The 281,617-nt window shown below is 51.8% G+C and overlaps 5 protein-coding genes, 1 long non-coding RNA gene, 2 other non-coding genes and 2 pseudogenes across 8 annotated transcripts; 4 read left to right on the forward strand and 6 right to left on the reverse strand.

The window, feature by feature from the left end:
* Positions 1 to 4,840: 4,840 nt before the first annotated feature.
* LOC134562117 (zinc finger protein 586-like) lies at positions 4,841 to 9,910 on the forward strand. The gene has a single exon (XM_063419573.1). It carries the CDS (start codon positions 4,922 to 4,924, stop codon positions 5,600 to 5,602), a length of 681 nt encoding a protein of 226 aa, XP_063275643.1. The 5' UTR covers positions 4,841 to 4,921; the 3' UTR covers positions 5,603 to 9,910.
* Positions 9,911 to 57,888: 47,978 nt separating this feature from the next.
* On the reverse strand, positions 57,889 to 70,707 carry LOC134562181 (serine/threonine-protein kinase pim-1-like). The gene is made up of 6 exons (XM_063419605.1): positions 70,704 to 70,707; positions 59,761 to 59,867; positions 59,581 to 59,631; positions 59,010 to 59,376; positions 58,267 to 58,364; positions 57,889 to 57,948 (listed from the first exon to the last, which is right to left on the reverse strand). The coding sequence occupies exons 1-6, from the start codon at positions 70,705 to 70,707 to the stop codon at positions 57,889 to 57,891; spliced, it is 687 nt and encodes a 228-aa protein (XP_063275675.1).
* Positions 70,708 to 70,756: 49 nt separating this feature from the next.
* On the reverse strand, positions 70,757 to 113,107 carry LOC134562090 (zinc finger protein 239-like). Its single transcript, XM_063419548.1, has 2 exons — positions 112,990 to 113,107; positions 70,757 to 72,299 (listed from the first exon to the last, which is right to left on the reverse strand). The coding sequence occupies exon 2, from the start codon at positions 71,962 to 71,964 to the stop codon at positions 71,200 to 71,202; it is 765 nt and encodes a 254-aa protein (XP_063275618.1). The 5' UTR covers positions 71,965 to 72,299; positions 112,990 to 113,107; the 3' UTR covers positions 70,757 to 71,199.
* Positions 74,873 to 76,057, forward strand: LOC134562109 (zinc finger protein 586-like; annotated as a pseudogene).
* Positions 81,029 to 81,112, forward strand: LOC134562239 (small nucleolar RNA SNORD45). Its single transcript, XR_010083110.1, has one exon. It is a non-coding gene; the product is annotated as a small nucleolar RNA SNORD45 (small nucleolar RNA).
* LOC134562255 (small nucleolar RNA SNORD45) lies at positions 104,695 to 104,778 on the reverse strand. Its single transcript, XR_010083125.1, has one exon. It is a non-coding gene; the product is annotated as a small nucleolar RNA SNORD45 (small nucleolar RNA).
* A 1,343-nt stretch (positions 113,108 to 114,450) lies between the features above and the next one.
* On the forward strand, positions 114,451 to 193,572 carry LOC134562182 (zinc finger protein 345-like; annotated as a pseudogene).
* On the reverse strand, positions 116,756 to 132,719 carry LOC134562149 (cytochrome P450 4F3-like). Its single transcript, XM_063419575.1, has 14 exons — positions 132,642 to 132,719; positions 132,531 to 132,595; positions 123,130 to 123,271; positions 120,436 to 120,580; positions 119,996 to 120,049; positions 119,438 to 119,565; positions 119,016 to 119,146; positions 118,272 to 118,539; positions 117,712 to 117,778; positions 117,508 to 117,637; positions 117,304 to 117,437; positions 117,158 to 117,222; positions 116,991 to 117,073; positions 116,756 to 116,891 (listed from the first exon to the last, which is right to left on the reverse strand). The coding sequence occupies exons 1-14, from the start codon at positions 132,717 to 132,719 to the stop codon at positions 116,756 to 116,758; spliced, it is 1,626 nt and encodes a 541-aa protein (XP_063275645.1).
* Positions 152,296 to 159,396, reverse strand: LOC134562151 (serine/threonine-protein kinase pim-1-like). Its single transcript, XM_063419576.1, has 6 exons — positions 159,382 to 159,396; positions 154,215 to 154,826; positions 154,035 to 154,085; positions 153,464 to 153,830; positions 152,639 to 152,818; positions 152,296 to 152,402 (listed from the first exon to the last, which is right to left on the reverse strand). The coding sequence occupies exons 1-6, from the start codon at positions 159,394 to 159,396 to the stop codon at positions 152,296 to 152,298; spliced, it is 1,332 nt and encodes a 443-aa protein (XP_063275646.1).
* An 85,623-nt stretch (positions 193,573 to 279,195) lies between the features above and the next one.
* Positions 279,196 to 279,637, reverse strand: LOC134562134 (uncharacterized). Its single transcript, XR_010083088.1, has 2 exons — positions 279,562 to 279,637; positions 279,196 to 279,332 (listed from the first exon to the last, which is right to left on the reverse strand). It is a non-coding gene; the product is annotated as an uncharacterized LOC134562134 (long non-coding RNA).
* Positions 279,638 to 281,617: the final 1,980 nt, after the last annotated feature.

Raw genomic sequence — 281,617 nt, forward strand, 5'->3', positions numbered from 1 at the left:
TAATTAAAATACTATTAGAACAAATTATTCCCCAATTTGGGGTTATTCGAGCCAGTGATTCTGATCAAGGCTCCCATTTTACCTCTAGTGTCATCAAAGGGGTAACACAAGCCATGGGTATTTCCTGAGAATACCATACCCCCTTGGCACCCTCAGAGCTCTGTGAAGGTAGAAAAGAAGGACCAAACTATAAAACAGCATTTAACCAAATTAATGACTGAAACCAGAATGTCCTGGAAAAAATGTTTACCTTTAGCATTGCTTAATATAAGAACACTTCCTAATGCAGATACTGGGCTATCAGCATACGAAATGCTTTATGGAATGTCATATTCCCAGGAGATACCCCAAACATCAGTAATAGTTGAAGATATGACTATTCAGAAATATATCCAAACAATTAGACAACATGTATTAGAGTTGAGAGAAAAGGAATATTGGCTCAATCTGCCCCTCTAGGATTTAGCATACATAAAATAAAACCAAGTGATTGAGTGCTGGTTAAAAGCTGCAAAGAGGAGACCTTATCTTCTAAATGGGAAGGCCCATATTTAACCCCTTAACCACTGATACAGCCATCCAGACTGCAGAGAAAGGCTGGACCCACACATCACGATTAAAGGACCAGTGGGACCACCAACAGAGGCACCGGCCGAGCTTCAGTGGAAAATCTCATCTGCTCCTAGAGAACTGAAAATAAGACTTAAAAAGGATTGATGCATGTTTCAGAAACTCTTGTACCTGAGGTTTCAGAATCAAAACCTTCCAAGGAAAGTGAAATGTCCTACCCAAAACTGTAAATGTTTTCCCTGGGGTTGTTTCAGGTGCATTGAGTGTCAGAAATTGTGGTATACAAACTTGGTGGGGGCAAGGATCCCTAGTACCCTTTGCTGGAGTTGTAGGGATGAGATAAAGAGACAGATAGAACACTAAGGGCTGCAGTAGAGAAAGGATACATCAAAGTAGGTGATAAGGATTGGTGGGAGACCTGGTTGCACGGGACACGGGCTGAGATCGATCTGCAGGAAGAAGCAAAAGCAAAATTGGAAAGAATTGAGTGTGATTACAACAATTGGATACCAGATGGATACCAAATTGAAATAAGGGAGTGGCACAGAGCTAAGCTTCAGTGGGCCTGGCAACAATTCACAGGTAAGAATAAATAGAGGGCAAGACCAGATTGACCTCTGCCTTTGCCACCAAGAAGATGAAATTCCCAACTGTTGGCAGGAACCCAATAGGTTAGAGGGGTGGAAAGGCATGTCATACTGGACCTCTCATTATATACCTGATCATGTGTGTAAGCATTGCCATGGCAATTGACAATTGTCACCCATGTCACCAGTCAGTGAAATGGAGAGGAGTCACAACGGTATCCTTTGTTGGTCACACCCATATAAACAAAGGTGGTTATGATGAAAGTCAGTTAAGGGTTTGTGAAGAGCAAGGAAGAGAATTTTGGATGGCAAGGAATTTAGGAGCAAGAGGAGGAGCTGGCTGTAATTACCAGACATGTCCAAGAAGAGAAGAATATATATGTTTTACCAAAGCAAGTATGTGGGGATACACTGATGGGGGAGGAGTTTAATATGGGGAGAATTTAGTGCAGAAAGCAGTAGAAGGGTTGAAAACCCACTCTGAATCTAAAGTTGCTTCCCCAAATTTGTATGAGAAATTAAAGAAACAGCTGCCAGAGTTAGACCTTTCCACTTTTGGAGAAATTTTTTATGGATTTAATGCAATGAATTGTAATAGAATTAAGTATTTCCAAGTGCTGGATTTGTGGTGGGACCCAAATGACAGGGCAATAGCCTTAGAGAGGAGAAGGGTTAGAAGTAGCACAAATTTTAAAGTAGAAGCGAACAGGAATTACAAAACCTGAAGAGCGGACAGAAGGATGGGTATTGACAAATGTAGTGATAGGCCAAGAATGCATAGCCAAGAAAGGGAAAGCTTTTGGGACAAAGGTAGGGGAAACCCCTTGCAGGAAAATGTATACCACAAATTTCTCTAAAATCGGTGGTAGCCACAAAACCCTGAAGGATATTTAAGTAACAAACAAATGCCTGTTCAACAATAGAATTCTATCCTTCAAGCTCCATGGTGACCCCAGTTGTTTGGAAGAGGGGCTTGGTGGAAGAAAATAGTATTTATAATATTGTGTTCATTGACTGGACTGTTGTTTTTACCTTGCTTAATTCCATGCTTTGTTCAGCTTATCCACTCTGTAATACAAGGTATGCAGGTCGCTGTGATGCCAGTAGACCCTGAACTAGCTACAGGGGAATTTGGCCATTTTGGGAAAACATCTAAAATATCCAAAATAATGAAATTAAAGAAGAAGGATGAAGAGGGAAAAGTTGCTAAAGTTTTGGCCAGGTTTGAAACCCAGACACGAATAAGCAAGATAAATAAAAATTTATACAAGCAGAGTGGGGACTGTGAAATACAAAGTTATGTTTCGTGTCAGGGAAATGAAGAAAATCTGTGTAATCATAGTAGTGGAACACAGCCATGGGACAGTTATAAAGATGAGTTCTAATAAACAGCTGAGGAAAGCATGGAAGGAAGTTTTTGAATAAATCTTTTGCTTGCAATTATCTATTATAAGTCTCAAGCTATTCTGCAATAAGTGTCCTTTAATTATAACTTTAGAAGCTTGCTTTGTATTAAAGAATTTTAAACTGTAGTTTTAGAGTGCAAAAAGGTTTTTTTAGACAAAAGAAGGAAATAAGGAGGGGGCTCAGGCCTCACACAAGGTGGGAAAACATCCTGCACATGAAGATATGACTTCAGCTCACTGATTTATGGCTCCTGGAGAGGGAAACTGGACATCACTATTGGAGATTGAAGGACTTGAAAATAGAGATGGGACCCCCACATCTGGAAGCCAGATCCCACCACCTGGAAAAACATATCCTGGAAGTACATCCTGGAGTATTGAAATATCAGAATAGATCACAATGGTCTATAGAATTATACAGGACAATCTATAGATTTATGGCTGTTAGGTATTGAATTGTGACGTTAAAACTAGAAATGGAAACTGCTGAGAAAGCTTATGAATATGTATGAATATAGCAAATAAAATACCAGCAAGCCCAGCAATGGGTGTGCAGTTGGAAGGGAAAACCCCTACCACTGTACCCAGCGCTGCCTTTTGCTCACAATTTATCATGATAATTAATTAATTATTAAATTGCTGCTTGATATATTGGCCGTGTCAAGCGTCTTATTTTTAACAGGGGGAGCCCCCAGGAGCCCCCGGGGATGGGCGGGGGGCTCGGGGCTCCCCCCAGGGCAGACCCGGCCGTGCCGTCCCCCTGCCCCCCGAGCCCAAACTCCGCTCCCGGGGGTGCCTGGCTGCCAGGGGTGGCACAGGGGGGTGGGAGTGGGGAGCGCTGGGCGCTGCGGGGGCAGCTGCAAGCCAGAGGTGTTTCCCATTGCTTTTTCTCTCTGACACCGCTTTCCTATTTCTCTACCACACACTTCTTGTTCAATGAGAGAAACGAAGCACACTCCTCTTAAACTGTTAAGCGTTTTAATAAATGATAATAAGGATGCACAGTGTCCCCAAATCCCCTACCCATCCCTGGCGGGGTCTCCCCACCCAAACGCCGGTGCTGCAGCGGCCGCGGTCCGGGGAAATGGGGAGAAGGGGGGTCGTGCTGGTGGTGGAGGAGGAGGAGGAGGAGGAGGAGGGAGAAAGGAGGAGGAGGAGCCGGAACAGGAAAAGAGCGACGGAGTTCGACCAGCGGCCCGCAGAGCCCACCGCAGCTCCGGCCCCCGCAGCATTGCCGGTGACCAGGGAGAGGGAGCTCACCCCAAATCTGTCCGGGGGTCCCCGAGAGGTTTGGGGTTTTTTTTTGGAATGGCGTTGGGAGCTAAGAGATTCCAGAATCGCGCCGCAAATATCTTTGCATGTGCCTGGGAGGTTTTTTGGGGGAGGAGATGGGGATATTTTCAGATCTTGCAGGAGTGCAAAGCTGAGCCGTAGTTGCCCCTCGGGGGGATTTTGGGGTCCCACGAAGCGATCGCGCGGTGCCGGCGGGGCGGGACGTTGGTTTTGGGGATCCCGGGAGAGGCGGGGATGAAGGGCGGGAGGCCCGGAGTGGGGAGCGGGGCGATGGCAGAGCTGGGGCAGCTCCGGCAGCCTGGAGGGGTGGTGGAGGCTGGACATGAGGGAGGTCCGGGCCCCCCGAGCGTGAAAGTGTTGGGGAGTGGGGGAAGAAGCGCTGAGTGGCTGGAGTGGGGGAATGCTGAGGAAGGGGACCCTGGGACAGCTGGGAGCCGAGTCAGAATCAGGGCAGGATGAGCCCTGGCAGCCCCAAAACCCCCTGAGCGAGCCGAAGCAGGGTCCGGGAGAGGGGGGATCCCCAGGACCCACGGGCCCCCAGCAGCTCTGAGAAGAGGGACCCCCATAACCCCAAAGGAAGGACACTGGAAACAGGGAAGCCCTGGGACAGTGTTTTTGGACTCCTCGATTTTTGGAGGATTTTATGGACACCAGACATGCGGTGACTTCTGGAGATGGACAGCAGGACCTTCAAAGCCAATGCATTCACAGAATGTCTTTCCCACGCCAGGAATTCCCAGTGCCAGACTTTGGCTGGGTAGAGGAGGAGAAGGCTGTGAGGAAGAGGAGGATTCCTGCGGATCCCCAGGCAGGTGAGGAGGAAGTCAGTGCCCCTTTGCCCCTCTCTCCTGCTCCATCTCCCAGCCCAGCCTGGCCCCGGCTGCAGGACAACCCCGCTGCCGACGCCGTCCTGCCGGGGATGCACTGGGGGGATCTCCTTGCCCTTCCCTCTGGCACGGAGGCAAATCCCAACCTGTCCTTGTCCTTCCTCCCCCAGACAAGGAGGCCAGGGAGGACAAATCCCCTCAGCAGAACCTCGTGGAAGAGGCTGTTTTGAGCGGCTCCATGGCACAGGAATGCAACAGGGAGGAAAAGCCGCGGAGATCCTGCCCGAGGAGGGGCTCCAAACCCATGCCAGGGTGCTCCGAGGAGGAAGGACCCACCCTGTGCCAGGAAGGCAGCCAGAGATGTGGCCAGAGCTCTGAGCTGGTGGTGCATGAACAGCTTCACAATGGCAAGAAGCTGCACCAGTGCTCGGAATGTGGGAAGAGTTTCTACACAAACTCCAGCCTGCTCCAGCACCAGAAGATCCACACTGAGGAACGGCACTACGAGTGTGGGAAATGTGGGAAGCGCTTCAGAGACACCTCTGGCCTGATGATCCACCAGAGAGTCCACACTGGGGAACGGCCCTATGAGTGTGGGGAGTGTGGCAAGAGCTTCACTCACAGCTCCCACCTGATTGTCCACAAGAGGATCCACACTGGGGAACGTCCCTACGAGTGTGGGGAATGTGGGAAGAGCTTCAGTGACAGCTGCCAGCTGATCCGCCATCAGAGGATCCACACTGGGGAGCGGCCCTATGAGTGTGGGGAGTGTGGGAAAAGTTTCACTATCAGCTCCCACCTGATCGTCCACAAGAGGATCCACACCGGTGAACGGCCCTATAAATGTGGAGAATGTGGGAAAGGCTTCATGAAGAGCTCCCACCTCAAACGCCACCAGATGATCCACACTGGGATATGACCCTGTGTGTGTGGGCAGTGCGGGAAGAGCTTCTGTGACAGCTCTGGCCTGATCATGCAGCAGACAGTGCACACTGGGGAATGCCCCTACACATGCTCAGAATGTGGGAAGAGCTTCATCCAGCACTGCAAGCTGCTTGTCCACCGGCAGATGCACACCGGAGAGAGGCCCTAACAGTGTCCTGAGTGTGGGAAGAGCTTGTCCCAGAGCTGTGCCATGACCCAAGAGCAATGGAGGCAGCAGGAAGGGAAGCCCTACAAGTGCCCCGCGTGCGGGAAGAGCTTTGTGCACTGCTCCAACTCCATCCCCCGTTGGAGGAGCCCATTGGATGATCCCCAGTGAGCCCCATTGGGCAGAGCCTTGGGGATCCACAGTCCTGGTGATCCATGTGTGCAAGTGTTGGGGATTACATTTGTTTCTTTTTCACTTACAGAATTTTTTTCCCATAAGTTGCTAGAAGACTAACGACTGTGTGCTTGATTTAAAGAAAGAAGAGTCCAAATGAGATGGCAGCAGTGGGCTACACCTGTTGTTTTTGGGTCTCTGAGAGTTTCCCTCAGAGGGGGGAGATAAGTGGAGTTTTGGGGGAGGTAAAGGACAGAGCTGGGGGCAGCTGCTCGCTCTTGCTCTGGGCATGGGAGAGAGGATGGTTGGGCTGGTGCTCTCTGCGGGAAGAGCTCGCGGTCATCACTGCGTCTTGCCCTGGGAAATTGCCATCATCTGCTCATGTGCTCGTGTGCCCAGGGATTCTGAGCTCGCCTCCTCCTGCCCTGCTGGGCCCGCCGTCTCGCCATCACAGCCTATTGGGGGCTGCTTTGAGGCTTTCTGCTACTCTGTAGCCCTGCCCTGCCGGGACATCCCTGCCGCTCCAGCTACCAGCACAGAGCTTCTGAGCTCATCCACCAGCCCGGGGCTTTCCACCCTTCCAGCTTGGCCTCTCGGAGTCCTGCTGGGCCACCGGGATCAAACTGCCCCAGGCTTTGTGAAAGAAAGCCCTCGAGGTTCCTGGTTCTGTTTATTATTAATGCTGTAGTTGTTGTTTGTTTGCTTTGTCATACCTGCAGTTGGCCGGGGAATCAGCCAGAGTCAGGACAGCACTCATAAATATAAGTTAAAAATCCTGCTCGTTTATTCAGCTATTTGGCTTACATTTATACTGTGCTAAGCATATCATGCACCTAACTCTGAACATCATTGGTTAAACCATAGTGTTCATGCGTCCTTGCAGTAGACATAATTGGTTCAGAAGCTCTGTCCACGAGGCTAAATGCTGCAAATCTTCCCTAACTTATGGTCAATGCATCCTGTCTAGCATCCTGTTACAGCTACTGTTCCAAGCTTTACTTCCTCCTTATCCCATCTAAGGAATGGTTCAAGGACGTTTCATCTTCTACTCATCCCTTAAGCTAAGAGCAGGATTGTGCACATGTCCCTGCTTTTCCAGCCATGCATCCACAACATACCAGTGAAGAACTGTTCTTCCTGGCCCCATCCTTCTGCCTGAAAGCCCCCCTTTATTTTCTACATCATCATTGTTTGGAGGGAGAAGATTTGAATTCTCCACCCCTAGGGAGGTCCTGCCCTTCCCTAGCAGATTCCTGTCTGTCAAACCAAGACAGGAAGAGAGCTGGCTGGTGGTCTCCACATCTTCCTGGCCCCCTGTGGGCACCTGGATGCAACAGGACCCCAAGGGGATGTGGCCATGAATGGTGACATGGACATGGATGGAGACATGGGGGTGACATGGACACGAGTGGGGACATGGAGAGCCAAGATTGGGGGCATGGTGGGGATACGGGCATGGGTGGGGACATCAGGGCACACGGACATGGGTGGGGACATGGGCTGAACTTCCAGGGAATGTGGGGCATGGTGGGTTTGAGTGAACTCAGGGCTCTTAGGAGGGTTGTGGGGTGCTGTGTCATGAAACTGAAATTCCAGATCATCCCAGCGTGTGCCGTGGATCCCAGAGGGGAATTCCCAAGGCTCCCAGGGTGCCGGTTCTGCCCTGCTGCCCAGGGGAGCTGTGCCCAAGGGGCAGGTGACAAGGTCCTGAAGCTGTGTAGGCTGACAAAGCAGACAGCAAAGGTTGGTTTGCTGGACATTTTCCAGCCCATTGCCAGCTCCAAGCAGAGGGAAGAAGAAAAGGAAAGTGAGTCCCTGACAGAATCCCAGAACCATTGCAGTGGGAAGGGCCCCTGGCCGTGGGCTGCAGTGCCAGGAGGGAGAGACGCCTCTACCCCAGTGAGGTGCAAATGAGACCATAGCAGCAGAGCCTATGGATTTTTTTGCAGATTTATTTTATTGAATAATTGAATAAACAATCTTGTAGTAGTTGGATTTCACTATAATTTATTTGCTTTAATTGCAAAATTGTAATTGCTTGTAAATAAATATGATGCCTTCTAAAGTGCTTTGAAGTAGGAGAAATTTGTAAGTTCTTGTGATCAATGTAAAAGGGGAAGCAAGGCTTTCACAAGATGTAAGTGGGCTTGCAAAGGATGTATTTTAAGATATAATTATTATTGCAATATATATGTCCAAGATAGCAGAAACGGAGAGCAGAAGAGCATAAAAGGAGAAATAGCAAAACCCCTTAAAGTGGCATCAGAAGACCACCCTGGAGCTCCAAAGTGTTCAACTACTGAAGTGTGCAAGGTTGCAGAAAATCTGAATTAAGATTGTGGTCAACCAGCTCAAACTAAATCTGCTAAATCACTTGAGGAAATAATACATCTTCAACGGTATAAAAGACTGCAGACTGAAGCAGTGGATGTGTACTGGCTTTGCCAGGCCCCTGCATCTTTTGCTTTCTGTTTTATCCCTTATTATCCTTTATTAAAATGCTTAAAAATGCTTCATTTTTAACCCTGAACAAGAAATGTGAGGTAGAGAAATAGGAAAGAGGTGTCAAAGAGGAAAAGAAATAGAAATTCCTCTGGCTGGGACTGCGCAGCTGCGGGGCAGAGCTGCAGCACCCAGTGCTCCCCACTTCCACCTGTTACAAATGACATTATTTTATAAAAATAACATTGGCATCTCATTTATGTATTGGCTTTTGCATGTTGTTATTGATCATAAGTATTTAGATATGGTACAAATTGTACGTCTTTTTATCTCCTTGATAATACAGTGTAATATATCACTTTAAGTAGGAACTGTATTGCTCATAGAAATAGTAGTGTAATAAATATAATGTCTATGTATTGCTTACACAAATAATGCTGTGATGAACGGATTGTACTCTAGACCTTAGCAAAACAGAAGCTGTGCAAAGGCTTTTGTGTGAGTAGAAGTAGAGTGTGAGGCCATGCACTGCCTGCCCTGCCCAAGGGATAACAGTGACACAAGACAGAGCACCGGAGGAGACTGGGGGAGAGCTCGTTAACTCCTGTGATCAGAAAAGTGTGAAACACCAAGGATGAAATCACGGGAAGGAATCAAACTGATTAACTTGATCTCAGGATGTCACACGGGTGAGTCAGGATGGGAAACCTGAACACGAAGAGCCTCTGCAACATCCAAGGCTCTGGGGAATGTTTAAACAGTGTATAAGCTAATGGATATGGATGTAACCCCGGCAATATAACAGTATATGGAGAACATGATTTTAAGGGGTTTTTTGTTGCTCTTTGGCCGTTCGTCAAAAGCCCCCAGCGCTGGAAATACTGCCCTTCTTTTACCCTGTTATTAAACTTTTTAAAAATTCTAAAGAGTGAGCTTTGTTTTTCACAAGGAGCAGTGAAGCCCCTTTGGAACAAGCTTTTTTTGTCTCTGCCGCCCCTCTGGCACCAGGAACCCACCCGGGAGCTGCCTGGGACCCATCTTGGAGCCCTCCTGCAGATTTTCCCAGGAACTGCCCCAGGAACTCCTCCAGCAGCCACACAGGAATGAGAGGAAAGATGTGTGCTAATGTCTTTACATCAATGTCTTTACAAAATAATTTGACGGGTGAAGGTATGGGTGTTAAGGTCTTTGGAACCTTAATGTCTCCACTGACTTCGGGCAGCAGGTTCAGTCGAAGAGCACAGACAGAAGCAGACAAGGGTCTGCACCAGCCTGGACAGCTGAACTTTGGGGTAAAAGGACAGGTTCAAGGGGGAATTTGTGGTGGGTGGCTCGGGAAGGCTGTACCTTCCTCCAGACAATGGGAAAAGGAAGAGGGCAACGTGCTGCTGGCAGTTTAGGATAAAAGGAGGCTGCACCCTCTGACAGCTGGAGAATGAAAAACCCCATGGACTTGTGCCCTGGTCGACTCTCTCCCTTTATTCAAATAAAGTTGAAGGACTCCTCTGTCTCCTTTTTGAACACAAACCTCTGGCGTTTGTGGATTTTTCTGACAAGGTCTACCCAGAAATCCAGGAAACACAAAGAAACTCCATGGTTAGCACACTTTAAAATGACACCAAACTTGATGAGGTTTTCCAGGTTCAGCACAGACTTTCTGTTCAGCACCATCAGAGCACAAGGCAGAGCTCCTCGGGCTACTGGGACCAGCACCACTGGAACTGCAGAGCCCAGGGGGAACCCCCAGTCCAGGGGTGCTTGTGCAGAGGGACTTGGGGTGCCCTGAAGGCCTCAGGAAGGGTCCCAGTGGAGCAGTGCTGGAAGCAGTGGAGCATTCAGAGTGGACAAGGGGCTGTGGTTGTAAGAGGGTGTTCACCATCATGGTCCCAGAGCAGAAATGAGTGAAGACCAGCGAGAGGGGAATCTCCCTTGCTGGGAGCTGCCAGATCCAGAAAGGGCAAACTCAGTGGAAGAAGTTCCATTTCCTTTGTCCTCTTTTCTGCACCAGCTCTTCTGATGGTGCGAGGCAGAGAAGAGCTGAGGTGCCAACCCCGGGGATTTCTGTTAAGCTTGAGCAAATCTCACCCGTGTCGTGTTGTCAGGGCTCTGCGGGGCACTGACAGGGACATCCTGGGGCACACGGGGGTGTGTGAGCACAGGGCTCTGGGGCATGCTGGAGGGCACCAGGGACATCCCAAGGGGACAGGAGGGCAAAGGGGGCCTGGAGGTCCTTCGGGAGCACCCGTGTGCCCAGCAGTGAGCTGTCCTCATGCCCCTCAGGGACACCCAGAGCATCCCTGCCCGGGCAGTGGTCACTGGGGCAGGTTCCATGTAAACAATCGCTGGGAGCTGTGCTGGGGACAGGGGCTGTGTCACAGTGGGGACAGGGGCTGTGTCACAGTGGGGACAGGGGCTGTGTCACAGAGGAGCCCTTTGTGACACCCCACTGCAGCCCCTGTGCTCAGTGTCCAGCAGGACAGGACAGGAACACAGAGCTGGTGAGGAGTCTCTTCTGCTCAAAAGCTTGAGACCTTCCCTGCTTCCTCAGCATCCCCCTGGTGCTGAGGCTTTTCTTCTGCAGGATGCAGAAGAAATAAACCCCCCAAGGTGCAGCCCCTGCAGGTGGGTGAGTGAGGGGCCCTGGTGGTTTTGTAGCTACAGGGCTCAGTACAAATGCCAGAGATCAGTGTAGTGTGAACTCCCCACATCTGTGAATAATAAGTCGTGTTCCACCTAATGCTTCCTTGGTGTGGGAAACAGAAAAAGCAGAAAGCTTTCATAGCAGTGCAGATGTAGGCATAAATTTAAAAAGATACAAGAATGAGGACATAGAACAATAAGACTGTCCTTTTTGTGCTGAGTAGAGTAAGGCCTTAGCAAGTAGAAAAGTATGTTGAGCAAGATAATAGAAAAGTTTAACAATGACGCTTTCTTATAGGTCCCCAAAACAACTTTTACAAATATGAAAAAGAAATTTATTATAGTCAGAGTTAATATAAGGTATTATAATATATATCATATAGTTATTTATTATAAGTTGTAGTTATTATAAACAGTTTATTGCAATCACAATTTATAATCAGAGCCAAAAGAAGATTATTACCCTTAGCAAGTCAGGATTTTACAATTACCTATTTACACTTAAAAAAAGGGGTAAGCCAGTAAAAGATTGACCAATACCTATACATTCTGACCCTTTAACCAAAAAGCAGCTTAATAATAAACCAAAGTTACTAATGAGAACAATCCCGTGAGTAACTAAGACATTTAAACCAAATAACTTCCCAATACAATATCCAAACCCCAAGAATTCGAGATTCTTAGTTCTCTAACAATAGACTTCTGCCTTACGTTTTCAGCTAGTAATTAGCAAGAAAGCAGTTCCTCAATATACTCCCCATTACTTTGCATATAGAATCTCAAGTTTTTATTATAATTATTCACTGTTGGAGTAATCTTTCCAGAGCTGACCAATATCCACAACAATTACCAACTCATACCACATCCATTACAATCAGTAATATGCTGACAAATGTCAGCAGTATTACACATACCACCCTACAAAAGAAAGCAGCAATTAATTTTGTTTTACTAGCACCTAAACATACTTGTAAAGAATTTAAAGAATTATGCTATATAAACCTATCTAACCATTCCAAATCCATCCACAAAAACATACAAAAGCTACTCTCATACAAAACATACAAAAACAACTCTAATCAAAGAAGACAATGAGTCATAGTTAGACAATTTGTTTGAAAGATAGAACTTTAGACCTTAATAAAAAGAATGTTGTAAAATAAGTTTACATATATATTAGTTATTTTAATAGTAGTATTAGTAGTAGATAATAAACAAAACCATCAAAGAAACCTTTATCATCCAAAAAACAAATGTGAGAAATAAAGTTATGAAGAATTCTCAAAATCTTACCAAAAATCAGTCTTGTACAGTTGCCTACTAACTCCACAGTAGTGTAGACAAATGTTGGAGCCCATGTTTCCATGGATTCTCAACAGAGAGAGAAAAGTACAGGCGATGAATTAAAGCCTTTAGAGAAATTAGAATATATTAAGCCACGTATACATAAAGTAGAGGTTTAAGCTTTAATTTTAAGAAAATACACTCCAAGTGCTGTCCTAGGGTGACTTTATGATGCTGGTATCCCCAACCGTCTGTTCTGTTTGTGCTGTATATTGAGTTCTGTGCTTTTAACGCTGGCTCTGAGAGCAAAGCAGGGAAAGAAGCAGCGCCAAGTTTGTTTTGAGAACAGCTCTCCTCCTTCGTGCCGAAACCCAGGAAGAAAAAACCCTCGGGAATCGGGGTTTTCGCCTGGACAGAAGCAGCGGCTAGGGCGGGAAAGAGAACCTGACCCTAGCGGACAGGACTCCCTCGGACCAGCCAATGGATGCCATGGCGAAGGTCGTAAGTTTGATTCATAAACAGTGGGGAATTAAGTGCAAGCTCAGGGATTTTCACCTTGCTATTGCAAGATTATTAGAGATTGGGGTGATTGAACGCCCAGTAGAAATATTACATTCGGAGGTGGGGGGGAGATGCATGGTTGCGCTAGCTGAGGATACGAAATCCTCGGGCAGCGGCAAAAGTCTCAAAGCGTGGGGAAAGGTCGAGCGAGCCCTACGCAAGGCGCTTGAGGAACAGGAGTTCTGGAGCGCCGCACGCGTGTGTCTGCTAGCTACCCCCAAGCTGGGGATAGGAGCCACAATGCAAACAGCGTCTGAACGCGATTTGTCCGAGGGTGGGGATCCACAGTGGCCAGACGCGTTTCCCCACTCCCTGATCCCGAGCCCAAACCCCCCGGTGCCGTCAAAAAACCCCCGGACCCCTCCGCCAAACTCGTAGGGTCCCCCCTCGTCCGCGGAACCTTCCTGAAAATCCGCAGGTTCCCCATCCGTCTCTTCACCGCCAGCCAGCGTTTCGGTGCCCGAGGCGCGGCAGTGTGCGTGGGTCTTTTGGGAGGAACTGAGGGGTGAAGCCAGAGACACCAAAACGTGGTGCAGGAGGAGACGCGGGTAGCACCCCCTCCATGCGTGTTTGAAAATGGCGCTGGCCGAAGGGAGGGGCAGGGCCTGGATACCCTCGGCGGGCAGAGCCCGGAGTGTCGGGTGTCTGCTGATGTGCATGTGCGGGAAAAAGACGGGGAAGAGGGAGAAGAGCGCACGCTCGGACAGGAGCCGCGGACTCCTGCTGACGCATACGCGCGGCTGGAAGGGAGAGAGTGCATGCTCAAAGCGGCGCCGCGGCTCTCCACGGGCGCGTATGCACGGGAGAGCGGCAGACAGCGCGCGCCCAGCCCGGAGCGGCGGGCTTTCGCTAACACGTATGCACAGGAGAGCGGCAGAGAGCGCATGCCCAATCGGGAGCCGCGCTCAGTGCTGCTTCCATTTAAGGGAGAGACCTCCCCCCACGGGAGGCAGGGCAAGCCCAGGGGGCGGGAGCGGCACCACCCCCGAAGGGAGGGGCGGGGCCGGAGCCGCACAAAACGGCACGGGAGCCCGGAATTGCGCTGGCATTCAGCTTCCGACTCTCAGTCGGACACCACCAGCGGCAGCAGTTCGGGAGAGCTGTTGGACACTGATTGGGACTCAGAAACAGAAAGAGCGGAGCTAACACGGTTTAGAGAGAAACCTAATAAAACCCTAAGCCACTCCGAAATGGGTTTACAATGCGAGCCGGCCCAGTTCACTGACTGGGGAAAGATAAAAATAGCTTGCGCCAAATGGGCACCGGCGGCTGCAGTGAAAGCCTTCCCGGTAAGGGTTACCGGACCGGAGGGTAACCAGCAAAGAACATATACGCCGGTAAACCCCAAAGATGTACAGACAATTGTAAAAGAGATCTCAAAGAAAGGCATGAATTCAGCCATGGTTTCCACTCTCGTGGATGGCCTTTTTGGCAACTATGATCTACTCCCTTTTGATATTAAACAAATAGGTCGCATGATATTTGATGGAGTGGGAATGATTGTTTTCAAACAAGAATGGAAGGATAATTGCACAAACTTACTAGCCCAGGCTTCTGGAGCAGGGCAGCACCTGCACGGCTCCAGCTTATCCAGGTTGATGGGAAAACATGATGACGTGATTACCCCTCAGCAACAAGCTGCGAACATGCGAGCTGAGGAAGTTAGGGCCACCACCCAGGCTGCCCGGGAGGCCATTCGAGCTGCATCTCGCGTGGTGGCCAGGCCCTCTCCATGGTCCACCATAAAGCACGCAGAGAGTGAAAGCTTCACGCAGTTTGTGGATCACCTGCAGGCAGCAGTGGATTTGTCTACCCTGCCTGCAGAGGCAAGGGGCCCTGTAGTAGCTGATTGCCTGCGGCAGCAGTGCAATTCTGTTACCAAGGACATTTTGCATTCCTTGCTGGCCGGAGCCAGCCTGGCTGACATGATCAAACATGTAGTAAAAGAGGAGCACCTGACACCCATCCAAGCAGCTGTTCCCACCCTAACCAGTGCAATGGCATGTTTCAAATGTGGCCAGGCAGGCCACATCGCAGTGAGCTGTCCCCAGCCAGCACAGCCATCCTCTGCAGTGCCCCCGCTCCAAGCACGTGCGAGAGGGCCCTGCTGGAGCTGTGGGAAGAAGGGGCACCTCGTCAAAGACTGCAGGTCCCAGCCTCAGGGAAACGGGAAAGGGAGGGGGCGTGCGGGCCGCACCCAGCCTCCTCCAACTGCGAATGCAAGGCGGCCCATCTATGCCAACCACCAGTGGGGCAGGGAACCCTCATACCCCATGCCCTCACAGGGGACAGCCGGTTTTGCACCCCCCACAGCGACACAGTGACAAAGTTTCACAACATCACCAGCGGTGCCCTCGTGTCCACCACCACCGCAAGCCGCACCTGTAACACAGGGCCAGCAGGGGTCACCCCAGAGCGGGACCCCTGGGTGGCCTTGGCCATGAAAATAGGGAAGGAGCCCCTGATGATTTGGGGAACGTGCCGCCTCTATGGCAGCCGAGACCCCCATGTCATAGGGCTCCAGTTTTGGGGAGACACGGGGTCCGATTGTTCTATACTTCCCCAAGCATACTGGCCCCGGCATTGGCAATTTAAAGAAGTACCCCCATTGAGAGGAGTGGGAGGGCAAACCCAGGCGTGGAGAAACACCCAGTTAGTAGCTATAACACTCCACACAGAAAAAAGACCAGAACAGACAGTGGCAATCTACCCCTACATTTTGCAAAATTCCCCACCCTTGATAAGAAGAGATGTCCTTGCCATGTTAAGAGTCAAGATCACAAGTTTATCCTGAGGGACACTGCCGTGCACCCACCACTGCCAATCAAACTGACTTAAAAATCATCAGACCCTGTATAAGGTGAGCAGTGGCCCCTGTCAAAGCCTCGAATGGCAGCCTTGCTGGAACTGGTCAACCGTGAGCTGCAAAAGAGTCACATAGAACCCTCCACCAGCCTATGGAACACCCCCGTGTTCGTGAACCCCAAAAGGTCTGGAGAAAGTTATCGCCTCATCCATGACCTGAGAGAAGTGAATAAGACAACCAAACCTATGGGTCCTGTCCAGACACTGCTGCCCATGAACTCAGCCATCCCCAAAGGCCAGCCATGCGCACTGCTGGACATCAAAGACTGTTTTTTTCGATACCTCTGCACCCCAAAGACAAAGAACAGTTTGCCTTTTCTGTTGTGTTCCCAAACGGCGAGCGACCCAGCCTCCGTTTCCAATGGCGCATGCTACCACAGGGTTTTGTGGACAGCCCTACGGTATGCCAAATCACCGTGGACAGAGCTCTGATGCCAGTCCGACACTCCTACCCTGCTGCAACCATTATTCAGTACATAGATGACGTCCTCATAGCTGCACCATCAGCCAGCCAAGTGGATCACTTAGTGTCCACAATCATGGAAACTCTCCAAGCAAACGGCTTTGAGATTGCGAGCGCAAAGATCAAAAGAGGACCTTGCGTGACCTTCCTGGGAGTGGGGATCACAGACTCCTACGTGACCCCTCCCAAGGTGAAGGTCTGCCGAGACATCAAGACACTCCATGACATGCAGTGATCTCTGCAGTGGCTCCGCAACATCATCCTGATCCCTTGTGGCCGAGTTTCTCAGGTATCGTGGGCATGATATGCTCACAGATACCATTTGAGCTATTCCAGACTAGGCCAAACTAGGCCTCAGGCCTGGGCCTAGTAGGCCGCGGAACGTTCCGAGTACGTAGTAGCAGATAACCTTATCTCCTACTAGGTATGTGTTAAGGTATGGCCACTCGCAGCATGGAGGTAATGGCACTAGATCTCCGTAGCCACCTTAATCCTAGATTGCTTACATACTTCTGTATGCTCACTGCCTATCACAATGCACCTGCTACTGTAAACTATCTGCTCTGTACTTAACCGGCCATCTCGCGGAATAAAGCGGAGTTCGTGCTGGAAACCATACTGGTTTGGTCTCACGTTACTCTAGTCCCCAGTCTTTCCAGGGTTCGACAACAGTGGCGCCCGAAACTTAGAGACAGAGCCCTGGATTTTAATGAAATATAGAGCTTCGATGCTGTGTATTACTTAGCTTAAATGCTGTGGATTATTTAGCTTCAATGCTGTTAATTAATTAGCTTAAATGCTGGAAGCCCTCGCTTGATTTTGGACGTGTGTGTGTCGCTTGCGAACTACAGTCCGGAATTCCGAGGCAGGCTGGGGAGCGTCGGCTGATTGGATTGAATAGAAGGCGACAGTGCCACCTGCTGTCAGTGGAAAGAAGGTAAGAGCAGCGGCGTGGATGGATTCACTCACGGAACGCGACTATATAGCTGCTACGCAGCTATTAGCGTCCATTGTCTCGAAACGGGGCGAAAAGATCAGAGATTCTGATATAAATCAGCTGGCCCAATGGGCTAAAAAGAAGGGAAAGTTACAGCAGCCCTCGCTTTTGTTCAGCGAGACAGAATGGAAGGAGATCGGAGATTTACTGTGGGACTCGGTAGTTTCACAGGGAAAAGACGCAAAACTCTGTTCGGAGTTAGGCGTCACGTGGAAGAAAATTATAAATACGCTACAAACCTTTGCCGCGGAGCGCAGAGCTGCCCAAGCCGCAATTTCCGCATTGGAGAGAACGGCCCCTTGCTCTCCTGAACCGGAGACCGTTCCTTCCCAAGCGGAAGAGCGGAAAAAAGTATCCAGAGTTGCGAGATTTTTCGGAATTAATTCCACGCATCCGGTGAAAGGGAATGCGGCCCCCCTCTGTTCCTCCCTCCGTGACGTGGTAGACGTAGCCAGCCATGCGGTTGAGAGACCGAGCGAGAGGCCGGAAGTGTCCTTGCCGCGGTTCGGCGAGAATGGCGTGGGGGAGGAGACGAGCCAGCCGCCAGACCCGAGGGGCGTGGCGAAAGAGGAGGCAGGCGGGACCGGCAGCGGCGCAGGGCGGGCACAAGTGACGCAGCAAGGAGGCGGACTCAGAGGCGGTGCCACCGGCGGAGCGGAGCCAAACCCCTCCCCACCGGAACGGGAGCTGACGTCAGCTGCCCACATGACAAAAACAAAAACAGAGAACATGGCGGCGCCCATGACCGGATCGGACAACGCGAATTCGATTCAACCTGAGATCCCTGCGCCCCCACAGCCTGCATCAGTGGAACCCGCCACCCATCCAGGAGCATCTCACTGTCCTCTGCCAGAATCTGACTCGGACGAGGAAGTTTTGGAATCGGATAACAGCTGTGCAACGCAAGCGCCGGAAAAGCCGCAGAGGTCAACGGAGCTGCAGCAAATTATAGCAGAGCTTGCTAAGCTCTCTAACCGGCAAAGTCAACTGGAACAAAGGACATTTGAATTATCCAAAACTTTCCCGCAGAAACCATGTACCATACAACCTCTGTCATCAATACAGAGCCAGCAGGCTTTGCCATCCAATGCCCAGCAGATGGCGCTGCCTGCCAACCAAACTGATCCGCTGCTGAACCGCTGGGCTGAAGTTAAAAAACATGCCATCCTCGATAAGGACTTTGACGCAGCCAATGTTATAGCGTGCCCGGTGGTGATTGAGCAGAACGTTGCCAGATGGCAACCGCATGAATGGAAAGTACTGCAATCTGCAAAGCAGACAGTTAGTCAGTATGGAATTCGTGCAGAAGCTTCCAAAAGTATTATACAATACATCTTCACTGCTGACCTCTTGTGCCCTGCTGACAGTTCTAACATTGCAGCACTTCTGCTCACGCCATCTCAATTTCTCATTTTTGAAAGAGAGTGGAGACGCCTGGCAACCGAGGAAGCCAACAGGCATCAAATAGTGGAAGATCCATTTTATGGGATTCAGCCGGACATGCTGACGGGCCAAGGAGCCTATGCCACGACGAATGTACAGCTGACTTTTCCCATCGAAATCCATCAACTCTCCCAGTCACTAGCCTACAGAGCTTTGCTGTTGGTGCCAGACAAAAAGAAGCCTCCATCCTATGCCAACGTCAAACAGGGAGCCACCGAATCGTTTGCTCAATTTATAGATCGTCTTTCTACGGCATTGAGGGATGCCCCAGATCTGCCTGACGAGGTGCGAGACCACCTGTTTCGTTCTCTGGCATTTGAGAACGCCAGCGCACGCATGAAAACCATTCTGGCCTCCCTCCCTCAAGGCTGTGGCGTGGACGAAATGTTGGTGAGAGCAGCGAGAGCAGAACAGTCCAACCAAACAGCAGCTTTCACAGCGGCAATGCAAAACGCAATGCAGCAACAGGGACATGTTATTGCAGCTGCATTGACGGGAAAGCCCTTCAACCGTTTTACTAACAAAAAATCAGCGGCAAAGTCCCAGTGCATCCGCTGCGGTGAAATGGGTCATTTCAGGCGGACCTGCCAAAAGCCTGTTTGGTGTCAACACTGCAATGTGGACACTCATGCCACAGAGGTCTGCAGGAAACAGGGAAACTTCACGGCCAGCGGGCCGAGGCAGCGCGCCAAGACACAAATCAATGCCTCAGCCAACCAGACCCCAAAAAAGACTCATTGAGACGGACCAGACCTGCTGCGTGGAGAAGTGTTGGTGTGGACATAACAGCAGCAGAAGAAGTCACCTTGCAAGATAAGGAAGTCACTCTAATCCCAACTGATGTCTCTGAACCCATCTATAATACAGTTTCCTCAGCTGGAGGTTTGATATTAGGAGGAGCCTCCACGAGCAAACAGGGTATTATGGTGGTGCCAGGAGTCATCAATGCTAATTACACTGGACAGTTAAAAGTAATGGTTTATGCCCTGCAGCCTCCTGTGACAATCCCAAAGGGGAGCAAGATTGCTCAGATCATCCCCTTTGAGAACATCCTGCCACGTCGTCAGTCCCAAAAGCAGCCTGCGGAAGCCGAAGGCGGAGCTGAGAGCTTTGGCTCTATGGGACACAGTGTTTTCCTTACAGTGGATTTACACGAGCGGCCACGGATTGCAGTGAAACTGCAACGAGGCGATGAAATTATCGGCATCGAACCACTTCCAGACACCGGCGCAGACATATCTTTAATTAACAAATTACATTGGCCTTCTCATTGGCCTTTGACATCCCCCTATACCCGCGTTGTGGGTGTAGGAGGCCTGACTGTTCCCTCAATAAGTGCAGATCCTATTCGGATCATCTTTGAAGATGGACAAGTGGTTGTGGCTCATCTATATGTTGTGCCAATGCATCAAGAGATTCTAGGACTCCTAGGTAGAGATGTGCTTTCCCAAATAGGGATGGTTTTGACTACTGACCGGCATTTTCCTTAGTGGCCACTGCAGAGCAGCCACCCATTTTAAAAATCACCTGGTTGACGGATACCCCTGTGTGGGTTGAGCAGTGGCCAATGACAGAGAAGAGGCTGCGAATTACCAAGCAATTGGTGCAGGAACAATTAGAAGCAGGTCACATTCGACCCTCAGTGAGTCCATGGAACACACCGATTTTTGTCATCCCTAAAAAATCAGGGAAATGGAGACTGCTACATGACCTTCGTAAGGTTAATGAGCAGATGCAAGCGATGGGTGCTTTGCAACCAGGCTTGCCAGCACCGACCATGATTCCTCAAGGGTGGGACATTGTCATCATCGATTTGAAGGACTGTTTTTTCACGATCCCACTCCACCCTCAAGATACTCAGCGCTTTGCCTTCACTGTGCCATCTATTAACAGAGCAGCGCCAGCACATCGGTATGAATGGGTAACTCTTCCTCAGGGAAGTCGTACCTCGCCTACCATGTGCCAGATATTCGTCAATTGGGCTTTGCAGCCGATTCGTCAGCGTTTTTCCAATGCAATGATTTATCACTACGTCGATGACATCCTTGTTGCTACTAAGGAGCCTCTGCCCACAGAGGACTTGGACTGGCTGATCACGCAATTAAAACATCGTGGTCTGACTGTGGCCCCGGAAAAGATACAGCGATCAGCCCCGTGGAAGTACTTAGGATGGCTGATCACGAGTGCACAAGTCCGGCCACAGAAAATTACTTTACATACAAACATTTCAACGTTATATGATGCTCAGAGACTTTTTGGAGACCTGCAATGGGTTCGTCCCATTGTAGGAATCACCAATGAGGACTTGCAACCGTTTCTACCATGGCTACATGGTAATGATGCCAGTAGCCTTCGACAATGTACCCCTGAACAGCAACGAGCCTTAGTCAAGGTGTCAGAGAAGCTGCAACGGGGTTGGAGCATTCGCCGCATAGAACACCTGCCACTGTCACTGTTCCTCTCCAACGCAGATGTCTGTCCGTTTGCCATCATTTTTCAATGGCAAAAGAAAAAGGGGGAACACCAGTCTGGGTTAAAATCGACAGCTGGGGTGATTGAATGGGTGTTCTTGCCGGTGCAGCCGAAGAGTCGTGTTATGACAAGAACAGAAGCCCTTGCCATGCTCATCAGAAAAGGGAGAGATAGGATCTTAGAGATCGATGGGGAAGAACCGGCAGATATCAGTGTTCCGATCAGAAATGAAGATCTGGACTGGAAACTGAGACATTCTGTGGAGCTGCAAGAAGCATTGTTGGGTTTTACAGGTGTGGTTCACAACCGACAGCCAAAAGGTCCGATGTGGACTCTGATTGCACGCCATCAGTGGCTGGAGAAGCCTTTGTGTTCCATGACACCTGTGGACGGCAGAACAGTTTATACGGATGCCGGCCGAAAGACACAAAGAGCTGTGTGTGTGTGGAAACGGCGAGGAGAATGGAAGCAGCATTTAATCCACAGTGAAGCCGGAGACAGCTTGCAGACCATGGAGCTGGGAGCAGTGTGCTGGGCTTTGCAAACCTGGAATAAGGAACCTCTTAATGTGGTGTCAGATTCTTTGTATGTGGTTGGAGTGGTACAAAGAATCGAAGATGCACTCATTAAGACCACTCAGAATCAGCGCCTCGGAGAACTATTTCTGCGACTGAGGAGTATACTCAGACAGCGTCAGCATGCCTTTTGCGTGATGCACATTCGTAGTCATCAGTGCAACAATGGTTTGGGAGAAGGCAATGCACGGGCAGATGCTGCAGTCAGTTGCGTTGCCCATGTCCCTCCTGAAAGCAAATTTGTCAGAGCTCGCAACAGCCACGAGAACTTCCATCAGAATGCTAGAGCTTTGCGTCGTCAATTTCAAATATCTATGAACGATGCACAGGGGATTGTGCGTGCCTGCCCTCAATGCAGTCATCACGGGCCAGGTCTTGGCCTAGGCACGAATCCTCGAGGAATGAAAGCCCTGGAACTGTGGCAAATGGATGTAACACACATCCCAGAGTTTGGAAGGTTGAAATATGTTCATGTCACTATTGACACCTACTCCAAATTCATTTGGGCCACAGCACAAACTGGGGAAAGAGCTCTGCACGTTGAGAGACATTTGACTGTTTGCTTTTCAGTGATGGGAGTGCCTGCAGAAATCAAAACTGACAATGGTCCAGCTTATGTGGGACAACGAGTTGCTAGGTTTCTGCAAAAGTGGGGAGTCAAACATACTACCGGGATTCCTCACTCTCCTACTGGCCAAGCCATTGTGGAACGGGCTCATCGGACGCTGAAAGAGTATCTCGCAAAACAGAAGCAAGGCAATGACCTAGATGTGACCAATCGTTTATCTAAAGTACTGTTCACTTTAAATTACTTATGCCTAGCAGAAGGGCGAGAAGAGCCTGCAGTTGTCATCCACCACCAGGCTGTGAAAGAAGGGAGACCACAAGCAATTCCAGGACTTTACGTATATCATAAGGACATGCGAACGGGTGAATGGCAGGGACCCAGTCCAGTCTTGTTTAATGGTCGCGGTTATATGTGTGTTTCTGCAGGAGAAGCAGGACCTGTCTGGGTGCCGAGTCGCTTTACCCGTGCGTGTCCACAAGAAAAGATACCAACCGGCGGTGACACTCACAGAGACAGCGACGACTTACCTGAAGCACCTCAAGAAGACGCGGAGAGTGCTGAAAATTGACTGTTTTAATACTATATCATTGCACTGTTGTTGTGTGACACTTAGAGGCACGATAAGTTATTGGTTAGGGTTTTAGGTTGATAGCCTGTGTGCTACACTGTGTGCTTGTCACAATGGGTGAAATGTTAAGCATGAGGGTGTTGGTTTTAATCAGTGTGGTAGTAAAAATAAGAGCAGGGATGTTTGACATTGACACAAGGGAGAACATGTGGGTTACTTGGGCCAAACAAACTAAACAGGATTCCTTTTGTCTATCTCTAGCGACGCCATCCAATCCTTTTAGAACCTGCTTGATTGGAGTTCCACTGACCTCCATGGCAGAGTTCAAGTCTTTAACCCCTGTCAGGATTGACCCAAAAGGTGATTTAGGGCCACAAGCTGCTGCCATAGCGCGAAACCTTCGAGCGGCTGGTCCAGAACCTCAGGAGCTTGATCTCTTAGGTTCTGTGCCAGGAAACTATTGTCTTGTCTTTGGGCGCTTTGCAGTGAATTCTAGTCTATTAATCATAGATGAGCAGCAATTGAAAGGCCACGCTACGTGGCTGTCCCCTCATTCACCATTGTATTACAATTACTCTGAGTATTGTAATAGTTGGGTCAGATCTGTCACGCAATTGACAACAGCTGCTAAGAGATTGCCACCAGGAATCTTTTTAGTTTGCGGAGATAGAGCATGGTCCACAGTACCTCCAAACAGTGTCGGAGGACCGTGTTATTTTGGCAAACTAACTCTGTTCGCACCTAGCATTCACCAGGTTCTAGGCTTGCCAAGGAAGGCTCAACGAGTCAAGCGCAGTATGTCTCAACTAGGTCCCAACTGCAAAGATCAAGTTACCCTATGGCAGCCTCCAGCCGTGATCTCAGCATCCGTTTTTGCCCCAGGAGTTGCTTCAGCACAAGCCCTCACACAACTGAAACATTTAGCCTGCTGGACAGGAAAACAGATTAACATAACGACGAAGTTGTTGAGTGAGCTTGCTGAAGATGTTAGTGGCATTCGCCATTCAGTGCTCCAGAACCGAGCCGCGATTGACTTCCTTCTTTTGGCTCAGGGGCATGGATGCGAAGAGTTTGAAGGCATGTGCTGCATGAATTTATCAGACCACTCACGGTCGATACATCAGCAGTTAGCGCAGTTGAGGGACAACATGAAACATCTTGTAGTTGAGAACACTCCGTTTGACAATTGGCTGAAGTCTTGGAATCTCACTGGGTGGATTGTGGATTTAATTCGTTTTGGTATAATGATCTTTATTGCTGTCATAGTAGTTTTGACAATAGTGCCTTGCTTGATACAATGCATGCGCAAATTAGCTGACCGTGCCTTAACGTCAGTTTGGATAGCCCAAAAAGAAAAAGGGGGAACTGTGGCCGAGTTTCTCAGGTATCGTGGGCATGATATGCTCACAGATACCATTTGAGCTATTCCAGACTAGGCCAAACTAGGCCTCAGGCCTGGGCCTAGTAGGCCGCGGAACGTTCCGAGTACGTAGTAGCAGATAACCTTATCTCCTACTAGGTATGTGTTAAGGTATGGCCACTCGCAGCATGGAGGTAATGGCACTAGATCTCCGTAGCCACCTTAATCCTAGATTGCTTACATACTTCTGTATGCTCACTGCCTATCACAATGCACCTGCTACTGTAAACTATCTGCTCTGTACTTAACCGGCCATCTCGCGGAATAAAGCGGAGTTCGTGCTGGAAACCATACTGGTTTGGTCTCACGTTACTCTAGTCCCCAGTCTTTCCAGGGTTCGACAACAATCCCTCCTGAGGTCATGGACCCCTTATATGACCTCCTGCAAGGAAAGCACCCCTGGGAACCCAAGGAGCTGACGCCACAAGCAGCGAGCTCCCTCAACTTCATTGAACATCAGATGTCTACTGGCACACTTGCCAGGTGGAACCCAGGCGTGCCCCTCAATCTGTACGTCCATTTCACACAGAAGGGAAGAGTGGGAGCGCTGGCCCAAGGACCTTCTGAGAAGGCCCAGCCGATCCAATAGGTGGTCCTCAGAATACCAGCTCGTGCATTTTCCCCGGGAGTTGAATGCATCGCCAACATCATCATGAAAGGCAGGAAACTCGCCCTGAAACATCTGAGAACTGAACTGACAAGAATCCACCTCCCCTTCCGCAAGCAGCTGACCACGGAGTCAACCGCAATGCCGGAGCACCTGGCCCTTGCCCTCACTGGCTTCGGAGGAGAAATCTGCTACGCCACCAGACCACCTTGGACTCAGCTACTGACCATTGTCGACATAGACCTGCCACCAAAGGTCATGGACCGACCACTGCCAGGACTGACGGTCTTCACAGACGCCTCCTCCACGACTTCCACCGCGGCAGCAGTGTGGCAGGCAGGAGAACAATGGCATTGTGTCAAAGCATGTGACCCCACACTGTCAGTGCAACAACTGAAAGCAGCAGCTGTGGTCTTGGCGTGGGGACTCTTCTGAGATGAACACCTTAACATCGTGGCGGATTCTATATTCGTGGCAAGGCTGTACCTGGCCATGTCGGGACCAGGCGTGTCAACATCTGCAGCAGCCACAATGCTGGAAGAAGCGCTCTCCTCACGACAGGGCACCGTGTCTGTCATCCACGTCAACAGCCACAACCCAGTCAAGGGTTTCTTCCAGACCAGCAACGACAAAGCGGACGCTGCAGCAAAGGGAGTGTGGACATTGCAGGAAGCTCGCCAACTGCATGAGTCGCTCCACATCGGAGCTAAAGCACTGGCAAAGAGGTGCAGGATCTCGACAGCAGACACGAAACATGTAGTGACCACCTGCCCTCATTGCCAGAAGTCACCCCTGTAGACCAGTGGGGTCAACCCAAGAGGTCTCAAGGCCTCAGAAATCTGGCAGTTGGACTTCACTTTATGTCAACTGCTGAAGCCTCGAGCATGGTTGGCAGTGACAGTGGACACTTACAGCGGAGTGATTGTAGCCACACAGCACTCCAAAACTAACTCTAAGGCCACGATTCAGCACTGGCTAACCGCCATGGCATGGCTTGGTATCCCCAAGCAAATTAAAACTGACAATAGCTCAAATTTTACCTCCAAACCTCTGCAAGAATTTGCCTCAAAGTGGGGCATCACTTTAGTGCAGGGCATTCCATACAACCCTACAAGTCAAGCCATGGTAGAGCGAGCCAACCAAACCCTCAAAACCAGAACAGAGGTGCTGGCAAAGTCAGAGGGTTTCGCCAATGCCATTCCCTCAAAAGACCAGGCACGGCTGCTGGCAACTGCCCTGCTAGCACTGAACCAATTCCCCAGGGGAGATAAAACAAACAGCCCCGCTCAAAAGCATTAAGCCACCCGAGCATTAGAAGAGAGCCCGCAAGTTGTAATCAAAAATGAGCTAGGTAAATAAGAACAGGGCTAGAGGTTAGTACTCATGGGGAGAGGGTACACAGCTGTCAAAAAGGAAAGAAAAATCAGGTGGTGTCCACTTAAGTCAATCAAGCCTGATCTTCAAAATGAGACTAATGAAAATTGTGAGTTTCTGTTTACAAGACATGCCTGTGAGACGCCCCTGTAAAGTGTGCACTCCAGTTCCAGAAGAAAAGGACGAACCGAGAGCACCCAAGAGTCACGCACCAGTGAGACCCAGACAACAACAGTGCTTTTGCATGATTTTGCTATTAAGGCTTGTTGCCAGAATGCAAGCCAGCCCAGACTATTACCCCCATCAGCCATTCAGGTGGGTCATGCAACACCTTTCAAGTGACAAGGTGCTCAAAGAAATCACCACCCCGGGCACCCCATCCTTTGTGTTTCACATCACTGATCTGTTCCCAGAGCGACCAAAAATAGACTGCCACGCCCCACACCTCATGCACATGTACATGGCCTACTGGTGCCCAGCCTCCAACCCAGGGAAAAGGTACTGCAATTACCCAGGGTGGGGGTACTGTAGCTACTGAGGCTGTGAAACCATTGTTACGGATGCCAGACCATCAAGATACGGGTGGGACCCACAAGAACCCGATAAATTCTTACAGTTCACCTAGGCACCCACCGGCTGTAACAAACCCTTCTTCAGGACAGGGTTCTATCGAAACCCTTATAGAGACCCTGTACATCGGACATGCACTGATTATAACATGACCGTTTTGCAGCCAGATCACCCTAGCTGGGCCACAAGCAAGACGCAGACAGTAGTCCTCCAGTCACCAAAAGAGTGGGTGAATGTACAAATTATCAGGCTCCAGCCGCCAGTGCCCCGAGCGGTTGGACCCAATGAAGTTATTAGAGACTCACTAAAAAAGAAAAACACAACCTGCCCCAAATCTTTGCCCACAAAAGTCACCAATACCCCAACTGGCTATGCAGATGTCTTTCAGATAGACCGCTTAGCTGTGTCTGACCCGAACCCCATTTTCCGCATGTTAGAAGCTACCTTTTCATCTCTGAATGAATCCAATGCAAACCTAACCGATTCATGCTGGCTCTGTTACAATGTTAAACCTCTTTTCTATGAAAGAGTTGCTCTAAACATCCCATTATTCCACAGCTAATGTCCCCCACCAGTGCAGGTGGGACACTCCCCACAGAGGAATCACCCTGAGTAAAGTCACAAGTCAGGGAAAATGCTTTGGCAATGCCACCTTAGCCAAGCAGAAAAAAAACGTTTGCACCGAAGTTGTCAAACCTGACAAGAAGATCAATAAGTGGGTGATCCCATCTGCATCCGGGATGTGGGTTTGTCAGCAGTCTAGGGTGAGCCCTTGTGTGTCCCTTGCCAAATTCAACGACTCTGACAATTTCTGTGTTCAAGTTCTGATTGTTCCTAGGGTCCTGTACTACTCAAACGAGGAGGTGTACCAACTTTTCGAGGAACCTGGCCGGCTCCACAAACGAGAAATAATAACAGGTGTAACCATCGTGATGCTGCTCGGCCTGGGAGCAGCCGGCACAGCCACAGGTGTCTCAGCCCTCGTGACCCGACACCAAGGACTTTCTCAATTACAAATGACCATCGACAAGGACTTGCAGAGGATCGAGAAATCCATCTCCTTCCTAGAGAAATCAGTCTCCTCGCTTTCAAAAGTCGTCCTGCAGAACAGGGGGGAATTAGACCTCCTGTTCATGCAACAAAGAAGCTTGTGTGCCGCCTTAAAAGAAGAATGTTGTTTTTATGCCGATCATACAGGAGTCGTTAGAGACTCCATGATAGAACTCCGAGACAGACTAGCCCAGAAAAAGAGAGACGAAGCCCAACAGAGCTAGTTTGAGTCCTGGTTCAATCAATCGCCATGGCTCACCACCCTAATTCCCACCCTGATAGGTCCACTGGCAATGCTGCTTTTAGCTCTCACCTTTAGACCGTGCCTGCTAAACAAGCTGGTCTCATTTGTTCAAACACGCTTAGAACGGGCCAACATTCTGTTTGTAAGACAACAACAAATGCTGTGAGTCAAACTGTGAACACTGCCAGTCGCGAGGTCTGCCTGATCTGTCTCACAGAACTTAATCAAATTCTCCAAACTCCCTTGTTTTTCTCCTTGTTAAGTTTGTGAAAAATAGGGTTATTTAATTCATGTTTTATGGAGAATTATAAACTGGAAACTGTAACATACTGTATAAATGTATGATAGATGTGTACGTGCTCCACCCGCGTGCCTCACAGATTCCCGTTGAGCACCTCTCCTGATTTTCCCGGTCCAGAAATAGAAGGTGAAAAATACAAGGCAAAAACGCTGTCAGAAGAGATTCCTGAGAAGACAATTAACATCGCCAACCTACACCCTGACAACGTGCGGCAAGCCATCCACGCTGCTACGGCCGTTAATCACCTCAAAGCAAGGACTGAATCTGGACATTAGCGCTTGAATACAGAGCGAGGGACTCTTTCAGGGCCTAATGAAAACACTCTTAATTGCCGGTGCTTAACAGAAACTATGGGGAGAATATTGCCAAAGGGGAAATAAAGCGTATTTAAACTGAGTCCCTAAGCGGGCAAATTTGTGTACCCAGCTAAAGACAGCAGACTGCCAGGCTCTGTGTCTCAGAGGTCACCCTTGGCTATTTTCCCGGCAAAAACTCTGTCAAGTAGGTATCGCTGTTTGTGGGGGTTTTGTTGCCTACAATTCTGTGATTTGATTCTGTTGGAGTCTAGAACATCCCTCTGGCCACCCTGGAGGGTTTGGAGACCAGACAGGGGGGTCTGGGATCTGTACATGGGGGTCAGTTAGACCCACAGAGATCCCAGGAGGACACTGACTCTGATTCCTGTCCATGGGAGTGAACACTCACATGCAGGAATAATCACAATTCCTAAGAATTTAAAATAAGTAGTGGATGGTTTATTATAGAATATAAATATAGAAATTAGGATTCTTAGCATATGGGGCTGAAGAGACAAGATGGAGGAATTGGGGAGTGGCCCCTGTCTTCCTAGTTCTTGCTCTCGTCCCCCATCTTGTGCTGAGTTGGGTTTTAGAGATTGGCTTAGAGTAGAACTGACATGTTAGTATAGGTAGTAGGTATTGGTAAAATTTTGTAAATAAAAAACACGTCTCAGACAGTGGTTGGGTCAGGGGTACCGTACATAAGGTGCGGGGCTCTCTGATCCGCCCAGTCTGCTGCGTGTCCTGCTCTGATGGGGATGCCTTGCAGAGCTGAGAAAGAACTAAGATAAGGTACCCTGCCAGGGAGGCCTGGCAGAGCTGAAAAAGGACTGAGATAATGAAGAATAAACAACCTTGGAAATGTGCACCGGCAGACTCAGCTTGTCGTCTCTACCTCTGGTGTGAAACACTTAGGGCAAAGAGAAGACTGAAAACCTTATTACCTCTGGGAACAGCAACCCAGAGGAAACTCCCAGGGAACAGCAACCTTGGGGGACCCTTATTACCTTGGGGAACACCAACCCCAAGGAGAATCTCAGAGGAACAATAACCCTGAGATGATTCCTATCCAAATTTTGTGATTTGAATTTTTAATAAACCAAATTATTGAATTTGGAAATAAATTGTCCTGGCATTTATAACACATACCATATGACATCAGCTCAGATATATAAGCTAAGGGAGAGAGGATGAAGGGGGATATTTGAAAGTTTTCAGTGTTTGCCGTCTGGAGGAACTCTTACAACGTGCTGAAGGCCTGCTTCCCAGGAAGTATCTGAACGTGGCTACTGATGGGAAGTAGAGACAGACTTCTTTTTCTCTTTAGCTCTTGTGCGTGCAAATCTCTGCTTATTTCTTTCTTTTACGAATTTCTTTAAAGTAATAAAATTGCTTTATCTTATCCTGCTGGTTGTGCTCCATCTTATTCTCTGCCCTGTCCCATTGGGAAAGGGAGTGATGGAGTGACTGAGTGAGCACTTGGCACCCAGACAAGGTCAACCCACTACAGCAAGGATAATATCAACATTTTCACAAATTCAGGACTTCACCAATGTAGGAGGTATCAAGTTTGTGGGCTTCCCCATTGGAGTGCTGGCAAAGTAGTTCTACAGAAACAATGAGCTCATAGGTCTCTCCAACACAAGGCAGGGAGAAACTGCCCCAGCCCTGGCCTCCATGGTGCTCTTTACCTCAGTTGATACTGTTCATATTAAGCAAGGCTGGCTCAGATGTGTAGAGTCATTATTGTTTATGCAAATTAAAAACAAAGAAGGAAAGTTAAAAGCTGGATGGTACATAAGGACAGTGGGAATGACAGATTTCTTCCAAGGATGTAGCGTTGCATTTCACCCACATTTGAGACTAAATTCTACTGATTTGGACCAAGGTGGATGGGCCACCTATACTTAGCCCAGAAAAGGAACATAGATGAAAATATATGTTCAATAAATTGCCAAATGCCTCATCATCTAATTAGTGGCGTGAATGAATGAATCAATGAATGAATGAGATTCCCACAGTCCCTACCCACTATCCAATGAAACCACAGACAAGGGCAGGGCCTTAGCAGAACCAGCAAGGAAAGCAGACCCTGTCAAGCCTGGTGCACTCTCAACAGTGTGGGATGACCCCCTGCTGGTGTCCCAGCCGTCAGTAAAATACCACTACTCTGATCATTTTGGTGAGCAGACCTGGCCTCCAGGGTAGAGGAGGGAAGGCCTCCCATGCCAGCAGCAGCCAGACCACGTCTGAGACCCCAGTGGGTAGACCTGGCCTTCTGTGACCAGGCTTGGCATGCTGGGGACACGGGGTACAGCTGGTGCCCTGCTCCAGTGGGGTGAGGTGGCCTCCCATCCCAGCAGAGAGAGAGCAGACCTGCTTCCTGTGACCAGACCTGGCCAGTGGGGGACACTTGGGACACCTTATTAGACTCTAGCACTAAACACAGAGGCTTAGCATTGATTTGATTGGTGGGACTCATCCCTGGCATTCAAGCTAGGAGATTGCACAGACCAGCAAAACCTTTGGATGGGATAATCAAAGAGTTCCTAAGAAAGAGTGGTGTAGAAGCTAAGTATGCCAAGTTATGGATAACAGCCAGAGCAGACAAAAGCAAATCCTGTCAATATGGACTGCTAAGCCAAAAGTCACTTTACAAGTACCAGCAAGGGAGGAATTGTCTGAATGGAAAAGGCCAACCCCAAAATTTAAATATCCAAAACCATGTGACTGGAGAAACAAAGAATTTTAAAACTGGAAACACCTTGTATCCCAAGGCCCAATAGCACACTTTGAGAATGACACCATTAGCGATGCCTGCATTACACACTACAGAGAGAGTGTTTCCCAGGCCAAGGTTCTGGTGCCATCCCTGCCCACGCAGTGCCTGAGCGGCTCCCAGCGAGTCCTGCCACACGTTCCTCCCCTCACCCTCACCTCCCTCAACCACCACACCCCCACTCCAGTCCCTGGTGACATCACAGTTGTCTCCAGCCTGCTCAGAAGCACAGAGATCACAAACAGGCACAGTGACTCCATGGTGACACGCCACAGCTCCTACATCTTCCAAAGACTTGCGAGGTCCCAGGCAGTCACCAGCGTCCATGAGGACAACAGAGATGTCTCTACATGTTAAGGAGCCCATTTGGCACAGGCACTCACTGAGGTTCTGTGGTGACATCCCAGAGGTCTCCAAGCTCCTAACGAACACTGAGGGCATGGGCAATCCCAGGGGTTCCATGGGGACATCCCAGGAGTCTCCCCTTTGCCAAACCACACTGACCTCACAGACTGTCACAGGGTCTCAACGGCAGCATCACAAGTGTCTCCAGGCAGCTAAGCAGCCGTGAGGTCACAGGCACTCACAGGGGTTCCACGGTGACATCCTAGAAGTCTCCATGCTGTTAAAAAGCTGCAATGTCACAGGCACTCACAGGATCTACAGCGACATCCTCCAAGGGTGTTGAAGGCTGCAAAAGAACCATGAGGTCACATGCTGTTACAGGGACCCCAGAGGGACATCCCAGGGCTCTCCAGGCTGCTGAAGAACCACTTTGTCACTGCCACCCTGAGGGCTTCCATCGTGACATGCCTGCAGCCCCTGTGCTCCTAAAGAACAGTGAGGTCACAGGCAATGACAGCAGCTCTGTGCTGACATCCCATCTGTCTCTAGGCTGCCAAAGAACTCGGATGTCACCGGCACTGACAACAGCTCCATGGTGACATCCCAGGTTTCTCTGAACTGCTGAAGGGCAGTCAGGTCAAAGGCCCTCCCAAGGCTTCCATCCTCTCATCCCAGAGGGACACAGGTTTCTAAAGAACCCTGAGCTCCCCTGCACTCACAGGGCTTCCACGGTGACATCGCAGAGCTCTCTGGGGCTTCTAAGCAGCCAGGAGGTCACTGGCAGTGACAGGCACTCCATGGTCACATCCTAGAAGGCTCTGGGCCGCTAAAGAGAGGTCAGGAGCAGTCACAGGTATACCATGGTGACATCCCAAGGCTCTTTAACCTTCCTCCCCTCTCAGTCACCCTCACCGCCGCCGCTGTCCCTCCCCTGCGCCTCACCACGCCGCACTGCGCCCGCGGAGGGAAGGAGCGAGCCTTTAGGAGCCGCCACAATTACTGTCCCCTCTCTCCCTTCCCCGTCCCATCCACGGGCAGGCAGCAGGTGAGATCTCTAAACCCGGGAACCGGCTCTCTAAACCCGCCCTGCCCCTGCCTCGCCTCCCGCCTTCATTTCTGCTTCACTCCCTCGCCCCGCTGCGCTCCCGCTCGCCCCCGCCGCGGGCCGAAGAAGTGAGAGAGGCGTCGGAAAAACGCCGCGGAACAGCGGCAAGAGTCCAACCGGCCCACGCAGCAATCTCCCTCGCGAAGAGACACCACGCACCGCCCGCCGCCACCCGCAGCCCGTGCCCGGCCTCACCCGTGCGCCGCTGCCCCGCTCGCCCGACGCGCTCGCTGCCCCCGCGCCGCCTCCTCCTCTCCCGGCCCGGGCGGCGGGAAAAGCCCTTCCCGTGGTGCCCCGCGCCACCGCCCGCCCTCAGCGCGGAGCGCGGGCCGGCCCCGAAAGGCGGCGCGGGCAGCGAGGGGAAAACAGCGGGGAAAAAGAGAAATCGCCAGGAAAAAGCGGCGTGGAGAGCGGGCTGGGAAAGGGAAACGAACAGCTAGCGCAGCCCCGCCCTACGGCTCCTGCTCGTAGCCGCGCCGAAAAATAAACCAGCGAAGAAAAGCAAAATTACCTCCTCTCGCAGCGCGGAACCGAAACCGAAAGGCGGCCGAGGGCGCCGGGCCCTGCGCTGCGGCGGCGGGCGGGGGAGCTCGGCCGGGCCGGTGGCTGCGGGCCGGGCGGTGCCGCCGGGCCGCGATCCCCTCAGCCGGGCCGCGTGTGGGGCTGCGGGGGGCGGCGGGGCGGGGCGAGGGGAGGCGGCTCGGCGGGAGAGCGGCGGGGCTGCCGTGGGGGCGGCAGGGAAAACAAAAATAGCTTAAAAAAAAAAAAAAATCCGGCAGGGCCTTGTAATAAACGGGGAGCTTGACTCAGCCAGTACATCAAGCAACAATCAATTTATTAATTTATTAGTTCAAATGATAAAGTGTGAGCAAAGCAGCGCGGCGCTGGGTACAGTGGATGGGGTCTCCCCTCCAGCTGCACACCCACTGTTAATTCTTGCTGGGATTTATTGAGCAGGTTCATAAGCATTTCTCAGCACGTTTTATTTTTGTGGTTTTTTTCCTAGTTTCTATTTGTGAAGTCGGATTTCTATACTTTAGGTTTGAAAATAAGTCTTATTTCTGTACTCCATTCTGATCAGTTCTTATTTGTGATGTCGAGTTTCTATACCCCGGGGTTGTGAATCAGTCATGGTCATGTTCATCTTCCCTTCTCGGTCATACACCTGTGATGGCGATGTCCAGCTTCCTTTTCCAGCATTGTAAATCAGTGATGCTGATGTCCAGCTTCCTTTTGCAGGACCATAAATCAGTGATGCTGATGTCCAGCTTCCCTTTCCAGGATTGTAGCCTGGGATAAACTTGCTTCCCTCCTTTGTTTAGGTGATTACAAATCCTTCTGTATTTTCTAAAGCTCTAGTTCAAAACCTCTTATTACAATGCAGCTTAAAGCTTATCATAATTTTATTTTCAAAAGAAAATAATCATAATACTTCCACATTCTTCTATCCTGTATGGTAAAGGCCTATAAAACTCATATTAACTAAAACCCCTAAAACTTACATTGTGAAAGCTTTAAAGCTTACATTATTCATTTATAAGCAAGCAAAAATTTTGTTCAAAAGCTTCTTTCTATGTCTCTTCTGGCTGTTTATTAAAGCTGGTTTTTATAACTGTCCCATGGCCACATTCAACTGCACAGGCCACCTTTATCTACCTGACACCAAACACAACCCCACATTTCACGTTATCAAGAAACATAAGATGTGGTTGCTATAGTTATTACTCCTTAAGCAAGCAGCTATTTTGAGTTACAGCTGAAAAGGTAAAGATACTAAAGCTTTGTGATCAATAAACTGATTTTTTTGCATCCAAGCAATCAGTCCTGTCTCTTCCATCGCCATCACACAGAGACTGCTGGGATTGTGAAATTTTCAACCCTAAGGTGTAGAAATCCAACGTCACAAAGAGAAACTAGGAGGAAACCACAAAAATAAACCCTGCTGAGAAATGCTTATGAACACGCTCAATAAATCCCAGCAAGAATTAACAGTGGGTGTGCAGCTGGAGGGGAGACCCCATCCACTGTACCCAGCACCGCGCTGCTTTGCTCACACTTTATCATTTGAACTAATGAATTAATAAATTGTTTGTTGCTTGATATCTTGGCTGAGTCAAGCTCCCCGTTTATTACAGGATGTGCTCCTGGAATCCCAGTGAGGGGCTGTGACACAGCAGTGCCGTAGCTCACTAAAGTCACCTGGGATGTGCCCACTGAAGGGCTGTGAGAGCCTCTGAGAACAGCGGCTCTTCATCATCCCCACACAGCTCTGGGATGTTCCCATGGGAGCCCTGCGGACGCAGGTGAGCTCAGGCATCTTAGGAAACCTGTAACCACCCAGGGTGTAAGGATGGAGACAGGGTCCCCATTAATTACATGGAAGCTGGGCTGAGCAACGCAGAGCACAACCACTATGGTGAAATGATACGTTCTCTTATTCCTGAAATGGCTGGTTAAATACAGATAATTTACAGTTACAGGTGTTTTCTAATTGGTATTCAGCATAAAAAGGAATGCAAACAATCTCAATTTAAGGTAGCTACCATAATTTCACTATAACTATCCTGTCTAATGCATAAACCCACCTTAATCTAAATTTTAACGGCACCACAGGCTTATTTACTTCCACACAGGCCTGAGCCTGGGCCCCATTTTGGGATAGCTCAGATCTCATTCCAAAATACCTCATGTTCATGTTCTCTAAGAAATTCTGTTACATAAGGATGGAAGCCCTGACCGTGCCTTTGCTGTCCCTGCCCTGGAGCAGTCTGGAGACCCCTGGAAGGTCAGGGCAGGATGCTTTGGGCTGGCTGCTTTGCCTTGGAATGGGGTCAAGGCAGTAGGAAAATGTCCCATTTACAAAGCTCTCAGTTGTATTGAGAGGGGCACAGTGTGATCTTTTAGATTTGACTTCTTCTGCATCTCCTTATGGCTGCTGCCCCAGAATGAAAGAGCTGACCTAAAAGTGACCCAAAGACCCAAAAGTGACCCAAAGATTTCACAGAAGAGCTGCTGAAGTGCCCTGGACAAGGCTGCCTTCCAGACAATCCCTTTCCCTGTAAATACCAGTAGCTTAGAGACAGAACTGATGTCACGATGCTCATCCTCTTGCAGCCTCTGAGCTCAGTGTGCTCAAAGACATTGGAGAGCCCTGGGGTGTCCCCGTGGAGCCCCTGGGATTGCTGGGGAGCTCAGTGTTCCTCGGAGCACGAACAGCACTGGGGTGTGGCAGTGGCCCCTGTGTGACCATGGATGACAGGACAGCTCTTTGCCAGCCTGGAGGGCCCTGGGGTGTCAGCATGGAGCCCCTGGCAGATGCTGGGACATCAGGGCCCCTCAGCAGCCTGGGGACAGCCCTGCTGTGCCAAGTGACACCCAGTCCCAGCCTGGCAGGGAGCTGGGGGTGCTTTGGCAGCTGGCAGAGCCCTGGCACGTCCCCGTGGAGCCTCTGGCGTTGCCCCTGCCCTCGGTGTTCCTGAGGGGCACGGAGAGCGCTGGGAGATCTTTCTGGAAGGGCAGGGAGTGCCTGAGCCCAGGGGGCTGCGTGGCACACAGAGACCCCTCTGCTGTGGCTGTCAGTGCCCGCCAGCTGCGGGGGCTCTGGAGGATGAGGAGCCCTGGGCTGGCAGGGGGTGCCAGCGTGGAGGGGCTGTGCTCAGCTGGCATCTCCTGCCTCGTGGGGCTGCAGGGCCCTCGCCTCCCCTCGCTCAGCCCCACCGGGACGGGAGAAATGCTGCTGAGGCCTTGGCCTTGAGGAGCTGCAGCTGGGCCCAGCTCTGCTGGGGCTTAGCACAAACACTGGCTGCTCCCTGCCAGGGCTGCTGCCTCATCTCCTGCTGGTTTTGTTTTTCATTTTCCCGTCCTTGGGAAGATTGTTTATGTCTGAATGGCAAACACTGGGTGCAGCTGTGCCTGTCCTGGCTGGGATGTGGGAGAGGGGCTGTTCTCCTGGAGTCTGGAGTCCTTTTCAATTGTCACTCAGTTCTGCCTGGAGGGAAAGTTCCTCTGCAGAGATGGTCACTCCTTTAGGAGTCCTTTTCTGGGATGCTGGGTTTGAGTTCAGTTCTAAGTGAAGTCCTGTGGAGCTGGAGCCTGGTTAAGTTGAAAAGCTCCGAGGTGTTATTGCACCACTGAATGGTTCAGTTGAACTCCTCAGTTCCATTGCTGCTGAGCTGAAGTGCTGTTAAGTGAAGAGCTCTGCAGCCTTTGGGCCAGGTCCTTTTGATCCTTTCTCTTGAGATCACCTTCACACAGACACACACTGCCAGAGACAGACAGTTCTCATTTTGTTGCATTTTGGATTGCCTGACTCTGCATTTTGGATTGTTGCTTTTCCTGCCTGTGCCTTCAGCCTTATCAAGGTAGAAGCTGTAAAAGGAGGCCTCAGAAACAGAAGGAGCAGCAGAATTTAGAATTATCTGCAACTGCAAAGCTGGAAAGAAGGAAAAGTTGCACCAGTACAGCAAGCAAGGACATGAAACCATAGTCTGAGTGTTAGGTTTGGCTAGGATAGATCTTAAGACCGCAGAAGAATATGCTTAGCAAGACAGTAGAAAGTTTTGAACTTAATAATGGGATATTGTTTATTGTCAATAGAAAGCATCCAAGTAAGCATTGTTTGAAGCAGGTGTACGTGTGCTGTCAGTGACTGGCTAGAACAATTGTCTGGAAGCTTTAGCAATATGCTCTGGGCTTGAATGTTTTCAAGATGCCCTGGAACAAAGAGATCTTTGCTGCTGCTGGCAGCACGTGAACTGTTGCCATCTTTAATTGTCTCAGCCTTGGTGAATCCGGCCCCGGCCTCTATCACACCGGAGCTCCCCTGTTCACAATTTCAGTCCCAGCAGGGTCAGGTTATATACAGTTTTGGCCGGAGAGGGCATTGCTTCATACTTCTTTGTCCTTTTCCCACTCTTTCTCCATATTCATGAAATTGTGTCCTCATTGCAGGATGGTTGATTGGATTTCCATGGAGAGATGAACATTTGATTCGATTGCAGGGAATCTCGTATTGGGATGCACACCCCGGATGATGCAGTCAAGATCCATCTCTTCTCATGGCCACCCTCCTTTCTGCTGTAAATCAAGTTTCCAGCAAGGGCATTTTTCAATTCTTAATCCTTTTACTTTATTTCCAATCACGGGTGACTTCTGCTGTATTCCCCCTAAATGCAGCTGTATTTATATCATCGATATTTCATGAACATGGATGATTATACATTTATATTGCATGAACACGAATTACATCATATATTCCACTGGGCTGCCAGCCCTGAGGCCCTGGCAGTGCCTGTGCCCCCAGGGCTCCTCAGCAGCTGCAGCCCCCTGAGATGTGCCCATGGCTCTGCTGGGAGCCCCCGGGTGGGGCTTGGTGTTCTTTGGGGACAGGGAGAGTGGGGACAGTGTCTGTGTTCTTTGGGGACAGGGAGAGCTCTGGCGTGTCCTTTGGGGACAGGGAGAGTGGGGACAGTGTCTGTGTTCTTTGGGGACAGGGAGAGCTCTGGCGTGTCCCCACAGAGCTCCTGTGACAGCGCGGGGCACCTGCAGAGCCCTGGGCAGCCCGGAGATGGCCGGGCTGTGCCCGGGGAGCCGGTGTGCCCGTGCGTGTGCCCTGCCAGCTCCTGCCCAGGGTGGAGGCTGCAGGGGAGGCAGCAGGGAGGCCCTGGCAGTGCCCGGGAGCTGTGGGCTCCTGGGCAGCCCAGAGCCCCGGGGATGTCAGCAGGGAGAGCCTGTTCCAGGCTGGGATCTGCGTGGGCTGTGGGCGAGGGGAGGCTGCTGGGGGGTCCCCAGGGAGCTGCTGGGGCTGGGTGTGCCCTGAGGGGTCTTTCAGAGCACGGAGGGGCCTGGGTGAAAAGCACAGCTCACTTTTGTTAAGGTGTTTAAAGTTTAACAAAAAACTTCATTAATAAATAAATATAATAAATTAAAAAAAAAATAGACTATTAGAGACATTTAAAAAAGCAAAAGTTACACAAATCTGGGTGCCTGGCATTTCCATCCCAAGGCATGCCTTGCTTGGGAGAAATGCTGCTGAGGCCTCGGCCTTGAGGAGCTGCAGCTTGGCCCAGCTCTGCTGGGGCTTATCACAAACACTGGCTGCTCCCTGCCAGGGCTGCTGCCTCATCTCCTCCTGTTGTTTTCTTTTCATTTTCCAAGGCTTGGGAAGATTGTTTATGTCTGAGTGGCAAACACTGGGTGCAGCTGTGCCTGTCCTGGCTGGGATATGGGAGAGGGGCTGCTCTCCTGGAGTCTGGAGTATTTTAGAATAATTATTCATTTCTGCCCATCATCTTCACAAACCCACACGAACCCACAGACACACACAGAGACAGTTAATCCTCATTTTGCTGCATTAGACAATGTCCAACTCGCAAATGTCTGCAGTTGCTTTTGCCATGCCCAACCTGTGTTGTTTGGATGTTGGATTGTGCTGGAACTCCTGGTGCCTGCTGGCCCTGAGCGAAGGCACTGCTGGTGCTCCCAGGTTGGGCAGAGGAGCTGCTCAGGTGAGCTGGGGGCTCTGCCTGCCCGTCAGTCCCTCGGGGCTGTCCCAGTGCAGCCCCCTTGGCTCTGCTGGCAGCCTCAGCCAGTGCCAGGCACAGCTCCGGGCAGAGGGAGCCAAGGGCGCACAGCCAGGGCAGGCAGCTCTCCAAAAACGAACCAGGTTTCCCTCTGCAGAGCCCAGCCTCACCTCTCACTGTGTGTCTCACACACCCCTGTGCCCAGAGGCTCCAGGTGTCCCCCAGCAGCTCCAGCACCCCGTTCCTCCCCCTGGCCTCTCCAGAGCTGCAGCCCCTGCTCTTGTGGCTCTCCCTGGGCGCATCCCTGGCTGCCCCCCTGGGCCACGGCCTCATCATCCCCCCATAGCCTGCGGCCACCCCCTGCACACCCCAGGGGCTTCTTCCTGCTCAGCCCCCCCTGCTCCGCCAGGGCTCCATCCCTGTCCCTAAAGCCACGGCCTGTCCCCTCTGGGCCACCGGGGACATCTCCTGAGGGGAATGTGCTGCACTGTGAGAGTGGCACGCAAACAGCGACACGGAGGCAGGAGGTCTGCAGGGAAAAGCCTGGTCCCCAAAAAGAGAACGAGCCTGTTTATTTCTTTCATTTTTATGCATTTGTGGGTCTGGTTGTGGATTGGCTTCTGGGGTTACTACCCCTTCACCCCACTGGCCAGACCAGCTGTCAACCAACGTTATTTTCAGGCTAGAAAGATGGAAACAAAGGACAGTGAACAAAAACAAGAAAGGTTGTCTCCGGTCTAAAGTGTGAGAAAGTGAAAAGCTGACCCTTAATATTGTACACAAACTAAAGAACTGACTCCATCTTATGAACACCAAGAAGGCTTTAAAAACACTCAGAAAAACCAGGGCAACACTCCACTGGTCGTTTTTCTCTCTTTTTTCCTTGGGACAGGTCATTGCCTCCTGCCCATCGTGTGCTGTGGCCACTCCGTGTCCATCTGCAAACCCCTGTGGTCACTCCGGGACCCTGCTGGGCAGCAGAGCCGGTGCCTGCAGGGCAGCAGCTGCCCGGGCCAGCGCCTTTCCCTCTGCCCTGCTTCTCACAGCCAGGTGTCTTGGGTTGAAAAATGGAACCAAAAATGTGTATTCTATTTTCATCTGTTGAAACCGGTTGGGAGATATTGTTCTTTATCTCTTGTAACACTAGGGGTAGAAAGAGGGCAGATGCCTTCTGTTAATGGGACACCTGATAACACCAGATGAGGCAGTGCCTTCTTATCTCTTCCTCCACCCATCCTCCTCTGAGGGACATCACCCGTGAATGGGCCATTTAAGGCCTCTCACATGACTGATGACATCACCTCATTCCACCGTGAGATGCTCCACCCAGTGGGAGGAGCCAAAGCCTTTCTACCAGCATAAAACCTGCAGTCTAATCATTAATCTAAACTCTAATTTAGCCGGTTTTCTCCTGAATCCTTGGAGGAAGATGGGACCCATCTCACCAGCACTGGACCCGTTTTCCTACAGGATCATCTCTACTCCACAGAACAACATCTCTTACTCCAGGAGGATTTTTTTGGTCTGCCTCCAACAGCCTGACAACAGGGTGTCAGGTTGTGTCTCTGACTCTGTCAGAGTTTTCTGGGACTTTTGTTTGTTTGCTTGGTTTCTTTGTATTACTGCATTTGTATTTTTTAATGTTCCTAGTAAACAACTGTTATCCCTATTCCCATCTTTTTGCCTGAAAGCTCCAAATGGCAAAATTGTATTAATTTGGAGGGAGGGGGTTTTTACATTCTCCATTCCAAGGGAAACTCCAGTTTTCCCTGGCAGATCCCTGTCTCTCCAAACTAAGACACCAGGACATTTCCTGGGGCCCTCTGCTGGGACAGAGCCCTGGGACAGTTCTGCTCTGAGGCGTCCCCGGGGCATTGCCAGGGCTGGCAACTCCCTCGATGCAGAAACTGGAGGCAGAGTGTTAGAAGAGCACATCACCTTATTGGCTTTTTGAAAATATTAAAATGAAAGCTGTATGTAGAATGTTGAAAAATTCTGCTGCATTAATATAGTTTCTCTTATTTCTGCTATTAATGAAACTTAGAAATAAAGTAGTGTTATAAGTTTGTGATAAATGTTTCTGGGGTGTTATAAGTAACAGTTCTTAGGTTTGCATGTTTGGGGTACATGTTAGTAGTGTCTCTGCAAACGCTGGAACTGTGACAACAAGAACAGCTCCACAGATGCCATCATGCAGGCAGCATCAAAACCACGAGCCTGGATTGGTAGGGGCAACGGACCAATCACTCGACGCCCTGGCAGAATGATTGGTCCAGGATGACTCTCATTATAAACCAATCAAACCCTAGACAACTGGCCAGTCAGAGAGAGGATCCTGAGCGCCCCAATCAGAGGAGGACAGGAGCGGATAAAAGGGAGTGTTGGAGCTCTGCCAGCGTTCTCTGGCGGACACAACGTATGCCAAGGAGCATCCGGTGTACTGAATTGTTACACTGTTGTTTTGGATGTGTTCTCTGGCTTGTGGTGAGGAGCCTGGGCTTATCCTGGGCTCCCATCTTTGGTAGTTAATAGAATAAACGAGGAATATTTTTTTTTATTTTTCCATCTGAGTCCTGGCCTCGTTTGTAACAATTTTGGGGACTCGTCCAGGATAAGCCACACCCAGAGGCGGTCCCAAGGAAGGACGGATTCAAGGAAGACGCGTCTGAGAAGAATCTTTTTTTCTTCCACCTTGGATTACGGATTTTCTCAGGACCATGAGAAGGGGCGCTGGTTTTCCCGAAGAACTACCAAGGACACAGCAACTCAGACTGAGAGGACCCTCCGAGAGGGAGCGGGGCTCGCGGTGCACAGGTCGGTACCGTGAGTGGGGACTGGCATAAGGGGGTGCGAGACTGTATGAGTGAGTGAGTGAGGCGGGGGCTGGTAATCCAGACCCCCGAAGTGGGTGCAGACCTCTAACAGAGAGGAGTGAGTGAGGAAGGAGTGTGTGCGGTACCTCTGGGGACCCTTAAAAGCGGGAGACAAGGGAGTACTCTCCTTTTCGCCGCCCTTACCCGTGCAGGCTCCCGTTTCCCTTGTGGTTCCAACGGGAGGGACGCAGCGTGTGAGGTTGCTGGACTGACCCCTGGGTGGGACAGGAGAACTCCGAGGGGTGGACTTTGGAACTAGGGTGCCTTTGGGCTCCTACCTAATAGGAATCCAAGGGAGATTCATAGGTAGGGGAGTGGCAGAGGTAGAGTTCCAGAAGTCCACCTGGAGGGTTATTCCTCAAAGCAGATCTACTACCGGTGAGTGTCTGTCCGTGGGGAGTTAGGACCCTTAAGACTGGGAAAATGCTCCTACCCGGTGACCAACAGGTTGGGGTGGCCGCCGGATAGGGGATTGCCCCCTTTTTGGCAGGGGAGGGGGAGAGGGCCCAGTTTAAGGGGAATTAGGACCCTGATTATTAGAGATCCAAGGGGGATTTATAGTTGGGGGAGAGAAGACTCACCTCACAAAGGGAGGGTGAGAGCAGGTTCCTCACGGTGTGGGGACCAAGTGACGGGGCCGCCGGCTGTGGGAGGACCTTCGCACTCACTAGGAGTGTGAGGGATGGTAGAACCTGTCAGAATAGGGAAATTAACCTTTTCTTTCCTCCAAGAGTCTGAGTTAATTGAGTTTTAATTTTGAGTCTAAGACTACTTAGGCACATTTTGTTGGCAATAGCTGCTTTAAGTAAGAAGTTTTTATGTGGATAGTATATTGTGTGTTGACTTTGTAAGATTTTATTTGAATTGCAATTGCGGGAAATCTAGTGAACGAGGTTCTGAAGTAAGGGGAGACCAAGAGTCCTCAGACTGCTCATTAGAAAAAGGAGAACTAGTTCAGTGATTGTGAAGAGTCCAGTGAAGTGAATTTCTGAGTGTGTCAGGGCAGTGTCGCCATTTTGTGAATCCTGGTTGTGAGGCAAAGTCGCCATTTTGAGTTTCTGAAGTGCGGCAAGGTGACGTCGCCATCTTGTGACTCTTGTGATTCTTGGTTGCCAGGGCAACGCCACCATTTTGTGGTTGTTCCAGTCAGTGTTAAGGCCCCCCTCCTCCTTTTAGTAAGCAGCCATCTTTGAAAAGTTCTGTAATAATTTCATTTATTTTATACCTTTTAAAATTAATTACTATTATTTTTATTAGCTACTATCTTTATTAGTACATTAATTGGCCACCTCTATAGACATTTTTAAAGAATAATTTTTAAAGTCAAATAATTTGAAAATTATATTATTATATCATTTATTTTAAACTAGTAATTATTATTTTTCCCACAAGCCTCCATATTTAGTTTTCCCACGAGTAGCCATATTTAGTTTTCCCATGGGTAGCCATATTTTTTTTTTCCCCCACGAAAAACCATATTTGTTTTTCTCACAGTATATTTGCTTAAGCAAAGATTGCAATTAACATTATCACATTTGTACAGTAACTCTAACAGTATTTAAAGGTTTAGTTGAGATTACCACTTGAGTATTTAAGATGGGGAAAAGTGTAAGTAAGAATTCAAAAAGAACAAAGGAAGAAAGAGAAGTAAGAGGTATTCCTCCAAATAGTCCTCTAGGAGAAATGCTAGAAAATTGGGAGGAAGATAGTAATCTAAAGGATTTGAACAAAATAACAATGATAAAATACAGCATGGAAATTTGGCCAAAAGAAAGTATCCATGAAGGACCTGTTTATTGGCCCTGGGATGAATCTAAAGAAAAGTGGCTATGTGCTGCTCTAAATAAACATGTAAGATTAAAGAAGTCTCAAAACGAAGAGGAAATACAATATGCAGCATGTTGGTTAGAGAATGAAATTTGGGACAAGAAGGTAAGGGTATATAAAGTCTCAAAGGAACCAGAAAATGACAAAGATAAGAGAACAGAAAAGAAATGGGATCCCTTAGATTGTCTTCCCCCACCTCCACCATTAACTCCACCTGTAGCTCCTTCCCCTAGCCCTTATACATCCTCTCAGATTCAATCTCCACCTCCCTTAGCCCAACCTCTACAACCCTCATTATCCCTAGCCCCTCCTCCAATCTATCCCACAACACCCCCAGCTGTGCCTCCAGTCCTTTCCCCAGCATCTCCAGCCCCACCTTCAGCTCTGCTCCCAACTCCTTCTGTGGCATCCCCAGCTCTTGCCTCAGTTCCCCCAGTCACACCTTCAGCTATTTCCCCTGTATCCTCAGTAGCACCCCAAGTTCCTTCCTCAGCCTCACAGGTAGGGACCCTGGTCCCTCCCACAGTTCCACCCGTTGAGTGCCCAGTTCCTCACCCTTCAAACTCTAACCCAAGTCCCCTGTTCGCCTCAACAGTTACTCCATCGCCATCCTTAAACCCCACTATGTCCACAACCTTTTCTTCAGCCCCTCCAGCCACTCTTCCAAATTCCTCCCTGATATACCCTACCAATTCAGTTCCTTCCCCTACACCCACTGCAATTCCCTTACCTCCTCCCAACTGGGAATCGAGCCAACCGAATACTGTATCCCCTAGTACATTCCGAGGAAATAGTCAAGCAGAAGGGCCTTATTGTAACACAAGGTCAAAAGTAACAAAAGTAGAGAGGCTCTTCCCTCTTAGGGAAGTCCCAATGGGTGGAGTAGTAGGAGGCATTGGATTCGTGAATGCACCCTTGACAGCCTCAGAAGTGAGAAACTTTAGAAAGGAAATAAAGACTTTGTTAGAAGATCCTACTGGGATTTCAAATCAGTTAGATCAGTTCTTGGGTCCCAGTGTTTATACCTGGGAAGAGTTGAATTCAATATTAAATATCCTCTTTTCCCTAGAAGAAATTCAATTAATTCGAGCAGCAGGGATGAGGATATGGGAGAGAGAAAACCCAGTTGGTCCACGAGGAGAAACTAAGCTGCTGCATAATCCACCAGACTGGGACCCCAATGATGAACTTGGAAGAAGGAACATGAGGGATTACAGGTCTTTGATAATAAGAGGGATAAGGGAGGCTGTCCCGAGAACAAATAATGCCAAACTGGCATTTGACAGCCAGCAAGAAAAAGATGAGTCACCTAGTGCGTGGCTCGAGAGACTGAAGAGAAACTTCCAATTGTATTCCAGTGTTGACCCAGAAAGCTCGGAGGGGCAAGTGTTAGTAAAAGTGCGATTTGTAACTCGACCATGGGCAGATATCAGAAGGAAATCAGAGAAATTAGATGATTGTCATGAGAAAGGACTGAATGAGTTGTTAAGAGAAGCACAGAAAGTCTATCTAAGGAGAGAAGAGGAAAAAGCAAGGACAAAAGCAAAGGTGATGATAGCGGTAGCTAGGGAAAGTGTAAGAGACAAGAGAGATGAGCCAAAAAGAGGTGAACCAAGGAACAATAAGCCAAGAGGACATGGACCGAGAGGAGAAGTAGAGAAGAGAAGGGAGTCAGACAGAGAGAAGAAGTTACCCTGGGCAGACAGTGACTCCGGTATCACCTGTTATTATTGCCAAGAGAAAGGGCACATACAGAGATTTTGTAGGAAGAAAAAGATGGATGAAGCCATTGCAAGGGAACAAGACACCTTAGAATGGATCCTCAGAGGAGATGGAGGAGATGATGACTAGGGGTGTCGGGGGCTCTATGCTCTGGGGGAAGAGAAAGAAGATCGAGATGAGCCCTGGGTAAAATTAGAAATTGGCCCCCAGAGCGAAGAATATGAATTTTTAGTTGATACTGGAGCTGACAGATCGAGTGTTTGCATGATTCCAAAAGGATGTGTAGTGAGTGACAGGAAGTGTAAAGTTAAAGGTGCAGAGAGCAAACCATTTGAAGTATTGATTATAGAACAGGTTCCTGTGAAAGGGAGCTTTACAGAAAGGTGTGTAGATATGTTGTACATGCCAAAAATAGGCGGTAATCTTCAGGGCAAGATTTGCAAATACAACTAAATATTGGTGTAGTGCCAGAAGAAGGTCGGATGGTGGCAAAAATGATGGTTTTAAAACAAGAAGATGAGGGAGAAATAGATCCAAGGGTATGGGCAGAAGAAGGGGGTCGAGGATTACTGGAAATTCCCCCAATAGAGGTCAAGATGAAACCTAATATACCCCCAATTAGGAAGAAGCAATATCCCATCTCAGCAGAAGGAAAACAAGGGTTGAACCCAGTAATAAAAGAATTCATAAAAGATGGAATCTTAGAACCATGCATGTCCCCTCATAAGACACCAATTTTACCAGTTAAGAAACCAGATAGTACCTATCGCTTAGTGCAAGATCCGAGGGAAGTAAACAAGCAAACCATTGCTCATTATCCAGTAGTAACCAATCCCTATACGTTATTGAGCAGAGACCCATCAGATCATGCATGGTTCAGTGTTATAGATTTAAAAGATGCCTTTTGGGCCTGCCCCCTCGAAAAACAAAGCCGAAGTTGGTTTGCCTTTGAATGGCATGACGAGAGCACGGGAAGAAAACAACAACTACAGTGGACCCGACTCCCTCAGGGGTTTACTGAATCCCCTAATTTATTCCGTCAGGCATTAGAAGAGATACTGCAACCATTCGTTCCAATTGGGGAAGTCCAAATTCTACAGTATGTAGATAATCTTTTAGTCTCAGGAAAATAAGAAGAAGAAGTTAAACAGACAACCGTTAAACTGCTAAATTTCCTAGGCGAAAAAGGGTTGAAAGTCTCTAAAAAGAAGTTGCAATTTGTAGAGCCCAAGGTTTGGTATTTAGGACACTTAATTGGGAGAGGTTATAAAAAGTTAGATGTAAACCGAGTACAGAGCATTCTATCATTACCAACACCAAAAACCAAAACAGATATAAGAACATTATTAGGTCTAATTTGGTACTGTAAAATGTGGATCGATAGGCACATCCAATTAGTAAAATTTTTATATGAAAAGCTAGTAGGGAATGAACCTGTGACATGGAGTGAAGAAGATGAAGAGAAACTGAAGGAACTGAAAGAGAAGTTAGTTACAGCTCCAGTGTTAAGTTTGCCAGATTTAAATAAGTTGTTTGAGTTATATGTAAATGTAGAAGAAGGAGTAGCTTATGGAGTTTTAACTCAGGACTAGTGTGGAGTTAGGAAACCGATTGCTTACATATCCAGGTTACTAGACCCAGTTGTGGGAGGGTGGCCTACTTGCCTCCAAGCGGTAGCAGCTACTGTAGTTCTGGCAGAAGAAAGCTACAAGTTAACATTTGGAAATAAAATTAAAGTGTACACCCCACATGACCTCAAGGCAATATTGAACGAAAAGCCAGTCAATGGAGCTCAGATAGCCGATTGTTAAAATATGAATTAATATTAAATAATATTCAGAATTTAGAATTGGCCTCTACAAGAGTGCAGAACCCAGCGCAATTTTTGTATGGAACATCTGAAAGTACATTAGAACATTGGTGCCTTGAGATCATTGATTTACAAACAAAAATCAGAGAAGATTTATCGGAGTATCCACGGCCTGAAGGAGAAGTCCTCTTTGTAGATGGCTCCTCGAGAATAGTAGAAGGGAAACGAGTGTCAGGGTATGCAGTTATAAATGGGAAAGATATGACAGTAGTAGAAAAAGGGAAATTATCTGCAAAGTGGTCAGCTCAATGTTGTGAAATTTATGCATTGTTAAGAGGACTTAAATGGCTTGAGTACAAAAAAGGCACTATATACACAGATTCCAAATATGCCTATGGAGTGGAGCATACCTTTGGGAAAATATGGGTAGAGGGGGGCTTTGTGAACTCAAAGGGGAAAACACTAGTTCACGAAAATCTAATCAGGGAAGTGTTAGAAGCCCTAAGGAGCCCCTCAGAAATTGCAGTAGTCCATGTTAGAGGCCATCAAAAGGGAAATTCAAAAGAGGTCCAAGGCAATAACTTAGCAGACCAGATAGCCAAGGAAGCTGCTTTAGAAGATCAAAGTAAAGTTTTCTATTTAACCAATCTGGGAGACAAAGATGACAAAGAAGTACCAACATTTAGTGAAAAAGAACTAGAAGAGTTACAGAAGCATGGAGCTGTTCAGAATGAAAAAGGGGAATGGAACATGCCCGATGGGGGGCAAGTGTTGAATAAGGCACTAACTAGGAAAGTGTTAGAAAGCCTCCATGCCTCAACTCACTGGGGAACTCAAGCACTCTATGACCATTTTATGAGAACTTATGTGTGCATTGGAGCCTTTGAGGTAGCAAAATCTGTAACTCAGGATTGTATGCTTTGTCAGCGAGTAAATAGGAAAGCAGTGAAGAAAATGTCACCAGGAGGAAGAGAGCTAGCAACGAGACTGTTTCAAAGTATCCAAGTAGATTTTACTGAGATGCCTCAAGTGCAGAGATATAAATATCTATTAGTTATCATAGACCACTTAACGCATTGGGTGGAGGAGTTTCCAACAATAAAGGCAACAGCTGAAGTATTTAGTAAAGTTTTTTGGAACAAGTCATCCCGAGGTACGGAATTATAAACATCATAGATTCAGATAGAGGCCCTCACTTTACAGCGAACATTTTACAACAAGTAACTGAGGCTTTAAATATTACCTGGAAGTTCTATACCCCCTGGGGACCACAGAGCTCAGGACGAGTAGAAAGAATGAACCAGACATTGAAACTAACACTTACAAAATTAACAGAAGAGACAAAAATGAACTGGTTGAAATGTCTACCTTTGGCTCTGATGAGAATTAGAACACAGCCCAGAGCATATTTAGGGATCTCTCCATATGAAATGATGTTCGGTTTGCCCTTTTTGACTGCCAGAAACAATTTTGGAACCTATGAAGGAGGGGAGCAGAGTGTTCGAAAGTATGTACAGACTATTAGTAAGACCCTGAAGGAATTAAGAGAAAAAGGTTATCTCCCTCAGACCACCCCCATTGATTTTAAAATTCACAGATTCCAACCTGGGGACTGGGTTTTGATAAAAACTTGGAAGGAACAACCGTTAATCCCGAAATGGGAAGGTCCTTTTCAGGTCCTCCTGGTCACAGAGACTGCAGTACGTACCCAAGAAAAAGGATGGACACATGCTTCCAGAGTAAAAGGACCAGTTTCCGCCCCAACTGAATAGACAATAGTAAAAGCAGCAGATACTAAACTGATTCTGAAGAAGAAGCCACAAGAGAGACCAGAAGAGTAAAAAGTTTCTTTACAACAGTTAAAAGTCTTCTTTTAAAAAGCTAAAATCTGAAGTTTATCTGTATGACTTAAGTCTAAGAGTTCTAAAAAGTTGTTTGTTAACAATCTATGGTATCAAAATGTTAGAAATTTGATCTAACTTCTGGTATTTTTCATTGCACACCCTAGAGCCTAAAAAAATAGAGCATCCTCCCATGCACCTAGTAATCTGACCCCAAAAGAAGAAAAAGAAACAAGTCGATACAAAAAGGGAATGTGAGTTCCTGGAACCAGGAGGACAATAGTAGCCAGTAAGACCGCCACCGGGGGCAAGGCCGGGTCAGAACACACTCTTGCCACACGGAGTGGTAGATCCTCTAGGAAGAGAGCAGAGGAGAGAGATGAGTGGGAGAGTGTTCTGTGCCAGACCCCCGTTGATCTGGGCCCTCCTAGTGATAACTATTACAAAAGGAGTTGGGTCCTGCGACAAGTGCTGCTACCCCTTATATGCAGGAGACTCTCGGACAGCCGTCCTTAGAATACATTCCAATCCAAGCCCTGCTTGTACTGACTTTTCATGATTAATAACCTGTAAAGAAGACGGTGAAATCTATTGGCTTTTCGAAAATGTAGGGAATTTTAAACAAAAATTGCTAGGAGAATGCCCTATGAGGAAAAAATGGATCTGCACTGAAAGATCCTAAGCTCGAAGAAACAGGAAAAAAAAAAATACTATGAACCAGATTTAATTAAAGAAAGAGAGGCAAATGGGATAATTAAAATGGGACCTGAAATTCAAGTGTATGGAGGGAAAAATTTGTATTTAGATCTGGTAGAGAAAATAAGTCATGAGTTCAATGTCACTAACTGTTGGATTTGTGGAGATACCAGAATGGGTATCTCCCATGAATGAAACATGAGAACCAACCAAGAAAGCCCAGAAACAGCGAAAGAAATATATGAAAATTACCAGAAGATGCGAGAAATAAATCAAGTTTATGAAGAAACGGTTTAATATAAAAGTTCGATATTAAGTAGTTGATGTGGGCAAAAGGCCCGATCAAATTCTTAGAGGGGGGAAATTGTTAAAAGCAGATAAATGTTTCTGGGGTGTTATAACAGCTCTTAAGTTTGTATGTTTGGGGAAATTGTTATAAGTTTGTGATAAATGTTTCTGGGGTGTTATAAGTAACAGTTCATAGGTTTGCATGTTTGGGGTACAAGTTAGTAATGTCTCTGCAAACGCTGGAACTGTGACAACAAGAACAGCTCCACAGATGCCATCATGCAGGCAGCATCAAAACCACGAGCCTGGATTGGTAGGGGCAACGGACCAATCACTCGACGCCCTGGCAGAATGATTGGTCCAGGATGACTCTCATTATAAACCAATCAAACCCTAGACAACTGGCCAGTCAGAGAGAGGATCCTGAGCGCCCCAATCAGAGGAGGACAGGAGCGGATAAAAGGGAGTGTTGGAGCTCTGCCAGCGTTCTCTGGCGGACACAACCTATGCCAAGGAGCATCCGGTGTACTGAATTGTTACACTGTTGTTTTGGATGTGTTCTCTGGCTTGTGGTGAGGAGCCTGGGCTTATCCTGGGCTCCCATCTTTGGTAGTTAATAGAAGAAACGAGGAATTTTTTTTTTTTTTTTCCATCCGAGTCCTGGCCTCGTTTGTAACAGTATCACTCTAGTCCCCTTGGTTCCATGTGGCCCCATAGTGTCACTCTGGTCCCCTTGGTTCCATGTGTCCCCACAGTGTCACTCTGGTCCCCTTGGTTCCATGTGTCCCCACAGTGTCACTCTGGTCCCCTTGGTTCCATGTGGCCCCACAGTGTCACTCTGGTCCCCTTGGTTCCATGTGGCCTCACAGTGTCACTCTGGTCCCCTTGCTCACACCAGGCCCCGCAGTGTCACAAGGCACCTTTGGTTCTCTGGGGCTGCAGTGTCTGTTCTGCCCATGAGCAGGGTCAGTACCAAAGACACAGACACAAAGTTCAGCAATGGTGTGATTTATTCTAATGCAAAACTGCAAAGAATCACAAAAGGAGAAGCTCAGCAATGCACCCAATCATCACTACCAAGGATTGCCTGCAGTGATTAAGAAAGAGACAGCAGCAGTCACCCTCAGACTTTGCCATCACCCAGACCCACACATCAGCTGTGGGAGCTGTCACAGCCAAGGACTGCAGAGCCACTCCCGCACACTGGGAATTCCTGCAGGGGCCTCCAGCCACAGGTGAGGCTCCAACCTGGCTGGGAGAGGGCCCAGCTCTGACAGTGCTGAATAAACAAACTGACAGCACTTCTAGTGCAGGAACATCTGGTTTCATTCTCCTCTTGGGTTCCTCCCAAAGCCTGGCCAGGGCTCAAGGAGGAACCAGGGGAGCTGACTCAGACCTTACAGCCCCAAACAAGGCCAGATGTTGGATTTCATGGCCTTGTCCAGTTTCTAACTACAGAAAGGTCAATCCATGTTTAAGTGATGAGTGATCAATTTATCACAGCACTAATGAACATGCATATTTCATTATGGAGCAGGTACAAAGATAACCTTTGGTTGGAAGGTTCATCCAGAGGTCACCTTTGGCTCAGGGCCTGTTGTTCAGGCCTCACTCAGGGCCTGTTGTCCAGGCCTTGGCACTTCAGGGACATGGTTTAGTGCTGGGCTTGATACTGCTGGTGAACAGCGGAACTGGATGTGCTCAGAGGTCTTTCCCAACATGAAGGATTCCATAAATCCAGGATTCCATCTGCTGGATTCATCCAAGACCATGTTAGCAGCATTACTTTGGTCAAAAAGTTTCCTCTTGCTCAGCCCTTGTGGCCTAAGGCTTCAGCTCCTTCAGCTCCTGGCGCTAAGCTGCTCATGCTGAACGAGATGACTCGGACAGAAGAACAGAGTTCATGTAATTCCTTCATGGACACTGAGAGGGGAGGGTGTGGAAACAGGAACATTGTTTGGTGTGGCCTCCCCTCTGCCCTTCACACCTTTCAGGGCTTTGAACCAGCCCAGAGCTTTCTCCAAGAGTGCAATGGAGCAGCTGTTCCTGGTCCCAGCTCTGGCTCTTCCCAGGCTCTGACCTTGCCTGCTTTTGTCCCTCTTGCTGTGCCCTCTGTTCCCCTGTGCTCGGTGGCTGCTGCCCAGGGCTGTGGGACTGGCACAGATCCAGTGGTCGAGCTCCTCCTTTCTCTGCCCTTGGAGCTGCCTGGGCACAGCAGCCTTTTCCATCTGGAAGCTGCACATGGAGAGGGAGTCCCCACCTCTGTTCCTTGCACAGCCCCCAGGAGCCCAGGGCTGCCATCTCAAGGCCCTGCTGGCCCTGAGGGCTCCCAGGTGCCTCAGGCTGCTGTGACACCCCTGCACACGGAGGGAAGAGTGGCAGGGCTGTGCTCAAAGTCAGCTCCATGTGCTGCTGCTGCTGTGGGGGTCATTTGTGCAGCCCTGCCCAGAGGGAGGGATCAGCTCCAGGCCCTGCTGCTGCTCCCTGGGCTCAGCCCCAGGTTGGTTGTTGCTGGCAGTGCCAGCAGAGGCGGTGGCTGCAGCAGCGGGTGCTGACAGTGCCCCAAGCCCCGGGGCCGCAGGGGTCCCTGGGCTGGGGCTGGCAGGGAGCTGCCCCTTGTTCTCCCTCTGCCCTGCAGAGCTGGGCTGGGCACAAGTGGGGCAGCACAGCAAACAGGGAGCCTGCCAGACTCCTGCAGCCCTGTCTGCTCAGAGTTTGGGCCTTGGAGCTGCAGGTGGGCAAAGGCAGCTGCTTCTGCTCCCTCTGTGTGTGCCCGTGTCCAGCAGTGCTGCTCCATCAGTCTGTGCCCAGCAATGGGGAAAAGCCTCAGCCCTGCAGGGCCAGGAGCTGCCGGGCTGTGCCTGAGCAGCTCAGCCAGCGGGAAGGGAGCTCCTCCACACGGGAACCAGCAGCAAAGCACTGGAGCACCTCGTTCTTGGCCACAGCCCAAATTCTGGGAGGGAATAACAGAGTTATTCACGTGCATTGGTGCATCAGCACTGCAGGTGCTGTGCCTGCAAACACATGGCTCGAGATGTGCAAAGCAATTCTGCAACTCTTGACTGGATCAGGATGTCACCAGTGCTGAACTCCAGTTTAGTCCAAAGCAACCACTTTACACCTGTGCTGGTCCCTGCTAGATCTTTTTCTTCAGGGTATCCAGACAGAAGCAAACAGAGGAGGAGCCTACATTTTCATTGTTTATCCAAAATGTATCTCATTTTGCTGTACATTCCTCTTTTAGGATGTGTTATCTGCTTAACAAGGAAAAGAAAAAAGGAAAAAGCAGGAAAAAAAGAAAGGGAGAACAAAAAACAAACATGCAGTGAAAAATCTTCTGTAACTTTAGATTAAGAGGTAGCTGATCTTCTTAAAAAGACAACTAAATTACTTAATTTGTGAATGTTTTGATGGCATAGATCCATCTTACTGACCTCAGTATCCTTTTTTAAAAGGTTATGGGTTTTCTTTCCAATATTAAGTTATTTGAAATTGTTGTTGAAGCATTAAGAAACTGACCTATGGATTGTGCATGACTGTATCTTGAGGGTAAAAAATATTACAGTTTGACACTTCGACCTAGAGTTGCAACTGAAAGTTGTAAATCCCAGTGGATTGTGTGACAGCAGCCTTTCCTCGAGGATGTGCAGCATCACAAAGACTTCATCAGTGGGCTTGGGGGTGCTTGGAGCTTTGTCCTGTTCCACTCTGGGAAGTCATGAAACAGGACTTCACCTGCCAACATGCCAGGTCACGTTCTGCCACCCCAGCTCCTTGGACCCTGTATCCCCCAAAGCAGACACAAAGTGTTTCTGCTGCTCCTCCCTTGACACAAATCCGCAGAGCTGGGAGTTTCCCAAGTCTCGTGTCTCCATTGCTCCATATTCCTAAAGAACCAGCAGAGTCCATCCCAATAAATACAGTGAGTTACACGGATGGTGTAACTTCCTGCCTAGAAATCCTGAAACTGCTTCTGAATGATGCTCCCTTCAGCTCTTGGACACCTACTCACACTGAGCTGGGAAAAAATTGCCCTGGCCACTGGCTTACAAGTGAGTTATTCCAAACTTAGAACTCTGTGGGAAATCTCTATCCATCCCTATCCTTTTAGTATATCCATACATGGGGGTGTGCATGGATGTGTCTTGTGCAAAGAGGAAGGAGTGTGCAAGCAACGTGACTGACACTTTCACTCTGTGTTCATTCCATACCCATGGGTACAAAGACATTATGGAAACCCTGGCACACACACACCCTTCTGTCCCTGCATACAGAGACACCCCAGAGCCCCTGGCACACACAGACCCTTCTGTCCATGCACACAGAGACATCCCAGAGCCCCTGGCACACACAGACCCTTCTGTCCATGCAGACAGAGACATCCCAGAGCCCCTGGCACACACAGACCCTTCTGTCCATGCACACAGAGACACCCCAGAGCCCCTGGCACACACAGACCCTTCTGTCCCTGGGTACAGAGACATCCCAGAGCCCCTGGCACACACAGACCCTTCTGTCCATGCAGACAGAGACACCCCAGAGCCCCTGGCACACACAGACCCTTCTGTCCATGGGTACAGAGACATCCCAGAGCCCCTGGCACACACAGACCCTTCTGTCCATGGGTACAGAGACATCCCAGAGCCCCTGGCACACACAGACCCTTCTGTCCATGCACACAGACACATCCCAGAGCCCCTGGCACACACAGACCCCTCTGTCCCTGGAGGACGCAGCACAGCGGGTGGGGCCGGTTGGTGGCAGCGAGTCCCGCACAGCAGGCCAGACCCGGCTCCAGCCCTGCCAGGCCCTGACAAGGCTCAGTGCCGGCTCCTCTGCAATGGGAAAGCCCTTCAGCCTTGTCCCTGCCCACAGGAGCACTGCTGGCCTGGCAGCACAGCTTGTTTTCCCCACAGGCTGCAGGAGATGAGAACACAACCCTTGCAAACACTGACTGCAAGCCACAGCTCTGGGTGCGCCCCATTGTCACCATGAGATTCTCCCAGTATTCTGAGCATTCATACTAAAGTAGAAGTGTGCACCTTCTCACGCTCATTCATGTAAACAAGGAGATTGTGTTTTGTAAATATTGCTATTGTTTTGAATTCCTTCTCCAAGAGAAGGGGAGGTTGAATGACAGTCCTTCTGACCAATGCGGTTGAGAGGTGGGAATGCCACTCTCCAATCCATGGTCACCTTGCTAAAAGTATACAATAGGAAGTAATAAACAAAGCAGGAGATTCTCCCTGCTGCTCTGATCTCCCCAGATTCGTGGCTCCATGTGTCTTTTCAGGCGAGGCTCCCATGACACCCCATGAACCTCAGCCCTGGCACCACTGCCTGCCCCAGGCTTCAGGGGATGCAGTGGGAGCCCGGCTGGGCTCTGCCCTGGGGCCATCCTGCAGGGAGAGCTGCAAACAGGGAGCATTTCCTTGCCACAAACAGCCAAGCCAGGGGTGCAGGGCAGCTGCTCCAGCCCTCACTGCACTGCTGTGTGCTGTGCCCTGGGGCTGGGGCTCCCCGCAGAGGGGACTGCACTGGTGTGTCAGAGGAGACAAAGAAGCTTCAGCTTAACCTTAGTGAGGTGGGTGGGTGGGCTGGGAGAGTGGGGAGGCTCAAGGGGATTCACAGAGCTCATCCTGCTGGAAGGACAAGGAAAAGGGAGTGGGAGCTCAGCACTGAGGAGAGCTGAGGGCTGGACAGCAGCTCTCACTGACACTAAAATGCCACAGGACCTCGGAGATATTGCTGCTCTTCAGCCAGTGACAGGATGAGGCCCTAAACCTGGGGTTTGGTCTTCCTTGTGGTGAAGGCCATCAAGGAAGGCAACAGTGTGACAGAGACTGTGATGGGCTGGGAACTCACTGGGGGAAAGGAGGGAGCAGTTGTGAAATTTAAAAGTAGGTGGAGGAGAGAAATCTTCAGGGAAGGGCTGAGCTACACCTTGGGCAAGTTGATAAATGTCATTTGGGGTCATCCCAAATTGATTGCATTTCAGAAGTTCTTGATCAAGTTTAATTTTGGAGGGTGTGATGTTTTCCCTCGGAGATGTACACTCTGCAAACTTGAGCTGCATTGCCCAAGTGCTCAAGCAAGTCTCTGCTGCAGGTCACACCATTTCTTCTTTGGCTGATTCTGGCCTGGGGCTGAGCTCCAGCAGAGCCCTGGCAGAGCCCAGAGCAGCCTCAGCATCCGCAGAGCCCGGCTGCAAGGAGAGAAACCAGAACCTGCCCGTCAGCTGAAGGCTCCTGTCCCCCTTGTCCCAGTGCCCGCCGTGCCCAGGCCATGCCCAGAGCGGTGCCCAGAGCTGCCCATCATTGCTGCCCTTGGCAGCAGAGCAGGAGGGCAGGACATGTGCCCAGCCTGCAGCCAGCCATGGCACATCCACCTCCTCAGCAGCTGCCCACAGCAGGATGCTCCTGTGCTGGCTGCCATCTCCCAAAAGCTCTGATCCCACCCAGGCCAAGAAGACGGGACCCACCTGACGCCATCCGCCGCTGGAAGAAAAGCTGCTCCCAAACGATGTCCTCAGCCTTCTCCAAGGGCACGGCCCATCCACGGCACGGCTGGTCCCAAGCACTTCCCCGTCCAGACTGGACAACACCTAGAACGCTTCCTTTAGAGAAACAAACAGGAAATTAACGAAAATAGACTACAGACAAAAAAGGGAAAATGAGGGAAATGGCACAGTGGATACTGGGGGCTGTTGGCAGGGCCAGGACCCCACACCCATTTCACACCCACCCCAGCTCATGCCCCCCAGCCCTGCCAAAATGCAGCTTGGCGCCCACTGAAAAATCAGGTGCTTCCACCCCAGCAAAAGGGGGAACCTTTGTTTCCCGGCCAGCCTGTGCAATGCCCAAATCTGGGAGCATCCCCCTGTGTGTGCACTCATCTGCAAATTCACTGTGGAGCCTGGCTTTGAAGAAGGTGCCAGAATCAAAGTCCATCATCTTCAGCTTTGTGGTGGCCTGGTCGAGGAAGAGGTTTTCATCCTTGATGTTGTCCTGGCTGTCTCCAGCAGCAGCAGCCCCACCTGGCACAGCTTCTCCAGGGGCTGCTTCTCTTTCCCTGGGAGTGAGACCAGGCTGTCAGTGTTCTGCCCAGGGCCCCAGCTGGCAGTGACCCAGGACAAGCCAAAGCAGCTGGGATGGCAGCCAGCAGTGCTGGGCAGAGCAGCTCAGCTCCAGCACAGGGGCTGTGTGTTCCCATCTGATGACCCCTGTGCAGTGACACAGGCAGGACAAAAAAGTCTGGGTCCTTTGCTTCTGATTGCCAAGGCATGTGTGGAGCTGGAACTTACCAGGGCCCTGCATCGCTGTTTCTGTGGCTCTCTCCCTTCTTCTATGGCAGATGACTATCCTGCATCCAGGGATGACACAACAGGTCTTCTACTGAAGGCCGGTCCACATGCAGCATGGATAAACACCGCCGGATGACATCTTGGCACTCTGGCGAGAGAAACCAGAAACCGCTGGTCAGTTGGAGAAGGCTCCTGTCTGCCCCACGGTTCCCATTCTCAGGCCATGCTGCATTTGCTCAGAGCTGGGCCTAAACTTTCCCAGGAATTCCCTGTTTTGGAGGAAAGCAGGACAGCAGGACACGTGCCACCTCCTCAGCAGCTGCCACAGCCCACTGCTGTCTCCCAGCACTGGCATTTCCCCCGTGCCCAGAGATGAGGATTCACCTTGAGAGAGCCGTGGTGGCAGCAAGAGCTGATGGTCCCAGCTGATCTTGTGGCCCCTCCTGAAAGGGTGCTCCCCACACACCATCTGGTGCAGCAGGATGCCCAGGGACCAGACGGTAGCTGGCTGTCCATAGTACCAGCCAAACTGGTTCCATTCCGGGGGACTGTATGATGGTGTTCCTATGGAATACAGATGGAGTTCATCAGGGGGATGCTGCTGCTCCCAGAGCCTGGCCCCAGCATCCCTGGGCGTGCAGGGGCTGCCCCAGTGGCACGTGGTGTGACCTGCTACCCTCTGGCCAGCACCTGGGACTTGTGTACAAACTTAGGGTTGGAAAAGAAGCAACTGGTGTCGGAAGGTGGCAGTGGAAGCCCTGGCAAGGCCCAACCATGACAAGCAAAACCCACTCAGTGCTGGGGAAAAACCATGCCTTACTCGTCCCTGCCTGCATTGCCCCAAAAAACATTATGAACCCAAAGCAAACCAGGCAATCACAGCAGTCCAAGCCCTTTCTCACCTGCACACCAAACTGGCTGGTGCACATGTTCTGGCTCCCCTCTCAGCCACCCCCACCCACGGGTGCTTCTGTTGGGCTGGCTGCCCCAGCCCCAGCCCCAGTCCCAGGCAGAGTGGCTGGCAAAGGCTGCCAGCAGGGCTGGAAGCTGGTCCCCCCACCCACTTGTGTTCAAAAGCAGCTGGGCTGAAGACTCAGTGCCATGAGTGGCAGGGAAAGGGAGAATCCCCAGTGCCACACCCAGGCTGGGCTGTGAGATGTTGGGCCAGGAGATGTCTGGAATGGGGAGCACACCCCTGCGACGGCTCACCTGCAAAGTGAGTATAGGCTGTGTCTTGTAGGTAGGTGCCACAGCCAAAATCGATCAATTTGGCCTGCCCGGTGGCCAGGTCAAGCAGGATGTTCCCTGGCTTGAGGTCGCGGTGCAGGACCCCGCAGCTGGTGCAGTGCCGCACGGCCTCCAGCACCTGGCGGAACAGCTCCCGCGCCACCTCCTCGCACAGGAACCGCCGTGCCCGAATGAAGTGCTGGAGGTCCTGAGAACGCTTCGGGCGCTCCATGATGATAATGATGTCTTTGGGGAGCTCCAGCCACTCCAGCAGCTGGACGACACCAGGGAAGCCAGTGGAGACCTTGTGCAGCAGCACGATCTCCAGTGGTGCGCTGGTGCCGTTGGGCTGTGGGAGGAGCACAATGTTGTCAGTGGGGCTGAGGCCGTGCCAGGGGTCAGGGACCCCTCAGCCAGCCCGGGATGCTCTGCACCCTTTGCTGGTCCCACGCCCGCTCTCCCTCCAGGCGTCCTGGCGGCTTCCACCCTGCCAGGCCTCAGCTCTTCCCTGCCCGGCATGGCCCAGCTTCTCCTGCTGGCCCCGCTCACTCACCAGCTCACCCCAATGCCGGACACGGTTCCGTGGCACCCTTTTGATGGCCACCTGCAAGCCAAGGGGAGCAGCAGGCTGAGCTCACTGCCTGCCCTGCCCAGCCCCAGCCTCCTTCTCCTTCGCCCTCCTCCTCCTCCTGCGCCCCTTCCTCGTGCACCCACCACCGGCCCTGCCGCTCACCGGGGCACGGTCTGAGAGCCGTGTGGCCGCCCAGACGCTGCCAAAGCCGCCGTGGCCCAGCAGCGAACCCAGGCGGTACTGCTCCTGGAGGGCCTGCTGCGCCTTCCCTGCCGGCGAGACGCGGCTGTCAGCGCTCGGCCCGGGGCCAGGAACGGCCCCCGAGCGCCCCTCGAGCGGCCCGGGCTGGGCATCCCCAGGCATTTGCTCCTGGCAACGGGACAGCAGCGGCTCAGGGCCAGCGGCCGCGCTGCCAAGCGGAGGAGCTTGGGCTGGGGAAGCCGCAGTGGAGGCGGCGGGAGCAGCCGCACCGCCTGTGTCCTCTGCGGGCCCAGGGACGAGCTGGGGCCGGGGCCGGGGCCGGGGCCGGGGCCGGGGCCGGGGCCGGGGCCGGGGCCGGGGCCGGGGCCGGGGCCGGGGCTGGGGCCGGTGCCGGGGCCGGTGCCGGGGCTGGGGCCGGGGCCTGGGCTGGGCTCGGTAAAGGCGCAGCCAAAGGCCAGCAATGCTGCCCCAGCCCCAGGCACTGATGCCCGCCCAGCAGCGCCATCTCCAGCACTGCCAGAGCCGGGCGAAGGCGAGACCGCGGCGGGACGCCCGGGGGCAGGGACGGGGCAGCCCCGCCCGGGGCCGGGGGTGGGCCCGAGGCATGGCCCGGCCCGGCAGGGGAGAGGGAGACTGGGTTGGGAGGGGGACACTGGGAAAGGGAGAGGCTGCGGGACTGTGGGAGAGGGAGAAGGGAAGCACGGCTTGGTCAACAAAGCCGCTTTTTTCTTCTCTGCTGCTGCCGCTGCTGCCGCTGCTGCCGCTGCTGCCGCTGCTGCCGCTGCTGCTGCTGCAACTGAAGCTCCAGGGCCGTTTGTCCCCTTGTCAGTTTTTTCCGTTGCCCCCTCTGCCTCGCACCGAGCCCTGCACTCCCCGGGGCAGCCCCTGAGCCTGTCCAAACACGGGAACTTCGCCGTTTTCAGTCAGGGCCCAGTCTTGACTCGTGCACAGTGACAGAGGAATCCCCTTGGCTGTTGCTGTGCATTGTCCCTGCTGAGGGTCAGACACTGTCACAGCACATTCCCTGAATGCAGAATTTGTACCTGACCCAAGCACTGCACTTGTGTCTCCGGCATTGCTTTCCAAGAAAAACGGGAAGGCAAACTGGATGTAGCTCATGGTATTTTACAGTGTCTAAATCTTGCCAAGTCTTGGATGTCAGAGGTGAGACCCATTTAGAATTAATGAGATGGAGAAGTAGTTTAAGATGGAAAGTGGGACAGAGAAATAAACAGAGGAAAATATCTTGGGTTGTTTCTTTCCACTTTCATTTCATTTCCTAAAAGCTGTTTCCGTTTTCCCAGAATCTTCTCCACAGTCCTGTCTGCTCTTTCCAAGAACCTTTCCTGGAGAACGAGTTGCACCATCTGTCACAAGATAGCCCACCCATGCAGCTTCTCTTGACTTTCCCCAACATGTGTGAAGCAGGAGTCTTGCAGCAAAGCAGGAGAAAGGTTTTGAGAACTTGACAACTTTTTCTTTCCTTTCCCCATGTGGGCTGGGGAGTTGTGCCATTGGGAAGGTTTTCATTGTTCCTGTTCTACCCGAAGCAAACAGGACGGGCTCCCAGGGGTACCTACTGGGAGTCTGTTATCGTCCACCCAAGCAGGAAGAAGAGGTGGACAACTTCTTCTCTAAGAAGCTGGAGAATGTTTCAGGATCACCAGCCCTTGTTCTCGTAGGTGACTTTAACCTACCAGACATCTGCTGGGAACTCAATACAGCAGCAAAGAGGCAGTGCAGGAAGGTTTTGGAGTGGATGGAGGAGAACTTTTTGTGACAGCGGGTGAGTGAGGCCAGCAGGGGAGGGACTATGTTCGACCTGTTGTTTGCAAATAGAGAAAGGCTGGTGGGAGATGTGGTGCTTGGAGGCTGCTTGGGGCACAGGGATCATGAAATTACAGAGTTCTCAATATGTGGTGAATTCAGGAGGGACATCAAAAAGATTTTTACATTGGACTTCTGGAGGGCAGACTTTGGCCGTTTTAGGAGACTTATTCAGAGAGTTCCTTGGGAAGGAACCCTTAAAAACAGAGGAGTCCAGGAAAGGTGGGTGTGCTTCAATGCAGAGATCTTGAGGGCACAGGAACAGACTGTCCCTGTGTGCTGAAAGATGAGCTGACAAGGCAAATGTCCAGCCTGGATGGGCAAGGAGATTTCAGAGGAACTTAGGAATAAAAAGAGGATGTATCATTTTTGGAAGGAGGGTCAGGTCTCTCAGGAAGTATTTAAGGGAACATGTAGGAAAAAAAATATTAGGGAGGCCAAAGCTCAGTTTGAAGTCATTTTGACAACTTTTGTAAAGGATAATAAAATATGTTTTTACAAATAAATTAATGGCAAAAGGAAGGGTAGGACCAACCTTTGTTCTCTACTGGATGTGGGAGGGAACTTAGGAACTGCAGATGAGGCGAAGACGGCTTGTCCTCAGGACAGCTGCCCTCCTGGGCTGGTAGATGGTGTCAGGGAGCAGAATGGTGCCCCTGTTATCCAGGAGGAGGCAGTCAGAGAACTGCTGAGCCACTTGGATGTTCAAAATCCATGGGCCCAGATGGGATCCAGCCCAGGGTGTTGAGGGAGCTGGCAGATGAGCTTGTGAAGCCACTCTCCATCATTTCCCAACAGTCCTGGCTCACTGGTGAGGTTCCAGAGGACTGGAGGTTGGCCAATGTGTTGTGTGACCCCTACACCAGAAGGGTAGAAAGGAGGATCCTGGTAATTATAGGCCAGTTTGATATGGGAAACATATCTAAAATTCAGAATTTTAGAAGCATTTAATGTGCTTAAGCACATTAAGATTAAGATGGAGGGGAAGCAGAAATATACAGCTTATTTAGCAATCCTGTAAAAGCAGAAAAACAACTTGTAGCAGAACACATGAGGATTTAGTTGCTAGCTAAAGGCCATAGAGATAAGATGTATATTGTGTATATTGTGAAAACTCAGTAAAGCAAGACTTAGGTATAGTGAAAACCCCATAAAGCAGAACCTGTGGCTTAAGAAATCAGAAAGAACCAGGCTCATGGTTTTGGCCAGGACAAAGTGACCTGGGAGTTAGCCAAACCTTCACTGCACCTGCCCAGAGGAAGAGGTCAAACAGTGAACAACTGAGGAAGACCTCTTACTTCATCAGAAGACCCCAGCCTGCAACCACCAGGAGATGTGGCACCAGAGAAAGCTAATTATAATAGGAAGTGCAAGGACGCAGAGAGTGGGCAGAGAATGGGCGGGCAGGGAGGGCTTGTTTTGTGGGAGCTGAGTGTATTTAAACCTTAAACCTGTCTCAAACAGGTACGCAGGTATGGTGGAAAATCCCCCTTGTGTCCCAGATGGAAATAAAACATACCTGCTTTACAGTTTGAATTGTAAATCCTTATCCCACAACTCAAGTCAGCCTGAACTCAGTACCCAGTAGGGTACTGCAGCAGCTTATACTGAGTGTCATCACACAGCACGTACAGGATGGCCAGGCTATCAGACCCGGCCAGCACGGGTTTAAGAACAGAAGGTCGTGTTTGACCAACCTGGTCTCCGTTTATGACCAGGTGACCCGCCGGGTGGGTGCGGGAAAGGCAGTGGATGTTGTGTACCTGGATTTCAGCAAGGCCTTGGACACTGTCTCCCACGGCACACTCCTGGAAAAGCTGGCAGCCCACAGCTTGGACAGGAGCACTCTGTGCTGGGTTAAGAACTGCCTGCATGGCTGGGCCCAGAGAGTGCTGGTGAAGGTTCTGCATCCAGCTGGTGGCACCAGTGGTGTTCCCCTGGGGTCTGTGCTGGGGCCAGTTCTGTTCAATATTTTTATTGACGACATGGATGAGGGGATTGAGTCTTTCATTAGTAAATTTGCAGCTGACACTAAGCTTGGACCGTGTGTCCATCTATTGGAGAGCAGGAGGGCTCTGCAGAGACCTGGAATGACTGGATGGATGGGCAGAGTCCAATAGGATGAAATTTAATAAGTGCAAGTGCTGAGTCCTGCATTTTGGCCACAAAAACTTCCTGCAGCACTCTAGGCTGGCAAGAGAGTGGCTGGACAGCAGCCAGGGAAGGGGACCTGGGGCACTGCTGGACAGCAGGCTGGACATGAGGCAGCAGTGTGGGCAGGTGGGCAAGAAGGCCAATGGCTCCTGGCCTGGATCAGGAATGGTGTGGCCAGCAGGAGCAGGGCAGTGTTTCTTCTCCTGTACTCGGCACTGGTGAGGCCGCACCTCGAGTGCCGTGTCCAGTTCTGGGCCCCCAATTTAGGAAGGACATTGAGACGCTTGAGCACGTCCAGGAGAGGGCAACAAGGCTGGTGAGGGGCTTGGAACAAAAACCCTGTTAAGAACGGCTGAGGGAGCTGTGGTTGTTTCGCCTGGAGAAAAGGAGACTCAGAGGTGACCTAATCGCTCTCTACAATTCCCTGAAGGGTAGCTGTAGTCAGGTGGGGTTTGGTCTCTTTCTCCAGACAGCAGCTGACACAACAAAAGGACACAGTCTTCAGCTGCCCCAAGGGAAATCCAGGATGGATATTAGGAAGAAGTTTTTCACAGAGAGAGTGATAAAGTATTGGAATGGTCTGCCTGGGGAGGTGGTGGAGTCACCATCCCTGGATGTGTTTAAAAAAAGATTGGATGAGGCACTCAGGGCACTAACCCAGGTTAAGCTGAGGTGTTTGGGGCATGGGTTGGATTTGATGCTCTTGAAGGTCTCATCCTACCCAGTCATTCTGTGAATTCTGTAAGAAATTTAGGGTCAGCTCTGGTGGCTCATTCCATCCTGGCCCAGGGAACAGCATCAGGAAGGTCTTTGCATTCCAAGGCTTTGCTGCAGCCAAAGAAATCTCCTGGCTCAGGGTCACCTTTCCTGCTCAGCCAGACCCAAGAGTGCTGCAGCAACAGCAGAGAATGGCAGCATTGCCACGGGCTGGCACAGCAGGGGGAGATTTCCCCCTTGAGAGTGGCTCATATTGCAGTTTTTGCATTCAGGCAGCTGCAGATCCCTCAGCTTTGGTTGCGCAGCAGCTGGAAATGCAAGTGCAGGAGCTCTGTTCATGCCCAGCCACAGCAGGTGACAGCAAGGACAGGCTCCTGGCAGCGTGACATTGGTAGGCAGCTCCTTCAACAAAAGCTGGGGGCTGGAACTCTGTGCAGAAAATGCCCTGATGGTCTCTGCACCCAGGCAAAAGGAACAAAGTTTCAGTTCTGGCCTCTCTAGAGAGCACCAAAATGATTCCTTTACAGAGCAAGGTTTCATTGCCGGCTGTTCCCCAACCCCCAGAGGAGAGCCCAGGGGCCCAAGGAGCTGCGAGCGGGGACTCTGCAGGAGCCGGGACAGCGAGAGAGCCCGGGCTGAAGGTCAGCCCCGGGGCGGGCAGGGCCTGGGAGGGGGCACAGCCCGGGGGTCCCGCAGAGCCTCCCTGCTGCAAAGGCCCGGCTGGGACAGCGGGGCAGCTGCCGGGAGCCGTGTGCCAGGGCCGGGCCGCGGGCAGGTGTTCAAAGTGCCTCCAGGGGAGCAGCTTTTTGTCCCGGCCCGGGGGCATTCCCGCGGGGTCGGGGTCCCTGCGAAGGCGCAGGAGGGCAGGGTGGAAGGGGTTAGTTTGTGGATTTGTTTGTGGATTATTTTTTGTGGGGGTTGATGGCTGGTTGGGATTTTATTGTTTTGGGAGGGGATACGGGCAATGTTTTTTTGTGAGATGCCCCCGGCAGTTTGAACCCCCTTGGGTGCGGGGAGCGCTGGCGCAGCCCCGGCACGGGCGGGGCGGCCCCGGGCGGGCTGTGGGAGCCGGGAGCGGCCGCCCGGGCCCGGAGCCGCCGCCTTGGGCCGGGAGCCCCCCGGGCAGAGCTCTGTGCTCGGGGCCCAGGCCCGGGCGGCCCGGGGAGCTCTCGGTGGCCCGTGGGCCCCGGCGCAGGTGGGTCCGTGTGGCCGGGCTCCCAGGGGAGCGGGGCGGCCCGGCCGTGGCCGTGCGGGGCCAGCTGGGGCTCGGGGGGCCGGGCTGGGCCGGGCAAAGGCTGAGGGAGAGCGGGGGAAGCGATGGCACAGAGGTCCCGGGCTCCCCGTGCCCCCCTGGCCACGCAGCCGGGCTCGGGGGCCGCCTCGCTCAGACCCGGCCCCGGCTGCGGGGGTCCCCGGGGCCCTGGGGAGGGGGCGGCGGGGGCTGGCGGAGCTCTGTGCCCGGGGCTGGGCGCGGCTGCCCAGGGAGCGGGGCATGCAGGGTCCCCCCGTGGTGGGGCTTGCTCTGCCCGGCTCAGGGGCTGCATTGTCAGCCCAGAGACAGGTGGGGATCGCCCGGTACCAGCAGCGCTGGGAGGCAAACCCGGGAATGGGGGGAGCAGAAACGGGCAGTGCGAGAGCTGGGGGTGTTCCAGAAGCCTGGACAGGTTGGGAGTGTTATAAATGCCAATCCAATATTCCAATTAAAATAATAATTTGGTTTATTAACAGAGATCGAATTACAGAATTTTGGTAAACCCGCCAACAGCGGAGATACTCGACAGTCTTTTTCCCAGGAAAATGACAAGGGTGAACCTTGAGACACAGAATCTGGCCATCTGCAGTCTCCCCCTAGGTTCACAAATTTGCCCGGTTCCGGGCTTAGTTTTTATACATTTTATTCTGCCCTTGGCAATATTTCTCCATATTTCCCTTTGTGTCCCAGCTAGCTATTCAGTGTCTCCGACTAGGCTGAAAAGAGTTCTTTCTCTCAGTTCATATGTAAATGTCCAGTTTCTATAGATCCTCCTGGCTGATGAATGGTCGAGATATGGATGATGATGCTTGATGCTCGGTGAGGGTGTCGGATGGGGTGTTCATGGCCCTGCCGCCTTATCTTGATGGGTCTCCTCCCAGTGATTGAGGAGGCTGCTGGTTTTCCTGTAAACCATTTGTCTATTTCTGAATGTAAATTTCTGGGGTGGTGCCTGCCTTTTCATAATTTGGTTTAACAAGATGTTACAGGGTGTCCTGAAACTTATACTTTCATAAAACACACATATATATACAGTTTTATAGTTTTCAATAAATTTCATTAACTATAAGAGTATGAATTAACATACTACATTTTTCACAGAATCAAGTTGTAAGACTCCTGTTTCCTTGGTGGACACTGGCTTTTGGTAGTGTGGCTTCTCTGCACAGTCCTCATCCACTTCCACCCCCATTCCATCCTCCCATGTCCATTCCCAGCCCACCCCAGTCCCACCCACAAGCCCGTCCCATGCTGGGACCGGCACATGGCAGTGGATCCCAGCAGAGCGTGTGAGGAGTGTGGGATCAGCCCATCAACACCGACAGCATTTATTGGGCCCTGGCAGGGACTCCAGGACAGCCTTTTCCCAGGGAAATCCTCTGTGCTGCACAAATCTCAGCCCTGGCCCCTATCAGGGCAAGGCCCAGCTCAGCCCACACTGCCGTGCCCAAACCCAGCCCATTTCCTGCACGCTTTTCCACAGGATCAGTTCCTTCCCATTCCCATTGCCCCATCCCTCTCCTTTCCTCCCAGCACATACGTAGCCTCCCTCACACACCGTCATTACCACGGACCCGTAACAAGGAATTCTGGCTCAAGGCATGAGAAATAAGGATTCACTTTAGTCTTTCTTGAGATCTGGCTGTTGGAAGGCTCCAAACCTACAGTGTTTCCTGTGGATCTTGGGAACTGGGGCCCTGGAGCCTAAGTGCCACAGCCAGCTGGGTCCTTCCACAGGAGGAAAAGTCAGGGGTTTTTCAATTCCCTAAGGCTGATCCAGTTGCCATCACCCAAGCCCCAGGAATAAACAAAGCAAGTGGATTAGTGCCATTAAAAACATGGAAACAGCCCAAATCTCACCATCAGGTTTGCTCATCCAGGTTTGCTGGGGAAGGGTTTTGTCTCCTTTGCTGCTGAAAGCCAAAGGGAGATTTGGAAAGAGCGCTAAGATCCCTGTGGGGTTTAGGGATGTTTGGGATGATCAGTCAGTGGGATGAGCTCAGGGCATGGATGGGGTCCCAGAGCCTGTGCTGGGTCAGGCACAAGAACAGGAGTTGGATGGAAAAGGGGTTTTCCCATGTTCTTCTGATGGAGAAATGCAGCACAATCCCTTTCCCTGGAATAGCAGGCCTGGAGCTGGGACATCCCTCAGGCCTTGTACCTGCCCAGGTGCTCACGGGCAATGATCACTCACTGGATCTGTGCTGTGCCCTGGTAGATCTGCAGGGAAAACCAGAGACAGGTGAGCCAGCAGCTGGGAAAGGTGTTTGACCAGAGTCTGCACACCTGTGACCCCTCCCTGAGCCAAGCCAGGGGGCAGGAAGAGGCAAAGCTTGGAAAAATTAGTGTGACAATGACCCATAAGAGGCAATAAGCACATCCAGGTGTGTGTTCAGTGCAGGAGGGATCCAGGGATCCCCCAGGCAGAGCCCAGGTTGCCTCCAGGACAGCAGAATTTGGGGATTTTAGTATTTCAGCTCCCAATCCTGCCTGAAGCTGCTTTGGCAAATCACTCCCATACCTGCAAATCCACTTTCTCTGAAGTCACAAAATCAGGATAATATTCCCTGTGGTCAATATGGTGTGTTAATTCGTGTTCTTATCGCAGAATCACAGAATAATGAGGTTGGAAGAGACCTCTAAGATCATCAAGTCCAACCTATGCCTTAACTCCTCAACTAGACTATAGCACTAAGTGCCATGTCCAGTCTTTTTTTAAACACATCCAGAGATGGTGACACCACCACCTCCCTGGGAAGAAAATTCCAGTGCTTTATTATTCTTTCAGTGAAAAATTTTTTCCTAATATCTAACCTGTACCTTTCCTGACGTAGCTTGAGACTGTGTCCCCTTGTTCGGTCAGTTGCTGCCTGGTGGAATGGATATTATGGATTATAGTATGTTAAATCATAAACACAAACTGTAAATATGTCACATGAAATGTAACCTTAGTTCCAGCCAGCCACGGAATTGACAAATTCCGAGGCAGGCAACACCCAGAAACCACCTTTTAGGAGGAGACAATGAAATGTTGGGAACCTGGGGCACCGTCATTGGCATCAGAAAGGAGGAACATTAAAATAAGCAATCAGTTCTTCCTCTAGAGGCAGCAGAGTCATCAGAGCTCCACCATCTCGCTGATCACTGGAGGAGAACATCTGTCCATTCAAAATTTCGGCTCCCATTCACTCACGGGAGGACCCAAATTGACACTTCTCCCTCCCATAGGAGACCCCATTCAGCAGACCAGTGACACCGATAAATTCGAATAACTATTCCAGGGAAACAAAGAACTGTGGGGAAATCTTATGCCAGGGGCAAAATAAAGTGTATAAAACCTGGACCCCAGACGGGGCCAACTGGTGAACACTGGGGGACTGCAGTGCGACAGAGGCTGCTTTCCGTTCACCCTTTGACGATCCCGGGTTATCGTCACCGTAACTCCGCTTGTTGGTTTTACCGAAATTCTGTAATTTGACTTTTTTAATAAATGAAATTATATTCCAATTGGCACAGTTAATTGGCATTTATATGATACGATAGGATATGATGATATGATATATATTACATTACATTGTGTTATGTTATATATTACATTATGTTATATATCATATATCATTATCATAACATATCTTATATAAACAAGGGAATAAAAATAGGTATAATTTGCACCACATTTAAAACATATGATAATAATCACATGCTAATACATAAATGCAGAACCCAATGTTATTTTTATAAAATAATGTCATTTATAACAGGTGGAAGTGGGGAGCACTGGGCGCTGCGGCTCTGCCCGGCAGCTGCAAAACTTGAGCCAGAGGAATTTCCTGTTTCTTTTCCTCTCTGACACCTCTTTCTGAATTCTCCACCTCACATGTCTTGTTCAGTGTGAGAAACATAGCACACTCCTCTGAAAATTATTAAGAGATTTAACAAAGGATAATAAGAGATAAAACAGAAAGCAAAAGACACAGGGGCCTGGCAAAGCCACTACACACCCACTGCTTCAGTCTGCAGTCTTTTATACCATTGCAGATGTATTATTTCCTCTAATTATTTAGCAGATTTAGTTTGAGCTCGTTGACAACAATCTTAATTCAGATTTTCTGCAACCTTGCACACTTCAAGAGTTGAACACGTCGCAGGTCTAGGGTGGTCCTCTGATGCCACTTTAAGGAGTTTTGCTATTTCTCCTCTTATGTTCTTCTGCTCTCCGTTTATGCTATCTTGGACATATACATTGCAATAATAATCATATCTTAAAATTCATCTTTTCCAAGCCCAATTACATCTTGTGAAAGCCTCTCTTCCCCTTTTACACTGCTCAAAGCGTTTACAAATTTTATCCTACGTTAAAGCGGTTAAAAACTTACCATAACTATTTACAAGCAATTACAATTTTATAATTAAAGTAAATAAATTACAGTGAAATCCAGCTACTACAAGATTGTTTAGAACCTTCAATAAAATAAATCTTAAATAAATCCATAGGTGCTGGTGCTGTGGTCTCATTTGCACCTCACTGGGGTAGAGGCGTCTCTCCCTCTTGGCACTGCAGCCCACGGCCAAGGGCCCTTCCCACTGCAATGGTTCTGGAATTCTGTCAGGGACTCACTTTCCTTTTCTTCTTCCCTCTGCTTGGAGCTGGCAATGGGCTGGAAAATGTCCAGCAAACCAACCTTTGCTGTCTGCTTTGTCAGCCTACACAGCTTCAGCACCTTGTCACCTGCCCCTTGGGCACAGCTGCCCTGGGCAGCAGGGCAGAACCGGCACCCTGGGAGCCTTGGGAATTCCCCTCTGGGATCCCTGGCACACGCTGGGATGATCTGGAATTTCAGTTTCATGACACAGCACCCCACGGCCCTCCCAAGAGCCCTGAGTTCACTCAAACCCATCATCCCCCACATTCCCTGGAAGTTCAGCCCATGTCCGTGTGCCCTGATGTCCCCACCCATGCCCGTATCCCCACCATGCCCCCAGTCTTGGCCCTCCATGTCCCCACCCGTGTCCATGTCACCCCCATGTCTCCAGCCATGTCCATGTCACCATCCATGGCCACGTCCCCTTGAGCTCCTTTTGCATCCAGGTGCCCACAGGGGGCCAGGAAGATGTGGAGACCACCAGCCAGCTGTCTTCCCACCATGGATCACCAGGACCGTGGATCCCCAAGGCTCTGCACAACAGGGCTCACTGGGGATCATCCAATGGGCTCCTCCAACGGGGGATGGAGTTGGAGCAGTGCACAAAGCTCTTCCCGCACGCAGGGCACTGTTAGGGCCTCTCTCCGCTGTGCATCTGCCGGTGGACAAGCAGCTTGCAGTGCTGGATGAAGCTCTTCCCACATTCTGAGCACGTGTAGGGGCATTCCCCAGTGTGCACTGTCTGCTGCATGATCAGGCCAGAGCTGTCACAGAAGCTGTTCCCGCTCTCCCCACACACACAGGGTGTCATATCCCAGTGCACAAAATCTGGTGGCGTTTGAGGTGGGAGCTCTTTCTGAAGTCTTTCCCACATTCTCCACATTTATAGGGCCGTTCCCCAGTGTGGATCCTCCTGTGCTTGTATAAAGTGGAGTTCTCAGTGAAGCTCTTCCCACATTCCCCACACTCATAGGGCCGTTCCCCAGTGTGGATCCTCTGGTGGACAATCAGGTTGGAGCTCGTATTGAAGCTCTTCCCACACTCCCCACACTCATAGGGCCGTTCCCCAGTGTGGATCCTCTGGTGGACAATCAATTTAGAGCTCCGAGTGAAGCTCTTCCCACACTCCCCACACTCATAGGGCCGTTCCCCAGTGTGGATCCTCTGGTGGACAATCAATTTAGAGCTCCGAGTGAAGCTCTTCCCACACTCCCCACACTCATAGGGCCGTTCCCCAGTGTGGACTCTCTGGTGGATCATCAGGCCAGAGGTATCTCTGAAGCGCTTCCCGCATTTCCCACACTCGTAGCGCCGTTCCCCAGTGTGGATCTTCTGGTGCTGGAGCAGCCTGGACTTTGTGCAGAAACTCTTCCAACATTCCGAGCACTGGTGCAGCTTCTTGCCATTGTGAAGCTGCTCATGCACCACCAGCTCAGAGCTCTGGCCACATCTCTGGCTGCCTTCCTGACACAGGGTGGGTCCTTCCTCCTCGGAGCGCCCTGGCATGGGTTTGGAGCCCCTCCTCGGGCGGGATCTCCGTGCCTTTTCCTCCCCGTTGCATTCCTGTGCCATGGAGCCGCTCAAAACAGCCTCTTCCACGAGGTTCTGCTGAGGGGATTTGTCCTCCCTGGGCTCCTTGTCTGGGGGAGGAAGGACAAGGACAGGATGGGATTTGCCTCCGTGCCAGAGGGAAGGGCAAGGAGATCCCCCCAGTGCATCCCCGGCAGGACGGCGTCGGCAGCGGGGTTGTCCTGCAGCCGGGGCCAGGCTGGGCTGGGAGATGGAGCAGGAGAGAGGGGCAAAGGGGCACTGACTTCCTCCTCACCTGCCTGGGGTTCCCGGGACAACTTCCTCCTCCTCACAGCCTTCTCTTCCTCCATCCAGCCAAAGTCTGGCAATGGGAATTCCTGGTGTGGGAAAGACATTCTGTGAGTGCATTGGCTTTGAAGGTCCTGCTGTCCAAATCATCTCCAAAAGTCACGGTGTGTCTGGTGTCCATAAAATCCTCCAAATCAAGGAGTCCAAAAACACTCTCCCAGGGCTTCCCTGTTCCCAGTGTCCTTCCTTTGGGGTTATGGGGTCCCTCTTCTCAGAGCTGCTGGGGGGCCCGTGGGTCCTGGGCATCCCCCCTCTCCCTCTTCCTGCTTCCGCTCACTCAGGGGGTTTTGGGGCTGCCAGGGCTCATCCTGCCCTGATTCTGACTCGGCTCCCAGCTGTCCCAGGGTCCTCTTCCTCAGCATTCCCCCACTCCAGCCACTCAGCGCTTCTTCCCCCACTCCCCGACAACACTTTCACGCTCGGGGGGCCCGGACCCCCCTCATCTCCAGCCTCCACCACCCCTCCACAAACACTCCACGCTGCAATCTGCGAGTTCCAAACCCCACATTCCTTCCCCTCCCACACCCCACATCCCCCCAAAAATAAAAAGCCAAAACCCCCCAACCGTACCGGGGATCCCGGGATAGATTTGGGGCGAGCTTCCCCTCCCCGTCACCTGCGGGCTGCCGGGCAATGCGATGCGGTCGCGCCCAGAGGAGCTACGGCCTCAGCGGGCTCGCCGTGGAACACCGACCCTCTCCCGCTGCCCCTCCTCTCGGTGCTCCTCGTGTTGCTGCTCCTCCCCTTCGTCTCTCCCTCCTCTTCCTCCCGCCCCTCCTCCGCCCCCAGCCCGGGCCCCCCTTTCCCGCCCGCTCTGCCCCGCGGCCGCCGCAGCGCCGCTGTTGGGTAGGGGGGAGCCCCCGGGAGCCCCCGGGGATGGGCGGGGGGCTCGGGGCTCCCCCCAGGGCAGACCCGGCCGTGCCGTCCCCCTGCCCCCCGAGCCCAAACTCCGCTCCCGGGGGTGCCTGGCTACCAGGGGTGGCACAAGGGGGTGGGAGTGGGGAGCGCTGGGCGCTGCGGGGGCAGCTGCAAGCCAGAGGTGTTTCCCATTGCTTTTTCTCTCTGACACCGCTTTCCTATTTCTCTACCACACACTTCTTGTTCAATGAGAGAAACGAAGCACACTCCTCTTAAACTGTTAAGCATTTTAATAAATGATAATAAGGGTGCACACTGTCCCCAAGCCCCCTACCCATCCCTGGCGGGCTCTCCCCACCCAAACGCCGGTGCTGCAGCGGCCGCGGTCCGGGGAAATGGGGGAAAGGGGGGTCGTGCTGGTGGTGGAGGAGGAGGAGGAGGAGGAGGAGGGAGAAAGGAGGAGGAGGAGCCGGAACAAGAAAAGAACGACGGAGTTCGACCAGGGGCACGCAGAGCCCAAAGCACCTCCGGCCCCCGTAGCATTGCCGGTGACCAGGGAGAGGGAGCTCACCCCAAATCTGTCCGGGGGTCCCCGAGGGTTTTGGGGGGGGTTTTTTTGGAATGGAGTTGGGAGCTAAGAGATTCCAGAATCGCGCGGGAATTATCTTTGCATGTCCCTGGGAGGTTTTTCGGGGAGGAGATGGGATATTTTCAGATCTTGCAGGAGTGCAAAGCCGAGCCGTAGTTGCCCCTGGGGGGATTTTGGGGTCCCACGCAGCGATCGCGCGGTGCCGGCGGGGCGGGACGTTGGTTTTGGGGATCCCGGGAGAGGCGGGGATGAAGGGCGGGAGGCCCGGAGTGGGGAGCGGGGCGATGGCAGAGCTGGGGCAGCTCCGGCAGCCTGGAGGGGTGGTGGAGGCTGGAGATGAGGGGGGTCCGGGCCCCCCGAGCGTGAAAGTGTTGTCGGGGAGTGGGGGAAGAAGCGCTGAGTGGCTGGAGTGGGGGAATGCTGAGGACGGGGACCCTGGGACAGCTGGGAGCCGAGTCAGAATCAGGGCAGGATGAGCCATGGCAGCCCCAAAACCCCCTGAGTGAGCCGAAGCAGGAGGCGGGAGAGGGGGGATCCCCAGGACCCACGGGCCCCCCAGCAGCTCTGAGAAGAGGGACCCCCATAACCCCAAAGGAAGGACACTGGAAACAGGGAAGCCCTGGGACAGTGTTTTTGGACTCCTTCTTGATTTTTAGAGGATTTTATGGACACCAGACATGTGGTGACTTCTGGAGATGGACTTGAACAGCAGGAACTTCAAAGCCAATGCACTCACAGAATGTCTTTCCCACACCAGGAATTCCCAGTGCCAGACTTTGGCTGGATGGAGGAAGAGAAGGCTGTGAGGAGGAGGAGGATTCCTGCGGATCCCCAGGCAGGTGAGGAGGAAGTCAGTGCCCCTTTGCCCCTCTCTCCTGCTCCATCTCCCAGCCCAGCCTGGCCCCGGCTGCAGGACAACCCCGCTGCCGACGCCGTCCTGCCGGGGGTGCACTGGGGGGATCTCCTTGCCCTTCCCTCTGGCACGGAGGCAAATCCCATCCTGTCCTTGTCCTTCCTCCCCCAGACAAGGAGCCCAGGGAGGACAAATCCCCTAAGCAGAACCTCGTGGAAGAGGCTGTTTTGAGCGGCCCCATGGCACAGCAATGCAACAGGGAGGAAAAGGCGTGGAGATCCCACCCGAGGAGGGGCTCCAAACCCATGCCAGGGTGCTCCGAGGAGGAAGGACCCACCCTGTGCCAGGAAGGCAGCCAGAGATGTGGCCAGAGCTCTGAGCTGGTGGTGCATGAACAGCTTCACAATGGCAAGAAGCTGCACCAGTGCTTGGAATGTGGGAAGAGTTTCTGTGCAAAGTCCAGCCTGGTCCGGCACCAGAAGATCCACACTGGGGAGCAGCGCTACGAGTGTGGGAAATGTGGGAAGCGCTTCAGAGATACCTCTAACCTGATGATCCACCTGAGAGTCCACACTGGGGAACGGCCCTATGAGTGTGGGGAGTGTGGGAAGAGCTTCACTCGGAGCTCTAAATTGATTGTCCACCAGAGGATCCACACTGGGGAACGGCCCTATGAGTGTGGGGAGTGTGGGAAGTGCTTCACTACGAGCTCCAACCTGATTGTCCACCTGAGAGTCCACACTGGGGAACGGCCATATGAGTGTGGGGAATGTGGGAAGAGCTTCACTGAGAACTCCACTTTATCCAAGCACAGGAGGATCCACACTGTTGAACGGCCCTAGAAATGTGGAGAATGTGGGAAAGGCTTCATGAAGAGCTCCCACCTCAAACACCACCAGATGCTCTGCACTGGAATCTGACCCTGTGTGTGTGGGGAGAGCGGGAACAGCTTCTGTGACAGCTCTGGCCTGATCATGCAGCAGACAGTGCACACTGGGGAATGCCCCTAGACGTGCTCAGAATGTGGGAAGAGCTTCATCCAGCACTCCAAGCTGCTTGTCCACCGGCAGATGCACAGCGGAGAGAGGCCCTAACAGTGTCCTGAGTGTGGGAAGAGCTTGTCCCAGAGGTGTGCCGTGACCCAAGAGCAATGGAGGCAGCAGGAAGGGAAGCCCTACAAGTGCCCCACGTGCGGGAAGAGCTTTGTGCACTGCTCCAATTCCATCCCCCGTTGGAGGAGCCCATTGGATGATCCCCAGTGAGCCCCATTGGGCAGAGCCTTGGGGATCCACGGTCCTGGTGATCCATGGTGGGAAGAGAGCTGGCTGGTGGTCTCCACACCTTCCTGGCCCCCTGTGGGCACCTGGATGCAAAAGGAGCTCAAGGGGACGTGGCCATGGATGGTGACATGGACATTGGTGAAGACATGGGGGTGACATGGACACGGGTGGGGACATGGAGGGCCAAGACTGGGGGCATGGTGGGGATACGGGCATGGGTGGGGACATCAGGGCACATGGACATGGGTGGGGACATGGGCTGAACTTCCAGGGAATGTGGGGGATGATGGGTTTGAGTGAACTCAGGGCTCTTGGGAGGGACGTGGGGTGCTGTGTCATGAAACTGAAATTCCAGATCATCCCAGCGTGTGCCGTGGATCCCAGAGGGGAATTCCCAAGGCTCCCAGGGTGCCGGTTCTGCCCTGCTGCCCAGGGGAGCTGTGCCCAAGGGCCAGGTGACAAGGTCCTGAAGCTGTGTAGGCTGACAAAGCAGACAGCAAAGGTTGGTTTGCTGGACATTTTCCAGCCCATTGCCAGCTCCAAGCAGAGGGAAGAAGAAAAGGAAAGTGAGTCCCTGACAGAATCCCAGAACCATTGCAGTGGGAAGGGCCCCTGGCCGTGGGCTGCAGTGCCAGGAGGGAGAGACGCCTCTACCCCAGTGAGGTGCAAATGAGACCACAGCACCAGAACCTATGGATTTTATTCAGATGTGTTTAATGGAATGTTGTAAGCAGTCATGTAGTAGCTGTTTTTTTGCTATAATTTATTTACTTTAATTATAAAATGGTATTTTCTTGTAAATAATAATGGAAAGTTCCAAACTGCTTTGAAGTAGGATAATATTTGTAAACGCTTTGAGCAGTGTAAAAGTGGAAGAGAGGCTTTCACAAGATGTAATTGGGCTTGCAAAAGATGAATTTTAAGATATGATTATTACTGCAATATATATGTCCAATATAGCATAAGCAGAGAGCAGAAGAGCATAAAAGGAGAAATAGCAAAACCCCTTTAAAGTGGCATCTGAAGACCACCCTAGACCTGAGACGTGTTCAACTCTTGAAGTGTGCAAGGTTGCAGAAAATCTGAATTAAGATTGTGGTCAACAAGCTTAAATTAAATCTGCTTAATCACTTGAGGAAATAATACATCTGCAACAGTATAAAAGACTGCAGACTGAAGCAGTGGGTGTGTACTGGCTTTGCCAGGCCCCTGTATATTTTGCCTTCTGTTTTATCCCTTATTATCCTTCATTAAATCTCTTAAAAATTTTTCAGAGGAGTGTGCTTCATTTTTAACACTGTACAAGGAATGTGAGGTAGAGAATTAAGAAAAGAAGTGTCAGAGAGGAAAAGAAACAGGAAATTGCTCTGGCTCAGGCTCCGCAGCTGCCGGGCAGAGCCGCAGCACCCAGTGCTCCCCACTTCCACATGTTAAAAATGACATTATTTTATAAAAATAACATTGGGTTCTGCATTTATGTATTAACATGTTATTATTATCATGGTGCAAATTATACCTCTTTTTATTGCCTTGTTGATATAAGATATGATAATGATATATGATATGATATATAACATAATGTAATATAATATATAACATAACACAATGTAATGTAGTATAACATATATCATATCATCATATCCTATCGTATCATATAAATGCCAATTAACTGTGCCAATTGGAATATAATTTGATTTATTAAAAAAGTCAAATTACAGAATTTCGGTAAAACCAACAAGCGGAGTTACGGTGACGATAACCCGGGATCGTCAAAGGGTGAACGGAAAGCAGCCTCTGTCGCACTGCAGTCCCCCAGTGTTCACCAATTGGCCCCGTCTGGGGTCCAGGTTTTATACACTTTATTTTGCCCCTGGCATAAGATTTCCCCACAGTTCTTTGTTTCCCTGGAATAGTTATTCGAATTTATCGGTGTCACTGGTCTGCTAATGGGGTCTCCTATGGGAGGGAGAAGTGTCAATTTGGGTCCTCCCGTGGGTGAATGGGAGCCGAAATTTTGAATGGACAGATGTTCTCCTCCAGTGATCACCGAGATGGTGGAGCTCTTCTGACTCTGCTGCCTCTAGAGGAAGAACTGATTGCTTATTTTAATGTTCCTCGTTTCTGATGCCAATGACGGTGCCCCAGGTTCCCAACATTTCATTGTCTCCTCCTAAAAGGTGGTTTCTGGGTGTTGCCTGCCTCGGAATTTGTCAATTCCGTGGCTGGCTGGAACTAAGGTTACATTTCACATGACATATTTACAGTTTGTATTTATGATTTAACATACTATAATCCATAAGAACATGAATTCACGCACCATATTGACCACAGGGAATATTATCCTGATTTTGTGACTTCAGAGAAAGTGGATTTGCAGGTATGGGAGTGATTTGCCAAAGCAACTTCAGGCAGGACTGGGAGCTGAAATACTAAAATCCCCAAATTCTGCTGTCCTGGAGTCACCCTGGGCTCTGCCTGGGGGATCCCTGGATCCCTCCTGCACTGAACACACACCTGGATGTGCTTATTGCCTCTTATGGGTCATTGTCACACTAATTTTTCCAAGCTTTGCCTCCTCCTGCCCCCTGGCTTGGTGCAGGGAGGGGTCACAGGTGTGCAGACCCTGGTCAAACACCTTTCCCAGCTGCTGGCTCACCTGTCTCTGGTTTTCCCTGCAGATCTAGGAGGGCACAGCACAGATCCAGTGAGTGATCATTGCCCGTGAGCACCTGGGCAGGTACAAGGCCTGAGGGATGCACCAGCTCCAGGCCTGCTATTCCAGGGAAAGGGATTGTGCTGCATTTCTCCATCAGAAGAACATGGGAAAACCCCTTTTCCATCCAACTCCTGTTCTTGTGCCTGACCCAGCACAGGCTCTGGGACCCCATCCATGCCCTGAGCTCATCCCACTGACTGATCATCCCAAACATCCCTAAACCCCACAGGGATCTTAGCGCTCCTTCCAAATCTCCCTTTGGCTTTCAGCAGCAAAGGAGACAAAACCCTTCCCCAGCAAACCTGGATGAGCAAACCTGATGGTCGGATTTGGGCTGTTTCCATGTTTTTAATGGCACTGATCCACTCGCTTTGATTATTCCTGGGGCTTGGGTGATGGCAACTGGATCAACCTCAGGGAACTTAAAAAAAACCCTGACTTTTCCTCCTGTGGAAGGGCCCAGCTGGCTGTGGCACTTAGGCTCCAGGGCCCCAGTTCCCAAGATCCACAGGAAACACTGTAGGTTTGGAGCCTTTCAACAGCCAGATCTCAAGAAAGACTAAAGTGAATCCTTATTTCTCATGCCTTGAGCCAGAATTCCTTGCTACGGGTCCATGGTAATGACGGTGTGTGAGGGAGGCTACGTATGTGCTGGGAGGAAAGGAGAGGGATGGGGCAATGGGAACGGGAATGAACTGATCCTGTGGAAAAGCGTGCAGGAAATGGGCTGGGTTTGGGCATGGCAGTGTGGGCTGAGCTGGGCCTTGCCCTGCAAATGCCCTGCAAGGAGACACGGCCTCATTCCTGTGCACACACCGGGCAGCATCAGCTTCTCCCACCTGGCCTGGCATTCCCAGCTCCTCAGGCTGCCCCTGAGGGCGCTCAGTGCTGGAGGCACCGCCAGGCACGGAGCTGACCCACATCCAGGCATGTTGGCCACCGGCGCTGGGGCTCCAGGGAGAAAACCAGCACAGAGCTGGGGCAATCTCCAACAAACGCTGGGAACATCTGGAACATCTGACAAACAGTGTTTAGAGCTGTGAATTCCCTGAACATTCCCAGCCAGTGCTCACTCCTGCATTCAGCCATCTCCTTGTGCAAGTGGTGTCTGAGCCATGAAAATACAGCCTGGGCTCTGAGCAGTGCTGGGGCAAAGGTGTGTCTTGGCCACATCCCGGAGCTGGGACGCCTTCAAAGGGGACAAACTGGGTTTAGGAGGCTCATGACCATAACAGGATCATTTGACGAATGGGATGTTCCCCAAACAACCCCCAGAGACCCTTGGGAGATCCCTTCCTCTGATGTAAATGAGTTCTCAGAAGTCATTAAATACGTACATGAAGTTGTGGGAAGGTTCAGCAAATCCGTGTGAGTTTGGGAAAAGGGATGGATTTGTATTAGTGACACAGAGAGGAGCTGGTGTGTGAAATAGCTGGGGCTGTGTGATCCCAGCGCCAAAACAAAGCAAGGCCTGCCTTTAATATCGGAATGAGAGGGTTGGAAAGCTTTTCCCGATGGTTTGGGGACAGCAGGGAGACCAGGGCGAGGTGAGGGAGGCAGATGGAAAAGCCTTGGTGCTGCCCCAAGGGGATCCCCCGTGCCTGGAGAGCTGCAGGGAGGAGAAAAAGCTGAGAAGGAAACATTTCCCGGAGCGCTCGGGTACGGCCCCAGCGGGCACGGCCCCCGCAGGTGCCGATGGCGGGGCTGTGGAAGGGGACACCCTGCAGGGATGGAGGGCGAGGGAGGAGCGATGGGACGGGCTGGGGAGGAGGGAGGCGGAGGCGGAGGCGGGCGGATCCCGGCGGCAGCTCCTCCTGCGGGAGGATGGCCCTGGGAGCGGAACCGGCGGCGGGAGCGGCCGCGTGGTGCGGGACGGGCCCGGGGCCAGGTGGGGATCCCGGGGAGAGGAGGGAATCCTGGGGACGGGAGGGGATCCCGGGGACGGGACGGGATCTCGGGCACGGGAGAGGATCCCGGGGACGGGACGGGATCCCGGGAGGGTCGCGGGGCGTCTCGTTGCCGGCAGGGGCCCCGGGCGGGGAGCGGCGGGAGCCGCGGGCACGGAGCCCCCCGGGCACGGAGCCCCCGGGCAGAGCCCCCGAGGGTGGCGGTGCCGGGGCTGTGGCAGGGGCCGCTCCAAGGGCGCGGTGCCGCAGGCGCTGCCCCGAGCGCGGCCAGGCCGGAACGGCGCGGCCCAGGGCGGAGCGGCCGGGCCGGGCCGGGCGGCCCAGGGAGGCCGCTCAGGCCGATGGCGGTGCCGCCGAGCCGGGGCCGCGGGAAGGGCCGTGCCGGGGCGGCCCCGGGGGGGTTTTGTCCCGCTGGCTCCAGCGCCGTGCCAAGGGCTGCGCCCCGGGGCCCAGCTGCAGCCGGAGGGAGCGAACCGCGCTGGGAACAGCGGCTCGGGGCTGGGAGCGCCGCGCCGGACGGGGCCGGGCACGAGGAGGAGGAGGAGGCGCTTGCCGGGCCCGGGATGAGCGCTGGCATGTATTATCTGAGCCCAGCTGATGTCTCTCACCGCTTTAGCTCTAGAATTACTCTGAGGCCCGGCAAGCCGCCGATCCCTGCGGCAGTGGAGCTTTTCCCAAGGCTGGGATCGAGTCCCCGTGCCCGAGTTTGAGGCGGCTGGAGGAGAGGGGCCCCGGTTGGGCTGTGCCCCATTGCCAGGCGGGGCAGGTGCAGCTGTGGCCGAGGCGTGGGGTTTGTGGCCACGAGGGGCTCTCAGGTGGCCCCAGTTGCCTGCTGTGGGAGTTGGTGGCCAGGTGCATGTGGGAATGTTGGCTCGGGGCTGTCCCTGAGCCCCGTGTGCTGCAGAGCTGGGCAGGTTCCCCGTGTGCAGCGGGGCTGCTGCAGCTGCAGGTGGCAGTGAGTGTGCAGGAGGGAACTGCACCTCTGCTCAGCCTGGCCCTGAGCCTGCAATGTTTTGTGCTTCTCGCAGGTCTGCGCCTCAACCCAGGACATTCCAGCAGCCCAGAGCTGGGATCCAGACACAGCGCCTGATCCTGCCTGGGGCTGCCCTTGGATCCAGCTGCTGCCAGGCTCCTCTCAGGCATTTGGAAAGCCGGGGCATCCCTCCTGCACCCCATGACCCAACAGGAGTGGCTTCCCCGTAAACCTTGTCTGCAGCTTCCTGGGGAGCTGGGAATGCACAGCACAGGGTGTCACCCACTGCTGGGGAGCTGGGAATGCACAGCACAGGGTGTCACCCACTGCTGGGGAGCTGGGAATGCACAGCACGGGGTGTCACCCACTGCTGGGGAGCTGGGAATGCACAGCACAGCTGTCACCCGCTGTTGGGGAGCTGGGAATGCACAGCACAAGGTGTCACCCACTGCTGGGGAGCTGGGAATGCACAGCTCAGGGTGTCACCCACTGCTGGGGAGCTGCCAGATGAGTCCCCAGGGCAGAACTGGGCATTGCTCTTGCTCCAGGGACAAGCTGTGCCATGGCTCAAATCCCTCTGATCCTGGCAGCTCTTGGATCCACCCTGCACCCCTGGGAAGCTTTCCCTTGCAGTCAGCCCCACTTAATTTTGGGGATTTGTTCTTCCTGTGTGTTTCACCTGCACCTTGGGGTGCTTTGTTATCCACCTCCACCCTCAGGGGCTCTGGGATATCCTGGCTTGTGCTGGGGACAGCAGGAAAGCAGAGGGGGCTTGGGGAAGGAGCCCCCAGTGAGAAATGGGGAGCAGGAGCTTGTGTGGCTGTGCCAGAAAGCTGGGAGGGCTCTTGGCAAAGGACTGATGGTGCAGGAGAGCAGCAGGAGCCTGCCAGGGGGGAAACAGCTTGGCCATTCCATGGGGAAGCTGGGCCCTGGCACCAGAGCATCAGGTGCAGGGGCTGAGGGAAGCAGGTGGAGCTGCTCTTTCCTGGATCCTGCTCCATGGGATCTGCCAATGGCCATGCCATGGGATCAGCGCTGTGCAAGAGCCACTGGGAAGGGGGGTCAGGGCCAGCGCTGCCCTTTGGGCTCCCCTTGTCCCCCTCTTGGGCCAGGATTGGGATTTGGAAGGGATGAGGAGCCCCAGCTGTGCTGCCTGCCTGCTGCAGCTGGGAATTGCAGTGCAGCTGCTCCAGTGCCCTTGGGCACCCTTGGCATCTCCTCCTCCTGCTGCCCCAGGAGCCGCGTGGCTCCTTCTCCTGCAGCCCCAGCTCCTGCCACGCCTCCTCCCTGGCCCTTGCCATTGGGGACATTGGCTCCTCTTTGCTTTCAGTCCTTGGCCCTGCAGTTTCAGCTCTGCCTTTCCCAGGGATGGGCTGGCAAACCCAAAATATGCCCTGGCCTGTCCTGGACACTCTGATGCCATCCCAGGGTTTGAGATGCTCCAGCTCAGATCTTGGCCCCCCTAGCTGAGGTTTGGGCCTCTCAGACTGGACTTTGGGATCCTCAGACCAGGGTTGGCACCCTTGGACTCTTGTTGCACCTGAGGGTTCATTCCCCGCCTGCCACTTTCCACCCCAACCCGAGGCATTTCCTATTTTTCATTGGAGTTTCTCAGGGAGGAGCTGGGGGTGTCTGCAAAAGGCCAATCCCAGTGCTGAGCAGCAGGACTGACGCTGGTTTGGAGTCAGGGGTCAGTGGGTCAGTGGCCATGACCCCCTGTTTAGTTGGTTCTGAAGTGGCTGGTTTTGCACTGGCTGGTGGATTTTGGGGGTGACACCCCAATCAAACTGGGGGAATGTGTAAAGGAGGGGTTTATTTGGGGGTACAGAGAGAAAAGGGGCACAGAGGGCCCCCAGGGTGGGTTTTGGGCTCTCCCTTAGGTGGGGAGGGGGTTGGAAGGAGCCCAGGTGCAGTTTTGGGGTCTTTGGGGTGTTTTGTCCTCTTAGGCATTGGCACCACCTGGTAACAGTTGTCTCTACAAAACTGGGAGTCCCCTAAACCAGAAACCTCCCAAAATCTGCCCAATGGGGACTCCTCACCACCAAAGGACCTACAAAAAGGCCTGAGCACCAGGAACAGCTCCAAATTTCAGTTCTCCAACCCACTGACCATCAAAATTGGGTTCTTTCCACCTTGCACCCTCTAATCCAGGGTGCAAATCCTCCATAAATGCCCCAAATCAGAATCCTTTCAACCCCAACTCCTCAAAGCTTCAGTTCCCCCACCCAATCGCTCCAATCCAGGCATTTCCCACACACCGTTGCCCAAAATTGCTGTCCCCCCACCAAAAATACCCCCAAAATTGGGGTTTTCCAACACTTTGACCCCCCAAAGACTGGGTTCTGTGCCTTACCTTTGAGGCTGCTCCACATTTACAGCAGATTCCCTCCAGTTTAGTGGTGCAGTCTCACACCTGAGAGCCCCATTTTTGCCACGCCCTTGATTTTGGGGTCACACCTGGGGGGCTGGGCAGATCCTGGATCTATGTGGTGACCCCCCACATTCTGGAGCTTTTCCCTCCATTCTCCAGGTCTATCTCCCGTTTTCACAATTCAGCCTTCGTTTTTGGGGTCCAGCCCACAGTTGGGGCCCCACCATTGTTGGCCCCCCTCGGATTTTGGGGCTCACCTGGGGGGCCAGGTTGTCCAGCAGGACGATGTCAGCCCCTGCCCCTGCAGCTGCCAGAGCCTCATCTGCACTCGAGCACTCCAACCCCAACCAGCGGGTGAAGCCCCCGGCCCGGCGCAGCCCCAAAATCATCTGGGGAAGAGAGGGGGGTCAGCGGGAACCCCAGAGCGATGTCCAATCCCTCAGACCCAAGATGGGGTGGGGAAAATGGGGAGGTTCCCCCAGTCATTGATTAAAAATTAGGGTTTCACATCACCCCCAGCACTGATCCCCACAAATTGGGGTCCTTTCCCCAGATTCCCCCAATTCAAGGGTGTCCACTGACCCCAATGTTGGGGTTCCCCCTCCTATGATCCCCAACAATTCAGGAGTTATCCCCCAAACTGGGACCTCACTGTCTCTCCAGTCCAGGGGTCCTCCCACATCACTCCACACCTAGAATGCCCCAATCCAGGAGTCTGTCCCAAAATTTGTACTCCCCTCAAATATTGGTTCTTCACCACCCTTGAAATTCAGGGTACCCCAAACCATCCCTCTCCTCACAATGGAGCCCCCTTGCACCAATACCCCCCCCCATTTCCTCCAAACCTCATGTTCCCCCCATGCAACACCCCCAGAATTGGGGTTGTCACACCCACGACCCTGAACCCACCAGTTCAAGGGTCCCTGCACCCATCTCCTGCCAAACTGGGGTTCCTGCCAACCCCATCTTGGGGATCCTCACCTAGCACCCCACAGTCCAGGGGTTTGGCTCCTTCCCATCAGGCAGATGTTCACCCAGGGTGGCATCCAGGCCAGCAGCTGGTTCTCTGACAGGCTGTGGGGGACATGGGGACATTGGGGGATCACCATGGGGGGAGAGATTGGGAGGTCATCATGGGGAGGGACATGGGGGGGACATGGTGGGAACAGAGGATGGATGGAGCCCATCAGGCAGATGTTTACCCAGGGCAGCATCTGGTTCTCCAACAGGCTGGGAGGGACACTGGGGGCATGAAGGGGTCACCCTGGCAGGGACAGGGGGATGAGGGACACCACGAGGACACAGGGGGACATGGTGGTGGGAGACATTTGGGCCAGGGATTGTTCTTCAAGAGCCTGAGGGGTCCATCAGGAACATCTGGGGGTCACCATGGGGGTGGGGCACATGGCGGGACATGGACAGGGGATGGAAGGTGGGGGAGGGGATGGGTTGCCATGGAGGAGGACATGGGGGGATGCATAGAAGGGACACGGGGACATCATGAAGGGCATGGTGGTGATGGTCGTGTGATGATTATGATGGAGTTGGGTGATGAAGATGGTGACCATGGTGATGGTGGTGATGATGATGATGGTGTTCAGTGATGAATTGGTGATGCTGTTGCTGAAGATGATGATGGTGTCAGTGGTGTTGGGTGATGGTAATGGAGGTGATGGAGTTCACTGTGGTGTTGCTGATGAAGACCAAGGTGTGGATGAGAGTGATGATGATGTGTTCAGTGATGGTGGTGATGACTGTTGGAAGCCTGGAAACTGAGAATTTTAGGCTTTCTGTGCTAACAGGCCCTGACCCTCAGGCAAGCACTACATTTGACCTGAGGCCATGGAAAAGGCTTCCAAAATCGAGTGATAGCACTGAGATTATGGGCGTGCAGTTTGAATAGAAGTGTGTGATGTCACAGGGTGGAAAACTTGGATTTTAAGGTTTAAGAATATAGTAATATATAGAGAGCAAGATGGAGGATTTAGGGCATAGGCTAAGTTCTTTCAGCTTCTTCTTCATGGGTTTGGTGGTATACTGTAATTGGGTAAGAAAATCCACATTGTGGACTACGGGTGTTTGGTTATTGGGTGAAAAGTAAAAATAGTGTAGGTGTCATTTCATAATTGGAGAATTTGTGCTTAAAAGACCTTGGAAAGAGTTAGAGACAGAGCCACTTTTCACTTGTTAGCTAGAACTCACAACTTGTGAGACTGTACTAAAGATAAGAATTAATAAACATCTGAGTCCAAACATGAACTGCGTCCCTCAAGCAATTAATCCCGGCTCTAACAATTGAAGAAAAGGAGATATCAAACCCATAGATGATGATGATGCTGATGCTATCAGTGTCACAGTGACGGTGTTGGTTGTGTTGGAGATGACTGGTGATGATGCTGGTAGTGATGAAGATGAAGCTGTGGGTGATGAGGATGAAGGTGTGGGTGGTGTGGTGGTAACGGTGTCCATGGTGGTGTGTAATGGTGATGGTGTTTGTTGGTGTTGATTGGGGTTGGTGGTGAAGATGATGGTGTGGGTGATGAAGATGGTGATGACAAAGATGATGGTGATGATGGTATTGAGGATGAAAGTGAAGGTGTGGGTGATGAAGACAGAGGTGTCACTGATGAAGATGATGGTGTGGGTGATGAAGATGATAAAGGTGATGGTGGTGTTACTGGTGCCATGGTGACGGTGTCAGCGGTGTTGGATGATGAGGATATTGGTGATGGAGTTAGCACAGTGTGGATGATGGCAGGAGTGAGGAAGATGAGGTACGTGGTGATGATGATGATGATGGTGACGATAGTGTCAGTAGTGTAATGGTGATGATGTCAATGGTGTGGGTGATGAAGATGAAGGTGATGAAGATGAGAGTGATGATGGTGCTGTTGGTGCTGTGGTGGCGAGGATGGGGGTTGATGGTATTGGGTGATGATGATGGAGGTGTTGGTGATGAAGATGATGGGGTGAGGTTGATGGTGTGGGTGGTTGTGGTGATGAAGATGATGGTGACGATGAAGGCCACCCCCACTACTTGTTCAGGGCATTTCACATCTCCATGGGCACCAGCACTGACAGCACCGTCGGCACTGGAGCCCCAAAGATGTCACAGTGCAGAGCCTCAAAGAGCTCGTTGTGCTCTGGGACCTGCATGGAGACGGGCTGGAGGGTCACCAGGGCATCACCGGGCTGGAACACTTAGGGGACACCTTGGGGACACCCAGGGACAACTCCTGGGGGCTGGGGGGGCTCCACTGGGGTTGGGATTGAGGAGCAGCAGTTGCCCGTCCCAAACACTGTCACCACAGGAGGACTTTGCCGTGAGACAAGCGCAGAATGGAGCACCCGAAGATAAGATCAAGGTGGGACAATTGTCCAGGGCTTATCCCAGACCCTGGGGGAGGTAAACAAAGCTGGGGGAGCAGAATGGATCCCTGGTGCTGGATAGGGAAATCCAACCCAGCCCCCGAGCTGGAATCAGCTCCGACTGGGTCAAAGGCCACTGCAGAGGGGCAGATGGCGACCACCAACTCACGGCCACCGAGCCCAGAAAGCTCCGGCTGAAGAGAAGACACAGCCTGAGCTGGGACTGATCAGCACCCAAGGGCAGGGAATTGTTGAAGCAGTGGCATGAGAGAGCTGGGTAGCCCATGAGCACTAATTCCTTGGTTTGCTCATAGGGACAAACAGGGAAAAGTTCAGAATGACCTCAGGACCCCCACCACTGAGAAGCTCCAGGGGAAGAAGGACCAACAGGACACTGCTGGATCCATGGTTGGTGCTGCCCTTCTGACTGATCCCTGGGCAGGGAAGCGCTGTGGCTCCCAGCGGCAGCAGAGGAGCCAGGGCTCCAGGCTCCTGGCCGTGCTCCACTGCTGCCGCCAGCCCAAGCTCTGCTCCCTGGGCATGGGGCTCCCCGAGCCCTGGGCATAACCTGCTGCCCTCTGTGCCCCAAAGCCTGCGCGCTCCAGAGGCTGCTCTGGGTGCCCCTGGGCCCTGCCAGCTGTGGGGGGACATTCCAGGCTGTCCCAACCTGCCCTGCCCAGGGCACCAGGCAGGGGGGAAGGGACAGAGAGCCCTGGCAGCCCCCAGAGTCGCTCTGCTCATGGGCAGGGAGGAAGCGCAGCCTGGCAGGGCTGAGAGAGGGACAAGGAACACACAGGGACAGGGAATGTGGAACACACACAGGGACATGAGAACAAGGCCACACGGAGAGCCGGAGCTGCTTTGCTGAAGCCATTTATTGATTCTTGCAGGGACATTCCCAGGGCTCCCAGGGGGTCAGGGCCTTCTCCAGGGATGATCATCTCTTCATGCTGCTGCAGGGGGACAGGACACGAGTGTCACCACCAATTCCAGACCTGAAAGGCAGAACCCAAATTGGGACCCTGCTGTCCACTGGGACATGAGAGGGCCCTTGTCCCCAGCCCTCTCTGCAGGGCCCTGCAGCAGGAGAAGGGATTTGGAGCCCTGCATACACCTGGCACTGCACTTGGCTCTTGAGCTCCATGTGGCTCCCAGAGCCCCTCAGCCTGGAATATCCCAAAAGCTCCCACAGCCCTCCCTGCTCCCACAGGGACACTGGGTGTCCCCAGAGCCCCCCAGTGCAAGGAAAGCCTTGGGGACAGCTCTGTCCACCTCAGCCCAGCACATGGATCAGGGACAGTCCCCTGCATGTCCCTCTGCCAGCGCCAAGGTCTGCACAGCCCAGAGGGCTCAGGGATGTGCCCTGGCCCCCGAGGATCTTTGGTGGGGCTGGAGAGCCCTGAGGATTTCTCACCAGGGCATCCAGAGGGGCAGCCGGGCATCACTCCCGCAGAAGCTTCACCTGTTCAGCCACAGGGCGCTGAGGGGGAAAGCAGGGTTAGAGCCACACTGGAGGGTACTGGGGCACGTTGGGACATAGTGGGGCATGCTGGGGTGCACTGGGATGTACTGGGGTGCACTGGAGGGTCATGACCAGGAGAGGGGAAGCTCTGGGCCCAGCAGAACTCCAGGTACCCAACTCAGACCTCTTAACTTATGGGAAGCCAATCGTTTTTTTCAGAGACATGGGCAGATGTCCCTGGTCACTGGGGTGTCCCCAGTACCAGAAAGGCACAGGGGGACCCAAATGGCTCCAGTTCCCACACTGGTGCCCCAGTTCCAGGACTTACCTTAAAACATGCACCCCAGCCTCCTACTACACCTCCCTGTGGAAGCAGAGCAAAGGATTAGTCTGGAATGGCCCTTGTGGGGCTCAGGGGATCACAGGTGTCCCCAAGCCCCGTGGCTGGCCCCGGTCTGAGGGGGAAAATCCCTTCTGCTGCCCCCAGTCTCACTCCAGACAGTTTCCCCTGATCCCTGTTCCTGCAAGGACCATGGTGGGGATGGAGACAAGGAGAGCGAGGGGAATTTGGGGCCTCCAGGGCAGAGGGGAAGGAGTGGGATGTGGGGAACCCAAAGACAGTGAAGTGGGGGGAGCTGGGGGTCCCAAGGGATGGGGCTGGGGGTGTTGAAGGGATGGGAATTGGGGAATGTGGGTGGGGAGGCAGGAATTCCAGTGGGGGGGCCATGGAGGCTGAAGTGGGGGGTGGGTGGGGGCAGGGGAAATCCTGGGCAGAGGAGCAAAATTGCTGGGTTTGGGAGGGGCTTTGGGAGTGACAGTCAAGGAGGGGGATTGGGGGACACCACTGCCATGGGCAATGAGAAAGGGAAAGGACTGGAGGGCAAGAGGAGAGGGAATGGAGTGGCCATGATGCTCTTTGGGGGTGACTGGGGTGCACTGGGCTTGGGGGGAATGCAATGGGGAGCCTGGGGGAAGGGGCAGCCTTGGGAAGCTCTGGGGTACACTGGCATGCACTGGGGTGCACTGGGATGGCCTGGAGGGTGATGGCCACGAGAGGGGAGGGTGTGGGCTCAGCAGAAGAACTCGGGGTACCCACCTTATCATTCCCAATGCCACCAGCTTGCTGTGGAGAGAGCATGAGGTGTCAGTGGTCACTGGGGTGTCCCCAGTCCTGGGAAAGGTTGGGGGTGACCAAAGTGCCCCCCAGTTCCCACACTGGTGCCCCCAGCTCCAGGTCTTACCCCAGCACACACAGTTTCACCACTGCCATCCATGTCGGCCTGGGGAAGGAGAGCAAAAGGTTGGTGAGGATTGGCCCTGGTGGGGCTGGGGGCACACAGGTGTCCTCAGCCCCCCGGCCCAGGGCTGTCCCCTGCTCTGGGCAGGGCTGCCAGGCAGAGCCCGGCAGAGCCCCTGCCTTGGGAAGAGCCCCCAGCGCCGAGCCCAGCCCGTGGCCCTGCAGCCTCACCTGGCTCTGTGCTGGGAGGCACAGCAGCATGGAGAAGAGCAGGGCCACGCCGAGCACAGCCACCTTCATCTTCCTCGGGCACTGGGCAGCGCTGCCTGAGGCTGCAGCAGGGCACCGGCACCTTTATCCCTGCCGGGACTCCTCCCTGCGCCCTCCCCGACAGCCCCCAGGCCAAAGCCCGGCTTGGCACAGCCCCCAGCCCTGGCCACAAGCCCAGCCCTGCCCAGAGTCCATCCCAGCCGCGGCACGGATCCAGTCCCCCTGCCCGCATCCCTGCAGCTTCCCTCACGGGGCAGCTGCTCCTGCAAGGGCCCAGGAAACCCGGGGGGGCCAAGGGGGTCCAAGGGGATCCAAAGGCAGCTGGGGACCCTGTGGGGACAAGCCCTGCTCCAACACCATCCATCCTCCAGCAGCCCCCAGTGCCACATCCCCCATCTCCTGTTGTCCCTGCCCTGCCAGAGCGTTCCTTGCAGGACAGCCCAGAGCTGAGGCCAGCCCCAGACCTGGTGTGTCACAGCAGAATTGTCCCTGTTGCCACTGCAGCCTCTGGCCTGAACGGGGAGCTGCCCTGAGCCCTCTTCTCGGGGCCCCAGGAGCCCGGGATCAGGGAGAACGGGGAGCTGGGAGCACAGCGGGATCCTGGGCCATGGCAACAGCTGGGAGACTGGGATCTGCAGGCTCTGCAGGCACTGGGGAGCGCTGGGCAATGCTGGCACTGGCACACAGCTCCCGCAGCGCCCCTGGCCCCAGGGATGGCCCTGCCCTGCCCTGCTGCCAGCGCTGGCCCTGAGCAGGGCTCACCTCCCCAGCCGAGGCTCCCGCGCTCCTGGCCCAGCTCAGAGCCCCTGGCAGGGGGAGCCCCGAGGGCACAGATCAATGACAGCCCCTGCCCAGGGCTCCCACCAGCTGCCAGCGCCTCCATTCTCCACTGACAGGCCCTGACATTTCCAGCAGATCTTCCCTCCTCACGGCACACTGACCACACAGAAGGCACCTCTTGTGGCACAGGTGGCAAAACCCTGCAGACACCTGACTTGACTGTTTGCCTTGGATTTTCCCCAGGAGCCAGCAGGAAGATTTTCCTTTGGCCTCTTGGTGCTTTGTGCCTCCTTTGTTGGAGGATTGAGGAGCGCTGACCCAGGAGGGGCCCAGGGACATTTCCAGCCCCTGCACACCTGAGGGGCCATTGCGGGTGAGCCCAGCTGGGGCTCCATGGGCTCTGCACAGACGTGCTCCTGTTTGCACATCAGCAGCTCAGTGGAACATGGAAATGTTCCCCCTTTGGTGCCTGATGCAGGGAGGGGTTAGAGAATTCACCAGGGGGATCTGAGGTGCAGCTGATCTGTCCTGGGCTATGTCCATTCCTTTCCCTGAGCAGGACTCTGAGCAACTTGGGACATTTCTGATTTTCCCATCATACTCTCTGTGGGATGTTTTCCACACTCGGGTTCCAAATCAATTCCCCATTTTCCTTCTTGCCTTTTGTCCTCCCAGGTTCTTTCAGCAGAGGTCACACAGAATGGCACCTGCCCCACCTGGGCCTCCATCGTGGCTCTGCTCTCTCTGATTCCAGCCCCTGTCTAGCAGAGCAATCCCTCAGCTGGATACTCCAGTGCCAGATACCAGGGCCAAGGGTAAAGGAATTTGAGGATACAGAACCCAGCTGGGCATTCCCTGATGGAGATTTGGGCACTGCCAGTGGCATTGGGAATAGGGCAGCAGTCCTCAGCCTCTGGAAGATGCTCCTGCTCACTGGGAAGGACAGGAATCCCTTGGAGCAAGATCTTGGGAGCTCTTGCTTAGGGATGTACCCAGGATCTGAGGGAATCACCTCTGGGGGAGGCAGTTCACAGCACCCTGGAGAACAAGCAGCCATCCCAATCCTGGATGGAATCCAGAACACGCTGTCCATGCAGAGAGAGTTTGTGCAAAGTGCACTGATGTTGTTCACCAAGAGCGGGGGGATAATGAGCTGGACAGGCCACCCAGCTCCAGGAACTGGGAATGTCCCTGCCTCCCTCGGGAATGTGTCTCAGCTGTGCAGAGACTGGCCCCACACTTACCCCAGCTTTTAATGAAGGATGTTTTTCCTGCTCCTACTGACCACAGTCTCAGCCATGCAGAATTTCTGCTGCAGGGAGGGGCACTGGTGCCACAGCCCATGTGTCACCCCATGGTTCTGTCTGTGGGACAGGGGCCTGCACAGGGGGAAGTGGGATGGGGAACTTCCCTGGAGACTAGAAGCTCGAGTCCAGGACTTGGAAGGGGAAAAAAAAGACAAAAAGCATTTCTCCAGGACAATCCCAGAATCCTGGGATCACTGAGGTTGGAAATGCCAACCAGGACCATCAAGGCCACCCTGTGAGTGATCCCCACCTTGTCACCAGAGCAGAGCCCTGAGTGCCACGTCCAGGCGTTCCTTGGACACCTCTGGGATGGGGACTCCATCATCTGACTGAGCAGCCCCTTCCAAGGCCTGACAACCCTTTCCAGGAAAGGGAAAAAATTCATCCAGATGTCCAAGCTGAAACTCCCCTGGCACAGCCTGAGGCTGTTCCCTCTCATCCTGTCCCTGTTCCCTGGCAGCAGAGCCCAACCCCACCGGGCTGCCCCTCCTGTCAGGGAGTTGTGCAGAGTGAGAAGGTTCCCCCCTGAGCCTCCTTTTCTCCAGGCTGAGCCCCTCTGGCTCCATCAGACGCTCCTGGTGCTCCAGCACCTTGCACAGCTCCGTTCCCTTCCCTGGACATGCTCCAGCCCCTCAGGGTCTCTCTGGCCATGTGGAGCCAGAACTGGACACAGCCCTGCAGGGGCCTCAGCAGCCCCAGCACAGGGACTGTCACTGCCCTGCTCCTGCTGCCACCCCATGGCTGGCACAGCGCAGCAGCCCTTGGCCTCTGGCACATCTGGGCACACCTGTGCTCATCTTCAGACACTGGCACCAGCACCCCCAGGACCTTTCCCAGTTCTCCAGACAGTCTCCTCCAGCCTGCAGCATTCCATGGGGTTCTTGTGAGCCCAGGCTGGGACCCAGGTCTTGGCCTTATTGACCCCCACACCTTTGGCCTCAGCCCATCGATCCAGCCTGCCCAGATCCTTCTGCAGAGCCTTGATGCCCAGCAGCAGATCCACAGGCCCACCCAGCTTGGTGTTTTCCATGAATTTGGTGCTGGTAGACTCAATCAGCCCTGAGGCCTGTTCAGTGAAGTGCTGATCTCCAAAAGGAGCCCATCAACCTCCAGCTGGGGGCACCTGGAATGGCCCCTCAGGTGTGCAGGGGCTGGAAATTCCTCTGCTGAGCAGCTTCACCTCCCCTGGGCCCCTCCTGGGTCAGCGCTCCTCAATCCTCCAACAAAGGAGGCACAAAGCACCAAGAGGCCAAAGGAAAATCTTCCTGCTGGCTCCTGGGGAAAATCCAAGGCAAACAGTCAAGTCAGGTGTCTGCAGGGTTTTGCCACCTGTGCCACAAGAGGTGCCTTCTGTGTGGTCAGTGTGCCGTGAGGAGGGAAGATCTGCTGGAAATGTCAGGGCCTGTCAGTGGAGAATGGAGGCGCTGGCAGCTGGTGGGAGCCCTGGGCAGGGGCTGTCATTGATCTGTGCCCTCGGGGCTCCCCCTGCCAGGGGCTCTGAGCTGGGACAGGATCATCCTGCAAACAAAACCAGGAACCCCTGGGATTCACTGGGGCTCAGCCAAACCTCCCACTGCCTTCAGAACCCAAAGCAAGTTTTCACCACCAGCCTGTGATCCCCAGCTTGGGTCTCATGAAAATCCTGCTCCACAAACCATTGTAGGCAGAACATGAAACCAGAGCACTCTTTGTCTGTCCCATGGGCTGCTGGAGGGGTTTGGAATTGGATGGGGATGGGGAAGAAGGACTGCAGAAGGACTGCTGCCCCAATGCCACTGTCAGTGCCCACATCTCCTGCAAGGACTCCCCAGCTGGGCTCTGTATCCTCAGATTCCTTGCTCTTGGCCCTGGTGTCTGGCAGTGGAGGAAGCAGCTGATGATTTGCTCTCCCAGAGAGTGGCTGGATTCTTTTTGCATCTCTCCCAAGTCAGCCTCTGTTTCCATGCATCCTTCCTGGCTGCAGGGCAGCCAGTGCAGCCAAGGCCATGGCTTGGTGTTTGTGTGTCTGGAGATGCAAACCTGCCCTGTTCCCCTCCCTGGAATCGGAGCAGGGGCTGGAAGGGCCCAGCTGTGTCACACAGAGTTGGTGCTGGGGCTCCCTGGGTTCAAACCTCATGGCTCTCCCTCCCTCCTGAACTTGCTTGGGTTGAAGGCCCAGCCTGTTGGAGGGGACAACCTTCAGAGGGACCTGCCTGTGTTTCCCCTCCGTGTCAGCCATGGCTACACTGCTTTGGGGTGGGGCAAATCCCTGGGGATCTTCCTAAAGAGCTGGTGAGCCTCAGGAAAAGCTGGGAAGCTCTTCCTGAGAAAGAGCACCAGGAGGATTGTAGATTCACCAGGATGTTCCAGACACTGAAGAATTGCTGGAATAAAGGACAGCAGAGCCACGATGGAGGCCCAGGTGGGGCAGGGGCCATTCTGTGTGTCCTCTGCTGAAAACATCTGGGAGGACAAAAGGCAAGAAGGGAAATGGGCAATTGTCTCCATGCCCAGAGCAGAGGGAGGGCCCAGCACAGAGCTGCAATGCCTGCCCAAGATCAAGGGCAGGATTTTGCAGCCCTTCCCAGAAAGCCCCCAGGGAGCCCAGCAACTGCAGCCCAACCCCACCTGTCCCAACTGCAGCAAGAACAGGAGCAGGGCACAGCCGCAGGAACTGATGGGGACACCCGGCACGGCTCTGCTCTGGCCAGCAACTGCTGAGCAGCCACTTATCCCAGCCAGAGCACTCCAGCAGCACTGAGAGCCCCTGCTCCTGCCCTGTCTGCCCTCCTCTCCCCCACACTGCAGACACTAAGGGAGTCTGGCAATGGGAGGGCTCTGGGAAATTTGGAAGGGAGATGGAAATGTGGGCACAACAGGCTCCTCTTTTCCCCCTGTCACCCCCCACAACACCTCCCTGGAGTCACAGCCTGCAGAGAATGGCTGGGCCAGAAATTGATTTGGAACCCGAGTGTGGAAAAAATCCCACAGAAAGGATAAGAGGAAAATCAGAAATGTCCCAAGTTGCTCAGAGTCCTGCTCAGGGAGAGGAAGGGACACAGCCCAGGACAGATCAGCTGCACCTCAGATCCCCCTGGTCAATTCTCTAACCCCTCCCTGCATCAGGCACCAAAGGGGGAACATTTCCATGTTCCACTGAGCTGCTGATGTGCAAACAGGAGCACGTCTGTGCAGAGCCCATGAAGCCCCAGCTGGGCTCACCCGCAATGGCCCCTCAGGTGTGCAGGGGCTGGAAATGTCCCTGGGCCCCTCCTGGGTCAGCGCTCCTCAATCCTCCAACAAAGGAGGCACAAAGCACCAAGAGGCCAGAGGAAAATCTTCCTGCTGGCTCCTGGGGAAAATCCAAGGCAAACAGTCAAGTCAGGTGTCTGCAGGGTTTTGCCACCTGTGCCACAAGAGGTGCCTTCTGTGTGGTCAGTGTGCCGTGAGGAGGGAACATTTGCTGGAAATGTCAGGGCCTGTCAGCTGAGAAGAGCCATGGGCCGGGGGGCTGAGGACACCTGTGTGCCCCCAGCCCCACAAGGGCCAATCCTCACCAACCTTTTGCTCTTCTTCCCCAGCAAACACGGATGGCAGTGGTGAAACTGTGTGTGCTGGGGTAAGTCCTGGAGCTGGGGGAACCAGTGTGGGAACTGGGGGGCACTTTGGTCACCCCCAACCTTTCCCAGGACTGGGGACACCCCAGTGAACACTGACATCTCATGATCTCTCCACAGCAAGTTGGTGGCATTGGAAATAGGAAGGTGAGTACCCTGAGTTCTCCTGCTGTGCCCATACTCTCCCCTCTCGTGGCCATCATCCTCCAGGGCATCCCAGTGCACCCCAGTGCATGCCAGTGCACCCCAAAGCTTCCCAAGGCTGCCCCTTCCCCAGGCTCCCCATTGCATTCCCACCCAGCCCAGTGCACCCCAGTCACCCCCAAAGAGCATCATGGCCAATCCATTCCCTCTCCTCTTGCCCTCCAGTCCTTTCCCTTTCTCTTTGCCCATGGCAGTGGTGTCCCCCAATCCCCCTCCTTGACTGCCACTCCCAAAGCCCCTCCCAAACCCAGCAATTTTGCTCCTCTGCCCCGGATTTCCCCTGCCCCCACCCACTCCCCACTTCAGCCCCCATGGCCCCCCCACTGGAATTCCTGCCTCCCCACCCACATTCCCCAATTCCCATCCCTTCAACACCCCCAGCCCCATCCCTTGGGACCCCCAGCTCCCCCGAATTCACTGTCTTTGGGGTCCCCACATCCCACTCCTTCCCCTCTGCCCTGGAGGCCCCAAATTCCCCTCGCTCTCCTTGTCTCCATCCCCACCATGGTCCCTGCAGGAACAGGGATCAGGGGAAACTGTCTGGAGTGAGACTGGGGGCAGCAGAAGGGATTTTCCCCCTCAGACCGGGGCCAGCCACGGGGCCTGGGGACGCCTGTGATCCCCTGAGCCCCACAAGGGCCATTCCAGACTAATCCTTTGCTCTGCTTCCACAGGGAGGTATATTAGGAGGTGGATGTTTTAAGGTAAGTCCTGGAACTGGGGCACCAGTGTGGGAACTGGAGCCATTGGGTCCCCCTGTGCCTTGTTGGGACTGGGGACACCCCAGTGACCAGGGACATCTGCCCATGTCTCTACAGATACCGGAACACCTCCGGCGAGGGAAGATGGCTGAGGTAAGTACCTGGAGTTCTGCTGGGCTCAGACCTTCCCCTCTCCTGGTCATGACCCTCCAGGGCACCCCAGTACACCCCAGCATACCCCAGTATTTCCCAATGTTCCCCAGTACCGTGCAGTGTGGCTCTAACCCTGCCTTTCTCCCCAGTCCCCTGTGGCTGAGCAGGTGAAGCTTCTGCGGGAGTGATGCCCGGCTGCCCCTCTGGATGCCCCGGTGAGAAATCCTCAGGGCTCTCCAGCCCCACCAAAGATCCTCGGGGGCCAGGGCACATCCCTGAGCCCTCTGGGCTGTGCAGACCTTGGCGATGGCAGAGGGACATGCAGGGGACTGTCCCTGATCCATGTGCTGGGCTGAGGTGGACAGAGCTGTCCCCAAGGCTTTCCTTGCGCTGGGGGGCTCTGGGGACACCCAGTGTCCTTGTGGGAGCAGGGAGGGCTGTGGGAGCTTTTGGGATATTCCAGGCTGAGGGGCTCTGGGAGCCACATGGAGCTCAAGAGCCAAGTGCAGTGCCAGGTGTATGCAGGGCTCCAAATCCCTTCTCCTGCTGCAGGGCCCTGCAGAGAGGGCTGGGGACAAGGGCCCTCTCATGTCCCAGTGGACAGCAAGGTCCCAATTTGGGTTCTGCCTTTCAGGCCTGCAACTGGTAGAGACACTCGTGTCCTGTCCCCCTGCAGCAGCATGAACAGATGATCATCCCTGGAGAAGCCCCTGATCCCCCGGGAGCCCTGGGAATGTCCCTGCAAGAATCAATAAATGGCTTCAGCAAAGCAGCTCTGGCTCTCCGTGTGGCCTTGTTCTCATGTCCCTGTGTGTGTTCCACGTTCCCTGTCCCTGTGTGTTCCTTGTCCCTCTCTCAGCCCTGCCAGGCTGCGCTTCCTCCCCCACCATGAGCAGAGCGACTCTGGGGGCTGCCAGGGCTCTCTGTCCCTTCCCCCCTGCCTGGTGCCCTGGGCAGGGCAGGTTGGGACAGCCTGGAATGTCCCCCCACAGCTGGCAGGGCCCAGGGGCACCCAGAGCAGCCTCTGGAGCACGCAGGCTTTGGGGCACAGAGGGCAGCAGGTTGTGCCCAGGGCTCGGGGAGCCCCATGCCCAGGGAGCACAGCTTGGGCTGGCGGCAGCAGTGGAGCACGGCCAGGAGCCTGGAGCCCTGGCTCCTCTGCTGCCGCTGGGAGCCACAGCGCTTCCCTGCCCAGGGATCAGTCAGAAGGGCAGCACCACCCATGGATCCAGCAGTGTCCTGGTGTTCCTTCTTCCCCTGGAGCTTCTCAGTGGTGGGGGGTCCTGAGGTCATTCTGAACTTTTCCCTGTTTATCCCTATGAGCAAACCAAGGAATTAGTGCTCATGGGCTACCCAGCTCTCTCATGCCACTGCTTCAACAATTCCCTGGCCTTGGTGCTGATCAGGCCCAGCTCAGGCTGTCTCTTCTCTTCAGCCGGAGCTTTCTGGGGTTGGTGGCCGTGAGTTGGTGGTCGCCATCTGCCCCTCTGCAGTGGCCTTTGACCCAGTCGGAGCTGATTCCAGCTCGGGGGCTGGGTTGGATTTCCCTATCCAGCACCAGGGATCCATTCTGCTCCCCCAGCTTTGTTTACCTCCCCCAGGGTCTGGGATAAGCCCCGCACAATTGTCCCACCTTGATCTTATCTTCGGGTGCTCCATTCTGCGCCTGTCTCATGGCAAAGTCCTCCTGTGGTGACAGTGTTTGGGACGGGCAACTGCTGCTCCTCAATCCCAACCCCAGTGGAGCCTCCCCAGTCCCGAGGAGTCCTCCCTGGGTGTCCCCAAGGTGTCCCCCAAATGTTCCAGCCCGGTGATGCCCTGGTGACCCCCCAGCCCCTCTCCATGCAGGTCCCAGAGCACAATGAGCTCTTTGAGGCTCTGCACTGTGACATCTTTGGGGACCCAGTGCCGACGGCGCTGTCAGTGCTGGTGCCCATGGAGATGTGAAATGCCCTGAACAAGTAGTGGGGGTGGCCTTCATCGTCACCATCATCTTCATCACCACAACCACCCACACCATCAACCTCACCCCATCATCTTCATCACCAACACCTCCATCATCATCACCCAATACCATCAACCTCCATCCTCGCCACCACAGCACCAACAGCACCATCATCACTCTCATCTTCTTCATCACCTTCATCTTCATCACCCACACCATTGACATCATCACCATTACACTACTGACACTGTCATCACCATCATCATCATCATCACCACGTACCTCATCTTCCTCACTCCTGCCATCATCCACACTGTGCTAACTCCATCACCAATATCCTCATCATCCAACACCTCTGACACCGTCACCATGGCACCAGTAACACCATCATCACCTTTATCATCTTCATCACCCACACCATCATCTTCATCAGTGACACCTCTGTCTTCATCACCCACACCTTCACTTTCATCCTCAATACCATCATCACCATCATCTTTGTCATCACCATCTTCATCACCCACACCATCATCTTCACCACCAACCCAAATCAACACCAACAAACACCATCATCATTACACACCACCATGGACACCATTACCACCACACCACCCACACCTTCATCTTCATCACTACCAGCATCATCACCAGTCATCTCCAACACAACCAACACCGTCACTGTGACACTGATAGCATCATCATCATCATCATCTGTGGGTTTGGTATCTCCTTCTCTTCTGTTGTTAGAGCCGGGATTAATTGCTCGAGGGACACAGTTCGTGTTTGGACTCAGATGTTTATTAATTCTTATCTTTAATACAGTCTCACAAGTTGTGAGTTCTAGCTAACAAGTGAAAAGTGGCTCTGTCTCTAACTCTTTCCAAGGTCTTTTAAGCACAAATTCTCCAATTATGAAATGACACCTAGATTATTTTTACTTTTCACCCAATAACCAAACACCCGTAGTCCACAATGTGGATTTCCTTACCCAATTACAGTATACCACCCAAAACCATGAAGATGAAAGAACTTAGCCTACGCCCTAAATCCTCCATCTTGCTCTCTATATATTACTATATTCTTAAACCTTAAAATCCAAGTTTTCCACCCTGTGACATCACACACTTCTATTCAAACTGCACACCCATAATCCCAGTGCTATCACTCGATTTTGGAAGCCTTTTCCATGGCCTCAGGTCAAATGTAGTGCTTGCCTGAGGGTCAGGGCCTGTTAGCACAGAAAGCCTAAAATTCTCAGTTTCCAGGCTTCCAACAATCATCACCACCATCACTGTCCCCATCATCATCACTCTCATCCACACCTTGGTCTTCATCAGCAACACCACAGTGAACTCCATCACCTCCATTACCATCACCCAACACCATCGACACCATCACCATCTTCAGCAACAGCATCACCAATTCATCACTGAACACCATCATCACCACCACCATCTTCATCACCCAACTCCATCATCATCATCACCATCATCACCACCCAATGCCATCATCATCATCATCACACGACCATCACCACCACCATCATCACCATCACCACCATGCCCTCCATGATGTCCCCATGTCCCTTTTATGCGTTCCCCCATGTCCTCCTCCATGGCAACCCATCCCCTCCCCCACCTTCCATCCCCTGTCCATGTCCTGCTGTGTGCCCCACCCCCATGGTGACCCCCAGATGTTCCTGATGGACCCCTCCGGCTCTTGAAGAACCAATCCCTGGCCCAAATGTCTCCCACCACCAGGTCCCCCCGTGTCCTTGTGGTGTCCCTCATCCCCCTGTCCCCCCAGGGTGACCCCTTCATGGCTCAAGGTCCCTCCCAGCCTGTTGGAGAACCAGATGCTGCCCTGGGTAAACATCTGCCTGATGGGCTCCATCCATCCTCTGTTCCCACCATGTGCCCCCCATGTCCCTCCCCATGATGACCTCCCAATCTCTCCCCCCATGGTGATCCCCCAATGTCCCCATGTCCCCCACAGCCTGTCAGAGAACCAGCTGCTGGCCTGGATGCCACCCTGGGTGAACATCTGCCTGATGGGAAGGACCCAAACCCCTGGATTGTGGGGTGCTAGGTGAGGATCCCCAAGATGGGGTTGGCAGGAACCCCAGTTTGGCAGGAGATGGGTGCAGGGACCCTTGAATTGGTGGGTTCAGGGTCGTGGGTGTGACAACCCCAATTTTGGGGGTGTTGCATGGGGGAACATGAGGTTTGGAGGAAAGGGGGGGGGGTATTGGTGCAAGGGGGCTCCATTTTGAGGAGAGGAATGGTTTGGGGTACCCCGAATTTCAAGGGTGGTGAAGAACCAATATTTGAGGGGAGTACAAATTTTGGGACAGACTCCTGGATTGGGGCATTCTGGGTGTGGACTGATGTGGGAGGACCCCTGGACTGGGGAGACAGTGAGGTCCCAGTTTGGGGGATAACTCCTGAATTGTTGGGGATCATAGGAGGGGGAACCCCAACATTGAGGTCAGTGGACACCCTTGAATTGGGGGAATCTGGGGAGAGGACCCCAATTTGTGGGGATCAGTGCTGTGTGTGATGTGAAACCCTAATTTTAAGTCAATGACTGGGGGCACCTCCCCATTTTCCACACCCCATCTTGGGCCTGAGGGATTGGGTATCGCTCTGAGGTCCCCCTGACCCCCCTCTCTTCCCCAGATGATTTTGGGGGTGCGCCGGGCCGGGGGCTTCACCCGCTGGTTGGGGTTGCAGTGCTCGAGTGCAGATGAGGCTCTGGCAGCTGCAGGGGCAGGGGCTGACATCGTCCTGCTGGACAACCTGGCCCCCCAGGTGAGCCCCAAAATCCGAGGGGGGCCAACAACGGTGGGGCCCCAACTGTGGGCTGGACCCCAAAAACGAAGGCTGAATTGTGAAAACGGGAGATAGACCTGGAGAATGGAGGGAAAAGCTCCAGAAACTGGGGGGTCACCACATAGATCCAGGATCTGCCCAGCCCCCCAGGAGACCCTAAAATCAAGGGTGTGGCAAAAATGGGGCTCTCAGGTGTGAAGCTGCACCACTAAACTGGAGGGAATCTGCTGTAAGATTTGGAGCAGCCTTAAAGGTAAGGCAGAGAACCCAATCTTTGGGGGTCAAAATGTTGGAAAACCCCAATTTGGGGGGTATTTTTGGTGGGGGGACAGCAATTTTGGGCAACGGTGTGTGGGAAATGCCTGGATTGGAGCGATTGGGTGGGGGAACTGAAGCTTTAGGGGAGTTTGGGTTGAAAGGATTCTGATTTGGGGCATTTATGGAGGATATGCACCCTGGATTAGAGGATGCAAGGTGGAAAGAACCCAATTTTGATGGTCAGTGGGTTGGAGAACTGAAATTTGGAGCTGTTCCTGGTGCTCAGGCCTTTCTGTAGGTCCTTTGGTGGTGAGGAGTCTCCATTGGGCAGATTTTGGGAGGTTTCTGATTTACGGGACTCCCAGTTTTGTAGAGACAACTGTTACCAGGCAGCACCAATGCCTAAGAGGCCAAAACACCCCAAAGACCCCAAAACTGCACCTGGGCTCCCTCCAACCCCCTCCCCACCTAAGGGAGAGCCTAAACCCACCCTGGGGTCCCTCTGCACCCCTTTTCTCTCTGTACCCCCAAATAAACCCCTCCCCTACACATTCCCCCAGTTTGATTGGGGTGTCACCCCCAAAATCCACCAGCCAGTGCAAAACCAGCCACTTCAGAACCAACTAAACGGGGGCTCATGGCCACTGACCCACTGACCCCCGACTCCAAACCAGCGTCAGTCCTGCTGCTCAGCACTGGGATCGGCCTTTTGCAGACACCCCCAGCTCCTCCCTGAGAAACTGCAATGAAAAATAGGAAATGCCTCGCGTTGGGGTGGAAAGTGGCAGCCAGGGAATGAACCCTCAGGTGCAACAAGAGTTCAAGGGTGCCAACCCTGGTCTGAGGATCTCAAAGTCCAGTCTGAGAGGCCCAAACCCCAGCTGGGGGGGCCAAGATGTGAGCTGGAGCATCTCAAACCCTGGGATGGCATCAGAGTGTCCAGGACAGGCCAGGGCACATTTTGGGTTTGCCAGCCCATCCCGGGGAAAGGCAGAGCTGAAACTGCAGGGCCAAAGACTGAAAGCAAAGAGGAGCCAATGTCCCCAATGGCAAGGGACAGGGAGGAGGTGTGGCAGGAGCTGGGGCTGCAGGAGAAGGAGCCACGCAGCTCATGGGGCAGCAGGAGGAGGAGATGCCAAGGGTGCCCAAGGGCACTGGAGCAGCTGCACTGCAATTCCCAGCTGCAGCAGGCAGGCAGCACAGCTGGGGCTCCTCATCCCTTCCAAATCCCAATCCTGGCCCAAGAGGGGGACAAGGGGAGCCCAAAGGGCAGCGCTGGCCCTGCCCCCCCTTCCCAGTGGCTCTTGCACAGTGCTGATCCCATGGCATGGCCATTGGCAGATCCCACAGAGCAGGATCCAGGAAAGAGCAGCTCCACCTGCTTCCCTCAGCCCCTGCACCTGATGCTCTGGTGCCAGGGCCCAGCTTCCCCATGGAATGGCCAAGCTGTTTCCCCCCTGGAAGGCTCCTGCTGCTCTCCTGCACCATCAGCCCTTTGCCAAGAGCCCTCCCAGCTTTCTGGCACAGCCACACAAGCTCCTGCTCCCCATTTCTCACTGGGGGCTCCTTCCCCAAGCCCCCTCTGCTTTCCTGCTGTCCCCAGCACAAGCCAGGGCACCCCAGAGCCCCTGAGGGTGGAGGTGGATAACAAAGCACCCCAAGGTGCAGGTGAAACACACAGGAAGAACAAATCCCCAAAATTAGGGGGGGCTGACTGCAAGGGAAAGCTTCCCAGGGGTGCAGGGTGGATCCAAGAGCTGCCAGGATCAGATGGATTTGAGCCATGGCACAGCTTGTCCCTGGAGCAAGAGCAATGCCCAGTTCTGCCCTGGGGACTCATCTGGCAGCTCCCCAGCAGTGGGTGACACCCTGTGCTGTGCATTCCCAGCTCCCCAGCACTGGGTGACACCTTGTGCTGTGCATTCCCAGCTCCCCAACAGCGGGTGACACCCTGTGCTGTGCATTCCCAGCTCCCCAGCGGTGGGTGACACCCTGTGCTGTGCATTCCCAGCTCCCCAGCAGTAGGTAACACCCTGTGCTGTGCATTCCCAGCTCCCCAGCAGTGGGTGACACCCTGTGCTGTGCATTCCCAGCTCCCCAGCAGTGGGTGAGACCCTGTGCTGTGCATTCCCAGCTCCCCAGCAGTGGGTGACACCCTGTGCTGTGCATTCCCAGCTCCCCAGGAAGCTGCAGACAAGGTTTATGGGGAAGCCACTTCTGTTGGGTCATGGGGTGCAGGAGGGATGCCCCGGTTTTCCAAATGCCTGAGAGGAGCCTGGCAGCAGCTGGATCCAAGGGCAGCCCCAGGCAGGATCAGGCGCTGTGTCTGGATCCCAGGTCTGGGCTGCTGGAATGTCCTGGGTTGAGGCGCAGACCTGCGAGAAGCACAAAACATTGCAGGCTCAGGGCCAGGCTGAGCAGAGGTGCAGTTCCCTCCTGCACACTCACTGCCACCTGCAGCTGCAGCAGCCCCGCTGCACACGGGGAACCTGCCCAGCTCTGCAGCACACGGGGCTCAGGGACAGCCCCGAGCCAACATTCCCACATGCACCTGGCCACCAACTCCCACAGCAGGCAACTGGGGCCACCTGAGAGCCCCTCGTGGCCACAAACCCCACGCCTCGGCCACAGCTGCACCTGCCCCGCCTGGCAATGGGGCACAGCCCAACCGGGGACCCCTCTCCTCCAGCCGCCTCAAACTCGGGCACGGGGACTCGATCCCAGCCTGGGAAAAGCTCCACTGCCGCAGGGATCGGCGGCTTGCCGGGCCTCAGAGGAATTCTAGAGCTAAAGCGGTGAGAGACATCAGCTGGGCTCAGATAATACATGCCAGCGCTCATCCCGGGCCCGGCAAGCGCCTCCTCCTCCTCCTCGTGCCCGGCCCCGTCTGGCGCGGCGCTCCCAGCCCCGAGCCGCTGTTCCCAGCGCGGTTCGCTCCCTCCGGCTGCAGCTGGGCCCCGGGGCGCAGCCCTTGGCACGGCGCTGGAGCCAGCGGGACAAAACCCCCCCGGGGCCGCCCCGGCACGGCCCTTCCCGCGGCCCCGGCTCGGCGGCACCGCCATCGGCCTGAGCGGCCTCCCTGGGCCGCCCGGCCCGGCCCGGCCGCTCCGCCCTGGGCCGCGCCGTTCCGGCCTGGACGCGCTCGGGGCAGCGCCTGCGGCACCGCGCCCTTGGAGCGGCCCCTGCCACAGCCCCGGCACCGCCACCCTCGGGGGCTCTGCCCGGGGGCTCCGTGCCCGGGGGTTCCGTGCCCGGGGGCTCCGTGCCCGCGGCTCCCGCCGCTCCCCGCCCGGGGCCCCTGCCGGCAACGAGACGCCCCGCGACCCTCCCGGGATCCCGTCCCGTCCCCGGGATCCCGTCCCGTCCCCGGGATCCCGTCCCGTCCCCGGGATCCCGTCCCGTCCCCGGGATCCCGTCCCGTCCCCGGGATCCCGTCCCGTCCCCGGGATCCCGTCCCGTCCCCGGGATCCCGTCCCGTCCCCGGGATCCCGTCCCGTCCCCGGGATCCCCACCTGTCCCCGGGCCCGTCCCGCACCACGCGGCCGCTCCCGCCGCCGGTTCCGCTCCCAGGGCCATCCTCCCGCAGGAGGAGCTGCCGCCGGGATCCGCCCGCCTCCGCCTCCCTCCTCCCCACCCACCTCCAGCGCCTCCCCTCCGCCTCTCTGCTCGTTGATCCCCATCCCATCCGCCTCTCTCCCCCTTTATCGCCCTCCGTGTACACACCGTCCCCATCCATCCGCTTCGGTCCCCATCCCCCTCCGTGCCCATGGCACCTTCTCCACCCCAGCCGACTCCATCCACACTGCCTGCATCCCCATCCCGATCGCTTTCCTCCTGATGGGAAAAATGAGCGCTAAAGGATTCACAAAAGGCTCGATGTGGAAAGAATGGGCGTGGGGCTCTTGTCACAGAAATGGGTGTTAATGTCTTCTAAATGGGTCTTCATGTTTGCATGAACATCCACCCGGGCAAGTTTGTTACAGAACGCAGGTGGCTTGACCCAGACAGTTTGAGCTCCTGAACTGCAGGGTTACAGCAAAAACGGGTCCGCACAAAGTGTGTTGCAGACGGTCTGAACTTCTGGTGGACCCGAAGAACCCAGACAGCCTCAACTCCTGAACTTCAGGGGAAGATGGTGACACACGTTCAAGGGGGGAATATGTGGTAGGCGGCTTGGGAAGGCTGTACCTTCCTGGTACCTGAGGCAGTGGGGAAAGGGAGAGGGCAACATGCAGTGGGGAGTTTAGAATAAAAAGAGCCTGCACCCTCTAAAGCCTCGAGAGAGATCCCTCAGTGGACTCTCTCCCTTTATTCGAATCAAGTTGTAAGACCCCTGTTTCCTTGGTGGACACTGGCTTTTGGTAGTGTGGCTTCTCTGCACAGACCCCATCCACTTCCACCCCCATTCCATCCTCCCCTGTCCATTCCCAGCCCACCCCAGTCCCACCCACAAGCCCGTCCCATGCTGGGACCGGCACATGGCAGTGGATCCCAGCAGAGCATGTGAGGAGTGTGGGATCAGCCCATCAACACCGACAGCATTTATTGGGCCCTGGCAGGGACTCCAGGACAGCCTTTTCCCAGGGAAATCCTCTGTGCTGCACAAATCTCAGCCCTGGCCCCTATCAGGGCAAGGCCCAGCTCAGCCCACACTGCCGTGCCCAAACCCAGCCCATTTCCTGCACGCTTTTCCACAGGATCAGTTCATTCCCGTTCCCATTGCCCCATCCCTCTCCTTTCCTCCCAGCACATATGTAGTGTTATAAACGCCAGGACAAATTTATTGCCAAATTCAATAGTTTGGTTTATTAACATCCAAATTACAAAATTTAGAATCAAATTATAACAATTTCAAACAATAAAAACAAAACAATACGAACCCCACAAACAGCGAAACTTACTTGACAGAAGTTCTCCCGGGAAAAGTTGAGCCAAGGGTGACCCCAGAGACACAGGACCTGGCAGCCAGTGTCTCTAGCTGGGTTCACAAATTTGCCATGTTCGAGGCTCGGTTTTTATACTCTTTATTCTGCCTCTGGCAATATTTCCCCATACTTCCCTTTGTTTCTTGGTCAGTTATTCAAACCCAAATTCGTCTCCGGTCGGATTGAAAAAGAGCTCCCCTCCCAAGTCCATGTGTTAATATTCAGTTTTTATGGATCCTTATAGTTGATGAATGTTCGAGATATGGGTGATATTGCTTGATGGTCTGTGAAAGTGGCTCCCGAGGTGTGAGTTGCTGATCGGGCTCATCTCAACAGGTCCCCTCCCAATACTTGAGAAGGCTGCAAAGTCTTTTGTTCCCTTCTGAATGGAGACGCCTGATTTTCAGGGTGGTCAGTTTCACCATCTGCTGCAGAAACCTCCTGAAACATAGACTTTTACCTGATATAAATTTATACAGCTTTATAATTTTCCAGTTTATCATAAGAACATGAATTAATCATCTCACGTTTTTCACACGTAGCCTCCCTCACACACCGTCATTACCACGGTGGAATTCTGGCTCAAGGCATGAGAAATAAGGATTCACTTTAGTTTTTCTTGCGATCTGGCTGTTGGAAGGCTCCAAACCTACAGTGTTTCCTGTGGATCTTGGGAACTGGGGCCCTGGAGCCTAAGTGCCACAGCCAGCTGGGCCCTTCCACAGGAGGAAAAGTCAGGGGTTTTTTAAGTTCCCTGAGGCTGATTCAGTTGCCATCACCTAAGCCCCAGGAATAATCAAAGCGAGTGGATCAGTGCCATTAAAAACATGGAAAGAGCCCAAATCCGACCATCAGGTTTGCTCATCCAGGTTTGCTGGGGAAGGGTTTTGTCTCCTTTGCTGCTGAAAGCCAAAGGGAGATTTGGAAGGAGCGCTAAGATCCCTGTGGGGTTTAGGGATGTTTGGGATGATCAGTCAGTGGGATGAGCTCAGGGCATGGATGGGGTCCCAGAGCCTGTGCTGGGTCAGGCACAAGAACAGGAGTTGGATGGAAAAGGGGTTTTCCCATGTTCTTCTGATGGAGAAATGCAGCACAATCCCTTTCCCTGGAATAGCAGGCCTGGAGCTGGTGCATCCCTCAGGCCTTGTACCTGCCCAGGTGCTCACGGGCAATGATCACTCACTGGATCTGTGCTGTGCCCTCCTAGATCTGCAGGGAAAACCAGAGACAGGTGAGCCAGCAGCTGGGAAAGGTGTTTGACCAGAGTCTGCACACCTGTGACCCCTCCCTGCACCACGCCAGGGGGCAGGAAGAGGCAAAACTTGGAAAAATTAGTGTGACAATGACCCATAAGAGGCAATAAGCACATCCAGGTGTGTGTTCAGTGCAGCAGGGATCCAGGGATCCCCCAGGCAGAGCCCAGGTTGCCTCCAGGACAGCAGAATTTGGGGATTTTAGTATTTCAGCTCCCAGTCCTGCCTGAAGTTGCTTTGGCAAATCACTCCCATACCTGCAAATCCACTTTCTCTGAAGTCACAAAATCAGGATAATATTCCCTGTGGTCAATATGGTGCGTTAATTCATGTTCTTATCACAGAATCACAGAATAACGAGGTTGGAAGAGACCTCTAAGATCATCAAGTCCAACCTATGCCTTAACACCTCAACTAGACTATAGCACTAAGTGCCATGTCCAGTCTTTTTTTAAACACATCCAGAGATGGTGACACCACCACCTCCCTGGGAAGAAAATTCCAGTGCTTTATTATTCTTTCAGTGAAAATTTTTTTCCTAATATCTAACCTGTACCTTCCCTGACGTAGCTTGAGACTGTGTCCCCTTGTTCTGTCAGTTGCTGCCCGGTGGAATGGATATTATGGATTATAGTATGTTAAATCATAAACACAAACTGTAAATATGTCACATAAAATGTAACCTTAGTTCCAGCCAGCCACGGAATTGACAAATTCCAAGGCAGGCAACACCCAGAAACCACCTTTTAGGAGGAGACAATGAAATGTGTGGAACCTGGGGCACCGTCATTGGCATCAGAAAGGAGGAACATTAAAATAAGCAATCAGTTCTTCCTCCAGAGGCAGCAGAGTCATCAGAGCTCCACCATCTCGCTGATCACTAGAGGAGAACATCTGTCCATTCAAAATTTCAGCTCCCATTCCCTCACGGGAGGACCCAAATTGACACTTCTCCCTCCCATAGGAGACCCCATTCAGCAGACCAGTGACTCCGATAAATTCGAATAACTATTCCAGGGAAACAAAGAACTGTGGGGAAATCTTATGCCAGGGCAAAATAAAGTGTATAAACCCTGGACCCCAGGCGGGGCCAATTGGTGAACACTGGGGGACTGCAGTGCAACAGAGGCTGCTTTCCGTTCAGCCTTTGACGATCCCGGGTTATCGTCACCGTAACTCCGCTTGTTGGTTTTACCGAAATTCTGTAATTTGACTTTTTTAATAAATCAAATTATATTTCAATTAGCAAAGTAATTGGCATTTATACCATATGATGTGATATGATATATATGATATGATGATATATGTTATATTACATTACATTATATTATGTTATATATGATATTAAATTCTATTATGTTATATATCATATCACATCATATTTTATTTTATATCAACAAGGGAATAAAAAGAGGTATAATTTGTACCATATTTAAAAATGTGTGATAATAATACCATGCTAATACATAAATGCAGAACCCAATGTTATTTTTATAAAATAATGTCATTTTTAACAGGTGGAAGTGGGGAGCACTGGGTGCTGCGGCTCTGCCCGGCAGCTGCGGAGCCTGAGCCAGAGGAATTTCCTGTTTCTTTTCCTCTCTGACACTTCTTTTCTTAATTCTCTACCTCACATTCCTTGTACAGTGTTAAAAATGAAGCACACTCCACTGAAAATTTTTAAGAGATTTAATGAAGGATAATAAGGGATAAAACAGAAAGCAAAATATACAGGGGCCTGGCAAAGCCAGTACACACCCACTGCTTCAGTCTGCAGTCTTTTATACCGTTGCAGATGTATTATTTCCTCAAGTGATTGAGCAGATTTAGTTTAAGCTTGTTGACCACAATCTTAATTCAGATTTTCTGCAACCTTGCACACTTCAAGAGTTGAACACGTCTCAGGTCTAGGGTGGTCTTCAGATGCCACTTTAAGGGGTTTTGCTATTTCTCCTTTTATGCTCTTCTGCTCTCCATTTATGCTATCTTGGACATATACATTGCAATAATAATCATATCTTAAAATTCATCTTTTCCAAGCCCAATTACATCTTGTGAAAGCCTCTCTTCCCCTTTTACACTGCTCAAAGCGTTTACAAATTTTATCCTACGTTAAAGCGGTTAAAAACTTACCATAACTATTTACAAGCAATTATAATTTTATAATTAAAGTAAATAAATTACAGTGAAATCCAACTACTACAAGATTGTTTAGAACCTTCAATAAAATAAATCTTAAATAAATCCATAGGTGCTGCTGCTATGGTCTCATGTGCACCTCACTGGGGTAGAGGCGTCTCTCCCTCCTGGCACTGCAGCCCACGGCCAGGGGCCCTTCCCACTGCAATGGTTCTGGGATTCTGTCAGGGACTCACTTTCCTTTTCTTCTTCCCTCTGCTTGCAGCTGGCAATGGGCTGGAAAATGTCCAGCAAACCAACCTTTGCTGTCTGCTTTGTCAGCCTACACAGCTTCAGGACCTTGTCACCTGCCCCTTGGGCACAGCTCCCCTGGGCAGCAGGGCAGAACCGGCACCCTGGGAGCCTTGGGAATTCCCCTCTGGGATCCACGGCACACGCTGGGATGATCTGGAATTTCAGTTTCATGACACAGCACCCCACGGCCCTCCCAAGAGCCCTGAGTTCACTCAAACCCACCGTGCCCCACATTCCCTGGAAGTTCAGCCCACGTCCGTGTGCCCTGATGTCCCCACCCATGCCCGTATCCCCACCATGCCCCCATTCTTGGCCTTCCATGTCCCCACCCGTGTCCATGTCACCCTCATGTCTCCATCCATGTCCATGTCACCATCCATGGCCACGTCCCCTTGAGCTCCTTTTGCATCCAGGTGCCCACAGGGGGCCAGGAAGATGTGGAGACCACCAGCCATCTGTCTTCCCACCATGGATCACCAGGACCGTGGATCTCCAAGGCTCTGCCCAATGGGGCTCACTGGGGATCATCCAATGGGCTCCTCCAACGGGGGATGGAGTTGGAGCAGCGCACAAAGCTCTTCCCGCACGCGGGGCACTTGTAGGGCTTCCCTTCCTGCTGCCTCCATTGCTCTTGGGCCACGGCACAGCTCTGGGACAAGCTCTTCCCACACTCAGGACACTGTTAGGGCCTCTCTCCGCTGTGCATCTGCCGGTGGACAAGCAGCTTGGAGTGCTGGATGAAGCTCTTCCCACATTCTGAGCACGTGTAGGGGCATTCCCCAGTGTGCACTGTCTGCTGCATGATCAGGCCAGAGCTGTCACAGAAGCTGTTCCCGCTCTCCCCACACACACAGGGTCAGATTCCAGTGCACAGCATCTGGTGGTGTTTAAGGTGGGAGCTCTTCATGAAGCCTTTCCCACATTCTCCACATTTCTAGGGCCGTTCAACAGTGTGGATCCTCCTGTGCTTGTATAAAGTGGAGTTCTCAGTGAAGCTCTTCCCACACTCCCCACACTCATAGGGCCGTTCCCCAGTGTGGACTCTCTGGTGGATCATCAGGTCAGAGGTGTCTCTGAAGCGCTTCCCACATTTCCCACACTCACAGCACCGTTCTCCAGTGTGGATCTTCTGGTGCCGGACCAGGCTGGACTTTGCACAGAAACTTTTCCCACATTCCGAGCACTGGTGCAGCTTCTTGCCATTGTGAAGCTGTTCATGCACCACCAGCTCAGAGCTCTGGCCACATCTCTGGCTGCCTTCCTGGCACAGGGTGGGTCCTTCCTCCTCGGAGCACCCTGGCATGGGTTTGGAGCCCCTCCTTGGGCGGGATCTCCACGGCTTTTCCTCCCCATTGCATTCCTGTGCCATGGGGCCGCTCAAAACAGCCTCTTCCACGAGGTTCTGCTGAGGGGATTTGTCCTCCCTGGCCTCCTTGTCTGGGGGAGGAAGGACAAGGAGTGGATGGGATTTGCCTCCGTGCCAGAGGGAAGGGCAAGGAGATCCCCCCAGTGCATCCCCGGCAGGACGGCGTCGGCAGCGGGGTTGTCCTGCAGCCGGGGCCAGGCTGGGCTGGGAGATGGAGCAGGAGAGAGGGGAAAAGGGGCACTGACTTCCTCCTCACCTGCCTGGGGATCCGCAGGAATCCTCCTCTTCCTCACAGCCTTCTCCTCCTCTACCCAGCCAAAGTCTGGCACTGGGAATTCCTGGTGTGGGAAAGACATTCTGTGAGTGCATTGGCTTTGAAGGTCCTGCTGTTCAAGTCCATCTCCAGAAGTCACCACATGTCTGGTGTCCATAAAATGCTCCAAAAATCAAGGAGTCCAAAAACACTCTCGCAGGGCTTCCCTCTTTCCAGTGTCCTTCCTTTGGGGTTATGGGGGTCCCTCTTCTCAGAGCTGCTGGGGGCCCGTGGGTCCTGGGGATCCCCCCTCTCCCGCCTCCTGCTTTGGCTCGCTCAGGGGGTTTTGGGGCTGCCAGGGCTCATCCTGCCCTGATTCTGACTCGGCTCCCAGCTGTCCCAGGGTCCCCTTCCTCAGCATTCCCCCACTCCAGCCACTCAGCGCTTCTTCCCCCACTCCCCGACAACACTTGCACGCTCGGGGGGCCCGGACCCCCCTCATCTCCAGCCTCCACCACCCCTCCAGGCTGCCGGAGCTGCCCCAGCTCTGCCATCGCCCCGCTCCCCCCTCTGGGCCTCCCGCCCTTCATCCCCCCCTCTCCCGGGATCCCCAAAACCAACGTCCCGCCCCGCCGGCACCGCGCGATCGCTTCGTGGGACCCCAAAATCCCCCCGAGGGGCAACTACGGCTCAGCTTTGCACTCCTGCAAGATCTGAAAATATCCCCATCTCCTCCCCAAAAAAACCTCCCAGGGACATGCAAAGATAATTCCCGCGCGATTCTGGAAGCTCTTAGGTCCCAACTCCATTCCAAAAAAAAACCCCAAACCTCTCGGGGACCCCCGGACAGATTTGGGGTGAGCTCCCTCTCCCTGGTCACCGGCAATGCTGCGGGGGCCGGAGGTGCGGTGGGCTCTGCGCGCCCCTGGTCGAACTCCGTCGCTCTTTTCCTGTTCCGGCTCCTCCTCCTCCTTTCTCCCTCCTCCTCCTCCTCCTCCTCCTCCACCACCAGCACGACCCCCCTTCCCCCGATTTCCCCGGACCGCGGCCGCTGCAGCACCGGCGTTTGGGTGGGGAGACCCCGCCAGGGATGGGTAGGGGGCTTGGGGACAGTGTGCATCCTTATTATCATTTATTAAAACGCTTAACAGTTTAAGAGGAGTGTGCTTCGTTTCTCTCATTGAACCAGAAGTGTGTGGTAGAGAAATAGGAAAGCGGTGTCAAAGAGAAAAAGCAATGGGAAACACCTCTGGCTTGCAGCTGCCCCCGCAGCGCCCAGCGCTCCCCACTTCCACCCCCCTGTGCCACCCCTGGTAGCCAGGCACCCCCGGGAGCGGAGTTTGGGCTCGGGGGGCAGGGGGACGGCACGGCCGGGTCTGCCCTGGGGGGAGCCCCGAGTCCCCCGCCCATCCCCGGGGGCTCCCGGGGGCTCCCCCCTACCCAACAGCGGCGCTGCGGCGGCCGCGGGGCAGAGCGGGCGGGAAAGGGGGGCCCGGGCTGGGGGCGGAGGAGGGGCGGGAGGAAGAGGAGGGAGAGACGAAGGGGAGGAGCAGCAACACGACGAGCACCGAGAGGAGGGGCAGCGGGAGAGGGTCGGTGTTCCACGGCGAGCCCGCTGAGGCCGCAGCTCCGCTGGGCGCGACCGCATCGCATTGCCCGGCAGCCCGCAGGTGACGGGGAGGGGAAGCTCGCCCCAAATCTATCCCGGGATCCCCGGTACGGCTGGGGGGTTTTGGCTTTTTATTTTTGGGGGGATGTGGGGTGTGGGAGGGGAAGGAATGTGGGGTTTGGAACTCGCAGATTGCAGAGTGGAGTGTTTGTGGAGGGGTGGTGGAGGCTGGAGATGAGGGGGGTCCGGGCCCCCCGAGCGTGCAAGTGTTGTCGGGGAGTGGGGGAAGAAGCGCTGAGTGGCTGGAGTGGGGGAATGCTGAGGAAGGGGACCCTGGGACAGCTGGGAGCCGAGTCAGAATCAGGGCAGGATGAGCCCTGGCAGCCCCAAAACCCCCTGAGCGAGCCAAAGCAGGAGGCGGGAGAGGGGGGATGCCCAGGACCCACGGGCCCCCCAGCAGCTCTGAGAAGAGGGACCCTCATAACCCCAAAGGAAGGACACTGGAAATAGGGAACCCCTGAGAGAGTGTTTTTGGAGTCCTTGATTGTTGGAGGATTTTATGGACACCAGACAGGCGGTGACTTCTAGAGATGGATTTGGACAGTGGGACCTTCAAAGCCAATGCACTCACAGAATGTCTTTCCCACAAACCAGGAATTCCCATTGCCAAACCTTGGCTGGATGGAGGAAGAGAAGGCTGTGAGGAAGAGGAGGATTCCTGCGGATCCCCAGGCAGGTGAGGAGGAAGTCAGTGCCCCTTTGCCCCTCTCTCCTGCTCCATCTCCCAGCCCAGCCTGGCCCCGGCTGCAGGACAACCCCGCTGCTGACGCCGTCCTGCCGGGGATGCACTGGGGGGATCTCCTTGCCCTTCCCTCTGGCACGGAGGCAAATCCCAACCTGTCCTTGTCCTTCCTCCCCCAGACAAGGAGGCCAGGGAGGACAAATCCCCTCAGCAGAACCTCGTGGAAGAGGCTGTTTTGAGCGGCTCCATGGCACAGGAATGCAACGGGGAGGAAAAGCCGCGGAGATCCCGCCCGAGGAGGGGCTCCAAACCCATGCCAGGGTGCTCCGAGGAGGAAGGACCCACCCTGTGCCAGGAAGGCAGCCAGAGATGTGGCCAGAGCTCTGAGCTGGTGGTGCATGAACAGCTTCACAATGGCAAGAAGCTGCACCAGTGCTCGGAATGTGGGAAGAGTTTCTGCACAAAGTCCAGGCTGCTCCGGCACCAGAAGATCCACACTGGGGAACGGCGCTGTGAGTGTGGGAAATGTGGGAAGCGCTTCAGGGACACCTCTGGCCTGCTCCGCCACCAGACAGTCCACACTGGGGAACGGCCCTATGAGTGTGGGGAGTGTGGAAAGAGCTTTGCTGACAGCTCCGGCCTGATCTCCCACAAGAGGATCCACACTGGGGAACGGCCCTATGAGTGTGGGGAATGTGGGAAGAGCTTCACTGAAAGCTCCAACCTGATCCGCCACAAGAGGATCCACACTGGGGAACGGCCCTATGAGTGTGGGGAGTGTGGGAAGAGCTTCACTGAGAGCTCCAGCCTGATTGTCCACCAGAGGATCCACACTGGGGAACGGCCCTATAAATGTAGAGAATGTGGGAAAGGCTTCAGGAAGAGCTTCCACCTCAAACAACACCAGATGCTGTGCACTGGAATCTGACCCTATGTGTGTGGGCAGTGCGGGAAGAGCTTCCATGACAGCTCTGGCCTGATCATGCAGCAGACAGTGCACACTGGGGAATGCCCCTACACGTGCTCAGAATGTGGGAAGAGCTTCATCCAGCACTCCAAGCTGCTTGTCCACTAGCAGATGCACACTGGAGAGAGGCCCTAACAGTGTCCTGAGTGTGGGAAGAGCTTCTCCCAGAGCTGTGCCATGACCCAAGAGCAATGGAGGCAGCAGGAAGGGAAGCCCTACAAGTGCCCCGCGTGCGGGAAGAGCTTTGTGCGCTGCTCCAACTCCATCCCCCGTTGGAGGAGCCCATTGGATGATCCCCAGTGAGCCCCATTGGGCAGAGCCTTGGGGATCCACGGTCCTGGTGATCCATGGTGGGAAGACAGCTGGCTGGTGGTCTGCACATCTTCCTGGGCCCCTGGGGGCACCTGGGCACAGCAGGACAAAAATCTATTGGGATGCAGACCAGCGTCAGGAATTCATTATCGACAATGAACTTTTTTACTTTTGACCTCAAGAAATCCCACCTTTTGCATCCAGTTGTTTCTTCTCTAGGCATCAAGGAATACTGGGATGTCTTAAGAGTCTTTTCCAACCTAAATCATTCCATGATTCTAATTCTTTCTAACCCTTCCACAGGCATCTTCCAGAGCCAAATGGTGACGGACTGGGGCAAAAACCCAAGATTTTGGAGACAATGGAGTGGAAACTCCTCTAAAAAGGTTTCTTTCCAGCCACCCAAGCACATGGATGTTCAGCCAGCATGGACACGTACATCCTTTTATTTTGGCCTTGATTTTCTTTGTTCATTGTTCATTGTTCTTCATCCTTTCACCCAACACTGGGGTAAAAATAAAAGCTTTTATCTAAGACATTGATGGAGACTATGTGGGTCATGGCTGGGGACACTGTGGGACATGGATGGGGACATGGTGGTCATGGGGCCTGGGACATGGACATGGGTGGGGACATGGCTGTGGATGGGGATATTGGGCATGGGGGGTCACAGACACAGATGGTGACATGGGCATGTATGGCCATGCATGAGGACATGAGGGACGTGGCCATGGATGGTGTCAAGTGGCCTAGGGGACAAGTCTGTGGGTGTCCATGTCCATGCCATGAGGTTTGCCATGACCAAGGACAACACATCCCCACCACCACCATGATACTGTCCCCTTCATGGTACCGTTAATTCCCTGCTCTTCCTCCAGACACCTTGCAGAGTGTCCCCATGTCCTGGTGGCCCGTGTCCCTCAGGCCAGTCCCACCAGTGGCTCCAGCAGCAGCCAGATCCCGTCCTAGGCACGCAGGATCAGCTCGGGCTTGCGGCGCGGGGGTGGCCTCGCTGCGTCCCTCCGCAGCACAAACCGGGCCAGGGTCAGTGCCACTACCACCTTCATCTCAGCCATGGCAAAGCTCTGCCCGATGCAGTTCCTGCCACCACGGCCCCACTGTCACTGTCACCCCACTGTGAACCCAGCTAGGGACAGGGGTGGCACTTGGGGACACTCCTGTCCCCTCCGCAGCGCGTACCTGGGCTCAGCAGAGAAGGGGATGAAGGATGATGGGGACACTCCCTTGCTGTTCTCTGGGCTGAACCTCAGGGGGTTGAACACCTGGGGGGACACCGACACCGTCATGCTGAGGGGACACAGCTGTCACCACCATGGTGACAGGGACACCTCGTAGCGTGCCCCTACCTTGGGCTTGGGCCAGAGGTCTGGGTTGTGGTGGGTCCCGTAGATGCTCATCAGGCAGATGACCCCTGGTGGGATGGGAATGGCCACTTTAGGGACAGCAGATGAGGGTGGGTGGTGACACTGGGGACACCCTGGCCATGCCATACCCTTGGGGATGACACGGCCATCACACAGGGGGATGTCCTCGGTGCAGTGCCGGGACACAGCAGTGACAGGAGGGTACAGCCGAAGGCTCTCCTTGATGCACATGGTGGTGAAGGGCAGCTGGGACAGGTCCTCCCTGGGGACAAGCAGGGGTGGCACCATGTCCCAGAGCCACATGGCCAGGGGTGGCCCTGGGGACATCTCACCATTCAATGTCTGCAGTGTCCCGGCCAGCCAGGAGCTGCTGGACCTCCTGGCAGCACCTCTCCTGGTGCTCAGGGTGGCTGGCCAGGTTGTAGAAGAGCCATGCCAGGCCACTGGCCGTGGTGTCGTGGCCTGTGGGGACATTGGGAGAGTGAGGGGACACTGGAGTGGCTCCCCTGCAGTGGCACCTGGGAGCTCGTGCTCACCCTCAAACATGAAGGCGTCAGCCTCAGCTGCTATGTCCTCATCTGACAGGGTGTGGCCGTTCTCGTCCTGTGGGGATGAGATGAGCCCCGGGCCACCTGGGGCCACCAGTCTATGGCCAAATCCCACTCATGGCCACCACTCTACCCCCATGGCCACCACCCTACGGGCACCACCATCCCACTGGCCACCAGCTCTATGGTCAATGCTGCCCATGGCCACCACTGTTCTCCTCTGGCCACCAGTCTATGCCCAACCTCCCTGTGGCCACCAGCACCCCACTGGCCACTGGTCTATGACCAAGCCTTCCACGGCCACCACCATCCTCTTGACCACCATCTCCCCATGGCTACCTTTCCATGGCCACCACCACCCTCTTGACCACCTTCATGCCCCCATGGCCACCACCCCATGGCTACCACCACCCTCTTGACCACCTTCATGCCCCCATGGCCACCACTCCATGGCTACCACCACCCTCTTGACCACCTTCATGCCCCCATGGCCACCACCACCCTCTTGGACCACCCTCAGGCCTCCATGGCCACCATCCCAGCCCCACCTTGGTGAGCAGCAGGAGGTCGATGAAGTCCATGCTGTGTCCCAGGTGGCCATCCAGCCAGGCCTGGTGGCCCAGGGAGGCGAGTGCGCGGTGCCGGCGCTGCACCACGTTGGCGGTGAAGGCTTGGACGGTGGCGCAGGCACGGGCGAAGCGCTGGCTGTCAGAGGAGAGGCTGTAGAGCCACCACGGGTGGAGGAGTGGCTGGAGCTGGCGCCGGACCACCAACGAGCTCAGCTCCAGGATGGCCTGGATGTACTCACTGGACCGTCTGCAGGAAATGGGGACAGCAGGGGACACCGTGGCCACCAGCATGGCCAACATTGGGGCCATTTGGGCCACTAGAATGAACAATGGGGACAATTGCAGGGCCAGGATGTCCCAATGGGGGCAATGGTGGGACCAGAAGGCCAACAGGGACGATGGTGGGGCCATTGGGCCCACCAGAATGACCAGTGGGGACAATTGCAGGGTGGCCAGGGGACAATGGTTGGACCAGGATGGCCAACAGGGACGATGGCAGGGCCATTGGGGCCATCAGAATGACCAATGAAGACAAGTGCAGGATGGCCAGGGGGCAATGGTGGGACCAGGAGGGCTAACAGGGATGATGGCGGGGCCACCATGGCCCAATGATGGCCAGTGGGGGCCATGGTGGGGCCTATACGGTCCCCGTGATGGTCAGCAGGGACCATGGTGAGGCCACCACAGCCACCAGGATGGTCAGTGGGGACAGGTGACACTCGCTCCTGGCAGTGGCTCTCGTGGCTGAAGATACACTTCTGGAGCGTGTCCAGGGTGAGGAGGCTCAGGGGCTGCAGCACCTCCAACTCCACCGGCCCCCCGCCAGCTGCTGCTGCTGCTGCCTCGCACTTGGCCTGTGGGGACGGACTGGGTCAGGGAGGGAACAGGGAGGGGGTCAGGGACAAAGGATGGGGGCAGGGGGTGAATTTGGGGGTGGGACAGGGGTGGGAGAGGGGGCAGAGTTGGGTTTGGGGTGTGGGACAGTACAGGATTTGGGATACAGGACGGGACTCGGGGTGCAGCAGTGGGTGCAGGACAGAATTGTGGGTTAGGGACTCAGGATTTGGGGTGCAGGTCAGGATTTGGGGTGCAGGTCAGGATTTGGGGTGGAGGTGGGGGACTCGTGCCCATCTCGGATCTCTCACGAGCAGCATGCGGGTGCTCTGGTTGAAGATTCCCAGGTAATTCCGGAGCACGTCCCCGTGGAAGGCGGGCGTCAGGAGCCGCCGGTGCCGCCCCCAGCGCTGCCCGCCGCTCAGCAGCAGCCCCTCCCCTGGCGAGGGGACACCGGGGTCTGCTGAGGGCACCCAGGGGGGCTGACCCTGTCCCTGTGACACATCCAGATCCACCGGGGGTGCCCGAGGGTTCTGTTCCCATAACCTGCTGTCTCCTCCCCTGTGACACCTGGATCCACTGAGGGCTCCCAGGGGGTCTGACCCTGTCCCCCACCTGTCTCGTCCTCTGTGACACACCCGAATCCATCCTGGGGGCACCCAGGGGAGCTGACCCTGTCCTCCCTGCCCCTGTCCCATGTGACACACCCGAATCCATCCTGGGGGCACCCAGGGGTGATATCCCCATCCTCCACTGCCCCTGTGACACAGCCAGATCCATCTGTGGGGCCACCCAGGGGTGCTGTGACACCCAGCTCCATTTGCAGGGCACCCAGGGGTGCTGTCCCCACCCTAGCCCCCTGCACTCACCCAGCCAGGCCTTGAGGAAGCCGTAGAAAGTTTTGTCCTTGGGGGCCACGAAAGCTGCAGGGTACAAGGACGGGGTGGGTAGGGATTCACTGGGGTGGCATCGGGTCCCCTGGGTGGGGACACTGGGGATGAGGCCACCCTGTCTGCACCCATTAACCCTCAGGTGGGGACCCTGGGGTGGGGACCCTCTCCCAACACCCATGGCCACTAAGGATGGGGGTTGGGGGAAAACCAGAGCTGGACATGGTGACACCTTTGGGTGGCCTTGGGGAACCCCATGGACAGGTTGGTGGCCACTATAGGGTGGCATTTGGCCTTCCCGTGGTGACACCGCTGGGATTGGGTTGGTGGCCACTGCCTGGGCCCTGCCAGGTCTCTGTGCCAGCTGTGGTGACACTCATGGGTGGCCCTGGGGTCCCATCTGGTGTCCCATGTCCTACCTGAGGCTCTGAGGAGTGGCCGGAGGGTGCTGGGGTGGAAGAGGCGCAGGACGGGCAGCCAGGGAAGCCCCCACCAGAGGCAGCCATGACGGTACCGGGCCACCAAGGCGTCCACCTGCTGGAGGCCTTGCTCCGTGCTCTGGCCCTGGGGACAACAGGGGACAGCTGTGTCACTGGGGGCACAGGTAGGCTTGGGAGACGTGTGTGTCCTCAGAACACTGCCAGCCTTGTGGACATGTGTGTTTGTCCCCACTGTCCCCTGGCAGGTGCCACCACCTTCTCCTTGCTGTCCCCCCCAATTGCCACCACCCCATTCCTTCTGTCCCCTTGTAGGTGCCACTACCCTGTTCCCGCGGTCCCCTTGCAGGTGCTGCCACCCCATCCTCACTGTCCCCCCCGCAGGGGCCATCCCCTCTGTCCCTTGACAGGTGCCACCACCCTGTCCCTGCTGTCCCTTTGCTGGTGCCATATAGATATATGATCAAGGGCGAGGGCTGTTCTGTTGGAAACTTTTTCAAGTACTGCTTGGAGTCTGATGATCTGATTCAACATATAAATCGGGGTATGGTGTCCCCAGGACCCATCTTGAGCCCAGGTGACTGGGCCATAAGTTTCAATTTTTTCTTCTGGGGTCCATACTTTACTTTTCCACTTTTGGGTCCCCCCTATCTCAACTATGCTTCTCTTTTTCCGGTTAGTCTTTCTCAGGTTGTCATATCCTGGAACTCCCCAATTTGATCCTGATTTCTTTATGAGTAAGAAGAAGGCAGGTTTAATAATTCCTATGGTGCAACTCCCAGCCCAGTCCCCTGGCAGTTTGGTGTAAGCTGTATTTCTGCAGATCCAAAAGAATTGTTCAGGAGCCTCCCAAAAGGTACCGCTTGTTTCTGGTGGACATTCCCAATATTTGGACACTTCTCTTTACTCCCCAAAAGGGATTTATCTCTTTATCAGCACATTCATGCAGCCCATACCCCTCATGACAGATGCACCCTTTCTCTTTCTTCTCAAAGGACCAGTAACGACTGGGTTCTTGGGAAATGTACTTAGGGCCTAAAGTTTTTGTTATGAAATATCTTTTACAAGCTGTTTTTCCTACTGAGGTCTTACACTCTTCCTCTACCCTCATGATGCATTCTTCTCCAATTATTTTTGACTTCAGGTCCCACTGTTCTTTCCTTCTTGCTCGATCCCTGGCCCCCCACCCCTGTGCTCTGGGCAGGTTTACGGCCCCCTCCCAGGACTGCACCAACACAACACTTACGGCACATCTGGTGTGACCCAGGGGACCGGGCTCCTCGTGGACCCTGGTGCCAGCAGCGCCTGGGGACACCCTGTAAGCTTACACCACCCCCTCTACACCTAGGCTCTTTGCACTCTGCAAGGGCCTGGGTCGCTAAGCCCTGAGAGAGGGGCCTCCCCCTTTTTCTGTGTGTCACTCACTCTCTAGTTACCTCCACACACCCGGCGGGCGCCCCTCTTTATCCCCCTTGGAGGCACCTCAAGTACTCCTTATTTCCTCTCACTTCCCTGTTGCCATGAGGTTTTTTCCTGGTTTGCCAAGCGTTCATGTTGAAGGAGAAACGTGCAGTTTCTCGCGCTCGTTAATGTAAACACTGGCCATGTTTTGCTAACTGTCTTTCATTGTTTACATATTTCTAGGTGGGAGGAGAAAGGTGATTGACAGTTGGCTTGACAAATGTGGATTGAGAGGTGGAATTCCATCCTCCAATCCACAGGCCTCATAGGAAAGGTATAAGAGTGGGTTTTTGTAAATAAAGTTCTCTTCCTGCCCTGCTCTGCTGAACACAGAACTGTGTCCCGAGCCTCTCTCTGGTCAGGCCCCGCGGTGATGCTTCCCCCCATTCCCAGCCAGCCCCCTCAGGAGCCCAGAACCGCGGTAGTAAGGGGTCCACAGTCGCTTTGGGGTCTGAGCTGCCGGCCCCCGTCTCACTCACACCTCACTCACCTCCTACTCCCACCACCGGTCTCACTCACCAGTCCAGTCTCAGGTTTAACCCCCTGAGGTCAGGGTGGTAAAATGTCTCTGCCCTTTCAGCCATCGCCAGCAGGATGCAAAGAAAAACACGGAGTCTTCAGGTTTTTAGTTTTTCAAGGTCTTGCTCTTTGTTTATTAGGTCTTATCTCTCCAGCTCTTCTTGTGCCCTGAGGAGCTCCGTGCAGCAGCAGGATCACACATGGACTCCTCCTGCCTGGGAGGGTCTTGACCTCTTATACTACATATTGCGTTTCCATTATTTACAATCAATCACCAATACCCAACACCTATGCTTAGACAGGTCATATCTGCTTTGACCCTATCCAAACGTGCCACCTTCACAGCAGAAATGTCGGACAAGAAGAAGAAGCAGGAGGACAGGACCACGTCCCCAATCCTCCATTTTTTCTTCTCAAGCCCACACACCCAAAATACATTCACCCCCAGTGATAAACTAACTGCTATCTACTTCACACCCTGGTGACTTTTAATTCTTCCTGCAATGTAGGTAGTCTCTCCCATGGACTGAAGTCAAAGGTCATGTCTCTCTGGGCTCTGTGTCAAGGTCTACAACCCCCCTGTACAGATCCCAGAACCCCTGTACATGTTCCAAACCCCCCTGCCTGGGTCGCAGACCCCTTTGACAGGGTCCCTGACCCTCCAGGGAGACCAGAGGGATGCCCTGGACTCCCAACAGTCCGGTGCTCCTGCGTGTTGCCGCTCTCCAGCCGTCCCTTGGTCCAGGTGTATCCAGCTGTGCCTGGAGGCCCGGTAGGGTGGGTGCCTGTCCCATCCTCAGTCCTCTTTGGGTGTGGCTGATCCCGGATGAGGCCCCAGCTGAAATGAACGAGGGCAGGAGGGCAGCTCCTCTGAACCCCTTCATTAAGGGTCAGCTCGAGCGGGGGCCCGAGGGGTCGCGTGCACTGCCGCCCTCCCGGTGGTGACACGGAGGAGGAGGAGGGGTTCAGCTTTGTCTGCCGGCAGAGCTGGGACTTCTGTCCTCACGGGAGTGCACAGGAAGGCACTTTGCCTGCTCCAGGTCCAGGGTCTTTCCTCTAGTGTTGCTCCTTTGAACATAAGGTGGGACTGTAAAGATTACAAACTGGAACTGAGGGATAGTCCTATTCCTTCCTCAGCAAAAACTGTGATCTAATTTCTCTAAATACATGTTGGCTCATCTTCCTAGGGCTTTCTTCCTTTTAATGGTGCTAAATGTCTCTTAATTTGCATGAAGGCTTGGATGTCACTTCTCCCTTCATGGTCACAGGTGCCATCTTTGGGAACAGCAGAGGCAATACAAGGAGTTGAACAAACAGGAGGGAACACGAGAACAAGATGACCAGCAATTAACTGGTCACCAACCCCATCACCCTGGAAATGTAGGAACTTACACTTGGAACTTGTTTTCTACATCCCACACTGGCCAAGTCTGGTCACAGGAAGCAGGTCTGCTCTCTCTCTGCTGGGATGGGAGGCCACCTCACCCCACTGGAGCAGGGGACCAGGTGTACCCCGTGTCCCCAGCATGCCAAGGCTGGTCACAGAAGGCCAGGTCTACCCACTGGGGTCTCAGACATAGTCTGGCTGCTGCTGGCATGGGAGGCCTTCCCACCTCTACCCTGGAGGCCAGGTCTGCTCACCAAAATGATCAGAGTAGTGGTATTTTACCAACAGCTGGGACACCAGCAGGGGGTCATCCCACACTGTTGAGAGTCCACCAGGCTTGACAGGGTCTGCTTTCCCTGCTGGTTCTGCCAAGGCCCTTCTCTTGTCTGTGGTTTCACTGGATAGTGGGTAGGGACTGTGGGAATCTCATTCATTCATTCATTCATTCATTCATTCATTCATTCATTCATTCATTCATTCATTCATTCATTCATTCATTCACGCCACTAATTAGATGATGAGGCATTTGGCAATTTATTGAACATATATTTTCATCTATGTTTGTTTTCTGGGTCAAGTATAGGTGGCCCATCCATCTTGGTCCAAATCAGTAGAATTTAGTCTCAAATGTGGGTGAAATGCAATGCTACATCCTTGGAAGAAATCTGTCATTCCCACTGTCCTTATGTACCATCCAGCTTTTAACTTTCCTTCTTTGTTTATAATTTGCATAAACAATAATGACTCTACACATCTGAGCCAGCCTTGCCTAATATAAACAGTATCAACTGAGGTAAAGAGCGCTCTGGAGGCCAGGGCTGGGGAAGTTTTCCCCTGCCTTGTGTTGGAGAGACCTATGAGCTCATTGTTTCTGTAGAACTACTTTGCCCGCACTCCAATGGGAAAGCCCACAAACTTGATACCTCCTACATTGGTGAGGTCCTGAATTTGTTTGTGAAAATGTTGATATTATCCTTGCTGTAGTGGGTTGACCTTGTCTGGGTGCCCAGTGCTCACTCGGTCACTCCATCACTCCCTTTCCCAATGGGACAGGGCAGAGAATAAGATGGAGCACAACCAGCAGGATAAGATAAAGCAATTTTATTACAGTAAGAGAAAGAAATAAGCGGAGATATGCGGACAGCTAAAGAGAAAAAGAAGTCTGTCTCTACTTCCCATCAGCAGTGATGTTCAGACACTTCCTGGGAAGCAGGCCTTCAGCACGTTGCAAGAGTTCCTCCAGACGGCAAACACTGAAAACTCAGAAATATCCCCCTTTGTCCTCTGTCCCTTAGCTTATATATCTGAGCTGATATCATATGGTATGGAATATTCTTTAGCTATTTTGGGTCAGCTGGCCTGGTTGTGTCCCCTCCTAGGATTTTGCCCAGTCCCATCCCCTTTGATGTGGAAAGGAATGTCAGAGGAACAGTGCTGCTTGGCAGTAGCGAAGGCACTGGTCTGTTATCAACAGCTGTCCAGCTACCAATGCAAAGCACAGCACTGTAAAGAGTATGAACTTTACTTTGGTCAGACCCAGTACAATTTCCACCCCTTATTCCATACCATTTGTGTCATGCTGGGATCCCATATAGTCTATATACTCTTATTACTAGAATCCTTAAGCCTTCTCTAGACCAATCATACTTTTTATTAACTACTATCGCCTGTCCTTTCACATCCCTCTGGGTGATCTCCATTCCAGCAGGAGGTGGGGTCAGGACAGGAGAAATAGTACACTTGGTTGGGCAGTGGTGTCATCCCTGTTCAACATTGCCTTTTTCTTGCTCCTTGCCAGAATTCATTCTTTGTCAGTTCATGTCCCTCCTGCTACTTTACCTCCTGTAACATACAACTTACACTATAAGTTATTCTTACCTCAAGGTTAAATCTCCTTGAGGTACACACTGGGTCTCCCCATCCTCCCAAATCACACACCAAGTACACCCAAGTCCTTGAGCAAAGACAATCCCATGAATGGGTTTGCCTTTTCCCATGGGGGAAGAAATCCACACTGACGTCCTCACCCACTTCCCTATGTGCAATGCAGAAACCCTGTTTCCTTCCATGGTGTCTAAGGGCTTAGTTTGGGTGGGACCAGGGCAGTTAGCAGATCCCCTAGTATTGACTAGCCAAGCGGCTTCTGCCAAGTTTGCATCCCAGTGCTTCCATGTCCTATTACCTAATGCCCTGAACATAGTTTTTAGCAGCCCATTATATCTTTTAATCTTCCCAGGGGCTTGTGGATGGTAGGGAATGGGGTATATCTATAGCCAGGGTGCTATTAATGGGGGCTGGACAGAGCAACGCACAGTACAACCAATATGGCCAGATCATACATTCTCCTCTTTATTCTCGAAAATGGCTAGTTTTATACAGTGTGAAATAATTTACAATTGCAGGTGCATTCTACTTGGCATTCAGCGTGAACAAAAATGTAAACAAACTTAGTTTAAAGCAGCTGCCCTGATTCTACTCTTTAAGTGTCCTATCTAATGCATGCACACACCTTAACCTAAATTCTAACTGTGCCACAAGCTTATCTACTTCTACACAGGCCCAAATCTGAGGCCTAGTTTGGGATAGCTCAAATTTCTTCCCACAGCACATCATGCCCGTGATCTTGAAGAAATCCAGTTACAATTCCCTCTTTTTTTTTTTTGAGCTATACAAACTGCCCTTAAGGCACGGCTGACTAATTTTTGCATACATCATAACAAGCAAGGCACGATAATTAAGATGACTATAATAGCAATGAGAATCACTATAGCAAAACAGATCAAATCCTTGATCCACCCGGTAAAACCCCATGATGTGAGCCATTTGTCAAACGGAGTGTCTACCACTACAAGTTTTCTCATATTATCTTTCAGCTGTGACAGCTGCTTGTAAATCGATTGAGAATAAATTCATGCAGCACATGCCCTCAAATTCTTCACTTCCATGCCCTTGTGCTACAAGGAGGAAGTCGATTCCTGCTCTGTTTTGGAGGACTGCATGACAAATGTCATTAACATCTATGACAAGCTCACTTAGTAGATTAGATGTTATATTAATTTGTTTTCCTGTCCAGCAGGCTAAGTTTTTCAATTGCGTGAGAGCTTGCGCTGAAGCAACTCCTGGGGCAAAGAATGATGCCGATATTACAGCTGCAGGTTGCCATAAGTCAACTCGATCTTTACAGTTGGAGCTTATCTGAGACATACTGCGTTTGACTCGTCGGGTCTTTCGAGACAACCCTAAAACTTGATGAATGCTAGGAGCAAACAATGGTAATTTACCAAAATAACATGGACCTCCTATAGCTTCTTGAGGCACTGCAGACCAGGCTCTATCTCCACAAATGAGAAAAATCCCTGGCGGTCATTTTCTTGCAACACCTTTCAATGGCGTCACAGACTCAGTCCAATTATTGCAGTACTCGGTATAATTATAGTACAATGGGGACTGGGGAGACAACCAAGTGTTGCCATTTTTCAGTTGCCATTTGTCTACAATTAACAAACTTGAATTCATGATAAGATGTGCAAAGATCAAACAGTAATTCCCTGGCACAGAACCCAAAAGATGATTGAGTTCTTGGGGCTCAGTACTAGCAACTTGAAGATTCTGTGCAATGGCAACAGCTTGCATTCCCAAAACACTCTTTGGATTAATTTTGATTTGAGACCAGGTTCTGAACTCTGTCATGGAGTCTACTGGGACTCCAGTCAAGCAAGTCTGAAAAGGATTTGATGGTGTAAAATGCAAAATGAATCTTGTTTGCACCGATTGGCCCAAGTGACCCACATATTTTGTCTTGGGTCAATCTCAAGCATTCCTGATCCTCTTTCTATTAAGGCACTAACTAAAACAAACATTTCAATACTTAACATTCTATTCATCGTTTTGGTTGTCTCTCATAGAAAAGCAAAACAAAGCCTATTACTTAATCTTAAATACTAAAATTCTAAAAATGACTTATCACTAAACTTAATCTTTTAACTGTAACTGTATAACTATCTTTTCTAATTCAAAAGTCAATTTTCAACAGTCTCAGGGTCTTCACAACGTGCTCCAGGTAAGACACTGCTGTCACTGTGGTTATCACTGTTAGCTGATATCTCTGACTGTGGACATGCATGGGTAAATCGGCTCGGCACCCAAACAGGTCCTGCTTCTCCTGTGGAAACACACAGATAACCACGACCATTAAACAACACAGGACTCCGTCCCTGCCATTCGCCCGTTGGCATATTTTTGTGATATACAAAAAGCCCTGGAATCGCTTGTGGTCTTCCTTCTTTCACTGCATGGTCATGTGTGACAACTGCAGGCTCTTCTCTTCTGCTAGGCACAAATAGTTTAAAGTGAACAGTACCTTGGATAACCAACTAGTTACATCAGTTTCATCATTCTGTTTTTTCTTTGCTAGATATTCTTTCAGCATCCAATTAGCTCTTTCTACGATGGCTTGACCAGTGGGAGAGTGAGGGATTCCGGTGGTACGCTTGACTCCCCACTTTTGCATAAATCTAGCAACTTGCTGACCAACATAGGCTGGCCCATTGTCGGTCTTAATTTCTACAGGCACTCCCATCACTGCAAAACAAACAGTCAGGTGTCTTTCAGCAAAGACACTCAAAGCTCTCTCGCCGGACTGTGCTGTGGCCCAGATAAATTTAGAATAGGTATCAGCAGTGACATGGACATATTTCAGTCTTCCAAATTCTGGAACATGAGTTACATCCATCTGCCACAATTCTAAAGCTTTCATTCCCCTTGGGTTGGGGGCCCAGGCCAAGGCCAGGCCCATGATGACTACATTGAGGGCAGGTATGCACAATTCCTTGTGCATCATTCAGGGAAATCTGGAATTGTCAGCGCAGGGCCCTAGCATTTTGATGAAAATTCTCATAATTGTCACAAGCCCTCACAAATTTGTTTTCTGGAGGGATATGGGCAATGCAACTGACTGCAGCATCTGCTCGTGCATTGCCTTCTCCTAAACCGCTGTTGCACTGATGGCTGGGAATGTGCATGACACAAAGGCATGCTGATGCTGTTTCAGTACACTTCTTAATTGCAAAAGCAGTTCTCCAAGGCGCGGATTCTGGGTGGTCCTGATGAGTGCATCCTCAATTCTTTGCACGACTCCAACCACATATAAAGAGTCTGGAACAACATTGAGAGGTTTGTTGTTCCAGGTTTGCAAAGCTCAACACACTGGCCTCAGTTGAAGGGTTTGCAGACTGTCTCCTGCTTCACTCTTAAGTAAATGTTGCATCCCTTCTCCTTGCTGTTGGCACACATACACAGCCCTTCTTGTTTTTCAACTGGCATCAGTAACAACTGTTCTTCCTTTAACTGGTGTCAAGGAACACAAAGGACTCTCTAGCCACTGGTGGCATGTGACTAGAGTCCACATTGGGCCTTTTGGCTGCTGATTGTGAACCACACCTGTAAAACCCAACAATGCTTTTTGCATTGCGACAGAATGTCTCAGCTTCCACTCTAAATCTTCACTTCTCACAGGAATGCTGGTATCTGCTGGTTCCTTTCCATCTATCTCTACAGTTCCACCTCTGCCCTTTTTTATCAATGCAGCAAGAGCATCTGTTCTGGTCATGACACGGCTCTTTGGTTGCACAGGTAAAAACACCCATTCCAGCACGCTTGCTGTTGAACCAAACCTAGATTGGTGTTGCCCCTTTTTCTTTGGCCATTGAAAGACAATGGCAAATGGACAGGCATCAGCGTTGGAAAGTGAAAGTGATAGTGGAAGATGCTCTATATGGCGACAACTCCAACCACGTTGTAACTTTTCTGATACCTGAACCAAAGCTCTTTGCTGTTCGGGGGTGCACTTTCAGGGGCTGCTGGCATCACCACCATGAAGCCACAGTAAAAATGGTTGTAAATCATCATTGGTGATTCCTACAATGGTATGAACCCACTGCAGGTCTCCAAAAAGTCTCTGGGCATCATGCAGGGTGGAAATGCTGGTGTGTAAAGTGATCTTCTGTGGGTGAATTTGTGCATTTGTGATCAGCCAGCCTAAATATTTCCAAGGATCTGACCGATGTATTTTTTCTGGGGCTACAGTCAGTCTACGATGTTTCAATTGTGCAATCAACCAGTTTAAATCTGTTTCTGCCAATGGTTCTTTGGTGGCAATAAGAATGTCATCGACATAATGATAAATCATTCACTAGAAAAATGCTGGCGAATTGGTTGCAAGGCCAAATCAACAAACAACTGACACACGGTCGGTGAGTTTCTCCCCACCTGGGGCAATACGGTCCATTCATATTGTTGTGCTGGGGCTGCTCTGTTGACAGATGGCATGGTGAAGGCAAAACGTTGAGTGTCTTGCGGATGAAGAGAGATGGTGAAGAAGCAGTCTTTTAAATTGATGATAAGATGTTCCACCCTTGAGGTATCATAGTTGGTGCTGGCAGGCCAGGCTGCAAAGCGCCCATTGCCTGCATTTGTTCATTGACTTTGCGGAGATAATGTAACAATCTCAGTTTTCCTGATTTTTTAGGGATAACAAAAATTGGTGTGTTCCACGGACTCACTGAGGGTCGAATGTGAGCAGCTTCAAGTTGGTCTTGTACCAATTGTTTAGTAATTTGCAGCCTTTCTTCTGTCATTGGCCACTGCTCGACCCATACAGAAGTTTCAGTCAACCAGGTGATTTTCAGAATGAGTGGCTGCTCTGCAGTGGCCATCAACGAAAATGCTGGTCAGTGGTTAGAACCATGCCCAGTTGAGAAAGCACGTCTCTGCCTAGCAATCCTCGAAGTTTTTCGGGCAAAAGCATAACGTGGAGTTGAGTTACGATGACTTGATTGTCTTTAAAGATAATAGTGATAGGGTCTGCGCTCATTGAGGGAACACTCATTCCACCCACTCCTACAACATGGGTGTAGAGAGATTGCAAAGGCAAATTTGATGGCCAGTACATTTGATTGATGATGGAAATGTCTGCGCCTGTGTCGAGAATTGGTGATAGAGTGATGATCTGGTTACCGTGATGTAACTTCACTGTGATGCGCGGGTGATCTTTCAGGCTTATTGTAAGAAGGACATCGTGGCCAGTTGATTCAAAGCTTCCATCTCCTCTCTCTTTTTCAGCTGGTTCTCTTGGCCGTTGACAATGTGGCAAAATGTTTTCAGATGGGATAATTTGAGCAATTCTGCTCCCTTTTGGAATGGTCACAGGTGGCTGCAAGGCATAAGCCATTATTTTCACTTCTCTGTTGTAATCTGCATCGATGTCTCCTGGAATCACAATCACACCCTGTTTGCCTGTGGAGGATCTTCCCAGCAACAAACCTCCAGCTAAAGAGATTGTGCTGTACATTGGTCCATATACATTGGTGGGAATCAGGGTTACTTCTTTGTCTTGTAAGGTAACTTCTGTTGTTGTTACATCCACACCAAGACTTCCTATGTGGCAGGCCTGTTCTTAACTCGGAAACCACTTTCGGGGTCTTGTGAGTCAAGGCGTTGATTTGTGTCTTGGTGCGCTGCCTTAGCGCGCTGGTTTTGAAGTTTCCCTGCTTCCTACAAGCTTCAGTGGCATGAGTGTCTGCATTACATTTGTGACACCACACAGTCTTTTGACAGGCTCGTTTGAAATGGCCTGTATCACCACAGCGGAAGCAAACAACGCCAGATGCTGGTCTTCTGTTGTTGCTGGAATGGCTGATATTTCTTCCGGTCAATGCAGCTGCAATGATATGTCCCTGTTGCTGCATTGCATTCTGCACAGCTGCTGTGAATGCTGCTGTTTGGTTGTTCTGTTCCGCTCTGGTTGCTCTTACTAACATCTCATCAACTGCACAGCCTTGAGGAAGGGAAGCTAACACAGTCCTGGTGCGCGCGTTGGCATTTTCAAAAGCAAGGGAACGAAATAGATGTTCCTGCACTTCTGTGGGTAAATCTTGGGCATCTTTTAAACTGCAGACAAGCGATCGATGAACTGACCGTATGCCTCGGTGGCTCCTTGCTTAACATTTGCATATGATGCAGGTTTTTTCTTGTCTGGAACCAGTAGCAAAGCCTTGTGGGCCAATGCCTGAGACAGCTGGTGGATTTCAATTGGAAATGTCAGTTGTACATTGGTTGTAGTGTATGGTCCTTGCCCTGTTAACATAGCTGGTTGGATTCCATAAAATGGATCTTCCAGTATTTGATGTCTGTTTGCTTCTTTGGTGGCTAAATATCTCCATTCCCTCTCAAAAATAAGAAACTGAGGGTGTCAATAGTAAAGATGCAATGCTGGAACAGTGTGCTGGCCAAAGGAGATCGGCAGTAATAATGTATTGTATTATAGTCTTGGCTGCTTCGGACATAATAACTGTTTGCTTGGCTGAATTTAACACTTTCCACTCGTGGGGTTCCCACCTAGCCTGGTTTTGTTTGATGGTGACTGGGCAAACAATGGAATTGTCAGCTTTAAAATCACCATCTAAAACAGCTTCTTGTAGAACACCAGGCCAGCACTTTTGAATCGGATCTTGCTGGGTGGCAGGCAGCGCCATCTGCTGTGCAGCAGGTGGCAATGCCTGGTCAGGTTGTCAGGAAGACAAAGCTGATAGATTTTGCATTTTTTGCGAAGAAATTCTGGATGCCACAACTGCTTGCTGCTCAAGCTGGCTCTGGTGATTAGAAAGCTCGGCGAGTTTAGTTATTTTTGTTGTAATTCATCTGAATGCCATACTTTTTCTTGCGGCTGTGGTGCACGACGAACGTCGGGTTCAGAACTGTCTCCGTCTGAGTCAGATTCTGGCAGGGGGCAATGGGCTGCCTGTGTATGGGTGGCGGGCTGCACCGTTGCCGGCTGTGACAGTGTGGGAACGTCGGACTGGACCGGGTCCAAGTTTCCAGAAGTGGCAGTGGAAGTTGCCATGTGGCCGGTTTGGATATTCGGTGCAAACTTTGCACACGGTGCAGACACAAGTGCAGAGTTTTCACCATATTCAAGCAAAATCCATATTTAAATGAAAAAATAAAAATTCAAAACTCTGCATCTAAGCAAAAAACCCCAAACAATCCATATTCAAGCGTATTAAAATTCTGCATCTAAGCAAAACAAGAGAGTCCCTGGATCCGGGCGCCATGGTATTGCCAGGGCTCTATTAATGGAGGCTGGACACAGCAACGCAGAGTACAACCAATATGGTCAGATCATATATTCTCCTCTTTATTCTTGAAATGCCCGATTATATACAGTTTGAAATAATTTACAATTGCAGGTGCATTCTACTTGGCATTCAGCGTGAACAAAAACGTGAACGATCTCAGCTTAAGGTAGCTCCCATACTTCTGCTCTAACTGTCCTATCTAATGCATGCACACACCTTAACCTAAATTCTAACTGTGCCACAAGCTTATCTGCTTCAACACAGGCCTGGAACTGAGGCCCAGCAGGCCCAAACCTTAGGCCCAGTTTGGGATAGCTCAAACTTCATTCCATAATATGTTATCCTGCTACACCTGTCCTTCTGGTTTTTAAAGTCCTCAAACTCCTTCTTGAGTGGACAGTCAGACATCCAGTGTCCGGACTGTCCACATCGCATGCACGGTTTGTCTGGAAGACACCAAAAGGATGTCCGGCAAGGCAACGGAACGTTGGCAGGCCAAGAAGATAAATCTGTGGTGATGGTGTTAGCAGCTGCAGCCTTCGGGGGATGATTCTGGGGCATTTGTCTCAGATGATGTCTTGGCGGAGGGGCCATGAAAGGAACCTTCACTTGGCAGACCTGTAACATACTCCTTTAAGGTCCGAGGGGGGTCTAGAGGGAGACTGAGGATTGCAGCACGGCAGGAATCATTTGCATTAATAAAGGCAATCTCCTCTAGTATTCCCTCCCTGGCATGTTCTAACTTGAGTTTCAATGAAGCTTGTGTGAGCCTCTCTACAAAGTCTACGAAGGATTCCAATGGCCCTTGTTGAATTTGTGTGGAAGGTGGAAGGGGGCCATGTGGCTGCAGACTGAAAAAAGCCTTCCCTGCTAATTCTTTAAGGATTTCTAGGGCTGGGACAGGAATGGCAGAAGCCTGCACTGGTATCCATTGTCCCTCACCACAGAGATGTTCTAGGGTCAGGGCATAGCCCTGTTCATCCACTGCTGTGTCAGGGTTCAGGAGCAGATCTCAGTCAACTGGGAAAACTTAGGGTCTATTTTAGTAAGATAACCCAAACTAATCCCATCTGACCCTGGAGCAGAGGTTTTACATATCTCACTCATGTTCTTACCACTCTATTTATCCATAATCAGGTCTTGAAACCTGGTGTTATTCTCATCCCTATACACAGGGAAGGTTTCAAGACCCTTAAACGATGTTTCCCATCTCACTTTAAATGCACTGTGGACAATGCCAGATGGTATTTGGCATTGCAGGGCTTCCGTGTTATCCAAGATGACATGTGCCAACCGTCCTCTCTATAATTGAAACAGACTCTGATAATGATGATATATCCCACGTTTTCTAGTCCGTTTTTGCATCCAATTAGTTGTTGCTCTGGATGCATCTCAGCCATGAGACCTTTGCAACTTGGGACCACTGGGAATTTTAAGGCCTAACGTATTCAGGCTGTCCCAAAACTTCTCATATACCTCGTTCACCACCGCCTGTGCATCTTGCCCATCTCATATTCTCATGAAGGCCTCCTGGCAACTGGTGAATCTGCCAGCTGATAGCCTCTGTCTGATTGCATCAAAATACTGGAGCTGTAAGCGTCCCTCCCTTGCCCCTTCAGAAGACTGGGGAGGCTCTTCTCTGTTGCCCAGAATGCAAAATCAGCAACACAGAGGCAGAGGTCTTCAGTGAAAAGCTGCTCCCCACCAAAAAAAGGGGCCAACCTGTTTATTTCTTTTCCTTTTATAATTTGTGGGTCTGGTAGTAGATTGGCTTCTGGGGTTACTACCCCTTCACCCCACTGGCCAGACCAGCTGTCAACCAACATTATTTTCAGGCTGGAAATATGTAAACAAAGGACAGTGAACAAAAACAAGAAAGGTTGTTTATGTTCCAAAGTGTGAGAAAGTGAAAAACTGACCCTTAATATTCTACAGTAACTAAAGAACTGACTCCATCTTATAAGCAAGTAGAAGGCTTTAAAAAAATCTCAGAAAAATCAGGGCAACACTTCTCTCCTTATTTCTTTGCCTTCTACTAGCTGGACATTCTTGGAGGGACCTTTTCCCAGAAGGCGTCTCTTATATCACTAATCTGCTTGGCGTTTTTGATGGTATATGCTCCATAATTAACTGGTTGATGTTCCTGTTACCAGCAAAACTCACCACCAATTGACTCAGGAGAGCCTCTTCCTCTTCAGTCCATGCTTTTTTGTGGGCCCCTCTCAAAGATGACCCTGTAGGGCAGGAGTCCTAAATCCATTCCTCATAGCGCACAAGAGGATGTTTCAGTTTCTTGTGCTGGCCCAGGCCCACCTTGGATGTAAAACCACGAGAGCATACCTCACAGACCCACTCGCCTGTGGAACCACACACACCTGACCTTTGCACCGAGGGACATGACAGGCAATACTGTGGTATTTAAGATTTTGCTTACCACACTTAGAGCATCTAAAAGAGATCTTTCTTTGCCCATGGGCTCTCTTTAGATGATCAATCAGCCCCAGCATCCTAGTAAATGGGGTCGAACAGGGTGGACAAGGATGGATTTTTGTCCCAGATGGACACCACAGGAATTTCCGGAGGTGTTGTGACCCTACTGTTGTTACATTTCCCTGTAGGAATGGTCTCTCCCCCCTCAGGGACCCCTAGAGCTTGTACCATGTAGTTTGACCCTTCCTTCCATTTCTGACCCCATTGGCTGTGTCCCAAGTTGCTCCTCCCTGGCAAGAGCTGAGAAAAGACCCTGTTCCTCTGTGCACGCCCTCTTTCCTCCTGGAGACCACCTGGAATAAACATCTTGATCTGCAGCTGAGGGTCAGAGCCTCTTTTGGGTCCTTTTTCCTGTCTATGAAATATTCCTCCAAAGCCTGAGAAGGCCTGAGCTAGCTTGGAACTTCGCAGGGATTAAAAAGGAGGATTTATTTTCACACTGTTCCCCGGGGGAGCCTCAGGTTTGGTGGGCTCCTCAGACTCTCTTACTTTGCACTCAGATCGCTCTTCCCCAACCTGCCCCGAGGGCAAGATGTCATATGGTCTGGGGAATATGGCCAAACACTCCCTGGCTTTATCCCAATGGATTCCCATTTCAAAAACCAGTTTGGAGTTTATAAACTCCAGAGACACCAGATTGAATCTTTCCTCATGTAACACCACAGGAGGAGATGGAATTTCAGCCCCTTTGACCCTCAGATCTAATGGGTCAGTCTGAGTGGCCGTTGACATGAAACATAAAGCCACTGATTGTACCATTGCAAGACTGAAAGATGGCGTTTGGTCAAAATCAACTGAGGGTTGTCAAAGTCCACAGTCAGAACCCTCCAGCAGCTGCAGACTGTGTCCAACTTAAGCCCGTGAACAAGGCTTTGGGCTACAGCGAATGGCTGCGCTGATAAATTTGTCTCTGCAAATCGTGAAACTACCTCTGGGTGGTGAGTCCAGACGATAGGGAGGGGGCAACCAGTGCACCCTCCCTCACACTGGGGCAGAACTCAACTTAGCTAACCCTTTACAGGTATCCAGCAGGACGATGTGGAGGTTTGACTTCTGCAGCTAAGCCCAATTAGTAACTAGCTCTCTCAAGCTGCCTTAAGAGAGTCATAGTTACTCCCACCAGACTAATGAAGTCTGTTTTACTCTCTGTCCTGTGTGCTCCCACAGTTAATCCGTTGCGTTTTGTGCCTACAAAGCTCTCTAACACTCCCAGCGCAAGGCTTCTGCTTCTCCCGCAGCTTCCGGACGCTCGGTGCCGAGGTGGGTCTCCCAAGTTCTTGGAATTGCAAGACAGGCAGCCAAGAAGGGCAGAAAAGCCGCCAGGTAGAAGCTGTCTTTCACTTCTGGGAAGGACCTTCCCATAGCCACTTGTCCCCTCTCTAGTGCACAGCCAGTCCTGTTTCCTTTTCCTTTACGGATTCCTAAGATTGAGACAGTGGGTCAACATTCTAAGAGGGAGAAGGGTTCCTGCAGATTTGCCTTATCTTTGGGATTTTTTTCTTTTTGGATCACAGAATCACAGAATCATTAGGCTGGAAAAGACATCCAGGATCATCAAGTCCAACCCAACCCTAACCTCAACTAAACCATGGCACCAAGTGCCACATCTAGTCTTTTGTTAAACATATCCAGGGATGGTGAATCCAGCACCTCCCCAGGTAGACCATACTTTACACCGACACACAGAATCACACAGAATTAATAGGTTGGAAGAGACCTTCAAGATCATCGAGTCCAATGCATGTCCCAACACCTCGACTAAACCATGGCACTGAGGGCCACATCCAGTCTTTTCTGAAACATATCCAGGGATGGTGAATCCACCACCTCCCCAGGCAGGCCATTCCAGTACTTTATTACTCTCTCTGTGAAAAACTTCTTCCTAATATCCAAGTTATATTTCCCTTGACGCAGCTTGAGACTGTGTCCTCGCGTTCCGTCAGTTGTTGCCTGGAGGAAGAGACCGACCCCCACCTGACTACAACCACCTTTTAGGAAGTTGTAGAGAGTGATAAGATCACCTCTGAGTCTCCTTTTCTCCAGGCTAAACAACCCCAGCTCCCTCAGCCCTTCCTCACAGGGCTTGTGTTCCAAGCCCCTCACCAGCCTCGTTGCCTCCTCTGGGTGTGCTCAAGCATCTCAATGCCCTTCCTAAACTGAGGGGCCACAACTGGACACAGCACTCAAGGTGTGGCCTCACCAGTGTTGAGTACAAGGGAAGAATGACCTCTCTGGTCCTGCTGGACACACCATTCTTGATACTGGCCAGGATAGCATTCGCCTTCTTGGCTACCAGGGCGCTCTGCTGGCTCATATTCAGCTAGTTATCAACCAGTACCCCCAGGTCCCTTTCTGCCTGGGCACTCGCCGGCCACACCGTCCCCAGCCTATAACCTTGCAGGGAGTTATTGTGGCCAAAATGCAGGACTCGGCACTTGAACTTATTAAACTTCATCCTATTTGACTCTCCCCATCCATGCAACTGTTCTAGATCTCTATGCAGAGCTCTTCTTTCTTCCAACAGATTGACACATGCTCCCAGCTTAGTGTCGCCTGCAAATTTACTAATGAAAGAGTCAATCACGTCATCCACGTCATCAATAATAAAAAAAATTTAAAAGGATCTGGATTCTTCTTCTGGAATGTTGTTGGAGTCCAGGATATCCCTCTGGCCGCCCCGGAGGGTTTGAAGACTGTACAGGAGGGTTTGGAGACTGGACAGGGGGGTCTGGGATCTGTACAGGGGGGTCAGTTAGACCCACACAGAGCCCAGGAGGACACTGACTCTGATTCCTGTCCATGGGAGTGAACACACACATGCAGGAAGAATCACGAACCCTAAGAATTTAAAATAAGTATTGGTTTATTATAGAATATAAATATAGAAATTAGGATTCTTAGTATATGGGGCTGAAGAGACAAGATGGAGGAATTGGGGAGTGGCCCCTGTGCTCCTTGTTCTTGCTCTCATCCCCCATCTTGTGCTGAGTTGGGTTTTAGAGATTGGCTTAGAGTCAAACTGACATGTTAGCATAGGTAGTAGGTATTGGTAAAATTTTGTAAATAAAAAATACGTCTCGGACAGTGGTTGGGTCAAGGGTACCGTGCTTAAGGTGCGGGGCTCTCTGATCCGCCCAGTCCAGCCGCGTGTCTTGCTTTGCTGGGGACACCTTGCAAAGCTCGACAAGAACTGATAGATAATTAAGAATAAACAGCCTTGATAACACGAACTGCTGGACTCAACTTGTCGTCTCTGGCTTCGGTGTGAAACACCTAGGGCGAAGAGAAGACTGAAAACCTTATTACCTCAGGGAACATCAACCCCGAAGAAACTCCCAGGGAACAGCAACCTTGGGGGAACCCTTATTACCTTGGGGAACAGCAACCCCAAGGAGAATCTCAGGGAATCAATAACCCTGAGAGAGCGGCGTGCTCCCTGATCCATGAGTGGGATCTCTAGCCCAGGCAACACTTTTTCGCTACGGGTACACTTGACAAAGAGCCAAATCTCCGCTGCCCTGAAGCTCGGCTCTTCCCCTTTGCTGATCTAATAAAACTCAGACTTCACTCAGGGATGGCACTTTCACTGCAGGTGAAAAACGGGCAATGGAATACCAGAAAATATGATTTCAGCAGAAGCCACTGTATTGTCCATATTCAAGTCCAATTATAGATTCTAGAACTACTGTCCAAATGTACAGGTATCTCCCGATTGGCTAAGCTGCTTCTTCACAAGGCAGGCACACATTCTTCAGGACACCTAATTGGGCAAACATCCATCATCACATTGTGTGTCTTCTATGTAGATTTTGCATTTTTTTAGACAGATTCTCCGGCTCTTCGTTATTATTTTTAGTCTTCTTGTTGTCTCAGTAGCATTGATGAATTCCTGAGAACCCTGAAAACAAGACTGCAGCTGCTTGTTACCTATAAAGATTTTGGCTGGTATACAGAATAGCGTAAGTTATTCAGACACATCACTGTAATTCCCCCTTCTCTTTCTTGGACCAGTCAAACTTTCTTTACTGCCTTTTCTGCCAAGTGAGTTACCAATTTTATAATGCATGGAATAATACAAACTAAAAATATAATGAAAGCTAATATTAACAAAGCACCCTTTGTGATATCCTCCAACCAACCAGTGATTCCACATCCCTCAAACCATTCATCCGAATTCCAGTCATTAACAGTCGACAAATTCTTGTTATCTTGTGGTTGCTTGAGTTTCCTGTGAATGGATGCAGCATGGTCAGACAGGTTCATGCAACACATTCCCTCAAAATCTTTACAACCGTGCCCATGACACAATGATGTCATCAATATACTGTAGATGTTCTGGAGCCACGCCCTTTTCCAGTGCAGCCTGGATCAGTCCATGGCAGATGGTGGGACTGTGCTTCCACCCCTGGGGCAGTCGGTTCCAGGTGTACTGCACGCCCCTCCAGGTGAAAGCAAACTGAGGTCTGCATTCTGCTGCCAAAGGGATGGAGAAAAATGTGTTGGCAATGTCAATAGTGGTGTACCACTTTGCTGCCTTGGACTCAAGCTCCTACTGGAGTTCCAGCATGTCTGGCATGGCAGTGCTTAGTGGTGGTGTCACTTCATTCAAGGCACGATAGTCCACAGTCCATCTCCATTCTCCTTCAGATTTATGGCCAGGGGGGCTGTTGAAGCGTGAGTGTGTTTTGCTGACCACTCCTTGGCTCTCCAGTTCTTGGATCATCTTGTGGATGGGGATCATGGCATCTTCAGTTGTTCTATACTGTCGGCGGTGCACTGTCTTATTGGCAATTGGTACCTGTTGCTCTTCCCCCTTCAGAAGTCCTACTGTAGATGGATTCTGGGACAGTCCAGGCAAGGTGTTCAATTGCTGGATGCCCACCGTTACTACGGCTCCTATCCCAAATGCCCACCTGAGTCCTTTCAGGTCTTTGACATACCCACTTCGGAGGTAATCTGTGCCCAAAATTACTCGGGTTTACCCCCTGAGATTAGGGTGATAAATTGCCCTTTGATGAGTCGTGAGCCGAGTGCAAAGAAACACACGGAGTGTTCAGGTTTCTCGTGTTCAAGGTCTTGCTCTCTGTTTATTATTTCTTATCTCACAAGATGTTCTTGTGCCCTGCAGAGCTCCGTGCAGCAGCAGGGGCAACAACGCTCTCTACCCCTCTGGGAGGGTCTTGGCCTCTTTTACTACATTTCTATTATTTACAATTAATCACCAATACCCAACACCTGTGCTAGACAGGTCATATCTGCTTTGACCCTGTCCAAACGTGCCACCTTCACAGCAGAAATGTCGGACCAGAAGAAGAAGAAGGACAGGAGCATGGCCCGAACCCTCCATCTTGTCCTCTCAAGTTCACACACCCAAAATACATGCACCCCCAGTGATAAACTGGTTACTATCTACTTCACACCCTGGTGACTTGTAACTCCTCCTGCAGTGTAGGTAGTCTCTCCCATGGACTGAAGTCAAAGCCTGCATCTCCCTGTGCTGTGTGCCAAGGCTTACAACCCCCTGTACAGGTCCCAGACCCTCCTGTACACGTTCCAAAGCCCCCTGCCCGGGTCGCAGACCCCTTTGACAGGGTCCTTGACCCTCCAGGGCCACCGGCACTGCTCAGGACTTGGTGAAGCCACGGCTCCAGCGCTGTCCCCGTGGGAGCTGACACTCATCTCCAAGGGGCTCTGGGAGTGCCACTGAGCCGGGACATGCCAGGCCATGCCATCCAACCAGTGAGACACGATTCTATCCCACTATCTTATCCAGGAATTGCTGCTCCTCCCTGTTGTGGGGCAAAAGTTGGAAGTAGATTTTCTCTCAGTGGCACTGGCCAAGCCCTGAGCCAGGGGCAGGACCTTTCCCTGGAGCTCTGAGGGCGCTGGGTTTGTTCAGCTGCAGCAGAGCAGACAGAGCTCAGAGCTCCCCAGGGGCTGCAGCTCCTCCCGAGGGGCAGCGCGGGGGAAGCTCCGACCTCTGCCCCGGGGGAGCAGGGACAGCACCCGAGGGAATGGCTGGGGCTGGGCCAGGGCAGGGCTGGGCTGGAGAGCAGCAAAAGCTTCTTCCCCAAGAGGGGCTCAGGCACTGACCAGGCTCCCCAGGGAATGCTCACAGCCCCAAAGCTGCCAGAGCTCCAGGAGCCTTTGGACGCCCTTCCCAGGGATGCACAGGCTGGGATTGTTGGGGTGTCCTGGACAGGACCAGGGCTTGGACTCCATGATCCCCGTGGCTCCCTCCCAGCTCAGCCCATTCTGCAATTCTCACCCTTTGGCTCAGCCTTTGTGTCCCCTCCAGGCGCTGGCAGAGCTGTTGGGTGGGGCAGGAGCAGGGCAGCCCCAGCGTTCCCATCTGTGTGACACAACAGTGACAGCCCCAACATTCCATCCCTGGAGACGCTCCAAGGGAAGTGTCCACACCCGTGTCCAGTCAACAGAACTGACCGGCCACTGACCCTGAGTGACCACGGCCCTGCCAGCCCGGAGGCACCACTGGGGCAGCTGCATCTCAGCCGTGTCCCAGCTCCTGCAGCCCCTCCTCTGCCCCGAACCCTCCTGCACCACAGGGAGGGGCTCATTTCAGTGCCCCTCAGGGGTCTCCTCCTGGGGTTATAGAACACCTGGCAATGGAACCTTGGGGTGAAAAGTAGAGCTTTTGGTCCTCACTAGCAAGGCCAGAACTGAAACTGAGGGCCTGGAGATGCTTGAATTCAAACATTGGAATGGGAGCATCTGTCGAGGGGGAGATCTTTTCCTCCTATGCCTGCTCATGTGAACTGTGCAATTCTCTTGTGCTGAGGAACTTGAGGTGTCTGTCTGAGCAGAAAGGTGAAGAAAGGAAAGGTGAGCCTGAGACAGGAGCTTTCCTTTGCTAAAGCAAAGCCTCAGCACAGAAAGAACATTGTACCCTTGGCAAGGAGGGATTGTGTTAAAAGAGCTGTCACATCCCTGCTGGGTTGGACATGGAAAGTTGTGGTGCCATCCTTTCCTTCCCTCTAGCCCTCAGCCAGAACTTGGATTGAACAGGGACATGAGGAGAGAGGAATTTCCCTGCCAGGGCAGGGCTGTGGTGCAACACATCCCCCAGAAGGAGTCTGGAGCAGCCCAAGGCTCTGTGTGCCCAGGCAGAGGCAGGCAGGACGCAGAGCTGTCAGCAAAGGAAGGGCCCAGCCAGGTGGGGCAGCCGGGGGATGACGACAGCCTGCAGGGACAGAGGCGCAGGGCATGGACACCATAGCACAGCCTGGGCTGCACAGGGCACAGGATGGGCAGCAGCTGAAAGGCCCTGACACAGCCAACTCCTGCAGCACTTGGGCCATGGCTGCTGGCCCTGGGCCTGAGCCATCAGGAGGAGACAAGTGACCCTTGCAGGCCTGGGGCCTCATTTCCTCCTTGTCCCTGCTCAGCAGCCTGGCAGGGGCCGCCCCATGGTGCTGCCCTTGACATTGCACATCCCCACATCCCAGTGGCCCGGGAAGAGCCCTGAGCTGTGAGGGAGGGACAGGATCTGCCTTGCCAGGGGCTGGGGCTCAGGCTTTGGCCCTGTGCATTCCTGAAACATCCAGGTTTGCTCAGCATCAGAGACACCTTTGCCTTGTTTGTCTACACCTGTCATCACCGCCTGCAGTGTTCTGCTCTGACTGGAACCTGGGGACACTTCCTCTATCGTGTTGCTCGATGAGACCCATTTAAACCAGAGGAAACCTGAGTATTTCTGCTTAATTCTTGAGAACTCTGAATTCTGCAGAGCAGCAGCCCCAGCTCGGGGCTGTGGGCAGCAGGGCAGGGGCTGCAGCAGTGGCTGCTCAGGCCAGCACAGACCTGTTCCCCTGGGAAAGGCTCTGGGGGCAGCTGGCATGTGCCAGGAGCAGGGCAGGAGCCCGTGGGTGTGCAGAGGAACCCTGGCAAGAGGCTGCCCTGTCCCTGGGGCAGCAGGAGCTGCCTGAGGAGCCCCAGGGGGAACTCTCTGCTGCTGTGCTGGGCAGCGGGGCTGGCCCTGGGGCTGCAGGAGCTGCCTGAGCTGAGCATCTCCTGAGCATTGCAGCCACAGAGTGGCTGTCCCTGAGCTCCAGTGCCTGCAGTTCCTGCTGCAGAGCCAGACAGGGCTGGGCTGCTCTGCACGGCTGAGCAGGGAGAGGAAAACAATGGAAGCTTGGTTACATTAGTCCCCAAAGTGTCAGGACTATCTCAATTCCATGTGGCCCCACAGTGTCACTCTGGTCCCCTTGCTCACACCACGCCCCTGTGGGATTGCATTTTATGGAAATGCTTTGCTCTGGCTCAACCCTGGAAAATGTATGGTTTATCCCAAGTCTGTATCCTCCCTGCAGTATCCTGTATCTGTAACCTCATTGGCTGGAGAATGTTACCGCGCCCCTTTGAACCTCTGTGATAAGAATGCTAAGGCAGAAGGCTCTGCCCCTCTTGCCCCTCTCCCCCTGGAGGCCTCCTGATGCTCCCTTTCCCTCTCCTCCCTTCCCCCCCCCTTCCCTTCCCCTCTCCCTCAGTGAATAAACCCTCACCTCATCAGCACCCCACCGGCATCTGAGTCTCTTTGCCTGCCAGCATAGGAACACCACGACCACAAAGACCCCAGGGGTCTCCAGGGGGCACTCCCCGGGGACCCCCCCATAAATTTAAACAACAACACGCCCCGCAGTGTCACAAGGCACCTTTGGTTCTCTGGGGCTGCAGTGTCTGTTCTCTCCCTGAGCAGGAGCAGCACCAAAAACTGACACCAACCTAAGGAATAATGGAATTTATTATAATGCAAATCAGCAAAATCACAAATAGAGAAGCTCAGTATTGCACCCAGTCATCTCTATCAAAGATTGACCATAATGATTAAGAAAGAGACAGTACCAGTTACCCCCAGACTTTGCCATCATCCACATCCACACATCAGATGGGGGAAGCTTTCATAGCCAGGGACTGGAGAACCACTACTAGCCACTGGGAATTCCTGCAGGTGCATCCAGCTTTGGAGCCAATGAAGTGGCCAAAAACCTGGAACACTAGGCAAGGAAACAGTACTCCATATATATAGTATAAGGCCTTTAGAGCAGGTATTTTTTCATTCAACACCCGGAGTGAGGGGGATAGCTCCACCACAAGCTCACTCATCCATTCTTCACACAGTACTAGCTTTTATACATGTTTTTTATGTTCACATTATACTTTGCTAACCTTCATACTGTAGCATATTTTCTAATCACATGAATATGTAAGCTCCTGTAGCACATGCGGGGTCTCTGCACGAGGTGGTCGTCAGCCTCCTGGTGGTCGTTTTGATGAAGGCTCAGAAAACTTCCTTGGGCTTGAACTTACTACTCCTGCTTCCTGCACATGCTCTAGAAGATTGCCTGCTCAAATAGCCAGGAGTTAGCTTTTTGCAGATAGCTTGTGTTGTGGTTTGACACTGGCGCAATTGAAGGCACCCACGAGGGTCGTTCGCTCGCCCTCTGCTGCCACCGCTGGGCAGAGAAGGGAAAAAAATATTAACAAACACTTCATGAGGGAGATAAGGACCAGGAGAAATATTTCAAAGGCAAGGAAGGCTCAACTTAAGGTGCAAAGTGAATTTTATTAGTAAGAGAATCAGAGGAGGATAATGAGAAATAAAATAAGCCCCTAAAACACCTTTCCTCCACAGCCTCTCTCTCCTTCCCACCAACAGCACAGGGAGACAGGGCACGGGAGTTTTCTCATTTCATCAAGAGATTTTCTGCTGCTCTGGGAGAGGAGTCTTTCCCCTGTGAGGCCGTGGGGCCCCTCCCAGGGGAGACAGTTCTCCGTGAACTGCCCCAGCGTGGGTCCACTCTCACCACCAGCAGCCCTACTGCCCCTGCTGCACCGTGAGCCCTCCCACGGGCACAGTGTCCTCCCAAACTGCTGCGGGGTGGGTCTCTCTGCCCACGGGGTGCAGCCCTTCAAGAACAGGCTGCTCCAGCATGGAAGCAGGGCCCTCTCTCTCCACTGGGTCTCCCACTGGATCACAGCTTCCTCCAGGCATCCACCTGCAGGGCCAGACCTGACTCTGCTGCTCCGTGGGGCTGGGGCAGGGGCAAGGAGAGTCTGGACTCTGCAGTGCCAGGGAGAGGAAAACAGTGGACCTTTGGTTATACGAGTCCCTGCAGTGTCAGAATGGTCTCCATGGTTCCATGAGGCCATGAAGAGTCACAATGGCTGCTTGGTTCATTGGGACCCCACAATGTCACAATTTCACCCTGGTTCCATGAGACCCCAAAGCGTCACTATGGTCTAGTTGGTTCCATGAGACCCTCACTGAGCACCTCAATGGCCCCTTGGTTCCATGTGGCCCAACAGTGTCACTCTGGTCCCCTTGGTTCCATGTGTCCCCACAGTGTCACTCTGGTCCCCTTGCTCACACCAGGCCCTGCAGTGTCACAGGGCACCTTTGGTTCTCTGGGGCTGCAGTGTCTGTTCTGCCCCTGAGCAGGGTCAGCACCAAAGACACAGACACAAAGTTCAGCAATGGTGTGATTTATTCTAATGCAAAACTGCAAAGAATCACAAAAGGAGAAGCTCAGAAATGCACCCAATCATCACTACCAAGGATTGCCTGCAGTGATTAAGAAAGAGACAGCAGCAGTCACCCTCAGACTTTGCCATCACCCAGACCCACACATCAGCTGGGGGAGCTGTCACAGCCAAGGACTGCAGAGCCACTCCCGGACACTGGGAATTCCTGCAGGGGCCTCCAGCCACAGGTGAGGCTCCAACCTGGCTGGGAGAGGGCCCAGCTCTGACAGTGCTGAATAAACAAACTGACAGCACTTCTAGTGCAGGAACATCTGGTTTCATTCTCCTCTTGGGTTCCTCCCAAAGCCTGGCCAGGGCTCAAGGAGGACCCAAGGGAGCTGACTCTGACCATACAGCCCCAAACAAGGCCAGATGTCGGATTTCATGGCCTTGTCCAGTTTCTAACTACAGAAAGGTCAATCCATGTTTAAGTGATGAGTGATCAATTTATCACAGCACTAATGACCATGCATATTTCATTATGGAGCAGATACAAAGATAACCTTTGGTTGGAAGGTTCATCCAGAGGTCACCTTTGGCTCAGGGCCTGTTGTTCAGGCCTCACTCGGGCCTGTTGTCCAGGCCTTGGCACTTTCAGGGACATGGTTTAGTGCTGGGCTTGATACTGCTGGTGAACGGCTGGACTGGGTGCGCTCGGAGGTCTTTCCCAACAGAAAGGATTCCATAATTCCAGGATTCCATCTACTGTATTCATCCAAGACCATGTTAGCAGCATTACTTTGGTCAAAAAGTTTCCTCTTGCTCAGCTCTTGTGGCCTAAGGCTTCAGCTCCTTCAGCTCCTGGTGCTAAGCTGCTCATGCTGAACGAGATGACTCGGAGAGAAGAACAGAGTTCATGCAATTCCTTCATGGACACTGAGAGGGGAGGGTGTGGAAACAGGAGCATTGTTTGGTGTGGCCTCCCCTCTGCCCTTCACACCTTTCAGCGCTTTGAACCAGCCCAGAGCTTTCTCCAAGAGTGCAATGGAGCAGCTGTTCCTGCTCCCAGCTCTGGCTCTTCCCAGGCTCTGACCTTGCCTGCTTTTGTCTCTCTTGCTGTGCCCTCTGTTCCCCTGTGCTCGGTGGCTGCTGCCCAGGACTGTGGGACTGGCACAGATCCAGTGGTTGAGCTCCTCCTTTCTCTGCCCTTGGAGCTGCCTGGGCACAGCAGCCTTTTCCATCTAGAAGCTGCACATGGACAGGGAGTCCCCACCTCTGTTCCTTGCACAGCCCCCAGGAGCCCAGGGCTGCCATCTCAAGGCCCTGCTGGCCCTGAGGGCTCCCAGGTGCCTCAGGCTGTTGTGACACCCCTGCACACAGAGGGAAGAGTGGCAGGGCTGTGCTCAAAGTCAGCTCCATGTGCTGCTGCTGCTGCTGTGGGGGTCATTTGTGCAGCCCTGCCCAGAGGGAGGGCTCAGCTCCAGGCCCTGCTGCTGCTCCCTGGGCTCAGCCCCAGGTTGGTTGTTGCTGGCAGTGCCAGCAGAGGCGGTGGCTGCAGCAGCGGGTGCTGACAGTGCCCCAAGCCCCGGGGCCGCAGGGGTCCCTGGGCTGGGGCTGGCAGGGAGCTGCCCCTTGTTCTCCCTCTGCCCTGCAGAGCTGGGCTGGGCACAAGTGGGGCAGCACAGCAAACAGGGAGCCTGCCAGACTCCTGCAGCCCTGTCTGCTCAGAGTTTGGGCCTTGGAGCTGCAGGTGCACAAAGGCAGCTGCTTCTGCTCCCTCTGTGTGTCCCCGTGTCCAGCAGTGCTGCTGCATCAGTCTGTGCCCAGCAATGGGGAAAAGCCTCAGCCCTGCAGGGCCAGGAGCTGCCGGGCTGTGCCTGAGCAGCTCAGCCAGCGGAAAGGGAGCTGCTCCACACAGGAACCAGCAGCAAAGCACTGGAGCACCTCGTTCTTGGCCACAGCCCAAATTCTGGGAGGGAATAACAGAGTTATTCACGTGCATTGGTGCATCAGCACTGCAGGTGCTGTGCCTGCAAACACATGGCTCGAGATGTGCAAAGGAATTCTGCAACTCTTGACTGGATCAGGATGTCACCAGTGCTGAACTCCAGTTTAGCCCAAAGCAACCACTTTACACCTGTGCTGGTCCCTGCTAGATCTTTTTCTTCAGGGTATCCAGACAAAAGCAAACAGAGGAGGAGCCTACATTTTCATTGTTTATCCAAAATGTCTCTCATTTTGCTGTACATTCCTCTTTTAGGAGGTGTTATCCACTTAACAACGAAAAAAAAAAAAGGAAAAAGCAGGAAAATAAGAAAGGGAGAACAAAAAACAAACATGCAGTGAAAAATCTTCTGTAACTTTAGATTAAGAGGTAGCTGATCTTAAAGAGACAACTAAATTACTTAATTTGTGAATGTTTTGATGGCATGGATCCATCTTACTGACTTCAGTATCCTCTTTTAAAAGATTATGGGTTTTCTTTCCAATATTAAGTTATTTGAAATTGTTGTTGAAGCATTAAGAAACTGACAGATGGATTGTGCATGACTGTATCTTGAGGGTAAAAAATACTACAGTTTGACACTTCGACCTAAAGAGTTGCAACTGAAAGTTGTAAATCCCAGTGGATTGTGTGGCAGCAGCCTTTCCTCGAGGATGTGCAGCATCACAAAGACTTCATCAGTGGGCTTGGGGGTGCTTGGAGCTTTGTCCTGTTCTACTCTAGGATTTCATGAAACAGGACTTCACCTGCCAACATGCCAGGTCACGTTCTGCCACCCCACCTCCTAAGACCCTGTATCCCCCAAAGCAGACACAAAGTGTTTCTGCTGCTCCTCCCTCGACACAAACCCACAGAGCTGGGATTTTCCCAAGTCTCGTGTCTCAATTGCTCCATATTCCTAAAGAACCAGCAGAGTCCATCCCGATAAATACAGTGAGTTACACGGATGGTGTAACTTCCTGCCTAGAAATCCTGAAACTGCTTCTGAATGATGCTCCCTTCAGCTCTTGGACACCTACTCACACTGAGCTGGGAAAAAATTGCCCTGGACACTGGCTTACAAGTGAGTTATTCCAAACTTAGAACTGTGTGGGAAATCTATTCATCCCTATCCTTTTAGTATATCCATACATGGGGGTGTGCATGGATGTGTCTTGTGCAAAGAGGAAGGAGTGTGCAAGCAACGTGACTTACACTTTCACTCTCTGTGTTCATTCCATACCCATGGGTACAAAGACATTATGGAAACCCTGGCACACACAGACCCTTCTGTCCCTGCAGACAGAGACATCCCAGAGCCCTGGCACACACAGACCCTTCTGTCCATGGGTACAGACACATCCCAGAGCCCCTGGCACACACAGACCCTTCTCTCCCTGCAGACAGAGACATCCCAGAGCCCCTGGCACACACAGACCCTTCTCTCCCTGCAGACAGAAACATCCCAGAGCCCCTGGCACACACAGACCCTTCTCTCCCTGCAGACAGAGACATCCCAGAGCCCCTGGCACACACAGACCCTTCTGTCCATGCAGGCAAAGACATCCCAGAGCCCCTGGCACACACAGACCCTTCTGTCCATGCAGGCAGAGACATCCCAGAGCCCCTGGCACACACAGACCCTTCTGTCCATGCAGACAGAGACATCCCAGAGCCCCTGGCACACACAGACCCTTCTGTCCATGCAGGCAGAGACATCCCAGAGCCCCTGGCACACACTGACCCTTCTGTCCCTGGAGGACGCAGCGCGGCGGGTGGGGCCGGTTGGTGGCAGCGAGTCCCTCACAGCAGGCCAGACCCGGCTCCAGCCCTGCCAGGCCCTGACAAGGATCAGTGCCACCTCTTCTGCAATGGGAAAGCCCTTCAGCCTTGTCCCTGCCCACAGGAGCACTGCTGGCCTGGCAGCACAGTTTGTTTCCCCCACAGGCTGCAGGAGATGAGAACACAACCCTTGCAAACACTGACTGCAAGCCACAGCTCTGGGGGCTCCCCATTGTCACCATGAGATTCTCCCAGTTTTCTGAGCATTCATACTAAAGTAGAAGTGTGCACCTTCTCACGCTCATTCATGTAAACAAGGAGATTGTGTTTTGTAAATATTGCTATTGTTTTGAATTCCTTCTCCAAGAGAAGGGGAGGTTGAATGACAGTCCCTCTGACCAATGTGGTTGAGCAGTGGGAATGCCACTCTCCAATCCATGGGCACCATGCTAAAAGTATACAATAGGAAGTAATAAACAAAGCAGGAGATTCTCCCTGCTGCTCTGATCTCCCCAGATTCGTGGCTCTGTGTGTCTTTTCAGGCGAGGCTCCCAACGACACCCCATGAACCTCAGCCCTGGTACCACTGCCTGCCCCAAGCTTCAGGGGATGCAGTGGGAGCCCGGCTGGGCTCTGCCCTGGGGCCATCCTGCAGGGAGAGCTGCAAACAGGGAGCATTTCCTTGCCACAAACAGCCAAGCCAGGGGTGCAGGGCAGCTGCTCCAGCCCGCACTGCACTGCTGTGTGCTGTGCCCTGGGGCTGGGGCTCCCCGCAGAGGGGACTGCACTGGTGTGCCAGAGGAGACAAAGAAGCTTCAGCTTAACCTTAGTGAGGTGGGTGGGTGGGCTGGGAGAGTGGGGAGGCTTAAGGGGATTCACAGAGCTCATCCTGCTGGAAGGACAAGGAAAATGGAGTGGGAACTCAGCACTGAGGAGAGATGAGGGCTGGACAGCAGCTCTCACTGACACTAAAATGCCACGGGACCGCGGAGATATTGCTGCTCTTCAGCCAGTGACAGGATGAGGCCCTAAACCTGGGGTTTGGTCTTCCTTGTGGTGAAGGCCATCAAGAAAGGCAACAGTGTGACGGAGACTGTGATGGGCTGGGAACTCACTGGGGGAAAGGAGGGAGCAGTTGTGAAATTTAAAAGTAGGTGAGGGAGAGAAATCTTCAGGGAAGGGCTGAGCTACACCTTGGGCAAGTTGATAAATGTCATTTGGGGTCATCCCAGATTGATTGCATTTCAGAAGTTACTGAACAAGTTTAATTTTGGAGGGTGTGATGTTTTCCCTCGGAGATGTACACTCTGCAAACTTGAGCTGCATTGCCCAAGTGCTCAAGCAAGTCTCTGCTGCAGGTCACACCATTTCTTCTTTGGCTGATTCTGGCTTGGGGCTGAGCTCCAGCAGAGCCCTGGCAGAGCCCAGAGCAGCCTCAGCATCCGCAGAGCCCGGCTGCAAGGAGAGAAACCAGAACCCGCCCATCAGCTGAAGGCTCCTGTCCCCCTTGTCCCAGTGCCCGCCGTGCCCAGGCCATGCTGGCCGTGCCCAGAGCGGTGCCCAGAGCTGCCCATCATTGCTGCCCTTGGCAGCAGAGCAGGAGGGCAGGACATGTGCCCAGCCTGCAGCCAGCCGTGGCACACCCACCTCCTCAGCAGCTGCCCACAGCAGGATGCTCCTGTGCTGGCTGCCATCTCCCAAAAGCTCTGATCCCACCCAGGCCAAGAAGACGGGACCCACCTGACACCATCCGCCGCTGGAAGAAAAGCTGCTCCCAAACGATGTCCTCAGCCTTCTCCAAGGGCACGGCCCATCCACGGCATGGCTGGTCCCAAGCACTTCCCCATCCAGACTGGACACCACCTAGAACGCTTCCTTTAGAGAAACAAACAGCAAATTAACGAAAATAGACTACAGACAAAAAGGGAAAATGAGGGAAAAGGCACAGTGGATACTGGGGGTGGTTGGCAGGGCCAGGACCCCACACCCATTTCACACCCACCCCAGCTCATGCCCCCCAGCCCTGCCAAAATGCAGCTTGGCAGCCCACTGAAAAATCAGTTGCTTCCATTCCAGCAAAAGGGGGAACCTTTGTTTCCCGGCCAGCCTGTGCAATGCCCAAATCTGGGAGCATCCCCCTGTGTGTGCACTCATCTGCAAATTCACTGTGGAGCCTGGCTTTGAAGAAGGTGCCAGAATCAAAGTCCATCATCTTCAGCTTTGTGGTGGCCTGGTCGAGGAAGAGGTTTTCATCCTTGATGTTGTCCTGGCTGTCTCCAGCAGCAGCAGCCCCACCTGGCACAGCTTCTCCAGGGGCTGCTTCTCTTTCCCTGGGGGTGAGACCAGGCTGTCAGTGTTCTGCCCAGGGCCCCAGCTGGCAGTGACCCAGGACAAGCCAAAGCAGCTGGGATGGCAGCCAGCAGTGCTGGGCAGAGCAGCTCAGCTCCAGCACAGGGGCTGTGTGTTCCCATCTGATGACCCCTGTGCAGTGACACAGGCAGGACAAAAAAGTCTGGGTCCTTTGCTTCTGATTGCCAAGGCATGTGTGGAGCTGGAACTTACCAGGGCCCTGCATCGCTGTTTCTGTGGCTCTCTCCCTTCTTCTATGGCAGATGACTATCCTGCATCCAGGGATGACACAACAGGTCTTCTACTGAAGGCCGGTCCACATCCAGCATGGATAAACACCGCCGGATGACATCTTGGCACTCTGGCGAGAGAAACCAGAAACCGCCGGTCAGTTGGAGAAGGCTCCTGTCTGTCCCACTGTTCCCATTCTCAGGCCATGCTGCATTTGCTCAGAGCTGGGCCTAAACTTTCCCAGGAATTCCCTGGTTTGGAGGAAAGCAGGACAGCAGGACACGTGCCACCTCCTCAGCAGCTGCCAGAGCCCACTGCTGTCTCCCAGCACTGGCATTTCCCCCGTGCCCAGAGATGAGGATTCACCTTGAGAGAGCCGTGGTGGCAGCGAGAGCTGATGGTCCCAGCTGATCTTGTGGCCCCTCCTGAAAGGGTGCTCCCCACACACCATCTGGTGCAGCAGGATGCCCAGGGACCAGACGGTAGCTGGCTGTCCATAGTACCAGCCAAACTGGTTCCATTCCGGGGGGCTGTATGACGGTGTTCCTATGGAATACAGATGGAGTTCATCAGGGGGATGCTGCTGCTCCCAGAGCCTGGCCCCAGCATCCCTGGGCGTGCAGGGGCTGCCCCAGTGGCACGTGGTGTGACCTGCTGCCCTCTGGCCAGCACCTGGGACTTGTGTACAAACTTAGGGTTGGAAAAGAAGCCACTGGTGTTGGAAGGTGGCAGTGGAAGCCCTGGCAAGGCCCAACCATGACAAGCAAAACCCACTCAGTGCTGGGGAAAAACCATGCCTTACTCGTCCCTGCCTGCATTGCCCCAAAAACCATTATGAACCCAAAGCAAACCAGGCAATCACAGCAGTCCAAGCCCTTTCTCACCTGCACACCAAACTGGCTGGTGCACATGTTCTGGCTCCCCTCTCAGCCACCCCCACCCACGGGTGCTTCTGTTGGGCTGGCTGCCCCAGCCCCAGCCCCAGTCCCAGGCAGAGTGGCTGGCAAAGGCTGCCAGCAGGGCTGGAAGCTGGTCCCCCCACCCACTTGTGTTCAAAAGCAACTGGGCTGAAGACTCAGTGCCATGAGTGGCAGGGAAAGGGGGGAACCCCAGTGCCACACCCAGGCTGGGCTGTGAGATGTTGGGCCAGGAGATGTCTGCAATGGGGAGCACACCCCTGCGAGGGCTCACCTGCAAAGTGAGTATAGGCTGTGTCTTGTAGGTAGGTGCCACAGCCAAAATCAATCAATTTGGCCTGCCCGGTGGTCAGGTCAAGCAGGATGTTCCCTGGCTTGAGGTCGCGGTGCAGGACCCCGCAGCTGGTGCAGTGCCGCACGGCCTCCAGCACCTGGCGGAACAGCTCCCGCGCCACCTCCTCGCACAGGAACCGCCGTGCCCGAATGAAATGCTGGAGGTCCTGAGAACGCTCCGGGCGCTCCATGATGATAATGATGTCTTTGGGGAGCTCCAGCCACTCCAGCAGCTGGACGACACCAGGGAAGCCAGTGGAGACCTTGTGCAGCAGCACGATCTCCAGTGGTGCGCTGGTGCCGTTGGGCTGTGGGAGGAGCACAATGTTGTCAGTGAGGCTGAGGCCGTGCCAGGGGTCAGGGACCCCTCAGCCAGCCCGGGATGCTCTGCACCCTTTGCTGGCCCCACGCCCGCTCTCCCTCCAGGCGTCCTGGCGGCTTCCACCCTGCCAGGCCTCAGCTCATCCCCGCCCGGCACGGCCCAGCTTCTCCTGCTGGCCCCGCTCACTCACCAGCTCACCCCAATGCCGGACACGGTTCCGTGGCACCCTTTTGATGGCCACCTGCAAGCCAAGGGGAGCAGCAGGCTGAGCTCACTGCCTGCCCTGCCCAGCCCCAGCCTCCTTCTCCTTCGCCCTCCTCCTCCTCCTGCGCCCCTTCCTCGTGCACCCACCACCGGCCCCGCCGCTCACCGGGGCACGGTCTGAGAGCCGTGTGGCCGCCCAGACGCTGCCGAAGCCGCCGTGGCCCAGCAGCGAACCCAGGCGGTACTGCTCCTGGAGGGCCTGCTGCGCCTTCCCTGCCGGCGAGACGCGGCTGTCAGCGCTCGGCCCGGGGCCAGGAACGGCCCCCGAGCGCCCCTCGAGCGGCCCGGGCTGGGCATCCCCAGGCATTTGCTCCTGGCAACGGGACAGCAGCGGCTCAGGGCCAGCGGCCGCGCTGCCAAGCGGAGGAGCTTGGGCCGGGGAAGCCGCAGTGGAGGCGGCGGGAGCGGCCGCGCCGCCTGTGTCCTCTGCGGGCCCAGGGACGAGCTGGGGCCGGGGCCGGGGCCGGGGCCGGGGCCGGGGCCGGGGCCGGGGCCGGGGCCGGGGCCTGGGCTGGGCTCGGCACAGGCGCAGCCAAAGGCCAGCAATGCTGCCCCAGCCCCAGGCACTGATGCCCGCCCAGCAGCGCCATCTCCAGCACTGCCAGAGCCGGGCGAAGGCGAGACCGCGGCGGGACGCCCGGGGGCAGGGACGGGGCAGCCCCGCCCGGGGCCGGGGGTGGGCCCGAGGCATGGCCCGGCCCAGCAGGGGAAAGGGAGACTGGGTTGGGAGGGGGACACTGGGAAAGGGAGAGGCTGCGGGACTGTGGGAGAGGGGAAGCACGGGTTTGTCAACAAAGCCGCTTTTTTCTTCTCTGCTGCTGCCGCTGCTGCCGCTGCTGCCGCTGCTGCTGCTGCAACTGAAGCTCCAGGGCCGTTTGTCCCCTTGTCAGTTTTTTCCGTTGCCCCCTCTGCCTCGCACCGAGCCCTGCACTCCCCGGGGCAGCCCCTGAGCCTGTCCAAACACGGGAACTTCGCCGTTTTCAGTCAGGGCCCAGTCTTGACTCCTGCACAGTGACAGAGGAGTCCCCTTGGCTGCTGCTGTGCATTGTCCCTGCTGAGGGTCAGACACTGTCACAGCACATTCCCTGAATGCAGAATTTGAACCTGACCCAAGCACTGCACTTGTGTCTCCGGCATTGCTTTCCAAGAAAAACGGGAAGGCAAACTGGATGTAGCTCATGGTATTTTACAGTGTCTAAATCTTGCCAAGTCTTGGATGTCAGAGGTGAGACCCATTTAGAATTAATGAGATGAAGTAGTTTAAGATGGAAAGTGGGACAGAGAAATAAACAGAGGAAAATATCTTGGGTTGTTTCTTTCCACTTTCATTTCATTTCATTTCCGAAAAGCTGTTTCAGCTTTCCCAGAATCTTCTCCACAGTCCTGTCTGCTCTTTCCAAGAACCTTTCCTGGAGAACAAGTTGCACCATCTGTCACAAGATATCCCACCCATGCAGCTTCTCTTGACTTTCCACAACATGTGTGAAGCAGGAGTCTTGCAGCAAAGCAGGAGAAAGGTTTTGAGAACTTGACAACTTTTTCTTTCCTTTCCCCATGTGGGCTGGGGAGTTGTGCCATTGGGAAGGTTTTCATTGTTCCTGTTCTACCCAAAGCAAACAGGACAGGCTCCCAGGGGTACCTACTGGGAGTCTGTTATCGTCCACCCAAGCAGGAAGAAGAGGTGGACAACTTCTTCTCTAAGAAGCTGGAGAATGTTTCAGGATCACCAGCCCTTGTTCTCGTAGGTGACTTTAACCTACCAGACATCTGCTGGGAACTCAGTACAGCGGCAAAGAGGCAGTGCAGGAAGGTTTTGGAGTGGATGGAGGAGAACTTTTTGTGACAGCGGGTGAGTGAGGCCAGCAGGGGAGGGACTATGTTCGACCTGTTGTTTGCAAATAGAGAAAGGCTGGTGGGGGATGTGGTGCTTGGAGGCTGCTTGGGGCACAGGGATCATGAAATTACAGAGTTCTCAATATGTGGTGAATTCAGGAGGGACATCAAAAAGATTTTTACATTGGACTTCTGGAGGGCAGACTTTGGCCGTTTTAGGAGACTTATTCAGAGAGTTCCTTGGGAAGGAACCCTTAAAAACAGAGGAGTCCAGGAAAGGTGGGTGTGCTTCAATGCAGAGATCTTGAGGGCACAGGAACAGACTGTCCCTGTGTGCTGAAAGATGAGCTGACAAGGCAAACGTCCAGCCTGGATGGGCAAGGAGATTTCAAAGGAACTTAGGAATAAAAAGAGGATGTATAATTTTTGGAAGGAGGGTCAGGCCTTTCAGGAAGTATTTAAGGGAACATGTAGGAAAAAAAATATTAGGGAGGCCAAAGCTCAGTTTGAAGTCGTTTTGACAACTTTTGTAAAGGATAATAAAACATGTTTTTACAAATAAATTAATGGCAAAAGGAAGGGTAGGACCAACCTTTGTTCTCTACTGGATGTGGGAGGGAACTTAGGAACTGCAGATGAGGCGAAGACGGCTTGTCCTCAGGACAGCTGCCCTCCTGGGCTGGTAGATGGTGTCAGGGAGCAGAATGGTGCCCCTGTTATCCAGGAGGAGGCAGTCAGAGAACTGCTGAGCCACTTGGATGTTCAAAATCCATGGGCCCAGATGGGATCCAGCCCAGGGTGTTGAGGGAGCTGGCAGATGAGCTTGTGAAGCCACTCTCCATCATTTCCCAACAGTCCTGGCTCACTGGTGAGGTTCCAGAGGACTGGAGGTTGGCCAATGTGTTGTGTGACCCCTACACCAGAAGGGTAGAAAGGAGGATCCTGGTAATTATAGGCCAGTTTGATATGGGAAACATATCTAAAATTCAGATATTTAGAAGCATTTAATGTGCTTAAGCAGATGGAGGGGAAGCAGAAATATACAGCTTATTTAGCAATCCTGTAAAAGCAGAAACACGACTTGTAACAGAACACATGAGGATTTAGTTGCTAGGTAAAGGCCATAGAGATAAGATGTATATTGTGTATATTGTGAAAACTCAGTAAAGCAAGACTTAGGTATAGTGAAAACCCCATAAAGCAGAACCTGTGGCTTAAGAAATCAGAAAGAACCAGGCTCGTGGATTTGGCCAGGACAAAGTGACCTGGGAGTTAGCCAAACCTTCACTGCACCTGCCCAGAGGCAGAGGTCAAACAGTGAACAACTGAGGAAGACCTCTTACTTCATCAGAAGACCCCAGCCTGCAGCCACCAGATGTGGCACCAGAGAAGACTAATTATAATAGGAAGTGCAAGGAGGCGGAGAGTGGGCAGAGAATGGGTGGGGAGGGAGGGGTTGTTTTGTGGGATCTGAGTGTATTTAAACCTTAAACCTGTCTCAACCAGGTACGCAGGTATGGTGGAAAATCCCCCTTGTGTCCCAGATGGAAATAAAACATACCTGCTTTACAGTTTGAATTGTAAATCCTTATCCCACAACTCAAGTCAGCCTGAACTCAGTACCCAGTAGGGTACTGCAGCAGTTTATACTGAGTGTCATCACACAGCACCTACAGGATGGCCAGGCTATCAGACCCGGCCAGCACGGGTTTAAGAACAGAAGGTCGTGTTTGACCAACCTGGTCTCCGTTTATGACCAGGTGACCCGCCAGGTGGGTGCGGGAAAGGCAGTGGATGTTGTGTACCTGGATTTCAGCAAGGCCTTGGACACTGTCTCCCACAGCACACTCCTGGAAAAGCTGGCAGCCCACAGCTTGGACAGGAGCACTCTGTGCTGGGTTAAGAACTGCCTGCATGGCTGGGCCCAGAGAGTGGTGGTGAAGGTTCTGCATCCAGCTGGTGGCACCAGTGGTGTTCCCCTGGGGTCTGTGCTGGGGCCAGTTCTGTTCAATATTTTTATTGACGACATGGATGAGGGGATTGAGTCTTTCATTAGTAAATTTGCAGCTGACACTAAGCTTGGACCGTGTGTCCATCTGTTGGAGGGTAGGAGGGCTCTGCAGAGAGACCTGGAATGACTGGATGGATGGGCAGAGTCCAATAGGATGAAGTTTAATAAGTGCAAGTGCTGAGTCCTGCATTTTGGCCACAAAAACTTCCTGCAGCACTCTAGGCTGGCAAGAGAGTGGCTGGACAGCAGCCAGGGAAGGGGACCTGGGGCACTGCTGGACAGCAGGCTGGACATGAGGCAGCAGTGTGGGCAGGTGGGCAAGAAGGCCAATGGCTCCTGGCCTGGATCAGGAATGGCGTGGCCAGCAGGAGCAGGGCAGTGTTTCTTCTCCTGTACTCGGCACTGGTGAGGCCGCACCTCGAGTGCCGTGTCCAGTTCTGGGCCCCCAGTTTAGGAAGGACATTGAGACGCTTGAGCACGTCCAGGAGAGGGCAACAAGGCTGGTGAGGGGCTTGGAACAAAAACCCTGTTAAGAACGGCTGAGGGAGCTGTGGTTGTTTCGCCTGGAGAAAAGGAGACTCAGAGGTGACCTAATCGCTCTCTACAATTCCCTGAAGGGTAGCTGTAGTTAGGTGGGGTTTGGTCTCTTTCTCCAGACAGCAGCTGACACAACAAAAGGACACAGTCTTCAGCTGCCCCAAGGGAAATACAGGATGGATATTAGGAAGAAGTTTTTCACAGAGAGAGTGATAAAGTATTGGAATGGTCTGCCTGGGGAGGTGGTGGAGTCACCATCCCTGGATGTGTTTAAAAAAAGATTGGATGAGGCACTCAGGGCACTAACCCAGGTTAAGCTGAGGTGTTTGGGGCATGGGTTGGATTTGATGCTCTTGAAGGTCTCATCCTACCCAGTCATTCTGTGAATTCGGTAAGAAATTTAGGCTCAGCTCTGGTGGCTCATTCCATCCTGGCCCAGGGCACAGCATCAGGAAGGTCTTTGCATTCCAAGGCTTTGCTGCAGCCAAAGAAATCTCCTGGCTCAGGGTCACCTTTCCTGCTCAGCCAGACCCAAGAGCGCCCCAGCAACAGCAGAGAATGGCAGCATTGCCATGGGCTGGCACAGCAGGGGGAGATTTCCCCCTTGAGAGTGGCTCATGTTGCAGTTTTTGCATTCAGGCAGCTGCAGATCCCTCAGCTTTGGTTGCACAGCAGCTGGAAATGCAAGGGCAGGAGCTCTGTTCATGCCCAGCCACAGCAGGTGACAGCAAGGACAGGCTCCTGGCAGCGTCACATTGGTAGGTAGCTCCTTCAACAAAAGCTGGGGGCTAGAACTCTGTGCAGAAAATGCCCTGATGGTCTCTGCACCCAGGCAAAAGGAACAAAGTTTCAGTTTTGGCCTTTCTAGAGAGCACCAAAATGATTCCTTTACAGAGCAAGGTTTCATTGTCGGCTGTTCCCCAACCCCCAGAGGAGAGCCCAGGGGCCCAAGGAACTGCGAGCGGGGACTCTGCAGGAGCCGGGACAGCGAGAGAGCCCGGGCTGAAGGTCAGCCCCGGGGCGGGCAGGGCCTGGGAGGGGGCACAGCCCGGGGGTCCCGCAGAGCCTCCCTGCTGCAAAGGCCCGGCTGGGACAGCGGGGCAGCTGCCGGGAGCCGTGTGCCAGGGCCGGGCCGCGGGTGGGTGTTCAAAGCGCCTCCAGGGGAGCAGCTTTTTGTCCCGGCCCGGGGGCATTCCCGCGGGGTCGGGGTCCCTGCGAAGGCGCAGGAGGGCAGGGTGGAAGGGGTTAGTTTGTGGGTTTGTTTGTGGATTATTTTTTGTGGGGGTTGATGGCTGGTTGGGATTTTATTGTTTTGGGAGGGGATACGGGCAATGTTTTTTTGTGAGATGCCCCCGGCAGTTTGAACCCCCTTGGGTGCGGGGAGCGCTGGCGCAGCCCCGGCACGGGCAGGGCGGCCCCGGGCGGGCTGTGGGAGCCGGGAGCGGCCGCCCGGGCCCGGAGCCGCCGCCTTGGGCCGGGAGCCCCCCGGGCAGAGCTCTGTGCTCGGGGCCCAGGCCCGGGCGGCCCGGGGAGCTCTCGGTGGCCCGTGGGCCCCGGCGCAGGTGGGTCCGTGTGGCTCGCAGGGGAGCGGAGCGGCCCGGCCGTGGCCGTGCGGGGCCAGTTGGGGCTCGGGGGGCCGGGCTGGGCCGGGCAAAGGCTGAGGGAGAGCGGGGGAAGCGTTGGCACAGAGGCCCCGGGCTCCCCGTGCCCCCCTGGCCACGCAGCCGGGCTCGGGGGCCGCCTCGCTCAGACCCGGCCCCGGCTGCGGGGGTCCCCGGGGCCCTGGGGAGGGGGCGGCGGGGGCTGGCGGAGCTCTGTGCCCGGGGCTGGGCGCGGCTGCCCAGGGAGCGGGGCATGCAGGGTCCCCCCGTGGTGGGGCTTGCTCTGCCCGGCTCAGGGGCTGCATTGTCAGCCCAGAGACACGTGGGGATCGCCCGGTACCAGCAGCGCTGGGAGGCAAACCCGGGAATGGGGGGAGCAGAAACGGGCAGTGCGAGAGCTGGGGGTGTTCCAGAAGCCTGGACAGGTTGGGAGCAAGGACAAGGGGGACCCATGGGTACCCCAGGACTCTGAAAGAGGGACCCTGGATAGTGCTGAGCCCAGAGAAGGGGAACCTCCTGGATTCTCAGGAGCCACAGCAGCCCAGAGAGGGCCAACACCAATACAAACTTGACCCGGGGCAACACTGACAGGGGGATCTCCAGGACTCCAAAGTGGAGAGATGAGAGAGAAGAAACTCATGGTTGGGTGTTTTTGCTGAACCTTGGTCACTTGGTTATTTTGGAGAAATGAATCTTTGTGTTTTGGAGGTTTATATGGGCACCAGAAGCCCAGTGACTTCTAGAGATGGACTTGGGCAGGAGGAACCCCCCAACCCAATGTGCTCATACATTGTATTTTTCCCCAAAGCAGAATTTCCCACTCCCAGACCTTGACCAGATGGAGAAGGCAGCTGCAAGGAAGAGGAAGATGGCCAGGGACAGCCAGGCAGGTGAGGAGGAAGTCAGTGCCCCTTTGCCCCTCTCTCCTGCTCCATCTCCCAGCCCAGCCTGGCCCCGGCTGCAGGACAACCCCGCTGCCGACGCCGTCCTGCCGGGGATGCACTGGGGGGATCTCCTTGCCCTTCCCTCTGTCACGGAGGCAAATCCCATCCACTCCTTGTGCTTCCTCCCCTGGACAAAGAGCTGAGGACAGAGACAAGGGAGGACAAATCCCCACGGCAGAACGTCATGGAAGAGGCTGTTTTCAGCGGCTCCATGGTGCAGGAATGCAACGGGGAAGAAAAGTCACAGAGATCCCGCAGGAGGAGGGGCTCCAAACCCATCTCAGGGTGCTCAGAGGAGGAAAGACCCACCCAGTGCCAGGAAGGTGGACAGAGCTTCAGCCAGGGCTCTGAGCTGGTGGTGCATGAGCAGCTTCATGATGGGGAGAAGCCCCACAAGTGCTTGGAGTGTGGGAAGAGCTTCAGCTGCAGCAACACCCTGATCCAGTACCAGATGATCCACACCAGGGAGAGGCCCTATGAGTGTTCTGAATGTGGGAAGAGGTTTCAGACCAGCTCACATCTCCTCTAGAACCAGTGGATTCACACAGAGGAGAAGCACTTCTGCTGTCCTGTCTGCAGGAAGGGCTTCAAGAACAACTCCCACCTCGTCACCCACCAGCGCATCCACACCGGAGAGAGGCCCTGTGAGTGTCCCCAGTGCAGGAAGAGCTTCACCCACAGCTCTCCCTTGACCAGGCACCGACAGAGGCACTGGTAAGGGAAGCCCTGTGAGTGACTCGACTGTGGGGAGAGCTTTGTGTGCTGCTTCAACTCTATCCTGCATCAGGGGATCACGTTGGGCAGAGCCCTGATGACCCACATTCCCTGTGATCTGCACTGGGGAGACACTGGGCTGGTGGTCCTTTTGTTTGGTGGTCCCTAATATTCTTTTGATTCCTCTTCATCCCTTTAAAACAGACAAAATTGGGATAAAAATGAACAAATTCATCAAAGGCATCTAAAGCCTCACTTTTTGCTAGTTTTTCGAGGGGATCTGGGATTCAGGGGGATACTTGGTAGGATTTAGGGGTTTGGGGGTATTTGGTGTCATTTTCTCCATTTCTTGGCACTCAAAGAGATGAGAAGGTTTGATCTGTTACCTCAAAACCACTCAATGCCACTGAAACCTATTCAATCCCACCCCAAAATTACTTGATTTCAACAGCCCCTCAGGGTGGAACGGGGTTGGAAGGACTTTGGTGAAGTGTGCTGCAAATCAGGAGGGGTGAGATGGGCATTGGGTGGAACGGGATGGGTGGGATGGGGTTTGGGAGGGGTGGGATGGGGGAAATATGTCTTGGGAAGGGGGTCCTGATGTCCAGGAGAGGTGGGATGGCTTTGGTTGGGGATTGGGAGGGTGTGGTGAAATCTGGAATGAGAAAGCCGAAGGCTGGGAATGATGAAGGGAGAGGGAACCCATTCCTGAGGGAGTTTTTGGGTATTCCACATTCCTGAAGGCATTTTGGTGCATCCCAGGTTTCTGAGGCGGTTTGGGGGCACTCCCCAATTCTTGGCAGGGGATTCCTGAGAGCAGCTCCATGGAGCCCCATTGCCAGGAGTGGTTGCTTTGGGCACGAGCTCAGAGCTGCAGCCAGAGTCCATTGCCTCGGTGCTGGAGAGCAGAGAAATGATGAAAGGCTCCAGATATCTCCAGAGTGTGTTTGGGGGCCCAGGACAAGTTCTGCATAGGTGGGACAGTCACTGCCCCAGCCCCAGCCACTGCAGCCTCTGGGCCAGCCCCAAAGTGGCTGCCAAGCCCCTGGCACCCCCAAAACCCCACCTGTGAGAGGGACCAGAGCAGGTGAGGCTGTGACACGGCTGTGACACTGACACGTCCCACGGCCCCGGAGCTCACAGCAGCTGAGATGGGCTGGATCCAAGGTCCTGGCTGTGGATGTCTCTCTCTCTCTTCTCCTGACTTCCTCTTCTCAATATATGGATAACTTGAAGTTGTAGGGTTTAGCGTTTTCTGAGTCAGTGCTTTGTAAAGTGCCTTACCATATTCCAGGTTTAATATAATTTATAAGCTGGGTACTATTTCTGTGTAAATGTTTACATCATAGGTTATAGCTTAGGAAAAATACTGTTCAGTGCTGTTCTTTTGTTAAATTGTGTAAGGTGTAAGTTAAGGTTAAGGTAGAAGCTAAGTCCTGTTAGTTTGAGCTCTGTTCAGCTTTTAGGCCATGTTCCTTTTATCCTTGCCCTCACTGTCCTCTTGTCACACACACACAGAGGGACAGTTCTCGGTTTGTTTGTGGTTTGATTGCTGGATTTGGTTTGGTTGTGTTGATGCTTTCCTTCCTTGCTGTGCCTAAAGTGTCCAGTCAGGGGTAGAGTGACTCTTGCCAAGGAACTTTGTCATGCCTCACCACCTGTGCTCCTAATTGGTGACTTCTGTCAAATATGCTAATCTGCTAAACTTATAAAACTGTATTGACTTCATGGGGGGGTTGGGCGTTTTGTGGACATTTTCTGTATCTCCCCTTGGAGGCCTCCAATAAAGATCAGCCTTTCTGTTACCTCCTCTATAATATTATCTCCAAAGGGTGTTACTTTATTTCTGGGTTCTATAAGGCATCAACACAGCGGGGCCTCATGACACCCAGGAGACCACAGTGACACAATGACATCTTGGGGAGCCAAGTGCCAGCTGCAAACACAGCGGGGCCTGATGGAAGCCAGGAGCCACTTGGAGAGTGCCAGGGCACGTGGAACTCAGTGCCCGCTGTGACACAGCACAGCCCCATGAGCTCAGCAGACCACTGTGACAACGTGGAATCCCATGGATGCAAGGCTCTACTTGGGCAGAGTGGGGTCTCCTGGGACACAGGTGCCACTGGGGCATTGCCAGCTCTTGTATAACCCAGTGCCCCTTGTGACACAGGGCAGCCTCATGGAACTGTCCTGGGGATGGTTCATAACCCATCACCATTTTGGGTTGTTTTTTGTTTTGTACCAGGAATGGTCACTGCCTCCCCTCCCTGCCTCTGGGAGTGCTGCAATGGGTGGAGGGGCAGCCCGGGGTCCTGCAGGGGTTGGGGGCCGGGGGCTGCTCTTCCTTCTGGTTGGGGCCATTGACTCAGTGGCCACGTGGCACAGCGCATCTGCTTTGAGGTCTTGTTGCCCTGTGGTTTTGGTCTTTTGCTTTTTTCCTCTTGTTTTTTTTCTCCTTCGACACTGTTACTGGGGCTTGCCAGCTTGCTTCTCTGCTCCTCTGCTGCTTGGGAGAGGAAAAATTCTCTGCACCTGGTGGGCTCCCGCAAGGCTTTATCCTCAAACCTGTCCTGGGGGTGGATCAAGGATGGAGTCTCCCAGGATCATTTGTGCTTAGTGGGTGGACTGCCTGACAGCTCCAGCTGACCATGGAATGTCGAAGGTCGCTTCTCATCTGCCCCTGGACCTCTGGGGATCCATGACTTCCTTCCTGTGACAAAGAACTGTCCTTCTCTTCCAGGGACCCATGGCCAAAAATGGGATTTGGCCTCGAAAATTCTGTTTATCCAAAGAATTCTTCCAGCCAAAAGCTTCCAGGAGGGAAAAGTCTGTCTGGCTTGGCCTCCTGGGGGCCATGTCTGGCCACCAGATCTCCTCTGGTGATCTACCACCAAACCACTGGGGCTCTGTGCTTTTCTTCCTATGGAAAAGGACTGTCATTCTCGTCCACGAGCCTATGGTCAAAATCGGGATTTTAGCCCCCAGATTCTATCCAAGGATTGCTCCCAGGGAAGAGCTGCAAGGACAGACAAGTCTTGCTGGCCTTGGCCTCCTGGGAGCCACCTCTGATCTGCCTTCAAAACATTGGGGCTCCACCCTTTCCTTGCCATGGAAAAGAACCGTCATTCCAGGTGTCCATGATCAAAATCCAGAAGATTCCACTTCCAAATTTCAGTATATCCAAGGATTGTTATCAGATCAAACCTTCTGGAAAAGACAGATCTGCCTGGCTTGGCCTCCCAGGGGCCACCTCTCATCTGCCTTCAAAACACTGGGGCTTTGTGCTTTTCCTCCTATGGAATTAAACATCTTCCATGTCCAAGTTCCCATGGCCAATATTGAGAATCCATCTCCCAAATTCCATATATCCAAGGATTGTTCCAAGACAGAAGTTGCCATGACAGACAGGTGTGGCTGCCCTCACTTACTGTGGCCACCTCTCATCTTCCAAACCTCTTGGACTTCGTGCTTTTCTTTCATATGGAAAAAACCCATCCTTCTTGACAGGGCACCCATGGCCAAAACTGGGATTCCACCTCCCAAATTCCATTGCTCCAGGGATTGCTCTCAGACAAAAGCCACCAGTACTGTCAGGTCTGGCTGGTCTGGCCTCCTGAGGGCCAGCTCTCACCTGCCTTCCAAACACTGGAGCTCCATGCTTTCCTTTTCATGGAAAAGACTCATCCAGCTCATCCAGGCACAAATGGCTGAAAGTGGGATTCCACATTCCAAATCCCCAATATCCAAGGGCTGCTCCCAGACAAACCTGCCTGGACAGATGGTTGTGGCTGGCCTTGGCCTCTGGTGGCTGTGTCTCATCTGTCTCTGAAACACTGGGACTCGGTGCTTTCCTTCCTCTGGAGACCACTGTGACCCTGCGTGGGCTGGTGGAACCCAGGGCCATGGGGACACTGCAGGGCTTGTGTGACCAAGGGGGCCACAGTGATCCTGTGGTGTTCCATGGAACCAAGGGGGTCACAGTGATCCTGTGGTGTTCCATGGGACCAAGGGGGTCACAGTGATCCTGTGGTGTTCCATGGAACCAAGGGGGCCACAGTGATCCTGTGGTGTTCCATGGATCCAAGGCGGCCACAGTGATCCTGTGGTGTTCCATGGAACCAAGGGGCCACAGTGATCCTGTGGTGTTCTCTGGGAATACACAAGACAGAGAGTCAAACAGACTTGATTAGCATATCTGGTTTGATAACCAAGATGCCATGGCAGGAACAAACAGAACTGTGAAAATTACAGGAGATGGGATTACACCTGCTTATGGGAAGAGAGAAGATTCAATCAACTTCTGCAAGCAAAGAGTTGTTGTAAAATGCATGAGTTTTCTGTGTGATTTTTAACCTGATTATTGTAGTAGAAATGATTAACCTGTCTGAAATAGTATATAAGCTTTTGGAAAACCTGAGTAAAATCGAATTCTGATCACCGAATCAGTCTTCCCGTCTCTCATCAATCGCCATAATTGGTGCCCCGTGTGAGGAGAAGAACCGGCGGTCTGCTGGCAATTGGCGACGCCCCTGGAACTGATCGTGGCGGTGAAAGAACCGTGTTTGGGCCTACAATCATCTGTACGCCGGACGTGACAGGTGAGCCAGGGAACTCAAGGTATGGGACAGGTCATGTCCGACGGAAGAGACGTTAAGAAAACCATCCAGCGCTTGCTGAGCAAGCATAGATCCCCCATTCTTAAGCAGGACCTTAAGTCGCTCCTACGATGGGTGTCACGCATGTTCCCCGATACCACCCCTTCCTCTGTTCTTACTCTCTGCTACTGGGACAAGGTCGGCGTAAAGCTCTACGACCTGGCTACGCTGCCTGGCCACGAGCCAGAGCTGCGCCTGCTTCCTGCATGGAGGGCGGTCATGGAAGCGGTTAAAAAAGAGGGGGGGAGCGAGGCAGCCTGCGAGGCTACCGCGGAGACGGCCCCGGAGGCCGTGCCAGACCGAAACCTGCCCAGGTCCCGCTCCCCGTCCCCCGTCCGCACCCCCTCCCCGACGAACGCCAAAGATAAAGCCCAGCCGCCAGCTGCACCCCCACCGGGATCCCACCAGCGACCCCAGAGCCGCCGAACGCTAACTGCTTATGGGGACTCTGACTTTAACAGTGACAGAAAGCCATTCGACCCCGGCCCCGAAAATGATCCGGACTGACTCGCTTCAAATAGGCATAACAATTGGTTACAGATAAAAAAGAAAGCCCTTAAAGACAGAGACCTTGCCTTTATTTCGCTAATCAATGCCTCTTCAAGTTTCACCAAATGGCCAGCTTTTACAGCAAATCATCTCACAGCATGGGACGGGGACGCGTGAAGACACAAGTCCCACAGCCAACCCAGCAGCTGTCACAGCCAGAGCCAACCTTCAGCTTCCAGCCAGCGCAGGCCCTGCCCGCCGGACCATCTCCGACCTACGTCCAGCAACCCCAGGGAGCGCCGGATTGGACATTTCAACCCGTGATACAGTAACGTTGACCAATTCCTCAGTGTTTTGTCTCCCCACAGGAATTTACGGACCTTTGCTACCAGGTCACCATGCTTTGCTTTTAGGTAGATCTTCTACCTCAGTAACAGGATTATTTGTTTTGCCAGGAGTTATTGATTCTGACACGGTTGGGGAAATAAAAATCATGGCTTGGACCCCACAGCCCCCCTGCGTGGTCCCAGCAGGGACCAAAATAGCCCAGCTTGTACCTTTTCCAGCAGCCCCCTTATCCACACCCCCGATAGCTAATCAGAGGGGAGGCGGGTTTGGTTCAACGGGGGTACCACAAATTTTTTGGACCCAGCGCATAACTCCTGAACGTCCTACGTGCAGGTGTAAGGTGTCTCTGAGAGGTAAAGAGTTAATTTTAACCGGACTGATTGACACGGGCGCGGATATCAGTCTTATCTCCCAAAATCAATGGCCTAATGATTGGCCATTAATACCTGTCCCCCAGGTCCTCTCAGGGGTGGGTGGAAACAGTCAAAGCTATCAAAGCCAACACCTGGTACAGATCACAGGGCCTGAAGGCAGGGTAGCAACTGTCAGGCCTTATGTGTTGTCTGCGCCGCTGATTTTATGGGGGAGAGATGTTTTGTCTCAATGGGGAATTTTCATGCAGTCAAATTTTGTATAAGGGTCATTGGGGCGCGCGAGACCCCCAAACTGACTTGGAAATCCTCTGATCCAGTTTGGGTAGACCAATGGCCCATGTCATTAGAAAAACTGCGCATTTTACAAGAACTTGTAAAGGTACAGCTGGAAAAGGGACACATAGTCCCATCTAATAGCCCTTGGAATTCACTGGTGTTTGTAATCAAAAAGCGGTCTGGGGGGTGGAGGCTATTGCATGACTTGAGGAAAATAAACGAGGTAATTGAGGGAATGGGGCCCCTACAGCCAGGCCTCCCTTCCCCTTCTATGATTCCTAGAAATTGGCATTTAACAGTAATTGATTTAAAGGATTGTTTTTTTGACATTCCTCTGCATCGAGATGATGCGCCCAAATTTAGCTTTTCTGTGCCGAGCATTAATATGCAGGCACCTCTAAATCGATATCATTGGTTATCACTTCCCCAAGGAATGCGAAATAGCCCAATTTTGTGTCAGTGGTACGTGGCAAAAACCCTGAGCCCGATACGGGAACAAATGCCTGATGTTCTCTTTTATCATTATATGGATGACATTCTTATTTCTGCAGAAACCGTGGGTCATATGGAGGAAGCAGTGCAGGCTGTCTGCCAAGCTGTTACCTCAGCAGGCCTCACCATTGCTTCTGAAAAGGTTCAAAAGACATCTCCCTGGAAATATTTGGGCTAGCGAATAAGCATGCATTCTATTTCTGCACAACCCTTGCAAATCTCAACTGAAATCAAAACTTTACATGATGCACAGAAGTTGCTAGGAACAATAAATTGGGTCCGTCCCTTGCTTGGGATTTCAAATGCAGATTTAGAGCCATTGTTTGCCCTCCTGGGAGGAGAGCCTAACCTCTTATCACCCAGACACTTAAACAAAGAAGCACAAATTGCGCTTCAAAAAGTAGCTGATGCTATCTCTCAAAGGCAATCAGCTAAGTAGGCTCCAGAGTTGCCTTTGTAGCTAATTATTCTGAATCCTAATAAACAGCCTTATGCATTAATATTTCAGTGGGACTCAGAAAAACCAGATCCTCTTCTAATTATCGAATAGGTCTTTTTGCCTAACAATATGCCCAAGACTATTTCCATGCAAGATGAACTTATGGCCATGTTGATTGTCAAGGCTCAGCAAGGGAAAGATTTTGATATTATCTATCTACCTCTCACAATGTTTTATTTGAATTGGTTGCTACAGATGTCTGAAAAATTGCAAATTGCTTTAACAAATTACCCAGGGCAGATATCTATCCATCCGCCTAAACACAAATTATTAAGTTCGTCTTTTAATTTAATCCCCAAGCCAAAGAGAAGTGAGACTCCCTTGCAAGCTATAACAATATTCACAGATGGGTCTGGGAAAACCCGTAAATCAGTGATTGTATGGAGGGACCCTGAAACTAGAACTTAGCAATCTGATATTGCTGTAGTTGAAGGGTCTCCACAAATAGTGGAATTAGCTGCTGTTGTCAGAGTGTTTCAGAAATTCAGCACACCTTTTAATCTGATTACTGACTCCGCATATGTTTCAGGTATTGTACAGAGAGCAGAGAATTCTGTTTTGAAAAATGTTAAAAATGACATTCTTTTTTCCTAGTTAAAACTGCTGGTCTCCCTGTTAGACAAAATTACAGCTCCTTACTTTGTGATGCATATCAGGTCACATTCCAGTCTACCCAGCTTTCTCACTGAAGGTAACACCCAGGCAGACTTGTTAACCTTATCAGTGCAGCATGTTTTGCCTAACAAAATAGAGCAAGCTAAACTGAGTCACTCCTTTTTTCACCAAAATGCTGGGGCTTTGGTAAGACTTTTTAAATTAACTCCAGCACAAGCCTCTAATATAATTTCTATATGCCCTGACTGTCAGCGTTGCACACTTCCTAATGTGAACACAGAAGTCAACCCAAGAAGTCTACAGAGCCTACAAATTTAGCAGACAGATGTAACACACATTCCTGAATTCGGCCGCTTGAAATTCGTGCATGCTTCTATTGATACCTTTTCAGGTGCTCTGTTTGCCTCAGCTCACACGGGAGAGACAGAGAAAGACGCCTGCCGTCATTTCGCTGCTGCCTTTGCCACCTTAGGAATTCCGCAACAGATTAAGACAGATAATAGACCCGCATACATTTCCCGTAGAGTTGCAAACTTCTTCTCATTATGGGGTATCACCCACAAAAGGGGCATAGCTCACTCACCCACAGGACAATCAATTATAGAACGAGCCCATTGCTCTCTCAAACGTCTTCTGTTACAACAAAAAGGGGGAACCGAAGATACTCCTGCAGAAAGATTATGCAAAGCCTTGTATGTCTTTAATTTCTTGAATTGTTCAATGACAGACTTAAATCCCCCTATGAGTAAGCATTTTACATCATCCACATCGCTTTCCTACAAAGAGAAACCACCAGTACTAATCCGTGACCCAGAATCTAGTAAAATCCTTAGCCCTTACCTTTTGATCACCTGAAGAAAGGGCTATGCTTGTATCTCCTCAAAAAAAGGACCCCGCTGGATTCCAGCAAAAAACGTGAAGCCGTTCCGAGAACCTCTACCGACAGCTGACAAAAGCCAAGACGCCACCGCCACCGAGCCCCCGAGAGAAGAAGAAGAAGAAGAAGAACCCCACTCAGACTGCAGTTGATGACATCCTTTGTTCTATCGAGAAAAGAAACTGTGAACTTTTAGGTTTGATGTCTGTGTGAAGAGTGTGAGAATTGGTGATATCACAGAGCCCTTTTTGGCAAAAGCGTAATGTAAAACAAGTATAAATCCATTGAATTTTTTGTTATAACTGACCACCAAAAAGGTAGGCCTTAAACGAAGACCAAAAGGAGATAAGCTAAAAAAGGTTTTATTTTTCTTTTTTTTTCCTTTTACCACAACATAGTTCTAAACAAACAAACAAAAGCACCATAGAGTTAAATCGAATGCTATACTTGTTAGCATTGCTTGCCTTTTGTAGCACAGCCTAGCCTATTAATCAACCCAAAACAAATGTTTAGATAACTCTGGCTAATGCAACCAAACAAGATACCTTATGCCTAGCCACTGCATCCCCAGAAAATCCATTTTCAACCTGTTTAGTCAGTTTGCCATTAGATAGCTGGCCAATACCAGAAATTACCAAAAGCATAGTACAGAGCTCAAATCCTGTTGATACATGAGATCAGTAGACTCCTTACCTTCCAATAACACCCTTAGAGCCACAAGAATTAGAACTCCTGAGTTCTGTAAAAATAGATTTTTGTGCTAATTTTGATTACACAGGAAAAAACCAGTCAAAAGCCTGAGATGTTTCTCCCTATCACCCTGCATATAAAAATCAGACCTCTTAGTGCAATTACACTTCTGGCAGCCCTTCTAAATCCAGTAATGCCCCACTGTAGCTGCCATCAAGAATGTTTCTGATTTGTGGGGATCGGGCCTGGGCTGCTATCCCCTCACACATAAAGGAAAGTCCCTGTAGTTTAAGACGACTGACTGTGCTAACACCTAATATGTCCATGATTTTACAGCACAAGTATCCCCACAAAATAAAGCGCACTCTGCATGCATTTGATAAATACTGCGATAATGAATTGTCTTTGTGGTCTGAGACCCAGATGAATTTGACTTCTTCGCTTTTGCCAAGAATAGCTGCAAAAAAAGCCTTAAGTCAATTAAATAAGGTGGCCTGCTAGCTAACAAAGCAGACAAATGCCACCAGCTCAGCTTTATCAAATTTATTAACAGATGCTAACAGTATAAAACATGCTACCCTTCAAAACCGTACAGCCATTGACTTCATCCTCCTTGCTCAGAGCCATAGATGTGAAGATTTCGATAGAATGTGTTGTATAAATCTTTCTAATCACTCAGAATCTATCCATAAAAGCATTCAGCAGCTAAAAGATAGTGTATTTAAATTAAAAGTAGAATCTAGATCTTAGCTAGATAACTTGTTTAGTAGCTAGAGTTTGACACCCTAGCTAAAAGATTTTCTTAAAATAGGAATGCATGTAATGATTTTAATAATAATTGTATTAGTTATGATACCTTACTTGCTTCAATGTGTGCAGAGATTAGTTAATAAAGCCATCAAGGGGGTATTCTTAGTTAATACAGAAGGGGGAGATCTGGGAATACACAAGACAGAGAGTCAAACAGACTTGATTAGCATATCTGGTTTGATAACCAAGATGCCATGGCAGGAACAAACAGAACTGTGAAAATTACAGGAGATGGGATTACACCTGCTTACGGGAAGAGAGAAGATTCAATCAACTTCTGCAAGCAAAGAGTTGTTGTAAAATGCATGAGTTTTCTGTGTGATTTTTAACCTGATTATTGTAGTAGAAATAATTAACCTGTCTGAAATAGTATATAAGCTTTTAGAAAACCTGAGTAAAATCGAATTCTAATCACCAAATCAGTCTTCCCGTCTCTCATCAATCGCCAATATCTGCCCTGTCCCATTGGGAAAGGGAGTGATGGAGTGATTGAGTGAGCACTTGGCACCCAGACAAGGTCAACCCACTAAAGCGAGGATAATACCAACATTTTCACAAATTCACGACTTCACCAATGTAGGAGGTATCAAGTTTGTGGGCTTTCCCATTGGAGTGCTGGCAAAGTAGTTCTACAGAAACAATGAGCTCATAGGTCTCTCCAACACAAGGCAGGGAGAAACTGCCCCAGCCCTGGCCTCCAGAGTGCTCTTTACCTCAGTTGATACTGTTCATATTAAGCAAGGCTGGCTCAGATGCGTAGAGTCATTATTGTTTATGCAAATTAAAAACAAAGAAGGAAAGTTAAAAGCTGGATGGTACATAAGGACAGTGGGAATGACAGATTTCTTCCAAGCATGTAGTGTTGCATTTCACCCACATTTGAGACTAAATTCTACTGATTTGGACCAAGGTGGATGGGCCACCTATACTTAGCCCAGAAAAAGAACATAGATGAAAATATATGTTCAATAAATTGCCAAATGCCTCATCATCTAATTAGTGGCATGAATGAATGAATCAATGACTGAATGAGATTCCCACAGTCCCTACCCACTATCCAATGAAACCACAGCCAAGGGCAGGGCCTTAGCAGAACCAGCAAGGAAAGCAGACCATGTCAAGCCTGGTGCACTCTCAACAGTGTGGGATGACCCACTCCTGGTGTCCCAGCTGTTGGTAAAATACCACTACTCTGATCATTTTGGTGAGCAGACCCGGCCTCCAGGGTAGAGGAGGGAAGGCCTCCCATGCCAGCAGCAGCCAGACCATGTCTGAGACCCCAGTGGGTAGACCTGGCCTTCTGTGACCAGGCTTGGCATGCTGGGGACATGGGGTACAGCTGGTCCCCTGCTCCAGTGGGGTGAGGTGGCCTCCCATCCCAGCAGAGAGCAGACCTGCTTCCTGTGACCAGACCTGGCCAGTGGGGGACACTTGGGACACCTTATTAGACTCTAGCACTAAACACAGAGGCTTAGCATTGATTAGATTGGTGGGACTCATCCCTGGCATTCAAGCTAGGAGATTGCACCGACCAGCAAAACCTTTGGATGGGATAATCAAAGAGTTCTTAAGAAAGAGTGGTGTAGAAGCTAAGTATGCCAAGTTATGGATAACAGCCAGAGCAGACAAAAGCAAATCCTGTCAGTATGGACTGCTAAGCCAACAGTCACTTTACAAGTACCAGCAAGGGAGGAATTGTCTGAATGAGAAAGGCCAACCCCAAAATTTAAATATCCAAAACCATGTGACTGGAGAAACAAAGAATTTCAAAACTGGAAACACCTTGTATCCCAAGGCCCAATAGCACACTTTGAGAATGACACCATTAGCAATGCCTGCATTACACACTACAGAGAGAGTGTTTCCCAGGCCTGGGTTCTGGTGCCATCCCTGCCCACTCAGTGCCTGAGCGGCTCCCAGCGAGTCCTGCCACACGTTCCTCCCCTCACCTCCCTCAACCACCACACCCCCACTCCAGTCCCTGGTCACATCACAGTTGTCTCCAGCCTGCTCAGAAGCACAGAGATCACAAACAGGCACAGTGACTCCATGGTGACACGCCACAGCTCTGTTGTTGTTTAGATTTATGGGGGGTCCCCGGGGAGTGCCCCCCGGAGACCCCCGGGGTCTTTTGGGTTCGTGGTGTTCCCGGGCTTGCAGGCAAGGAGACTTCAGACGCCGGTGGGGTGCTGATGAGGTGAGGGTTTATTCACTGAGGGAGAGGGAAAGGGGAGGGGGGAGGGGGAAGGGGGGGAGAGGAGAGAGGAGCGTCCGGACGCCTCCAGGGGAAGAGGGCAAGAGGGGCAGAGCCTTCTGCCTTGGCATTCTTATCACAGAGGTTCAAAGGGGCGCGGTAACATTCTCCAGCCAATGAGGTTACAGATACAGGATACTGCAGGGAGGGTACAGACTTAGGACAAACCATACATTTTCCAGGGGTGAGCTAGAGCAAACCATTTCCATAAAATGCAATCCCACAAGTCACCCTTTTTTTCTTTAAAATGTGAGAAGAGAAATATGGCATATGACAATTAATAATTTAAAAAATGAAACAGTAATTACACTTTTGCAGCATGAAACCAAATACAATTGCAGTAAGGATTATGTTATAAGGTGAACAGTTGATCTGACCTTGTAATTGCAGTAGACGGGTTATGTGAGTTTATATTGCAAGATTTGAAACAAGTTAACAAATTTGTTTGAGCCTTTCCAGCGTGACTGGCCTAATAGTGTCTAGTCTTTTCCAACTGGCTTTTCAGACCACCACAGCCCCCAGCTTAGGCTGTGGCGCTGACCTCTGCTCCCACTCTAGGGACAGGAAAACACGTGGAGTTCCCCGGGCTCTACACACGGCTTCAGATTCTCCAGGTGGCCTGCTGCAGTTCCCCCATTGGGGCCGGGCAGGGGCAGTGAGGAATTTAAATCAACTCAAGCTGCCATTGATCTGTCACGGAATTCCCTTAAGGCCTGAACAGCAAGTCACCGACACTCACGGATCTGAGCCAAACCACTCCTTTCACTTTCTAACTGGTTCAACTAAAACAAAAGACCCCCAGTTTTAGGTCATCAAAAGAGAAACAAAAGAAAAAAACTACAAAAACCGTCAAATACTTTTTCAGACACTAATTTAGGTTATCAATCACCCTCAGAACTAACTGAGGACAGCATAAACTCAAAAGCGTTACAGATTCAACAGTCTACACTACTGAATCGCGCCTTACAAGAAGACAATCTAAAAACTGCTTCCCTTGGATCGACACTTGTGACCTGAAAAGGCCTCTGCCTTCTAAAACAGAAAACAGGGGAATCTGCAATATTTACACACACAAAACTAGAAAGGGAAAGGCATAATTGTAAAACTACTTCATGGGGATGGGAAGGAAATGGAGGGATTTGGGACACCCTGCTGTTTGGCCAGAACAGCTAGGGACAGGGGCAGAAAAACAGGGAAAGGGAATCAAAGTAGCATTAACAATTATACAAGGCTGTAAAACTGGTATTACAAATTCACTTTAGCTTTGGGGTTTGGTTTCTTAGCGTTTACCTTGTGGGACTTGGAAAGCGGAAGATGGGACTGAGAGCACGTGGCCATGGTGGCCATGCGGTCACAGCGCAGCACGTGGTGTTAGCTGTGCCGTGCCGGGTTTAGCAGGAAAGGGTTAACTCTCGGGGGTTTGTTAAGGGAAAGGGGGTTAGGGAGAAGGAGCAGCGAGGGGAGGAGGGGGTAAGGCTAAGGAAGGAGGTTACACAATTTACAAAACCGAGTTTTGGAAGGTGCGGGGCTTGGGCACAACTGAAGACTGCTTTTTCCTTCTCTGATGGCCGTCTGGCTGAGTTCTTTTCGCTGCTGTCCAGGGCTGCTTGTCCGCGTGGCTTCTCCTGGTGCTGGGGCCCGCGCGCGCTGCGGCGGGGCCGGGACCACGTGTTAGCTCCGCCGGGACTGCCCCGCGCCGCGGCCGCGCCGGGCCGGGGCCGCTCCGCCGCCGGGGCCGCGCCGCCGCCGGGGCCGCGCCGGTGCCGCGCAGCCCGCGCCACCGAGCCGAGGCGGGCCCGCCGCGCCGGGGCTCACGCTGGAGCCTCGCCGTGGCGGAGCCGCGCCGGCCCCACGCCGCGCCACCCGGCGGGGCTGCACAGCCCGCGCAGCGCCGAGGCGGGCCGGGGCCCCAAGGAGCTGGGACCCGGGCCCGCGCCGGGCTGGTCGGCGGTGGTGGGACAGCCGCGTGGTGGCTCACGAGGTCTCCGCGCGGTGGGGGAGGGGCCGCCCCGGGCCGCGATGGCCCAGAACGGCCGCTCCACCGGAGACGGCACAGAAGCGGAGTTACCATGGTCCATCTGGTCTCAGGGTCGTCGATGCCGTTGCCCGACGTTGGTGCGCCATCTGTTGTTGTTTAGATTTATGGGGGGTCCCCGGGGAGTGCCCCCCGGAGACCCCCGGGGTCTTTTGGGTTCGTGGTGTTCCCGGGCTTGCAGGCAAGGAGACTTCAGACGCCGGTGGGGTGCTGATGAGGTGAGGGTTTATTCACTGAGGGAGAGGGAAAGGGGAGGGGGGAGGGGGAAGGGGGGGAGAGGAGAGAGGAGCGTCCGGACGCCTCCAGGGGAAGAGGGCAAGAGGGGCAGAGCCTTCTGCCTTGGCATTCTTATCACAGAGGTTCAAAGGGGCGCGGTAACATTCTCCAGCCAATGAGGTTACAGATACAGGATACTGCAGGGAGGGTACAGACTTAGGACAAACCATACATTTTCCAGGGGTGAGCTAGAGCAAACCATTTCCATAAAATGCAATCCCACACAGCTCCTTCATCTTCCAAAGACTTGCGAGGTCCCAGGCAGTCACCAGTGTCCATGAGGACAACAGAGATGTCTCTACATGTTAAGGAGCCCATTTGGCACAGGCACTCACTGAGGTTCTGTGGTCACATCCCAGAGGTCTCCAAGCTCCTAACAAACACTGAGGGCATGGGCAATCCCAGGGGCTCCATGAGAACATCCCAGGAGTCTCCCCTTTGCCAAACCACACTGACCTCACAGACTGTCACAGGGCCTCAACAGCAGCATCACAAGTGTCCCCAGGGTGCTAAGCAGCCATGAGGTCACAGGCACTCACAGGGGTTCCACGGTGACATCCTAGAAGTCTCCATGCTGTTAAAAAGCTGCCATGTCACAGGCACTCACAGGATCTACAGCGACATTCTCCAAAGGTGTCGAAGGCTGCAAAAGAACCATGAGGTCACACGCTGTTACAGGTGAAGTGAATGTTCCCTCCAACAGAAAATAAAGGTTGAAATTGTTAAGATTGTATTTCACTTACCTGTGATAACCAGTCTGTTCTAAGTTGTTGTTTCACACCACAAGTTGAGATCCCAGTTCTGTGACCCCAGTTCCTGTCTCCCTGCTGTGCCCTTCCTGCGCTGCCCCACTGCTCCCCAAGAGGACTCCACCCTCGCTGCTGATACTCTGTTCCCATGGCAACTTTACACTTCATAGACTGTCATGCAGCTGCTGGCTCCACCCAGAATGTAAAAACTTGACAGCTCTCAGAAGACCCTGCTCGAGCCGGAGTCCAGTAGAGGCAAACAAGCCTCCTGGACAGCTGACCAGGGCCGAGTAAGGACCCGCAGGGAGTACCTCCGAGCCAGGAAGAACGCCCAGCTGCCAATAGGAGCCACTTCCTTCCTCGCCCTCACCTGGACTACACTCGACCAAGGAGACACCCCTAGACCGGGCGAGCTACAGGGAGGCTTCTGCGCACTCTCGCGAGGACCGAAGCCCCGGCTCTGCGGCCCAGGCAGAGGATCCAAGAGACTCCTCCTTCGCGGTGTTGACTCCGTGGGAGCAGCGGCGGTGTGCGCAGCCCCTGAGCCCCCTCCCCGCTAAAAGAGCTGATCAATAAAGGCGCTTTAACTGGAGCAGAAGGTCTCCTTGCCCATTCCTAACAAATTGGGGACTCGTCCGGGATCGCCATGCCCACCGAGGGACGACGAGGGACAGCGGACCTCTTTGGACCTTCGGGGGACCAGCGCGATCCGGACGACGTGGGACCAGCGCAGCGGAGACCAGCGCGGCGGAGCGGCGAAGATCAACGCGCCGGAGACCAGAGCGACGAGGGCCAGCGCGCCGAAGACAGTGGGAGGAGACAACGCAGCGAAGCGCCGAGGAACTGTAAGACCCCTCGGTGGCGGGAGTGGGGGCGAGCGAGTGGTGTGTGCGTGAGAGGGGGGCCGGCAGCCGGACTCCCCAAGCGAGTGCGGACTTGCCAGTAGCGCGTTTCCGGACTCCCGCGAGGGGGCCGGCCGCGACCGTGGGGAAGCGAATGTGGATTGGATGAGAGAGGCGCCTCCAAGGGGAATGATAGGTTCCCCCCCCTCGAGCGTGTAGGGGAAGTAACTAGGAGAGAGTGACACGCCCAAGAGGAGCTGACCCCCACCACCGTAGTGGTCAGGCAACTGGGTGGCCCTAGGCACACGGGGTGCCCAGAGGTGATAGAGAGGTGTGCGCTGCGCTAGCAGTGACAGCCAGGAGCCCAGACGGGACTGCCTGGAGTGGACCGGCTAGTGGCAGAAAGTGAAAGAGGACACTAGTCTAGGTTTGCAGTGAGAGTGAGATAGATGTGAAAGGGGTGGCCGTCAGGAGCCACTGTGAGTGGAAGAGGCAGTGTATCGCAAAGAGCAGGCGATACACTGTGGTACGAGTGAGAGCAGTCCTAGGGAAAGGACTGGCAGCCAGGGGCTGTGAATGAGTAAAGTGACTGAGAGGCGACTCAGAGGGGCGCACAGTGCCTTGTGGACGTCAGTGGTTTGCGAGAGACCGTGGAGTGAGAGAGGCAAAGCCTAGAGTGTCAGAGTGAGAGAGACAGTGGCACAGGGGGCCACTGTGGGAGTGAGAGTGGAGGCTTCAGGGGCAAGAAGTCTATAGGGTTAGGGCTCTGGAGTGTGTGTATTGCCCGCTATACTACAAGCCGCTGGCTGAACTGCTAGGCACGCTCTGAGCGCCTGGAGGAGCCGTGGACGCTGGGTGGACAGGGCGGTTGTAGTATAGGAGAGAAAGAGAGGGTACCGGAGAGAGGTGAATCTCACTGGGGAGATAGGGGACTCTCGTTCGGTAGCCCATCGATGCTAGGAAGGCATTGAAGAGAGAGTGCTGGTACTGGGAGGAGTGAAGCCTGAGGTCAACAGACCATCTCTGGTGTACCAGAGGTGGTGAGACTATAGGCTAACAGTCTACTTCCAGTATTGAGGAAAAAGTGGGAATTACAGATTTTAGTTGCCTGTCATTAATTTCCTTTTGAGTAGAGGCACCTTAGGAAGTTTGATTAAGAAAAGGGTCGAGAGTTTTCAGTTAAGTTGCCCTAGCTTAAGTTTCCTTTCGAGTAAGGGCGCTGTATTCCTTTTACTTTCAAGGCCCAAAGAGAGAATGGAGGAATGCAAGAGTAAACAGAGGAAAGAGATGAGGGGTGAAAAGAAAGTTATAAATGAATCAAAAATCATAGTAGTAACTAGAGAGAGTATAAGAAAGAACCAAAGTTTACAAGAAAAGCAAAGTCCTAAGACCCCCTCTAAGAAGGGAAAAGAGAAAAAGTGCTTCTATTGTGGGGAGATAGGACATCCGAAGAAGCACTGTAAGAAGTTTCTTTTGAAAGGTGAAGTCCTAGAACTCCCTTTAAAGGAAAAGGAGAAAGATTTACCATCCTGGAGTACCCCTCAAAGACCAAGGGAAGAGAAAAAGTGCTTCTATTGTGGGGAGGCAGGACATCTGAAGAAGCACTGTAAGAAGTTTCTTTTGAAAGGTGAAGTCCTAGAACTCCCTTTAAAGGAAAAGGAGAAAGATTTACCATCCTGGAGTACTCCCCAGAGGCCAGGGGAAGAAAGAAAGTGCTTCTATTGCGGGGAGAGAGGACATTTAAGGAAGCACTGTAATAGAGTCTTTTTCAACAAAGCAATTATTGAAGAACAAGAGTCAATATACACAAAAATAGAACAAATTAATTTTACAACTCCTTTGCCTCAGACTGCTAATTCCTGTAGCTCGATGCCTAGAATCACATCAGTCTTTTCATTACGGAGTGAACAAGTAACTAAATATTTACCACCTGAAATAAACCAACTACTGCAAGATGAGTGGAAAGTAAAAACTTCGCAGCAAGAGGGCTAAAGAAGAACAAATAAAGTTCTACCTCAAACCCCCTTAGTTGTTTGCCCCCTCTGATTTACCCTAAGATATGTCCCCAGTCTTGTCCCTTAGTTATTTAGCTCCACCTAACTTGTGCTAGTTACTAAATCCCCTATTCTATTCCTGCTTTTTTAATTACTCCCCTATTAACCCAGATTTTCTTGAGTCTTTCTTTTAGAAGTGCATTTTCCTCATCTAGTGAGTAGAAACCTTTATATTCTGTAAAATTTTTTGTATTAATCGAAAGTGTAATAAGGATCTTATTAAAAGTAAAAGGCAAGTAAAAAGGGAGTGTGTGCTAAGCATTTAAAAAGAAAGGAGAGAGTGTGAGAAAGAGAGTGAAAGAGAAAATGAATAGTTACCAAAATAAAAAGAATTCAGTCAGAAGTAGAGAAATTAAAGAAAGAGTTTAATTTAGCATTATGTTTATCATCAAACAACAAAGTCTTAAATCATATAATATTGTTAAACAAATCTATTCGTTTCTCTTATGATTTCTTAAATCAAGTAATCCCTTTGAGGTAACTGCACAAGTCCCCCATCCACTCTCTTTGTCATGCCTCTCCCAATGTTCCCTTTGATTTCCTATTATTGTCATTTATTTATTTAGTGTTCAAACATCTTTTTCAAGTCAATGAGTACATTCAAATTAAATGTTAAGACTTTATTAAGAACAGTGTCAACATTTCTAATCCATATTAACACTGAAGCCTCATTGAAACAATCCATAGAACTTGAACAACTGTAGTAGCGCACTGAGTTACTAGAAGGTGATCCTGTAGTAAGAGCAATTCATGAAATTCAGCAAGTGAAGACTAAATTAACCCTTGAGGAGTTGAGAGTCTTTATGCTTACACATAATGAGAATATTATTAGCACAGACAGACATGACCCTTATAGAAAGAAGTTACATAGAAAACTAAACTGCAGTGACCTCAGCGCTACACCTCACTTCTAGGCTGTTAGCACTGCTTCTGTTTATAGAAGAGCGCTAAACTTGCAAACAGAAATTTCCATGGCAGAGTTGGTTTCAGAAGACTATTTAAGTTGAATTCGACCAAGCATTTCTTTAGTTTCTTTCAAGATGTCATTAGAATCCTTGAAAGATATAAAGATTGGCTAAAAAGGTTTGTTTCAGTAGAACCTACCAATCTTAAATTGTATTATTACAGCTGTGTGATTGTCTCACCGTTTTTCAGATTGTTTCAAGTGAGCACTCGCCTTGTCCAAGGGGACCATGACTTAAAAAGCCTGGGGTTTTTTTCCACCATTGTGATTGCAATTGCACTTCAAGAAGGCAAGGCTTTTCATGTCGAGAGAGACACCTGTATAGGTTTAACTAGAGTATATTGAGTTACTGTAAAAATTAATGCATACAAAATTCAGTACACTTCTATTTGTTAAATGTTTAGTTTTTTCCTAATTTGATACTTATTTTCTTATTTGGTATTATTTTCAGATATAATTTAAGAAAATTTATAGTAGTGCTTATTAAAAGTTATCTGACTTTTTTGGCCTTCTATATTTTAATAGACTCTATTAACATTGTATTTTATTTGTCTGTCATGGGTTGACATTAGACAAAATGCCAATGCACCCATGAGGGTATATTTTACCTAATGAACGACTGTGAGATGTGGTCAAGAACAGAGCAGAGCAGGCCTAATACTTGAAACAGACAGACAATTTATTATGCTACATAACAATGGACAATAGAAAAGGAAAGAAAAACCCAACCACCCAAAAGCAGAAGAGAAAACCTCCCAAAAACACTGCTTCTCCTCCCCCCAATTTCCATTCCATACATGCTCACTCAGTTGACTCCAGCACATTACCTTCATCTACTTGCTTAATCCCTCAACAACCCTGGGTTCCTAATCCAAATCATCATCCTTTAAAATTCAGACAATCCACATTCCATCCAGGACGAGAGGAGTCTCTCTCGCACCACAGACCCCCCCCCACAGGAAACACAGGTCCACCATCCCGTGTTCCCACGTCACCCACGGCACTGCCTAGAAGAGTCTGCCAGGGTGACACCCTCCTTTCCATGTCCAGCACTCTCACTGCCGTCTATGGACCTGAACTGCAACAGGGCTCTTTTTAAGGATGTTTTGGCCAAGTACCAAAAACCAGCCATCTTCTCATTTTGGGACTCAGGTCCCCCCCATTTACCCCTGGGGCCAGGGGCTCCAAGAAGCAGGCCAGAACGTCTCTGGGTTTGAGCCAAAAACATCCACCCAAACACAGTCTTATTTATAGTCAGGAGGGTCCAGGGTCCGTCTATGGCTAACATTATGCAAGAAAAGTCCAGCCTCATAGGCCACTCCTCTTCATTCCGGCAGTCGAAGGGGCTTCTTTTCATCTCACATTACCCTCTCGGTCCCAGGCTGTCCTCTCTCTTCTAAAACCACCAACTATGAGAATTCAGCGTCCAGGGATAACTCTCTTCTGCCTTAGAAAGAGTTAAAAGCTTTTATCTCCCACCACCAAGGTCAGGCACAGGCGATCGCAGGCACTGCAGCTCTCACAAGCAGCTCCAGCTCGGCACCTTCTCTCTGTGGGGGGAGGAGAGAGACGGGACCGGGGGGGGGGGGGGGAAGGGGGGGGAACGGGATGGGACAGGGAGGGGGATGGAAGGCACCTCCAAAGTTCTCCCTCCACCCCTCCATTCTAGATGGAAGCTGGACCAGCTCCGCTCCAGCTCCCTCTGTTCCCCACCCCGAGCCCCACCTTGCTCAGCCAGGCCCACCTTGCTCCCCTCCCCCACCCGGCCTAGCCAGGCCCGGACAGGGGAGAGGAGAAGACGCTCCCTCTCCGAAAGCAGAGCAGGAAAAAGAGAGTCCTGCTGGGAAATCCGGCTTTTAACCCCTCGTGTCCTCAGAGGCGTGTCCAACCTCTTAGTGGCCAACAAAGGTGCCAATACTCAGACCTAAGGACTGATTGGTTTGACCACTACTTCCAAAAAAACTCACTTCCCTTCAAACCACGACAGGCAGAAATCTATTGTTAGAGAACTAAGAATTTCAAATTCTTGGGGTTTGGATATTGTTTTGGGAAGTTATTTGGTTTAAATGTCTTAGTTACTCATGGGATTGTTCTCATTAGTAACTTTGGTTTATTATTAAGCTGCTTTTTGGTTAAAGGGTCAGAATGTATAGGTATTGGTCAATCTTTTACTGGCTTACCCCTTTTTTTAAGTGTAAATAGGTAATTGTAAAATCCTGACTTGCTAAGGGTAATAATCTTCTTTTGGCTCTGATTATAAATTGTGATTGCAATAAACTGTTTATAATAACTATAACTTATAGTCAATAACTATATGATATATATTATAATACTTATATTAACTCTGAATATAATAAATTTCTTTTTCATATTTGTAAAAGTTGTTTTGGGGACCTATAAGAAAGCGTCATTGTTAAACTTTTCTATTATCTTGCTTAACATATTTTTCTACTTGCTAAGGCCTTACTCTACTCAGCACAAAAAGGACAGTCTTATTGTTCTATGTCCTCATTCTTGTATCTTTTTTAATTTATGCCTACATCTGCACTGCTATGAAAGCTTTCTGCTTTTTCTATTTCCCACACCAAGGAAGCATTAAATGGAACACGACTTATTATTCACAGATGTGGGGAGTTCACACCACACTGATCTCTGGCATTTGTACTGAGCCCTGTAGCTACAAAACCACCAGGGCCCCTCACTCACCCATCTGCAGGGGCTGCACCTTGGGGGGTTTATTTCTTCTGTATCCTGCAGAAGAAATAAAAGGGCTGGAAGTGGAGAAGGAGGAAATTGGAATCTTTGGGGAAAAACCTCAGCACCACAGGCAGCTGAGGAAGCAGGGAAGGTCTCAAGCTTTTGAGCAGAGACTCCTCACCAGCTCTGTGTTCCTGTCCTGTCCTGCTGGACACTGAGCACAGGGGCTGCAGTGGGGTGTCACAAAGGGCTCCACTGTGACACAGCCCCTGTCCCCAGTGTGACACAGCCCCTGTCCCCAGTGTGACACAGCCCCTGTCCCCAGCAACAGCTCCCAGCGATTGTTTACATGGAACCTGCCCCAGTGACCACTGCCCGGGCAGGGATGCTCTGGGTGTCCCTGAGGGGCATGAGGACAGCTCACTGCTGGGCACACGGGTGCTCCCGAAGGACCTCCAGGCCCCCTTTGCCCTCCTGTCCCCTTGGGATGTCCCTGGTGCCCTCCAGCATGCCCCAGAGCCCTGTGCTCACACACCCCCGTGTGCCCCAGGATGTCCCTGTCAGTGCCCCGCAGAGCCCCGACAACACGACCCGGGTGAGATTTGCTCAAGCCTAACAGAAATCCCCGGGGTTGGCACCTCAGCTCTTCTCTGCCTCGCACCGTCAGAAGAGCTGGTGCAGAAAAGAGGACAAAGGAAATGGAACTTCTTCCACTGAGTTTGCCCTTTCTGGATCTGGCAGCTCCCAGCAAGGGAGATTCCCCTCTCGCTGGTTTTCACTCATTTCTGCTCTGGGACCATGATGGTGAACAGCCTCTTACAACCACAGCCCCTTCTCCACTCTGAATGCTCCACTGCTTCCAGCACTGCTCCACTGGGGACCCTTCCTGAGGCCTTCAGGGCACCCCAAGTCCCTCTGCAGAAGCAGCCCTGGACTGGGGGTTCCCCCTGGGCTCTGCAGTTCCAGTGGTGCTGGTCCCAGTAGCCCGAGGAGCTCTGCCTTGTGCTCTGATGGTGCTGAACAGAAAGTCTGTGCTGAACCTGGAAAACCTCGTCAAGTTTGGTGTCATTTTAAAGTGTGCTAACCATGGAGTTTCTTTGTGTTTCCTGGATTTCTGGGTAGACCTTGTCAGGAAAATCCACAAACGCCAGAGGTTTGTGTTCAAAAAGGAGACAGAGGAGTCCTTCAACTTTATTTGAATAAAGGGAGAGAGTCGACCAGGGCACAAGTCCATGGGGTTTTTCATTCTCCAGCTGTCAGAGGGTGCAGCCTCCTTTTATCCTAAACTGCCAGCAGCACGTTGCCCTCTTCCTTTTCCCATTGTCTGAAGGAAGGTACAGCCTTCCCAAGCCACCAACCACAAATTCCCCCTTGAACCTGTCCTTTTACCCCAAAGTTCAGCTGTCCAGGCTGGTGCAGACCCTTGTCTGCTTCTGTCTGGGCTCTTCGACTGAACCTGCTGCCCAAAGTCAGTGGAGACATTAAGGTTCCAAAGACCTTAACACCCATACCTTCACCCGTCAAATTATTTTGTAAAGACATTGATGTAAAGACATTAGCACACATCTTTCCTCTCATTGCTGTGTGGCTGCTGGAGGAGTTCCTGGGGCACTTCCTGGGAAAATCTGCAGGAGGGCTCCAAGATGGGTCCCAGGCAGCTCCCGCGTGGGTTCCTGGTGCCGGAGGGGCAGCAGAGACAAAAAAATCTTGTTCCAAAGGGGCTTCACTGCTCCTTGTGAAAAACAAAGCTCACTCTTTAGAATTTTTAAAAAGTTTAATAACAGGGTAAAAGAAGGGCAGTATTTCCAGCGCTGGGGGCTTTTGACGAACGGCCAAAGAGCAACAAAAAACCCCTTAAAATCATGTTCTCCATATACTGTTATATTGCTGGGGTTACATCCATATCCATTAGTTTTATACACTGTTTAAACATTCCCCAGAGCCTTGGATGTTGCAGAGGCTCTTCGTGTTCAGGTTTCCCATCCTGACTCACCTGTGTGACATCCTGAGATCAAGTGAATCAATTTGATTCCTTCCCGTGATTTCATCCTTGGTGTTTCACACTTCTCTGATCACAGGAGTTAACGAGCTCTCCCCCAGTCTCCTCCGGTGCTCTGTCTTGTGTCACTGTTATCCCTTGGGCAGGGCAGGCAGTGCATGGCCTCACACTCTTCTTCCTACTCACACAAAAGCCTTTGCACAGCTTCTGTTTTGCTAAGGTCTAGAGTACAATCTGCTCATCACACCGTTATTTCTATAAGCAATACACAGACATTATATTTTCTACACTACTATTTCTATGAGCAATACAGTTCCTACTAAAACTGATAGATTATATTGTACTAACAATCAGTTCAAAAGACTTACAATTTGTACCATATTTAAATACTTACGATCAATAATAACATGCAAAAGCTAATACATAAATGCAGAACCCAATGTTATTTTTATAAAATAATGTCATTTTTAACAGGTGGAAGTGGGGAGTGCTGGGCTCTGTGGGTCTGCCCAGCAGCTGTGCAGTCGCAGCCAGAGGAATTTCTATTTCTTTTCCTCTCTGACACCTCCTTCCTATTTCTCTACGTCACATTTCTTGTTCAGTGTGACAAATGAAGCACACTCCTCTGAAAAATTCTAAGCATTTTAATAAAGCATAATGAGAGATAAAACAGAAAGCAAAAGACACAGGTGCCTGCAAAGCCAGTGCACACCCACTTCTGCAGTCTGCAGTCTTTTATACTGTTGCAGATGTATTATTTCCTCAAGTGATTGAGCAGATTTAGTTTGAGCTCGTTGACCACAATCTTAATTCAGATTTTCTGCAACCTTGCACACTTCAAGAGTTGAACACTTTGGAGGTCCAGGGTGGTCTTCTGATGCCACTTCAAGGGGTTTTGCTATTTCTCCTTTTATGCTCTTCTGCTCTCCGTTTCTGCTATCTTGGACATATATATTGCAAAAATAATTATATCTTAAAATACATCCTTTGCAAGCCCACTTACTCTTGTGAAAGCCTCTCTTCCCCTTTTACACTGCTCAAAGCGTTTACAAATTTTATCCTACGTCAAAGCGGTTAAAAACTTACCATAACTATTTACAAGCAATTACAATTTTATAATTAAAGAAAATAAATTCTAGTGAAAGTCAACTACTACACAATTGTTTAGAACCTTCAATAAAATAAATCTTAAATAAAATCCATAGGTTCTGGTGCTGTGGTCTCATGTGCACCTCACTGGGGTAGAGGCATCTCTCCCTCCTGGCACTGCAGCCCACGGCCAGGGGCCCTTCCCACTGCAATGGTTCTGGGATTCTGTCAGGGACTCACTTTCCTTTTCTTCTTCCCTCTGCTTGGAGCTGGCAATGGGCTGGAAAATGTCCAGCAAACCAACCTTTGCTGTCTGCTTTGTCAGCCTACACAGCTTCAGGACCTTGTCACCTGCCCCTTGGGCACAGCTCCCCTGGGCAGCAGGGCAGAACCGGCACCCTGGGAGCCTTGGGAATTCCCCTCTGGGATCCACGGCACACGCTGGGATGATCTGGAATTTCAGTTTCATGACACAGCACCCCATGCCCCTCCCAAGAGCCCTCAGTTCACTCAAACTCATCATTCCCCACATTCCCTGGAAGTTCACCTCATGTCCCCACCCATGTCCGTGTGCCCTGATGTCCCCACCCATGCCCGTATCCCCACCATGCCCCCAATCTTGGCCCTCCATGTCCCCAACCGTGTCCATGTCACCCCCATGTCTCCAGCCATGTCCATGTCACCATCCATGGCCACGTCCCCTTGGGGTCCTGTTGCATCCAGGTGCCCACAGGGGGCCAGGAAGATGTGCAGACCACCAGCCAGCTCTCTTCCTGTCTTGGTTTGACAGACAGGAATCTGCTAGGGAAGGGCAGGACCTCCCTAGGGGTGGAGAATTCAAATCCTCTCCCTCCAAACGATGATGATGTAGAAAATGAAGGGGGGCTTTCAGGCAGAAGGATGGGGCCAGGAAGAACAGTTCTTCACTGGTATGTTGTGGATGCATGGCTGGAAAAGCAGGGACATGTGCACAATCCTGCTCTTAGCTTAAGGGATGAGTAGAGGATGAAACGTCCTTGAACCATTCCTTAGATGGGATAAGGAGGAAGTAAAGCTTGGAACAGTAGCTGTAACAGGATGCTAGACAGGATGCATTGACCATAAGTTAGGGAAGATTTGCAGCATTTAGCCTCGTGGACAGAGCTTCTGAACCAATTATGTCTACTGCAAGGACACGTGAACACTATGGTTTAACCAATGATGTTCAGAGTTAGGTGCATGATATGCTTAGCACAGTATAAATGTAAGCCAAATAGCTGAATAAACGAGCAAGATTTTTAACTCATATTGAGTGCTGTCTTGACTCTGGCTGATTCCCCGGCCAACTGTAGGTATGACAAAGCAAACAAACAACAACTACAGCATTAATAATAAACAGAACCAGGAACCTCGAGGACTTTCTTTCACAAAGCCTGGAGCAGTTTGATCCCGGTGGCCCTGCAGGACTCCAAGAGGCCAAGCTGGAAGGGTGGAAAGCCCCGGGCTGGTGGATGAGCTCAGAAGTTCTGCGCTGGTAGCTGGAGCGGCAGGGATGTCCCGGCAGGGCAGGGCAGAGCTACAGAGTAGCAGAAAGCCTCAAAGCAGCCCCGAATAGGCCGCGATGGCGAGACGGCGGGCCCAGCAGGGCAGGAGGAGGCGAGCTCAGAATCCCTGGGCACACGAGCACATGAGCAGATGATGGCAATTTCCCAGGGCAAGATGCAGTGATGACCGTGAGCTCTTCCCGCAGAGAGCACCAGCCCGACCATCCTCTCTCCCATGCCCAGAGCAAGAGCGAGCAGCTGCCCCCAGCTCTGCCCTTTACCTCCCCCAAAACTCCACTTATCTCCCCCCTCTGAGGGAAACTCTCAGAGACCCAAAAACAACAGGTGTAGCCCGGTGCTGCCATCTCCTTTAGACACTTCTTTCTTTAAATCAAGCACACAGTCGTTAGTCTTCTAGCAACTTATGGGAAAAAAATTCTGTAAGTGAAAAAGAAACAAATGTAATCCCCAACACTTGCACACATGGATCACCAGGACCGTGGATCCCCAAGGCTCTGCCCAACGGGGCTCACTGGGGATCATCCAATGGGCTCCTCCAACGGGGGATGGAGTTGGAGCAGTGCACAAAGCTCTTCCCGCACGCAGGACACTTGTAGGGCTTCCCTTCCTGCTGCCTCCATTGCTCTTGGGTCACGGCACAGCTCTGGGACAAGCTCTTCCCACACTCAGGACACTGTTAGGGCCTCTCTCCAGTGTGCATCTGCCGGTGGACAAGCAGCTTGGAGTGCTGCATGAAGCTCTTCCCACATTCTGAGCACGTGTAGGGGCATTCCCCAGTGTGCACTGTCTGCTGCATGATCAGGCCAGAGCTGTCATGGAAGCTCTTCCCGCACTGCCCACACACACAGGGTCATTCCCCAGTGTGGAGCATCTGGTGACTTTTGACGTGGGAGCTCTTCGTGAAGCCTTTCCCACATTCCCCACACTCATAGGGCCGTTCCCCAGTGTGGACTCTCAGGTGGATCATCAGGTCAGAGGTGTCTCTGAAGCGCTTCCCACATTTCCCACACTCATAGTGCCGTTCCCCAGTGTGGATCTTCTGGTGCCGGACCAGGCTGGACTTTGCACAGAAACTCTTCCCACATTCCGAGCACTGGTGTAGCTTCTTGCCATTGTGAAGCTGTTCATGCACCACCAGCTCAGAGCTCTGGCCACATCTCTGGCTGCCTTCCTGGCACAGGGTGGGTCCTTCCTCCTCGGAGCACCCTGGCATGGGTTTGGAGCCCCTCCTCGGGCGGGATCTCCACGGCTTTTCCTCCCCGTTGCATTCCTGTGCCATGGGGCCGCTCAAAACAGCCTCTTCCACGAGGTTCTGCTGAGGGGATTTGTCCTCCCTGGGCTCCTTGTCTGGGGGAGGAAGGACAAGGAGTGGATGGGATTTGCCTCCGTGCCAGAGGCAAGGGCAAGGAGATCCCCCCAGTGCATCCCCGGCAGGACGGCGTCGGCAGCGGGGTTGTCCTGCAGCCGGGGCCAGGCTGGGCTGGGAGATGGAGCAGGAGAGAGGGGCAAATGGGCACTGACTTCCTCCTCACCTGCCTGGGGATCCGCAGGAATCCTCCTCTTCCTCACAGCCTTCTCCTCCTCTACCCAGCCAAAGTCTGGCACTGGGAATTCCTGGCGTGGGAAAGACATTCTGTGAGTGCACTGACTTTGAAGTTCCTGCTGTCCAAGTCCATCTCTAAAAGTCACCGCATGTCTGGTGTCCATAAAATCCTCCAAAAATCGAGGAGTCCAAAAACACTGTCCCAGGGCTTCCCTGTTTCCAGTGTCCTTACTCTGGGGTTATGGGGGTCCCTCTTCTCAGAGCTGCTGGGGGCCCGTGGGTCCTGGGGATCCCCCCTCTCCCGCCTCCTGCTTCGGCTCGCTCAGGGGGTTTTGGGGCTGCCAGGGCTCATCCTGCCCTGATTCTGACTCGGCTCCCAGCTGTCCCAGGGTCCCCTTCCTCAGCATTCCCCCACTCCAGCCACTCAGCACTTCTTCCCCCACTCCCCGACAACACTTTCACGCTCGAGGGGCCCGGACCCCCCTCATCTCCAGCCTCCACCACCCCTCCAGGCTGCCGGAGCTGCCCCAGCTCTGCCATCGCCCCGCTCCCCCCTCTGGGCCTCCCGCCCTTCATCCCCGCCTCTCCCGGGATCCCCAAAACCAACGTCCCGCCCCGCCGGCACCGCGCGATCGCTTCGTGGGACCCCAAAATCCCCCCAGGGGCAACTACGGCTCAGCTTTGCACTCCTGCAAGATCTGAAAATATCCCCATCTCCTCCCCGAAAAAAACTCCCAGGAACATGCAAAGATAATTCCCGCGCGATTCTGGAATCTCTTAGCTCCCAACTCCATTCCAAAAAAAAACCCCAAACCTCTCGGGGACCCCCGGACAGATTTGGGGTGAGCTCCCTCTCCCTGGTCACCGGCAATGCTGCGGGGGCCGGAGGTGCGGTGGGCTCTGCGCGCCCCTGGTCGAACTCCATCGCTCTTTTCCTGTTCCGGCTCCTCCTCCTCCTTTCTCCCTCCTCCTCCTCCTCCTCCTCCCCCACCACCAGCACGACCCCCCTTCCCCCGATTTCCCCGGACCGCGGCCGCTGCAGCACCGGCGTTTGGGTGGGGAGACCCCGCCAGGGATGGGTAGGGGATTTGGGGACACTGTGCATCCTTATTATCATTTATTAAAACGCTTAACAGTTTAAGAGGAGTGTGCTTCGTTTCTCCCATTGAACCAGAAGTGTGTGGTAGAGAAATAGGAAAGCGGTGTCAGAGAGAAAAAGCAATGGGAAACACCTCTGGCTTGCAGCTGCCCCCGCAGCGCCCAGCGCTCCCCACTCCCACCCCCCTGTGCCACCCCTGGCAGCCAGGCACCCCCGAGAGCGGAGTTTGGGCTCGGGGGGCAGGGGGACGGCACGGCCGGGTCTGCCCTGGGGGGAGCCCCGAGCCCCCCGCCCATCCCCGGGGGCTCCCGGGGGCTCCCCCCTACCCAACAGCGGCGCTGCGGCGGCCGCGGGGCAGAGCGGGCGGGAAAGGGGGCCCGGGCTGGGGGCGGAGGAGGGGCGGGAGGAAGAGGAGGGAGAGACGAAGGGGAGGAGCAGCAACACGACGAGCACCGAGAGGAGGGGCAGCGGGAGAGGGTCGGTGTTCCACGGCGAGCCCGCTGAGGCCGCAGCTCCGCTGGGCGCGACCGCATCGCATTGCCCGGCAGCCCGCAGGTGACGGGGAGGGGAAGCTCGCCCCAAATCTATCCCGGGATCCCCGGTACGGTTGGGGGGTTTTGGCTTTTTATTTTTTGGGGGGGAGGGGGAGAGGGGAAGGAATGTGGGGTTTGGAACTCGCAGATTGCAGAGTGGAGTGTTGTGGAGGGGTGGTGGAGGCTGGAGATGAGGGGGGTCCGGGCCCCCCGAGCGTGAAAGTGTTGTCGGGGAGTGGGGGAAGAAGCGCTGAGTGGCTGGAGTGGGGGAATGCTGAGGAAGGGGACCCTGGGACAGCTGGGAGCCGAGTCAGAATCAGGGCAGGATGAGCCCTGGCAGCCCCAAAACCCCCTGAGCGAGCTGAAGCAGGAGCCGGGAGAGGGGGGATTCCCAGGACCCACGGGCCCCCAGCAGCTCTGAGAAGAGGGACCCCCATAACCCCAAAGGAAGGACACTGGAAAGAGGGAAGCCCTGGGAGAGTGTTTTTGGACTCCTTGATTTTTGGAGGATTTTATGGACACCAGACAGGCGGTGACTTCTGGAGATGATTGGGACAGCAGGACCTTCAAAGCCAATGCACTCACAGAATGTCTTTCCCCACATCAGGAATTCCCAGTGCCAGACTTTGGCTGGATGGAGGAAGAGAAGGCTGTGAGGAAGAGGAGGATGCCCCAGGACCCCCAGGCAGGTGAGGAGGAAGTCAGTGCCCATTTGCCCCTCTCTCCTGCTCCATCTCCCAGCCCAGCCTGGCCCCGGCTGCAGGACAACCCCGCTGCCGACGCCGTCCTGCCGGGGATGCACTGGGGGGATCTCCTTGCCCTTGCCTCTGGCACGGAGGCAAATCCCATCCTGTCCTTGTCCTTCCTCCCCCAGACAAGGAGCCCAGGGAGGACAAATCCCCTCAGCAGAACCTCGTGGAAGAAGCTGTTTTGAGCGGCCCCATGGCACAGGAATGCAACGGGGAGGAAAAGCCGTGGAGATCCCGCCCGAGGAGGGGCTCCAAACCCATGCCAGGGTGCTCCGAGGAGGAAGGACCCACCCTGTGCCAGGAAGGCAGCCAGAGATGTGGCCAGAGCTCTGAGCTGGTGGTGCATGAACAGCTTCACAATGGCAAGAAGCTACACCAGTGCTCGGAATGTGGGAAGAGTTTCTGTGCAAAGTCCAGCCTGGTCCGGCACCAGAAGATCCACACTGGGGAACGGCGCTACGAGTGTGGGAAATGTGGGAAGCGCTTCAGAGACACCTCTGACCTGCTCCGCCACCAGCGAGTCCACACTGGGGAACGGCCCTATGAGTGTGGGGAGTGTGGGAAGAGCTTCAGTGCCAGCTCCAACCTGATTGTCCACAAGAGGATCCACACTGGGAAACGGCCCTATGAGTGTGGGGAATGTGGGAAGAGCTTCACTGAGAACTCCACTTTATACAAGCACAGGAGGATCCACACTGTTGAACGGCCCTAGAAATGTGGAGAATGTGGGAAAGGCTTCATGAAGAGCTCCCACCTCAAACACCACCAGATGCTGTGTACTGGAATCTGACCCTGTGTGTGTGGGGAGAGCGGGAACAGCTTCTGTGACAGCTCTGGCCTGATCATGCAGCAGACAGTGCACACTGGGGAATGCCCCTACACGTGCTCAGAATGTGGGAAGAGCTTCATCCAGCACTCCAAGCTGTTTGTCCACCGGCAGACGCACAGTGGAGAGAGGTCCTAACAGTGTCCTGAGTGTGGGAAGAGCTTGTCCCAGAGCTGTGCTGTGACCCATGAGCAGTGGAGGCAGCAGGAAGGGAAGCCCTACAAGTGCCCTGCGTGCGGGAAGAGCTTTGTGCACTGCTCCAACTCCATCCCCCGTTGGAGGAGCCCATTGGATGATCCCCAGTGAGCCCCATTGGGCAGAGCCTTGGGGATCCACGGTCCTGGTGATCCATGGTGGGGAGACAGCTGGCTGGTGGTCTCCACATCTTCCTGGCCCCCTGTGGGCACCTGGATGCAAAAGGAGCTCAAGGGGACGTGGCCATGGATGGTGACATGGACATGGGTGAAGACATGGGGGTGACATGGACACGGGTGGGGACATGGAGGGCCAAGACTGGGGGCATGGTGGGGATACGGGTATGTGTGGGGACATCAGGGCACACGGACATGGGTGGGGACATGGGCTGAACTTCCAGGGAATGTGGGGAATGATGGGTTTGAGTGAACTCAGGGCTCTTGGGAGGGTCGTGGGGTGCTGTGTCATGGACACTGAAATTCCAGATCATCCCAGCGTGTGCCGTGGATCCCAGAGGGGAATTCCCAAGGCTCCCAGGGTGCCGGTTCTGCCCTGCTGCCCAGGGGAGCTGTGCCCAAGGGGCAGGTGACAAGGTGCTGAAGCTGTGTAGGCTGACAAAGCAGACAGCAAAGGTTGGTTTGCTGGACATTTTCCAGCCCATTGCCAGCTCCAAGCAGAGGGAAGAAGAAAAGGAAAGTGAGTCCCTGACAGAATCCCAGAACCATTGCAGTGGGAAGGGCCCCTGGCCGTGGGCTGCAGTGGCAGGAGGGAGAGACGCCTCTACCCCAGTGAGGTGCACATGAGACCACAGCACCAGCACCTATGGATTTATTTAAGATTTATTTTATTGAAGGTTCTAAACAATCTTGTAGTAGTTGGATTTCACTGTAATTTATTTACTTTAATTATAAAATTGTAATTGCTTATAAATAGTTATGGTAAGTTTTTAACCGCTTTAACGTAGGATAAAATTTGTAAACGCTTTGAGCAGTGTAAGAGGGGAAGAGAGGCTTTCACAAGATGTAATTGGGCTTGGAAAAGATGAATTTTAAGATATGATTATTATTGCAATGTATATGTCCAAGATAGCATAAACGGAGAGCAGAAGAGCATAAAAGGAGAAATAGCAAAACTCCTTAAAGTGGCATCAGAGGACCACCCTAGACCTGCGACGTGTTCAACTCTTGAAGTGTGCAAGGTTGCAGAAAATCTGAATTAAGATTGTGGTCAACAAGCTTAAATTAAATCTGCTGTTATAAACGCCAGGACAAATTTATTGCCAAATTCAATAGTTTGGTTTATTAACATCCAAATCACAAAATTTAGAATCAAATTATAACAATTTCAAACAATAAAAACAAAACAATACGAACCCCACAAACAGCGAAACTTACTTGACCAAAGTTCTCCCGGGAAAAGTTGAGCCAAGGGTGACCCCAGAAACACAGGACCTGGCAGTAGGTGTTTCTAACCGGGTTCACAAATTTGCTCACCTAAAGGCCCAACTTAAATACCCTTAACTTCCCCTTCGGCAACCTTCCTCCCATTGTTTCTCTAATCATCGGCCATTAACTTGATTTACATTAAATCCCGAAAGGATCCCCGGGCACATTCAAATGCTAATGTCCAGAGTTAGTCCTTGCTTTGAGTAGGTGTGTGATGACCGTTGTAAGTCCTTGCTGGCACGTAACATTTGATCGTTGCAAGTCTTTGCTGGCACGTAGCGTTTGATCGTTGCAAGTCCCGATGAGTTTAGCTGCACGTAGGCAGGGGTAAGTCATCAGCGCCTCGTGTTCTCACCTTCTATTTTTGGAACCCGGAAGATCAGGGAGGTGCTTTACAGAAGTTCGTGAAACGTGCGGGTTGAGCAGACACACACATACCTTTATACAATATATATCACAGTTCCCAATCTATAATTATTTATAGAACATGAATTAAATAACCATATTTCCCACAACTCCCCCATTTCTTTTCTTTTGTCAATAATTTTAATTCATGTTTTGTATTTAACTTAATTTTTTTCCTCTCTTGAGTTTCTCGTTCCTTGGAGAAACACCTGACCAGCAATTCCTGAACCATGTTTGCCTTTTCTGCTTTTCTTCTATCTTTCCAATTCCTATGTCCCTGACTGCCTTTGAGTGCCAGCCAGTTACTTGTGTCTTAACAGGGGTAACTTTTTGGAGGAGCCTTATGTCACAGGGCTGGCCCTTCACCGAGGGCACAGCCTGGTTCACACTCCCTAGAGTGATCCGCAGAAGCTTCCCTCTGTCTGGCCCAGCGTCTGTCGGGTTGCAACCGAACAACGGGGAAGTTTTTCTCTTCGCGACAGCAGGGGCTCTCTGCTCGGACCCTCGGGGTGGTTCGGACGGCACACCTCCTTTTAAAGGCTCCCCACCGAGATTACTTTACTTGCTCTGCCACACACGGCACTACATTAGTTCGACGGCACTCAGTGGCTAACACTTGGGCCTTTTAGATCCAATTTTCCCTTTAACCCCTTTTCGTATATTGAATACCACCCAGGATAATCTGGTTCTTTCAATCCCAAACGTGTGGCACAGTCTAAGAATCGCATAGTCAGAGTCTGTTCTTCCTCAGAACACCTGTGGCATAACCCCAGCGGCCTCTACTTCTACTTGCAGTGCACTATCCAAATTTCAAGACAATAATTGCATTTGAAATGATATATGGATTGCAGGGGCATCCAGGTTCAGAGCAGCGAATGGATATTTCTTCTGCCATTTGTTTCTGATATCCTGGGGGTGGGAGTTCCTTCTCTTTAAATTTCTGGAGCTCCGGATTCACCCTTCCTGATGTTCTTCCGTACTAACACTTGTTAAAAACAAAACAGGGGAACCCTCCAAAACTGAGGGGTTAGCACAGACTACACCTTTGTCACATGAAAAAAACCCCTCTTTTTTCAGAATCTATCTGATTTTATAAATTAACATCTTGAAGCTCTCTCACAGCTGGCTTCAAATTAAATTTATCAATTCAGATCTAGGTATAATGCAAGTTTAATTTTAACTGTACTTTTTGAAAAATCTCCGGAAATACCTTACAGGAAGAAAACATGCTACGACTATTATTCAGACAATCTGAATATTTGAATGAGTTTTCTAGCTCATAATTCACTCATCCCCTTTATACAGAATAATTTACAATTCTTCATACGACTCAAAATCTTCTTTTTACACAAGAATGATTTAATTCCTTATCTAGAATTTAAAGAACTCAATACAAAATTCAAAAAAATCCTCTTTTTTTTTTTTTTGTACTGTTACAGGAAAAATTAAAATTAACAGAAAGAGAATTTTACTTCTTATTAAACGAGGTTTATACTGAAACATACAAACAATTCTTTTTACATTCTACCAATACTTCTGACAATGTCCACTGGATATATAGCGAGTAAACAATAAACACTAAGACTACTCCAAATCTTATAGCATTAACACAGGTTTTAGCTTTTTAAAGAAAAATTCAGTTAAAAAAAAAAACATAGACAAGCACAAACAATTTGGGCTTATTTCAAGAACCAAACTCAGCACATTCAGAGTGATCTGGTATACAGACAAACATTCATAAAACCCCGTATCCTGCAACGTTTTTAGACACCAGCAGTTTAAGGTTACACACATCTTCTCTCAGTTTCTGCAGTCTCAGTGCAATGAGTCCGCACTACTCCTAATTAACTGAACTACAAATTTATATTTTAGACCCCTACCCAGCGCGGCAAGATACAATCTGCAGTAATAGCTGAAGTGACCACTTCGACAGGGAGCCAATTCAGATAATCAGTGAGCAGGACAACGTAATGAGGGATAACTTTTAAGCAACATTTGTACCTAATACAAATTAAAAGAAAAACTTAAGACTTCACCCATAATCCTGGGGGAGTATTTTAACAAGACATAGAAAAAACAAGGCACACTAAATAGAAGAAAATGATATTACAAATAGCAGAACTTATTCTTTTACCACTTACAGAATATTCTAGACATATACTGATGCTATAAGAACAATACTGGCAGCAATATAAAAATGGCATTGCCTCAGGCACTTCTAACTTATTGCGGGTCTGAGCTTTCTTCAGTTTTTATCAAAAGAAGTGAATAAAGTAGCAAGACTAACTCATCTGTTTTAGATGGAAGGCATCAAAAGCTATGGTTAAAACGCATCAAAATACTCTGTAATATACTATGCATTACTTAAATTCAGAACTTAAAACTCAGAAAAGTTTTCTAAAGCCAGGAGTCACTGTAAACATCAGGCTTCGGTAATCAGACAGCTTTATCTAGTACAATTGCCAGAACATTAACACTACTGCTTTTTACCTCAGTCCTAAAAAGACTTCACAAACTTAGCCTCTTTTAACAAGCAACTCGAGTTAACTTATGCCTAATTCCCAAAGCAAAGCTCCTGTATTTGCTATCTATTCTTGCGTATTATTAAACCTAAATACATGGCTCGAAGGACCACAAGCAAACACCGACCAAACTTAACACTGGTGACAAAATGCTGCCTCTCATACATCACTTACTCTCCACCCCTGAAAACACAGGCACCAGGGCAACTTCAAGGTTCACATCCTCCAAATTGAGGAGCAAGTAAGAAGACATAATGTTAGCGTAGGAAAACATATAACCACACGAAGGCGATCATATGCGGTTCTTTATTCCAGCGCGCGGGACACAGGGGTGATAATACACCCAAATCTTATGTCCGAAGGATACAGAGTCGATTCGTGATTTTTATAGTTTAAATTATACACATGTTAACTAACCCCCACCCCTAGATACTGATTATCCTATTCCTTAGTTACTATCTTAAATCATACCTACGCTTCTACCCTGATCCACACTTGATTTGGTTAAAACAATAGCATGGAGCTGTTTACAGAAGCTGACGCTTGTTCCCAGCTAGCTGCGTCAAGTTCCAGTTGTACGTTCTCTACTTTCCTCCCCCTACATATTACTCAATCTAGAAATTATATTTTTTAACCCTCCACCAACAATAATATCAAAGGGACAACACAAACTATCTCCTTCTAAGGAGTCAGTAATTAAAATTAAGAATCCCGGTTCCCAACTAGATAAAATACATACAGAATAGGAACAGCAAAGAATAAAGAAAAATCTTGTAACTACCAACACAGAGAATTATACTACTTTCTCAACTTAATACTATAATCTCGACTCTAACTATCATTTTAACACTATCTCGACAGAAAGATTTAGTTTCTTGCTTCTCAACAGCCACTTTAGTTTGGACTCTACTGGCCACATGCTTCAACCTTTTGAAAGAAAAACTGAAACACACAAAACTTTTGCAATACACTGTCTGCCTACACAAATGCCATATTCTTGCTCAAGCTAACAATCTGAATTCAAAATGTAGCAATTGTTTCAAACATAGACGAGCTACATACACTATACTATCAACATTTTGATTTGCACAAAATCTTCACATGCAGTGGACAGGTAACCAAAAAGAAGATATATTTTCAGCTTTTTAAGAACAAACACTTAGGTATTTCTCACGCATAAGTATAGCTTTTATTCTTGGTCTCTTCTCTCAATACTTTTACTCATTTTTGCTTCTTATTTCGCCTTACAGGGCGGTTTTCTGCCTTAGGCAGCTTCGCTTAGTCACTTTAAAACTGTCGCTTTCTTTCGTCTCCTGGCAACTATGGACTGACTCGCTCTGCCGCTTGCGGGAAGGGGGCGGGTTTCGTTCTATTCTCACGTTAGTGAAAAGAGAAAAAAAAGCTCCGCTGATCTCGTCTAGGAGAAAAAAAACTCTTAAAGCAAAATACACAACTCTAGGGAGTTTCTAAAATGTATTCAGCTTGAAGTAAAAGATCTACTACTACCAAGGAAAAGAATAAGCAAGATTCTTTTTAATTCCTTTTTCTATCTTTTTTCTTTTTGCAGACTTTTAATTTGCACGCTTTCTAACACTACTAGTTATTTTCTAATGCATCTTAATTCACCTTTGGTAATTTACGGGAATGTTTCTTTTTTTCCATTTTTTCTCCTGGGCCGTTCTTGCTCTCACACCAACTGTCTCACTCTGAATCTTTCTCGGGCTCTTCAAGATTTCTTTCTGGGGTCCTGGTTTTAGCCAGGGCTCTAACTGGTGTATACCTGTCTGGTTTATTCTTCTACCTTTCGTTTTCTTACTCTTCTTCTTTTTTCTTCTGTAGTTTAGCGTCGGTGGCCGAGGTGCGGGGTCAGGACTAGAAACGGGGGCAGGATTCCCTCTCGGGAATCTCCTTGAACGGGAGGGAGGTTTCTGGAGTGGCCGCTGAGCTCGGGGCTCTGCATGGGTCTCGGATGGCAGTGCTAACTCTGCCACTGAGAAGGCCGGGGAGGAGGAAGGGGTAGGGGTAGGGGCTGGCAGGACGGGGGCTACTGAGCCGTGAGAGAAGTTTATCTCGTAGTCCAGTTTATTCCGTGTTTCTCTTTCCTCAGAATACAGCTTTACTCGTACCTCATACCATAACAGAACATATGCCAATTCTTCAAATTCTCTCTTTTTCTTCTTCGCTACATGTTCTTACAGAGCTTCCCACGCCCATTCGTCAAACGTACTAAACACAGGCTATATAAGATTAGGTCTTATCTCTTTTCTTCTCTAAACATTCATACACAAATAAATCATCTGATCTTTAGATGCTTCTCTCTTAATTGGGCATTCTTGCCAACCTTGCAACAACTTTCCTAATGGACTTTTCTGGGGGATTTCTAGAGCAGCTCTCGCTGAGGTTTCTCTTAATGAATCTTCCCGATCTCTGCTGAGATCTGATCCCATACTCCCCGTGGCACAGAAGTTATGGGATACTAAAAATTAAATCCTGAGTTTCCGAACTCGATGCTGTTAACTTAATGATCTAACGGATGACTGTTCTGTGGATGTTCGGTTAACTGCGGGGCTCTGTAACTGCCACTGAAAAAAATTGACCGACCCCACCTGGTCGCGGTCAAGAAGGCTTACTCGTCCCCGAACTCAAAAAGGGACGTCTTCTTTCTTTCAGGACTCTCTGGTGACTTCTCCCCACCCCGTCGGGTAACACTCACACACAAAGCGAAATATCACACGTTCTAATCGCTTCCCCGTCGGTCGGCCGTGTCTCTCGCGGGAGCAGCGGAAACGCGACCTTAAGGTCCGCTCTCGCTTCGTGATAAATCACGTCTCATTCACACACACTCACATGCACATACACGTTCTCAAGCACTTGGTTACCTCTACTCAACTACGCTATACTTACGGTCTTTTTCTTGCGTGGATTCTTCGTGCACTTAGATTTTTACGAGTGAAACAATACCGCGGTTCCAGGGGAAAACTCCTGCTGAGTTCTCGAGCCCCCCCCCCAAGCTAGCTTGTCTTAATGCCTAATCCTCTCGATCTCTGTCGTGGGTTCTGGGTTCGTAAAGCCAGTTCGTTCTTCTGGACTTACCCGCTCTGCCAGGCCGCTTTTTACGGCGGGGCACCCCCCGGTCAGAAGCAGGGATCCGTAGAATATTCAAAACTGGCCCCGCTGTTGGGCGTCAAAATTGTTATAAACGCCAGGACAAATTTATTGCCAAATTCAATAATTTGGTTTATTAACATCCAAATCACAAAATTTAGAATCAAATTATAACAATTTCAAACAATAAAAACAAAACAATACGAACCCCACGAACAGCGAAACTTACTTGACAGAAGTTCTCCCGGGAAAAGTAGAGCCAAGGGTGACCCCAGAAACACAGGACCTGGCAGCCAGTGTCTCTAGCTGGGTTCACGAATTTGCCATGTTCGAGGCTCGGTTTTTATACTCTTTATTCTGCCTCTGGCAATATTTCCCCATACTTCCCTTTGTTTCTTGGTTAGTTATTCAAACCCAAATTCGTCTCCGGTCAGATTGAAAAAGAGCTCCCCTCCCAAGTCCATGTGTTAATATTCAGTTTTTATGGATCCTTATAGTTGATGAATGTTCGAGATATGGGTGATATTGCTTGATGGTCTGTGAAAGTGGCTCCTGAGGTGTGAGTTGCTGATCCGGCTCATCTCAACAGGTCCCCTCCCAATACTTGAGAAGGCTGCAAAGTCTTTTGTTCCCTTCTGAATGGAGACGCCTGACTTTCAGGGTGGTCAGTTTCACCATCTGCTGCAGAAACCTCCTGAAACATAGACTTTTACCTGATATAAATTTATACAGCTTTATAATTTTCCAGTTTATCATAAGAACATGAATTAATCATCTCACGTTTTTCACAGATAGGAATGCATGTAATGATTTTAATAATAATTGTATTAGTTATCATACTTGCTTGCTTCAGTGTGTGCAGACATTAATTGATAAAGCCATCAAGGGGGTGTTCTTGGTTAATACAGAAGGGGGAGATCTGGGAATACACAAGACAGAGTCAAACAGACTTGATTAGCATAGCTAGTTTGATAACCAAAATGCCATGGCAGGAACAAACAGAACTGGGAAAATTACAGAACATGGGATTACACCTGCTTAAGGGAAGAGAGAAGATTCAATCAACTTCTGCAAGCAAAGAATTGTTGTAAAATGCATGAGCTTTCTGTGTGGTTTTTAACCTGATTATTGTAGTAGAAATTATTAACCTGTTTGAAATAGTATGTAAGTTTTTGGGAAACCTGAGTAAAATGGAATTCCGATCATCGAATCAGTCTCCCTGTCTCTCATCAATCACTAATAGGGCAGGATGTCCGCACTGTCTGGGACACCCAGGGACAGGCAGTGTCCTGCAGGCACGGCAGCCCTGGGAAGAGGATGGAGGGAGGAGGGTGGGAAAGCAAAGCAAGACCCTGCCATGCCTTGGATCTCTGATAGTGAAGCAGCACAGGGTGGCCAAGAGCAGCCCAGAGGGCCTGGGGTTCCTGCAGCTCACCCAGCACTTACCTGAGTATAGAGGGAAGCCTCCAGGGTCATCACATCCTCCTCTGGAGGAAGACAGAGGACACTCCGAAAGCAGGAGCTCATCAGCTGTGTGCTGTCCTGCAGCACCGACACCACAGAGCTGCAAAGAGAGAGGGCCCAGCTGCACACTGGATGGGAGTGGCGTCTCAGGGCCACGGGGTGCTGGGCTGGAGTCCCTGAGAGGGATAAGCAGGTACCTGAGAGCAGTGATGGCCGAGAAGGCGAGCAGCCGCACCTCTGTGCGCATCTGGTTCTGGGGCTCCTCGTTCAGCAGCTCCTGTCAAGCACAGCTGGGCTGGGACCTGGCAGCTCCTCGCCCTGCAAGCACTGCCCTCTTCCCCGAGGGTTCCCTGCCCCCTTCCCCAGAGCACCAGGTGCCCCTCACCTTGATCTTCTCTGCCAGTTTGTGTCTGCAGCAGAAGAGCTCCAGGTCTAGCAATGAGCCGCGTTCTGTGGCACTTCTGCACGGGGTGCAGACGCTCTCGAGGAACTTCAGCTTGGTGTCCTTCATCTGGCAGCCAGGGGACAGAGAGACAATGGGGTGTCTGAGGGGGGGACACATGGCCAGCAGGACCAGAGCCCTGCGGGAGCAGCAGGGCACAGCCACCATCCAACGGGCTGCGGTTACTGGGCAAGAGAGGCTGACAAAGGTCTGGATGAATGCCATGGCCTCCTGTTCCGCTTCATACACAGGCAACCCACGGGCATCTAACAGAGAGGAGGGAGGGCTACAGAGGATCTGGCAACAGGAGAGAGCAGGGGAAGATCTGCCCTCCTCCTAGGCCTGTGCCTGTTCTGCTGGCACAGCCTTCCCATGCGGATCCTGGCTGGAGGGTGCCCAGCAGAGGAGCTGCCGTGCTGGAGAACAGTGTGGAGGGCAAAGCCCCCGTGCCCTGGGCTGAGGAATGCGCTGGCAGGGGGACAGGAAAGGTGCAGCGCCCCGTGGCATCCCTGCCTCCTGCCAGCCCAGCTGCTGCTCACTGCCCTGGCCCTGGAGCGGGAGCTGGGGCCCCTCTGCTCAGCCCCTCCTTGGCAGAGGCATTCAGCCCTGAGCAGCCTCGGCACTGAGGCATCACAGCCACCCCCGGGCTCCCAGCTGCTGTGTGCCAGGGAAAAGAGATCCCAGCATTGTGCAGGGTACGATCCCAGCTGTTGTATTTCTCTGGGGAACGGTTTTTGCCCTCGAAAGACCCCTGGAGTCTGTAACCATGTAGTTTAACCCTTCCTCCCCTTTCTGACCCTACTGGCTGAGTTCCAACTATCTCTTCCTTGGCAGGAGTCTAGATAAGGCCCTGCTCTTCCTCATTCGTTCTCTTTCGCCCCTGGAAACTGTTATAAATAGGGCCAGGAGACCTTCTGCTCCAACACAACGCCTTTATTAATCAGCTCTTTTAAAGGGGCGCTCGAGGGCTGCGCACACGAGGGCTGCGCACGCCACCGCCGCTCCCACAGAGACGCCGCTCCAGAGGAGGAGTCTTCGGTCCTGCTGCTGGTGCTGCAGAGCCGGGGCTTCCATCCTCGCGAGAGTGCGCAAAAAGCCTCCCTTTAGCTCATTTGGTCTAGGGGTGTCTCGGTCTTGGAGCATTCTGTATTGAGGGCGAGGAAGCAGGCAACTCCGCCTGGTGACTCTGGCTGGTGGCTGAGGGGTTGGCCGACCCAATGGTGTCACTTGTGGGCTCCAGTCCGGTGCTGGTCAGTCGTTCTGGGGAGTTCTCCTCCCCAGCTGGACTTCCTGGTGGAGCAGTGCACCTCGGGAGCCTCTGTGTCTTTGCATTGTGGGCTGGGTCGGCAATAGTTTGATGGGCAGCCCAGGAGCAGCAGGACCAAGGCAACAGTAGCCACGTTCCTGGGCGGAGCCAGCAACTGCTCCACAGGCTGAAGAGGCGGAGCAGCAGCAGCGAAGGTGGTGTCTCTGGTTCGATGGGCAGGTGGGGAGCAGCGGAGGTGGCACACAACAGGGACAGGGGAGAAACAGCAGGGAAACAGGAACTGGGGTCACAGAACTCCTACTGTAAAACAACTTAGAACAAACTGGTTACAAACAGGTAAGTCATAGTTCCAGTATTTTTAACTCTTTTTAACTATTACTGCTCTTCATCTGGGGGGGAGGGTATTCATTTCAGAAACCATTGAGAATAAATGTCTTGGACTACATCTGGGGGTTAGAGCCTCTTTTGGAATCTTTTGCCTTGTCCCTGAGATGTTCCTCCAAAGCCCTCTAGGATCTGAGCCAGCCTAGGAACTCTGGGGGGCTGCAGGGGAAAATTTCACCCAGCCCAGCAGGGCCGCTCACTCACGGGCCTGCAGGGGCTGCACCATTGTCACCTTGTAGGGCTGCACTGGGGAGCTGCTTTCCTGGGGATCCCCGTCCTCCTGCCAGGCCACCCTGGGCTGCCTCGGGGGTTTCTTCTCCATCCTTCAGCAGGAAGGAAAAGGCTGGAAGTGGAGAAGGGGGAAATGGGAATCTCTGGGAAAAAACCTGAGCACCACAGGCAGCTGAGAAAGCAGGGAAGGTCTCAAGCTTTTGAGCAGAGACTCCTTGCCAGCTCTGTGTTCCTGTCCTGTCCTGCTGGACACTGAGCACAGGGGCTGCAGTGGGGTGTCACAAAGGGCTTCTCTGTGACACAGCCCCTGTCCCAACTGTGACACAGCCCCTGTCCCAACTGTGACACAGCCCCTGTCCCCACTGTGACACAGCCCCTGTCCCCAGCAACAGCTCCCAGCAATTGTTTACAGGGAACCTGCCCCCAGCAACAGGGCCCAGTGACCACTGCTCCAAGATGGGTCCCAGGCAGCTCCCGGGTAGGTGCCTGGTGCTGGAGGGGCAGCAGAGACAAAAAAAGCTTGTTCCAAAGGGGCTTCACTGCTCCTTGTGAAAAACAAAGCTCACTCTTTAGAATTTTTTATTTTAAAAATAGGGTAAAAGAAGGGCAGTATTTCCAGCTCTGGGGGGCTTTTGACGCATGGCCAAAGAGCGCTAAAAAAACCTTAAAATCATGTTCTATATATACAGTTCTATAGCTGGGCTTACATGCATATTTGTTAGCTTATACATCATTTAAACAGTCCCCAGAACCTTGGATGTTGCAGGGGCTCTTCGTGTTCAGGTTTCCCATCCTGACTCACCTGTGTGACATCCTGAGATCAAATTAATCAATTTGATTCCTTCCCGTGATTTCATCCTTGGTGTTTCACACTTCTCTGATCACAGGAGTTAACGAGCTCTCCCCCAGTCTCCTCCGGTGCTCTGTCTTGTGTCACTGTTATCCCTTGGGCAGGGCAGGCAGTGCATGGCCTCACACTCTTCTTCCTACTCACACAAAAGCCTTTGCACAGCTTCTGTTTTGCTAAGGTCTAGAGTACAATCCGTTCATCACAGCATTATTTCTATAAGCAATACATAGACATTATATTTATTACACTACTATTTCTGTGAGCAATACAGTTCCTACTTAAAGTAGATATATTAAATTGTATTAACAAGGAGATAAAAAGACATACAATTTGTACTGTATCTAAATACTTATGATCAATAACAACATGCAAAGTCTAATATATAAATGCAAAGGCCAATGTTACCTGGTCGTTTTTAACACTCCTTAACCAAATGCTGCACTGAAACCTAAGTGGTTTGTGACAAAACCTTAACCACAAGTAATATTGTAACAAGATGTGCAGGTAAAGCAGGTAAGATAGCACAGCAAGGGAGATTACAGGTGCCATAAAAAGCAAGATAGCAAATTTTAACAGAATTTGAGAACTGCAAATTAGCTAAAAACAAGTTAGACTGAAAAACAAGAAACACCAGGCATGGGCTGAAGATAGAGGCAAGAGGTTCAAACGTGAGGAAGACTACAGAAGCCTTCATCAAAAGACCACCAGAAGACTGAGGACCACCACAGAAGGATGCAGCTTTATGCAAATATGAGTATGCTAATAATATGTGCAATTGTGAGTTGCATGGTAGGACTTTTAAAATGTAACTGAAGGCTAAAGAAAATTGAGTGAGTTTTTGGCAGAGAGATCCCCCTCACTCCCAGTGCTGAATAAACCAAACACCTGCTTTGGAGCTGTCTGACTATGGAGTTTTATTTTCTTGCCCATTTTTGAGCATCAGCAGGGGGAGATGCTGCTCTTCACTCGGTCTGTGAACATTACATTGCTGAAATGTGCAAAAAACATTCAGTTTCAACAGCAAGTTTAGTTCCTACAAATGTTTCAAGAAGAAATTAATATTGCCTTCAGCTTAAAAATCTTTGCGAGCAATGTCTGGGTGTAGAGAGAATTGAGCAAAGTTTAAATGATTTAACAAAGTTTGAGCAGACAGTGCTTGGTTGTTCTTCATGTGCTGCAAACACAAGATAAACAAAGTTCACTCTTTAAATTTTTGAAAAGTTAAATAAGAGGCAAAAAGGGACTGTGTCCAGCATTGGGGTGTTTTTGTTGGTCAGCCAGAAGACTCAGCATTAGCTTAAAACAAGGTTCTCTATATGCTGTTACATCACTGGGGGTACATGCGTATTCATGAGTTTATACATTATTCTAAAATTCTTGTGAGTGTTTGATGTTCTAGGAACATTTTTTTTGGTTTTAACTTCTGACTTGCTTGCGTGGCATCCTGTAGATTAGGTCAATATATTTTATTTCTTCTTCTGGTTCCATCTTGTTGCTTCACACTCCCTGATAACAAGGAGTCTCTTAAAATAAATTCTCTTCCAAGGCTCTGGTTTTTTGTCATGGTTATAACTTGGAGAGGCCAGTCTGCAGGTGGGAGAAACAACATAATTTTTTTTATACCGTTCTCTGAGTTAGTTACATAAAAGCATTTTAACATTGTATAATCTCTATTTTAATATTTTGCTAATGCCTGTGATATGTTTATCAAATTACTATTTATATAAGCTACATGGTGCATACATAAACTGATAGATTATGTTATACCAACAAGAAGTTAAAAGGAATTATAAGTTGTACTATATCAAAATATTTGTGATTAACAGCAACATGCAAAAGCTAATATATAACTGCAAAAGCCAATATTATATTGTCATTTATAACAGCACCCATCGCTCCTATCAACTGGCTCAGCATCTTTGATGTCCTGGATTTTTTGTTCAGTCCTGGGGCTGGGGCTGGATTCTCCCTTCCTTCCAATCTCTTTGTTTGAAAATCCCCCTTGAGCCAGAAGAGGCCATGAGCTGAGTGCTGATTTTTCCTTTCTGGACAAGTGAGCGCAGGGCCCAAGGGCAGCGCAGCCCCAGCAGGGCCCGGGAGCTGGGGTTGGTGTGGATCAATCAATGGCATTGATCAAAATGCCATTGATCAAAAATCAAAACAAAAATAAATCAAAAAAATCCACAAAAATCGCAAAAAAATCCACAAAAAATCCCCCCAAAATCCCCAAACCCTTCCAAAAAATCCCCAAAAAATCCCCCAAAAAATCCCTCAAAAATCCCCCCCAAACCCTAAACCCCCCAAAAAAATCCCCAAAAAATCCCCAAAAATCCCCAAAACATCCCTCAAAATACCCCCCAGAAATCCACAAAAAAACAAAAATAGAAAAAAAAATTAAAAAAAAAAAAATCACCTGCTTGGGTGAGCTCTGCCTGACACAGAGAGGGGCCCTGGAGGAGGCAGGTGCAGCTCTGCTCTTCCGCAGAGGATTTGTGCACTGCTCAGGAAAGGATTGCCATGGAATGGGGGCAAAAATCCTCCCTGGGGCTCCCGGGAGCACTCTCAGAGATGACAGTGAAAAATATATATAAAAAATATAAAATTCTGCACCTCTAAGGCTGGTTCCCAGAGCAGAGAAAGAAGGAGAAAAAGCACAGTTTGTTTGCAGAAACTGCACTCGCTCCCTCCCATTCCTTCTCACAGACTGTGTTGTCTGCAACGCAGGCAGCAGAAGAAAATAAAGGGGAGGTTTTTTCTTTTTCACTGGTTTTCCTCATTAGCTATGGCAAAGAAAGTTTTCCCAAGACTGTGTCTTTTTTCCTGGAACTGTTCAAACCTGTTCTGGACTGAAAAGCCAAAAAAACATCAGGAGCTCACACCTGTGACCCATCAGTGCCTGAGATGCAACATTTTCCAGTGCAAAAAGTCTGATAAGAGACTGAGCAAACCGAGCTATACCTCACAAAAAAAGATTATCTCTGAATTTGCTATCTCTTCAAAACAATGAAATGTTCCATTGTTTAATAGTATTCATTTTTCCATGTTTGTGAGTACTTTGCTTATTAAATAAATAGGTTTTTCCATTTTTCTTGAAAGCAACTTTTGTCTCCCAAACCACAGAGGGGAGGGGCTACTTGAATTTGCATTCTAAAAAGAGCCCTTCAGAAATTTCCTCCCTAAATCTGCCCTAAACCAAAAAAATGTAGTCAGCAAGACTTTGCTTCTGCCTAGATCTATTGATATATTGCCAAAGAGAGAAGAGAAAAGAAAAATCCACTCTTGGATGTCTCAGGATTCTAAATCTATTTTTATGAGCCTTAAACATTACAGCTCTTTGCACCATGGAAATTTCAAAAGATCCTAACTGTGAAAAAGGCATATTGTGTGGCTCTACGCAGATATTTACTATATATGATATGCTAGGTAGAAAAGTTATGCTGTATTAACATTTGAATAATATAGTGAATGTAGTTTTGTAATTAACATTGAGCTTTAGTAATTAAAATAGAAGCTATGTGTGTGAGATATTCTTTTTAGCTCAAGAAAGAGAGAAGAAATTCTTTGCACAGAGATAACAGTTACAAGAACTCCTAAATCTTCTAGTGAATAAGAATTTATGGCTTCCTTATCAACAGAAGCAACCTCTTCAAGGACTTAAACCAGACTCGCAGATGCTAAAGAATTGAAAGACAAGTAACAGCTGAAAACGATTGTTTTAAATAAAATATGCATAGTCATGAGGAGGTTCCTGAAAAAGAGAGAGATTTCTCTCTAGGTGCCCTTCTCCTGACTAGCCTTTGTCTGGAAGTGGGAGGGGCTGTGGCCCAGGCTACCTTCTTTTGCTATTATTGTCTCATAAATTGTCCTACTCTAAATTGTTTAACTTTTATTATTGTATTTGTATTACTTTTTTTTTAATAACCATTTTTATTTTTATTAAATTTCCAAAAATCCCAAAAGTGAGTGATTGGTGTTTATTACACTAACCCACCATTTTTCCTCCTCACGTGGCTATTCTAAACCCAAAGTTTTCCTTTCCATGAATATCTTTAACCAGTAAGAACCTTCTTAGGCTTCTTCTTACGTCTCCCCTTTGTCAGGGAAGACACAAGAACTCCTGTGGCTCAGGAACTGAGTGCATCCCTAAGGAGCATGTGGGTGAAACCCTGCTGTCCTGGCAATGCTGATCTGTAAAACTGACGCTGTCTGGAGCTGCAGCTTGGAGCTCCTGGCAGGAGCTGTGGGGACAGGGGGGTGCCAGGGCAAGTGCCAGGGCCAGCAGGGAGCTGGGATGGGGGCAGAGCCAGGGGAAGGGCTCTCCCAGAGCCCCTGGAATGTTGGGGCTTGGACCCTGGCAACCGTCAACAGCCCACGGAATGTTTGGGATTTGGACTCTGCAGCTGCCATCAGCTCTTGGACGTTGAGGTTTGGACCTTGCAAAGACCAAAGACCCTTGGACATCAGGGTTTGGACCAGCAAAGGCCAAAGACCCTTGGACATCAGGGTTTGGACCTTGCAAAGGTCAAAGACCCTTGGACATCAGGGTTTGGATCAGAAAAGGCCAGTGGCCTTTGGACATTGGGGTTTGGACTCAGCAAAGGCCAGTGGCCTTTGGACATTGGGGTTTGGACTCAGCAAAGGCCAGTGGCCTTTGGACATTGACTTTTAACCTTGCTGCTGCCAACAACCCCTGGATATTGGCACTTGCCATGGCCCACGCTGCTCATGCCAAGGCGCAGATGGAGACCACCCCCTCAGCAGAGTTTTGCCTTCAGGGGAGCAGTCTCTCTGCTTGCTGCTTTCCCCAGCTCTCTGGGGCCTTCTTCCCTGCTCCTTCTTGGTCATTTGTGCTCTTTTCTTGCCTGTTCCTGCAGACCCCGAGAGAAAAGCTTGCTGCCAGGCAGGACTCAAGCAATCTCCAGCTAGCAGGCATCAAAGAGGAAATGAATCGCTTCCTTGAGCAGAGGGAGGCTCTGCAAAAGCAGGTGAGTGGAACAGCAGTGGCACCGCAGCCATCCAGCAGGTGCTCTGTGCCCTTCTGGCCTTGCCATGGCAGAGCAGCAGCTCAGGGGGTGATCCCTGGGGCTGCCTCATGCTGTGAGCGTGGCAGCTGCTCTGAAGGACACTTAGGGATCTGCTGGATCTCAGCTGCTGCCCTGGACAGCAGGGTTGGTCGTCTGGGCTCTTGAGCAGCAAGCACCAGCATGGATTTCTGCTGGCCCCTTCCTGCTGGCCTGGCTTTTGAGGTGCTTTTCCAGGTGCCCTTGGTGACCCAACGAGAGTTCAAAACAAGTTGTCCATATCCAGTGTGAGCCTGGTCCTTTCAGGACAGGGACATGTGGGAACTGACAGTGCTCAGATTTTAGGCTTTGGGCACTTGCTAAAAAGACAAGAGAGCAACTCTCTCATTCTGGCCTAGGAAAATCCAAAGGAGGAACCCAAACAATCCTTGGGAGGTGAAAAACAGTTAGCAGGTGGTGTTTTTCTAACCTGTTCAGTGGCAAAGATGTTTACAAAGAGGTGTAGGCTCTAAATGACCGGTCATTTTCATTGTACCAAAACACTGCATAAAAAGAGGGTTTTGAAGAACCAAGATTGCTCTCCACTTGCTGTAATAAGCTGAGAGTCGTGTCGTTATTATCGTGCCACCCTTAAAACAATAATGACGGGGACAAATGGAAAGTTGTCCTTTGCCTTTGCTCACAGTGTCTGCTGTGGCTGACAGGGACAGGCTGTAGCCTCTGACTGCTTTGCTCTGTTTGACTTGAGGTGGAAGAGTTGACAGCTCGGCTGGCAGCCTTCAGAGAGTGCCAGAAACCGATTGTGCACAAAGTTCAGCAAGATGGCAGTGAGGCTCTGGAGAGGGAAAAAGGCAGGTAAATGAAATCCTGTGGGACGCTGCCTTGTGATGAATGGATTCCCTCTCTCTGAGCTTTGCACCTGCCAGCATTTCCTGAGTGGCAGAGTTCTGAACTGTCCGTGCTGATGTGTTTCATTCCCTGGAGGTTGTGCTTCATTTCTTTGGAGCCCTCAGTTTCCCTGATGTAATAAACGCCAATCACTCGCTTTTGAAATTTATGAAAATTTAATAAAATTAAGAAATGGTTCTATAAAAAATAGTAATACAAATATAATAATAAAGGTTAAACAATTTAGAGTTAGGACAAATTATGAGACAATAATAGCAAAGAGTTACAGCCCGGGCTGGGTCCCCTCTCCATAAACAAAAGTCAGCAGGAGAAGGACAACATTAAAAGAGAATTTACCCCTTAAGAGGAGTCACCCCATGATTATGCATATTTTGTTTAACACAAGAGATTTTGCCTGGTACTTGTCAAAAACTTTCTGCTAATCCCCCAGGCACCTTTGAGTCTAAGTCAGGCTTGAAGAGGTTGTTTCTGTTGATTAGGAAGCCATAAATCTCTTTCCTCTGGAAAATTTAGGGGTTTCTGCAATTGTTATCTCTATGCAAAGAATTTCCTGGTTATCTTCTCTTTCTCTTGAGCTAAAAAAATCTCACACGCATAGGTTTTTTTATTTTTGATTACTAAAGCTTAATGTTAATTACAAAACTCCATTCACTATATTATTCAAATGTTAATACTTAATACTTTAATAACTTTTCAATCTAGCATAATACATAAATATCTGCATAGAGCCATATAATATGCCTTTTTCACACCTGAGGACAAAGGCTTTTGGAGTAGCTCTTTCCCTCTGAGGGCTGTTGTGTTGTTTGGTTGGTGTCTTAACCCTGCCCAAGCTGCAGTGTAAGGAGCTGGACACATCCATCAGCTCCACCTTGGGTCTGGTACCTCGAACCCTTTGGGAGCTGGGTCAGCCTGGCATCCTGATTGCTTTGCTAGGCAGAACAATCTTAAACCTGTGATCTCTGATCTGAGCCAGATTCCCCTCTGAGGAGCCCAAGGGACACCAAAGTCTCTCCTGGCCATCTGTTGCCTTGCTCTGCAGGCCAACTCTAACTCTGAAGGGGAAGGAATGGAGCCTCAGAAACCTGGAAGGAAACAACCTGGCCTGGGTCAAGCAGGTGTCTCAGCTCCATTCTGCTTTTCACTGGGGTGAGCAGCTCCTCTCAGACCGCATAGGAGAACTGCAGGAGCTCAGCACCCAGGTAACCTGTGCAGGGCATCCTCTTCTCCAGGGACACACAACACCACCTTCAGCTGCAGCTTGGAGCCCCAAGTGCTTCCTTCTGCCAGCAGCATCCACTGCTGCCATGTCCTGCCCGGGGCTGCTGCTGCGCCCTGGGGCCAAGGCTGGCTCTGGTGTCTTCTGATGAGGTTTTTCCCCGTTCTCTCCTGCAACAGGAACTCTCAGAGGAGAAGCAGGGGCAGACTCCTTTGGAGCTCCTCCATCCCTCTTAGCAGTGGAGTTGGTGCCTGGGCTGGGCACTGAGCAATGTGGGGAACACAGGCGTGGTTATGGCAGGCTGGGGAGGGCTCTTCCAGCACAGCCAGTCCATCCCGTGTTTGAGCTGCCCCACCAAGGATGCCCATTGCCTCCCTTGCTTTGTTTGGTCTTTGTCCCCGTTGGAATCCTTGGCTTTGCCCCTTCTGTGTCCAGTGTGGTTTTTTGTTGCTGTAGGACACGAAATGAACCACACAGATGCCGTGAATTCTCAGAAGGCTGGAAAAAGGTGTTTATTCAAAGTGTGATTTCTTTATCTACTATTTACAGAGACCAATATGATTGGGTGGCAAAGTAAACACCTCTTCAACCACACTGGTCAAGCCAGAGGGCCATCAAGAAGTCCCTCCTCTAAAAGGAAGGAATAACATAGATATAGTTAGCAAAACATTTCTTTTTGTGTAGAGCAAAGCGCCTGGGAAATTTCACAAACCAAAACATCTCAGACATGAAATCTACAGTTTTTTGCTTGAAGTAATTTCTCCCCCATTCCTCACCCTCCTGCTGCTCTGCTGCCCCAGCAGCAGCCCTGCCCCTGAGGCTGTGTGCATCCCTGTTGCAGATCCGCTCCCTGCAGGAAGCAGTGCAGCAGAAGGATGCTGCCCAGGCAACTCGAGAGGAGCAGCTGCTGCAGGAGCTGCAGGAGTCCCGGGCAGGCGAACGGCGCTGCAGGGACGCGGTGCAGCTGCTGCAGGCCGAGGTCTCGGAGCTGCATCTGAGGCTCCGCAGCTCCGAGGACAGAGCAGAGGCCTTGGCCACACAGCACCAGCAGGCCAGCGGTGCCCACCGCACAGCCCAGTGCCAGCTGGACAGACTGCTCCTGGCTGTCCACCGCATGGTCAGGGACAGCAGCCACTTGGTCACTCGCAGCTCAGGCAAGCGTGGCAGGGCTGGGCTGGCAGAGGTGCAGAGGCTGTGGGAGAGCAGGGGGAGTGACCAGCGGCCATGGTCAGCCTGGGGTGACAGGCTCAGCCTTTCAGCCTTTAGGCTGGCCCCAGCCTTGGTGAGTCCTGGCAGCCTGACAGCCCTGCAGGGTCACAGGTCTGTGTTTGGACAGGGAGAAATGATCAGCACCAGGAGGGAAAAGGGCCCGAGCCCTGTCGAGCCACAGGGCCCGTGCAGCTGTCCCTGGGGCAGTGCTGGCACCAGTGGTCATCAAATGAATGATGTGACACAGGCCCTGCTGCAAGGGCGGCTCTGGGACAGTGACAAAGGCACTGCCACCCTCTGGCCAGGAAGAGGCTTGGTCTGTTGTACACCCTGGCACTGAATCTTGAACCAGAACGGCTTCTCTTTTCAGAAGAGGGTCATGTTGTGGGCCTAACTGCTTCTCAGGCCAGGGATGACCCCGCAGAGCTCACGGTGGACACAGTGGAAGCAGCCCTGCAAGACCTGTGGCAGCACCTGGAGCATTCCCAGAAGGACCTGGTAACGTGTGCCCAGTGCACCCAGAAATCCTGTCCCACTGCTGGGCAGGCAGAGCACCAATGCCAGCCTGGGTGGCAGTCCTTGGAGGGGGTTTGCCGGGGGAGGCAGGAGGATCAGAGTCATATCTACCACTTCTGTCCAGCTGCCCTCTCCCACCTGGGCGATTTCTGCCTTAGTGTTTGTAGCCCTTTGTCTCCTGCCAGCAGTGGCCCCGTGAGGTGATTCTGCTCCTCTTACCTCTCCCAGAATGATGCAAGGAAGAAGATTCAGGCCTTGAAGCTGCAGCTGAGCACGACGCAGGCTCAGAGGGACTATTTGTGTGCCTGCAATCAGGAGCTGCAAAAACAGCTGGCTGAAAGACAGGAAGGTACAGCCTCTCCTCTCCTCTCCTCTCCTCTCCTCTCCTCTCCTCTCCTCTCCTCTCCTCTCCTCTCCTCTCCTCTCCTCTCCTCTCCTCTCCTCTCCTCTCCTCTCCTCTCCTCTCCTCTCCTCTCCTCTCCTCTCCTCTCCTCTCCTCTCCTCTCCTCTCCTCTCCTCTCCTCTCCTCTCCTCTCCTCTCCTCTCCCACTGCCCCATTTCTCACCACTGGGGATCTCTGGTGCCACGCAGAGCAAAACTGCAGTGCCCTGAGATGGCGGAGGAGAAAAACCACCAGCAGACTTATCCCAAGCAGGGCCACTGAAAGCTTTTTTTGGAGGCAGACCCCGTGGCTGGCAGTGCACCTGGCTGTGCCACCAGTGAGCACCTGCAGAGCTGCTGCCTTTCAGGTGCCGTGCCTCTGCCGAGGAACTGCAGCTGGACGATTCCTTGCCTTGACTCCTCCAAACTCCAGGCCAGCCCAGAGCCTCCAGGCTCTTGGCTCTCTGTGCCAGGGCTGGACAGGCTCCCCCCAGCTCCTCTCTCTCTCTTTGACTGCCTGCTCTGCATAAGCCTAAAAGCAAACACACTTTCCTCTTCCTCTCAACCCTGCCCTTTTCATTTGTTTTTTTTTCCTCTGCCCAGAAGTTTCCCTCATTCCTGTCAGCTGTGGGAGCCCTTGTGGGCTCAGGGCCCGGCAAACACAGCCAGGCAGAGATGCAGGATGCACATCAGTTTGCCTTTGCTTTGCTTTGCCCCTTCTCCCCCCTCCCTGGTGCAGCCATAGAGAGGGCAGAACGCAAGAACTCTCTAGAAACTGCCCTGAGGGAAGAGGCCACTGCAAGAAAGGAAGAGGCCATGACCCTTCACCAGGAGGTGGCATGTCTGCAGAGCAAACTGGAGAGCATGGAGAAGGAAAGGAAGGATGTGCTGGTGAGAGTGGCAGATACCATGAGGGGCCATTTCTTTGCTGTTTGGGGGCCTTCTCTCACTCTCTCCAAGGAGCTCCTTTCTCCAGTTACACTTTCCTCACTGCATTCTTTGGAACAGGGAGGAAAAGATGTCACAGCCATGTCAAACCCAGTCAGGCCTGAGGCTGCTGACTTGCCTCCCTGCTGGAGCTTTCTGCCCTTGGAGCTGCAGCTCTCAGTGCCCACACCTGCAGCTCTGTTCCTCCCCAAAGGAACACCTGAGCAAGGCTCCAAGAGGTTGGGGAAGGGCAGGAAGGGACCTGGGACAGGCTGAGGGAGCTGGCAAAGATGCAGCAACAAGGGGGGCCCGGGAAAGATCTGCAGCATCCCGAGAGGCAGGGAGAGGAGGGGCAGCCCGTGCTGAAAAGCAAAGAGAGACACAATCACTGACTCTTCTTCTCCCTGTTTTGGAGCACGAACGGGACAGTCTGCAGGCAAATCAAGAAAAACTGGAGTGTCGGATCCAACTTCTGGAAGAATCAGCCACAGCCTCTGAAACCCGAGCAAACTCAGCCATAGAAAGGAATTGTGCCCTTCAAGAAGAACTCCAGACCATCATATCCATCTTTCAAATTAAAAAAGAAAAACTGGAATCACAGGAAAAGGAAATGGAGATGCTCCAGCAAGAGGCAGCAGAGGCCAAAGCTTTGCCGGGCCATCTCGCTGGCATGACTGCCGACCTGTCAGAAAGGGAGAGGGAAATCAGGTTGTACCAGGAGCAGATAAGAATGCTGGAAAAGAAGAATTCAATGCAAGCATCTTCCTTGAAAAGGAAGGAAGTAAACCAAATGAGAAGAGAAGCTGAGAGGGAAGCCATGAAGGAAGAGCTGGAGCTTGTGGCTGCTACTTTGAAGCAGAGGGAAAATGGAGAACTTGAATGGAGAAAGAAGGCTCAAGCCCTGAGTGCTGCCCTTGCCAAGAGTGAAATGTCCAAAGGGAGTCTAAGGAAAAAATCAATCATCCTGCAGAGAACAGCTCCCGGCAGGGACACGGACCAGAGCTGTCTGCAGGTAGGCACTGGGATTGATCTTCAATCCACTCAAATGCCCCTGAAGGATTCCAGTGCTATTTCCCATCCAGAGGTGGGAATATATATCCCTGTCAGTCCATGGCCTGCTTGGGCAAAGCAGCCTTGTCTGGCTGACTCCAGCCAGTGGCCACTGGCCTGCGGGAAGGTTTCCTGGCACACCCGCAACGACTGACACAGCTCTGGAGCTTGCTGCTAAAATCAGCTCCACTCCAAGAGCTGGGCATGGGGAGCTGCTTCTCCCATGCCTGGGCAAGGGCAGGCAACACGTGGTGGTTTGGATTTGGTGCAGGAAGGAACGCAGCAGCTGAGCCCAGTGATGGACTGAACTGAGCAGAGCTTTGTCCCCAGGGCTGAACAGCAGCTGCACTGCTGGTGCTCGCAGCATGCCTCCAGAGAGGGAGAGTTCTGAGGGACAGTTTTGTGATGCTTTCAAAGAATGGAATCATCTCTGTTGCGGTGTGCGTTTTCCAGGACGCACAAGGCAGCATCGGGATGCGACACATTTCCCCCCGGGGAGACGTTTCCTCCCCGCTCTGGACTTCGGTGGTCTCGGCAGTTGCTTTTGGGGCTCAGAGGTGTATCAGAGGCGAGACAGGTCTTGGGGTAAACTAAGGAGATTTATTACAGGTATAACTGAAGCATAACAACTAAAAGCTGGACCCCAAGGACAGGGAGCACATGGTCCCACCGTGGGTTTTATAGACGGGGCGATACAAAGCAAACAACCAATGAGAATGCACTCAGGGAAGAGTCTAGGGCAGGGAATACAGAACTAAATCCAATGGGAATAGCAAAAGCAGTGTAATGATATGAAACAGCAAATGATATATCAAGTTAGGGAAGATTGGCAAGGAAGGTTCTAGAAACAGAGGCAGGGACACAGAGAAATGACATATAACATGTATAATTTAAATCATAACACACAAATTAAATATAAAGCTAGCTTGAAAACTTAAAGCAGAAAATCCACACCACAACACATCTCCTCTCTGAATACCCAGCAGGCTCCTGGAGCAGAAGGGGAGCGGCTGTCACAGCACTCAAGGAAAGGCCTGGAATGTGTGCTGAGTCTGCTTGCATCACCAGAAAAGAAGACAGAGTGGAGGGAACTCAACGCTGAGCCCAGCAGGAATCTTGGGCAGGTAAAATGGGCTTTCCCTGCCTCTGCAAAGCCTCAGGCTCCTCTGCAACACGACACTTTTCCCCAAGCAGCACTTTGAGGTGCTCTGCTTGTTTCCTTCCCTCTCCCTCTCCCCACTGAGGGCATCTCGGATTCTTGTCTCCGAGATTCGGTGGTAAAGTGTCTTTTGCCCTCTGAAACACCTGGCGCCAGAAGCAGAAGAAGAGTCAGGAGTCACCAGTTCTGGTTTTCCAAGGTTGTTTATTCTTTCTCATCTCACAGTTCTCTCTGTGCTCTGCCAAGGTTCCTGCTGCAGCAGAGAACTCGTGGCAGCTCCCCTCTGGTCAGGAGGTCTAACCCTTTTGTACCATTCCTCTGACCCAACCATGGTCCACAATGCATTCTCTATTTACAACTAATTGCCAATACCTATCACCTACCCTAACCATGTCACTCTAAACCAATCCCTTGTGACCCTGCACTGCAGAAGATGGAGGGCAAGAACAAGAAGGAAGAAGAACAGGTCCACGCCCTGATTCCTCCATCTTGGCTCTCCAGCCTCCATTCTAAGAAATCCCAAATTCTGCCTTTTCACCCTGTGATAAACCAACTACTACTCATTTCACACTCTTGAGACTTGTAATTCCTCTTTCACTCTGTGCCAAGGTTTCCAACCCCCTTGTAGAGGTTCCAAACCTCCTGCTCGGGTCCCAGACCCCTCTGCTGGGGTCGCAGACCCTCCAGGGTAGTCAGAGAGATGCCCTGGACTCTGACATGGGCACACACTTGTATTTTCTCTCTCTTGGCCTTCACAAATGCACTTCACTGGGGTGCCTCCCTCCTCGCCCCACACTTGACTCTCTTTCAGAGCCCACAGCAAGAGCTTCATGCCCCCAATGTCCTCTGGTGCAATTAAGGGTCTCTGAAGAGACATCTCCTTGCCTTGACATCCAGGGGTCCTTTTGCTCCATGTGACCCCTTCTCCCACCCTGTGTGCAGGCAGAACATCAGTGGAGGAGCTGGAAGGGCTGTAGGCATCGGGAGAGTTTGCTCTCTGTGCGTGGGGCTTCCAAGGAGCTCGAGTAGAAGAGTTCTTCAGAGCCTTGTGTAAGCAGCAGCCTCCTGCTGAGGCACAGCCTGTGGAGAAGGGGTCAGTGCGCTGAGATCTGCTCAGGGCCAGTCTGGGAGCCTCTTCCTTCCCCTCCGACACGGACAAAGGGTTTGCCAGGGCTGGAGTGGGGGCTGTGTGGGGGCACAGCCTGTGCCGTGGGGCTGCAGGTGCTCCTCAAGTGTGGGCTTGTCTGAGCTGGGCCTCTGGGCCTCTTTCAGGTGTGCCCACTGCATCTGCAGCTGGCCCAAGACCAACAGCACCAGCAGGAGGACGTGGAGAGCTGTGCAGGGACCAGCCAGGAGCTCTCCTCTTCCTCACCACCTGCCAGCCATCATTCTGGAATAAAGAGTTTTTCAGCAGAAGATTAGATTCAGTTTTTCACTGGCACAATGAGGCTCCGGCGAGCTGTTGTGCGATTTCACCGCTCGAGGCCAGAGCTTGTCCCTGAGACAAGAAATGGGAATTTGAGGTGTCACCAAACTGCTTCTGGTCCGAGTTTTCCAGGAGAGAATGGGGAAAACCTCATCAGGAGACACCAGAGCCAGCCTTGGCCTCAGGGTGCAGCAGCAGCCCTGGGCAGGACATGGCAGCAGTGGATGCTGCTGGCAGAAGGAAGCACTTGGGGCTCCAAGCTGCAGCTGAAGGGGGTGTTGTGTGTCCCTGGAGAAGAGGATGCCCTGCACAGGTTACCTGGGTGCTGAGCTCCTGCAGTTCTGTGCTCGGAGTAGAGCTGCTCAGGAGCCTGCTGAGGAGCAGAAGGGAGCTGAGAGGCCTGGCTGATCTGTCACGGTGTCCCTCCAGCTGCTGAGGGTACCAGAGCTCCAGACCACCCACTCGTGGAACCAAGGGGCCACCGTGACACTGCGGGCTCTTGTGGAAGAAAGGGGCCACAGTGACACAGCAGGGAAAAAAAATGGGCCCAGGAGACTCTGGTCATGCTGTGGAACCTCATGGAACCAAGGGGCCTTTGTATCATAGTGGAGCTCTTTCAAACCAAGGAGATCATTGTGACATGATGGAAGATGATTGAACCAACAGGCAAGGCTGCATGGAGGCAAGGATTCCATTGTGACTCTGACAAACCAAGGATTCCACTGTGACACTGACAAACCAAGGATTCCACTGTGACACTGAAAATCCAAGGATTCCATTGTGACTCTGACAAACCAAGGATTTCACTGTGACACTGAAAATCCAAGGATTCCATTGTGTCACTGAAAATCCAAGGATTCCATTGTGACTCTGACAAACCAAGGATTCCACTGTGACACTGAAAATCCAAGGATTCCACTGTGACACTGAAAATCCAAGGATTCCATTGTGTCACTGAAAATCCAAGGATTTCATTGTGTCACTGACAAACCAAGGATTCCACTGTGACACTGACAAGCCAAGGATTCCCAGCTCTACCCCTTTATAAATAAGAGTGTGTTCCCTGCTGCCAGTGACTGCCAGCACTTAGGAAAGACTCACACTTTTCACTCACAGTTTATGGTATAACATAAATTATTAATTTTATAATCATAAATCTATAATTAATATTAATAATTATTATTAAATTAATGTTAATTTATTAATATTAAATCATGACAGGTTAAGGTCCAAGGAGTGTCAGTGATAGTATCTGAGTGTAAAATTGCACTCAAATGAATACAGAGACAAGCTCTAATCCCCAATGAAACAATTAGTGTGCATCAAGTACGATTCTTACCCAACAGACATCCTTATAGGGAAGAAGAGAGGTTCAGCCCCTTGACTGATGCCAGCAGTTATCGAGGAGTCTTCCCTGACTTTTCTCTCATTCTTGATTTTAGTTTTATACTATTTCTTTCTGTTTATGTGGAGCTTGAGTCTGCCTCAAGTCAGACCTACAAATTTGCACAATGGTGCAGTCGATACAATCACTCCGTGTATGAATGGCTGCATAATCTGATCCTTCGGATTTGAAGAAAATCCTGGCCTCAAATTTTACACCTATACCCTCTAAAATCAGCCTTCTCTCCACCTCTAAAATGCTGGAGAGAAGACTGATTTAGTGAGGTTGGAATTTTGTAACTGTTAGGTAGGAATTAATGAGGGATTCCATCTTTACACCCAGTGGGAGGGTTTGGCCAGGTACCCTGAGGTGTACGAGGTTCTAACGACCAGACCTGCCTCGGGAGGAAATATAATTTACAGACAGAAGTGAGGAAAGCAGTCAGGACAGGCCATCTATGTTCAACCCTTACTCAGGACCAAATTATTCTGAATCTGACCAAGGTGGACAGGCCACCTACACTTGAAGGGGGACCATATAGGTAAATATATGCTCAATAAATAGCCAAACGCCTCATCATCTAATTACTCATGCACCTGAATGGAAGAATGAGATTCCCACAGCCCCTACCTACTATCCAATAAAACCACAGCCAAGGGAAGGGGCTTGGCAGAATCAGTGGGGAAAGAAGACCCTGTCAAGCCTGGTGCACTCTCAACAGTGTGGGATGACCTCCTGCTGGTGTCGCAGCCTTCGGTGAAATACCACTACTCTGATCATTTTGGTGAGCAAAAATGATGCCCAGATGATCTTCCTGGGTAGAGGAGGGGAAGGCAGACCATGTCTGAGACCCCAGTGGGTAGACCTGGCCTTCTGTGACCAGGCTTGGCATGCTGGGGACACGGGGTACACCTGGTCCCCTGCTCCAGTGGGGTGAGGTGGCCTCCCATCCCAGCAGAGAGCAGACCTGCTTCCTGTGACCAGACTTGGCCAGTGTGGGATGTAGAAAACGAGTTCCAAGTATAAGTTCCTACATTTGCAGGGTGATGGAGTTGGTGACCAGTTAATTGCTGGTCATCTTGTTCTCGTGTTCCCTCCTGTTTGTTCAACTCCTTGTATTGCCTCTGCTGTTCCCAAAGATGGCACCTGTGACCATGAAGGGAGAAGTGACATCCAAGCCTTCATGCAAATTAAGAGACATTTAGCACCATTAAAAGGAAGAAAGCCCTAGGAAGATGAGCCAACATGTATTTAGAGAAATTAGATCACAGTTTTTGCTGAGGAAGGAATAGGACTATCCCTCAGTTCCAGTTTGTAATCTTTACAGTCCCACCTTATGTTCAAAGGAGCAACACTAGAGGAAGGACCCTGGACCTCGAGCGGGCAAAGTGCCTTCCTGTGCACTCCCGTGAGGACAGAAGTCCCAGCTCTGCCGGAAGACAAAGCTGAACCCCTCCTCCTCCTCCGTGTCACCACTGGGAGCGGCGGCAGTGCACGCGACCCCTGGGGCCCCCGCTCGAGCTGACCCTTAATGAAGGGGTTCAGAGGAGCTGCTCTCCTGCCCTCGTTCATTTCAGCTGGGGCCTCATCCGGGATCGGCCACACCCAAAGAGGACTGAGGATGGGACAGGCACCCACCCTACCGGGCCTTCAGGCACAGCTGGATACACCTGGACCAAGGGACGGCTGGAGAGCGGTGACACGCAGGAGCACCAGACTGTTGGGAGCCCAGGGCATCCCTCTGGTCTCCCTGGAGGGTCAGGGACCCTGTCAAAGGGGTCTGAGACCCAGGCAGGGGGGTTTGGAACATGTACAGGGGTTCTGGGATCTGTACAGGGGGGTTGTAGACCTTGGCACAGAGCCCAGAGAGACATGATCTTTGACTTCAGTCCATGGGAGAGACTACCTACATTGCAGGAAGAATTAAAAGTCACCAGGGTGTGAAGTAGATAGCAGTTAGTTTATCCCTGGGGGTGAATGTATTTTGGGTGTGTGGGCTTGAGAAGAAAAAATGGAGGATTGGGGACGTGGTCCTGTCCTCCTGCTTCTTCTTCTTGTCCGACATTTCTGCTGTGAAGGTGGCACGTTTGGATAGGGTCAAAGCAGATATGACCTGTCTAAGCATAGGTGTTGGTTATTGGTGATTGATTGTAAATAATGGAAACGCAATATGTAGTATAAGAGGTCAAGACCCTCCCAGGCAGGAGGAGTCCATGTGTGATCCTGCTGCTGCACGGAGCTCCTCAGGGCACGAGAAGAGCTTGAGAGATAAGACCTAATAAACAAAGAGCAAGACCTTGAAAAACTAAAAACCTGAAGACTCCGTGTTTTTCTTTGCATCCTGCTGGCGATGCCTGAAAGGGCAGAGACATTTTACCACCCTGACCTCAGGGGGTTAAACCTGAGACCGGACTGGTGAGTGAGACCGGTGGTGGGAGTAGGAGGCGAGTGAGGTGTGAGTGAGACGGGGGCCGGCAGCTCAGACCCCAAAGCGACTGTGGACCCCTTACTACCGCGGTTCTGGGCTCCTGAGGGGGCTGGCTGGGAATGGGGGGAAGCATCACCGCGGGGCCTGACCAGAGAGAGGCTCGGGACACAGTTCTGTGTTCAGCAGAGCAGGGCAGGAAGAGAACTTTATTTACAAAAACCCACTCTTATACCTTTCCTATGAGGCCTGTGGATTGGAGGATGGAATTCCACCTCTCAATCCACATTTGTCAAGCCAACTGTCAATCACCTTTCTCCTCCCACCTAGAAATATGTAAACAATGAAAGACAGTTAGCAAAACATGGCCAGTGTTTACATTAACGAGCGCGAGAATCTGCACGTTTCTCCTTCAACATGAACGCTTGGCAAACCAGGAAAAAACCTCATGGCAACAGGGAAGTGAGAGGAAATAAGGAGTACTTGAGGTGCCTCCAAGGGGGATAAAGAGGGGCACCCACTGGGTGTGTGGAGGTAACTAGAGAGTGAGTGACACACAGAAAAAAGGGGGAGGCCCCTCTATCAGGGCTTAGCGGCCCAGGCCCTTGGAGGGTGCAAAGAGCCTAGGTGTAGAGGGGGTGGTGTAAGCTTACAGGGTGTCCCCAGGCGCTGCTGGCACCAGGGTCCACGAGGAGCCCGGTCCCCTGGGTCACACCAGATGTGCTGTAAGTGTTGTGTTGGTGCAGTCCTGGGAGGGGGCCGTAAACCTGCCCAGAGCACAGGGGTGGGGGGCCAGGGATCGGGCAAGAAGGAAAGAACAGTGGGACCTGAAGTCAAAAATAATTGGAGAAGAATGCATCATGAGGGTAGAGGAAGAGTGTAAGACCTCAGTAGGAAAAACAGCTTGTAAAAGATATTTCATAACAAAAACTTTAGGCCCTAAGTACATTCCCCAAGAACCCAATCGTTACTGGTCCATTGAGAAGAAAGAGAAAGGGTGCATCTGTCAGGAGGGTATGGACTGCATGAACGTGCTGATAAAGAGATAAATCCCTTTTGGGGAGTAAAGAGAAGTGTCCAAATATTGGGAATGTCCACCAGAAACAAGCGGTACCTTTGGGGAGGCTCCTGAACAATTCTTTTGGATCTGCAGAAATACAGCTTACACCAAACTGCCAGGGGACTGGGCTGGGAGTTGCACCATAGGAATTATAAAACCTGCCTTCTTCTTACTCATAAAGAAATCAGGATCAAATTGGGGAGTTCCAGTATATGACGACCTGAGAAAGACTAACCAGAAAAAGAGAAGCATAGTTGAGATAGGGGGGACCCAAAAGTGGAAAAGTAAAGTATGGACCCCAGAAGAAATAATTGAAACTTATGGCCCAGTCACCTGGGCTCAAGATGGGTCCTGGGGACACCATACCCCAATTTATATGTTGAATCAGATCATCAGACTCCAAGCAGTACTTGAAAAAGTTTCCAACAGAACAGCCCTCGCCCTTGATCATATATCTGTATGGCACCAGCAAAGGGACAGCAGGGACAGGGTGGTGGCACCTGCGAGGGGACAGAAGCAATGGGATGGTGGCACTTGGGAGGACAGTGAGGATGAGGTGGAGGTGCCAGCAGAGGGATGGGGGGACAGGGTGGTGGCACCTGTCAAGGGACAGAGGGGATGGCCCCTGCGGGGGGGATAGTGAGGACGGGGTGGCAGCACCTGCAAGGGGACCGCAGGAACAGGGTAGTGGCACCTACAAGGGGACAGAAGGAATGGGGTGGTGGCAACTGGGGGGGACAGCGAGGAGAAGGTGGTGGCACCTGCGAGGGGACAGTGGGGACAAACACACATGTCCACAAGGCTGGCAGTGTTCTGAGGACACACACGTCTCCCAAGCCTACCTGTGCCCCCAGTGACACAGCTGTCCCCTGTTGTCCCCAGGGCCAGAGCACGGAGCAAGGCCTCCAGCAGGTGGACGCCTTGGTGGCCCGGTACCGTCATGGCTGCCTCTGGTGGGGGCTTCCCTGGCTGCCCGTCCTGCGCCTCTTCCACCCCAGCACCCTCCGGCCACTCCTCAGTGCCTCAGGTAGGACATGGGACACCAGATGGGTCCCCAGGGCCACCCATGAGTGTCACCACACCTGGCACAGAGACCTGGCAGGGCCCAGGCAGTGGCCACCAACCCAATCCCAGCGGTGTCACCACAGCAAGGCCAAATGCCACCCTATAGTGGCCACCAACCTGTCCATGGGGTTCCCCAAGGCCACCCAAAGGTGTCACCATGTCCAGCTCTGGTTTTCCCCCAACCCCCATCCTTAGTGGCCATGGGTGCTGAGAGAGGGTCCCCATCCCAGGGTCCCCACCTGAGGGTCAATGGGTGCAGACAGGGTGGCCTCATCCCCAGTGTCCCCACCCAGGGGACCCGATGCCACCCCAGTGAATCCCTACCCACCCCGTTCTTGTACCCTGCAGCTTTTGTGGCCCCCAAGGACAAAATTTTCTACGGCTTCCTCAAGCCCTGGCTGGGTGAGTGCAGGGGGCTAGGGTGGGGACAGCACCCCTGGGTGCCCTGCAAATGGAGCTGGGTGTCACAGCACCCCTGGGTGGCCCCACAGATGGATCTGGCTGTGTCACAGGGGCAGTGGAGGATGGAAACATCACCCCTGGGTTCCCCCAGGATGGATTTGGGTGTGTCACAGGGGACATGGGAGGTGGGGGACAGGGTCAGACCCCCTGGGTGCCCCCAGGATGGATTCGGGTGTGTCACAGGGGACAGGGGAGGTGGGAGACAGGGTCAGCTCCCCTGGGTGCCCTCGGCGGACCCCGGTGTCCCCTCGCCAGGGGAGGGGCTGCTGCTGAGCGGTGGGCAGCGCTGGGCGCGGCACCGGCGGCTCCTGACGCCCGCCTTCCACGGGGACTTGCTCTGGAATTACCTGGGAATCTTCAACCAGAGCACCCGCGTGCTGCTCGTGAGAGATCCGAGATGGGCACGAGTCCCCCACCTCCACCCCAAATCCTGACCTGCACCCCCAACCCTGACCTGCACCCCAAATCCTGACCTGCACCCCAAATCCTGAGTCCCGCACCCAAAATTCTGTCCTGCACCCACTGCTGCACCCCAAGTCCTGTCCTGTATCCCAAATCCTGTACTGTCCCACACCCCAAACCCAACTCTGCCCCCTCTCCCACCCCTGTCCCACCCCCAAATTCACCCCCTGCCCCCATCCCCTGTCCCTGACCCCCTCCCTGTTCCCTCCCTGACCCAGTCCGTCCCCACAGGCCAAGTGCGAGGCAGCAGCAGCAGCAGCTGGCGGGGGGCCGGTGGAGTTGGAGGTGCTGCAGCCCCTGAGCCTCCTCACCCTGGACACGCTCCAGAAGTGCATCTTGAGCCACGAGAGCCACTGCCAGGAGCGAGTGTCACCTGTCCCCACTGACCATCCTGGTGGCTGTGGTGGCCTCACCATGGTCCCTGCTGACCATCACGGTGACCGTATAGGCCCCACCATGGCCCCCACTGGCCATCCTGTGGGCCATGGTGGCCCCGCCATCATCCCTGTTGGCCATCCTGGTCCCACCATTGCCCCCTGGCCATCCTGCACTTGTCTTCATTGGTCATTCTGGTGGCCCCAATGTCCCCACCATCGCCCCTGTTGGCCATCCTGGTCCCACCATTGTCCCGATTTGGACATCCTGGCCCTGCAATTGTCCCCACTGGTCATTCTGGTGGCCCTAATGTCCCCGCCGTCATCCCTGTTGTATCACCGTGGAGGCCTAGCCAGGAAACAGACTGGGGACACAGATCTGGGTCCAACAGAGCATGCAGGGCAGAAGCCCCGGTCTTAGTTTATTTTGCCATTATATACCTGTGGCAAGGTGACCATGGATTGGAGAAGGGTATCCCCACCTCTCCTACCACATTGGTCCAGGAGGCTGTCATTCAACCTCCTCTTCTCTTGGAGAAAGAATTCATAACATTGCCAATATTTACAAAACATGGTCCTGTGTTTACAATTCACCAGCGTGAGAAACTGCACATTTCTCCTTTAATATGAACGCTCAGTAAACCAGGAAAATTCATGGCAACATCTCACCCTTTTAAGTATATTAAAAAGAAAACAAAAAAAGAAAAATGAACAATTCTATGACAGGAAAAAAGAAAGAAAAAAAAAAACAACCTGTATAAAGTTCACCGACCTTCATTTAGGTAACGGTGTGAGGGCTACATGTTGGTCTGATTCTGCCTTTGCTACCCAGGGTTTCACCCTGAACCCCTTGCAATAACCTGCTCAAAATATCTCGAGCATAGTCTAACATAATTTAACCAACAACCCTCATATATTTAAATTTTTGTAAGATACAAGGGAATATACGGTGCAAAAGGCAGGAGCATTCCAAGAAAATTTTACTACTCAATTCAAAATTCTGAACCCCAAAAGTTCTGTCCCAAAACCACAACCCCCAAACAACGTGCACTTTCCCCACAGAGGTCACAATGGCTACCATACATAAAACTGAACCATAGCAAACAATTCCTCTGAGTCCATGATTAACAGTCCGTTGTCTCTCAGCATCACACTGCTCCAATCAGTCCTTGTCCAGCAGCTCCACAGGATCCAAAGTCTCTATGGAGGCCATATAGGAAAAGAGAGGATGCTAGTCCGTGTCCATGTTAATCAGATCTCGAAGAGGCTTCTGTGATGGGTTGGCACTAGGGTGGCACAGGGTGCACAAGGTTTCAGGATCAAACAGGATCAGTCCAATGCACCTGAGGCAGCTCAGCAGACTTTCAGTGGCCGCCTTCTTAGCATGGATCGCAGAACCTGACGATAGAGAACTTAGAAAACACAAATTGAGCAATTGACTTTTTCTCAAAGAATGCATGATATATAGGATGTGGACATAGAAACCCACTGCAAGGTCCAAAGAAAACTGACCATAGCTATGTGGCAACATCAACACTTCCTACACTTGAGATGATGGCTGTACACCAGCCAGAGAATTTTGCTCTTGTTCTAGAGCTTGGGGAACTGTTTCGTCCCCCTGATGTCTTCGTCTTTTTCTTCGCCTCCGAGTTTTCGGGCTTGGCGTGGGCTCAGCATGACCCACTGCCTCGCATGTTTCTGCAGTATGGTCTGGACCCACACCTTGTGCGCAGAAAAACAAGGGAGTCACTTTCTGTGCCTCCTTTTCCTGTTCCCCACTAGCCTGAATATCTGCCTGTGTCTCATGTCCAGCATTCTGCCTCTTTTCTGCCGGCTGTGAAGCAGCTGTTGGGGTAATCACCATAGAATCACAGGTGTTTAGAACTGCACAGGTCTGGACCATCTCCAGGACAGTAGAAGTCTCTGGAATGGTTTCCAGGAGCCTCTGGCAAGCAGAATTAGCATGGCTTCTTGCTAATTGCTCCAAAATTATCATTCTTAAAGTGCTATCCTGGACTCTCATCTCTAAAAAATCCATCAGATGCACTATAAGTCGATGAAAAGGTTCACCTGGCTTCTGTGCTATATCTGAGAAGTCTTGCTTTGGGGAGAAGGATAACTTGGTTTTTATCAATGCAGATATCCCTATGTATCTGCACGAATCTAAGACAGCGCAAGAAAGGCCAGCTTGCACATCAGGGCAAGCATATTGACTCCTCCCCATAAGCAGGTCAACTCCGACCCCAAACAAGGGATCATCTTGAGGCAGGTGGCTATTTTTGACAGCCATTTGTCCAGCTAGGGATTTCCAACTTTTCTCAAAGGTAAAAACCTGTTGAGGTTCAAGCATCACTGTTGCAAAACCTCTTATTACATAAGGAAAGATCAAATTCTCAAATTCTGCACTGATCCATTGAATTGCCTCAGTGAAGCTTGTATTATTTTCTGCCACGTCCCTTGATAAGGGAAACGGGACTGCCCATGATGGGTCATCATGGCTATGATGCTGTGGAACCACGTCCACAGGTCCCTGAACTGGCTCGGGCAAAGCTGCATCTTCAGGCAGCAGCTCTCTTAGGTCAGCAGCCTGGTTCACCTGGGATGCAGGACTAAAAACCTCATCCGATTTCACGACAGGAAAAGCGTGCACATCAGACAACGCTTTTTCCCCGTTATCATCTCCCACAGCCGACCCGGCCCCGTAGGGGGGGTGGGCGGGGGACAGTGACTCGCTCAGACTCCTCTCTGAGCGGGGGAGCGATTATCGCGCTGGGCAGGGAGGCGTGGCCGATCGGCCACAGCTTTCAGCTCCCGCCTGGCCAGCCGATGGGTCGGTGGCCGGGTCCAGAGCCGGCGGCAGCTCTGCGGCTCCAGCGCTCGGCCCCGTCCCCTCTGAACGGAGGGGGCATGCGGCGGGGCCGCGCGGCGGCGCGGGGGGCCCGTCCAGCGCGGGTGGCCCCGCAGCAGCGGGCAGCGTTGCGCCCAGCCCTCCCCCCGCGGCGCCGGACCGGCACCGGACGCGTGGGGCGGGGCGCGGCTCTGTGGGCGGCGGCAGCGGCTCCGCTGCGGGCACCGCACAGACCGCCGGCGGCGGCGACCCCGCGCATAGCATTTGGCGCGGCGGGGGGATGAGGCAAGGAGGGGCCGTCCCCGCCGGGCTCGCCTGCCGAATCCTGCGCGGAGCAGGTCGCGGCAGGGCGGGGCGGGCCGGGGAGGCGGCGGCAGGGGGCGGCGCCGGCAGCACCGGGGGCGGCGTGCACGGCGGCCCCCCCGGCTCCCCGCAGGGGGCCCGAGGCGGGGCGGCTCCGCGCGGCAGCTGCAGGGCGGACCCCGCAGCGGCGGCGGGCAGCGGGGGGGTCGCCGCGGCATGCCGGGCCCGTGAGGGACGGGGAGCAGGGCCGGCGGAGCGGCGGGAGCGGCGTTGAACCGCTCTGGCTCGGCGCGACACAGGCGGACGCGGCGCGCGGGCGCCAGCGGCACTGCCCAGGCACAGTGGCCCAGCAAAAAGGCTCACAAAAGTCCCGCAGCCCTTCCGAGACCCGCGCTGGCCACGCCCAACCCCCGACATGGGGGCTGGGATCTCCTGCATCGGCTCTAACCCTGCATCAGAGCAATCCTCGTCAGAAGCGACGGAGCTCGCAGGGGAGCCAGTCCTGCTTCCTGTCGAAAGCCCAGAATCAACTTCAAAGTCCTCTCCAGCCTCTTTTAGAAGTGGGAAGACTGTTCCCCAGGTCCCTAGGAGAGCACTAGCTCTCATATTTCCGTTCAGAACGGATAAAAAAAGTTTTTCCCCCAGGGTTTTCCATGGGTCGATTGAGAGTGCTTTTTCAGCACTATAAAAAATTCCAAGTTTCTTTCCCCAGCTAAATAGTTCTCTCACATGTTTCCTGGTCAAGTCAGCGTCACAGGACAACAAAAAGGAGTGGAGCAGTTCCATCATCAATCGTTCCTCTGAGAACATCGTGGGTTTCTTCTTTTTGCAGCTGTAGAAGGCAGATTTTTTTTTTCTTCTTTTTTCTTTCCTCACTAGCTTGCAACTTGACCACGTTGGGCACCAGTTATCACCGTGGAGGCCCAACCAGGAAAACAGGCTGGGGACACAGATCTGGGTGCATCAACAGCAGCAGGGCAGAAGACCTGCCCTTAGTTTATTTTTCCATTATATATCTGTGGCAAGGTGACCATGGATTGGCGAAGGGTATCGCCACCTCTCCTGTCACATTGGTCCAGGAGGCTGTCATTCAACCTCCCCTTCTCTTGGAGAAAGTATTCATAACATTGCCAATATTTACAAAACATGGTCCTGTGTTTACAATTCACCAGCATGAGAAACTGCACGTTTCTCCTTTAATATGAACGCTCAGCAAACCAGGAAAATTCATGGCAACAAACTCCTCCAGCAGCCACACAGGAATGAGAGGAAAGATGTGTGCTAATGTCTTTACATCAATGTCTTTACAAAACAATTTGACAGTTGAAGGTTATGGGTGTTAAGGTCTTTGGAACCTTAATGTCTCCACTGACTTCGGGCAGCAGGTTCAGTCGAAGAGCCCAGACAGAAGCAGACAAGGGTCTGCACCAGCCTGGACTGCTGAACTTTGGGGTAAAAGGACAGGTTCAAGGGGGAATTTGTGGTTGGTGGCTTGGGAGGGCTGTACCTTCCCGCAGACAATGGGAAAAGGAAGAGGGCAACATGCTGCTGGCAGTTTAGGATAAAAGGAGGCTGCACCCTCTGACAGCTGGAGAATGAAAAACCCCATGGACTTGTGCCCTGGTCGACTCTCTCCCTTTATTCAAATAAAGTTGAAGGACTCCTCTGTCTCCTTTTTGAACACAAACCTCTGGCGTTTGTGGATTTTCCTGACAAGGTCTACCCAGAAATCCAGGAAACACAAAGAAACTCCACGGTTAGCACACTTTAAAATGACACCAAACTTGACGAGGTTTTCCAGGTTCAGCACAGACTTTCTGTTCAGCACCATCAGAGCACATGGCAGAGCTCCTCGGGCTACTGGGACCAGCACCACTGGAACTGCAGAGCCCAGGGGGAACCCCCAGTCCAGGGCTGCTTCTGCAGAGGGACTTGGGGTGCCCTGAAGGTCTCAGGAAGGGTCCCCAGTGGAGCAGTGCTGGAAGCAGTGGAGCATTCAGAGTGGACAAGGGGTTGTGGTTGTAAGAGGGTGTTCACCATCATGGTCCCAGAGCAGAAATGAGTGAAAACCAGCGAGAGGGGAGTCTCCCTTGCTGGGAGCTGCCAGATCCAGAAAGGGCAAACTCAGTGGAAGAAGTTCCATTTCCTTTGTCCTCTTTTCTGCACCAGCTCTTCTGATGGTGCGAGGCAGAGAAGAGCTGAGGTGCCAACCCCGGGGATTTCTGTTAAGCTTGAGCAAATCTCACCCGGGTCGTGTTGTCGGGGCTCTGCGGGGCACTGACAGGGACATCCTGGGGCACACGGGGGTGTGTGAGCACAGGGCTCTGGGGCGTGCTGGAGGGCACCAGGGACATCCCAAGGGAACAGGAGGGCAAAGGGGGCCTGGAGGTCCTTCGGGAGCACCCGTGTGCCCAGCAGTGAGCTGTCCTCATGCCCCTCAGGGGCACCCAGAGCATCCCTGCCCGGGCAGTGGTCACTGGGGCAGGTTCCATGTAAACAATCGCTGGGAGCTGTTGCTGGGGACAGGGGCTGTGTCACAGTGGGGACAGGGGCTGTGTCACAGTGGGGACAGGGGCTGTGTCACAGAGGAGCCCTTTGTGACACCCCACTGCAGCCCCTGTGCTCAGTGTCCAGCAGGACAGGACAGGAACACAGAGCTGGTGAGGAGTCTCTGCTCAAAAGCTTGAGACATTCCCTGCTTCCTCAGCTGCCTGTGGTGCTGAGGTTTTCCCCCAAAGATTCCAATTTCCTCCTTCTCCACTTCCAGCCCTTTTATTTCTTCTGCAGGATACAGAAGAAATAAACTCCCCAAGGTGCAGCCCCTGCAGATGGGTGAGTGAGGGGCCCTGGTGGTTTTGTAGGTACAGGGCTCAGTACAAATGCCAGAGATCAGTGTGGTGTGAACTCTCCACATCTGTGAATAATAAGTCGTGTTCCACCTAATGCTTCCTTGGTGTGGGAAACAGAAAAAGCAGAAAGCTTTCATAGCAGTGCAGATGTAGGCATAAATTAAAAAAGATACAAGAATGAGGACATAGAACAATAAGACTGTCCTTTTTGTGCTGAGTAGAGTAAGGCCTTAGCAAGTAGAAAAATATGTTAAGCAAGATAATAGAAAAGTTTAACAATGACGCTTTCTTATAGGTCCCCAAAACAACTTTTACAAATATGAAAAAGAAATTTATTATATTCAGAGTTAATATAAGTATTATAATATATATCATATAGTTATTTACTATAAGTTATAGTTATTATAAACAGTTTATTGCAATCACAATTTATAATCAGAGCCAAAAGAAGATTATTACCCTTAGCAAGTCAGGATTTTACAATTACCTATTTACACTTAAAAAAAGGGGTAAGCCAGTAAAAGATTGACCAATACCTATACATTCTGACCCTTTAACCAAAAAGCAGCTTAATAATAAACCAAAGTTACTAATGAGAACAATCCCATGAGTAACTAAGACATTTAAACCAAATAACTTCCCAAAACAATATCCAAACCCCAAGAATTTGAAATTCTTAGTTCTCTAACAATAGATTTCTGCCTTACGTTTTCAGCTAGTAATTAGCAAGAAAGCAGTTCCTCAATATACTCCCCATTACTTTGCATATAGAAACTCAAGTTTTTATTATAATTATTCACTGTTGGAGTAATCTTTCCAGAGCTGACCAATATCCGCAACAATTACCAACTAACACCACATCCATTACAATCAGTAATATGCTGACAAATGTCAGCAGTATTAAACATACCACCCTACAAAACAAAGCAGCGATTAATTTTGTTTTACTAACACCTAAACATGCTTGTAAAGAATTTAAAGAATTATGCTATATAAACCTATCTAACCATTCCAAATCCATCCACAAAAACATACAAAAGCTACTCTCATACAAAACATACAAAACATAAAAAAACAAGTCTAATCAAAGAAGACAATGAGTCATAGTTAGACAATTTATTTGAAAGATAGAACTTTAGACCTTAATTAAAAGAATGTTGTAAAATAAGTTTACATATATATTAGTTGTTTTAATAGTAGTATTAGTAGTACCTTATATACTTCAGGGTGTACAACAGATAATAAACAAAACCATCAAAGAAACCTTTATCGTCTAAAAAACAAATGTGAGAAATAAAGTTATGAAGAATTCTCAAAATCCTACCAAAAATCAGTCTTGTACAGTTGCCTACTAACTCCACAGTAGTGCAGACAAATGTTGGAGCCCATGTTTCCATGGATTCTCCACAGTGAGAGAAAAGTACAGGGGTTGAATTAAAGCCTTTAGAGAAATTAGAATATATTAAGCCACGTGTACATAAAGTAGAGGTTTTAGCTTTAATTTTAAGAAAAGACACTCCAAGTGCTGTCCTAGGGTGACTTTATGATGCTGGCATCCCCAACCGTCTGTTCTGTTTGTGCTGTATATTGAGTTCTGTGCCTTTAACGCTGGCTCTGAGAGCAAAGCAGGGAAAGAAGAAGCGCCAAGTTTGTTTTGAGAACAGCTCTCCTCCTTCGTGCTGAAACCCAGGAAGAAAAAACCCTCGGGAATCGGGGTTTTCGCCTGGACAGAAGCAGCGGCTAGGGCGGGAAAGAGAACCTGACCCTAGCGGACGGGACGCCGTCGGACCAGCCAATGGACGCCATGGCGAAGGTCGTGAGTATGATTTATAAACAGTGGGGAATTAAGTGCAAGCTCAGGGATTTTCAAGTTGCTGTTGCAAGATTATTAGAGCTTGGAGTGATTGAGCGTCCAGTTGAAATCCTCCATTCAGAGGTGGGGGGGAGATGCACGGCCGCACTAGCCGAGGATACAAAATCCTCAGGCAGCGGCAAAAGCCTCAAAGCGTGGGGAAAGGTCGAGCAAACCCTATGCAAGGCGCTTGAGGAACAGGAGTTCTGGAGCGCCACACACGTGTGTTTGCTAGCTACCCCCAAGCTGGGGATAGGAGCCACAATGCAAACAGCGTCTGAACGCGATTTGTCCGAGGTTGGGGATCTGCGGGAGCCGGGCGTGTTTCCCCGCTCCCTGATCCCGAGCTCAAACCCCCCGGTGGCCGTCAGAAAACCCCCGGGCCCCCCCGCTGAACTCTTCGGGTCCCCCCTCGTCCGCAGAACCTTCCTGAAATTCCGCGGGTTCCCCATCCGTCTCTTTGCCGCCAGCCAGTGTTTTGGGGCTTGAGGCGTGGCAGAGCGCACGGGTTTTTTAGGAGGAACTGGCGGATGAAGCCAGAGACGCTGAAAACGCGGGGCAAGAAGACACGCGGGTAGCACTGCTGCCATACACGTTTGAAAATGGCGCTGGCCAAAGGGAGGGGCGGGGCCTGGATACCCTCGGCGGGGAGAGCCCAGAGCGGCGGGTGTTTGCTGATGCGCATGTGCGGGAAAAAGATGGGGAAGAGGGAGAAGAGCGCACGCTTGGACAGGAACCACAGACTCCTGCTGACGCGTACGCGTGGCTGGAAGGGAGAGAGTGCGTGCTCAAAGCGGCGCCGCGGCTCTCCACGGGCGCGTATGCACGGGAGAGCGGCAGACAGTGCGCGCCCAGCCCGGAGTGGCGGGCTTTCGCTAACACGTATGCACAGGAGAGCAGCAGAGAGCGCATGCGCAATCGGGAGCCGCGCTCAGTGCTGCTTCCATTTAAGGGAGAGACCTCCCCCCACGGGAGGAGGAGCAAGCCCAGGGGGTGGGAGCGGCGCCACCCCCGAAGGGAGGGGTGGGGCTGGAGCTGCACAAAACGGCACGGGAGCCCGGAATTGCGCTGGCATTCAGCTTCTGACTCTCAGTCGGACACCACCAGCGGCAGCAGTTCGGGAGAGCTGTCGGACACTGATTGGGACTCAGAAACAGAAAGAGCGGAGCTAACACGGTTTAGAGCGAAACCTAATAAAACCCTAAGCCACTCCAAAAGGGGTTTACAATGCGAGCTGGCCCAGTTCACTGACTGGGGAAAAATAAAAATAGCTTGCGCCAAATGGGCACCGGTGGCTGCAGTGAAAGCCTTCCCCGTATGGGTTACTGGACCGGAGGGTAACCAGCAAAGAACATATACGCCGGTAAACCCCAAAGATGTACAGACAATTGTAAAAGCCATCTCAGAGAAAGGCATGAATTCAGCCATGGTTTCCACTCTCGTGGATGGCCTCTTTGGCAACTATGATTGTGGCAGTGTGTTAATTTAATCGGTTATACTTTATATATTTTTGTACTTGTCTGGTTCTATGTACCCTACCTCCTCTAATTATTATTCCTTTGTCTAACTCACATGATTTCTGTCTGCACCTGCACCTGTTATGCGACATTCGGTTAAGTGTCTGTTATTTTTCCTGCCTTTGTAAACTCCCTCCTACTCTCTCCTGATTAGTCCAAGTTATGTTCTTCTACCCCTGGGTCCCCTAGCAACTGGCCCTGGTTGGCTAGCGATGGTTGACCACTCCCTTTGCCCCCCCCCCAGCTAGTCCTTGACAAAAACCCATTGCACCCTCCTCCCCCGGACAATCCCGGGCTGAGGAGGTGTTTCTAATAAACCCCCTGTTCGTCTGGAATTGTCTCCTCCTTTCGTTCCACTGCCTGTTGTATCTCCATCGCTCACTAGAGCCCTTTTAGGGAAAGAACCCACAGGAGTCAGCTCTGCTTGCGCTGCTTGCAGACTGACCCTTGCCGACGCCTGTCGCTGTGTCTGGGCTAGTCGGTGACAGAGTCCGTCGACTCTTAGTGAGCACCACGACAGCGTCTCGGCGCCCACCGTGCGGCCCTAAAAAGGGGCTCTCAGCGCCTCTAAGGACCCCACGGAGAGGATTGGTGGACATTAGCGAAGAGCTGAGCCCATCTGATATAATCCCTGGACGTCGCGCCGCCTTGGGTCCGAGCAGCCTCTGCGGAGGAGCGCTCCCCAGGGAGGGGAGGGTAGCTGTCTCCGCCGCGCTCCGAAGACGGTCCTCCTCCTGGCAGTGGATTTCTGGAGCAGTTCTGCAGCACCCACGCCAGGGGTCTTTACGTAAGTAGACCCCCCTTGACCGCGGGGCGGATTGGTGAGGACGGAGTTCCCCTTGTGGCAGCCTATGTGGGAAAGACCCCCAGGCTGTGGTCGCGTGACCCCCGGGGATCGGGTTTTTTGGCCCCCTGCCCCAGTTTCGTTCCCCCTGGTGTTTTTTCGTTCCCTCGGTTGTTTTAAAATTTTTATTTGTGTGCGAGCGCTGGCTCGCGGGACTGCCGGCTGGTGTGAGTTTTTGCTGGCCAGTCCACTTCATTTAAGCGCCGCGCGCCAGCTTTTTACGGCAGCGGTCGTGAGCGTGGTTCCACCAGTTTAAAAAGCACGCGGCGGTGTTTTTTTTTCTTCGTTGTGATTTTACGTTGGCTGGCTCCAGAAACGATACAGGCAGGATGGGTGCCTCCCTGTCTGCTTCCCAGAAAGGGGTTTATTACGTTTGCGCTGAATTGCTAGAAGCTAATAAGGTTAGGTTTTTTTAAGGATTGTTTAAAAAGGCTGATCAGATTGGTTTTCCTGCACTACCCGAGGGTGTCCCAGGCAATGGTCTGCAGCTCCCGATTTTGGGAGCTGGTGGAAAAGAAACTATTACAATTAGGAAACGCCGGGGACCAGGACACACAGAAATTAGCTTTTTTAGTTTTACAATTAAAGACGACAGCAACGAATAAGGGAGTGCAGAAAAGCTCTCTGGAAACTCAGCCTGCCCCGGTTTCCCCTCACCCCAGTCCCAGTCCCTCTGCCCCAAGAAGGGGAATTTTAAAGAGAGCAGCGACCCAGAGGGTTGCTAGCCCAGGCTCTCTGAAAAACTCCCGGTCCCCCAGCCTCAGTAGTCTTGGAGGGACTGCTGAGGACTCCTCGAGAAGCCCTGGCCAGGCAGATCGAGGACCTCACCTCCCCCCTGCTTCCCCGAGTTGCAAACCCAAGGTTCAGTTTAATTTAAGTGCGTCACACCAACCACCAAATGGCGGCTGTGATAAACCTAATGGCGTCCACTCCACCACGTGGCCGTCACCCTTCCCCCCTCCCCAGAACCCTTTCCTTTCCTCCAACCCCTTCCTTCCCTCAGCTCCTCCCCCAGCCCCTCCCATAACCCCTCCCCAGTCCCCTCCCCAGTCCCCTCCCTCCTCCCCAAAGGTCCCGCCCACTCACCCTGCCCCTCAACACGCCCCTAAGGCGGAGCCGAGTCCCTCTCCCCGCCCCAGAAGGACGCCATCTTGCCAGCAATTTTCCCACGCCCTCTCTTCTGGTTCCCACAGTTGGGAACCAGAAGAAATGAGTGAGGGTGAACCGGAAGTTACTCTTTCTGCTGCACCTGTCACCTACCGCAGAATAAGTGGTGGTGACACACCAAAACCTAATTGGCATGCTTTTTCCCAAAGCATCATTCGGGATTTATGCAAGGCGCACAAAGATTATGGCAGAGAGAGTCCCTACTTCCGTGGCCTCCTCACTGCTGATCTCGCAGGTGTTCATGTTGTTCCTGCTGACCTCCGGCAGCTTTTCTCTTGCCTAATGAATGGCACAGAGTTTAAGCTCTGGGATGCAGCATTCAAACAAGCCCTGCGAGAGGCAATGCCTCAGTTGCCCTTCCCAGCTATCGATGAACAGGGCAATCCCCTTTCCCTTGAGTTGCTTGCTGGTGAAGGTACCTATGTTTCTCCTGAGTCCCAGGCAGCCCTAATACCCTCGGCAGTCCTCTCCATTATAAAAGATATAGCCTGCAAGGCTTTCTTTTGTTTGCAGCCAGACGCACCATCACCGCCCTATACCACCATTAGGCAGGGACCTTCTGAATCCTTCGTTGCTTTCGTAGAGCGGCTCACCAGAGCAGTGGAGATTCAGGTTAAGACAGAGAGTGCACAGGAAGGTATTATAGGGGAGCTTGTTTTCGTTAATGCTAACGACCTGTGTAAACAGGCAATCTTAAGTCTTCCCCTAGATCCGACCTGCACTCTCCAGTCCATGCTCCAGGTGTGCCAGATAAAGGTGCCCTTCCTTGCCCGGCGGAACCCACCACCACCCTCCCAGGTAACTTTTCTGCCCAAGACAGTGCGTGCTGCAGACACATCCCAACAGCCTCGACATCGTCTGCCTCAGCAGCGACCCTCCTTCAGCAAGGACACTGGACTGCCAACTGCCCTAGGAGACCTTCAAAACAGCGTTCTCCAGCTACACCTCCGGGAACGCCGGTGCCTTCCCAGGCACAGCAAAAAACACTGAAGGGGGAGCGCGGGTCCACCCAGCGTGACAACCCCAATTGGGTGGACCGGGCAGGGAACTCCAAAGGGGGTCAATTGGATGGACATTTTATACCGGACTCGACATCACCTGAACTCGACATGGCAAAACCAATTCTCACCACCTCTTCCTTTTTTGAACCCTACAGGTTGCATCTCACCAGACCATTGCACCTGACGGATAGGGAATTTCATTTCGTCACCATAGACCCAAGGAAGTTGCATCGGTGGCCAATGACCGGTGAAGGTAAGTTCATCGTCATCGGTGATTGCAAATATACTCTGCAGGAGATTGAGGTAGTCCCGGGGACACTTCACAACAACCCCAGGGCCCTCATTCTCTGGCTGCACTGCACTCATCCACCCACATTTTTACCCAAGGGCCAGGTCATCGCACAAGCAATCCCATATGGTGACCCACAACATCTTACCTTCACTGTCAATGCTGTACATCACATTTCCACCCGAAAGCCCTTGGTGCGATGTACGCTCACTGTGGGAGATGAGTCAATAGATAAAGATCTGGTTTTTGACACAGGGGCACATGTGACAATTATTCCGACCGCGGAATGGCCGTCGCATTGGGCCCTGAACGATGTGGTCGGACAGATTCGGGGTGTAGGAGGGTTCCAATCGGCAAAACAGTCAAAAAGCGTGGTAAAAATTAAGGGGCCAAAAGGACAATTGGCTGCCATCCGTCCTTTTGGTTTAGATTACCAGGAACTCCTGCTTGGAAGAGACCCCCAGTGGGGGGTCACAATTGACATTCCTGACCCCTCGCAAAATTTTTGGGCAGCGGCTGCTGAAAAGCGCCCGACCCTGAAGCTGAATTGGATGACTGATAAACCAGTCTGGGTCGAGCAGTGGCCGCTAACAAAAGAGAAATTACAGGCCCTTGAGGAGCTCGTGAAGGAGCAATTAGCTAAAGGTCACATCGTGGAGACCAATTCTCCATGGAACTCGCCCGTTTTTGTCATTCGAAAGAGTGACAAAAAACGATGGCGCCTCCTCCATGACCTCCGGCAAATTAATGAGGTAATTGAAGATATGGGGTCTCTCCAGCCTGGGATGCCTTCCCCAACCATGCTGCCACAAAACTGGAATCTGGCTGTAATTGACATTAAAGATTGTTTTTTCCAAATTCCTCTACATCCGGACGATGCCCCACGTTTCGCCTTTTCGGTTCCTTCCATCAACCGAGGGGCCCCAAGGAAGAGGTACCACTGGAGGGTGCTCCCTCAAGGGATGAAGAACTCCCCAGTGATGTGTCAACAGTACGTCTCTTCCTTGCTGTCCCCTGTGCGCGCAGCCACGGAGGGGGTTGTCATCCACCACTATATGGATGACATCCTCGTTTGCGCACCGACCGAAGATGAACTTACGCGAGCGCTTGACCTTGTAACAAATTCGTTAGTTGCTGCAGGGTTCGAGGTGCAACAGGATAAGATCCAAAGGATGCCACCCTGGAAGTACCTGGGCCTGGAGATTGGTAAGAGGACCATTGTGCCTCAAAAATTGGAAATTCGGACAGATGTCCGTACCCTTGCAAACGCCCATCAGCTTTGCAGTGCTTTAAATAGGGTAAGACCCTGGCTAGGTCTAACCACCGAGGATCTAGCCCCTCTTTTCAATTTATTGAAAGGGGGAGAGGAGCTCAGTTCTCCTAGGGTGCTTACCGCAGAGGCAAAAGCAGCGTTGGAGAAGGTCCAGCAGGCAATGACATCGCGACAGGCACATAGATGTGATCCCGAGCTTCCCTTTCGTTTCATCATCCTGGGTAAGCTGCCACATCTACATGGGATCATTTTTCAATGGGACACAGGCACAAAAACATCAGTACACAACACCAAGGGCCAAGGCAGAAAGGACCCTCTTCTTATTATAGAATGGGTCTTTCTCAGCCACCAGCGGCCCAAAAGAATGACACAGCCACAAGAGCTTATGGCTGAGCTCATCCGCAAAGCAAGAACGCGGATGAAAGATTTGGCAGGATGCGACTTTGAATGTATTCACATGCCAATCGGACTGTCAACGGGCCAGATGACGAAACCCATGTTGGAGCACCTGCTTCAGGAAAATGAAGCACTTGAATTCGCTCTAGATTCCTTTACGGGCCAAATTTCAATTCATCGCCCGGCCCACAAATTATTTAATTTGGAAGTAACATTTAAATTGGCTTTAAAGAGTGTCCAGAGCAGGAGACCTCTCGATGCGCTGACAGTTTTTACTGACGTGTCTGGGAGTTCTCACAAGTCGGTAATGACTTGGGAGGACCCTGAAACTCGGCAGTGGGAGGCAGATATTAAAGTGGTTGAGGGTTCACCTCAAATAGCCGAGTTGGCAGCTGTCGTCAGGGCACTTGAGAGATTCCTTGGACCTCTCAATATTGTAACCGACTCCGCATACGTAGCGGGGGTGGTATCTAGAGCAGATCAGGCAATTTTACAAGAGGTGTCTAACACAGCTCTGTATGAGCAGCTCTCGAAATTAGTTAAACTTGTCTCCCACCGAGAGCAACCATTTTATGTGATGCATACTAGGTCGCATACCGATTTGCCTGGGTTTATTGCTGAGGGTAACAGGAGGGCTGACGCTCTTGCTGCCCCTGTAGCGATAGCCCCGTTGCCTGACGTTTTTGAACAGGCCAAGCTCAGTCATCAGTTGTTCCACCAGAACGCGCCTAGCTTGGTTAGACGTTTTAACCTCACACGTCAACAAGCTAAGGCGATTGTCGGCTCGTGTCCTTCCTGTCAGTCCCACGCTGTGCCTACCCTGCATGCCAGAGTCAACCATTGCAGGTTGGAGAGCTGCGAACTCTGGCAGACGGATGTCATCCACATTCCATCATTTGGGAGATTGAAGTATGTTCACGTCTCCGTCGATACCTTCTCTGGCGCTGTCTATGCCTCTGCGCACGCAGGCGAGAGGGCCCAACATGCCATCCAACACCTTGTTCAGGCCTTCTCATTCATGGGCATCCCCAAGGGGATCAAAACAGACAACAGCCCTGCGTACAAGTCCAGGGAATTTGCCGGCTTCCTGCAGCAATGGGGAGTGGAGCACAAGACAGGCCTCCCCCACTCCCCCACAGGCCAAGCAATCGTAGAAAGGACCCACCAAGAGATCAAGAGGGTCCTCAAGCAACAACAGCAGGTATTGAAGGTGGAACCGCCGGCAATTAGATTGGCCAGAGCACTTTACGTTATCAACTTTTTAAATTGCTCTTTTGAAAGTCCCCATCCACCTATAACAACACACTTTGGGTGCAACAAGGAGTGGAAATTCGATCCCAAACCCCCAGTGCTGGTGAGATCACCTGAGTCAGGGAAGGTGGAGGGCCCATTTGACTTGGTGACGTGGGGGCATGGGTACGCCTGTGTCCTCACGCCTACCGGGATCAAATGGGTGCCTGCCAAATGGGTGAAACCGTTTGTTAAAAGGAAGAGGGAGCGTGATGACAGTGTGCCGCAGGTGGCCTCGGCGGCATTCCGCCATCGAAGGCGAGTCTCCTTCAGACCCCCTCTTCCCATCCTGTGGGAATAGGACCATGACCTGCCCTTTACTTATTTTTGTAACCCAGATTAATAATCTTTGGCCCCCCAGTTTTGTTTTTCAGACCCGGACCCAGGATGCTAAGCCTCCCGACCGTGCTCTTCCTGACCAAGCTGCTAACAATCAGTCAAGCTTGGATCGTCCCACAGCCGCGAGCCAACGTGTGGGCTCTGCTCGCGAAATCCATGGGACAAGATCACATCTGTCTCAATAAAGCATCGGCCTCAGACCCGATGTCCACGTGCCTCGTGGGGATCCCTTTTAAACAGCTAGAAATGCCCGAAAAACTGCTCGATTATGCCCGCCGTATCAGTAAGATCCCCCGGGTCAATCCTTTTATTAGCTGGAGGAATTTTATGTTTTCCCTGGAAAATATGAGAGAGGAACCCCGAGAGCTGGAGCTCCTCGGAGCGGCTAAAGCTCCAGCCTGCATTCACATTACCAACTCTGCCAACACTTTAGACCACCGCACCAAGCATGTTGTCCAATCTAATGTGCTGGACAGAGCCCACTTGTGGTGCGAGAGGATGGCCAAAGGAGTTCTTCCCTCTCCAATTTACAACCACCCCAAAAGGTTACCTAAGGGAGTTTTTCTGATCTGCGGAGATCAGGCTTGGGCAGGTATCCCCTCTCGTCTTTCCAGAGGTCCGTGCACCCTAGGAAAGGTGGGGCTATTCACACCCAACAAAACGCAAATTATGGGTTGGAAAGAAAAGCAAAAGAAACAAAGTGGTGCACACGGATTGGCAGTCTCCAAAAGAGACCTTAAAAAATTGGACCCGGATTGCGACTCGGAAATTATTCATTGGAGCAAAAAATAAAGGGGTTGCAATCACGATTTTTGCCCCATGGGTCTCCATTGCTAAGGCCATAGGGGAATTGGGACATTTAGAATGTTGGGTGGTGAAACAAGCAAATTTATCTTCCAGAACGCTATTCAACATCCTGCAGGACGAGGACATAATGAGGCAAGCCACCCTCCAAAATCGGGCGGCCATAGACTATCTCTTACTTCTCCACGGTCACACATGTGAGGAGTTTGAGGGTCTGTGTTGTTTTAATCTGTCGACTCGGGCTAAGAGCACACGAAAACTAATTGAGCAGATGCAAAATATGATCGGTGAAATAAAAAGAGAGACAGATGATTGGATGGGCAACATTTTTAAGAGTTGGGGCCTTTCAGGATGGGTCGGGTCCATTTTGAGAACATGCCTGCTGATTTTGTTTATTATTTTAATTGTTTGTATTGCTTTTGGACTGATCAGGAGATTGCTGTTTAAGTTAGTTTTAAGTTCCACATCTGTCCCCTCTCCAGCTGCTGCTCGGGTCGCCATGGCCACGGCTCCTGAAGAAGAGTTGGAGGAGTTCGAAGAGGAGCTTGAGGAAGAAGGCGACGGCGAAAACCTCCCATACGATCAGTGGCCAACTCAACAGACTTAGTTCGCCGAATGCTATCCGGACTCCGAGCATCTGCCGGACCCCCCTCAGTTTCGTTCATTTTAGTAAAAAGAAAAGGGGGAGATGTGGCAGTGTGTTAATTTAATCAGTTATACTTCATATGTTTTCTGTACTGGTTTGGTTCTATGTACCCTACCCCCCCTAATTAATATTCCTTTGTCTCCCTCACATGAGTTATTTTAGCCTGCACCTGCACCTGTTATGTGACTTTCAGTTAAGTGTCTGTCACCCTTCCCGCCTTTGTAAATCCCCTCCTACCCTCTTCTGACTAGTCCACGTTATGTTTCCCTACCCCTGGGACCCTCAGCAACTGGCCCTGGTTGGCTAGTGGTAGCCTGTTGCAGCCGGGAAGCCTGGTAGGCTTCCGTGGCGGTCAGTTGCTTAAGGGCAGAAATGCCTAGTCATGGTGACTAGGCCAAAATAACCCTTCTCCCGCGCTTGGACCCTCGCTTATCTCCCTGTAAGACAATAGGTCACTTTGTACCCCGAACCATACCATTGGACACCTTTTCAAAACCTCTGTACCCTATAAAAACCCCACTTTCCCCCAGCTCAGCAGAAGCCGCTGTCCCTGGAACCCTTCACCGAAGAAGCTAATAAAGATTCATCTGTGGAACTCCATACGGCGCTTCTCCTCTCTCTCCCTGCGTCTGCCAAGGCACCTTAGCAAGCTTATGAGCTGAGAATCACTGCTAAAGAGCTGATCACTGCTAAGAGCTGAATATCACTATAACTAAGCTTGCTAAGTGTTGCCTGGGCCCGGGAGCTTTGCCGGAGTTGCTTGGACAGGGGGGTACGTAAGTGCACCCCTAACCAGGACCAACAAAGGCAGCCGAGACACCGACTGAAGCTACCGGGGAAAAACAAAACCTGGCGAACCAACGTGGGTGGAAAACCCCTGGAGAGCAGCCTTCACCGCGAAGAGTTACTGCCTTGGTTCGCTCAGAGTCCTTCTGAAGGCAACTTCTCCGTTATAGAAGAATTTCTCTGCAGAAGGCGTCTGACGACCCTCCCAGTCCAGCTCTGAGGAGTCAGACGTTGGCAGACCACCCTACCAGCAGCTTTTTGACCCACATTCGGCTGAGGAGTAAGTTGATTACAGCCTTTTTGCGCGCAAAAAATTCTTTACTCGGGTCTTTTTCTTTTTATTTTTATTTTTTTTTCTCTTTTTTCTGCTGGGAGGGGAACGGGACCACATTACTATGGGATCAAAAAATAGTAAATTTAAACGATCCCAGAACGAGAGAGACTTATATTTAGAAATCTTAGAAATTCTATCTCTTAACAACCCTTCTTTCTCTAAAAGTAAAATCTTAAAAACTAACTTGAAAAAGTTTATCAAATGGATCATTTCCCAGTTTCCTGATACTAATACACAATCTATAACTTTAGATTCTTTTTGGGACTCGGTGGGGATAAAAATATACACTTCCCAACTTAATGGAGATTTCTCTGTTACACGATTTCTGCCCATTTTTCATAATATTACCAAAGTAGTAGAACAAGGAAATGTTAAGAAGTCTCCCAGTCCCCCCGGAGAGAGCTGTCCATCCTTATCTCTCCCGCCAGACTGTGTCCTTTCAGATGCTAATCTCCTCCCCCTCTCTCCAGATGCCGGCCACAGGGGGGTAGGGCGCGGATGCGCCGCTCCTGCCCCGCTCCCGCCCCGCTCCCGCCCTGCGCCCCCGGGACCACCGCGGCCCCCGGCACCCCCACGCCCTCTCCCCAAAGCCCCCACCCCCACCCCTTGGCCCCCCCTCCTCCACCTTCAGCCGCCCCCCCCGGGGACGGAGAACACGGACTCCGTGCTGTCCCCACCCCCCCTCTCCGCGCCGCCCCCACCTTCCCCCTCCCTCGCGCTGATCCCAAACCCTTCCTGTGTGCCTGCAAAGCCTGCAGGACCTGCTTATCTCATGTGTGGCCATCACCCTTTCCCCGCAGTATCTTCGAATGCAACTGTGCCTGCCCCTATAGACTCTGCACCCCCACACCTCACCCCCCCCACTCCCTCTGTAGCGAACGTGGCCCCATGCAATCCCACCCACCCTTCGCTACCTTATCCCCAAACCCTGCAGCCACTAAACCCTCATGGTACTTCTGAGACACCCCATGGTAGCATAACGCTTTTACAGGCCTCGCAACCCTGTCCCAGCTGCGCCTCCCGTAGCCAGGTCTTGCAGCCCTGTCTACAGCACCCCACACCCCTGCAAAATGCCACTCCAAAACGCCAGAAAAAGCACTCCTCATCGGAGGATAGTAGTGATACTGAGCTCAGTTCTGATGAAGATGACATTGATCCATGGGCTTTAATTAAAATGGAAGCCACTCACGCAGGTGACTGGGAGTTGGCTCAGAAAATTTCTGCCTTCCCTGTAACTTATATAAAGGGAAAAAGAGGTGGTGCCTCCACTAAAATTATGTGGGAACCTAATACAAAGAGCTCATAGAACTTCGAAAAGTAGCCAAAGAACATGGCAGAAGTTCACATATTTTTAAAAATTTCCTAGAAGCTATCTTCTCGGCACATGTTTTAATACCCCATGATGTTAAGAATATTGCTCACTGCCTCCTATCCCCGGCAGAATATATGCTATGGGAAAGGCATTGGAAAAAACAATTAAAAACATTATCAGACACATACGCTAAAGATCCTACTGGGCAAAGTTTTTCAGTTGAACAGCTGGCTGGAGAAGGCAATTTGCAGAAACCCTCAGATCAAGCTAAAACTTTGTCTGAGGCAGCAATACGAGATTTGGCTATTGCAGCTAAGACTTCCTTACTTCTTACCCCAGATGACTCTATCCCTACCCTACACTTCTCTAATATTAAACAAGGAGTAGATGAAAGCTTTATAAAATTTGTGGACAGAATTAAAGATGCTCTGGATAAACAGATAGAGAGCATAGAGGCAAGAAAAGAACTGTTATGCAAACTTGCCATGAGCAATGCTAATGAACAATGTAAAACTATTCTGAGAGCCTTACCCTTGGATACAGAACCTACCATAGAACAAATGGTGGAAAGCTGTACACGTCACCTCTCCACTGAAAACACAGTAGCCCAAGCAGTTGCTAAGGGTATTGCAGAAGGAGTTTCTGGTGCATTTGCAGTAGTGACTTCCCAAGACCAGACCCGCTGCTTCCACTGTGGAGACTTTGGACATTTTATAAAGGACTGTCCACATAGGTCACCTATGCAAATTCCCCGTAACACTTACCACAGACCCCAAAATCAGCAGCGCTTCCAGCAGTGTTCGGGAAACTGCCAGCGGAGCGTGGTCAGGCTCCACGCCAAGACAACAAATCAAAAGCCATCCAGACCCAACCATGCATCATTCCAGGAGATGCCACGTCACAAGAAGGGGATCCAACATACAGAGCAATACAGACGGGAACCCGGCGCCAGCTGGTAACTGCTTTATCCATTGACTTAAAAAAGAGGGATGTTTATCGTGTCCCTACTGGCAAGTATGGGCCAAAAGGAGGTCCTTTTGACATTTTAATTATAGGTGATACCGTTAATGGGCCGGATGAAATTTTTGTTTTTCCAGCAGTACAAACAGTGCACCCAGGTCAAGAAATCTTGGTCCAACTGTGCTGCACAGACTTACCATTTTTTCTTTTAAAGGGAACTCCAATTGCACAAGCCTTTCTACTCCCAAAAAATCACAAGGAACAGCTTCCTCTCAACCCTATAGCAATGTGGGCACAAGTTTTGGGATCCAATAGGCCTACCATTGAGTGTGGCCTATCCTGCAAAGGTGAGAAGATCCACCGACTGGGACTCCTGGACTCAGGCGCAGACCTGAGCCTCATCGCACGCTCAGAATGGCCTGCAAACTGGGAACTAGAACCGGTACCAGGAATGATTTCAGGGATCGGTGGAGCCACAATGTCCATGCGAAGCAAGCACAACGTGCTCATCGAAGGGCCTGAAGGCAAGTTGGCAACTATCCGCCCATTTGTGGTAAGGGCCCCCATCACCCTTTGGGGAAGGGATGTTCTATCCCAATGGGGAGCTTCCTTACAAATTCCCAGTCGGGATTTCTAATTGGGGCCACTGAGGAGCGCACACTACCAGATACCCCTCAGCTTACCTGGAAATGCCAAACCCCGATCTGGATTGAACAGTGGCCCCTCCCTAAAGTAAAACTGTGCGCACTACAAGCACTTGTAGAAGAACAGCTTGCCAAAGGTCACATCGTCGAGACCACCAGCCCTTGGAACACCCCAGTCTTTGTACTGCAAAAGCCTGGAACGGACAGGTGGAGGCTCCTCCAGGATCTGCGTAAAATCAATGAGGTAATTGAGGATATGGGCCCCCTTCAGCCTGGACTGCCTTCACCATCGATGTTGCCTCGAGACTGGACACTTGCCATCATAGATATTAAAGACTGTTTCTTCAGCATCCCGCTGCACCCCCAGGACGCTCCAAGGTTTGCTTTTTCTGTCCCCTCTCTTAACAGAGAGGCTCCACTCAAAAGATATCATTGGCTTTTTCTTCCCCAAGGTCTCAAGGTCTCACCTACCATATGCCAATGGTATGTTGCTCGTGTTTTGTCTCCCGTTCGGAGCCTATTTCCAGATGCAATCATCTACCACTATATGGATGACATCCTGATCTGTGCATCAGACAAAGCCTACCTAGACAAAGCGGTTACAAAGACTATTGAAACCATAGAAAAAGCAGGGTTCGAGATCCGTGAAGACAAAATACAGTACACCAACCCATGGACTTATCTTGGATTCCAGATCCGGGAAAGGACCATCGTACCCCAGCAGCTCGTCATCCGAGATGACCCAAAAACTCTGAGAGACTTACATAGTCTGTGTGGATCCATCAATTGGGTACGTCCTCTGCTAGGAATTACAACAGAGGACCTCGCTCCCCTGTTCAACCTTCTCCGTGGCAACGGAGACCTGGACTCTCCACGCACTCTTACAACAGAAGCCCGAGATGCCATCACCAAAGTCCAAGAAGCCCTATCTTCACACCAAGCCCATCGCTTCGAGCCTAGCCTGCCTTTCCAGTTTGTCATCCTGGGAAAAGCACCCCGGTTCCATGGACTGATTTTCCAATGGGATACTCAGCTTCGAGACCCTTTATTGATAATTGAGTGGATCTTTACAAACAACCAACCTACAAAGACAATTACCACCTTCCAAGAAATCATGGCACATCTAATAAAAAAGGCCAGAACTCGCCTCCGTTCCCTTGCAGGGTGTGAGTTCACATGCATATACATGCCATTAACCGGCGGAGACCTGGAACATTTGCTTCAGACCAATGAAAATCTCCAGTACGCCCTAGATAGCTATACAGGCCAAATTTCCATCCATATCCCAAAACATAAACTTTTTAATATAACCTTTAATCTGACCCCAAAATTAGTACAGAGTAGAACACCTCTCAAAGCTCTAACAGTCTTTACAGATGGCTCGGGGTCATCCCACAAGTCTGTAATGACATGGAAAGACCCTAAGACCCAAAAATGGGAATCTGATGTCCAAATTGTGGAGGGATCTCCACAGATTGCAGAGTTAGCAGCTGTTGTCAGAGCCTTTGAGAAATTCAAAGACGAACCTTTTAATCTCATTACAGACTCTTCATATGTCGCAGGTATAGCTATGAGGGCAGAACAAGCCCTTCTCAAAGACGTTTCCAATCCAAAGTTACACCAATTGATTTCTGCATTAATACGTTTAATCTCCCACAGAAAACAACCTTACTATGTAATGCATGTAAGGTCACACACTGACCTCCCAGGTATCATTGCAGAAGGGAACAGGAGAGCAGATGCTTTGGCCATGGCACTAGAGACTGCTAACATCCCTGACATCTTTGCCCAGGCAAAGTTGTCACATGCATTTTATCACCAAAATGCAGCTGCCCTTATTAGAATGTTCAAGCTCTCAAAAGATCAAGCAAAAGCTATTGTTGCCACGTGCCCGAACTGCCAAAGCTACCAGATACCATCTGTGGGGACAGGAGTCAATCCCCGAGGACTTAACAGCTGCCAGCTGTGGCAGACAGATGTCACTCACTTCCCACCTTTTGGAAGGTCAAAGTATGTGCACGTATCGGTTGACACGTTTTCTGGAGCAGTGTTTGCATCATCTCATCCAGGAGAAACTACACAGCATGCCATAAAGCACTTCCTCCTTGCCTTTGCTACCCTGGGAGTACCAAAACAGATCAAAACAGATAATGGACCTGCCTATGCCTCTCGTAAATTAAAAGAATTCTTCAGTAACTGGGGAATAGAACACAAGACAGGCATACCTGCAAATCCCACAGGACAATCCATCATAGAGAGAACACATCAAACCCTCAAAAGAGTCCTCAATCAGCAGCGAAGTGAAACAAAAATCATATCTCCAGTTGAAAGACTCTGCAAGGCTCTCTATGTCATCAACTTCCTAAATGGTACAACATCAGAGCCCGACCCTCCAGTACTTCGCCACTTCGCAAATACCACCCAAGCAAAGCTTGCTGAGAAACCACCTGTGCTAGTGAAGGACCCAGAGACTCATCAAATTTCCGGGCCTTTCCAGTTAATTACTTGGGGGAGAGGATATGCGTGTGTTTCACTACCATCTGGTCCAAGATGGTACCCAGGAAAACACATAAAACCATACCTAGGCACTACAAACACTACTCAGTCAGACACTGACAAGAGTTCTTCTGAGTTGAATACAAGACCGCCTCAAAACCAGACAAGTTCTGCCTGGAGACGAAGGCGTCGCCGAATATCCACGTACCAAAGAAAAAACCGACCCATCCCACGACAGCAGAAGAAACAGAAAAGATGAACAACATTCTGCTGCATCAGTCAAGCTATGAGCCAGACATAGCTTGAACACAAACTTGTCCTCTGAATTACACGTCATTATCTTTTTTTAGAAAATTTTTACCCTAAAACCCCCTATTATTCCCTTTCCCAACTCTTACCAAAAACCCCTAACTTCACACCCACTTACCCATCCCTTGTATAAAAAAAAAGAGGGGGGGAGGGGGGAAGGAACAGAGAAATGGAATGAAGGAAAAAACCCAAACCCTTTCCTCCCATCATGAAAGATAACAACTTTTTGTTTATATTCCCTATCAGAAGCCTTATCCCTGTCCAGAGATGAAAACTGGTGTTCTCCTCACTTCTGTTTGGATGCTCTTCACCGTACCGTACGCCTGCGGCTGGATTAGCCCCCAGCCTAGTCATAATGTTTGGGTAACCTTAGCAAAAACATTGAAACAGGATAACATGTGCTTATCCATGGGCAGCGTTGATAACCCACTTTCCACATGTCTAGTAGGGATCCCTTTTGTAGCAGAGGACTGGCCCGTCTATAACTCTGAGCTCCTCCGCACCACAGGTAAGAGACCCAATGCAGTAGATACTTGGGATGATTGGACAAAAATGTTACCTAATGCCCTAGAGGAACCCCAAGAATTGGACTTGCTGGGGTCCACAAAAGCAGCATACTGTGTTAAATTTTACTATAGACGCCCAAGGAATAATGGGCCAGAAACTAACCAGTTAAAAAACACATACAGAAAAGACATATCACCCATTAACAAAGCCTATAACTATCCGGATTGGTGCAATTACACCACTCGCGTGATATCTGTATCCTCTATCCATCCCAAAGTACTACCCAAAGGGATGTTTCTCATCTGTGGTGACCGAGTATGGGCTGGGATCCCCTCACGCCTGCAGGGAGGTCCCTGTAGCCTTGGGAGACTTTCTACCCTCACACCAAATATTACCTTGTTACATAATTGGAAAAAAGAAAGTGAAGCAAATCGCCACAAAAGATCCTATACAGAATTTGACGAAACCTGTGATCCCAAATTATACAATTGGAATAAACCAAAAAGAATTGCTGTCTCCCTATTCTTACCGTGGGTAGCTGCAGCTAAGGCCCTTGGTGAAATAAATCACTTAGGCTGCTGGCTTAGTAAGCAAGCCAACGCTACATCTGCTGCCCTGAGTGATCTTTTAAAGGATGAGGAAACCACAAGACATGCATCTCTCCAGAACCGCGCCGCGATTGACTTCTTGCTGCTCGCCCACGGACACGGATGCCAAGACTTCGAAGGGATGTGTTGCTTCAATCTCTCATCACGCTCAGAATCCATCCACGCAAACATCCAAAAACTGAGAGAACTTGTGAAGGACTTAAAAATAGAAAAGAACCCAGACTGGGTCAATGACCTTTTTGGTCAATGGGGATTAACAGGATGGGTTGCATCTCTTGTTAAGGGAATTCTGTGGATTTTCATTGTAGTTGTCATTGTATTAGTTATGTTCTCATGCCTTATCTATTGCTTTAAAAGAACTATAGGGAACGCTTTTTTATTAAATACAGAAAGTGGAATTGTTGCAGCCGGGAAGCCTGGTAGGCTTCCGTGGCGGTCAGTTGCTTAAGGGCAGAAATGCCTAGTCATGGTGACTAGGCCAAAATAACCCTTCTCCCGCGCTTGGACCCTCGCTTATCTCCCTGTAAGACAATAGGTCACTTTGTACCCCGAACCATACCATTGGACACCTTTTCAAAACCTCTGTACCCTATAAAAACCCCACTTTCCCCCAGCTCAGCAGAAGCCGCTGTCCCTGGAACCCTTCACCGAAGAAGCTAATAAAGATTCATCTGTGGAACTCCATACGGCGCTTCTCCTCTCTCTCTCTGCGTCTGCCAAGGCACCTTAGCAAGCTTATGAGCTGAGAATCACTGCTAAAGAGCTGATCACTGCTAAGAGCTGAATATCACTATAACTAAGCTTGCTAAGTGTTGCCTGGGCCCGGGAGCTTTGCCGGAGTTGCTTGGACAGGGGGGTACGTAAGTGCACCCCTAACCAGGACCAACAAAGGCAGCCGAGACACCGACTGAAGCTACCGGGGAAAAACAAAAGTAGCCGACCACTCCCTTTGCTCCCCACAGCTAGCCCCTGACAAAACCCCACTGTACCCTCCTCTCCTCGGACACTTCTGGTCTAAAGAGGTGTTTCCAATAAACCCTCTGTTCACTCAGAACTGTCTCCTCCTTTTATTCCACTGCCTGTCGCTTCTCCATCACTCACAAGAGTCCCACAGGATAAGAACCCACAGGAGTCAGCCCTGCTTGCGTCGCTCGCAGGCTGACCCTCAATGACGCTTGTCCCAGTGTCTGGGCTCGCCGGGGACAGGGTCCGCTGACCCTTGTAGGCACCGTGACAATAATGGAGAAACACAGCCTAGATTCGAGAGTGTGGACTGAAAATTGATATCAAATTTGATGTGCTGCCTACGCTGGGACAGGGCTTTTGAGGAGTTGAAGTATGCTCAGCTCCTTATGGTATTGGCCTGTGAATGGAACTTGGGTAATAAGAAAGAAAATATATTGGTCTTGGAAGGTGAAAAGAAAAAGCTGACCATTAGCAATATGTATAAGAACTCAGAAGAGGCAGAGACAGATCTAATTGCACCCGCCATGAGGGCGGGGCCGATCCCAGCCACGCTTGCAGCAGGCGCGGGCTTGGGCGGGGGGGTGGCCCCTTCCCCTCCGTCCCCTCAGTCACCATCGCGAAGGGGGGCGGCGGGGGGAGCGCGGCTCGGGCCAGGCCCCAGTCAGTGAAGAAGAAGGAAGGCGCGGACCAGCAGCAACGGGCACCATCCCTGTCGCCACCTCCTTCGCTGCCCCAAGGGGCGGGAAAGGGGGGAAGAGACAGTAGGGCTGTGCAGCCGCCCTGGGAAGGGGGGTGGAGGGATAGAGCCTTTCATCGAGAGGGCAGGGAGGGAACTTCCCAAAGGGAGAGGGGTGCCTCCCCCATCTTCAGGCCTGTGAGTTACCAGAGCAACCCCGAAGGCCAGGGAGCTGCCACCGGGGAAGGTATTTTCAAGGACAGCAGACACGCAGCACAGAAGGTTTGCCGCAGCAAGTCTTGTGTGATGCTTTCTAGAGTTGGGACTAGCCGAGCTAGACATCCGGATACAACAGAGTCTGACAGCTCTGAGGGGGAAGAAACTGAGGACGAAACTGATGAGATCAGTGCTGCCCCAAATAGGTGAAGGAGGGGAAAGATAGCAAGAAGAGTGATTAGAGAGCGTAGCCCAATTGCCCGACGTACTAGGAAAAAAGAAAAAGAAAGAGAGCCAGTTCTGCAAGCTCCACTGAGACAAGCTGTCGGTAATCAAGGGCCAGTATATGTGAAGGTCCCATACTCCCTCATAGAGTTAGAACAGTGGAAAACCACTGTGGGGAAGTATAAGGAGAACCCAGATAAAGTAGCACAACTAGTAGAGTGAGCTGTCAATTCCCAAAATCCTGATTGGGTTGATTTGAATTCTATGCTAGACACATTACTTGATCCTACTGAGAAACAAATGGTCAATAAGGCCATTACCACTTTCGTGGAAGGCGCATAGATAGTGGACTGCTTCAAGGCACTGTCACTCAGATATTTCCGCTTGAAAACCCAGAGTGGGATCCAAATGTACCAGAACAAATGGCAAGTTTAAAATGATACCAAAACCTTGTGGTATATGGGTCGAAACATGGTGTCCCTAAAGCTATAAATTAGTCAAAACTTTATGAAGTGAGGCAAAATTATGATGAATCACCTACTGATTTTTTAAACAGGTGAAGAGAAACTGCCATCAAATATACTGATCTAGACCCTGAATCAGGTGATGGGAAAGCACATCTGGTTTTGCTGTTTATGGGTCAAGCTTCAAATGATATAAGAAGAAAACTGCAAAAGATAGAGGGAGTTTGAGATCTAGATAAACTTCTAGAAGTGGCCTGGAAGGTGTTTCAAGATAGAGGTCCAAATGAAAGAGGCAAATTCCAACCTGGTAAGAAGGCAACTCAGGAAAAGCCATCCAAGAAAGCTTCCCCTACAGAGAAAGACCAGTGTGCATATTGTAGCAATTTGGGGCATTGGAAAAAGGACTGCCCAGTGTTGAAAGGAAAATCCTCAGTCCCCCAACTCCCAGTAGTACAAACCTCAAGCGGCTACGGATCTGAGTGATGGGGACCGAGGGTTAACCCCCAGCAGAGCCCTCGGTTATAGCTAAGCTGGGGAATGAAGATCTTGAGTTTCTGGTAGATACTGGAGCGGCCTACTCTGCATTAAATACTTTAAAAGGGAAACCGAGTCACGATACTGCACATGTTATCGGAGCAACTGGGGTAAGCGAAACGGCCTTTCTTCCAACCTTTAGACTTTAAATTGGAAAACATTGGGTAAACCACCAATTCCTCTATATGCCTACCTCCCCTAGACCACTGACAAAGAGGGACTTACTAGAAAGATTGGAAGTAGAAATTAAATTTAAGAAGGGAAAGGGTGTTGTGAGAGTCGGGGCCTGAGGGTCCCTGGTTTTGCCTCACGACCTTCGTCAAGGTCCTCTGTCAAGGAAGGGACTGTGTGCAAGGGGCTCGGGCCTGAGCCACGGTGTGTGTGTACCAAGCACTGAACTGCAGGTGTGTCCACTGGACTGGGGCTGGTTCCCATGGGAACTTGTACGAAGACAATGGACAGCTGGACAGCCTGTGCTTACCAGCGGCCAGGCCCAGACCTGCTTGGCCCAGACCTGCCTGATCTGAACGGCTGCACCTGATTCCCAGAGCAACGGGGCTCCTCACAATGACTCTTGGGTGCTCCCCCCACATTGGCCAGGTGCCCCCCACTTTTGTCTGTGTTGGCCAGGTGCTGCCCGCTTCTGAAATGACAATAAAAGCTTCCCCCCGTGACTCACACTTGGAGATCTCCCCACAGACAGAAGATGGATCCATTGGCCGGACGCCACGCCACAAGGACGCCGCTCTGCCGTTGGTAGCTATATCCCCCTGCCCCCCTTTCCTCGCTCTGTATCCTACTTTTCCTTTCTCATTCCCTCTATCACAACTGTTGTTGGCACTCAATAAAGGTGCATTTGTTGTATGATGAAACTGTTGTCCCCTCGAGTACTTTTTGCACTCTGAGATCACATGAACCTATCATGATTCCTGTTTGGATCGTTACAGGTGTACAAGTTATAATACCTGAATCTAAACTTGTTGAAGTTGCTGCACTTTTTGTACAGGAAAAACGTAATGAAATCCCTGCTGAAGTTGAGAAGGAGGTAAATACAATAGTGTGGGCCGGTGATATCCCAGGAAGATCCAAAGAACCAGTAGAACCAGTGAGCGTTACACTCAAACCGGGAGCTACACCAGTAAGGCAAAAGCAATACCATTTGAAATTAGAGAGCCATAAGGGACTAATGCCTATAATTGAAAAATTCTTAGAACGTGGTTTATTAGTGCAATGTGAGTCTAAATTTAACACTCCCATTTTAGCTATTAGGAAAGCAGATGGTAAGAGCTACCGATTAGTACAAGATCTAAGAGCAATTAATAAAATTACAGAGGACATACACATATAGTACCCAATCCTTATACCCTTTTGACTACGCTGACAGACGAGTTAGGGTGGTTTACTGTGGTGGACCTGAAGGATGCCGTTTTTTGCATTCCTGTGCACAAAAACAGCCAAGAGCTTTTTGCTTTTGAGTGGGAAAACCCTCAGACAGGGAGAAAAAATCAACTTACCTGGTCAGTTTTACTGCAGGGATTTAAGTGCTCACCGACTATATTTGGAAACCAGCTAGCCCTAGCGGACGGGACGCTGTCGGACCAGCCAATGGAAGCCATGGCAAAGGTCGTGAGTATGATTTATAAACAGTGGGGAATTAAGTGCAAGCTCAGGGATTTTCAAGTTGCTGTTGCAGGATTATTAGAGCTTGGAGTGATTGAGTGCCCAGTTGAAATCCTCCATTCAGAGGTGGGGGGGAGATGCACGGCCGCACTAGCCGAAGATACAAAATCTTCGGGCAGCGGCAAAAGCCTCAAAGCATAGGGAAAGGTCGAGCAAACCCTATGCAAGGCACTTGAGGAACAGGAGTTCTGGAGCGCCGCACACGTGTGTCTGCTAGCTACCCCCAAGCTGGGGATAGGAGCCACAATGCAAACAGCGTCTGAACGCAATTTGTCCGAGGGTGGGGATCCACAGGAGCCAGACGCGTTTCCCCGCTCCCTGATCCCGAGCTCAAACCCCCCGGTGCCGTCAGAAAACCCCCGGGCCCCTCCGCCGAACTCGTCGGGTCCCCCCTCGCCCGCGGAACCTTCCCGAAAATCCGCAGGTTCCCCATTTGTCTCTTTGCCGCCAGCCAGCGTTTCGGTGCCCGAGGCGCGGCAGCGTGCGCGGGTTTTTTGGGAGGAACTGAGGGGTGAAGCCAGAGACGCCAAAACGTGGTGCAGGAGGAGACGCGGGTAGCACCCCCGCCATACGCGTTTGAAAATGGCGCTGGCCGAAGGGAGGGGCGGGGCCTGGATACCCTCGGCGGGGAGAGCCCGGAGCGGCGGGTGTTTGCGGATGCGCATGTGCAGGAAAAAGACGGGGAAGAGGGAGAAGAGCGCACGCTCGGACAGGAGCCGCGGACTCCTGCTGACGCGTACGCGTGGCTGGAAGGGAGAGAGTGCATGCTCAAAGCGGCGCCGCGGCTCTCCACGGGCGCGTATGCACGGGAGAGCGGCAGACAGCGCGCGCCCAGCCTGGAGCGGCGGGCTTTCGCTAACGCGTATGCACGGGAGAGCGGCAGAGAACGCATGCCCAATCGGGAGCCGCGCTCTGTGCTGCTTGCATTTAAGGGAGAGACCTCCCCCCCGGGAGGAGGGGCAAGCCCAGGGGGCTGGAGCGGCACCACCCCCGAAGGGAGGGGTGGGGCTGGAGCCGCACAAAACGGCACGGGAGCCCGGAATTGCGCTGGCAGTCCACTTCCGACTCTCAGTCGGACACCACCAGCGGCAGCAGTTCGGGAGAGCTGTCGGACACTGATTGGGACTCAGAAACAGAAAGAGCAGAGCTAACACGGTTTAGAGAGAAACCTAATAAAACCCTAAGCCACTCCGAAAGGGGTTTACAATGCGAGCCGGCCCAGTTCACTGACTGGGGAAAAATAAAAATAGCTTGCGCCAAATGGGCACCGGCGGCTGCAGTGAAAGCCTTCCCGGTAAGGGTTACCGGACCGGAGGGTAACCAGCAAAGAACATATACGCCGGTAAACCCCAAAGATGTACAGACAATTGTAAAAGCCATCTCAGAGAAAGGCATGAATTCAGCCATGGTTTCCACTCTCGTGGATGGCCTCTTTGGCAACTATGATCTACTCCCTTTTGATATTAAACAAATAGGTCGCATGATATTTGATGGAGCGGGAATGATTGTTTTCAAACAAGAATGGAAGGATAATTGCACAAACTTACTAGCCCAGGCTTCTGGAGCAGGGCAGCCCCTGCACGGCTCCAGTTTATCCAGGTTGATGGGAAAACATGATGACATGATTACCCCTCAGCAACAAGCCGCGAACATGCGAGCTGAGGAAGTTAGGGCCACCACCCAGGCTGCCCGGGAGGCCATTCGAGCTGCTTCTCGCGTGGTGGCCAGGCCCTCTCCATGGTCCACCATAAAGCAGGCAGAGAGTGAAAGCTTCACACAGTTTGTGGATCACGTGCAGGCAGCAGTGGATTTGTCTACCCTGCCTGCAGAGGCAAGGGGCCCAGTAGTAGCCGATTGCCTGCGGCAGCAGTGCAATTCTGTTACCAAGGACATTTTGCGTTCCTTGCCGGCCGGAGCCAGCCTGGCTGACATGATCAAACATGTAGTAAAAGAGGAGCACCTGACACCCATCCAAGCAGCTGTTCGCACCCTAACCAGTGCAATGGCATGTTTCAAATGTGGCCAGGCAGGCCACATCGCAGTGAGCTGTCCCCAGCCAGCACAGCCATCCTCTGCAGTGCCCCCGCTCCAAGCACGTGCAAGAGGGCCCTGCTGGGGCTGTGGGAAGAAAGGGCACCTCGTCAAAGACTGCACGTCCCAGCCTCAGGGAAACGGGAAAGGGAGGGAGCATGCGGGCCGCACCCAGCCTCCTCCCACTGCGAATGCAAGGCGGCCCATCTATGCCAACCACCAGTGGGGCGGGGAACCCTCATACCCCCTGCCTGCACAGGGGACAGCCGGTTTTGCACCTCTCACAGCGACACAACGGCAAAGTTTCACAACATCACCAGCGGTGCCCTCGTGTCCACCACCGCCGCAAGCCGCACCTGTGGCACAGGGCCAGCAGGGGTCACCCCAGAGCGGGACCCCTGGGTGGCCCTGGCCATGAAAATCGGGAAGGAGCCCCTGATGATTTGGGGAACATGCCACCTTTATGGCAGCCGGGACCCCCACATCATAGGCCTTCAGTTTTGGGGAGACACGGGGTCCGATTGTTCTATACTTCCCCAAGCATACTGGCCCCGGCATTGGCAATTTAAAGAAGTACCCCCATTGAGAGGAGTGGGAGGGCAAACCCAGGCGTGGAGAAACACCCAGTTAGTAGCTATAACACTCCACACAGAAAAAAGACCAGAACAGACAGTAGCAATCTACCCCTACATTTTGCAAAATTCACCAACCTTGATAAGAAGAGATGTCCTTGCCATGTTAAGAGTCAAGATCACAAGTTTATCCTGAGGGACACTGCCGTGCACCCACCACTGCCAATCAAACTGACTTAAAAATCATCAGAACCTGTATAAGGTGAGCAGTGGCCCCTGTCAAAGCCTCGAATGGCAGCCTTGCTGGAACTGGTCGACCGTGAGCTGCAAAAGAGTCACATAGAACCCTCCACCAGCCCATGGAACACCCCCGTGTTCGTGAACCCCAAAAGGTCTGGAGAAAGTTATCGCCTCATCGATGACCTGAGAGAAGTGAATAAGACAACCAAACCTATGGGTCCTGTCCAGACACTGCTGCCCATGAACTCAGCCATCCCCAAAGGCCAGCCATGCGCACTGCTGGACATCAAAGACTGTTTTTTTCAATACCTCTGCACCCCAAAGACAAAGAACAGTTTGCCTTTTCTGTTGTGTTCCCAAACGGCAAGCGACCCAGCCTCCATTTCCAATGGTGCATGCTACCACAGGGTTTTGTGGACAGCCCTACGGTATGCCAAATCACCGTGGACAGAGCACTGATGCCAGTCCGACACTCCTACCCTGCTGCAACCATTATTCAGTACATAGATGACGTCCTCATAGCTGCACCATCAGCCAGCCAAGTGGATCACTTAGTGTCCACAATCATGGAAACTCTCCAAGCAAACGGCTTTGAGATTGCGAGCGCAAAGATCAAAAGAGGACCTTGCGTGACCTTCCTGGGAGTGGGGATCACAGACTCCTACGTGACCCCTCCCAAGGTGAAGGTCTGCCGAGACATCAAGACACTCCATGACATGCAGTGATCTCTGCAGTGGCTCCGCAACATCATCCTGATCCCTCCTGAGGTCATGGACCCCTTCTATGACCTCCTGAAAGGAAAGCACCCCTGGGAACCCAAGGAGCTGACGCCACAAGCAGCGAGCTCCCTCAACTTCATTGAACATCAGATGTCTACTGGCACACTTGCCAGGTGGAACCCAGGCGTGCCCCTCGATCTGTACGTCCATTTCACACAGAAGGGAAGAGTGAGAGCGCTGGCCCAAGGACCTTCCGAGAAGTCCCAGCCGATCCAATGGGTGGTCCTCAGAATACCAGCTCATGCATTTTCCCCGGGAGTTGAATGCATCGCCAACCTCATAGTGAAAGGCAGGAAACTCGCCCTGAAACATCTGAGAACTGAACTGACAAGAATCCACCTCCCCTTCCGCAAGTAGCTGACCACGGAGTCAACCGCAATGCCGGAGCACCTGGCCCTTGCCCTCACTGGCTTCGGAGGAGAAATCTGCTACACCACCAGACCACCTTGGACTCAGCTACTGACCATTGTTGACATAGACCTGCCACCAGAGGTCATGGACCGACCACTGCCAGGACCGATGGTCTTCACAGACACCTCCTCCACGACTTCCACTGCGGCGGCAGTGTGGCAGGCAGGAGAACAATGGCACTGTGTCAAAGCATGTGACCCCACACTGTCAGTGCAACAACTGAAAGCAGCAGCTGTGGTCTTGGCGTGCGGACTCTTCCGAGATGAACACCTTAACATCGTGGCGGATTCTATATTCGTGGCAAGGCTCTGCCTGGCCATGTCGGGACCAGGCGTGTCAACATCTGCAGCAGCCACAATGCTGGAAGAAGCGCTCTCCTCACGACAGGGCACCGTGTCTGTCATCCACGTCAACAGCCACAACCCAGTCAAGGGTTTCTTCCAGACCAGCAACGACAAAGCGGACGCTGCAGCAAAGGGAGTGTGGACATTGCAGGAAGCTCGTCAACTGCATGAGTCGCTCCACATCGGAGCTAAAGCACTGGCAAAGAGGTGCAGGATCTCGACAGCAGACACGAAACATGTAGTGACCACCTGCCCTCATTGCCAGAAGTCACCCCTGTAGACCAGTGGGGTCAACCCAAGAGGTCTCAAGGCCTCAGAAATCTGGCAGTCGGACTTCACTTTATGTCAACTGCTGAAGCCTCGAGCATGGTTGGCAGTGACAGTGGACACTTACAGCGGAGTGATTGTAGCCACACAGCACTCCAAAACTAACTCTAAGGCCACGATTCAGCACTGGCTAACCGCCATGGCATGGCTTGGTATCCCCAAGCAAATTAAAACTGACAATAGCTCAAATTTTACCTCCAAACCTCTGCAAGAATTTGCCTCAAAGTGGGGCATCACTTTAGTGCAGGGCATTCCATACAACCCTACAAGTCAAGCCATGGTAGAGCGAGCCAACCAAACCCTCAAAACCAGAATAGAGGTGCTGGCTAAGTCAGAGGGTTTCGCCAATGCCATTCCCTCAAAAGACCAGGCACGGCTGCTGGCAACTGCCCTGCTAGCACTGAACCAATTCCCCAGGGGAGATAAAACAAACAGCCCCGCTCAAAAGCATTAAGCCACCCGAGCATTAGAAGAGAGCCCGCAAGTTGTAATCAAAAATGAGCTAGGTAAATAAGAACAGGGCTAGAGGTTAGTACTCATGGGGAGAGGGTACACAGCTGTCAAAAAGGAAAGAAAAATCAGGTGGTGTCCACTTAAGTCAATCAAGCCTGATCTTCAAAATGAGACTAATGAAAATTGTGAGTTTCTGTTTACAAGACATGCCTGTGAGACGCCCCCGTAAAGTGTGCACTCCAGTTCCAGAAGAAAAGGACAAACCGAGAGCACCCAAGAGTCACGCACCAGTGAGACCCAGACAACAACAGTGCTTTTGCATGATTTTGCTATTAAGGCTTGTTGCCAGAATGCAAGCCAGCCCAGACTATTACCCCCATCAGCCATTCAGGTGGGTCATGAAACACCTTTCAAGTGACAAGGTGCTCAAAGAAATCACCACCCCAGGCACCCCATCCTTTGTGTTTCACATCACTCATCTGTTCCCAGAGCGACCAAAAATAGACTGCCACGCCCCACACCTCATGCACATGTACATGGCCTACTGGTGCCCAGCCTCCAACCCAGGGAAAAGGTACTGCAACTACCCAGGGTGAGAGTACTGTAGCTACTGAGGCTGTGAAACCATTGTTACAGATGCCAGACCATCAGGATACGGGTGGGACCCACAAGAACCCGATAAATTCTTACAGTTCACCTAGGCACCCACCGGCTGTAACAAACCCTTCTTCAGGACAGGGTTCTATCGAAACCCTTATAGAGACCCTGTACGTCGGACATGCACTGATTATAACATGACCGTTTTGCAGCCAGATCACCCTAGCTGGGCCACAAGCAAGACACAGACAGTAGTCCTCCAGTCATCAAAAGAGTGGGTGAATGTACAAATTATCAGGCTCCAGCCGCCAGTGCCCCGAGCGGTTGGACCCAATGAAGTTATTAGAGACTCACTAAAAAGGAAAAACACAACCTGCCCCAAATCTTTGCCCACAAAAGTCACCAATACCCCAACTGGCTATGCAGATGTCTTTCAGATAGACCGCTTAGCTGTGTCTGACCCGAACCCCATTTTCCGCATGCTAGAAGCTACCTTTTCATCTCTGAATGAATCCAATGCGAACCTAACCGATTCATGCTGGCTCTGTTACAATGTTAAACCTCCTTTCTATGAAAGAGTTGCTCTAAACATCCCATTATTCCACAGCTAATGTCCCCCACCAGTGCAGGTGGGACACTCCCCGCAGAGGAATCACCCTGAGTCAAGTCACAAGTCAGGGAAAATGCTTTGGCAATGCCACCTTAGCCAAGCAGAAAAAAAATGTTTGCACCGAAGTTGTCAAACCTGACAAGAAGATCAATAAGTAAGTGATCCCATCTGCATCCAAAATGTAGGTTTGTCAGCAGTCTAGGGTGAGCCCTTGTGTGTCCCTTGCCAAATTCAATGACTCTGACGATTTCTGTGTCCAAGTTCTAATTGTTCCTAGGGTCCTGTACCACTCAGACAAGGAGGTGTGTCAACTTTTCGAGGAACCTGGCTGGCTCCACAAACGAGAAATAATAACAGGTGTAACCATCGTGATGCTGCTCGGCCTGGGAGCAGCCAGCACAGCCACAGGTGTCTCAGCCCTCGTGACCCAACACCAAGGACTTTCTCAATTACAAATGACCATTGACAAGGACTTGCAGAGGATCGAGAAATCCATCTCCTTTCTAGAGAAATCAGTTTCCTCGCTTTCAGAAGTCGTCCTGCAGAACAGGGGGGAATTAGACCTCCTGTTCATGCAACAAAGAAGCTTGTGTGCCGCCTTAAAAGAAGAATGTTGTTTTTATGCCGATCATACAGGAGTCGTTAGAGACTCCATGATAGAACTCCGAGACAGACTAGCCCAGAAAAAGAGAGACAAAGAAGCCCAACAGAGCTAGTTCGAGTCCTGGTTCAATCAATCGCCATGGCTCACCACCCTAATTCCCACCCTGATAGGTCCACTGGCAATGCTGCTTTTAGCTCTCACCTTTAGACCATGCCTGCTAAACAAGCTGGTCTCATTTGGTCAAACACGCTTAGAACGGGCCAACATTCTGTTTGTAAGACAACAACAAATGCTGTGAGTCAAACTGTGAACACTGCCAGTCGCGAGGTCTGCCTGATCTGCCTCGCAGAACTTAATCAAATTCTCCAAACCCCCTTGTTTTTCTCCTTGTTAAGTTTGTGAAAAATAGGGTTATTTAATTCATGTTTTATGGATAATTATAAACTGGAAACTGTAACATACTGTATAAATGTATGATAGATGTGTACGTGCTCCACCCGCGTGCCTCACAGATTCCCGTTGAGCACCTCTCCTGATTTTCCCGGTCCAGAAATAGAAGGTGAAAAATACAAGGCAAAAACGCTGTCAGAAGAGATTCCTGAGAAGACAATTAACATCGCCAACCTACACCCTGACTGTGGCAAGCCATCCACGCTGCTACGGCCGTTAATCACCTCAAAGCAAGGACTGAATCTGGACATTGGCACTTGAATACAGAGCGAGGGACTCTTTCAGGGCCTAATGAAAACACTCTTAATTGCCGGTGCTTAACAGAAACTATGGGGAGAATATTGCCAAACGGGAAATAAAGCGTATTTAAACTGAGTCCCTAAGCGGGCAAATTTGTGTACCCAGCTAGAGACAGCAGATTGCCAGGCTCTGTGTCTCAGAGGTCACCCTTGGCTATTTTCCCGGCAAAAACTCTGTCAAGTAGGTATCGCTGTTTCTAGAGGTTTTGTTGCCTAAAATTCTGTGATTTGATTCCGATCCAAATTTTGTGATTTGAATTTTTAATAAACCAAATTATTGAATTTGGAAATAAATTGTCTTGGCATTTATAACACATACCATATGGCATCAGCTCAGATATATAAGCTAAGAGACAGAGGACAAAGGGGGATATTTGTGAGTTTTCAGTGTTTGCTGTCTGGAAGAACTCTTACAACGTGCTGAAGGCCTGCTTCCCAGGAAGTATCTGAACATGGCTGCTGATGGGAAGTAGAGACAGACTTCTTTTTCTCTTTAGCTCTTGTGCGCAAAAATCTCCGCTTATTTCTTTCTTTTACGAATTTCTTTAAAGTGATAAAATTGATTTATCTTATCCTGCTGGCTGTGCTCCATCTTATTCTCTGCCCTGTCCCATTGGGAAAGGGAGTGATGGAGTGACCGAGTGAGCACTTGGCACCCAGACAAGGTCAACCCACTACAGCGAGGATAATATCAACATTTTCACAAATTCACAACTTCAGCAATGTAGGAGGTATCAAGTTTGTGGGCTTTCCCATTGGAGTGCTGGCAAAGTAGCTCTATGGAAACAATGAGCTCATAGGTCTCTCCAAAACAAGGCAGGGGGAAACTTCCCCAGCCCTGGCCTCCAGAGTGCTCTTTACCTCAGTTGATACTGTTTATATTAGGCAAGGCTGGCTCAGATATGTAGAGTCATTATTGTTTATGCAAATTATAAACAAAGAAGGAAAGTTAAAAGCTGGATGGTACCTAAGGACAGTGGGAACGAAAGATTTCTTCCAAGGATGTAGCGTTGCATTTCACCCACATTTGAGACTAGATTCTACTGATTTGGACCAAGGTGGATGGGCCACCTATACTTAGCCCAGAAAAAGAACATAGATGAAAATATATGTTCAATAAATTGCCAAATGCCTCATCATCTAATTAGTGGTGTGAAGGAATGAATGAATGAATGAGATTCCCACAGTCCCTACCCACTATCCAATGAAACCACAGACAAGAGAAGGGCCTTGGCAGAATCAGCAGGGAAAGCAGACCCTGTCAAGCCTGGTGCACTCTCAACAGTGTGGGATGACCCCCTGCTGGTGTCCCAGCTGTTGGTAAAATACCACTACTCTGATCATTTTGGTGAGCACACCTGGCCTCCAGGGTAGAGGAGGGAAGGCCTCCCATGCCAGCAGAAGGCAGACCATGTCTGAGACCCCAGTGCATAGACCTGGCCTTCTGTGACCAGGCTTGGCATGCTGGGGACACGGGGTACAGCTGGTCCCCTGCTCCAGTGGGGTGAGGTGGCCTCCCATCCCAGCAGAGAGCAGACCTGCTTCCTGTGACCAGACCTGGCCGGTGGGGAACACTTGTGACACCTTGTTTTACTCTAGCACTAAACACAGAGGCTTAGCATTGATTAGATTGGTGGGACTCATCCCTGGCATTCAAGCTAGGAGATTGCACAGACCAGCAAAACCTTTGGATGGGATAATCAAAGAGGTCCTAAGAAAGGATGGTGTAGAAGCTAAGTATGCCAAGTTATGGATAACAGCCAGAGCAGACAAAAGCAAATCCTGTCAATATGGACTGCTAAGCCAACAGTCACGTTACAAGTACCAGAAAGGGGGGAATTGTGTGAATGGAAAAGGCCAACCCCAAAATTTAAATATCCAAAACCATGTGACTGGAGAAACAAAGAATTTCAAAACTGGAAACAGCTTGTATCCCAAGGCCGAGGAATAGCACACTTTGAGAATGACACCATTAGCAATGCCTGCATTACACACTACAGAGAGAGTGTTTCCCAGGCCAAGGTTCTGGTGCCATCCCTGCCCACTCAGTGCCTGAGCGGCTCCCAGCGAGTTCTGCCACACGTTCCTCCCCTCACCCTCACCTCCCTCAACCACCACACCCCCACTCCAGTCCCTGGTGACATCAGAGTTGTCTCCAGCCTGCTCAGCAGCACAGAGATCACAAACAGGCACAGTGACTCCATGGTGACACGCCACAGCTCCTTCATCTTCCAAAGACTTGCGAGGTCCCAGGCAGTCACCAGCGTCCATGACGACAACAGAGATGTCTCTACATGTTAAGGAGCCCATTTGGCACAGGCACTCACTGAGGTTCTGTGGTCACATCCCAGAGGTCTCCAAGCTCCTAAGGAACACTGAGGGCATGGGCAATCCCAGGGGTTCCATGGGGACATCCCAGGAGTCTCCCCTTTGCCAAACCACACTGACCTCACAGACTGTCACAGGGTCTCAATGGCAGCATCACAAGTGTCTCCAGGCTGCTAAGCAGCTGTGAGATCACAGGAACTCACAGGGGTTCCACGGTGACATCCTAGAAGTCTCCATGCTGTTAAAAAGCTGCACTGTCACAGGCACTCACAGGATCTACAGCGACATTCTCCAAAGGTGTTGAAGGCTGCAAAAGAACCATGAGGTCACACGCTGTTACAGGGACCCCAGAGGGACATCCCAGGGCTCTCCAGGCTGCTGAAGAACCACTTTGTCACTGCCACCCTGAGGGCTTCCATCGTGACATGCCAGCAGCCCCTCTGCTCCTAAAGAACAGTGAGGTCACAGGCAATGACAGCAGCTCTGTGCTGACATCCTATCTGTCTCTAGGCTGCAAAATAACTCAGATGTCACCGGCACTGACAACAGCTCCATGGTGACATCCCAGGTTTCTCTGAACTGCTGAAGGGCAGTCAGGTCAAAGGCCTTCCCAAGGCTCCCATCCTCTCATCCCAGAGGGACACAGGTTTCTAAAGAACCCTGAGGTCACCTGCACTCACAGGGCTTCCACGGTGACCTCGCAGAGCTCTCTGGGGCTTCTAAGGAGCCAGGAGGTCACTGGCAGTGACAGGCACTCCATGGTCACATCCTAGAAGGCTCTGGGTTGGTAAAGAGAGGTCAGGAGCAGTCACAGGTATGCCATGGTGACATCCCAAGGCTCTTTAACCTTCCTCCCCTCTCAGTCACCCTCACCGCCGCCACTGTCCCTCCCCTGCGCCTCACCGCGCCGCACTGCGCCCGAGGAGGGAAGGAGCGAGCCTTTAGGAGCCGCCACAATTACTGTCCCCTCTCTCCCTTCCCCGTCCCATCCACGGACAGGCAGCAGGTGAGATATCTAAACCCGGGAAGCGGCTCTCTAAACCCGCCCTGCCCCTGCCTCGCCTCCCGCCTTCATTTCTGCTTCACTCCCTCGCCCCGCTGCGCTCCCGCTCGCCCCCGCCGCGGGCCGAAGAAGCGGGAGAGGCGTCGGAAAACCGCCGCGGAACAGCGACAAGACTCCAGACGACCCACGCAGGAATCTCCCTCGCGAAGAGACACCACGCACCGCCCGCCGCCACCCGCAGCCCGTGCCCGGCCTCACCCGTGCGCCGCTGCCCCGCTCGCCCGACGCGCTCGCTGCCCCCGCGCCGCCTCCTCCTCTCCCGGCCCGGGCGGCGGGAAAAGCCCTTCCCGTGGTGCCCCGCGCCACCGCCCGCCCTCAGCGCGGAGCGCGGGCCGGCCCCGAAAGGCGGCGCGGGCAGCGAGGGGAAAACAGCGGGGAAAAAGAGAAATCGCCAGGAAAAAGCGGCGTGGAGAGCGGGCTGGGAAAGGGAAACGAACAGCTACCGCAGCCCCGCCCTACGGCTCCTGCTCGTAGCCGCGCCGAAAAATAAACCAGCAAAAAAAGCAAAATTACCTCCTCTCACAGCGCGGAACCGAAACCGAAAGGCGGCCGAGGGCGCCGGGCCCTGCGCTGCGGCGGCGGGCGGGGGAGCTCGGCCGGGCCGGTGGCTGCGGGCCGGGCGGTGCCGCCGGGCCGCGATCCCCTCAGCCGGGCCGCGTGTGGGGCTGCGGGGGGCGGCGGGGCGGGGCGAGGGGAGGCGGCTCGGCGGGAGAGCGGCGGGGCTGCCGTGGGGGCGGCAGGGAAAAACAAAAATATCTTAAAAAAAAAAAATCCGACAGGGCCTTGTAATAAACGGGGAGCTTGACTCAGCCAGTACATCAAGCAACAAAAAATTTATTAATTTATTAGTTCAAATGATAAAGTGTGAGCAAAGCAGCGCGGCGCTGGGTACAGTGGGTGGGGTCTCCCCTCCAGCTGCACACCCACTGTTAATTCTTGCTGGGATTTATTGAGCGTGTTCATAAGCATTTCTCAGCAGGGTTTATTTTTGTGATTTCTTCGTAGTTCTTACTTGTGAAGTCAGATTTCTATACTTTAGGTTTGAAAATAAGTCTTATTTCTGTACTCCATTCTGATCAGTTCTTATTTGTGATGTCGAGTTTCTATACCCCAGGGTTGTCAATCAGTCATGGTCATGTTCATCTTCCCTTCTCACTCATACACCTGTGATGGCGATGTCCAGCTTCCTTTTCCAGCATCGTAAATCAGTGATGATGATGTCCAGCTTCCTTTTCCAGCATCGTAAATAAATGATGATGATGTCCAGCTTCCTTCTCCAGGTTCGTAAATCAGTGATGATGATGTCCAGCTTTCTTTTCCAGCATTGTAAATAAATGATGCTGATGTCCAGTTTCCCTTTCCAGGATTGTAGCTTGGGATAAACTTGCTTCCCTCCTTTGTTTAGGTGATTACAAATCCTTCTGTATTTTCTAAAGCTCTAGTTCAAAACCTCTTATTACAAAGCAGCTTAAAGCTTATCATAAATTTATTTTCAAAAGAAAATAATCATAATACTTCCACATTCTTCTATCCTGTATGTTAAAGGCCTATAAAACTCATATTAACTAAAACCCCTAAAACTTATATAGTGAAAGCTTTAAAGCTTACATTATTCATCTATGAACAAGCAAAAATTTTGTTCAAAAGCCTCTTTCTATGTCTCTTCTGGCTGTTTATTAAAGCTGGTTTTTATAACTGTCCCATGGCCACATTCAACTGCACAGGCCACCTTTATCTATCTGACACGAAACACAAGCCCACATTTCACGTTATCAAGAAACATAAGATATGGTTGCTATAGTTATTACTCCTTAAGCAAGCAGCTATTTTGAGTTACAGCTGAAAAGGTAAAGATACTAAAGCTTTGTGATCAATAAACTGAATTTTTGCATCCAAGCAATCAGTCCTGTCTCTTCCATCGCCATCACACACAGACTGCTGGGATTGTGAAATTTTCAGCCCTAAGGTGTAGAAATCCGACGTCACAAATAGAAACTAGGAGGAAATCACAAAAATAAACCCTGCTGAGAAATGCTTATGAACACGCTCAATAAATCCCAGCAAGAATTAACAGTGGGTGTGCAGCTGGAGGGGAGACCCCATCCACTGTACCCAGCACCGCGCTGCTTTGCTCACACTTTATCATTTGAACTAATGAATTAATAAATTGATTGTTGCTTGATGTACTGGCTGAGTCAAGCTCCCCGTTTATTACAGGATGTGCTCCTGGAATCCCAGTGAGGGGCTGTGACACAGCAGTGCCGTAGCTCACTAAAGTCACCTGGGATGTGCCCACTGAAGGGCTGTGAGAGCCTCTGAGAACAGCGGCTCTTCATCATCCCCACACAGCTCTGGGATGTTCCCATGGGAGCCCTGCGGACGCAGGTGAGCTCAGGCATCTTAGGAAACCTGTAACCACCCAGGGTGTAAGGATGGAGACAGGGTCCCCATTAATTACATGGAAGCTGGGCTGAGCAACGCAGAGCACAACCACTATGGTGAAATGATACGTTCTCTTATTCCTGAAATGGCCGGTTAAATACAGATAATTTACAGTTACAGGTGTTTTCTAATTGGTATTCAGCATAAAAAGGAATGCAAACAATCTCAATTTAAGGTAGCTACCATAATTTCACTATAACTATCCTGTCTAATGCATAAACCCACCTTAATCTAAATTTTAACGGCACCACAGGCTTATTTAGTTCCACACAGGCCTGAGCCTGGGCCCCATTTTGGGATAGCTCAGATCTCATTCCAAAATACCTCATGTTCATGTTCTCTAAGAAATTCTGTTACATAAGGATGGAAGCCCTGACCGTGCCTTTGCTGTCCCTGCCCTGGAGCAGTCTGGAGACCCCTGGAAGGTTGGGGCAGGATGCTTTGGGCTGGCTGCTTTGCCTTGGAATGGGGTCAAGGCAGTAGGAAAATGTCCCATTTACAAAGCTCTCAGTTGTATTGAGAGGGGCACAGTGTGATCTTTTAGATTTGACTTCTTGTGCATCTCCTTATGGCTGCTGCCCCAGAATGAAAGAGCTGACCTAAAAGTGACCCAAAGGCCCAAAAGTGACCCAAAGATTTCACAGAAGAGCTGCTGAAGTGCCCTGGACAAGGCTGCCTTCCAGACAATCCCTTTCCCTGTAAATATCAGTAGCTTAGAGACAGAACTGATGTCACGATTCTCATCCTCTTGCAGCCTCTGAGCTCAGTGTGCTCAAAGACATTGGAGAGCCCTGGGGTGTCCCCGTGGAGCCCCTGGGATTGCTGGGGAGCTCAGTGTTCCTCGGAGCATGGACAGCACTGGGGTGTGGCAGTGGCCCCTGTGTGACCATGGGTGACAGGACAGCTCTTTGCCAGCCTGGAGGGCCCTGGGGTGTCAGCACGGAGCCCCTGTCAGATGCTGGGACATCAGGGCCCCTCAGCAGCCTGGGGACAGCCCTGCTGTGCCAAGTGACACCCAGTTCCAGCCTGGCAGGGAGCTGGGGGTGCTTTGGCAGCTGGCAGAGCCCTGGCACGTCCCCGTGGAGCCTCTGGCATTGACCCTGCCCTCGGTGTTCCTGAGGGGCACGGAGAGCGCTGGGAGATCTTTCTGGAAGGGCAGGGAGTGCCTGAGCCCAGGGGGCTGCGTGGCACACAGAGACCCCTCTGCTGTGGCTGTCAGTGCCCGCCAGCTGCGGGGGCTCTGGAGGATGAGGAGCCCTGGGCTGGCACGGGGTGCCAGCATGGAGGGGCTGTGCTCAGCTGGCATCTCCTGCCTCGTGGGGCTGCAGGGCCCTCGCCTCCCCTTGCTCAGCCCCACCGGGACGGGAGAAATGCTGCTGAGGCCTCGGCCTTGAGGAGCTGCAGCTGGGCCCAGCTCTGCTGGGGCTTAGCACAAACACTGGCTGCTCCCTGCCAGGGCTGCTGCCTCATCTCCTCCTGGTTTTGTTTTTCATTTTCCCGGCCTTGGGAAGATTGTTTATGTCTGAGTGGCAAACACTGGGTGCAGCTGTGCCTGTCCTGGCTGGGATGTGGGAGAGGGGCTGTTCTCCTGGAGTCTGGAGTCCTTTCCAATTGTCACTCAGTTCTGCCTGGAGGGAAAGTTCCTCTGCAGAGATGGTCACTCCTTTAGGAGTCCTTTTCTGGGATGCTGGGTTTGAGTTCAGTTCTAAGTGAAGTCTTGTGGAGCTGGAGCCTGGTTAAGTTGAAAAGCTCTGAGGTGTTATTGCACCACTGAATGGTTCAGTTGAACTCCTCAGTTCCATTGCTGCTGAGCTGAGGTGCTGTTAAGTGAAGAGCTCTGCAGCCTTTGGGCCAGGTCCTTTTGATCCTTTCTCTTGACATCACCTTCACACACACACACACTGCCAGAGACAGACAGTTCTCATTTTGTTGCATTTTGGATTGCCTGACTCTGCATTTTGGATTGTTGCTTTTCCTGCCTGTGCCTTCAGCCTTATCACAGTAGAAGCTGTAAAAGGAGGCCTCAGAAACAGAAGGAGCAGCAGAATTTAGAATTATCTGCAACTGCAAAGCTGGAAAGAAGGAAAAGTTGCACCAGTACAGCAAGCAAGGCCATGAAACCATAGTCTGAGTGTTAGGTTTGTCTAGGATAGATCTTAAGACCGCAGAAAAATATGCTTAGCAAGACAGTAGAAAGTTTTGAACTTAATAATGGGATATTGTTTATTGTCAACAGAAAGCATCCAAGTTAGCATTGTTTGAAGCAGGTGTATGTGTGCTGTCAGTGACTGGCTAGAACAATTGTCTGGAAGCTTTAGCAATATGCTCTGGGCTTGAATGTTTTCAAGATGCCCTGGAACAAAGAGATCTTTGCTGCTGCTGGCAGAACGTGAACTGTTGCCATATTTAATTGTCTCAGCCTTGGTGAATCCGGCCCCGGCCTCTATCGCACAGGAGCTCCCCTGTTCACAATTTCAGTCCCAGCAGGGTCAGGTTATATACAGTTTTGGCCGGAGAGGGCATTGCTTCATACTTCTTTGTCCTTTTTTCACTCTTTCTCCATATTAATGAAATTCTGTCCTCATTGCAGGACGGTTGATTGGATTTCCGAGGAGAGATGAACACTTGATTCGATTTTGGGGAATCTTGTATTGGGATGCACATCCCGGATGATGAAGTCTAGATCCATCTCTTCTCATGGCCACCCTCCTTTCTGCTGTAAATCATAGTCCTTACCCAAGTTTCCAGCAAGCATTTTTGAATTCTTAATCCTTTTACTTTATTTCCAATCACGGGTGACTGCTGCTGTATTCCCCCTAAATGCAGCTGAATTTATATCATCGATATTTCATGAACATGGATGATTATACATTTATATTGCATGAACACGAATTACATCATATATTCCACTGGGCTGCCAGCCCTGAGGCCCTGGCAGTGCCTGTGCCCCCAGGGCTACTCAGCAGCCGCAGCCCCCTGAGATGTGCCCATGGCTCTGCTGGGAGCCCCCGGGTGGGGCTTGGTGTTCTTTGGGGACAGGGAGAGCTCTGGCGTGTCCTTTGGGGACAGGGAGAGTGGGGACAGTGTCTGTGTTCTTTGGACACAGGGAGAGCTCTGGCGTGTCCTTTGGGGACAGGGAGAGTGGGGACAGTGTCTGTGTTCTTGGGGGACAGGGAGAGCTCTGGCGTGTCCTTTGGGGACAGGGAGAGTGGGGACAGTGTCTGTGTTCTCTGGGGACAGGGAGAGCTCTGGCGTGTTCTTTGGGGACAGGGAGAGTGGGGACAGTGTCTGTGTTCTTTGGGGACAGGGAGAGCTCTGGTGTGTCCCCACGGAGCTCCTGTGGCAGCGCGGGGCACCCGCAGAGCCCTGGGCAGCCCGGAGATGGCCGGGCTGTGCCCGGGGAGCCGGTGTGCCCGTGCGTGTGCCCTGCCAGCTCCTGCCCAGGGTGGAGGCTGCAGGGGAGGCAGCAGGGAGGCCCTGGCAGTGCCCGGGAGCTGCGGGCTCCTGGGCAGCCCGGAGCCCCAGGGGATGTCAGCAGGGAGAGCCTGTTCCAGGCTGGGATCTGCGTGGGCTGTGGGCGAGGGGAGGCTGCTGGGGGGTCCCCAGGGAGCTGCTGCGGCTGGGTGTGCCCTCAGGGGTCTTTCGGGGCACGGAGGGGCACGGGTGAAAAGCACGGCTCACTTTTGTTAAGATGTTTAAAGTTTAATAATAAACTTTATTTATAAATAAATAAAATTAAATTAAAAAATACTATTAGAGACATTAAAAATATTTAGAGTTTATAATAACTTTATTAATAAATATATATAACAAATAAATAATAAAAATAAGAATAATAAAAATAAGTATTAGACCATAAGACACATTAAAAAAACCAAAAGTTACACAAATCTGGGTGCCTGGCATTTCCATCCCAAGGAATGCCTTGCTTGGGAGAAATGCTGCTGAGGCCTCGGCCTTGAGGAGCTGCAGCTTGGCCCAGCTCTGCTGGGGCTTAGCACAAACACTGGCTGCTCCCTGCCAGGGCTGCTGCCTCATCTCTACCTGTTGGTTGTTTTTTTCATTTTCCCAGCCTTGGGAAGATTGTTTTTGTCTGAGTGGCAAACACTGGGTGCAGCTGTGCCTGTCCTGGCTGGGATATGGGAGAGGGGCTGCTCTCCCGGAGTCTGGAGTATTTTAGAATAATTATTCATTTCTGCCCATCATCTTCACAAACCCACACGAACCCACACACACACACACAGACACAGTTCATCCCCATTTTGCTGCATTAGACAATGTCCTACTTGCAAATGTCTGCAGTTGCCTTTGCCATGCCCAGCCTGTGTTGTTGGATTGTGCTGGAACTCCCGGTGCCTGCTGGCCCTGAGCGAAGGCACTGCTGGTGCTCCCAGGTTGGGCAGAGGAGCTGCTCAGGTGAGCTGGGGGCTCTGCCTGCCCTTCAGTCCCTCGGGGCTGTCCCAGTGCAGCCCCCTTGGCTCTGCTGGCAGCCTCAGCCCGTGCCAGGCACAGCTCCAGGCAGAGAGAGCCAAGGGCGCACAGCCAGGGCAGGCAGCTCTCCAAAAACGAACCAGGTTTCCCTCTGCAGAGCCCAGCCTCACCTCTCACTGTGTGTCTCACACACCCCTGTGCCCAGAGGCTCCAGGTGTCCCTCAGCAGCTCCAGCACCCCGTTCCTCCCCCGGCCTCTCCAGAGCTGCAGCCCCTGCGCTTGTGGCTCTCCCCGGGTGCATCCCTGGCTGCCCCCCTGGGCCACTGCCTCATCATCCCCCCACAGCCTGCGGCCACCCCCTGCACACCCCAGGGGCTTCTTCCTGCTCAGCCCCCCCTGCTCCGCCAGGGCTCCATCCCTGTCCCTAAAGCCACGGCCTGTCCCCTCTGGGCCACCGGGGACATGTCCTGAGGGGGATGTGCTGCACTGTGAGAGCGGCACGCAAACAGCGACACGGAGGCAGGAGGTCTGCAGGGAAAAGCTGCTCCCCAAAAAGAGAACGAGCCTGTTTATTTCTTTCATTTTGAAGCATTTGTGGGTCTGGTAGCAGATTGGCTTCTGGGGTTACTACCCCTTCACCCCACTGGCCAGACCAGTTGTCAACCAACATTATTTTCAGGCTAGAAATATGGAAACAAAGGACAGTGAACAAAAACAAGAAAGGTTATCTATGGTCTAAAGTGTGAGAAAGTGAAAAACTGACCCTTAATATTGTACAGAAACTAAAGAACTGACTCCATCTTATGAACAAGTAGAAGGCTTTAAAAAACCTCAGAAAAACCAGGGCAACACAGCACAGGTCGTTTTTCTCTCTTTTTCCTTGGGACAGGTCATTCCCTCCTGCCCATCGTGTGCTGTGGCAGCTCCGTGTCCATCTGCAAACCCCTGTGGTCACTCCGGGACCCTGCTGGGCAGCAGAGCCGGTGCCTGCAGGGCAGCAGCTGCCCGGGCCAGTGCCTTTCTCTCTGCTCTGCTGCTCACAGCCAGGTGTCTTGGGTTGAAAAATGGAACCAAAAATGTGTATTCTATTTTCATCTGTTGAAGTCAGTTGGGAGATATTGTTCTTTATCTCTTGTAACACTAGGGGTAGAAAGAGGGCAGATGCCTTCTGTTAATGGGACACCTGATAACACCAGATGAGGCAGTGCCTTCTTATCTCTTCCTCCACCCATCCTCCTCTGAGGGACATCACCCGTGAATGGGCCATTTAAGGCCTCTCACATGACTGATGACATCACCTCATTCCACTGTGAGATGCTCCACCCAGTGGGAGGAGCCAAAGCCTTTCCACCAGCATAAAACCTGCAGACTAATTATTAATCTAAACTCTAATTCAGGTTTTCTCCTGTATCTTTGGAGGAAGACGGGACCCATCTCGCCAGCACTGGACCCGTTTTCCTACAGGATCATCCTCTACTCCACAGAACAACATCTGTTACTCCAGGAGGATTTATTTGGACTGCTTCCAACACCCTGACAACAGGGTTACAGGTTGTATCTCTGTCAGGGTTTTCTAGGACGTTTGTTTGTTTGCTTGGGTTTTTTGTATTACTGCATTTGTATTTTTTAATATTCCTAGTAAACAACTGTTATTCCTATTCCCATCTTTTTGCCTGAAAGCTCCAAAAGGCAAAATTGTATTAATTTGGTGGGAAGGGGTTTTATGTTCTCCATTCCAAGGGAACCTCCAGTTTTCCCTGGCAGATCCCTGTCTCTCCAAACCAAGACACCAGGACATTTCCTGGGACCCTCTGCACGGGCAGAGCCCTGGGCCAGTTCTGCTCTGAGGCGTCCCCGGGGCGCTGCCGGGGCCAGCGACTCCCTCGATGCAGGAACTGGAGGCAGAGTGTTATATGTACACATCACCTTATTGGCTTTTTGCAAATATTAAAATGAAAGCTGTATGTAGAATGTTGAAAAATTCTGCATTAATATAGTTTCCTTTATTTCTGCTATTAATGAAACTTAGAAATAAAGTAGTGTGATGAATATATATATATTTCTTAGGCTGTAGCAGGATATTAAAGTAAAAACTGCTTTTGGTCCTGAAGGAAACCCCCCCACATTCCTGAATTATCTTATCCAGATGAACATGGCAACGACCAGAGGTTGGGGGGGGGGAATTTATTGAACCTCTGTTCTCAGTATCTTACCCAGCTGCTATCAGTAACTTATTCTGATGAAGATGGCAGTGACCAGATCTCCAGGGGAGGAATTTGTTGAACCTCTGCTATCAGAGAAGGCCAGATGGAATGGAGCTACTCACAGATTGATCTGCAAGATTAAATGGTTGGGGGGAATTGAAACCGAACAGAGAAACATTCAAACCCAGGAGGAATGTTTGAATCCTGTATGTGGGTTTATGAATACACAACGAAACGGTGCTTTGAAGGAACGAGCCTTTCCCTTGGCGGGTGTGCTTGTGGCTGAATGCCAAGTCACCTAGCTGTAATTGCTGATTAAATATTTGCTTTATTTCCGCCTCTGAATTGTCTTTTTATCAAACCTATAAACTGTACCAGGAGAACGACCCTCGTTTTTCACGCAGAGAGAACCAGCGAGCCCTCGGGGAGCGTCGGCAGCGCCCGCCCCCCCGCTCTCCCCGTCCACCCTGGGATGGTCCCGGTGCCGCGGCCGCGCTCGCCCGTTCTCATTTTCTCCCCGGGCCACGCCGGGGCAGCCCCGACATCTCTGGGCAGTGCTGGGGCCTTCCCAGGGCCCCAGGGAAACCCCACAGCCAGCCAGGGTGTGAGAGTCGGGGCCCGAGGGTCCCTGGTTTTGCCTCTCGACCCTCGTCAAGGCCCCCCGTCAAGGAAGGGACTGTGTGCAAGGGGCTCGGGCCTGAGCCACGGTGTGTGTGTACCAAGCACTGAACTGCAGGTGTGTCCACCGGACCGGAGCTGGCTCCCATGGGAAATTGTACGAAGACAATGGACGGCTGGACAGCCTGTGCTTACCAGTGGCCAGGCCCAGACCTGCTTGTCCCAGACCTGCTTGGCCCAGACCTGCCTGATCTGAACGGCTGCGCCTGATTCCCAGAGCAACGGGGCTCCTCACAATGACTCTTGGGTGCTCCCCCTGTGTTGGCCAGGTGCCGCCCGCTTCTGAAATGACAATAAAAGCTTCCCCCTGTGACTCACACTTGGAGATCTCCCCACGGACAGAAGACGGATCCATTGGCCGGACGCCACGCCACGAGGACGCCTCTGGTGTTGGTAGCTATATCCCCCTGGCCCCCTTTCCTCGCTCTGTATCCTATTTTTCCTTTCTCATTCCCTCTATCGCAAGTGTTGTTGGCACTCAATAAAGGTGCATTTGTTGTATGATTAAACTCTTGTACCCTCGAGTACTCTTTGCACTCTGAGATCACACGAACCTATCACGATTCCTGCTTGGATCGTGACACAGGGCCACCCTCTGCGGCCGGCCGGACATGGGCACCCAGGAAGGCCCCGGTCAGGGAGAGCGGGCACCGTCCTTCCAGCCCAGAGCCAGGGACAGCCACAGCCCCGTTCCACCACGGGGCCAGGGACACGCAGCAGCCCCTCCCAGCCCAGGAACCAGATTGCAGCACCAACAGATACTGGTGACACAAAGAGACCGGTTTTTAAAAAATAGCTGCTGGTTTCTTATCTCCTTTTCTTCATGTTAGAGCTGGGATTAATGCATGGGATTAATACAGGCAATTCCGTGATCAGACTCTGAGGTTATTAATTCTTATCTGTAATTCAGTCTTACGAGGCACAAGCTTGAGCCAGAAAATCAGAAAATGGAGGTGCCTCTAACTCTTCCCAGGGTTAATTAAACACTAATCACCCAATACCAAGATGACACCTGTATTATTTATACTTTTAACCCAATAATTGGCCACCCCAGGCCCGCAATGCAGACCTTTTTCATCCATTTACAAAAAACCACCCAAAATCATGAGGAAGAAGGTGAAGAAGAAGGACTTAGACCACGCCCTAAATCCTCCCTATTGCCCCATGGACATCACCATTCACTAAAATCCCGAACCCCAAGTTTTTCACCCTGTGAGATCACGCAATGCCCTTCAAACTGCACACCCAGAACCCCAGTGCCACCGCCCAACTTAGGACGCCAGTTCCACCGCCTCGGGTCAAATGCAGAGCCTGCCTGAGGGTCAGCGCCTCTTAGCACAGAAACCCTGACATTTTCAGCTTCCAGAATTCCAAAGAAGAGGTGTATTTTTTTGTTGAAGAAAGAAACTCATTTGGAAATAAACTGCATTTTGTAAACTGTTTCTATATTGGACCCACAACAGCCCCGTGGTGATCACAGCCAGCACCTGCTCCTGGCTCTCCCTGCGCACCCACCCACCCCCCCAAAGTGTCCCCAGTGCACCCCGCAGCACCCACAGCCCACAGCCGCGGTGTGGGGTGCGCCGTGGGGGCGGCAGAGCCCAGCAGGAAGGGAGCAGAGCCCCAGGCGAGCTGCCCTGCACAGCGGCAGAGCGGAAACCCGGACACACGGACAGACTCACCCCGAGGGACAGACAGACAGAGAGGGCAGCTCTGCTGAAAGGGTTTATTGATTATTGAGGGGAAATGGCCCCGGGCTCAGAGGGGATCGGGGGGCTCCTCCAGGGACGATCATCTCCTCGTGCCGCCGGAGGTGGACAGGACATGGACGGCACCGACGCTGCCGACCCTAAAACACCAAGGGCGGAATGTCACCGCCCTGCTGGCACTGGGACACCGGAGGGGCCCTGTCCCCAGCCCTGTCCCTGCTGGCACTGGGACACCGGAGGGGCCCTGTCCCCAGCCCTGTCCCTGCTGGCACTGGGACACCCCAGGGGCCTGTCCCCAGCCCTGTCCCTGCTGGCACCAGGACACCGGAGGGGCCTGTCCCCAGCCCTGTCCCTGCAGGCTCTGCTCACCTAGGCATCCAGAGAGGCCGCCAGGCGCTTCTGCCGCAGGAGCTGGCGCAGCCTCAGGTCTTTTCCCAGCACGTCCTGGGGACAAGGGCAGCGTCAGTGACACGCTGGGGGCACTGGGATGGACTGGGGGGACTGGGGAAAGGAGGGGGGCCCATGGGGAAGGGCCCCGCGGCAGCAGTGGGATGCAGGAGCTGCTGCGCTCCTGCCCTGAGGCGCGGGGGTCCTGGCCAAGGGTTTATTAATTCTTATCTCTAATTCAGTCTCACGAGGTGTGAGCTCTAGCCAGAAAATCAGAAAATGGAGGTGCCTCTAACTCTTCCCATGGTTAATTAAACACTAATCACCCAGTACCGAGATGACACCTGTATTATTTATACTTTTAACCGAATTGGTCACCCAAGGCCCACAATGCAGACCTTTTCCACCCAATTACAAAAAACCACCCAAAATCATGAGGAAGAAGGTGAAGAAGAAGGACTTAGACAACGCCCTAAATCCTCCTTATTGCCCCATGGACATCACCATCCACTAAAATCCCAAACCCCGAGTTTTTCGTCCTGTGAGACCACGCAATGCCCTTAAAACTGCACACCCATAACCCCAGTGCCTCTGTGTCCCCGGGTGAGGGGAGCCCTGCCGAGGGTCCAGGGGGCAGGGGTGCTGCCGGGGCTGTCGGCAGGGCTGCGCTGGCCCGTGCTGGCACACGCTGGCACGGCCTGGCCGCGGTGGCCGCGCAGGGCGAGGCTCTGGCGGCGGCGCAGCTCCTGGTACCCACCACGGTCGGCTCCGGGATCTTGACCTTGCCCAAGTCCAGCTGCGGAGAGAGCAGGAGACCCGGCCGGTCACTGGGGTGTCCCCAGTGCCAGCAGGGCAGGGGGGACACGGGTGCCCCCCAATCCTCACAGGGGAGGCCCTCCAACCCCAGCCCCTCACTCACCTCCTCCAGATCATCCTGGGTTCCTTCCAGGAGTGCCTGGGAAGGAGAGCAAAGGCTGGAGCTGCGCTGGGCCTGGGGAACTGGGGGGACAGGGGGCAGGGCGGGGGAAGAGGGAGGGGAACTCGGGACCCCCAGGGAGATCTGCTGGAGCTGGGGGAGAGCCAGAGACACCGAGCTGGGGAAAAGGGAGAGCCCGAGGGCTGGGCTGGGGCTGTGGAACAGGCACGGGGGGAGGCACGGGGCAGGAGAAAGGAATTGGGGTATGGGGACACGGGAGAGGCAGGGAGGGGCTGGGTGGGGACAGAAGGAGCAGACCGGGTGAGGACAGAAGGGACAGGACTGAGACAGGGTCTGTGAGGCATGGGGTGGATCAGGGAATGGGACAGGGGGACCCCGCTGCAGCGCCCAGGATGAAAGGCAAAGGACGGAGGGGGGACACGGAAGGAAAGGCCTCGGGAATGGGGGGTGGGAGGGGGTTTGGGGGCCTGGACAGGACACAGGGGAGGGAGCAGGGAGGAAATGAGTGAAGGGACCACAAGGGTGGGCTGGGAGGGCAGAAAGGGCAGGATGTGGGGCCAGCGTTGGGCTGGTGCCTCACCTTGGCCTGTGCCGGGGTGCACAGCAGCATGGAGAAGAGCAGGGCCACGCCGAGCACAGCCACCTTCATCTTCCTCTGGCACTGGGCAGCGCTGCCTGAGGCTGCAGCAGGGCACCGGCACCTTTATCCCTGCCGGGACTCCTCCCTGCGCCCTCCCCGACAGCCCCCAGGACAAAGCCCGGCTTGGCACAGCCCCCAGCCCTGGCCACAAGCCCAGCCCTGCCCAGAGTCCATCCCAGCTGCGGCACGGATCCAGTCCCCCTGCCCGCATCCCTGCAGCTTCCCGCACGGGGCAGCTGCCCCTGCAAGGGCCCGGGAAACCCGGGGGGGCCAAGGGGGGCCAAGGGGATCCAAAGGCAGCTGGGGACCCTGTGGGGACAAGCCCCGCTCCAACACCATCCATCCTCCAGCAGCCCCCAGTGCCACAGCCCCCATCTCCCGTTGTCCCTGCCCTGCCAGAGCGTTCCTTGCAGCACAACCCAGAGCTGAGCCCGGCCCCAAACCCCACATGTGAGAGAACA

Source organism: Prinia subflava, chromosome 26 (genome assembly GCF_021018805.1).
Source record: "Prinia subflava isolate CZ2003 ecotype Zambia chromosome 26, Cam_Psub_1.2, whole genome shotgun sequence".
NCBI lineage: Eukaryota > Metazoa > Chordata > Aves > Passeriformes > Cisticolidae > Prinia > Prinia subflava.

Coding starts and splice junctions, on each gene's coding strand:
- LOC134562117 (XM_063419573.1), top strand. CDS start 4,922: ATGGCACAGGAATGCAACAGGGAGGAAAAGCCGCGGAGATCCTGCCCG.
- LOC134562181 (XM_063419605.1), bottom strand. Junction 58,365..59,009: donor AGCCTATACTCACTTTGCAG/GTGAGCCGTCGC, acceptor TGTATTCCATAG/GAACACCATCATACAGTCCC. Junction 57,949..58,266: donor GCATCCTGCTGCACCAGATG/GTGTGTGGGGAG, acceptor TTCTCTCGCCAG/AGTGCCAAGATGTCATCCGG.
- LOC134562090 (XM_063419548.1), bottom strand. CDS start 71,964: ATGGCACAGGAATGCAACGGGGAGGAAAAGGCACGGAGATCCCGCCCG.
- LOC134562149 (XM_063419575.1), bottom strand. CDS start 132,719: ATGGCAACTTCCACTGCCACTTCTGGAAACTTGGACCCGGTCCAGTCC. Junction 123,272..132,530: donor CACCACAGCCGCAAGAAAAA/GTATGGCATTCA, acceptor CGTTCATTTCAG/CTGGGGCCTCATCCGGGATC. Junction 117,223..117,303: donor TGGCCGTGTCATCCCCAAGG/GTATGGCATGGC, acceptor CCATCCCACCAG/GGGTCATCTGCCTGATGAGC.
- LOC134562151 (XM_063419576.1), bottom strand. Junction 153,831..154,034: donor TCCGGCATTGGGGTGAGCTG/GTGAGTGAGCGG, acceptor CTCCTCCCACAG/CCCAACGGCACCAGCGCACC. Junction 152,819..153,463: donor AGCCTATACTCACTTTGCAG/GTGAGCCCTCGC, acceptor TGTATTCCATAG/GAACACCGTCATACAGCCCC.